At 38.9% G+C, this 288,358-nt stretch overlaps 4 protein-coding genes and 1 long non-coding RNA gene across 12 annotated transcripts in view; 2 read left to right on the top strand and 3 right to left on the bottom strand.

The window, feature by feature from the left end:
- The window catches only part of vps13c (vacuolar protein sorting 13 homolog C), a 119,168-nt gene extending 39,585 nt beyond the window's left edge, over positions 1 to 79,583 (bottom strand). For 2 of the 6 annotated variants that reach the window (XM_031899119.1, XM_031899121.1), the window contains exons 1-52: positions 79,454 to 79,582; positions 73,855 to 73,898; positions 73,460 to 73,502; positions 68,920 to 69,015; positions 65,952 to 66,053; positions 65,751 to 65,810; positions 63,052 to 63,114; positions 61,010 to 61,119; positions 59,562 to 59,621; positions 58,613 to 58,672; positions 56,828 to 56,908; positions 52,353 to 52,410; positions 50,645 to 50,772; positions 49,025 to 49,131; positions 48,278 to 48,449; positions 48,111 to 48,173; positions 46,927 to 47,068; positions 45,811 to 45,905; positions 44,180 to 44,322; positions 43,706 to 43,898; positions 42,686 to 42,800; positions 40,332 to 40,468; positions 38,370 to 38,490; positions 38,087 to 38,204; positions 36,850 to 36,982; positions 36,653 to 36,743; positions 35,283 to 35,443; positions 32,983 to 33,139; positions 30,193 to 30,272; positions 28,497 to 28,556; positions 26,868 to 27,009; positions 24,334 to 24,450; positions 23,290 to 23,393; positions 22,252 to 22,419; positions 18,679 to 18,983; positions 17,732 to 17,879; positions 16,941 to 17,049; positions 14,650 to 14,774; positions 12,664 to 12,820; positions 12,496 to 12,575; positions 12,297 to 12,356; positions 10,434 to 10,596; positions 10,012 to 10,128; positions 8,867 to 8,970; positions 7,997 to 8,164; positions 7,558 to 7,862; positions 7,302 to 7,449; positions 5,519 to 5,669; positions 5,011 to 5,132; positions 3,790 to 3,959; positions 3,244 to 3,488; positions 1 to 232 (exon numbers count right to left, since the gene is read on the bottom strand). The exon at positions 1 to 232 is cut by the window's left edge and continues 4 nt beyond it. In XM_031899119.1, the coding sequence (XP_031754979.1) occupies positions 1 to 232; positions 3,244 to 3,488; positions 3,790 to 3,959; positions 5,011 to 5,132; positions 5,519 to 5,669; positions 7,302 to 7,449; positions 7,558 to 7,862; positions 7,997 to 8,164; positions 8,867 to 8,970; positions 10,012 to 10,128; positions 10,434 to 10,596; positions 12,297 to 12,356; positions 12,496 to 12,575; positions 12,664 to 12,820; positions 14,650 to 14,774; positions 16,941 to 17,049; positions 17,732 to 17,879; positions 18,679 to 18,983; positions 22,252 to 22,419; positions 23,290 to 23,393; positions 24,334 to 24,450; positions 26,868 to 27,009; positions 28,497 to 28,556; positions 30,193 to 30,272; positions 32,983 to 33,139; positions 35,283 to 35,443; positions 36,653 to 36,743; positions 36,850 to 36,982; positions 38,087 to 38,204; positions 38,370 to 38,490; positions 40,332 to 40,468; positions 42,686 to 42,800; positions 43,706 to 43,898; positions 44,180 to 44,322; positions 45,811 to 45,905; positions 46,927 to 47,068; positions 48,111 to 48,173; positions 48,278 to 48,449; positions 49,025 to 49,131; positions 50,645 to 50,772; positions 52,353 to 52,410; positions 56,828 to 56,908; positions 58,613 to 58,672; positions 59,562 to 59,621; positions 61,010 to 61,119; positions 63,052 to 63,114; positions 65,751 to 65,810; positions 65,952 to 66,053; positions 68,920 to 69,015; positions 73,460 to 73,502; positions 73,855 to 73,898; positions 79,454 to 79,550 (6,530 nt within the window). In that variant the 5' untranslated portion in view covers positions 79,551 to 79,582. Of the gene's footprint in view, positions 233 to 3,243; positions 3,489 to 3,789; positions 3,960 to 5,010; positions 5,133 to 5,518; positions 5,670 to 7,301; positions 7,450 to 7,557; positions 7,863 to 7,996; positions 8,165 to 8,866; positions 8,971 to 10,011; positions 10,129 to 10,433; positions 10,597 to 12,296; positions 12,357 to 12,495; positions 12,576 to 12,663; positions 12,821 to 14,649; positions 14,775 to 16,940; positions 17,050 to 17,731; positions 17,880 to 18,678; positions 18,984 to 22,251; positions 22,420 to 23,289; positions 23,394 to 24,333; positions 24,451 to 26,867; positions 27,010 to 28,496; positions 28,557 to 30,192; positions 30,273 to 32,982; positions 33,140 to 35,282; positions 35,444 to 36,652; positions 36,744 to 36,849; positions 36,983 to 38,086; positions 38,205 to 38,369; positions 38,491 to 40,331; positions 40,469 to 42,685; positions 42,801 to 43,705; positions 43,899 to 44,179; positions 44,323 to 45,810; positions 45,906 to 46,926; positions 47,069 to 48,110; positions 48,174 to 48,277; positions 48,450 to 49,024; positions 49,132 to 50,644; positions 50,773 to 52,352; positions 52,411 to 56,827; positions 56,909 to 58,612; positions 58,673 to 59,561; positions 59,622 to 61,009; positions 61,120 to 63,051; positions 63,115 to 65,750; positions 65,811 to 65,951; positions 66,054 to 68,919; positions 69,016 to 73,459; positions 73,503 to 73,854; positions 73,899 to 79,453 lie in introns of all 6 variants that reach the window. The other 4 variants (XM_031899122.1, XM_031899124.1, XM_031899120.1 and 1 more) reach the window with 3 other exon arrangements.
- An 8,135-nt stretch (positions 79,584 to 87,718) lies between these two features.
- LOC100496007 (C2 calcium-dependent domain-containing protein 4C) lies at positions 87,719 to 91,736 on the top strand. Its single transcript, XM_004916494.4, has 2 exons — positions 87,719 to 88,924; positions 90,406 to 91,736. Exon 2 carries the CDS (start codon positions 90,457 to 90,459, stop codon positions 91,597 to 91,599), a length of 1,143 nt encoding a protein of 380 aa, XP_004916551.1. The 5' UTR covers positions 87,719 to 88,924; positions 90,406 to 90,456; the 3' UTR covers positions 91,600 to 91,736.
- Positions 91,468 to 101,282, bottom strand: LOC105947763. Its single transcript, XR_001171217.3, has 3 exons — positions 100,775 to 101,282; positions 100,627 to 100,698; positions 91,468 to 91,554 (listed from the first exon to the last, which is right to left on the bottom strand). It is a non-coding gene; the product is annotated as an uncharacterized LOC105947763 (long non-coding RNA).
- Positions 101,283 to 128,358: 27,076 nt separating this feature from the next.
- On the bottom strand, positions 128,359 to 131,485 carry LOC100496156 (C2 calcium-dependent domain-containing protein 4C). Its single transcript, XM_002934565.5, has 2 exons — positions 131,013 to 131,485; positions 128,359 to 130,630 (listed from the first exon to the last, which is right to left on the bottom strand). Exon 2 carries the CDS (start codon positions 130,577 to 130,579, stop codon positions 129,377 to 129,379), a length of 1,203 nt encoding a protein of 400 aa, XP_002934611.1. The 5' UTR covers positions 130,580 to 130,630; positions 131,013 to 131,485; the 3' UTR covers positions 128,359 to 129,376.
- Positions 131,486 to 140,967: 9,482 nt separating this feature from the next.
- Positions 140,968 to 273,615, top strand: tln2 (talin 2). Of its 3 annotated transcripts, XM_012966874.3 has the most exons (58): positions 140,971 to 141,104; positions 198,633 to 198,798; positions 199,512 to 199,609; positions 202,602 to 202,731; positions 205,208 to 205,360; positions 207,018 to 207,160; positions 207,268 to 207,395; positions 214,365 to 214,428; positions 214,553 to 214,657; positions 220,012 to 220,167; positions 220,933 to 221,034; positions 222,580 to 222,656; positions 223,147 to 223,330; positions 226,284 to 226,397; positions 226,553 to 226,661; positions 226,753 to 226,961; positions 228,266 to 228,364; positions 228,455 to 228,622; positions 232,107 to 232,401; positions 233,424 to 233,590; positions 233,680 to 233,808; positions 234,898 to 235,011; positions 237,109 to 237,222; positions 237,602 to 237,736; positions 238,014 to 238,142; positions 239,078 to 239,180; positions 240,174 to 240,382; positions 240,476 to 240,595; positions 242,104 to 242,301; positions 242,909 to 243,048; positions 244,413 to 244,506; positions 245,903 to 245,992; positions 246,087 to 246,209; positions 247,114 to 247,257; positions 248,354 to 248,515; positions 250,210 to 250,350; positions 251,180 to 251,361; positions 252,080 to 252,212; positions 254,981 to 255,082; positions 255,179 to 255,349; positions 255,551 to 255,697; positions 258,078 to 258,179; positions 258,880 to 258,999; positions 260,709 to 260,855; positions 261,211 to 261,377; positions 261,715 to 261,898; positions 261,989 to 262,060; positions 264,321 to 264,446; positions 264,823 to 264,939; positions 267,223 to 267,408; positions 267,870 to 267,977; positions 268,491 to 268,596; positions 269,026 to 269,150; positions 269,594 to 269,719; positions 270,897 to 270,959; positions 271,591 to 271,773; positions 272,421 to 272,546; positions 273,006 to 273,615. In XM_012966874.3, exons 2-58 carry the CDS (start codon positions 198,663 to 198,665, stop codon positions 273,132 to 273,134), a joined length of 7,704 nt encoding a protein of 2,567 aa, XP_012822328.1. In that variant the 5' UTR covers positions 140,971 to 141,104; positions 198,633 to 198,662; the 3' UTR covers positions 273,135 to 273,615. The 3 variants fall into 3 exon arrangements, 2 of the variants coding, with proteins under 2 accessions (XP_012822328.1, XP_012822329.1); XM_012966875.3 differs by lacking the exon at positions 261,989 to 262,060; XR_004222020.1 differs by lacking the exons at positions 264,823 to 264,939; positions 267,223 to 267,408; positions 267,870 to 267,977; ... (5 more) ...; positions 272,421 to 272,546; positions 273,006 to 273,615 and having other exon boundaries at positions 140,968 to 141,104; positions 261,989 to 262,480; positions 264,321 to 264,408.
- The last annotated feature ends 14,743 nt before the right edge of the window (positions 273,616 to 288,358 follow it).

Raw genomic sequence — 288,358 nt, 5'->3', positions numbered from 1 at the left:
GTGATATTGCTTCCACGCAGTTCTCTTAGAAAAGGACAGGCAAGAACTTTGAATTCTTTCACAATAGCTGCCACCTTCTGGGAACCAGATAAACTGTCAAGAGTGAAGTTGCCTTGAAAGGACACAGACAAGGCAGGAGCATCTGCCTTCATTAGATTTGCCACAAATACTATTTCTGGATCCATAATCAGGACTTTAACATTTACTTTCTTCTGAGATGGTGGATGTGATTCTGCATTGAGACAAAAAACATGCCAGGAGTTAATGACAATCAAACCATTTGCATGCTCTTTCCTGTGCCTGCTGCCTAGTTAATTGTCTGATAGTATTCGCATGATTATTTTTATCCTCATAAAATATATGACCTTTTAGTTCTCAAAAATGAATTGTATTTGCCATTTATTAGCTGTTATTATTATGATATCTAAGCTGATTTGCCTAATATTTGACCCGTGCTTCTTTGTTAATTAACTCATTTACTTTTTTTCTGCCTTTAATGCAGGAAATTATGCTAGCTTCAGTGCAGTTAAAAGGAAGGGTAAACAATGCAAAAATGTAATCAACTGTTCAGTGTAGCTCCTCATTAATGAATAGTAGTACAGTGTGTCCTGGAGAGGAATATGTATTATATCACCATCAGGAAGAAAACGGCTATCACATGAGCTTGTCTCAGCATTCTATTTATGTCCTGAATTTGTTTTCTAATGTGATAACTTCCTGTGCAGCAGAACAATGTTTACTTCTATGCCCTAGGTAATCAGTAAGAATTAAAGCAAAAACCTCATATCGTAGTGTATAAAGTGTAACTGAAACTGTTGATTAAGAATGATGTGCAATAAAAATATACAAAAAATCATGTCAGCTTTTGACTGAAAAGAGAATTGTAAAGTTTTAATATAAAAGGGTTACTAGGTTTATTGAAAGGCAGTGAGTGGATAGCTAGATTCATAATGTTTTCATCAAATATAATTAAATTTGAGATGAGGGGCATGATAACAGAACAATTAGCAAAGGATGGATTTGTGTCGGAAAACGGTTTACAATAATAAAAACGTCAGTTTCACAGGATAAGGAAATGGAAGAAGTTAGGTGTATGCTTTGTGTTGTGCAAGAGGTTAGTTCATTAAAATGGTTCATAAAAATCAAATCTACCCTAGAAAACAACATCTGTTACAAACACAGCAATTAACTATTGCATTACCACATCTACCAATAGAACATCACTGACTGCACCATGAACTGGAATGTCCATCAAGATTATAAGCTATAACACACATTGTGCTATCTTTTGTACAAGTCAAAGATGAAAGATGCTTTTTAAACCTGTACAGCACAATAAAATTTATATTTTTTAGCTTTACAAGTAAGTTCATATATGTCATGTCATTTTCATCTTCTATGTCAACAAACTGCAGGAAGCTCTTAAAGCCACATGAATGAAGCTACCACTGAGAATTCCAGAAAGGAGCCTTCAATAGTTTCACTTTGCATTTCATTGGCAACAACTCATCACACTACCACCCTATGCTGTATGATAGCTCTTTAGAAACTGAACATAATGGATGTGTAGCTCTTTAAAAATACTTCAGCAAAGAGCTGTTACTTCCTAAAGCTTTCTCAAACTTAGCGAATTTGTTGAACTATTCGGAAACTGCCTTAAGGATTGCAACAGTTTGATGCCCAGTAGGCATAGTATTACCAAATATCTGGCATGCAGAAACCCCAAAATATTGCATACAAATTGTCATGAATGTTACTTTAGCTACTGATAAATTAACACATATGCCAATTTTTTTGTGGGGTGAAACCACAAACATATGTTTACCCCAAAAAAAGGTTTTCTGAAAATACTCATTGCTCCTAATCCAATATGGGTAAACATGCCTTTCTACACCAAACTGCAAACTTTTGCCAAACTGATACTTGACAAAACACCTGAAAATCACATCAAAATTTGCATGTTACAGCATTGTATCTCCCACGTTATTAGTTCCCTATATAAAAAATCAAAAATCATTTCCAAGGGTCAAAATACCATGCTGCAAAGGGGAAAGGGTTACTGTGCTTTGGCACCAATCATTTTTGTTTTAATAAACATGAACTTCCCTTAAAGGTAGTTGTTCTCAAACTGGGGGGGGGGGGGGGGTGTTAAGTGAAGGGGGTTTAATTAAGGTAAGAATTGTGGTGAACAGTCATTTTTTTTCCTAGATACATTTAAAAAAACAGCTAAAAGTTAGGGATATACAACATGAATATCTATTTGCTGCCCTAGATAGCCTTGGAACTATGGCTGAATGACTGAAATAAGTTGGGAGAGCAAAAGTTGGATCTGCAAGGGGGAATTGAACATTTAAAAACCCAGCTAAAAGTTAGGGAAATACATGACATAAATATCTATTTGCTGTCCTAGATAGTCTTGGAACTACGGCTGAATGACTCAACTAAGGGGGGAGAGCAAAAGTTGGACCTGCAAGGGGGAATTGAATTGAAAAGTTTGACAACCACAGATTCAAGGTTATTCAGCTGAAAAAAATCATAAATAGACCGTAAAAGAAGAAGCTATCTAAGTCTATCTGTGAACCTAAACGATGACCTGAAAAACTGGAGGGATGGACAAAACTAGGAAATAGTTGTGAAATACTAATGCTACAAAGCAGATGCACCGGGGTTCTCAGACTTTACTTAGGAATGATTTCAGATTTGCCAAAATTAAACCACAACAATATATTTTTTTTAAACTTTTTTTTTTTGTATTTTTCTAAAGAAAATATTAAAGGGACAAAATAATCCTCAAACAATTTGCCTTATATTAAAAAGTTGTATAAAATCAATTAAGGTGGCAAAACTTCAATTATTTTATAGACATATATGTTGTATGAGAGGAAATGGCTCATATCTGAAACAAATGATCCATTTCCCAAACCTTGCACTGGGAGAAAGCAATTCCTTATGGGACTTGTAGCCTTTATACTTCCTTAACAATCTTATAGAGCCTCCTCTACTGGCCTACTTTGATATTTATACCAAATAAATAATCCATTTCTTAATACATACACTTGTAAAATTACCATAATTGTATGTAACACTTGTAAAGTTACTATAAACATAAATTGGTTTAGGTTACTAAAACATCACATTGGTCACATTGTCTCACTTTAATGGTAATCCCTGCGTGGGTTTATCTCACATACGTTCTTAAACATCAGGTCACTCATGACATACTGACAGAAATTTTTAATGTACCTCCACTCTCTGCTCTGGGCTTTGTTTGTGTAGAGCGCCTCACATGTTTCTGCATTGACTTTTCCCCTGATGGGCTCTGAGGCATAGCCTGTATGAAGAAATCTGCCACAGTCATAAGGAACTCCATACTAGCACAGACATAAAGCTTCTCCAAGATGGTAGTGATTAAACAGTCTTGTGCTCCTTGCTTGTAGGTTATGTCAACCATGTTTCTTTCACAGACTCCATCTTTTTGGTCAATCATTCTAGCCAGTAGTAAATTAACAAAATGCATTTTTATTGTTTGTTTTTTGGAAAGTGAAAAAGTTACAAACCATTTCTTCCAACTACAAATACTAAAATAAGTATGCACTTTATTGACATAGACATAAATTAAAAAAAAAAAAAAATTACCTGCCACATTTAAATTAGCGGGTAGAATAGTTGCAGGCCATACCACCAAGGTGTGTAATTAAAAGAAAACACAAAATCTGACTGAATTTTCAATTTTGCATAACTTTATTGAAACTTTATATGTACCATCTAAAGATTCCTGCACTGGCATACCTGGAAGTGGCTTTTGTGATACCTTCCCGTAAGTCATCCAAGGTACAGGTCTTAAGATAAACAGAGGCATCCATAGAGCCATCAGAATACATATTACCAGAAGAGGTAAGAAGATGCAATCTAAGTTCCCCAAGGCGCAGACTTTCATTATGTAGCCAGAGGGCAGTTTCCTGCAGCAGTTAAAAACACAATATGAAACAAATTGCCTGGAGAGATATATTTTTGATTAAAGGACAAGAAAAGGCAAAGTCACTTCGGGGTGCCAAAATGTTAAGCACCCCCAAGTGACTTAAATTGCTTACCTTGTACCCCGGGCTGGTGCCCCTGTTAGGGGAGAACAGCACCAGCCCGGGGTAGCTGCAGCGCTTCCTTCTTCCTGTTCGCATGCACAGTAGAGTGAAAAAGACGAACTTTAACAGAGAGGTCGGCTTTTCACTCTACTGCGCATGCGCCGGTCATGGGGTCCCGGCAAAATGAAGCAGGGACCCCCAGTTCAGTGTCTTGCAGTGTCTTACATACAACAACAGGGAAAGGTATATAGACTGCAGTCTCTGTCTCTCCATAAAGAAGTGAAGACCCACATGGTGGTTGATTTTTCTTCTCATAGTACAGTCTGGCAGTGGAACTATAATAAACATTGCTCTAATTTGCCCTAATAATGTTGCACAGGATTATGAAATTGTGCATAAAGTATTGCAGTGGGTAAAATATACTGTTCAAAGTTGTAGTCTATTTGCTGATCAATCTTGTTAATTTTTTTTAAATATAACTTAATAATCCCTCTTTTAAGAAGATACATTTTGAATTTTGAAACTGATTTAAAGTGCTTGCTTTAGCCTCTTGATAGACACTTCTATTGTGCCCTATTATAACTAATACATCCTGGGAGCAGCTGCCCATTTTTCCTTTTGTGACAAGGAAATATAATTGACAATGAGCAAATCAAGAGCAATAAAAACTGGGACATTAAAAATTGCTAATGATAGTACGACACAATGGCCAAAGTCGATTGGTAGGGTCTGGTACTGCTTTCTTCATTATGGCTAGAATCCTACTCCTTTTAAAATAGACACATTAGATAACAGTATAGGGATTCCCCCAATTAATGTGAAAAAGTTACTTAATACAGCAGATGAAGATCTGTGTGGATAATGTACATAAATGTAATCTGCTAAGGATTAATGTTAATATACAATATGACTAATCACTGGAGGGACTCACCTTACTGCAGTCGCTCTGATAAAGCACAATAGAGAGAGATTCAAACTTAAACTTGTAATTCAGAGTGACTGAAAGAGCTTCTGCAACATCTTGTTCCACAGAATCCTCAGTCTTCATTGTATCTTTGTAAGAAGACATGTAATTATATACATAAATAATGTCATGCTTTTGAATTTTAATGAGAAATTACATATTTAGCAGAAGTTACAATATAACTCTCAAGAGCACAAAAGGAAGAGAGTTAAATACTACAGCTATATTGAAGGCAATAACTGTTTTTTTTTATCTTTAGCACATTTATCCGAGGATGATCAAAAACTGTAATCCTGTAATCAGTGTTCCTGAGATACAGTCATAACTTTGAAGGGTCATTACTGTTCTAGGGATGGTAGAGAAGTGTTAGAAAAACTGGTGCAGCAAGTTCAGTATACAAAATATGGTATTTCTTGTCATTTCAATGTTTAGTTCTCCTTTAGCATTTAAAAGCTTTTTATTTTGGGACTTGTACCTTTTTGCTGATATGATTGACACTCAACCTCTTTTTTCACTTGCTCAATAGATTTGGTTGTTTCAACTACCCTAGGCAGAGAGGGTTTTTCCGCAAGGTTCTCAAAAAGAACACTCATTAGTATACTTAGGTCTTCTTGGCTTAATGCAATCTAGGAAAAAACAAAACTGATGTTTCACTTCATTTAATAGAAGCACTAACATATTCTGCAGAAACTACAGGCATAGGCATTCTCTCTGTAATGATAAAAAAAAGTGTCTTCTACTTGATGGCAGCTTAGCTGCATAAAACCACACTGGTAACAAAACAATTCTATGGGGCATCTTAAATATCTGAAAATGTTTTTTAGTAGACTGAAGGTACAGGGTTCCAACAAAAATACTAGCCAATCATTCTGCATATTAGATCCCATAACTAAACGTAAAATACCAACCATACCCTGTTCTACTGACATTAACATCTCTAAAAGTGGCATTATAAGCTTCAGTACTATTCTGGCCTGCAGTTTAAAGAATTATGAATATACAATAAGAATAATAAATCCTATATTGCTGAGATTATTACCTTGTTGTCTGAAAAGGTTTCTGTAACTACAGGCTTATTTCCAGCTCCTCCAAAGACCCGTATTATGCAACATTTACTGATTCGCAAGAAAAGTATAGAATGATTGCATCGTGTGAAGGCTTAAAAACCCTCAAAAAACTTAATTGTTAATGCCAATCCATTAAAAAAAAAGCTGAGCTCTATTTTTCCAGGAAGGTTATAAGACTAAGTTGATTTTTCCATTGCTACAGAATATCAGCTGTGTTAGGAAATCAAGCAGCAGACAGTCCACTAGTCTTTCAAGAGCAAAGCTCCCATTGAACCATAAACCAACAAAAACATAACAGGGATCATTAGAGGAGATGGAAAGGTAAAAACGAAGTAAGCTTTATCAGAAATGTAAATACAGCCATAAGCACTCACAGAAACACTGCACTGAGTTCTCTGTCAAAAGATTTGTTGTCTCTTTGTTTTCCTGTGGCAGAGACACACAGCTCTCTTCTCTCTTCCTTCTCCTGCACCCCCCTCCCTCAAGAATGCTAAGAACTCACTCCCCCCCTTAGGAATGTGGATCTGAGCCAATCAGCAGGAAGCTTTCTCATAGTCTTACAAACTGGGCATGTACACTGCCCATCACCCATAGCACAACATTCTGTGCTTGCAGATGGAGTAGAGAGTTGTACTCATGTATGTATTCAGCAATGGTAGATACAGGTGAAGCTACATACTAGAGTGGAGATATTGGGATGTGGGAATTTCCTAGCACATGCCAACCTTGCACAAAAATAGAAATAAAGCAGAAGAAAGACTACTTAATGTATACTACCAGCCAGAGTACTGCATATGTGCCCAATGCTGTACCCCTTAGCACCCCTTCAGTTGAGCCTGTACCCGTAGTAAACTAGCTGTACCTATTTTTTATGTTAATTTGCATTAATGTTCTAGTCATTGGCTTCTATCCAATCTCTCACTGTACCAGAGGATTTCCCGGTGGGCCCCATCCAATGACAATTCAATCAACCCTTTCCAATTTCCATAATTAATCTATATTACATCTATAATATTTAGCACTGACTGCATTTAATTTTTGTGAGTGGGCCCTTAATGTCAAAAGGAGACCCAGTCCAAAATTGTTATCTTTTGAACTGCCCCCCCCCCCCTTAGTAATTAATATTCATAATAAGCTGACCCTTTATAAAGGAAAAGATCAAGAAATAGATCCAGGTAATGTGCCTTATACCTGCATGTGCTTCAAATCTCCAACCAACTGCAATGCAGGGATCTCAGAATACCAAGAAGATGCCAGATTTCTTTGAACAGAAACAAGCAAATTAACGGGCTGCAAAATCTCCAACTCTGGCTTATCAGACCCACTCATTAACACAGTTCTGTAAAGATAAAATTGTAGACATTACATGTGGCTTTTGCAGATTTACTGATGCTTTAAAACCAAGAGAAGAAACAGTTATAAAACATGAAGCTCATGTCACGCTAACCTTGACAACTGTAACTCAGTCAGCTGAATGTTCATCTGGTCAACAACAGGTGGGAGAGGACAATCCACTACTGGAACCAAGGAGAACTTGTTTTGGATTCGGATGAACCCTAGATCTGCTACAATGGCATTTGCTGAGACTGAGGATTGGGGAATGATGATGACTGGAGCTTTTAAGTCAATATCCATGGAAAGCCTAAAGCTTTTTTGGGCAAATTCTTTCATGCTAGATGCAGCTTTCTCTGCAGCTTGAGACGTGGCTGTGCTTAAAGCCTCTTTTGCTGCCTGGAACTTGTCCAGAAAATTCTACAGAACAGACATTACAAAGGAGTTAGATAGATTGTTAAACAATATGTACATAGATTAAATATTCAATCTATATAGGAAAAAAGGATTTTTTGTGATATGGAAAACCATTTTAATGTAAGAATCAAACACACCAGAAGAGACATGAGGAATCTGTGCAAATATATAATGTGAATACAGCCCACTCTGAGACATATCTTGCCATCCACTGCAGACATATCACTGTAGGATATGCCTTCTGTAGCCTCTGGATACATAGACATTTTAAAGTTGAACACTTCATCTCCCATAATGAAGACAGCCTGCAAGAAAAGAAGAGTAATCACATTCAAACTGCTTCCACGAAAACGCCATTCGCACATTCTTTTTCACCGTTATGCACTCATATATATACTAGTGCCATTTTGGTGCATAAAACTCGAGGCCTTTAGCTTTAAAGTCACCTGACATTTAATTACCTAGTTTAGTTTTGCCAGACACTAAAAACTGAGCTGAATGTAAATCCTAGAATTAATTCTGGATTGGGTGCATTTCTATCTTATAAACATTTCAATGGATGTTATAGCAAGCTTTTTATTTGGATAATATTATACTATTTGGGGGCCACAGATTTTATTCTGAAACTTTTAGCAATGTAATATTCCAGTTCTTTTTTTGTTACTGTATGTCTACAGAGTCAAAAGCAGGAGACTGTCTGTTGGTGTGCATCACCCACCCCTTAAGGAGGAAGCTTACCATATGACTTAATATTAATCTTAGTACTACTAACATGTTTGAGATACTACTCAATAAAGTGTAAACACTAAAATAAAATTAAAATGTACCTTTTTTTAAGCCAAACATCAACCAAATATGCAGCCTTTGCTTACCACAAAAGTACCTTTCTAATAAATAAGATGTGAACAGAGCCCTTGAAGGGGTAAAGCCATACCTCCACTCCTTTGGCTATACAAACTTTGTCAAAGTGTCATTACATCTAACAGATAATATATAAAAAAAATTACTTTTTTGTGAATGGTTTTAGAATCCACATCGAAGATGACAAAGTCTTCAAGGCGTGCACATACTTCTGTCTGCTTGGTTTGCACAGCAACAGAGGCATCCATACCTTAAAAAAAATGATCAAATTAGACTACTTTAACCTGTCTTTTAATATACTGAATAATTTAATTTTGATGATTTTAATAAACTGATATATTTTAAAAATGTTGCTTTTTCCATACAAATTACCTTTGCATTATACAGCAGTACAGTATATATAACAATTGGGTCTCATTTCCTGACATCAGGTACAGTGGTACAATGCAAATATCAGCACAATTCACATATTTATTTCCAGAAGCCCAGTATCTCTGTGCACGCTATAAAGTACAGCACCGGATGCTAGGTGTAGGCCATACCCAAATACAGTAACATAATTTGCGTACTTTTACAAACTGCATGGAGACCTGTGCCCTCTGTTAAATACTGTACTCTAATACACTGTAATACTAAAGGGCGACTGAAATACTCATATTCCTACCTAAGCATGGTTCCCTTACTCCATTTAAAATTATAGTCTAGCCTCCCCCATAGCCCCCCGCTACCTTTACAGCACCAAAGTGGGTCGAGGGGCCCCCTACTATCTTTACAGCACCGGAGTGGGCCTAGAGGGGGCTACAATTGTGCTCCCTGTACTTTGTAATTTTCCAGATTGTAAACTGGAAATTACACATCTGAAAATTCGGCTCCTGTTAACTTGTGGGCAGCTTCCTCTACAGCAGGACTGTCCACCTGAAGGCTAGTAGGCCTGATGAGGCCCTCCAAAGGATTTTGATGGCCCCCATTCTGCTCAAAGACATCATAGACTTCACAGTAGGACATTGTCATTTTAATTTAACCTGGTTCTCAATCATGCTACATGAATAATAATCAACCTATATGTAATATGTTGGACAGCACAGTTCTACAGGATATAATACTGTAACATATTACTAGCTAGTCTATATACTATACACTAGTACTTAAATAGTGACGGCATGCCATTAATTTGAATGAAACCTGCAAATAGTAAGCACTTCTATAAAATACATCTACATGGTGTGGGTGCTTTAGCACAAAATAACCACAAGGTGGAGATGGATAAGCAATTATAACGAAATTATCTTACCTTGTATTCTTATGTCCGCAATATTACATATTTCATCACATACAAAAATGTTAAGTGCATTCAGCTTGGCAGAAACTTTCAAGCTGAAAGAGTCTTCAGTATTGAAGTTATAGGACTCTACAAAATAAACACATATTGTTTCTTAGTATTAAATGTCCCAGAACTCATACACAGTATTTATTCTCCTTATCATCAAGAGCAGAGAGTTAACATCTCCAGATGATAACTCGCAGCTTGGAATTGAACCCAAGACCCCAGGTCTGTGAGGCAGCAATGCTAACCACTGTGTCACTGTACACATCTACGTTAGTACCATTCTGTCCCTAAGTACATTTTTAAATACCAACTTTTTGTAGGAAATATAGCACAAATATGGCAATGGTAGCACAAATGGATACCACCAATATTAAATATTTTAGTACCTGGTCTGGCAATGATGCTCTTCAGTCTACTTTCTTTTGCTTTTGATTCCTTAGGTCTGTTTTCTTCTAGAATGTTATGTGATGGTACAGCAGAGGATAAAAAGTTCATTAGGGACAGCAGTGCCTGAGTGTGCAGTATGAAATCTAGAGAAGAAACTGAAATCTGTTGAAAGAAATAAACATATCATAAATATCATTTGCTGAAGGATTTAGTCTACGGCTCTGGAACTTTTAATTTTAGGACCTTTCACAAACATTTATTAGTACTTTATTTTTATTCTTTGTTTGCCTGCCTTTGAATTTATATACATGAAAGAAATAGACTACAATTAAATGGGTTCAGTTGATCACCTTTGATCACCCCGAAAAAGCTGACTATTTTGTTAAAGTTCGGCTTTTCACTCTACTATGCATGCGCAGACGCTCACTCGCAGGTACCCCGGGCTGGTGCGGTTTTCTCCTAACAGGGGCATAAGCCTGGGGTAAAAGGTAAGCGATTGAAGTCACCAAAATGTTAGGCACCCCCAAGTGACTTAGCCTTTCCTTCTCCTTTAATATACTAATGTATTTTTTATGTTGATTGAAAGAACAAAACACACAAGGGCATTTCATCACTGTCAAAGCTCAGCAATGTTAAAAGCTACATGAAGATGGTGTCTGCTTTTGGGAACAAACCAAAGAACTACTGGCTGTAAAGTTTGGGTCTAAATTTATAACTAAGCCTATGCCATTTTGTTTTTTTATTTTATTTATTAAAGAAACTACAAACATTCCTTAAAGCTAAAGTTTAAACAAAAGACAAAAAATTAAAACAATAGGGTTATAGTAGCTTAGCTGTATTTTACACTAGTGCAGTGGTTCTCAACCTTCCTAATGCCACAACCCTTAAACACAGTTTCTCATGTTGTGGTGACCCCCAACCATAAAATTATTCCTAAGACCATCGGAAATATGTGTTTTCCAATGGTCTTAGGCGACCCCTGTGAAAGGGTTGTTCGACCCCCAGGTTGAGAACTAGTGACTAGTGAAACAAATATGCACTGGGATTTATTCTTATAGCAGAGATGTACTTTACTGTGACTATTATCTGTGAAAAAGAACATTGTAACATATTGTTTTTTTTCCCATTACAACTCGGACTCAGGGTACCCAAAATTGCTTTTGTCTCTGACTAAACAGCTCTAAGAAAAAGGTTGCCAAATGAGCGGATCTTTCCTCCAAATGCCCACCTCGAGGGGCGCTATCAGACTGATACGACAGTTTGGCCCTTGGGATGAACAATCAAATTGGGGGGCGGACTGCATCAATGAGCCGATACGCTCCTCACCCAGGCAGGATTTTGACATGATTGACATGTGACAGATTTCCTGCCAGATATCTCTTGGGCAGGTCATTGTGAGGGTCCCATACACGGGCTGATGAGCTTCTGATTTAGGCCATCTACACCTTTTACCAGCCAGTGTATAGCCACATTTAGACTGCTGCAACCATGTAGTGGCCAAATCCTTTGTTTTACAAGGAGATTATTAAAAAATTAAGTGATTAATGATTAATTCATTTATCAATGATAATTCATTCATTTAGTTACACAATCCACACTAGAGAAGACTAAACATTATAGTATGCCTTTCCAGAGTACCAGTAGACTGTTCATATTACAAAGAAGAAAGGCCAGGCCCTTAATTAACAGTTAAACAATAACAGTCCAATAGAACTACACAATTTAAAATAACATGCTCCCACAATTACAAAAACAAAACATGGCTGCCTGCTCCTCTCTCCCTCTCTTAACTTACACCCATGTATAAATAGTAGGAAGTTTTAACTCTGCTTAAAGGGTAGTATGCTTTCATAATTACTTACGTTAAAACTCTGTTCTGTGTTGTCATGAATAGTTTTAAAATTGGGTCCATTTTGGTCAGCCTGCAGGTATAAAAAGAAACACTTTCTCGTACTGCGGAAGAGGCATTTACTACAGGAAACAAGCATGCATGAGGTTCTATTAAGAGAGGAACTGTCTGCATATTTGTCACATTGCAAATTTTAATGAGACCTCACAAACCTTCACATATTCCATTTTAAGAAGAGGAGCATTGTCATCATCAGAAGAATTGATAAGTAGGAGAGGTCCTCCAGAAGGACCTATGGAATAAAACATACGTTGGGACATAATTGCGGAGGGTTACAAGGACTCTGAAGTAATGCTGTATAACAGCAGGTATCTCCTCACCCATAAAATCATTGCATGCCATACTGATTTTTTTTAAGTAAACAGATGCAGTCATTAGCTGGCTCCCGACTCTTGCTTCAGCTCCTACTTGTGAAACATGAAAAACATGTAGAGGAAGACCACCTCCACTGGACTGTCTCAGCAATCGGACCACCACCTACAAGAAAAGTACTAGAGTAGGCCATTGTAACTTGGCAGAACAAAGAAAAATAACAGACATTTTATGCAAACCTGTATACAAGCAGGATACAGTATACTGATTAACTAAGCAGTAGCACAACTAGTACTATACAATCCATCCACCACATAATTAGACAAAACAAAAAAAATTGCCTCCCACCAACAGGGAAAAAATACTAATCTGCTTTAGCAAATACCTTTAAGTGATTCTGTTGTTGTTATCAGCAGCAGAAAATGTCACTTTTTAAAATAAAAGTCAGAGCTGGACCTCTAGTCTTTCTTGGAAGCAATACCATACTGCCCAGGTTTTGTGCTTAGCAAGTGGTTATAAAGGACTGCATTTGGAGATATTTGTATATGGCATTTTAGAAAAGGCAGAGAATGCAACTATATTATTACTCTGCATTTGTATTAGTGCCCAGAACCAATGGTAACTGCTTGGAATAGTTTGTTCTGAGAATTAAGTTTAAACAAATATAGGAGGGAAATTAAAGAAAAACAGATTGCAATCTGGAATATGGATTCTATAACAGGGCTGAGTCTTCTCTTACCCTTACCTTAATGGGGATATAGTCATATGAATAGTAAGTACATTTTGTAGTTCTATGTGTGATTTAAACAAGCAGAAATGCAAATAGCTAAAATTAGAATTCGGTGCAAATGAGAACATCAAGTGGACCTTGGGCAAGTGCCACACTGGGTGGATCCTCAGCCTGCTGATTTTGTAGAATTTCTCCCAGTTAAAGCCAGAGGCTAGTAGACAGGTTTAAGAAATGCCTACTTGAGTTTGTTTATGCCAATGGGTGCAATACCAGGTATTACAGCCAAGGTTATACATTTTAGACAGAAGAAAATGGAATATATGTTAATTATTTGTTGAATAAATTAGTGTGGTGGAGTTTTTCTTTTTTGTTAATTACTTTACCTTTTACATAAAGATTAACGGGGGAGATGTATCAACGTTCAAGTTTGTTTTGCTTTTTTAATGATTCAAATTTTTTTTTTTGCTAAAAAAAAAACTCAAATTTGAAATAAGTTACAAAAACTCTAATGCCTGGTATTTATTAAAGCGAAGCAATATTTTAAGCCTGAATTTTCAAGCTTTGAGTTTTTTGGGTTTGAGTTTGTAAACTTAGAAAAATTGGAGTTCTTATTTGAATGGGTTTCCCATATTAATAAATCAGCAGGTTTTCCATATGCAAGTTTATTTGATTTACAAAAACATATTCAAATTCACAAACTCGAAAATTGATAAATACGCCCATAAATGATATGTCCACATGTTAAAATAAAAATACATGTGGTGTTACATGACCGTATACTCAATGACTAACTTCACGAATAACTGAGGGGGTGGGGAAATAATGCATTCAAGTCAGGTCAGTATTGCAGCTAGTATAACAGTTTCTTGCACCACAGAGTGGACCACTAAGTTCAAAAATAGGAAGTTCAAGATCAAGAAAGATCAAGATTTTTTTTTAATGGATTTATGCACAAATATATTGTTACCACTAAGTCATCTGTGTTCTGGATTGATCCAGCCTTGTTACCTCTTTGACACTGATTTAGTACCACTATTTTGGAAACAAGAAATGTTTCACTCTTAAAAAGTTACATATAGTTATTACTACACATTATAGTAATTTATTTTTAAAAATCTCAACATCATTTACGGCTACATAAACTTCATAAAAGGTATAGAGTCCATGGGTCTTGTATAACTAATCATGAAAATTAGTTAAAACAAATAGTTTCTAAACTCAAAAGCCTATAAACTATATAAAATATACCCCTTTAAAATCATACCTCTTGTATTTCAAAATGGAGCACTAGATCTAGAGCAAGTGATTTTTCATCTTTATCATCTCTAGAATCTTCCAGAATTTTTTGAGTGGATTTAGTTATCTCTAGGAGAGACTGTTCAGTTGCTTCTAAAACAAAATGAAAAAAAAACAAAACAAAAAAAAACAGGTAAAAGCATATTATTTCCCATACAAAACTGACACAAGAGGTTTAGTTGCACATGATACTGTAGCAGGATATCTGGTAGCATCTAGTACTCTAGATAAGACAAATGTTAGTATTTGCATTTCTAGCTGTACTGCTCCACCTTGTGGTACTACTGTGTTGACCTATGGCCTCAGGAAATCACCTAGGTTAAAACACTCCTGTACAACTTTAACAGTAAGGGCTCTGGCACACGGGGAGATTAGTCGCCCGCGGCAAAACTCCCTGTTCGCGGGCGACTAATCTCCCCGAGTTGCCTTCCCCTGCCATCCCACCGGCGAACAATGAAGTTGCCGGTGGGATGGCAGACGCGGCGGGGCGATTTCGGGAAATCGCCGAAATAGACTCGCGAGTCTTTTTCGGCGATTTGCGCAAAATCGCGCCGCCGTGTCTGCCATCCCGCCGGCGACTTACATGTTCGCCGGTTTGATGGCAGGGGGAAGGCAACTCGGGGAGATTAGTCGCCCGCGAACAGGGGAGTTTTGCCGCGGGCGACTAATCTCCCCGTGTGCCAGAGCCCTAAAACTACAACAGCTTCAAAAATAATTATGCAATTATTTTGTGAGGAGGGCGAGCTTGCCACTGTAGGCCATGACTTTATAGGTGTTTTCACATTTCCAGAAAGCAGAATAACCCCTTATGTTGCCAGTTATATAACTCAAAGGGGGGAATTCACAAAAGTGGAGGGAGCCCATTTTTGGAGTAAAAGTGGTGGGAAAACTGGTGGAAAACACTTTCTCCAGATTCACAAACAGAAATCCGCCTAAATTCCGACTCAACCGCCACGTTTCTGTTTTTGGTGAAAGAAAGACAGTTTACAGACACTTTTGTGAATTTGTCGTTTAAAAGACATTTATACAACGTTTTAACGACATTTTTTCCCGACATTTTCAAAATGGAGTAAAGCTCAGTGTCAGACCAATTCTAAGCTCTTCTGTTTTGTTTGGTTTCACCCTGTCTCCATTTCTCACCTCTGGTGGGGGCCCCATTGGGGGGATCATTAACATATTAATGGGGATTATCAGCCTATTGTTAGGGGTCAAGTCTCTGTCTCACCCTAGAACAATAGGGGCAAAAAGCCTCATTAACATTTTATAAACAAGTAAAACACTGATTAAAAAAAGTTTAATTTATATCTTATATATAAAAAGTTTTTACCTGACATTTGCATTGCTATGCTAGTTTTAGCTTAATCAATGAGGCAATAATAACATTTTGTGTTAATATATTGTAAACATTTTTATTAAAAGGAAAAGTAAAGCCTCCCAGGCAAATTTTTAGTTTTAGCAGCAGTGCCCCCTCTTTAATCACTTCACTGACATTTGCCCCCACTTATCTGTGCCCCCATAGCATGTCCAGAACTACAGAGCTGCCTGACAGCATTGGCCCCCACCTGTTCCCAGTAGCCATCTTGGTGGCACATACACATTGGCACCCAAACTGGGATATTGGGGTACAGGGTTGGACTGGCCCAACAGGGCACTGGATAAAAACCCAGTGGGCCCTAGTCCTGTTGGACCTCTATTCACCGGGTATGTTGGTGTGGGGGCCGGATTGCTGTAATGAGTAGGGGCTAGAGAAGAAGGTATTTAGACCCTTAAATCTTGTCACAGAAGAGGAGTTACACAGAAATATAGAAACCATTAGAAAGCCCAGATTGTCCCGAAAAAATGATGTATAGTTTCCCTGGGCAAACTAAAGTTACCCCTCAGGAAATGCCCCAAAGTGAAATGGCAAATGAAATGCAAAATCCTGCTGGTAAAATCCTCCTCCCGAGGCTCCTGTCGCTGTGGGACTGGGTTTGATGGCACCGACAGATTTACTAACAGCTAAAGGCAAATTCATAAAACAAAAGTCGGGAAAACAACAAAATCTGAAAACTGTCTGTTTAAAAGACAAATTCACAAAAGTGGAGATAGATGTTTGTGAATTAGGTGGAAATCCGACAAATCAATCTCCACTTTTATTTTGTCGGAATATCACCACTTTTGTGAATTCCCCCCAAAGCCTTTAGTATCACAACATACTGCTACCCGTGTAAAATCAATTTACTAATAAAATACCTACAAAATTACTTGTATCAGTCATACCTTTTAGCTCATGTATGTGTTCAATGCCTTTGTCTTCCTCCCTAGCCTCCCCAAGGTTTTCCACCAAGACATTCAGCAGCACACTTACATCCTCTTGACTTAGACCAACCTGTAGAAATCAGAAGCTAAAATATGTATATGGTCTAGAAACAGTAAAACAATGTGAAAAATATTATACACGTATTAGTCTTCTGCTTATCTCTAGGGTTGCCACCTGTCTGGCTTTAACCCAGACAACTGTTTTTTCAAGGGGCTGTCCAGGTCAAAACCTTATACTCGGTTTTCAACATTCTGAAACCGGGCAGAAACCCTCCAAATTGCAACCAGCAGATGATTGTTGGATGCAAGAGGATTGCTGCCTGCATTTACCCTGGGCCAGTGCAGTTTTTCCTAACAGGAGCACTGGCCGTGGGTTTCAGGTAAGCAATTACAATCATTGGGGGTTGCACAACATTTGGTACCACCTAGTGATTTAGCCTTTCCTTCTCTTTTAAATTCCTGAAGTTTGGCTGATATAACTTCAGGTACTTTTTTAATTCATTATTTCTCTTGAATATATGAAGATTCATTTGGACCTAGACAATACACACATTTTGCATTTACATCCTTTTTGTGCTATGAATTTTATGTTTTTTTACGGACATGATAAGTTAAGTATTTGAATTCTTCTACAGGAGTTCAAGTTAAAACAACGGTAAAACCAATGCCCCACAAAATATATATTCTTATCTGAATGTATTTCTTATAAATACTATATTTTAAAATATTTTACAAGTCCATTAATTACTTACATTCATGGTATTGAGGTGCCCTTTCACTTCTAAAACAGGGATTTTGTGATACCAAGTTGCAGCTAGATTGCGATTAATGGAAAGGTTTATATTGATAGGATGGAGAATTTCTACATCTGGCTGGAATGAGCCATCTTGAAGCATGGTCCTACAAAAGAAAGCACATTGGAAAGAGATGAATGAGAAGTTTTTGGTATTTTTATATTTAATATTAAAATTTCACATGGGGCCAGCCATTTTATTCATTTCCCAGAGTGCCAAAGCCATGTGACTTGCGCACTAACAAACTTTAGTCACACTTCACTGCTGAGCTGCAAGTTGGAGTGATATCACCCCCTCCCAGCAGCCGATCAGCAGAACAATGAGAAGGGAGCAAGATAGCAGCTCCCAGTAGATATCAGAATAGCACTCAATAGTAAGAAATCCAAGTCCGGCTTGGGACTCCTCCAGTTACATGGGAGTAGGAGAAACAATAGGTTACCTGAAAGCAGTTCTAATGTGAAGCGCTGGCTCTTTCTGAAAGCTCCAACTCAAGCACAATGCACTGAGATGGTTGCCTACACACCTATATTACAAGCTAAATAAAATATACATTTTTTGGTTTAAGAATACAATTTTAAATGGTAGAGTAAATTATTTGCTATGTAAACAGTGTAATTTAGAAAAAAAAAAAAAGAATACCATAAAAATCACAACAGTATCCCTTTAAAACGACTATACTCTATCTATTTTGCACTCTACCAGCCTCACAGTACCATAGATATGTTTCAAACATTCTGTACTACATTTGTATGGGATGGCAAGATTTCTATACTGAATGCAATAGAGTACCTTGCAATTGTTTTTTATGATTAAGTAACTGAAGGGAATAAGGGAAAGGATAGTTTATTCATGCAGGCTAACTAACCACTGTTCTTAGTTTAAGCATATACATTTTTGTTTTTTACCTTGACAACTTAAACTCGGTCAGATTTATTGTCATGTGGTCTACAAATGGTGGAAGCTGTTGATCTTCAGATGATACCAGGGTAAACCGATTATTAATTTTAAGCAGCCCCAAATCTGCCACTATTGCATTGCAGGATACGGAAGACTGCGGGACAACTATCAAGGGGGCTTTGAGATGTACATCCATAAGAAGTCGGAAGCTCCTCTCTGCCAAGTCTTTAACACTTGTAGCTGCTCGTTGTGCAGCTTGCGCTGTGGCCATGCTCACTCTCTCTTTGGCTGCTTGGAAGTTATTCAAAAACTTCTGTAGTGGAAATAAAGTAAAATGCTTAGTGTTTATCTTTATTCACCAAACCACCAACGTACATACAGCCAGAGCACTGGCTAAGATTAATGCATATTTATATGTATTCTAAAGTGTATATTATCTTCAGCTATATAAAATAAATTCCAAACTAATGCAATTTCGCCTTCCTATTGACTCCAATGCATTTCGGCAAGATTTTGGAAGTTCCAAAAATATTCAGCAATAAGCAGTAGCTTAACATTGGCTGAATTAACATACAACCCATAATGCAGTTCTACAGCCAAAACCCCCAATTTAAGGCACAAGTGTTGGAGTGTTGAAGGGAACACTCCATGTTGCATTTGTTATTCTAGTTGACACCACTATAGACTGTAAATCTCTTGGTTTGCAAATCAGAAAAAAGACATACTACAATATGGGTGGGTTGTAAAATAAATTATAGATAAATTATAAATGATAAAGATTGCAGTGACAAGAATGGAATCCACCTGTCACTGTACATACAGTGTGGATTTTGGGCCAGATTTATTAAGGTTTGAATTCATGTGTTAAATTACAGCAAAAAAAATAAATCTACTTTTAAAAAAAAAAAACCCCCACAAACAAAAAATTTTAAATGAATAAATCTGTCCCAATAAAATGTGCTTCAGATTAAACAACTATAAACTGAAACATTTGTTTTCCCACTAAAATAAATGGTATACTGTGATAAACAGATGTATCACTAAATATGTATATTAGCCTGATCTGTACACGTAAATGTTGACAGTAATTGTTCTAAAAATGAAAAATCCCATTCAGCAATTTACTGTTCTTCTGCCCACAAAGCAGAACTCTTGCTTTTTCTTTTTTTTATGAAATGTACATTAGTGCATTACTAATTTTTTAAAAGGTTTCTGAAACAGGAAATGCTCAATAAATAAAATCTTAATGAACCATAAATTACAAATGACAGCCCAGAAGTGCATTTTTATTAAACATCAGCCAAAAGAGAAAGACTGCATATGACTAAACTCGTCTATGAAATAACAATTTGCTAATATCTAAAGTAAGAACTGACCAAACTCTTGTTCTTTGTGTTTTATCTCATGATTTACATAAGAACATTAAGAACCATGAACTACTGATCAAACAAAAGAAAAGTGTAAAGATGGGCCTCACACATTTTGTCAGTCATGAACCAATAAATTAGCATCCATAAGACTACGAGGGAGGGTGAGAGGGTAAGAAACATTAGCTACTGTAGTTGCTTGACACATGGCAGCATACCTCCCAACTGCAAAAATGCAGCAAATCTCCTAAGCTTGCCATTGCTCTTAAAATATATGATCCTGGAAATATAAGGATTTTGAACTTTTATAAGGTAGGGCGTATTTATTTACTTTAATGAAAGAGGGATTTAGTTGATGTGCAGAATCTGAGCCCTGCTGGTGAATAATTACATGGAGAAACAATACATGTTTACTGTCAAATTGCATATACCTGTACAACTGAGCACTTCAATTTGAAAAAACACACTCTGGACATATCACTTAAGTCTACAGAGCAAACATTTTGTTGAAGCACACAGTAGTGGATTCTGTTTCTAGCTACACACACCTGCAATATTAGCAGCATAGGCTGGAGTTTAGTTATCTACTACCTATCACTAATGGACAACGGAATTTAAAAAAAAAAAAGAGGTTGAATTAAAATAAAAGTCAAACAGCAGAGAAGAAGATGTTTTAATATCTGATTTGTAAGGACCTACAGGGTTAACAATCCCTACATCTGGCAGAGGGAGTTGTACTTCAACAACACCCTTTATAATAATCCTTCAACATAGTGAAGGCCCATCCTTTGAGTCCAATGCACCCCATGCTCTAACCCAGGGATCCCCAACCTTTTTTTACCCGAGAGCAACATAAGCTTTAAAAAAATTTCCTAGGGGGTGCCCAGTATAAGAGATATAATTGGTTATTTGGCAGCCCAATGTGTACTGAGACTACAGGAGGTTCTGTTGGCAGTACACTTGGTCAAAACTTCAAAACTTGCTACCAAGTCAGAAATTTAAAAATGAGCTCCAGCTTTGAGGGCACTGGGAGCAACATCAAAGCAACATGTTGCTCATGAGCCACTGGTTGGGGATGGCTGCTCTAACCTATCACTAGCTGGACTTACATAGTAACATAGTAACATAGTAAGTTGGGTTGAAAAAAGACATACGTCCATCAAGTTCAACCATAATGCCTATACCTAACCTGCCTAACTACAAGTTGATCCAGAGGAAGGCAAAAAACCCCATCTGAAGCCTCTCTAATTTGCCTCAGAGGGGAAAAAATTCCTTCCTGACTCCAAGATGGCAATCGGACCAGTCCCTGTATCAACTTGTACTAAGAGCTATCTCCCATAACCGTGTATTCCCTCACTTGCTAAGAATCCATCCAGCCCCTTCTTAAAGCTATATAATGTATCAGCCAGTACGACTGATTCGGGGAGGGAATTCCACAACTTCACAGCTCTCACTGTAAAAAATCCTTTCCGAATATTTAAATGGAACCTCCCTTCTTCTAAACGGAGTGGGTGCCCTCGTGTCCGTTGGAAGGACCTACTGGTAAATAAAACATTAGAGAGGTTATTATATGATCCCCTTATATATTTATACATAGTTATCATGTCACCTCTTAAGCGCCTCTTCTCCAGTGTAAACAGACCCAACTTGGCCAGTCTTTCTTCATAACCGAGACTTTCCATACCCTTTACCAGCTTAGTTGCCCTTCTCTGGACCCTCTCTAGCTCAATAATGTCCCGTTTGAGCACTGGAGACCAAAACTGAACAGCATATTCTAGATGGGGCCTTACCAGTGCTCTGTAAAGGGGAAGAATAACCCCCTCCTCCCGTGAATCTATACCCCTTTTAATACAGCTCAGAACCTTGTTTGCCCTTGCAGCTGCTGCCTGGCATTGCTTGCTACAGCCAAGTTTATTATCTACAAGGACTCCAAGATCCTTCTCCATTATGGATTTGCCTAGTGCAGTCCCATTAAGGTTATACGGGGCTTGCATATTTTTACATCCCAGGTGCATGACCTTACATTTATCCACATTAAATCTCATCTGCCACTTAGCTGCCCAGATTGCCAGTTGGTCAAGATCCTGCTGCAGGGATGTCACATCCTGGATAGAATTGACTGGTCTGCAGAGTTTTTGACTTGTATGTATTACAGCCAAAAAAGGGGGTTACAGAAGCTTTAAACCATAGCTGAATAAATATGCAGGGACTTACCAAAAGGGTCATGAGAAATTTATGGAGAAAAACAATTTGAATACAGCCAACTCTGAGATCCAACTTCCCATCGACTTTTGATACATCCTTGTATGCATCCCCCTGTGTAGCCTCAGGATAAAGCATTAATCTGAAGCTGAAAACCTCTTCTTCCATAATTGACACAGCCTAAAAAAAAAAAATCAGTCATGTGGTGCCTTTAGCTTTCTAATGAATTGGTCGTGTCTTGTTTGAATCTTTGAATTAAGACATTGCTGAGATTGCTAATTGGAAACAACTATATAAACATATACTGTAAAAGCAGATAAAGGGCTCATTTATGGTGTGAAATTCACCTGCAATCCACCATGTTTTTTTACACAATGCAGCCCTAGTCCTGCAAAATTAGGGGTGCCCACAAAATAGTTTGTGATGTGTCCAGGCCCCGACTGGGATTTATAACAGGCCCAACGAGTGTCCACCAGCCCACTAAGTAATAACTGTCCATGGCATTTTATAACAGCAATCCACAGACTGCAAGCCTGGACCTGGTTGCAATTTGCAACAATTGAACAATGTGGTAAATTAAAGGCACATTGTGTTCATGTCTTGCTATCATCAATGTTCTTTGTGAATTGCGCTGTTTGCGGAATGGCAACATCTGGTGCCAAAAACTGTGATTTATTAGGTGTATGTGTGTGTGTGTGTTTACATGCAACACACAATAGGATCCCTGAAAGCAGCATATCTTCAAAGCAGGTGTTATTTCTAGGGCTCCCTTAAGTCTGTGCATCCTGTGCTTCACACATTATGCATCAAAACATAACTGGAATTGTGGTGCACTGCAAGGTACAAAAAAATAGCATATATAAAAGCGAGTACCTTTATGATTAGAATTTTACTGGATGCAATTTTGCTACTGTTAATGAGCCATTATTCCTTTTATCAGAGTTATAGTTTATTAGCGAGTAGCACAGGATACATTAATCTATGCCATCACAATCACAAGGTAATTAATTACCTTACAAAAAAAGTACACTTTCTTAAAAACACCTTCACCTTTTTATGAATCGTCTGCGGGTTAACATCATTAACAATAATGTCCTTTAAACGAGCAAATACTTCTGTCTGGTTCGACTGGATAAAAAAATGACAAGCCATGCCTGCAAAGAAGACACAACATAATACAATCTTGACGCTGACCGTACTAATTAAATCAACTGGTTGCTGAGCAGCACCACAATGCAAACGTAGCAGTGAATGATTCATGGGTTTGTATTAATGGTTACATGGGATAATACAATCCCTGACCGATCTATTCAGACCACTGCAGATTATTAGCCCTGGGAACAATGATGAGATTTCTGAATTATGATAACTAAACCTTTTTTCCTAATCAATATCATAACATCTATATATCTACAACAGAAAATGACCCTGTAATGGTGCCCAGAGTATAAGGTAAGCAATTACAATCACTGGGGGGTTCCTATATGAGCGCTGTTACTGGGTCATTTATCATTTATCCATAGTTGTCCTACTGCCAGAGCATTTTACACATTGTCTATAATAATGGTGTGATAGTATAAAAGTTGCATCATCTAGGAGGGAAACATGTTGTGTACAGGAAAATTCTGTTCTGCTAGAAGAAAAATAATGTACTTGCTCAGATGTCAAATATACAGGCCTATAATTGCCAGGCAGATATCATTACCCCTTTTCTAAACACTGGAATAACAGCAGCATTTCTGTGATCCATTGGTTGCCAGTTCAGCCTTAGCCACTCTGCATAGCTAGGTAAATAAAAATGTACAACATCTCTCTGCACAGGCAATCAGTTAAAAATATGCCATTCATTTAATTGACTACACCCCTATTGATGAATGTTAGACTCCTGGACTGCTAGTTTATGGCTTGTGGATAGGCTGTAATGTCTGTTTGTGGAAGGCTAAACGGCAAAATTTTAGTTAGCTGTATTGCCCTTAAACTTTCAGATAATATATAGGCTAATTCAGTGTCTAAGTAAAATATAATGTCATAGTTTAGTAAAGTACTGAATATGCTCTTTTCTGTGAAATGTTTTAACTGTGGAGGCTAGCTCACCCTGTATCTTGATTTCAGCAATATGATTCTTTTCATCCCACACATTTACATTGAAAGCATCCAGATTGGCAAATAGTTTGAAAGCGAATATATCTTTCTCTTTGGAAATCTTTGCAGCTGAAAAAAAGAGAAACTCCATCAACAATCTTATTTGACTTGCATACCAACTGTTTTTTCATTCACGCAGATTGTAAAAGGTTCCTTACAAATATGCAGTAGTTTTACTGTATTTATAAAGATACCTTTTAAAAACCTAAAAGATTATAAAGAGATGGGAAGGAATCATTTTTTTTAAAATAGCACAGTTAATACAAATAGATATCAAGTTATTCTCACTCACTCAATGGTATGGATATAGTTATTATTATCCCTTATTTATAGAAAAAAAAGACATATCCAACGGCACTTCCCCGCCCCTGGGCAATTTACATTCTATGGTCCCTATCACATTTACAAACAATCAGGAGCAAATTAATCTATGTTTGGAGTGCGAGAGGAAAACAGATAACCAGGGGAAAGCACCCAAATTATAGAGGACACAATACTTTTTCACAAATAGTTTTTATTATTCTTATAACTTCTGATAATAAATGGTTCATTAATTTACTTACTCAACTTATCATTTTAACTACTGCAAATAGCATTGCAATTTACTGGGGCTCACTTTTCAACATTGGCCAAATTTGCATCTGGGCAGCAAACCATGGCATCCAATCACATTACTACTTTTATTGTTCAACAACTGGTCATTATTGATTACCGCTCAGGTGGAAATTCACCTGTTGAGTGGGAAAAAGTTACGGGTATCCCTAATGCGTACTAAAGGGTCTGTGATAGAGAGATCAGTCCATGAGCTATGACTGTACAGGGAACTACGTAGAGATCAGGGAACAACTGAAGCCACATGACTATCAGTGAGGGTATACTGTATGAAAATGTGAGAATTAGCTATTGGTGTTTTCTGAATGTATTGGTACTAAAATCATCAGGAAAATCCTATAGCAAAAATTTTTTTGTAGCTGCTATTTGTTTTTTCAAATAGGTAAGTTCAGGGGTAGATGGCTTTAGTTTAGAAGTCCTCCTTAAAACAGGGAAAATCATGTCTATAGTAATATTTAAATTACCATCATTTTCTAAACGACCTGAGAACTGAAATGGAAAGTCACATCTGACTACCCTTAAACAGAGTGGGTAGTTCACCTTTAAATTACCAATTAGTATGATGTAGACAGTGATATTTTTCTTTTCTTTTCATTTTAAAATGATGTAGTATTTGTACTAAATTTGTGGTGTTGTTGTTTCTGAATTATTTAATGTTTGTCTAGTTCCTATGGTCCAATTCATCTTAGCAACCAGAGAGGGGATTCGACTTGTAGCCTGGAAGATAATTAGGGGAGGGCCTAAATAATAAAACTAAAACTGTAGCCTTATAGAGCAATAGTTTTTTGGTTGCCAGGGCTAGTGGTCCCATGACCAGATTGTATTTTATATTTTAGGCTGGAAAGCTGAAGTGAGGAGCAGAAAAAATAATAATAAAAAAAAAAAAATAAATAAAGCCAATCAAAGAGGTTTTGAGAATATACAAAATTCTGTGTGCAGGTCTGGAAATATGCTCTGGAAACAAAATTTATTCCATAGTGTTTATACTATCATAATGATTTCATAAGGACATGCTTTAAACACAATAAAATGTGGACTTTGGAATGCTTAGAAATCTTTATGGTACACTTAAGTCTCTATGGTACACTTAGGGGCCCATACAATAAACCAATTCAAATTTCTTCTAATTTTTAGAAATTTTCATATACACCACCATAATATCGTTAAAATAGTATTACTTTTTTTGTATTTTTCGCAAAGACTACGACCATTTCGGAATTCATTTAAGCTTCGGTATTCATTTAAGATTCGGTATCTTTTGGCCAGGTTGGAGCTGCAGAGTGCCATTGAGCCAGAAAGGTTTTCTCACCGTTTACGATTTTCGGATATGAAAATTTTGTGACATTCGGATCGCAACCATGATATTTTCATACAACCAAGAAAATAATTTTCGCACACCAGAAATTATAGTGGTTACTCTGAATTCTTTCCAATCGTGTGTTTAATTGGTGAAAAATCATGGTTTCATGAATAGGCCATATAATACAAGTGATTTTTGGTTGTTGTTTTTGATTTGAAAAGTAACTCTTTAATTTCATTTTATTTTTAATTTTTACATTTTGTTGAGACTTTTCTTGATTTTTAATTTTTTACCTCCTGCTATATAGTATACTTATGGAATAAAGTATTTAAAGTTATTAATGTGATTATATGTGGTTGTGAATTTAAATTGATCTTAATGTGATGGTATATCAATACTATATATACTCTGTTGAAAGATTAATTTCTGGAATAAATTTCATGGATGGGCCCGTAAGACAAAAATAACTCCGACTGAGAATAAAGATGCTGTGCAGTGCTGCCCCATCAGTAACAGCACACAGCACCGATAAAGTACACTTTTCTGATGAAACTGGATATGTCATGGATATTACCTTTTTTAACAAGTGACTCTTTGTCCTGCTGTTTTGGTGCCCTGACATTTTCAGGAAGATTTGGGATAGATTCTGTTAGGAAGCTGATAGTAGAAAGCAATGCTTCAGAGTGCAAGAGGAGGTCCATGGCTGAAAAGAACACCTATTGAAAAAAAATTAAATATTGTGCATCATGTACAAGTTACTACAGTTTTCTCTACTTTCCTTTCAGATATGTAAGCAAAAGTTGTGGGCGCTAAACAATCTGTAACTATTTTCATTGCTATGTCAAGGCTTTCCAAGAAAAAAAATTAATATCTAAAGTCTAATATTACCATTACAAGTACAAAAGGGGCTAGGAGATAAAGTTTGTTGGCAAAAATGTTTAAAAGAGCCACTATGAACCTAAAATTGCTATCTAAAAATGAAAATGGAAAAGTGAACTCAGAATCAGTGTTTCTTAAAACTATAAGGCCTGCCTCACAATTCTAGCGAGATTTAACTGATTATTACTGCTATTGATTTACTAAAATGGTTCCTAAGGCTTCATAATCTTGCGCCACAGGGCATCAAAAATTATTGTGTTGGGTTGAAAACCCCAACATACTGTTCTGCAACTTTGGCTTCTTCTTCCGCTTCTTCTTCTTAGCGCCCATCATTTTCTAAACGCTATTCCTCCTACAGTTTTAGGGGTACAACACCCAAACTCCCCACACTTCTTCGCCCTATAGCGGAGCAGCCTACTTGTGCTTTTCTAAGCGATCCCGCCCCCTGTCTTTTTGTGGCGCTGCTCCGAACACACCAATTTTTCCATTGACAGGGAAAATTTTCAAACTGTTGTCATACTTACAGCTTTGAAGCTACACCCCCCAAACTTGAATAACATAATAATGGGGTCACCCCGAATGAAACAGCGACATTTGTTGGATAACCCCAAAGTGGGAGGGGCCAACAGCCAATCAAATTTCACTCATTGACTTGGGGAAATTGAAACTGCTGCCAGTCTTACAGCTTTGAGGCTACACTGCCCAAATTTGAATCACATAGTCATGGGACCAGCCTGAATGAAAATATGGTGATTGCTGTATGTCCAAAAGTGGGCAGAGCTGTGAACAGCCAATCAGATTTTACCTATTGATTTGGCGGAAATGTAAACTGCTGCCGTTCTTTAACTATTAATCCCAGGGTCCCCAAACTTTGAAGAGTTAGTCACTGGGTAACTGCAGTTCCGGGTTAGAATAAGTGGGCAGAGCCACTGACCGCCAATCAGATGTCACTCGTTGACTTTCAGTGGGGAAATTTAAATTGCTGCCATTCAGACACTATTAAAAACAGGGTTCCCAAACTTTGCACAGTGGTTTTACTATATAACTGTGGTCCAAGGTTAGAAAAAGTGGGTGGAGCCAACAACAGATCAGATTTCGTTCAGTGACTTCACGTTTTTCAACCCAACAAGAAGTTTGTTCTCAAACTTCCCTTTCTAGTTTATCTTGTACTTGTAAGATCCAACTTTTTATTATATTTGTTAAGATGGAATATGGCATTACAACCAGATCCATTTCAAATACCATGGGCACCTCCTCAAATATATATATAACATGCTCATTTAAGAAGGATTCATTCAAACAAAAAACATATCATGAACTCTACCTTCAATGTTTGTTCTGTATTGTCAAAAGTAGTTTGAAATTGTGGCCCCTTCGTATCAGCCTAAACAAAGAGAAAAGGAGCAGTAAATACATTTTCATTAGAATAAAAATATTAATTCTACTTCCACTCATACCTCACTTCTATAAATTAGAATGTTAATTTAGGTTATAAATAGTAACAGCTATTCTACCAATGCCACCTACTTGTACCATGTGTAAACAGTATAGGCCCCAAAATTGTTGGCACTTGTGGCTTATCTGATGGCTGGACATCACTTACTGTTGTACCTCACACAAGCATTGTGGTTGTGGCTGTAATTCTAGAAAATAACCTCTACTTATAACCTCTAATAATCCCTACTACTTTATACTTACACAATGTGCAACCTTTACAGCTAAGAGAGACAATGTAATACCCAGCAACCAACAAATGGACTGGATACTTTTTTTTTTTTTTTTTTTTTTTGCTGTCGCCACTGACTTTGGCTTGTATAATAAAAACTATGCAGTAGTGCTGTTAAAGCAGCAGTAAGTGAAAGTCACTGAAGAATCTACCACTAGTCAATAAGGCAAAGTCTTGGGAAAAAAAACACATGCAACTCGTAAACATTAACAAATTATATTCTTTCACTAAACCATAATAATAACGAAGAAGACACCAGGAGCATACACAATAGAACAGTGCTTCTCAACCTTCCTAATGCCATGACCCTTTAATACAGTTCCTCATGTTGTGGTGACCCCCAACCATAAAATTATTCTTAAGATGATCTTAGGCGACCCCCGTGAAAGGTGGGCGACCCCACAGGTGGAGAACCGTTGCCCTACAACTGCAATTTAAGTGATGTGAAAAAATATCCCAAGCAAATTAAAAGACAAGCCTTACCAGTTTTGTTGTGTTGGGGGAGGGAGGGTACATGTAAATCTCGTATAGAGAGATGTTTTGGTTACATAGGATCCACACAATAATACATTCAGCTTAAACATGTTTTCTTTATAACGGAGGTTTATTTATGAAAACCATAGCCTAAGCTTAACAGTAATTTTAAAAGGCTTTTAATCAAATACATTGGTGGATAATGGCATATACTGTATAGGCTCCTCAGAATGGTTGGGTACCCTCATTCTATTTAAAAAGTTCCATAGGCACAAATTGGTTCCGTTAATTATTTGAAAATACTCTTTGATGAGTGGTAAAAAGTATAGACAGGGGTGAATATTTATTAAGCCAAATACAATGACAGATCATTCCAAATAAATAAATAGCACAGGGTCAAGTTTAAACTGGTGATTATGATGGCGCTATATATTCTCGGCATATTCCTGTTAGTTTATTAAATGGAATTCTTTATCCTGAAATCCCTTATGAAAAAACTCAGAATTATGGAAAGGCAGACTTTCACAAACTAAATTTTAATCTTATAATTAATTTTTTTACAATGATTTCCTTTTTACTCTGTAATAATAAAACAGCACAACAAACTGCTTACTCCTTGGATGAGAAGAGGTTTTGGCTACTTGGCTAAAAAGCACTAGCCTTGTTTGTATAGCTGGAATTTTTATTGGTAACTTTTTACTCAGTTACTTATACTATATTCAATATATGCTGCTTCTCTAATGTATGTGCAGTGATACAGAAATTACCTAAAAAAGTTTAATTAGTTGGATTATAGTTTCATTGTTTGAACTGTTCGTACCTTAACATATTCTACTTTTAAGAGTTCTGATGCATTTTTATCTGAAGAGCTGATTAAATGAAGAGGTTGCTTTCTGAAACCTGAAATGAAAAAGATACATGTTCACGTTACTTGTAAAAACATATACAAGTACTAAACTACTGTTCTAATGTTTTTGGTTGTTTAATGTTGATGGTTAGTGTTTTTCCATTTGGCCATATTGTTGGACACAAAAACTAACAAAAAAATATACATAATACACACCTTAGATGACATAACCACATATTACAATATTTAAAATTTTGATATCGCATTCTTCAGCTCAGGCAGCCCAGACAATGTTCCATATAATAAAAAATACACACTCCTTAAAAACAAGACCACATTTATAATCCTGTTCTTTAATAATTTAACTATTTGTTCAGTTTGTAATTTGTAATTTTAGCAGCTATCTGGTTAGTAGGGTCCAATTTATTTTTTATATGGGGTTTGCAAGTGAATTTAGCCCTTCATAATCTTCTCTCTGAAGCAATCGCCCACTCTGAGTAATGCACTGCTGAAGCCAGATCCTGAACAGTTTAATCCACATGCTTAATCTTTTCTTTCAAACAATCAGCAAAACAGAGAATGTGCAGAAGTGGCTCCAGACCTGGCTTTTAGGCTACGTGAGGAATTATGTGACAATCGTCCGAAATGCTATACTTGTAAACCTAGGTTGGCACCTCATAATATCTTCAAAGCCTACAGGGACTGGCGAATTGCTAATGTGGTTCCATTATTCAAAAAGGAATCACTGAAACCAGCATGGTTTTATGTGTAACAAAACTTGCTAGACTAATTTAATTGCCTTTTATGAGAAGGTGAGAAAGAACATCGACACTGGAATGGCAGTGGATGTCATCTACTTGGACTTTGCTAAAGCATTTGATATAGTACTGCACAGAAAGTTGATGATAAATTTGAGAAACATTGGCCTAGAACATATTTGTAATTGGATAGAGAACTGGCTGAAGGACAATTTACAAAGAGTGGTCGTAAATGGAACATTTTCTAACTGGGCCACTGTTGTCTGTCCTTAATCCTTTGCTTTTAAACTTGTTTATTAATAACCTTGAAGTGGGCATAGAAAGTACTGTTTCTATTTTTGCTGATGATAATAAATGTGAAATAAATAAATAAATGTGAAAAACGATAAGTTTGATGCAGGATGCTGCCACATTGCAGAGCGATTTGACAAAATTGGAAAACTGGGCAGCAAATTGTAAAATGAGGTTCAATGTTGAAAAGTGCAAAGTTATGCACTTTGGTAGAAATAATATAACCAACTACAATTATTATACAATAAATGGTAGTGTGTTGGGGGGATTGTTAATGGAGAAGGATCTGAGGATTCATGTAAATAACAATTTGTCTAATTCCAGGCAATGCCATTTAGTGGATACTAAAGCAAATAAAGTGCTGCCTTGCATAAAAAGGGCATTGACTCAAGGGATGAAAACAAAATTTTCCCTTTTTATATGTCTCTGATAAGGACTCACGTTAAATATGCAGTGCAGTTTTGGGCTTCAGTCCTTAAGAAGGATATTAATGAGCTGGAGAGAGTACAGGGACATGTAACTAAACTGGTAAAGGGGATGGAAGATTTAAACTATGGGGTTAGACTGTCAAGGCTGGGGTTGTTTACTTTGGACAAAAAGGCGCTTGCGAAGGGAAATTACTACTCTGTACCAGTACATTAGAGGGAATTACAGAAAGATAGGGGGGGGGGGGTTTTCCCAACAAAAAGGATCAGCACACCAGAGGCCACCCCTTTAGATTAGAAAAATGGAACTTTCATATGAAGCAGCTAAGGTGGTATTTCATGGTAAGGGCAGTGATGTTGGGGAATGCCCTTCCTAGTGATGTTGTGATGGCAGATTCTGTTAATGCTTTTAAGAGGGGCCTGCATGAGTTCTTGAAGAAGCATAGTACCCAAGGCTATTGTGATACTAAAATCTACAATTAGTATTGATTTGGTATATATGGTTTATGTATGCGAGTGTATAGATAGGTCAGTATAGGTTTGTGTGTGTACAATATTTTTTAGGGCAACAACACGCAGGGAGATTAGTCGTCTGCAGTTTCATATTACAAGAAGCTTCAGGTGACTTCGGAAAACGAAACACCGCATATGCCGGTGATTCTCTGTGGAGAAGAATTTGGGAAGATCATTTGCCTGTGGAAGAAGAGATTTAATTGCAGGCGACTAATCTCCCTATGGCAACAGCCCTTAGTTGAGTTACTTTTTGAATTTAAAATGTATTTCAAAGCGATAGATATAATTCTATCCAACACTGCTACACAGAGATACCATTCTATCCACGAATGCTAGAGAAAAGAGCTGAGACTCTACGTCATTGTGATTTTATCCCACTATGTATACATGTGAAAATGGTTTTTTAACAGAAAAGGAAAATTGGTTAAAGGGGATGATGATAATTTTTTTTTTAATTTGGCATGAGATGGTGTGAATCCATATACATAATAAATAAGAATAAGATAAAATTAAGATAAGCACAAATAATTTAAAACAATGTTATATTCATGGTATACACTTTGTTTACTATATGGAGATATCTGTAGAATGTTTCCATAAAGCATGCAAAAGGAAGAGTTTCCAGGTTATGCTTATTTACTTCGAGAGATGCCCAGATTACATTTGATAGAGAAATCCTGATTAGGGATATGCTTTAAATGATCCACTTTCTGTTTTTGCTGGATTAATTCTGAGGCTTCTGCTTATTTGAAGATATGCTAGGATGTGAATATTACCTTTAGTATCATAATAGTCCAGGCTGATCTTCTTAAGGTATGAGACAGATGTTAAACTGTAAGTCTTTATACAAGATTCGGTTCCCAGTTGCAGTACGTTAAACACAAGGATTGTCTCCTGAAGCTTTTCCTGTTGTTTGGTAAATTCTATTTTCACCTACAGATATATTACAAAGTAAAAGCTTCTTAACAGTAATACCTTTGACATGTTAGTCTCCCATATACCCCCAAAAAAGACCTGTTTTTTAGATAAACAAAATATAAACCCAATATAAAACCTAGGGGCACATTTATCAAAGCACGATTGGGTCCAAATGAGAAAAACTCGTATTTTTTCTAATTTATAGAACTTTGCGTATTTTCCACAATATTTTTGTTAATATCCACGACTTTTTTATGCTTTGCATCAATTTGTGCGACAAAATCGTATTTGTTGCAACGACTACGAAAGTTTCGGAATTCATTCAAGCTTCGGTATCGTGAATTTCTTATGGCCAGGTTGGAGCTGCAGAGTGCCATTGAGTCCAATGGGAGGCTTCCAAAATCATGCACTGAAGTCAGAAAAGTGCATTTGCACCGTTCACGATCGTTCCGATACGAAAATTTCCTAACTTTCGGATCGTACCACAATATATTTTGTACGACCATGATATTAATTTTTGCGCAATTAACTCACATCAGAAATTATCGTTATTAATATGAATTTTTGACAATCGTTCTTAAAAGCGTCTGAAATTCGGACATTGATAAATGTGACCCCCTAGGGGCTGATTTACTAATCCACGAATCAGAAAAATTTGGATTGGAAAACGAAAATTTTGCGACTTTTTCGTATTTTTTGCGATTTTTTTTTTGTCGCCGTTACGACTTTTTCGTTAATTGACGCGACTTTTTCGTAACCGTTACAACTTGCGCGAATTGTCGCAACTTTTTCATAGGCATTGCAAATTTCGTGAACTGTTGCGACTTTTTCATAGCCATTATGACTTTCGTGAATTGTCGCGACTTTTGCATAGCCATTATGACTTTCGTGAATTGTCGTGACTTTTGCATAGCCATTATGACTTTCGTGAATTGTCGCGACTTTTGCATAGCCATTACGACTTTTGCGAATTGTTGCGATTTTCGTATTGAGTGCTCGAAAAATTCGCGACAATTCGTGAAAAAGTCGCAAAATACCGATCATTACGAAAAAACCGCATTCGGACGCTTTTCGGATGTTCGTGGATTAGTAAATGTGCCCCCTAGTGTCAGCATCAATGGAAATGCTAAAGAAGAGCAAGAACATAAAATGTAGACATTTTGGTTAGCATGTAAAGGGGGAATCAAAAGAATGATTCTATCCAGCGTGTTACTTTAGAACAGGGTTGTCCATCTGGAGGTCCCATCCAAAAAAATGCTTTTGGCTCCCCGTGGCTGCAAAGAGCTTTATTCATCTCTTTAGATGGCTTCAAAATGTTATAACAATAATTTCCCCTGAACATGTAGTATACTGAATAACTACCTATTACTGGGAAACAAAAACCTAGTACTAGTAAAGGCAAACCTAATAATATAATTGTAAAGTGACCACAGCAATACCAAGTCATCAAATCTAGATATACACCAAATCCATGATTTTGTTACAGATTCAGCCAAGATTCTGCCTTTTTCAGCAGGATTCGAATTTGAATAAATTAATGCCTTTGGCAGAACCAAATCAGAATCCTTAAAACCATCTGACTTTTTGTCACATTCTCCATTTTGTCACATTTTTTGCCGTGTGCTGTGCATGGGGTGTTCTTTAACCCTTCCTTAGCCTGATTTGCATATGCAAATTAGAATTCAAATTCAGTTGAATAGTCACAAAGGATTGGGGACTCCTCCCAATCCTAAAATAATGGGTTCGGTGGATCCTTAATGAAATCTAAATAAATGGTTATAGCCCATAAAATGTACAGGCAGTACAGAAAAAAATTGTGCATATTAGTGATGTGTCAGTATCTATATAGCTGTAATCCATCCATCCATCCCTTATGTCACAACAGGAGGCAGGTTGGACAAGCCATGTGTATATAAATAATTGACTAAAGAAGGAAATGGAGAACAATGAGATCATGAGTGTGGTGGGCAGAGTTCAGCCCGCACCCATCTGCGACCCTGAAAGGATTTATTTTGCTGGCCTAAACACATGGCCCCTGGGCCAACACGCACATTACTACAGCCCTTATAGTAACAGAGGCCCATTCCATTTTCTTATCTGTCACAAAAACAGAACCACTGAAACAGATAGGTCACTACTACCTTACTATTTTAGTTACCTCTTTCACTTCAAATTTGAGGTTGAGGTCTGTGAGCTCCTCTACATTGGTCACTTCTGTGTTGCTCATTTCTGCATTTACTGAAATCTGTTTATGGATTTGTTTAGTTTTTACAATGGCAGGGAAGTTGTCATCCACATCAAAAAATTCTTCATTTGAATCTAAGTACAAAAAACGAAATAGATATTTCAGCAAAATTAAAGAGTTGTGTATTTTTGGTTAATTTGCTTTACTTTATTTCTGTTTGGTTAAATGCATAACTTAATTAAACGGAAAAACACACATAAAACAAGGAAATAAAATGTTTGAATAAGTCAAAGTACAACTCATCTAATTGACAGATTATACAAATTAAAAAACTTTAAAGGGAAAAAAAACTATTAAAAGAAGAAGGATAGGTAAAAACTAAGTAAGCTTTATCAGAAAGGTCTATGTAAATACAGCCATAAGCACTCACAGAAACGCTAGAGTCTTCTATCAAAAGAAACACTAGACACATTGTGTAATTAATTTACTATATTTTAATGATTGTCTTGCACTGTTTTCAGACATTTAAAAAAACCTGCTAACTTATTAAAGCTTTGTAGTTTTGAGTAAAGAGACATTTGTACATTTGTTTATTTCGGATATATATAGCCATCTGGGGTCAACTTACTCTTAAGGACAACATAAAATATATAAAATTTGCTTATTTTTTCAGGCAATATATATATACATTTATACAATTTTTATTTTTGGGTACCTACATAGCACATATTTTGGTAATTAAACAATTAATGGGCATCAAACCTTTTATGAGACCCCTAGCTTTAATATTTGGGATATTTTTGTCAGTATCTAATGACATATTGGAGACAATGTGCTATTAACTGCAAACTTTAAAGTGATTCATAGATATTTGCTAAGCATGGCTAATTTAGCATAGTTTGAATTAGAAAAACTTACAGAATTAACCCATTCTGAAATGCAGACACAAATGAAGTGTGAAATTATGCTACAAGTGAAACGGTTAAAGGGATAGTTTACCTTTAAATTCACTTTTAGCATGTTATAAAATGAGCAGTTCTTAGCAACTTTTCTGTAATTTGGATCTCCATAACGTAAATCTGCTAAACATCATTTAAATATTGAATAAACCCAGGAGGCTTGTTTTGCCTCAAATAAGGATTAATTATATCTTAGTTGGGCTCAAATACAAGTCACTGTTTTATTATTACAGAGAAAAAGGAAATAATTTTTAAAAGTTAGAATTATTTGCTTATAATGGAGTCTATGGGCAATGGCCTTTCCGTAATTTGGAACTTTCTGGATAACAGGTTTCTGGATAAGGGATCCCATACCTGTACAGTAATTACTTTTTGCCCACTTACCAGATTGATCATCTTCAAGGAACAATGACTGCTCAATCTCTTTTTTAAGAAGTTTTTCAAATCTTCTGGGTAAAATAGCAATAGCAGGGATCTGGTGAAAAGCACATTTAAAGAATATGATGCTTTCTGAATATTTCCTTTATAGTCCAACATGAAAAAGTATGTGTGTTAAAGAGTATTTTTAAAAATTCTCTTACCTTTTTGTTTGCATTAGTTGGTGTACTTGTTTTTTGAGGAAGGGGGATGCTATTTACCAACTGAAACACACCCTGAATTTTCTTATCAGAGATCTTTATGTGTAATAGAGGCAGCTCCCCCAATATCTTAAACCTGTCAAGAATAAATGCGATGAGTTTTTAAAAAGCAGATTTGGGAAAGACAGACTAACAACATGAAATTACATAAATGCAAATATTCTGAATAGTATGCTCAATAAATCATATTAAAATGTAACATTTTTCACACTGTAAGACTAGTATAAGCAGAGCCATAATCCAGAAAGCTTAGAAATGTGATACTATCTTTCCCCCGTATGTCCTATTTAATCAAATAAGTATTGATTTGCTTTATTTTCTGTAATAACTAAGCTACAATGAATTCATGCTATGGCATGTTTTTCACACTGTGGGCACTCCTGTTATGCTTGTCCTTTAAGTTTGCATTTTCATTGACCCAGATATGATTAGTATCAACAATTAATGTGATTACACTGGCATTCTTTTTTAGGTCAAATTTTATTGCAACATAAAATTACATATTTTTAAAAGATATAAAAGATGATTAAAAGTGGCATATATCGCATTGCATAGAGCTACACGTATACCAAACAAGCATGCCTTATTAGGGAATAGAAGAAAGATTTACAGTAGAATTCAGTGTTGTTTTGCTTCTACTTTATAACTCAGCTGTTTGACAGACTGTGGAAGAGCAGCAAGGTAACCAAATGTAGTGATCTGTGACATTCTGTAAATCTGGTTTCCAACTCTGCTAGTCTGACCCAGTCATCAAATTTTTGTAATAAGGGAACTTTACACCATACACAGGATGGCCTGTTGAGCTTTTTCGTATTCATAATTTTCTGTACCCAATAGTAGCATAGCCAGAGATGATGCCTAGTAGACAAATATTGTGGTTTATGGGCAATGCAGATTTAATGTTGCTCGTGAGCCACTGGTTGTGGATCACTGCTCTAGGGAAACCCTGGAGTACCAGGGATTCCTAGCCCTTTATGATAAGTGTCAATTAGCTCTCAATTTTATGTCTATTCTAGTGTTTTGCTTATATTAAAAGGGCATCATATGTTTTTACAGTTAGTTCTTATAATTAGGCTCCAAAGATTTAAAGATGATTCTAAAACAAGTACAAAATCAGCAATCAGCCCTCTACATATGCACCTATGTGATAACAAATCAATGGCTTCCCTCAATAACATACCTTGGCATTCTGCTGTCTCTTTCTACCATAGCTTTTTCCAATTTCAGCTCAATATCCAGTGGCTGTAAGATGTGAAGAGAAGATGAACCCTTTTCTCTAGCCTTCTTCCAGTCTTCACCTGAGTTAAAGTAAAAGAAGAATGAAAACAAACTGCTGTTCGCATATTTCATGTTTTTAACTCTAGGTTTCACACTTTACAATGATTACTTACATACACTACTTTTATAGTATATTTGGTACACAGATAATTTTAAATACAATTAATACCCTCTTAAAAAAATACCTTTCGTCCCAAACAGTATTTGCACGTTTTTTATTCGAACATCAAATTTATCGTAAGCTTTTTCCATCAGATCTTCAAGTGACAAGTTGGTTGTTTCTTCTGCTTGGTCTACACTGATAATCTGCAACAAAATAAAATCAATGCTGTAGAAAACAAGTCAAGGCAGTTTCCCAGCTGCCCACAAATGAGTTTGCCACCTGTCTGGGCCAGGGCCAGGGTCAGTTTTACAAATGTACTGGTGGTGCCAGTAAACTTGTAGCACACTCATGTTCCTCCAAGTGTCCCACCAATTTAAAGGAGAAATATTGTGAAAATTAAAATTGAATATCAGCTTTGTCTCATGGAAATATGAAACTTTCTAAATATAATCAATTACACATTTTCTACCATTTCTGAAATAACCAAGTTACTCTCTTGACTCTCCCCCTCTTAGCATCTGTCTTTCTTCAAGCAAAAGTTGGATTCAGATTTTGGTAGACAAGCAGGTCTTATTCACCTTTTAAGGGACTTTCATTCCTAGCAATAAACAACTCCAGGACAAACAAAATGACTGACTTTGGCATAAACCCTTTATATAGAGAAAACAGGATATCTGCCAAAGGTAGTTATTTTGAAAAAAAGTGAGCTCTAATACCTCTTCTAGGAAAGGGGTGACACCTTGACACCACCAGTCTTCCCCTTGAAGGGTTAACATATGTATGCGCAATTCTAAGAAGGTCTGTGATATAATCTGTAGCAAAACCATCAATAAACTGGATTTGTTTGGAGATTTACTGCTTGTCTGTGTCTCTCTGTGCAAGTTCCCAGATCCGTATCACGTGACAGTGTACCAACAAGAGAGCTCGGGTCCTAATAATCGGTATAACCCTAACACTCCTAACCTCGGGAGTGCACCCAAAAGGCAAGTTTGGTTTAAAAGGTGGCAGCCCTACACAAAAATGGTGCCCTCAAGGTTTAACCCCTTATATATACACACAATTGGATACAAATGTTTAACTAACATAAGAAAAATTTAACTGTTATTTCATTGCAATGTTTACATAATATCTATATGCAATTAAAAAAAATGATGCTTGTATGAAAAACTTCAATAAAAATATTTTTAAAAAAAACGGTGCTCTCAAAAGCTATGTTCCCTCTAACCTGTATGTGTGAGTCCTGTATTCACAACAAATTGTTTTGAGCACAAGGAATTGTGCATGGAAACATAACAATGTACTTACTGTGACCCAACCACATCACTGCACACCATTTTTTTTTTTGTGTGTGCAAACTGTTTTTAAATCCATAGAATTTAAGTGCAGTGGCTAACCTGGCAGTTATATTTCCATTATGGCTTGAAAAATTATGCTAAATGCCAATGTCATTACCAGGAAAAAGGTAAAAATATAACATGGATGGAATTTTTTTTTACCCAGAAAAAGTAGAAACTCTAGCAGAGAACTAAAATAGTTAATATATTAACATGACGTACTGCAGAGAAGCTTACATGCCAGAGTGATGATAAAATACAGAGAAAAGCGGATAAAATATCTATGAATTTTGAAACATCCTTGTGAATTAATACAACTGTGTTCCTGTCTGCAAAAGGTCAGAGACCCTCTCACTAATCCGTCATACACAGTTTTGAAAATATGACAGCAGAGATTGTCAAGGATACACTATCTCAGAGTGCAAGGACTTTCAGAACGTTCTACATGTAGTTCTTTGAGTATTTCCCATTCATATGATTTAACAATTTGTTAACAGTGCTTCAGGATAAATATTAATAATAAATTATAATAAATATTTTCTGCCATAAGAATACATCTTTAAAAGTGGGTTGAAAAAAAAGGGATAGCTAAGCACATTATAAGGTTCAATACGGATTTAGAAATGAATATATATTTTCAGGGCATTCTTGTTGAGGAACACATGGTACACTTATGTCTGACGGATGATGGAAAAAAAAACCCACAATACCTGCAAGCTTCCTAGATCTACGATGACGAGGTCTGACTTTTCATGATAGAAACCAGACTTTGGGATTACAAAGTATGAAGGCTGCAGATTTATTCTCACGTCAAGTCGTTTTCGTGTTTCAATAATATGTGAGAGACCTTAAAATTTGTAAGGCAAATAAATGTTAAAAAGCAGCTTTAACACACACACACTAATTGCACCATCACCTAAAAACTGTACCTTGCGTGTGTGCAGGGTGTGATTTTTTTTTTTTTTTTCGTTTTTTGTAGTCAAGCAATATTTTAAAGTTTAGACAGAATTTGGAAAATCTAGTGAAAAAACGATACCAATAGAACAAATACTTAACTAAGTGATAATTTAAATTGGTAACCAATTAAAGTATTTTACCAAACTGACAAATCCATAACAGAAAATATTGCTGTTTTACATCTTTTTGCTCTTACTGTACATCACCAGCCTTGTTGGAGAAAATTTTAGCTACACTTGGGATTATTCATTTAGCAGTATTTTCAGTAAATTCATAATTACCGCTGACCAACTTCTGACCCCCTTTTCCAGCATGGCCTCTTTTCACCTGCCTCTTTTAAGGTTACTATCAGTCTCCGTTTCAGAGGGACTGGCCCCATTTCAGATTCCTGTCCCATGAAAACTTGACCCTGGCAAGCGTCCCCATTTTTTGGAAGCTGTCCCAAGCTGTCCCCGTGGCAAAGGAGCTACCCCCAGCCACTTGTTCCTATTCTAAAACAGGAGCAAGGAGTGATCTTCTGTCACATGACCGTCTTCCCTCCTGCCACGCCCTCCAAACTTTCTGTACCAGCTTTTTTGTTGTTGAAGAAATTGTACACAATTATGTTGTAGTTTTTCTAGAGAAATATATTAAGATTAAAATAAGTTATCTACTAAGCTTACCCCTGCTTAGTAAATTTCCATCTCATTCTGTCTGATCCATCACTGTCAGGGTTGGACTCGGCAGGGTGTGCCACCAATCCTGTTATCCCTCCCCCGACACGCTGCAGATAAGTTTCGTTAACATGCACTCGGGGGAGGGGGACTGATGGATGGGTGGGCCCTGCGGGGAGTTGTGTTATGATTGCGGCGGGGGTCATTGGGGGGTGCAGGACCCCTGAGACAGAAGCCCCAGTGAGCTATTCATTGGCTGATGTAACCCAACATGTATGCTTTGTGTCTACTGTGAGCCGCTCTTTTATTCATGGCATGTATTTTATAGCAAGCCAAGAACACTGCATTTTCTAATTGGAATTCTAAATATAGTTTCACAGCATGAAAATAGAAATGTTAAGATTTAACCCTTTAAATTCAAAACCAACAACAACAGTAGATAAAATTAACAAAATGATCTAGGTGCAGGTAACATTATAGCATCATAGTGCTTATAAGGGCGAGAAATATAACATTTTCAGTTTTGACAGATTAACTGTGACCTGATGGAATCACGGGACCTTTGTTTAAAACTACCCCTAAAAAGGTACAAAACCCAAAAGGTTGTACAGTACAAACAGGGGCATGTATAGCCCTTTATAGGAGAACTAAAGCTTAAGCCAAGAAGAGGGGAGAAATGGTGAACACTGTGTTTTGGGCTTTTGTACCAGCCCAAGGCAACCACAGCCCTTTAGCGGGGAAGATCTGTGCTTCTGAGGATGCCCCCAGTAGCTCCTCATCTTCTTTTCTGCTAATACACTGCACATGGTCTGTGCTGCTGTCAGTTACTGAGCTCAGGGACAGCAATATAACTGTATAATGACAATATACTGTATATACAGAATTTAAATGTCACAATATAAGACTGATTAGTAATTCAGATTCACATTACATGGTAGCTCTGTAGAATAAGCTTATATGCTATGTGAACCTAATTTTCTGCTTGAAAATTTGCGACATAATCCAAGATGGGGAGCTGCTATGACAATTTTGGAATCTTAGATCATTGTGGCTAGAGATGCTGAACCTTTGGGTTGGTGCAATAAGTTCAGTATATATAATATGGTTTTTCTAGCCATATTTATTTTAGGGTTTCACTTTCCTTTAAATCTAGGCAATATCTTACATTAATCATTAACAGAAAACTATTTTTACCATTCAAAAATCACTGTGTACCTTAAATTTAACGTAGTCATTACATGGACATGGATCACCCCAGACCACTGAAAAAACTGAAAACTGTGTCTGAGCCTACCCTTGCTTTGCCATTTATATAAATGTGTAAAAGCTGCTGGTGGGCAATGGCATTTCGAGCACCAAATTTCTTCATGACAGGATTATAATTATCAAAATGGCTTGTATGCCATGAGCCCATAGAACCCGTAACAAGCAACATATCCAGTCCTTTTACATGCCTGTTGCTGTTTTCTCTTTGATTTCTTCGAGTTTCATTAATGTAGCAGATGTCAACTGCTCTAGATCCATTCCTTTCTGGGTCTGAAAAAATTCAGCTAAAGCATTGATGGTTACCTGTCAGGAAGCATGAATAATCTTTAATGTCAAAAATATTGTTTCAACACAATCCCACAACAATATGTAACTTAACTAAAAAGCATAATGTAAAATTCATTCCTGGCTGTTAAACTGAAACATCATGTCTCTTGTTATAAGACAATTTTAAAAACGCGAGTTTTTCGTAGCCATTCCGAAAGTTGCGATTTTTTCGTAGCGTTAAAACTTGCGCGAAAAGTTGCGCTTTTTTTGTAGCGTTAAAACTTAAAAGGCGCGACGTTTTGCGCAAGTTTTAACACTACGAAAAAATTGCAACTTTTTGCTCAAGTTTTAACGCTATGAAAAAATCGCAACTTTCGGAATGGCTACGAAAAACTTGCGTTTTTCCGCAAAAATCGTATTGGTAACGAAAAAGTCGCGATAATTTTCCGAAAAAATCGCAAAATACCGATCATTACGAAAAAAACGCAATCGGACGCATTCGGCCCGTTCGTGAGTAAGTAAATGGGCCCCTTAGTGTCCCTTAGGTAAACATTATCTAGCTTCTCTGCTGCAGTGTACCTTCTCCTGGCCAGGTTTCCCTCACACCCCAAAACAGTTTGTTAGGGTGTCCCAACAACACCTGTAGGGCTTGGAACCCCTACTGCTTCCCCACCATCCATGGTCAAAAAATAAACAGGCTGCAAGGTTGAGGTGGCTGGGAAGTGGGAATTACCATACACCAATCCCTAATATCTAGGCCCCCTAGTAGCTGAGGGGGGCGGTCTGCTGTATAGTAGTTATGCCACTGCTTACATAAACATTCATATAGCTTCAAACAGAAAGTCAAAAAATGTCTACTACTGACATACAGTACTTTCTACTTTAAAAACACCTGCAGCTATAAATAAAAAAATTACATATACATATATAAAAACACTTACAGCATCATAAATTATTTCCACAGGCTGTGACTCCAGTATCAGGACCTGATCAGCTTTTATGTGCTGTGGGTTGGTCTCAAACACTATTCTGAGAAGGGAAGACTCTCTGTTTCCAATAGAAGTTACAAGTGATGGAACAATATTTTGCTGACTGAGGCCTGTTACATACCAATGCTCCAACTTTGCTTCGATTCTGCAATTTACAAAAATACAAAAAGATAATAATGATTTATTAGTATGTAGGATATATATATATATATAAATTACATAGATAAACTAAATAACAGAAGGAATACACCATTTTATCCATAAATGCCGTGTTTATCTAGAAAATTCTGGAACAAGTCAAAACTCTGTTTTTTGTTTAAAAAGTCAATATTCCTAACTTCTGGATAAAAAAAAAAATAAACCTTTCTCTTCCAATCAGATATTACTTGTATACGGAATTTTCAGATTAATACAGATGTTACTTACTTCACTGCCTGTGCTCCTGGTCTCTGGAATACTTTGGTACTGAGATCAATTATTTGTATCTGTAATGTTTCAGGGGTGTGTATGTCTTCACGAATAGTTATAGATGTTCTTAGAAGCTTGAAATTCAGAATATGTGCCACATACTAGAAAAGAAAACCCAGTAACTGGAAAAATCTTAGACAAAAAATCCAGGCCTCCGATAGCTTAAATTTATCTAGCTTCACTAAACTGTAGGATAGAAGAGGAGTGGTTGCATGGCAGACTGCTGCACACACATTTTTGCTCACTCCACACACACACACATATTTATATATATATATATATATATATATATATATATATATATATATATATATATATATATACACACACTTGTTTAATGCAATAGTACAGCACCCTGCAATAGAACAAAACGTGGTGCACGTCCCCAACAGGTTCCGATATCCTTGAATATACAATAAGTTCAAGAATGGACAGCACACACTTTAAAGTGCAAAAGGTATATTAAAAGATCAGATTCATACTGTACACAAAATGCGACGTTTCGAGCCCGGCCGGGCTCGAAACGTCGCATTTTGTGTACAGTATGAATTTGATCTTTTAATATACCTTTTGCACTTTAAAGTGTGTGCTGTCCATTCTTGAACTTATTGTATATATATATATATATATATAGGATGGATAACAGAAAAAAGAGAACAACTACAATAAAAATAGGAAGTCATTTTGGCTAACAACTGAAGGCAGTAGAGAATAACATTTTAATTAATATTAAGCCTAATAGCAGATAAATATCTGTGGCATATTAATAGGAACAGATTTTAAAAAAATAGAATTAGTAGGTATTTAAAAATATTTTTATCAAATAGTACACCATCAGATTTTTTTTTATATTTAAGCTATGCAACAACTAACACATTGGGGCAGATTTATCAAAACACGAGTTTGAATCCCGAATGGGAAAAATTGGGACTGGAAACGGAAACTTCTAAAGATCGCAAATATCACAAAAATAATTCCGAAAAAATCGTATTAGTCATGATAATATCGTATTGGCGATCCAAAAATTTTTAGACCGAATGATTGTAAACAGCAGCAAAACCAATCCGATTTTTTTTGCGCTAAACATACGCGCAAGCGCCGGAAAAGTCGTGCAAGCGTCTAAAAAGTTGCGCAAGGTACAAAAAAGTTGCGGAAAATACGATTGGACCGATCGAGCGAACGGTCAGAGCGTTCGTGGATAAGTAAATGTGCCCCATTATCTTTGTATTACATACCACTGTGTGTACCTGCATCTGCATTTTTCCCCTTTTCTTTCTTTTCCTCCCCCTTAGTGCTATACATTGTTTGTCTGTGTTTTTTTTTTTTTTTAAATTCCCCTCTCCCTCTTCCCCCCCATACAATATTTTCCCTTCCCTTACCATCTTCAACATACTGTTACCCAATATCCTCCCCTCTCCTACATAATCCCACAGTTTAACTAGGTGTAAATATGTGGAATACCGACAGAAAAAAGCACCAGTTGGTCTAGTTAAGGTATAATTATTGAAAAAAAGATGTTATTTTTTGCTGTCTGTTACAGCACAAGATAAAATGTGTTATTCTTTGCAGAAATAAGCACCTCAACTTACTGCTTTAGGTAGGGCAAGATTGTGAGAACTGTCACTATACCCAATTGCGGTAAAAAGCTTTGCCTTCTCTTCTGGGGTCATAAAGTCGTCAATTTCTGCAAAAGAATAAGGATAGAACACTTTTATTACACTCATTTATCAGTTAAAAATTTGTACCATTTCTGAAACAAGATAATCTTGGCAACCTTTCTCTTTTAAATCTTTCTTTATGCAGGATTTTGACTGGCAGCTAACTGAGAGACAGTTAGCTCTAATACACTGTTTAGGCAAAGAATGCGCACATAAATGATGTATTAGAGCTGTCAATCAAATTTCTGACTCCCACTCCTGCATGAAAAGAGTGTCAGTTTTATATTTTCTTAAGATTAAAGGGCTGAAACATTCCTAAGGGAGACATATAGGATTAGTGAAAATCGCCCAATCTTATTGGCATAATGAATAATATATGAATAATATATGGTGCTGGTTCCACTCTGAGCTAAAAATGATCATTAACTTTAAAAATGGCCCTATCAATCTCCTATGGTCCCTATCTGTGTTTCAAATGAGGGGTGGGGACAGTCCCTGCCAGAAGCACAGTAGGAGTGGCCAAAGAATCACAGGTCTGGTCACACAAGCAAAGATAGACTTTAGTTTCCCATCAGGTCAGCCTACTATTCACAGATGTTAGATTGATATCTAGAATTGCATTTTTTTTCAAGTATACAGTGGTGCAGTTGTCCTTTTTATTGACAAGAAAGGAAAACAACTTACAAGTTACAAATTAAGTTGGGATGAAAAAAGTCCATCAAGTTCAACCTCTCCAACTGAACCCCAGTGCAGAGATTTTAGTATCACAATAGCCTTGGATAGCCTTGGAACACTACTTATAACACTTTATAAAACAGCAGCAGACCAGTCTGATATGCAGTTTATTATTCAATATACCCTGGTCTGAAGCTTGAGCATGGGTAATTAAAAAAAAAAAAAAAACACCCAACATATAAATAATCGCACAGGTAATAGCAAGCTTAGCAAAGGTGCTAGACAAATCATTTAAGAGAGAGGAAAAGCCAAGGACTGAACAATATAAATTGTGTTATATGCTTGTGAAATATTAGACAACAATGAATTTACTTTCAGAAGCGAAGATTTCATCTACGTCATCCTTCTTAGTGGCTTCTTTCTTACTCCAAAAGCTTCCAAACCATCCCCCGCCTTTTTTTTCTCCACCAGCAGAGGATTTCTTAGCCATGAGCTTTTGGCCAGACCTGATTATCTGAAAATGAAATGTGAAAGCGTAAGACATTTGAAAAATAACCTATTTGGCATTCTTTCTGATTACTGATATTTACAACACGTTTTCTCTAAATGACAGCCTATTTCTAAAAGCAAGAGAAACATTAATAAAAGACAACAGTTTCTGTTGCGATTCAAATTGTAATACTGTGTTTTACATTATTTTTATCCAGGTAGTTTACACGTAAAAAAACAAATGTGTTGTTTACCTTCCCATTACAAACATTTATGCTAATAAGCTTGTTGCATATAGTAACATTATAACTGCAAACATACATAAATGTATCTATACACAACAAAGATGTTAGATCAGTGGTTGTTAACCTGTGGGTCGGGACCCCTTTGGGGGTCGCCTAAGAACATCGGAAAACACATATTTGCGATGATCTTAGGAACCGAGACACTGCTTCTCTATGGTTGGGGGTCACCACAACATGAGGAACATGAGGAATCTCTGTGTACTGGGCATGAATAAAACGAATGTTGCCCTACTTGTCAAAGTGTGATCATTAATGCACATGAATATGATGAAGGCATATGTACTTTTCAAAGTAGAAATGTTTCATGGTACTGTATATGGTATATAAATGTGCTGAGTGTGAATTGATTGTGATAGAAGGGTAAATGTTAACACCTGTTATTATAAAACTTGATTGTAGTGAATAGATAATAAACTCATGCAATAAGGTGCCTTTTCTGATATCTACATAAATACACGGAGTGAATTACAAAATATACTGCAAAATGATTTAAAGCTAAAAACAAATAAATCTGTGTCATTAACAAAAATATATTTTTCATAGATTGTGTTACCACAGCAAGACCTTTTGTAACATACAGGAGCTTGGATGTCTTAATGGACAGGTAGAATATCCTGGCTACAGTTAGTTATGTTTATATGTGTTATATAAGTGAATATAGTAGAAAGCCTAAATTAAACTAGTAAAAACTGTGAAAAGCTAGAGAGGGCAATTAATAAGTATGCATGTGTCTGGCAAATTTGTTTCTATAACAAGGCTTACCTCTGCTTGAGCTTGCTGTCTAGCTAGGACAATGTTAAAGACATCTAGTAGTTTTTCACAGGCCTGGAGAACAAAAGAAAAAACAAACAACAACAGATGTTAGAAGGTAAAGTATGTGCTAAATGCATCCCATTCAGATACAGAGTAATGCAGCCAAGCAATGGTACCTGCAGCTGCTTGACAGTTTCTTCGGGCAGCTTGGCCTGGGTCAGTTTAGTTTTGTAGGCATTCTTGTACATTTTAAGATTTTGCCGATGCTTTGCTATGTTGTTCCAACTCCACATATGTGTCCTTCTTTTTATGTGGACTTCCAGGATACTATTAATGGCATACAGCCACCTATAAGAACAAGCACCATAAAGCAGAGAAAGTAAGATGGAAAATAATGGGTTTCACATCTGTGCCCATTTTTAGTAATACTAAGAAATCTCCTAAGCCTGTCATTTAGAGCAGGGGTCCCCAACCGTCGGGCCGCAGACCAGTGGCAGGCCGTGGACAGCTTGGCACTGGGCCGCTGGCTTACGAATGGAGCGCACAACCAGGGGGACAAATAAGCGTGCCATGCACATAAAGGCGCGGACGAACGGGACGTGCCATACAAATGTGCAATGAACACGTCGAGCCCATAAAAGGGCAAATGTCATATACATAAATCCATTAATAAAGACGGAGAAACTTTTTATGCACACCTACAGATTGTGGAACATGAGTCAGAGTACCACCAGTATTCAGTAGATAATCATTTTACTGTTTTGTGACTGTTAAATCAGAGCTATCATCTCATTTTCATTTCATGCCCACACAAACTTGCACAGAAAATTATTTTTCCTCTGTACCCTCCCTGTTTGTCTTAATGCTTGTATGTAACAAAACAATTTAACCCAAATCTTTTGATAAAGAAAAGACCAACATACCACTGCTTGGTGTCTTCTTGTAATGACAACTGCGGTCTGTATTTTCTGTAAGGTGCATTTCTAACCATGTAATCCACTGACTCAAGAAGGTCCATAAAACTTAGGTACTGTAAATTATTTGGAAATATTTAGGTTAGAGAAAACATGATAACAAAAGTAAATAATGTAACAAAAAATGCCAGCAAGGGGGGTGGAAGGTAAACAAGGTCTGTAAAATTATTTTTCTAGGGCCAAGGCACACAGAACATTGGCTCTGCTTTAAGTGCTTTTCTCATGTAGCCAGAGAGTATAAAACGTTAATTCCCAAGAATCCCTATCATAACTTAAAATTTATTTGGTTTAAAGAAACATTTTTCCATGTAGTACAAATTTGCTTGAAAGGCAGTATAATACCTTATATAAAAGCCATACGAGAAAAACATATAAAAGTAAATAATTACATACAATTACGTACATTTTTTTGCCATAATTGCCCAGTGAGAACATCCACACCTTTAATATATAGTCACTTGCAGGAATTTTAATCCAAATAAGTGAAGCTTCTGAGCATGCCAACCAATACCATAAGGCAGTGCTGTCAGACTTCTGCGGTGCCGAGGGCCGTAATTTCTCTAGCATACATGGTGGAGGGCTGCTAATGGAAGCCAGTTTTGACCACTCCCCTTTTTGAAACCACACCCACTTCAAACCACACCTATTTTATCACAATGGTGGTAGCACAGCAAAATCCCAAATGCTTGGTCTGCCTGTCCTATGCTGTCTGTGTGTGCCATACTCTGCCTTCCCTACCCTGCCTGTGTGTACCATACCCTCCCTGCCCTATGCTGCCTGTGTGTGCCATGCTCTGCCTGCCCTATGCTGCCTGCGTGTGCCATACTCTGCCTGCCCTACCCTGCCTGTGTGTACCATACCCTCCCTGCCCTATGCTGCCTGTGTGTGCCATACTCTGCCTACCCTATGCTGCCTGTGTGTGCCATACTCTGCCTGCCCTATGCTGCCTGTGTGTGCCATACACACAGGCAGCATATTCCAGGCAGTACCTACATATGTACCTACAGTACCTATGTCTGAGGTGTGAACAGGTGAACAATGGGGGTGATTACAGCCTGAGCCTTAGGTGTGAACACTGCAGGGGTTGAACAATGCAGGTATTAAAAGGTGTGAACAACACAGGGGATTACATTTTTAAACAATACAGGAGGATTACAGCCTGAATCTGAGGTGAGAACCATGCAGGGGGCCAATTAATCTCAGTACTGATACCATTTAAAGCTTACACAAAGGTAAACCATCAAAGCAGCCAGACAGGTGGGGGGCCACACAGAGGCCTGCGGGCCGCCAGTTGGACAGCACTGCCATAAGGCATTAACAGATTTTCATATTAAAATAAAGAAGTCTGTAAAAAATGCTTTGAATACAGAAAAACAAATGCATGTATATATTTTTATGATATTTGTCCAAACCACACAGCTTCCACGTGTGCCACTTGATATGCCAGTTGTGAATACACAATACTGTGTACTGGGTAGTGTTGCAATTCAGAATATAGGCTTAAAAGGTGATTCAGAGATAGGGAATGGGTAATCAAAACAGAATGTAAAACTTCAATATTCTACAAACCTGTGGTTTTGTTACTTCTATTGCCACATTCTGAACCTCCATGATCCAATCAATCTTTGGAGTCTTCAGCTCCATTTCTGCAAGTGGATTTATGTACAACTTTGCCGAGGCATTTACTGGTTTAAAGACTTGAATGTTAAAAAAGAAAGATGAGATATCAGATACAATTTATCATACTGTCCAGGTATAGCCCTAGATTTTGTTAACCCTAGATATTTAGAACTGCACTGTCTTGTCAAATATAGACAGAATAGCAATAGGCATGTGCATTTACAAACAAAATTACTTTTTAGATTTTGTATAAACCCAGATACATTTTTAGCTTATCCTATTAAGAAAGCTTGGAAAAAGTAGTGTATATGAACCTTTTCATTAAAGGAGAAGGAAAGGTAAAAACTAATTAAGCTTTATCAGAAAGATCTATGTAAATACAGCCATAAGCACTCACAGAAATACTGATTTCTTGTCACTTTTTTTGTAAAGATGTTCTTTGGGTATCTGACTTCTCTCAGAAAAATCCTTCATTCCTGGGGCCAGAGTCTGCACAGTCTCCTCTCTCCTGCTCCCTCCTCCCTCAAGCTAAGAACTCCCTCCCTTAGGAATGTGTGATCTGAGCTATAAAGGCTAGAGCTATACAGCAGGAAGCTATGAAGACCAAGCTAAAATGGCAGGTGCAATCTTAAACAAACAGAGAAAGCTTCTAGGGCTCTTTACTCAGGTATGGTAATGCTTTCTGCAGAATAAATAGAGTGTTCTTGGTGGCACTAATTTGGCAAATCTATTGGAAGTAAAATGCCAAAATGACTTTCCTTCTCCTTTAACCCAGACCATGATATACAGAAGTAGTAGTGGTATGTGTAAAGTAACTGAACTTGCCAAGTAACCATTAAAACATTTCACACCAGTATGAGTGGCTTCTTGAGTTTAACTGCCCCTCACCTCACTCACTACTTCTGGGTCCAATTCACTGCCCCAAATTCAAAAATATGAAATATATCTAAAATGCAATACTATCTTTAATATATAGTTCCAGCATATTCTGTAGTAGTTTAAATAAAATATATATTATTGAAATCAGTCTTTTAAACTCAGAAGAGCAAACAGTGGTGCAGTCCCTCCTCCCCCGCCCCTCTCATACCTCTGCGACATGAGCAGGCCAGGATGTGGAGGCGGAAGAGGAGGGACTGTATGCGCCAGGGCCCCTTAGACGTTTTTTTTGCAAGGGGGCCCAGCAGGACCAAGTTACACCACTGGAAAAATACAATCTAAGGTAGCTGTTACACAAAATGGTCACTTTTATCAGCAGACAATTAACATTCCTGTAAGTAAGCAATAGAATATTGACACCTAATTTGCCAGATGCAGATCATTTCTTTTTTAGAAGTTAACCAGAAATGTATTTTAATTTATTATGTCTGTTTTACTAGAAACCATTACTTTTCCTGCATTTGTTAAGGGCTTTTTTTAAATTTTATTATAGCAACATGCTTAAACATTATAAAACCCTTACATCTTAATCCTTAACACCAGCAAGATTTTAATTTACTCATGGGAAATTGAACAGAATATCTGTGCACCATGTTCTTACACAGAGAAATATTACAGAACAAACTGCTGATAAGTAGAAGATTGAAGTCAACCATATAAGAAGGGATTTGAGAGATACAAAAAAAGTCATAATAGAGTGTATTTAACAAATTACACTTACTGTACTGGTAGTCTTTAGGTTTTCTAGCTTCAGACAAAATTCCTTCCTTTAACGCAGTCTAGAAAGAACAAAAGAAAACACATTTAGCATCTGTTCTTAAATAACCTAGCGAGTAGGGGGTCCAGTTATTGCAGGGTGTTTCTTCTGCATTTACAGTGCATGTAAGCTTCCTTCACTCAAAATCCTAAAAAAAACAACCCCAACACAAAGGCTCTTCTCCATTTATATATTGTAATATGCAGTAATATTACAGTGAAACCTCAATATTACATACCCTGTTTTTACACCTTTTTTGTGGTCCCACCAACTTATAATGCATAACACATATCCCTGACTTTACATTTTCACAGATATTACACACCTGAAAACTGTCAAAAAGGTGTTTTACTGTAATTTCAATAATTTATGCTAAAAATTACTAATTTCTGACATCCTGCTGTTAACTTGTACTTGTATTCTGAATGTGAGAAGTACAGAAAAATTATGTTACTACCTTCCTATCTGCTACATTTTACCCTGTATGTTAAAGGGGCTGTAAGCTCACTTGATTAACATGGGTTCAACAAACAGGTCTTGCACTATACTTTTCTCCTAATGCTGCAATCATGAAAAGCCTATGGCTTTTGTCATTTTTTTCAAAAACAGAAGCTACTTCATGTTAGTTCATGTTTGAGTTAGATAATTGGACTACCAATTTACAGATAATTCCCCTACATAATGGACTCCTGCTAAAAAAACAGTCACAACAAAAGGGTAAGAGAGGGGAGTTATATACTGATAATTTAATTATCTACCTCACAATGACCAAACATAAGGTAGATCTGAGTTCCCCTTTGCCCTGTTTAGCTAATAAAAATAACAAAAACCATAGGTTGAGATGAAAACAATAGGCAAGCTCTATTTATTGAATTTATGTTGAACAAAGAGGTATAGTACCCCTAAAATTTTACCCTGCCTTTCTAATCCATGACCTTTAATTTCACACTGGCTTCTATAAAAAGCTCTATTCTGTACTTGGGACACTCAGACTTAATTGAGTTTATAAACTCAATTCTTCATATTATATCATACTGTAATATTGAAAATATAACCTCTTCAAAAGTGTTTCCAGATGGTTATTGATGGTTTCTCTGCTAAATGTCTAACATGAAAAGGAAAAATCATTATAGTTGAAAATCTTATCCCTGCAAAATACATTTCAGCAACAACACATACTTCTGATCAAATGCCAATAGGAAATTATGTATCAACGTAAGTAAATGTGATTTTACACATGACGTGAGTGATGAAAGCAGAGTAAACAAACAGAAAATAATAGAGAAATGCGGCATCTAAAATACAGCACAGAGACCGTGTTCTCAGAAAAGCAGGAATGAATTTTATTTTATTAGAGAATATAATAGATGTTATAGTTAGTCATCTTTTCTTGGAAAACATTTCATTTAATAACAGGAGTGTAAGCGGAACACTCCTACTCACTCACTACTTAGTATAAACACAGAAAAAATAGAAATTGCAAAAAACAAACATTTAAATCTAATTATTTTAATACCTTTTTTCAGTTCTCCTACAAAATGGCATCTGAAACAGTAAGACTTAATAACCTTTGAAAATTCTCAATTAATGTACATTTAGAGGTGGCGCATTTACTAAAGCACAATATTTTCGGTTCAGGCTTTTTACTGCAAGGAAAAAAAAGTGTGAATTTGTGGCATTTTATAATTTGACAAAACCGCAATAATTCCAAGTACTAAAATATACTAGCAAAAACTTGTTGAGATCTTATAGAATGTAATGGCAGATGTCTCTATTACAACTGGAAGATATTTCTATCCGTTGTGGTTTTTTTATGCTGGCCTTTGTGCAACAATACGAAAAAGTAATACGCTAAACTGAAAGTGGCCCGACGTTGCACATTTCACCCTGCAAGTGCTATTGCCTTCAGAAATGCTTGTTGCTTAAACATAGGTATTATGATAAGAGTCAACTGCTCTATTTGCCAGAAAGACATGGCTACTATATGTGGTCTAAACTAGTTACTATGTTTAGAGTCAGTTATTCTATTTGCCAAGAAGACTTGGCTGCTAAAAAAATACTTAACTTTGCCCTCTCATTCACTCCCCACAAAATTTTGCCACATTAGCTTAGGAACATCTCATACATGAGACAACCAAAACATTCATACACATTTTCATAGACTACTGCGACCTGCTGCTGTATGGACTCCTCCTTTATCAATTGTGTCCCCTCACCAATCGATCAAGAATACTGTTTCCAGACTCATATGCATGTCCTCCAGCTCTACCAGTCCCTGGCCCTACTGACTCTCCTTCTCGGTTGTTACCTCTTAATACTCACGCATCTAAGAGTTTTCACTTACTGCACCCATCCTCTGGAATATTCTTCCAAATTTAATAAAGGCCTCCAGGCCTTTAAACACTCACTTAAAACCCACCTCTTAATCCAAGCTTACAATTTACAAAAGTCAAAACAATTTGCCTACCTTTTAGAACATCCTTATTCTTCTCCAACACCATAATTTACTTTTTTTTACCATTTTTTTCAGGCCTTATCAGACAGGCAGGACCATACAGGTCACCCAAACCATATACATTAAGTTGGCCATACACAAACCAATATATGAAGTGTAGTTCCATACAATTTTTGGGGTGTGTGGGGGCTCCGAATTATCATCCCAATAATTTTTGTACCACGACTGATCGGATAGCATTTCCAGGACTTTTGTAGGATTGTTGTCTGCCAATCATTTTATGTTCAGAACACCCTCTGATTTGTTATTGTAGGACTTTATCCTACAATATCTGTCTGACTAAGTTTTAGAGCATTGCATTTAAATGTACAATCGATATCCGAACATTCATCGGAAGAAAACTAAAACCCGAATGTATATGGCCAGCTTTTGAGTCTGTCCCTCCACCTACTGTTTTAAAAAATTGGCAAACTTTGCAAAGTTTTCCTGCTTTGTCAAGATGAAATTTGTATGTATAGATGTCTTTTGTTTGCATTCCCTTACTTTGATAAGCCCTACAAGAGACACAATGGTGCCATGCAAATAATAATAAGGAAACAAAAACAAACAGTAGTTTTTAAGCCTCCCATTGCCAGATTCTAAACAGCTTGTATATATCTTAATTTTTTGCCAACATTTTTTTGCACATTATCCTAGTTCAGGGGTCTCAAACTCGCGGCCCGCGGGCCATTTGCGGCCCTCGGTACAATATTTTGTGGCCCGCACCAACGCCTTCTCAAAAGCAATGCGATTCAAGGGATAATGCAAGGCACGGCGGGCGGGAGCTGCTGATTGTGGAAATGACGTTATGCCATCATAACAGTTATTATGGGAAGACGTTCTGTGTGCACAATTAGCTGCTAAGGAGCTAATTGTGCACACAGAATGTCTTCCCATAATAACTGTTATGATGGCATAACGTCATTTCCGCAATCGGCAGCTCCCGCCCGCCATGCCTTGCATTATCCCTTGAAAACCAATTTTTTGTGAAATCCCTTATGCGGCCCAGCCTCATCCTGACTTTGCCTCCTGCGGCCCCCAGGTAAATTGAGTTTGAGCCCCCTGTCCTAGTTAATATTTTAGTAAATATTTCTGCTTGCCATGTATTACTTCTTTATGGTATCAGTGATGTTGCAAGCTGCTCTAAACCAGAGACTAACTTTCAAACAGTTCATCAGAGATGTTGTAGGGCAGTTTGTGGTCTAATCAATGGAAAACAAAATAAGAAGAGCAGAAAGGAACTGAAGACAGAGTTTGGAAGATGCATTTTTCTGCTTAAAACACCAGTAAAGTCAAGTCAATGTCAAGTTAGTATATATTTTTACATTAAAAGTTTGTATCTCTTAATCCAGTACCTACAAATATAGTATTGCTTGGAAACAAATATTGTTTTATATGAAGGAGGTTTTCACTAGGGTAATGTCGCAGGTGGAGATTAGTCACCCGTGATAAATCTCTGCTACTGCAGGCAATTAATCTCCCAGAAAAGCATTTCTACCAGCAATAAAGGGAATTGCTGGTGGAAAGGCCTATGCATCACTTCGGGTTTTCTGAAGTCACATGAAGTTGCCTGCAAGAGGAATTCTGAGAAAAACTGCATTGTGAGTAAACAACTTGGCACTCTTCACATTCAATTTTAATTAAAAAGCCCTATTGTGTGATTTGACCATTCATTGGTATGGTTAGCCCAAGCAAGTGGATCTGACAAAAAGTAAGAAGGACTGCGGTTCCTCTCACTTTCTAATGTGTCAGTGCACCATCCATATGCTCAATTAGATGGACCACTGTGAACACTGTGCCCTTGAGTTACCATATATGCATAAAGGGATGGCAGTTTTGCCCAATTCAGCCAAAATGTCTATAACATTTGGGCCATCTACAGAAAACATAAATTAGTTTTTTTTTTATTCCAAGAATTCATATACAACAAAAAAAAAATTCTTACTAGAATGTCCTCTCTAGGCTTGCGATAATACAGTTTGCTTTTCACATTCCAGTAGGTGCTGAAACTATCCAAACGGACCAACTAGAAGACAAAAAAATGTTTAAATACACTACATGGGGAAAAAGTGGATGCGCAGACAAAGAAACAGTTTTGTGTGGCATTTGCCTCAATCCTTAGTGTATAGCTGAACCGAAAGTGCACCATTTAAGTCATGTGAATTAAAAGGACTGGCTAACCAAGGGCTACAAATGTTATCTTTTTATACTTTGTGACAGCAAACCTTTCCATCACGTCTGCCACAGGCCTATAATATAAACAAACAAATCTCCCTATATAAATACTGAGGGCCATGCCACAATAGGCATTTTCTCCATTGGTGTATCATGCTGGGGATACATAAACATATATACTTTTTTATATATATATATATTTATTTTTTTTTACATACCAGATTCCAAGATAGAAAGGAAACCATGATAGTCTCTATCTGGCTTTTAAGAAAAATTTCCCAACCCCCCCCCCCCTTAAGATGGCTGAACACGACCAGATTTGTTTGTTTGGTAATGTCACCAATCAGTGCCTTAAACAGATGCCATAAAAGGTACACTGTTCCTATAACGTTTTCTTAAGCTTCTTTCTGCACACAAATTAAGTACTACATGGTCGGAAGGAGTGACATACTGCCAACATTTCTGGGTTTGAGGTTATGCAAAGTGAAAAATGTATTGCACAAATAAAGCTGCTAGATTGCTGGAAGGAAAAGGGTTTAGTAAAAAAAAGTATGCCCTGTTTTTCACCATTAGTTTGATCAACAGGGCTTGAGCTGAGAATAATTTGCCAAAATTAAGAAATATGTATGGTTTTTATTTCATGCACTAAACATGGCAAAAACTGAAATTAAAATTAAAATCACATTCTACATCCTGTTCATACAAACAGAATTAAAACAAATCACCAATCCCCTAAGAAGTTCCATTCTTCCCTAAGCATAAGCCTTTAGGCTTTCAGATAAGGAAAATCTCACTACAAAAGGCTGCAGAATTGTTGAAAATCATCAGCTCAAAAACATCTGAAATCTCATTAAAATTTTAGACACATACTAAATGACACAGCAGAATGCATTCTGTTAGTAAGGTACCATTCTGGGTTTGTGATGGATAATCTAGGGGTCAGGGGTTACACATACAGAAGGCAATTTTATTTTTCAAAGGGATATTTAAGTGCCTAATTTTGGACTTATAAAAGCTTGAATAAAGCTTTATGTACTTTCTTTCTTTATTTCTTGCTCCTCTCACACTCTTATGAAGTATAATGTTACAATTAAAGCTCTTCGTAATATAGGACAAATAAAGTGATATTCACTGGGTGGTGCCAATATGTTTGGTACCCACCAGGCCCAAACTGGGAGTCAAAGTAGGACCTGGCTTTTGTAGTATATAAAAGCCCCCACCAGCCCACTAAATAGTAACTGTTTATGGCATCTTACAGCAGCCTCTCTGACATGGAGCAATGGAGCATCGACACACATGGCAGCTTGGCAGTAAAAGTATCCCATGCTGGTGCACTTTTTTAATGGACAGGAGTGCCAGCCTGGAGTCTATAATTAGTGATAACTGTTCATGGGGGGCTGAGTGCTTAACACAATGGCACCCCCAACTGAATGTAACTTGTCCTTTAACATTCCCTATTTTGCGGCATATCAAAGATGTAAAGCTGCATTCTCGTTTTACATTGGCAACTGCAATTGTGCAGCATGTTAATAACACTTAAATTATAAATACTCACCTTATAGATTATTTTTGTTGCTTCATTCAATATACATGGCTTCCAGGATTCATTGCAGGTCTGTGTAGAATACAGATGAAAAATGTGACTATATACAGTACATATGTCATGACACTGCCCCATTCATCTTCATTGCTCTACAACTACTCATCTTCAGTGCTCCACTAACTATTGTGCTATATATTGCATTAGTAGGTATATCAAAATTTGAGCTTAGAGCTCAATATATAAAAACTCACCCACGTTCTATTCATTCCTATGGGATTTTTATACGTGTATTTAGCAAGTGAACACTAACTTTCACCCAATGATATATATGCTTTTAAAAATCCAGTAGGAATAAACAGAACATGGGGGAGTTTTATGTATTAAGTTCTAAACTCACATTTTGCTAAATCTGCCTATTAGTGTCTCTTTATGCTTTCATCTTATGCCATGTCCTATTTTCCTATTGGGTATTAAACAGGAAACCAGCTCTGCATCAATACTGGCTATGAGTTCAATGCGTGGCATTCCACACCTACTTGCCTGTCCCTAGATTTCACTTTGAAATTCTGGTAGCCTTATAGTAATGCGGAGCCTGTGACAGCAGACTGAAAAATAATGCAGTGCAGCAAAAATAATTATTTCTGTTCAAGAGAATGTGACTAATACATACATACATACGTACCTGGTTAGGATAGTAAAATCATTTTAATGTGGAGTCATAGAGTAACCAATTTAGAAGTTTCTTAGACAGGAAAGTCATTACAGTAATACACTATTTAAAGTGACATATTATGATTTAATCATATAAGAATGGAAATGTTATGCTGTTATTTGCGTAGTCCGTCCTTACCTATACTAGAAATTAGAAATCCCAGTATCCAGATTACACAGATAAAAAAAGCTGTAAAAATGCAAACATGTAACCTTCAATTTAGAGGATTATTCCAGAATATATGCTTACCTGAAGACTTAGCTCGCTCAGTGTAACTCCTAGAGAAACAGGCACCTTGGCATCAGTAATCTAGAAAGTCAAAACCAAAAGTCTAATATCAGTTTTCAAGTCACTGACCTTAAACGGATGCTATTACAAGAGAACTAGACCATAAATACATGCATGACTATAAATCCTATATTTTATATACTGGGCTTAATGCACAAGCTGAAATGTTCAGCATCTCTAAATCTGTAATGATTCAGGCCTTCAAAGTTTACACTGGAGCTCCTCATCTTAGAATTGTTAGAAGTGTCAGTGGCATGCACATTCTCAGTGTGCTCTGGGCAGCTGTTGGGAAGATAAGCTTAGGGGCCATCACAAATCATCAAGCAGGAAATGAAGTTTTCCTGTCATAAAAGCTGATGCTTTTGATTATTAAATTCTGATGCCAATTGCACTGGTCTTGGAGCTTCTGATTAATCAGCCTTGTAATGTAACTTTTATACAGTATAAATACTGTATATATTGTGAGTTGGTCCCTAAGCTGAGGTAACAGACAGCATGAGCTGTGATTTAACAGAAAAGAACACAAGAAGCTACTGGGGGCATTTTTGGAGGTACAAATCATCACTGTTAAAGGGTTGCCTTGGGCTGGTACAGAACCCCAAAACATGTGGTATACCATTTCTAAGTTATTTTTTGTTAAGAATTTGTTTTTCTTTAAACCAAGATTCCCTGCTCTTTTTATATATACATTTAGTTTTTACTAACTTTAATAAGTGCGGAATAACATTTGTTGATAAAATAGTTGCAGTTTTTCAAAAAATATATATTTTAAATCTGTCATGAATTTCTTTTCTTTGCCTTGCAATGTCACTCTGTTTACTAATCTTCTGACCACCACTTGTACCAAAGCCATCCTGCAACTGTCTACTGTGAAAAATGTAGGTTTTTGATGCTTGTTTTTAGTTTGGAAAAACCATACTGGGCCATGTATCCAAATCTGACCCACATGTCACTATTTTAAGGGTTTAACATTAAGCAATAATGTCAACAGTGGGCTTCATATAGTATCTGTGGCCAGGGTGCTCTTTTATAATAATGGCTAGCATCTCAGTCATAATTCCTTTTTGCAAGCCAAAGACAAGACAGAAGAGCTCATTCACTCTAGTGCAGTAACCCATGGCAACCAATCATTTTTGCTTTCATTCCACATACATCTGATTGGCTATTATTGGTTACTCTCCAGATGCAAGTGCGGCTAGTGTTAAAGAAGCCCAACCTTTTTTTGCTGTACAACTGGCTGACCTTCTAGTTTATCATGAATATATTATTCAGTATTGCAGTGTGTTCACATTCTTGGTAATTTAAAAGCTACCAACTCTGGGTTCCCTGTGTAATTTTATTGTCATATAACCAGTCTGCATTTTATTTCTATATGTTTACTCCCATGCATAAGCTACTTAATAACTCACGTCGTCTTCATATCGGATGTGGATATCTGTGATTTTGATCTGCAGATTTTTTATAACCTGTGTTAGAAGTTTTTCCATAAATGTGTCCTTTTTCGCATCCTTTGGTATGTCTTTAAAAAACAGTAGGAAACAGAAAAAAGGAATAGTAAAGATTGTCATTTTTTGTCCAGCTTAGTCTTGCCAAAATAATTAAAATTGTTACACACATGTGTGTAACATATGTATGTTTGTCTGCCTGCTTCAAGTGCTAATGCGCATGTCCACTATAAATTTTTTTTATCCACTGGACCACACCAGCACTTGAAGATGACCCTGACGAAATTGTGTGTGTGAAGCAAGACGTGCTTAGGATGACTGAGAAAGAGTCAGTGAAAGACTTATTACAGGCTTATTGCAGTCCACTAGAAAATTGCGAGTTGATATCAACTTTGACATTTTTGGTAATGCATATATATTGAAAAAATACGTACTCGGAAGAAAAAAATCCATCTAGCCATATAAAATTAATTATGAAGGTGAACTACCCATTTAAGTTTTAATTGCAACTTACTTGCAAGGTTAAAACTACCTAAAGATGCAGATAACCTTGAAATTTGTGAAAAATGTATAATGAATCAGATGAAAGTAAATGTAGGACAAGCTAGACCAGAGATGACTGACATAGTTGGCCAGCTTGAAAATATTGCAATATATACCTTTGTTTAAAGGGGAAAGCATTTCTTAGTAACTAAATGCACAGAAGGTCAATGCCCTATATATATATTGATAATGGGAGTACAGAGGACCTCTTGTCTTAGCATATGTAGCTCTCTCTCTATCATTGTAACATATCAATTAATATCAATCAACCAGATGCATTGACAGCGTACTATATTCTGAATTTAGAAGTATTGCTAAATAAAATCCTCAAAATACCTTGTACAATAAAAGATTAAAGTAGTACAGGGCTTCATAATGCAAATATAATTATCAATTAGATTGCTGCTTGTAACATAATTTATTACACAAAGTACTGTTAGCTTTCTGCAGCTTTACAGAGGTCTACCACATGCACAAGAAAAGGAACATCTGTAACATCACCATTACATTTTTTCTTTCCAGTCAACATAGAAAAACGATATAATGCACAGGGAAGGCATTTGCTTGTGCAGGTATGGGATCCCTTATCCGGAAACCCATTATCCAGAAAGCTCCGAATTACGGAAATCCCATCTCTCATGGACTCCATTTTACTCAAATAATTCAGAATTTTAAAACCGATTTCCTTTTTCTTTGTAATAATAAAACAGTACCTTGTAACTGATCCAAAATAAAATATAAATAATCCTTATTGTATTCAAAACAATCCTATTGGGTTTAATTACCGTTTTATTGATTTTTTAGTAGACTTAAGGTATGGAGATCCAAATTACGGAAAGACCCCTTATCCGGAATACCACTGGTCCCGGGCATTCTGGATAACAGGTCCTTTACCTGTATAACTAAATACAAACAGGATTCAGACATCTTGGGGCTGATTTACTACCAATACAAATCACTTTTTGCTCACATAAACTGGTATTTTGTGCTATGGCAAATATTTTATGACAAAATAGAAGTAAAAACTGACTGAATGAACATTTGACATACACAGAAACAAATGCTATTATACAAGTGTAATGCCTGAAGAAATAAAACCTAGAATACTTAAGGAAATATTTATATTGTGCTTTATTTTTCTCTGAGAACGACTGGTCCAGTTTTACAAACCTTTTAATGTTTTTTAGTTAACAACAGACCATGGAAATGTTTTTAGTGGTTTGCACAAATGCATTGTTGATTAGTATTGCATTAAAGCTAAAATAACTCTAGAAAAAAATTCTATTAATTCTATCATAGGATTTTAAGATGGCTTTCTAAATTCTATCCCAATGCTGGAATCACGTTTGTTGTATATTTTAAAAATATAATCTAATTACAAGTGACAGTGTTGAATGGGTGAAACCATTGACTTCAGTATAAAACATATTAAACTTGTCCAATAAAACATTAAGCTTACCCACCTGTTTTAGAGTCAAGAACCTTAAAGCGGTTCTTAAAATGTTTAAGTTTTTTACGTTTGGATCCTATACATTGTAAGCATTAGTGTGAGAGAAGCATAAAAAAAAAAAAAAAAAAGAGTTAAAAACAGTCAGTCCCACTCTTGTAATTGCGTCATTCAAGGCTATCGTACAAGTGTGGTAATTAAGGCACCATCTATTTGTGGTAGTTCACTATCCACTAATATTAGAGAGCATTGGGTTGTACTGCATATACCATTATCACACCAAACCAGTCACACAAAACCACTGCACCCTGATGTTAATAAGGAGCAATCTGTGTTAAATAGCAGACAATCAATCAAAGAGCCTCTGCTGGCACAGGGAATCGGATTATTAAAATTATATATATCCTGATTGCTATGCTAGTTGTTTTTGCCAGAACTGACCTATTTTTATCATTATTTATAAAGCATTACACATACACATTACATACAAGAACTGACTGAGGTAAAGAGGAACTGCTCACTATAGCTTGCTGTCAATTGACTTATTCTGTCTACAATATGGACATCAGATTTCAACAAAGCAAAAAAAAAATGCATCTGACTGCGCCTGGATACAACTGTTTAATATCACATGATGCAAATTAAGTGCTACACACTAAGAAAATATTTTCATAGAATAAAAGAGAAGGAAACGAACAAATTGATTAAATATACCTTGTTTGTTTGCACATGCATTTAAATAAATGGTTATGCAATAGCTGAACTAAAGTTACGGCATAGTGAGCTTGTTTTGAAACTCTGTTAAATTGTGTGTATTAGTAAAAAGGATATTGTATATTTTTTAAAAGAAAAAGTTTCCTCCCCATTGTTTGTGTATTCTCTTCTCTTTACTATACCCCTGTTTGTGCTATACAAATGAATAAATACATACAAAATAAATAATAGCCCTTATTTCTTCAAATAAATGTGTTTAGGACATGATGAAATACTCTGTATTTTTGCAGGTGTGTGTGACTGGGTTGATACACAACTTGGCAAAAGAATAATGCAGCTTCGAATCAGCAGAGCATGATTATTGCATGCCCTCAGCTGAGGTCCCCTCAGCACTCCAGAAAGAGTGATTACATGGCTGGCTTGCAATGCATTAAAAGATTTTGGCCTCATATAGCACTGAATAACACCCAATTTAAATTAATAGATGGAATAAAAAGAAGCAAATGTGTGACTGGTTCCTATGGATTACTGCACAACAACAAAATACAAATAACTGCATAACCTTTTTTACTGCACCAGTAAACAAACTACAGTATGTTTTGTAGTTGCAGTTAGAACTATGTTACTGCCTAACAGTCACAGTATTGCAATGAAAGCTGAGATCCTTTCAGTTAAATTGTATGTATTAGTTTTATTGTTTGTAATAATGGAAAGGATATTGTTTATTTTTTAAAAGAAACTTAGCTAACAACTGCTGCTCAACCACATCTGACTCTTTTGTTAATGGACTACAAATCACAGCATAATTTAATATTATCAAAGGTTAATGCACACTGGTAGCTGTAGTCCAACAACATCTGGCTTGTATTCCAAAAGCAAAATAGCACAATAAAACCTTTTCACAGAGCTACAGGGTAAGAGAGACCATTAAAATACAAAGTAATCCTCCAGTGCGAATCCCATCTGATCAGATCTCATTAACTTTAAAGAAAAAACAGCTATGATAGTAAATTTAAAATGGCATCTGGTATTATCTAAAAATACATGTAAAGGCTCCTTTCTAATGAGAAATAAATATATTAAAATTATATACAGTGGCTATTTAACTTTATTCAACCATTTTAATCGTCTTACAGGGCACATACAAAAAAGGCTCTAAGAGAGCCTCAGTCCACTTAAAAGCTTTATATGGGTATACCACCTGGCAAGTTTTTGTCAAAGCTCTTTCTCAAGTGATACCTGTATACTCAGAGTTCCACTGAACTGAGAAAATGGGATTTATATTCCTTACTATTTAGTATTTTGCATGGAATTTCAGTACTGCCATTAAGTACTGCTAGTGCTGTCATAATGTTTGGGCCCTTCTGGGCTAGCCAAATGATAAATGCAGTATTTTTTTCCATTTAAATAGGTCATATTGTAGCCATAATTACTTCTAGTTAGCAACTTTTTAATTTGCCTTCATTTTTTATTTTTATAGATGTTACTGTATTTTCCATTCTCTATCGGGTCACTGACACTGGCAGCCAAAAAACTATTGAGGCTACAATTTTATTTTTACTGCTACATTTTATTACTTATCTTTTTATTCAGGCCCTCTCCTACTCATCAGCCAATCTCTCATTCACCACTGCCTGGTCACTAGGGTATATTAACCCTAGCAAGCAGATAGCTGCTGAAATTCCAAACTAGAGCACTACCAAAAAATCTAAAGAATTAAAAAAAAAATGCAAAAAAAAGCGGACAGAAAGTTTGGCATGTAAGGATTCTAAAAAGTCTATAGAAATATAGTAAAAGTTATTCTCCCTAGTATAGACTAGGCTACATACATGTACCTGTACAAAATAACTGAAAAAGAAAATCATTGTTTATAAAACAGTGAAGGACTATACTGTGCATAATTAAACTATGTAACCCATAAATGACCAAGATAGTTTTATTATCTAACTTGATGTTTTCAGATCTATTGAAACAGAAAATGAAAGTTCAGGTAATACGCACCAGGTTTAACGTTTTTATACACAAAGTTCTGTAAGTTGTAACACTCTCCAGGAAGAACTCCTTTATCCATTGTAAGCATTGAGCAACAGAAAATAAAGTTTATTGTTTTTTCTTGAACCAGCACCTTTGCGTTATGGTCGCTATAAAAAACTGTTTAGCATAGTATTCACAAAAATTTTCTTTTCTTGACATCCTTTGTACCTTTATCTGCAGCTTTCTGAAGGGCTTCTTCAATCCTTAGTAATTCTCGCTGCTTCGTCTCCTGAATGCTTTTCTCTTCTTTCTGCGCATCATATTTTATGCCTGTAAATGCAGAACACTGCCTGTAATCAATAGTTCATGTTATAACCGGTATGTGTCTGTGCTAAGCAGAGAATAGATTTTTGAGAGACCCCCCTCTGTGTGGCCCCCCACCTGTCTGGCTGCTTTGATGGCTTACCTTTGTGTAAGCTTTAAATGGTATCAGTACTGAGACTAACTGCCCCCCTGCATGGTTCTCACCTCAGATTCAGGCTGTAATCCTCCTGTATTGTTTAAAAATGTAATCCCCTGTGTTGTTCACACCTTTTAATACCTGCATTGTTCAACCCCTGTAGTGTTCACACCTCAGACTCAGGCTGTAATCACCCCCATTGTTCCCCTGTTCACACCTCAGACATAGGTACTGTAGGTACCTATGTAGGTACTGCCTGGATTATGCTGCCTGTGTGGCACACACAGGGAGCATAGGGTAGGCAGAGCATGGCACACACAGGCAGCTAAGGGCAGGCAGAGTATGGCACACACAACCAGCATAGGGCAGGTAAAGTATGGCACACACAGGCAGCATAGGGCAGGTAGAGTATGGCACACACAGGAAGCATAGGGCAGGGAGGGTATGGCACACACAGGAAGGGTAGGGCAGGCAGAGCATGGCACACACAGGCAGCTAAGGGCAGGTAGAGTATGGCACACACAGGCAGCAACCTGTCAGAGGTTTGTTGTGGGAGTTAGCAGTTGGAAATAGCCATTAAATGGTCCCTAAGGTGTACTTAGGTGTACTGGGGGTTGCTGTGCTATCCACAGGGGAGGAGGAGGCATATGGAATTTAAGGGTATATCTTAATATGACATAACATAATTCTTTCACATATGAATGATGGTTGATATCCCCACAGTAAGGACCAAGCATTTGGGATTTTGCTTTGCTACCACCATTGTGATAAAATAGGTGTGGTTTGAAGTGGGTGTGGTTTCAAAAAGGGGAGTGGTCAAAACTGGCTTCCATTAGTGGCCCTCCACCATGTATGCTAGAGAAATTCCGGCCCTCGGCACCGCAGAAGTTGGACAGCACTGTCATAGAAAATTGTATGAACACGTGATAACAAAGGTTGAAACTGAGAAATGTAATTGTTTTAAAAAATATATATGCTTATTTTCAATTGAATGTCAGCAGCATGTTTTAAAAAATTGGGACACAGGCAAGAAAAGAGTGGAAAAGTTGTCTAATGTTGAAAAAACTAATCAATAATACATTCTGTGGAACATCTCACCAACATGTCAGTAATAAAAAATAAAAAGCTCCCAGAGAGTCTGGGTCTCTCAGAAGTAAAGATGGGGATGGGTACACCACTCTGTGAAACAATGCGCAAGCCAATATTGCAACAGTAAAAATTAAACAAAATATTGCAAAATATAATTGCAAATAATTTAGGGATTTCATAATCTACAGTACATAATATCATTAAAATAATCACAGAACCTGTAGAAACAATAATGGATGGCCATGATCTTTGGCCTTAAGGGGGAAATATATTAAAAACAGAAACGGTTCTGTAGTGAAAAATCACTGTTGCTTCGGAATATTTCCAAAAGCTATTGTAATTGAACACAAGTTTGTCACTGCATCCATAAATGCAAGTTAAAACTCTACCATGCAAAGAAGAAACCATACATAAACATGATCCAGAAAAACCAGCGCATTCTCTGGGCCCAAGCTCATTTAAGATAGAGTGAGGCAAAATGGATAACTATGTGGTCTGACAAATCAAAATTTGAAATTTGTTTTGAAAATCATGGACACCACACCTCCTGAGCTAAAGAGAAGGACCATCCACCTTGTTACCAGTGCACAGTTAAAAAGCAGGCAACTGCGAAGGTGTGGAGGTTCATTAGTGGACATGTCATGGGGTAGCTGGCACATTTGAGAGGGTGAACGATATATACAGGTTTTAGAGCAACACATGCAGTCATCCAAACAACATCTTCCCAGGGAAGGCCTCGCTTATTTCAGCAATACCAAATGGCATTCTAAACATATTATAACAGAATTGCTCTGTAGTCAGAGAGTTTGGGTGCTAAACTGGCCTGCCTGCACTTCAGACCACTGACCCATTAAAAACATTTGGTGAAAAATTTGGTGGAAAAAAAAAATACAAACGAGACCCCAAACTGTTGAGAGGCTCAAATCCTATATGAGCCATGAATGCGACAACATTTCAATTTTAAAACTGCAGCAATTGGTCTTTTTAGTTCCTAAATGTTTACATCAGAAGAGGTGATGCACCACAGTGGTAAAAATGCCCCTGTTCCAATTTTTTGAAACATGTTGCAGGCATCAAATTCAAAATAACAGATATATTTTTTTAGAGAACAACAAAACTTTGTACTATTTGCAATTAAATATAATCTTAAAAGGGATTTGCAAATTATTCTATTCTTTTTATTTACAATTTACCCTGTCTCCTAACTTTTTTGAAAACAGGGTTATATATTAGAGGAAGTGCTTTCCTCACTTCTGACATTGAGGGAAGACAAAACGTACTGTATTTTGTTTTTTTTAACCGGTAATAGCTAATAATAGGATAAACTAATAACCACAAAAACTAGTTTACTGGACTTTTCACTCTTATCCCCTAAGGATACTCCATAAAATACTATGCTGCATTCTCTTACCCTCGCCCATATTTACAAATATAAAATACTGGTAGCTAACAGGCGCAATTTGAAAAACATGTAATATATTGCAGAGTTGTTATGCTGGTAAGGACTAAAATAATAATGTATGATGCCCTAAGCACACTTAATGACTTTCCATCAATTTTCCATATTCAGATAACTTCCCAATCCAATCCTGCTTAATTTTCAGCAACTTCAGTACGATATATATTACTAAGTTCAGCATCACTTACTTGCACCAGGCACTACAAGTAGAAATAATCCTTCAAGTGTTGCAACAACAGCATCTCCGTACAAATTTTTCCAGGGGATTTTCAAAGTGAGTTTATCTGACAACACAAAAACAATATATTCTAAAATGATACAGAATTATTTGCAGACCCATACATTCAAGATGTCATCTATAACATATGTAAAATGTATTCATTTTCCCTATGTTCCTCATGAAAGGAAACCTAGTTTTAAGTAATTAGTGGTTTTAATGTTATTTGTAAATGTATCTAAACTGAAAACAATATTGGTTTTCTCTTTCTACTCTGGTTATGACCCATTTTTTTAACTGAATGGACAGGTTTTTTTATTTTTTTTCAGGAGTCAGAACCAAAAGTGCAGTGTATATAAAGAACCAGACAGATCAGTAATGTAACATAAGGCCTACGGCTCAAGTGCCAGATCTGTTCTGGTTTCTCCCCCATGCTGCTGGCAAAGTTTACAGTGTAGCATGGTAAGGTGGGCACTAATGCAGTCACAACCCCAGCACCAACATCCCCAAAGAAGTTCCACCCACGAGACATATACTGCTTCCTACAGCAATTACATTTACAAATAACACCTCACTCGCGACCGCCCTTGCCAGTCCCCCTCTAGAGGAAGCAGACCTAAGTCCCTCTACCCCTGGGGCCGCGAGGTCTACCTCTTTAGTTAAGCCAGTGCTTATACTTTGCTGACCAATTTAGTATATAAAACAGAAAATTACTATTTTCAAGACCCCTAGGCACACAGGATTGATGCCTGTCCAAGGGGACAGTGGCTTAAATCACATGTGAATATCTTTTTCATTAAAGGGGTAGGTCACCTTAAAGTTAAGTCTTAGTATTTTAAAAACTTCCTGTTCTCAGCAATTTTCCAACTGGTCTTTATTTTTTAATAGTTTTAATTATTTGTCTCTTTTGTCACTTTCCAGTTTTCAAACGTTAGCCACTGACCCGGGCATTTAAAGAACTATTGCTTGATAAAGCTACAATTTAATTGTTATTCTCTCTTCCTTATCTTTCTGTTTAAGGCCTCTCCTATTGATATAGCATATACAGGTTATATAATCCAATAATTGGACATAGCTTTACTCCCACACTTTTCTGTCCTTCCAGTTAGAGAATCTGCATTGTTTTCTGTTAGGTGATCTTTGAGGTGGTTCAAGACCAAAGATAATAGGGAAATATCTACATACACGTATTTAATATATATTTTGGGTCCTGTGGTTTTCTGGATAAGGAGTCTTTCAGTAATTGGGATCTCCATACATTAAGGGGCTGATTTACTAACCCACGAATCCGACCCGAATTGGAAAAGTTCCGACTTGAAAACGAACATTTTGCGATTTTTTCGTATGTTTTGCGATTTTTTCGGATTCTGTACGAATTTTTCGTTACCAATACGATTTTTGCGTAAAAACGCGAGTTTTTCGTATCCATTACGAAAGTTGCGTAAAAAGTTGCGCATTTTTCGTAGCGTTAAAACTTACGCGAAAAATGCGCAACTTTTCGCGTAAGTTTTAACGCTACGAAAAATGCGCAACTTTTTACGCAACTTTCGTAATGGATAGGAAAACTCGCGTTTTTACGCAAAAATCGTATTGGTAACGAAAAATTCGTAAAGAATCCGAAAAAATCGCAAAACATACGAAAAAATCGCAAAATACCGATCATTACGAAAAAAACGCAATCGGACTCCATTCGACCCGTTCGTGGGTAAGTAAATCAGCCCCTAAGTCTACTTAGAAATAATTTAAACAGTAATTAAACCAAGTAGAGTTGTTTTGGCTGCATTAAGGATAAAGTTAGTTAGTACAAGGTACTCTCTTGATATTACCGGAAATACTTGATTAAAATTGAGTCTATGGGAGATGGCCTTTCTGTAAATTGGACTTTCTGGATAACGAGCTTCCAGATAACAGGTCCCTGTATATATGTAAAATTCTTTGATAGGACACTATTATGGTTGGTTGAAGATATAATTTTCCTTTAATACATTTTTATAATAAAAGGAAATCTCAGGTTTATGAATGGAAACGGTCTGCTGAAAGGTAATTTCAAATTAGCAGAAGGTTATCTGTGTGTGTGTGCGAATACACAACCCTTTTTTTTTGTTGAGCAGAAGGTTCACTGACAATATGATTTATATACAGCGTCCAGTGAGGCTGCAACCAAGGAAACAGATTCATTCATTTCAAGGACAGAGTAGAAGCACTTATACAAATTATAACAATATCTGGCATTTTAATTTGATGATTTTATTATCAGGGTCAGTTAAGCAGGAGGAGTTAGGAGTCACTCTGTAACTTGCACTCAAAAGGTTTTTGTGCGACAAGGATCATTGGTAAATGCAATAGGACTGCACTTTTTTGGTGGTGTTCAACACCCTTGGTCATGAAAAACAAACCCTAAACTGTGGAGGTTTATTTCCGTCTAACTATTACTGCATATTTTCATGTTTTAGGGTTTGGAAGGTAAAATATACACTTATTCCGTATAAAATCAGAGGTAAGCAATCTGTGATGAGTTTTGGCATTTTGAGACAAAAAGTTTAGAATTTAGAGACAAAAAGTTTAGAATTTAGAGTTACCAGAGGCAGCTTTTTGCCACTTACTATCAATAATTTGTGGCTGATCAGTTTTTGAAAAGCATTATACCTGTTGAGAGATTTTTTAGGCCTAGAGTTTTGTTTGAAAGTAAAGCTGTAATGGCCCTCTCAACCTGCCTAATGAGACAGGGCTGTCTGGGAAAGCCTTCTCTGTTGATGAGAGGGTTGGTATAGTTATAGTATTGAAGAATTGGAGGAGCTGGGTGAGGTTATGATATGATACTTTAGTGGTATATAGTGGTATATAGCTGCTGGATCAATTAGAAACAGATTTATTAGATACTGAATACAATTAGGATGTAATTTAAGTTAGTTCTACATTTAGGTAAAAATGGGCATTTGGAGATCTAAAAAGCAGAAAAATTGCTTAAAGCAGAATGAAAGTTACAATCACAGGGGGATGGCGAAATATTACGTACCCCCCAGTCATTGTAATCACTTACCCGAAACCCCCGGCCAATGCCCCTGTTATGAGAAAACTGCACCACCCAGGGTGTATGCGACAAAGCGATCCTCTTCCTTCTTCACGCACAAGCACTGGAGTGAAAAGCTGAACTTTAACAAAAAAGCCGTCAAAAAAAAAGGAAGGAAGAGGATCGCTCACCTGCATTACCCCTGGAGCACCAGACAGGGGTTTCAGGTAATCGATTACAATCACTGGGGGTAGCCTAACCTTTTGGCACTTTCCAATGAATTAGCCTCCTCCTGTACAAAAAACTGTACAATAGTGTTGGAATATTCGTGCTTGGTAACACAACCCATTTCCCAACCCACCACTATTTACCTTTATTACATAAATCAAATATGTATACGACATGTTAACCAAATGCAACATTATGTTTTATTATCTTAACCTGTTAAAGGACATGTAAAGAGGGGCACCCTCCAGTAAAATAGATCAGTTTTTTCCCCAAGGCTGCTGCTTCTGAGAACTGCATTGGTCTGCAAAAAAAACTGTAAGCAATGTTCCTAACATTCCTAACATTTTGGCACCTGCCCAGTGAAATAAACTTTACATGTTCTTCAAAAAAGCATACGGGTATGGGACCTATTATCCAGAATGCTCGGGACCTTGGGTTTTCTGGATAAGGGATCTTTCTGTAATTTGAATCTGCATACCTTACGTCTGCTAAAAAATTATTTAAATATTGAATAAACCCAATAGGATTGTTTTGCCTCCAATAAGGATTGATGACATCTTATTTGGGATCAAGTACAAGGCACTGTTTTATAATTACAGAGAAAAAGGGAATCATTTTCAAAAATTAGAATTATTTGCATATAATGGGGTTTATGGGAGAAAGCCTTTCCGTAATTCGGGACTTTCTGGATAACAGGTTTCCAGATAATGGATCCCATACTTGTACCTATAATTTAACATTTGGACATCCCCAGCATTTATACCTTTCCTTCTTTAAAGGGGTGGTTCAAGTTTAAATTAACTTTTAGTACGTTATAGAATGGTCAATTCTAAGTAACTGGTCTTCATTTTTTATTTCGTATAGTTTGAATTATTTGCCACCTTCTTCAAACTTTGCAGATTTCAAATGAGGGTCACTGACCCCAGCAGCCAAAAACTATTCTTCTGTGAGGCTAAAGTGTTATTGTTACTTTTTGTAACTTTCTTGTCTATTAAGGCCCTCTCCTATTCATATACCAGTCTGCATCCAAACCACTCCCTGGATACTAAGGTAAATTGCAACACAGCAACTAAATAGCTGCTGAAACTCCAAACTGGAGAGCTGAACTGAACATGAAATTACTAAAAAATTACAAATAAAAAAATAAAGGCCAAATATAAATTGTCTCAGAAAATCACTCTCTACATCATACTAAAAGTTAACCCAAAGGGGAACAACCCATTTAAAAGTCCATCCTTTGAACCTATAAAGTTTATAAAGACTGGTAACTTACCAATCTGTCCAGCCTTCACTTTAAAAGGCACATTCAGCTCACTCTGTGAAGGAAACAAGTAGATATTACAAATCAATATCAGAAATAGAGTAAAATATCAACATTTAACCTTTTAAAAATGAATGTAACCATAGTGCCAGTTATAAGTATTCATACAGAGTTGTATATGTAGTACATATTCAGGTACAGGATCTATTATCTGGTATGATTATGACCTGGAACAATAACACTGTATATATCTTTTGTCATTGTCCATTCTAAAAAGCAGATTAAAAAATAAATACATTTTTTGTTTACCAAAATGTTTAGCTTGATACACAAGGTAAATAAACCCAATTCCCATGGCAGGAACACACATTTTTATAAAAGTATGTCAGTCACAGTTAGGCACTCACCAAAGCATTTTCTTTAATCCTGAGATTTTCCAGTGCAACATTTCCTTAAGAAGAGAACAAGGAAGGAATAAAAATAGCAAAATAATGTTCAGCTTCTTTCAACAAAAATCCACTGTTTCATTTGTCAACAAGAGTACATAAAATTATATATATATATATTTTTTTTTTTTTTTTCTTCTTCTAAACCATAGCTTAGATAGAGCTAAATCTAAAATATGTTAAAATATGTCTGGTACATACATGAGGTGAAATAAAAATGCAACCAAAATTATATAAAAAACATATAAAGTCAAGTGAGTCCGTGTGACCATCATCCTGATTAATGTTATACAAACTCTAAGAACAAGGTCGCCAAATAACCAAAGAGGCAACAGGCTTCCTTTATTATTGCTGGGCAATGTGCAAATGCACACCGTTTTTCTTGCACATATCGCCCATCAGACTTCCATGCTTTATCTATACCCACACAGCTCTTAAACTGAAGCAAGAGAATTGTGGTTGTCTTCTGTATGCATCACTGCATATCTATAAGCATTAGGAGTGGAACATAGGGGGCCTCTTCCACACCTCCCATAGCTTTTGCACCATTCAGAAGAACAAAAGAAAAGGGAATGAGAGCACCAGCATCAATCAGAAGAACAAACTAGAGAGCTTTAGTGGGTGCCAGGTGCTATGGAGCTCTGTACATACTAAACGCCTACAGCAGCCATTAATCACAGGGCTGCCCTTTGCCTGACAATGCTGTGTGTGCACCTTGCTCCAGATATTTAATCTGGTGCAAGGTACAGAGCGTGGCCATTGCCCCAGACAAAAGCACCCTATGTATGGGCACTAAGGTATATAAATCTGCACCTTGGACTTAGTACAGTGCAATAATATATAATCCCTTATATCAGTGTTTTTCAACCTTTTTTGGGCAAAGGCACACTTGTTTCATGAAAAAAATCACGAGGCACACCACCATTAGAAAATGTTAAAAAATTTAACTCTGTGCCCAGCAGCAGTGCCCCCCTAGTACATTGGTGCCCAGCAGCAGTGCCCCCCTAGTACATTGGTGCCAAGAGCAGTGCCCCCCTAGTACATTGGTGCCCAGCAGCAGTGCCCCCCAGTACATTGGTGCCAAGAGCAGTGCCCCCTAGTACATTGGTGCCCAGCAGCAGTGCCCCCCTAGTACATTGGTGCAAAGAGCAGTGCCCCCCTAGTACATTGGTGCCCTGCCTACGGCACACCAGGCAACATCTCGCGGCACACTAGTGTGCCGTGGAACAGTGGTTGAAAAATGCTGCCTTATATTACTATTTTGAGAACAAACTAGAGAGTTCCAGTGGGTTTTAGATGCTAGGGAGCTCTGTACATACTGCATGCCTAAAGCAGCCATTAATCACAGGGCTGCCCTTTGCCTGATAATGCTGTGTTCTGCAACCTGCTGCAGATAATCTGCTTAATCTGGTGCAGGATACAGAATGTGGCCATTGCCCCAAACAAAAGCGCTCTTTGCATGGGCACTAAGGTGTACAGGTTTGCACCTCTTTAGTGTTTTTGAACTTGGGTCTGGTGCAATAATATATAATCCCTTATATTACTATTTGAAGACAGCCCATAGATTTGGAAAGGCAATTACACTGCCACGGTTGTTAGAATAAGCATGCCTAAACAATACTAATTAATACTAACATAGTCTTGCAAAATTAACCTCATTTCTGATTGCCAATTCCTTTGAACCAACAACCAAAATATTTTTCTAATCACTGTGGGGTCATTTTCAATTTCCTTGTACTTTAGGTTCAACACTACTGTAATTCTTAATACCCTTATATCTTATAGGGTACATCATTTCTTATATAAATATGTAACATAAAAGTTGATGTGTTGATGTTGATTTTTTTATGTAAAGGGATATTGTCATCATTTTTGTGGTACTTTTTATTTCTAAATGACACCGTTTACATAGCAATTAATTCACTCCACCATTTAAAATTTTAATTGTGAACCAACAAATGTATTTTTTAGTTGTAATATTGGTGTGTAGGATCTCAGTTCATTGTGCCTGACTCTTAGCTTTCAGAAGGAGCCAGCATTACACATTAGAACTGCTATCAGATAACCTATTGTTTCTCCTACTCCCATGTTACTGGAGGAGTCCCAAGCCGGACTTGGATTTCTCACTATTGAATGCTATTCTAATATCTTCTGGGAGCTGCTATCTTGCTCCCTTCCCAAGTGTGACTGAAGTTTATCAGAGCAAAGGTCACATGGCTGTGGCACCCTAGGAAATGAAGAATATGGCTAGCCCCATGTGAATTATCACAATTAAATATAAAAAAAATCAATGCAGGATTCTGCTGGAGAAGCTCTATTTACTGATGCTTTTTTTCCCATGACAGTATTCCTGTAAAGTTTCTTACCGTACATTTATAGTACAGTTGAGGAAAGGTAATAATATTGCATTTGAAAATGCTAGGTACCCTTTCTGCACTGCTGGTTCTGAATGTGAGTCATGTAAAACCATGTGCAGGATTCTGCTGCCCTCAAACCAGGACTCCAACTTTAACCTTAAAGAATAAGTAAACCTTTTTTTTTTTCTATGAGTAAAATTACTCATAAGGTGTTCTTATATACCCTACTATACCCATTTACTACAATACATTCCCAGGTATGCTAAAGAGAACATAAGTATGTTGCACAAATATCTGTCCAATATTTGCCACCTTGTTGGAAACAATAACGGATCTATAGTAGGAACGACTTTCTAGAGACATGTCTAAGGCTTACATAGTTACATAGTTAATGTTAGTTGATTAAAAAAGTCAATCAAGTCCAACCCTTCCAAAGCTTTTTTGTGAAGAGTCTATAAATATTACAAAATAGCCAAATAGGATAAAGTAAAAAAACTAAAGAAAAATTCAAACAAAAGTTCAAACATGCAGACTCAGTCCCCTAGTGACCAAAAGAGGGAAACAATACAATTTAAAGAGTAAGTCCGCAAAATTTTAAAAAAGTTAAATATAAACATCTTTAATATAATCCATTAAAACAAACCCCTTGTTTAAAGCCTGACGCGCTTCATGCTAATCCAGCACTTAATCATAGGCTCTAGATATAGCCTATGATTAAGTGCTGGATTAGCATGAAACGCGTCAGGCTTTGTACATGGGGTTTGTTTTAATGGATTATAAAAAAGATGCTTATTTTTAACTTTTTTGAATTTTGCATACTTACTCTTTAAATTGTAAGAGTCTATAAATCTTCTTCCTGTAGCATAACTTGCGGCAGACTTAACTGGATACTGTTTCAATGCTGATACAATACACTGACCCACAATAGTCCCCTTTTTACCAGTGGCTGCCATGAATTTACAAGTCAGCCAGCTTGTCATTCGGTGACAAATAAGCCCACCAACTAGAAAAAGAACACCTCCAAAGGTTTCCATGTTTCAAAGCACTCGCATTTTGTGCTTGCATTCAGGGCTGCCATCAGTGGGGGACAGGGACGACAGCTGTCCCAGGCCAGTTGGTTTTTGGGTCTTTAGGGGGGGCTGTGCTGCATTTACTAGGATTAGCTGGGTCCCCCTGCTGTCAGTGAGCTGCAGACTTTAGAAGGAAAGGCTGGGGCTTAGGTGCCTACAATTTTTTCCCCCCACACTTTCCATACTGCTCATTTTACAGTAAGTTCTAGTAAAGCCACATGAGGATTGGATGGGTTGAAGGAGAAGTTCAAACTTCAGCCATCCAATCCCTGTGCAACTCTACTGGGACTAAAACCTTTGTGACAAAAGCAGCAGCACAAAAACATGTGAAGGGGAAATAACATGCAGGCACCAGAGCTTCTACCCTCTCATCCCAAATCTGTAGCTCACTGACAGTAGGGGGGGGGGGGCACCGGGGTGTCCCAGTCACGAGATCCTATTCCAACATTAAACCCCCAACCCCCACAATACAAACACATTTCCTGTGGGCCTGGGCATAAGTGCAGCACTGCAGGGCTCCCCTAAGTGATGAGAAAGAGTTACAGCATTTTAAAGGGGAAGTAAAGCAAAAAAAAGTAAAAGCCTTATTGGTCCCAGGTTCTCCATTAAGAACACTATTTCTAATATACATTTTTTTTTTAAAAAACCCATACCATTTTAATAAAAAATGCAATACTCCCCCCTTAATTCCATTAAATCAGATTACTGATCACACTAATCCTTAGGACTTGTGCTGATGAGGGTTCTATCATGTGCTCCCCTGCAGTGGAATTCAGGAGAACGCCAACCCAAAGGAGTGCAGAATAGAACACTCGTCAGTATGAGCCCTTGGGCAGCCGCTGGCTGCCATACAGTGAAATGATTGGCGCAGCAGCACAAGGGGTTGTTTCATGCCTTTGCTTCTCACTAAATCGAACCTTGCTTTTTCGATGTCCAGAACTTGGGTAACAATGATGGTTTTGAAGTAATTCAGCCAGCACATCTAAAGATTTGGCCGATCAGTTACCAGAGCTAGTGGAGTGAAGGGGCGAATTGCAGAAAAAAAAGACATTTTTATAAAAGCAGGATGAATAAATGTATATTTTAAATAGGTTTGTTTTAATGAAGAACTTGGACAATTAAGGCCCCGGTTTTGGGTTTTATGAACTGGGCTCCTGGGGGTTTTTGATGACAGTCCTTTTTGTTCCACTTTATTGTAGTTAACAGACCCTACAACAATGTGGCCAAATACTTAGGATACATGGAGGGAGAAGTTAGAGGTGGGCTTGTTGTATGACACGTATCTATGCAAGCATGCTAACAGCACTGTAGGAAAACACACAGCACACTTTTTATTAAGGGGGGGCAGTGATATAATGGTCTTATCTTTCCGTCTCCCCATTTCAAAATTGTCTCTATCATTGTGGGTAATAAATGTACTATATATATATATATATATATATATATATATATATATATATATATATATATATATATATATATATATATATACACACACACACACACACACACATACATATATATATATATATATATATTATATATATATATACATGTATGTATAATATATATATATATATATATATATATATATATATATATATATATATAAATAAATGTGGATGAAATATAATGGCAGCTACACACAATTCAAAATAAAAAAACATGTGTTGTTTGCCTTCCCTTAGAGAAGAACATGTTGCTTTAAATGTATAAATGCTGTGTCAGAATAGCTGCTATCTTATCTAGGTGTGCAAATCCTACCACCCCACTTTGTGGTGCTCAAAAGTGCCCACAAATAAACCAATAAGCAGGGTGTACTGTACTGTACGCTTTAGCAGTAGTGAACATCATTTAAGCCAAAACCCACCATTAATTCCCATACTAGCACTGGCAGAATGAGGTTTCTGCAATGGTATAATGAATGGAGGGAAATGAAAATACACATTGTTGCAAGGAGCACACACATTTTATGTCCAAGTAAAGAGCAGGATTGTTGTTTTATGACGTTAATAAAATAACTAACAGAGGTTTGCTCTGTGTGCCAGGCCTAAAGGAGGTTTCACATTAAGAAAATATGGTTCTTTGCAAGAAACAACAAAGTAAGCACATCAAAAAGAGAAATGATCTTACCCCCCCAAATCCCCAGCTTCAGCTGGGACCTATCCAGGTTTTCCACATAATCCCCCAGGAACCTGTTAAGGAGATCTGCTACCACAGATTCCAGCATGATAGCTGCGAACCAGGAAGTGTGTATGTTTCTGTTTAACAAGGAGGCCGGGCTATGGGCGTCCACAGACAGGGACTAAGGGAGGACACTTCTAGACTTGCACTTCATAATAATGGATATTCGCTTTCCATATATTTATATTTTTTGTTTTGTTCTTTTTTTATATCAGCACACATCTTTAGATTACCATTAAAAACCTGAAACAATTTTAGACAAGGCTTACATCCTGCAGTTAACACCCCTTCAAAAATGGACCATCCCAGAGTGATTCTGTGTAAGCTGTGTGCTGCCTACTCTTCAGCTCAAGCAGTCAGATCTTATCTCCGCCCCTTCTCTCTATAAGAAGCTTGCTTCTCAACTGTGTAGCGGCTTCTTTCCCAGGGTAGATGAGTGCGAGGATGTGTTAAAGGGTAACTGTGTGTAAGAGGATCTGACAAACTATGTATGTAAGTCATATACATAGTATAAGAGAATTTATAGTATATTTATATATAGCTCGCTATGTAAGTACATATCACATTATTAAATGCAGAGCTTTCAACCCCCACTATTTTTTCTGGAGTTACCCTATTTTGGTGGCTCTTCCCAGGTCTCTCCCCCCCCCCCATCATTCTCCCAATTTTTCTGAAATTTTCCGAAGCCCTGCGGTGAATTGTGGGCGCGTATGCGCAGTGAGCACTTGGTGACATCATTTGAAGCATTTGTCACTTCAAGGTATTGCAAAAAATGTTGTTTGCGGGGAGTGGTATGTGCTGCACAATCCCCCAATCAAAGACTACCGAAGTCTGACAGCGCTGTAAATGGCACCTGTCACCCTGAAATTGTTTGCCCTACCAGATACGTGGGATAATGCATTATACATTATATATTGGTGGCACCGCAAAAAAGGTGTAAAGTGAGGGAAAACTTAAAACCACAGTATGCCACCTCAAAATGAACCTAACAAAATCTGAACTAATGATCTTTCCGCCTAAGCCTAGTCCTACCCCCCCCCCCCCTTTTACTATATCCATCGATGGCATGCTCATCAACCCATCGTTTGGGGGTGATCTTTGACTCCTGTCTCTCCTTCGTGACCATATCAACACCACTGTCAAAATCTGTCACTTTTTCTTAAGCAATATTGCCAAAGTCCATCCCTTTCTACTGCAACAGCTAGGCTGCTCATGCATGCTCTCATTCTATCCCAACTTGACTACTGTAACCTTCTACTAACTGTCCTTCCTAACTCCCATCTCTCCCCCCTACAGTCTGTATTAAATACTGCTGCCAGAATTCTCCTCCTCTCATGCAGGAGAGTTCAGGCCCTTCCACTGCTAAAGTCCTTATCGTGGCTTCCCATTAAACAAAGAATATCTTACAAACTCCTTCTCTTAACCTTCAAAGCTCTCTATTCCTCTTCTCCTCACTACATCTCTACTCTTGTGTCTCCGTACGTTCCTGGCCGACTCCTCCGTTCCTCACAGAGTAACCGCCTGGTTGCACCCCCCACTACTACTGCTGTTTCCTGTCTTAAACCTTTTTGCCTTACTGCTCCTTAGATTTAGAATGCCATCCCTTAATTCCTTCAGAGTGAATCCTCCCTCAGTTTCTTCAAAACTAAACTCAAAGGCTACCTCTTGGAGCATTCGCACAGTACCTGATCTGGGAACTAGCACTTATATTGCAAGGTCACCCTACAGCACTGTGACCTACAGCACTTATATTTGCCTATTTGTGTCTGTAAGTTACCCTCCCATATAGATTGTAAGCTCTATGGGGCAGGGACCTCCATCCTCTTGTCTCTTTGAGTCTTAACTTATTGCAACTGTACCTGTATATATTTGTATTTATTGTTATACTATGTATCTATTATTTTAATAACCCCCTGTTTGTATTAATCTATTTTACTGTACAGCGATTTGTACATAAGTAGAGCTTTATAAATAAAGATATACATACATGTAAACTGTTGCACTGTATTTGGATGACTATTACCTTTTAACCCTTTGCCTTTCCTCCAATAAACTTTTCTTGCAAGTTGACAGCTGGAGGCTGTTGACAGACAAAGAAATAAAGAACATTTGTTGTGCACTTCCTCTTCCTGCTATTGGTACTTTAAAAACCTGCTTAGTAATCAGTTTGTCAACTCCCAGTCCGCATCAGCATTTTTATTTCACTTGAATGCAAGGCACTGCTTTGGTAATGCACCCTTATAGTCAGGGGAGTAACTACTGGGGCACAGGGGGTGCACCTGGGCCTGCTTCAGGGTCCAGGAGTCCAGGAGGTCCTAGTTATGTTATTGCTTCTAGTTGCAGACTGACAGGTTAGAGAGCTGCAAAGGAGGAACTTAAGTTCTGGCTATTATGTTAGATATCCAATCACTCCAGCCTTATGGATTACATTTTTGGCTAACTATATTAAAACTGTTTTTTATTTTCCGCAGACTATTTTCCCAATTGTATTTTTATACTGAACTGTTCCTTTCAGCTGCTGCTGGGGATTACTGGGAAAAAATTTTGGTACGTCTAAAAAATTCCGAACTAAGTTTATTTTATATGCAATCAGTGCTGCCCTGCAACATGTATTTATTTGACGTGCCCCTGAATTTTCAAGTGATCTGGTCATCCTATCCCACAGAGACAGGACTTTTACTTTTACTTTAAAGGATGGCCAACAGAAATTTTCCAACACAGCTGATAATCATTGACCCACTAGGATTGTAGGATTATCACTGGCATAGCCCTACAACTGTCCATACATATCTAGACAGCATGATCAAATTTGGCCAAGTTGCCTAGCCAAATTTGGTCATATAGAGCCAGGTTTAAGATGGAGAAGTGCATGGAGCAAGAAGGCAGTTGCCCTTGAAATGTGAGCATGCTGTTTCACTAAGCCTCAAGTAAACCTTACTTTATGGTCCCTGCAAGCAAATATAAATAAACCTTCCCTTCCCAACTGCAGCCTGTTAGGCCATGGGCAAACAGAGCATTTGTTCCGCTTCTCTCAGCCCGCTTATTTTTTGCAGGCTGAGAGAAGCGGATCCGCTCCATTCCACAGCACTAAAAAGTACAGCTTCCGTCTGAGTGCAGGCATATGGAGTGGCCAGTGGTATTCCTGGGGCTGCTGCCGCCTAAACCACCCCCACCTGCCCTGTGCTTACCTCTTCCACATCGAAAGGGATCCTGGGGGCCGCATCGCTAGTCCAAAGTGCGCTATTTCACTTTCTACACTAGAAGAGCCGAACTTCCATTACAAAAAATAGAAATTTGGCTCTTAAATTTACCAGAGGCGACTTTTCGCCAACCCTGGTAACTATCTGCCTGCTTTCGTGGTTTTCAGGCTGACCTCTACTCCAATCCGTATACTTTGCATTCAGGCAGAAATTGTACATTTCAGTGCAGTGAAGCTGTGGAAGGGAGCAGATCTGATTCTCTCTTCCTGCATAAAAAATGCAATTAATAAAAGTTGGAGGTGCACACTCAAATCAAACAATAAGAATCAGCCCATAGAACCATCCCAAATACATGTTTTTATTACAGCAAAAGATACATAGCATACAATTACCAAGGCATTTTATCCATAATGGTCTTCATTGTGGCAAAAAGTTACAAAAGAAGTGGCAGAAAGAACCATTATCAGACAAAGTGCGCATATCATTTGTTTCTGTAAAAAAATGGTGTCCATGGAAGCAATTGTGTTCCATCTTGGGCGTAGACATGCACACTAGACCCCCTAATGAAGATAGAGAAAGTTGAAATGCGTTGGGAATTTGTCATGTCTCACATGGGGAGATGCTGTGGAGAGGCACAGGGGCTTGGTATCAGGCAGGAACTAAGGAAACAGGAACCAGATGGGATCTCAAGATCTAGGATACACAAACTCAGGATGGCAAGATCATTGCCAACAGCTGAATGACCAAGCACAGAGCAAGGTCAGGGGGCAGGCTTATAAAGGAAAGATTAGCAACACATAGGGCTAATGAGGTAGGCAGAAGAAAGGAAGCAGAAAGCAGGAATACAAAAAGTACAGAGGAAACCAAACAGAACTTGTACTAACAGCCTACAGTGGCTCAGTTGGGTAATGCACCAGTAGCAATCAGTCCTGGGATTGAATGCAGACAGGTCCTACCAGCATTTTTTGCAGTGTATCTTGCAATAATAAAAACTTTTCTACTTTTTTCATTTTGGTTTTGATTGTGCTATCTCTTTTGATGTTTTTATGCAGAAAAAAATGCAGGCTGAATGCAGTGGAGCCAAAACCAACACTCCATCCGCGCATGACCTTATACTGGTTGGGCAGGTAACAAGATAACAGCTCTGAAAGATTCAGCTCCCTGAACTGATTGGAGCTCCATGTTTTTCACTCCCCAGACAATAGAGTACCAGAAAATACCTATGAATTGCTCTGCGTAAATTGCTGCAGGTAATACTGATGCAAAATGAGGAAAAATGCAGGGAACATTTTCATGTCATTATGCAGGGTCAGTTGTTTAACCGGTTCTGTCTGCTTGTCAGGGATTCTGATAATATGAAATGCCCTGTAACTGATACTCATGAAGAGGTATTAACTGCTCCATGCTCACTATTCAAGGTGCTTTTAATTTAATATTATCAGAAGTGGTAACTGCTGGCAGACAAACTGCTGTCTGTCCCATAGCCCAAATGAAAACTGCTTAATACTGCTAGTAAAATGTCTTAATGTGCATTGGGATGGAAAACACCTTTGCTTACTGCATCAGGCAGTTTCAATTTACTTCAGTAGTAAGTGGCATGGGTGGTTTTGTTACTCTGCCACCTAAAATACACTGTTGAAAAAATGTGCCATATTCCATTAGCTTCAGACTCTCTGTATTAGCTTGTACAGGTATGGGACCAGTTATCCAGAAGGATCGAGACCAACGGTTTTCTGGATGAGGGATCTTTCCGTAATTTTGAACAGTTATGATCAAATACAAGATACTGTTTTATTATTACAAAGAAAAGGAAAATCAATCTTAAAAATTTAATAGGAGATGACCTTCCTGTAATAGGGGAGAGTAGATGAACCCAGGAAATCTTCTCTACCAGGGGCGACTAATCTCTTGAAATGCTTTTTGCAGTGTTACTTGACAAAGGGCCATGTAGGGCTCAAAACATGTAGTGTGACAATAAATTCACTTTATCAGCTAGTCTGTTGGCTTCATAATTTCTTTGGTCAGTAGTTTATTTCTACATCAGCTATAAAATTCACATAATTTCTTCCAGAATATTTAGCAACCTGTTGTTTCCAGCAGCATAAACAACTAGGGGCTATCCTGTTATTTTTTCCTTCTTTAGTACAGTATGAGAAGAAACCAGTTAAGAAACCAGTCTTGGGTTGGTTTTGTTTGTTTCACATTAAAAATAAGATTTTCCAGGATATTCGACTGCCTAAGGGCTGTGACACACGGGGAGATGCGTCGCCGTACAACAAATCTTCCTTGTCACGGGCGAGTAATCTCCTTGAAATGCTATCCCACCAGCTAGAATGTAAATCGGCAGTGGGATGGCATGCACGGCAGCGAAGTTGCCAAAGTTTCCTCTCAAGGCAATTTAGGTGAATCATGCCGCCGCGTATGCCATCCCACAGATTTACATTCTAGTCGGTGGGATAGCATTTCGGGGAGATTAGTGGCCTGCGACAAGGAAGATTTGTCACGCTGCGACTAATCTCCCCTTGTGTCACAGCCCTAAGGCTTCAACAACATGGATAATAGGTGCTCTCTAGTTATCTCTGAGCTACAATACCAAGCATTCTCAGTAAACTGATCATTTACAGTTCATTCTGGGTGTGATAGTGTAGATGCAGCTGGCAAGGTATATTGGCAAATTGTCTTCTTTGCTTTTCGGTTATATTTGTGGGTTTTTATATCAGTGGAATAAAACTTACATTTATCAGTTTTATCCTAGAAAAACCTACCTACATGCTAGCTTATCATTTGTGTAGCACATACAAGGGGCATGGCAAAAAAGAAATTGGTACTGTCAGCTTGTGTTCATGGGTGGGGGGTCTCCAAAGTTTCTGATGGCTGTCCAGAACAAGATATAAACTATAAAATGTGTCCTGTTCTTTTCTGATTTCCCTGACTTGTCTGGTGCTTATCTAGTGTATGCCCTGAGCAGTACTGCTATATCCTCATGGTGTTAAGTCAATTCCCCTTCCCCCTATACATGGTTGTTAGGGTGACAAATTAAGCCACTGTGGTGAGCAAAGTACAAGTCCTGCTTCCTGTGAATACAATTTCTTTTAAGTTGCTGTAATGGGTAGCAACAAATTGAGACCCGGGCTACCATAAAGCTATAGTGCTTGAGATCTATTCTTGTAATTTTTTTGTTTCCTGCTTTGAATACACTGTTCTAATTCTATGTGGCAATTATTTAAGTTTGCGCAATTCTGTTCAGAGGCACAAAAGCTATAAGGAAACAGTATTTCTACATCTGCCTATTTAGCTGTAAATGCCATCTCTTAGTTTCAGCCATAAATAATAGGTGCTACAATAATAAAGTCAACCACCCTTATAAAACAACTGAAAATTCCAAAATTACCAGATACTGGGTATTAAAGGAGATTACAGAGAGAACACCAATACATTAGTAAATAAGCAACCTAATATTTTAAGAAAACTCAGTGCCATCAGTAACAGTTAGGGGCTTATTTTCGAGTTTGTAAATTCGAATTTGTTCTTCTAAATCCAATAAACTTGCAAATGAAATGGTCGCTTATTTATTAATAAGGAAAACTCATCCAAATAAAAAATTTTGAGTTTACGCGCTTTAAAAACTTGAGTTTCAGAATATGGCTTGACTTTGCCAATGACAACTCTTATTGACTTCTATAGAAACTCTGAAGTTTTTAGATGGCAAATTTTTGCATTTGAATTTTCGGGTTTTTTGCACCTAATAAATACCAGACATTCGAGTTTTCGAACCATAACGTTAATTCAAGTTTTTAAAGTGCAAAAAATCTTGAATCAAGCAAAAAAAGACAAACTCGACCATTGATAAATCACCCCCTTATTGCCTGCTGACCAATCCATTTCCAAGGATCCAAGTCACACATTAACAGTGAAATTAATCAACTGGTTGAAGCAAATGCAACTTTATAGCTCTTTATGGCACACAAATGCCAACATGACACCCTTCCCAAATATTTTCAGCTTTATATCGAGACACAATGGACAATAAGCCTTTGTCCATGATGCTATCCTCCCAAAAGGCTATTTTGACAGATTTTCTTGCAGTACCATGAAAAACTGTTTGTATCAGAAAAACACAGCACACATGCATCAGAATACCTACACAAAAGTAAACCGGGGACAAAAAACATTCAGTTGTAGAAAAACATTAAAAAATTGTCAACACACCAGAGAAAAAGTAATTTCATACTCACACCTGTTTAAACACCAGAAAACAGTAATACCACTGACAGATATTTACTGGAGAGCTCATAAAAGTAGACAGGACCTGGGAGGGTGCTGTGTCCAATGAGACTAAGGTTTACCCCTTTGAAGAAGAGTTTAGTATATTTGAGGCGAGAGGGTTTAAAAATTCTTCCAGGAGAGAATGAAATAAAAATGTGTATTAGCGATGGGAAAACTAGAAATGAAATATTTGAGCTAGCTGACAGGGTTAATTGTATTCATAATAGAGATAAGCATTTTATCATATCTTGTCTCATTTCCCTCCTACAGCTAAATGCATATTAATTGTATATGTAATCCACTCTCTGTCTTTCCTACCAGAATATTTAACCTTGGGTTCACCCATCTGAAAAACATGTAACCCCACCTCTACAGTCTACAATGTTTTTCCTAAAGCTCTTATGGTGACAATTTGCTTATATTTTTGAGCAGAGCTTGACATAGCAGCAGATATAGTTAAATGCATACCCCTGAATTGTAACTGTAATTGTCACTAGTCGACACTGAAAGAGTTAACATTTAGCAGCAGTGGTCCCACGTGTGGGCGAGTCAAAGTAAGCTAATGTGCTTCGTACTTATTGGCTGCATCTTCACTCCTGACCACTGAAAAGGTAACACCAGTCATTACTGCTACCTGTACGGCTTTCATACTTGCAGCATGGCACCAACAGGTTGCTTCTTGATGGGAAGGTAAGTCATTTTTACTGTTATTACATTATTTTTAGTGAGTGTATGGTAAAACTTTGATACTGTGTATAAAATGTCATAATCCAAAACCTGTACATCAGGAAAAAACATGTTAAGTTTATTCATTGCTGATCCGAAGCACCTGCAACAAAGGAAACAAGAGATCCAATTGCCGGTAGCTTCCAGGTTCTAATTGTATACAGACCTGAATAATCTTGTCATTTGTTTTCCAGCAGTTACAAATCTTTATACTGCTGTGAAATACTAATCTATTAATTCTTCAGTTAAAGATGTTTGGAAGAGTGAAGAGAAAGATTAAATGATGATAAATTCTATATGTAAATAAAAGATCTCCACAAGCTTAATTTGCCAATTAAAGATACTGCTTCATGGAAAAATCTTTTTGAACATGAAGAATACTTTTTGACATTTTACTACAGATAATAAGCCTGTTGTTTTGTAACTTAATTTTATATGGCAATATGAGCTAATAATATTTTGAAAACTGAACTGCAATGAATAGTTAATTGGTTGGAGAAATTTCACTCCTCAACATCCATTGAAGTCATCTTATAGTCTAGACTAGTGTTTCTCAAACTACAGTATGAGGCTACATTTGCAAATGTGAATGGACTCCTTGCTTCCCATGTGTGCCAACTGACTCAAGGGAAGACTAAAGCTTTACAAATAATTAGGCTTAGACTAATACCCTTGTGTTTTGGGTTTTCCACCCCAAGGCCACCGTAAACCATGTGCTTACATTATGGATTACACCAGTGTTACCCCCAACTTCTTTTCTGTTGATTGAAATCACATGCTCTCACACGCTATCACGTATATAACCTAAGGGAACTCACCATGTACAGTATAATATAAAATTCACGACTCAAGACTGAACAGAAACAGGGGCACTGCAAAACGTCCCTTCTGTTAACTTTGAGAGGTGAAATTTTGATTTCTAAATCAGTCCCAATCTCCCTTCGACGCAAAAAACCCAAGGAGCGGAGTGGCAGTGAAAGGCAAAATCCCCAAGACCACTTCAGAGCCGAAACACCCCTGATTAGAAATGATAAATAATTAGACCTGTAGTATCAACATCTCTGACATTTCTGCTAATGTTTTCATGATTTCAGGAAACCCTTAAGCTTAGCTTCTCACTAATACTTAAAAGATGACCAAACAAGAAGGTGGGGAGCTGCTGTGGACAACTTTGCAGGCATGGTGCAGTAGGTTTTTTCGACTCCTGTGCTCTTTTTATATTAGCATGGTGAGTACAAATTACATTTTTTCATTGCATTCTGGTTCTTACATATAAAATAATTTTTTATTGTAAAATAATATGCTGGTTTTAGGAGACATAAGTAGCCCTATTTGCAATCTGAGCAGTGGCACATTAAATGTTTCATGGCTAGATGTAGAGAATGCAGGTTATGCCATTATAAAAAAATAATTAAGAACCCCTAGCCTAGAATTTAAAGACCATTTTTATCCTTGTAGTTTCATAATGTTGACCATGCTATATAGAGCAGGCCTATACTTACAGTTCTAACTTATATGTATTTGAACATCAAAATGTCACCAAATGACACAGAGATTTAATGAAGTTTATTGAGGTCTCAGCAAACTCTTCAGGACAGCCCCCTTCTTTCAGTGCTCTTACAGGGTGTAATTAAGTAAAGCATAAATTGCCAATTAATGGTGGCAAAGACATTAAAGATATACTACACTGTTAGACACAGTCTGTTTCTCTCTGTCTTGTCTTATGGGTTTACATTGCAAACACTCAATACTGGAAATCAGACAGGGCCTGAACTATGGGCAGGCAGAAGAGGCACTTGCCTAGGGTGCAATGGTAATGGTGGGGGGGGAGTGCTGAATAGTACCTCTTCTACCTGCCGTTATCTAGTTTCAGCCCATCTGCAAGTAAAAGCTACTCATTTGGAGGGGGGGATATGTGTTTATATTTAAAGGACATGTAAAGCCTACATTTGCCTACAATGTATATCAGTTTGGCACGTCTCCCCCACCCAAATGGCATCATTTGTACTGCATATATCCCTTCCTTTTGCCAGCACCATCACATTTTCCTAAAGCAAATAGCAGCATTCACCCAGTGGCCATTTTTTCTCTGATACATAATTAGATGGATTTAAATCTGCAAACAGCATACACACACACAGACCCTTATTCAGCATACATTTCATCAAGAATACAGGCTCTCACAGGCACAACTGTCTTTGCTAAAAGTTCTGCTTTGTTTGAGCACTGTAATGGTAAAGCTGAGCTCAGGAGAAAAAAATTGAAGCAGACAGCTAGAGCTGAGTTTCTATGGGAACCAGCAATGCCATCTCTTTACTGGCTGCTAGACTGGGGGGCGTGTTTAGTAATCTGAGCTTAGAACAACTGAGCATGCCCACAAGCCAACAGCCAAAGCAAATTCATGAGGGATGGGGCCAAGTGGGTTACAGGAGGAGAAGGAAATCGAAGTGATTAAAGGGATGTTGCAGCCTTCCTATTAATCCCTGGACAACCAGTGTGGCAGGTATTGAAAAATTTCAAAGAGGCTGTTCACTGATTAGATTTTTGTGGGTGGGGTTTACATGTCCTTTAATGCTACACATTTACAGATTTACTTTGCTGGAGGGTTTTTAGCACAAATTTAATTCTATTTGTACTTAACTGATACAGCAGGAGAGACATTCAGTATTTTTAAGGAGATCTAATTTTTTTGTTTTCTGCATGTTTTAGGACATCCATCTTACTCCTTCACTTTGAGTAAAGGTTCATTTGTGCTAAACCATGGTGGGAAAAAGACAGACACCCCTCTGTTCCACATGTCCAAATGTTCTGATACCAAGTCAAATTCCTGAATTCTGTATTCCGCCAAGGCATCAAGAAAAGAAGGGTCTAAAAACCAATACACTGTTAAGGTCAGACTATTTTGGGTCAGTTTTAGAATCGGAAAAACTTTACTTGCCAGAGACACACATAATCCAGGTGGAGGAATCGATAGGGGGAGAAAATACTAATGCTGACCCACAATCACAGGCTGCTCTGTCTTTACCTCACCTTCTCAAAACACAGACCTCCTATGGGTTTTGCACCTTGCTTGAGAGCCCAAATACCAGAAGAAAAGAATCGCTTTTTCATAGTGACCCTGCTGACCTGCCTCTGCAGGTGCGTAGATCCCATTCAAGTACAATATCATGTTGGACTGCATCCTGCAGTGAAACTTACATCAATTTCAAGTTGCAGCCACTGAGTATATCCGGCAGGTTTGACAGGGATCCAGTCTCTTCTACTGATTCCTCTCCTTTTAGCTCTCCTCTTTTGAAAAGGGCTCTACCAAACTCTTTACTGAAAGCCCTAAGCCAGGATAGCATGGTTTCCAAAGCATTAAGGGTAAACTGCAAGTCTTTTGCTACAAGAAATAACTCTCTGTCCACTGATGAAGATACTTCTGCTGACAGTAGTCCATGTGTTACTAGAAGGCCCTCTTATGATTGGGCACAGCATCTATCTACCCAGTCTAACATTGGCCTATTAGTATCTTTTAGCCAGCTTGCAAAGGATAGTACAGTAACCCTGGATACTGGAGGAATTTTAAGACTCTCTAGTGAATACCGATCTGAATGCATGAGACTCCGTATCCGACTAGTGAGTGCAGAAGGGCTTTACAAATCTTCTGTAGATTCTAAAAATATCAGCTGCTCCATATCCATATCCATTGTGCCTGGAAAGAACCAGAAACAGAAAAGCACTTTGATTCGTGGAAGTCGTAACCCAATATTTAATGAAGATTTCTTCTTTGAAGGAATGGAGCCACATGATTTATTCCAGAAGATATTGAAACTGAAAGCTTTAAACAGGACTTCCTATGTCTGGAAAGAAAATGTTCTGGGAAAGAGTAAAGTGCAACTTGTTAGTGTTTTACCAATCTAATGTACTTCATACATTACTTTTATTCATGCTGAATTGCATATTAAAATCGGTTGTTGTACATTTACACAACACTGATCTTAAACAGGAGTGTAAAATCATCTTTTTTTCTTAAATAAATCATTTTAGTGCTGATTATACTATGCAGATGACAACTTTCTTCTAATCCTGTTTTCTACATGTTGCAAATGCTGCTAATGTTATATGTTAAATATCACATTAACATTTTAGGGCAGTGTTTTTGTTATTTTACTGAATTCCAGAATCATTGCGGGCACCTGCTAAATAGTGCAATGCAAATTACAACAAATTCACCAACATGAGTGTGGCATAACTTCTACCATGCAGCATTAATAATAGCATGAACATATGTAACCCATGACAACTAATTGGCTCTTTGCTTTTTTTGTTCTACCTGCACTTTGCATCCCACTGAGTGCAAATAAGTTGCACGTGTTTAAGCAATCTCTGGCAATAACACCTACTCAGTGCAGGTGTTAATTCAGGGGCTCCCTTAAATTTTGCATCTGTACTTTGCTCATTGCTTACAGTTGCTTTACTCTTAATGCAGTATGTTGTTTTCATATATATATATATATATATATATATATATATATATATATATATATATATATATATATATATATATATACTTTTACTTCACCCTGGCTTATTTCCTACTCGCTTATCTACAGCAGTCCCAAAAAGATTAATTTCCTGGGTGATAATTTGCATAGCCTATAGGAGTGCTGAGAGTGTAAAGCAGCAGAAAAGGACTGTAGAAAGGTGATCCTTGGATGGATCCCAGTAGGGATCTGAACCTAGTGAGGGACAAAACTTGTGTTTTAGTTAGAGCTCAAGAGAGGTATATGCAATATATCACTTGATATTAGTTGTTACTGAGGCCTACAGTCTCATGTGTTCACACAAGTCAAGGACATCCCATGAGACAGTCTTATTGGTAGTTCTCCTTTAAGACAGCCTTATAGCTTTCTATCTGCTCCTTGTAATAATCATCATGTCTTGACACCCCATTTTTGTGTATTTGACACTCTATTTTCATGGCCATCTCGGATCCCATTTCAAAAAAGAATCAGTTTGCTTTTGTGAGCGTTAGCCTACTAACCCCTAGATCAGGGGTGGGCAAACTACGGCCCGCGGGCCACATCCGGCCCCTTGGCCTTTTTAATCCGGCCCGCCAACGACGCCAAGTCTCATCACGCGAGACTTGGTGTCATTGGCGGGCCGGAATTAAAGAGACGAAGGGGGTGTAACGCTGGCCTGGCCCTGCCCGCCCTGGCCCGGTCCGGCCCGGGGGTAAATAAATGTGGCCCGTGAGCCAAAAAGTTTGCCCACCCCTGCCCTAGATGAATAACAAATCAAACTAACTAAAGTCATTAGTGTGCACAGTGTCAATGCCTGACATTAATATGATATTATGCCATTATTACTAACAAGTGTTTAAAAAGTGCAGTGCTCTGCAGTATAAGGTTTTCTTTAAAAATGCTAGCACCTATCTATATAAGGGTCTCTAAATACTAATTAAATTACTTAAAGGGGACATATACCATAACTTTTTACAATGCATTAAACCATGTAAAATAATGTAAAATTGAAGTAAGTGCTTTTATTTTAATACCTTTGGGTTCAAATATGTCCATAACTGCTTGAAATCTGTGCTCTACCCAGACCCTTTGCAAGCTTCTGGTTTAGACTCTTCAGTATGTGGCTCAGAGCTGCCACCCTGACAGACTTCAGCAGAGCTACTTAAAGTGCAGTGAATATGCATAGGGTGGGCGGGGCTTAGCGATGTCACAGGCAGTCTGTTCCTGCTCTACTCACAAGCAGAGAGACACAGAAGGAGGAAAGTTAGTTATGACATCAGGCTATTGTTCTAGGTGCATTTGTGCTGTATATACAGCTGTCCTAATAGTATTTATTTATGTTGCCTAATATCTTGTTAAACTGGTGAAAGTTTACCTACCCCTCTGAGTTCCATTAGAACCACATGGTGGCTATACAAGTTAATTCAGAAACATTCTGCATGCAGAATTACATAGCCTTCAGTAGGTGTCACTGAAGATAAAAATATTCCTTCAGGTCCCTAGGCTTCCATTTGTCCCCAAAATAATGTGGGTCAGTTTTAGTCAGATCAGATGAGACTATTTAGACTTGTTTTGCAAGAGGTTTTAAGAAAGAGGAATTCAGTTAGAAACAATTATTTGTCCTATATCAACAATAACTTTACACATACTTTTTTCTTAACCCAATTATAAAATGACAATCCGTTTTAAACTTTATGTCCTGTTTGTATTTAATTTAACACACAGCATAGCATCCAGTAATATGAAAATCAGTCCAAACGATACAGACAGTATCTGATAATCTGACTCACAGGGACCATCCTTAGGCTGGCACAGTCATGCAACTCCTCTCTTGCCTTGTTCCATTGTGAAGTGATGGATTCTGTTATTAAAAATTCTTTTCTTAGTGGGAAGTGCCCATAGTTCCTATAACAATGGAAAAAGGTGTGGGAGGGGTTGCATGACTCTATGAGCCTTACAAGTCTAGAGGGACTTACAAGTCAAAGACTGATTATCATGGATCTGTCCAGTCTGTAGTACAGGTATGGGATCCCTTATCCGGAAACCCATTATCCAGAAAGTTCCAAATTACGTGTAGCCACCTCCCATAGTCTCCATTATAAGCAAATAATTCTAATTTTTAATAACAATTTCCTTTTTCTCTGTAATTATAAAACAGTACCTTGTACTTGAACCCAACTAGGATATAATTAATCCTTATTGGAGGTAAAACAAGCCTACTGGGTTTATTCAATATTCAAATGATATTTGGCAGACTTAAGTTATGGAGATCCAAATTACGGAAAGATCCCTTATCCAGAAAACCCCAGGTCCCAACCATTCTGGATAATAAGTCCCATACCTGTATCACATATTTACATATGTAAAAATAAAAGACATTTTAGGATAATTGAACTTGGGTAGATTTGAAGTACCTACGAGCGAGTGTCTTCTCTTCCTTCTTCTGTCTTTGCGCGCTTGTGCATGCGCAGTAGAATGAAAAGCCAAACTTTAACAAAAAACTCAGCTTTTTAACTCTACTGCACATGTGCTGGCCACGGGATTCAGAAGACAGAAGAAAGACAAAGGAGGAAACACTCGCTGCAGTTGCCCTGGGCTGGTGCGGTTTCCCCCTAACAGGGGCACCAACCCGAGGTAAAAGGTAAACGATTACAATCACTGAAGGGTGCCTAACATTTGGCACCTCCCAGTGATTTTTACCTTTCCTTCTCCTTTAATAAGAGGGCAAAAGGAACACCTGCCCAGGGCCCACTGGACCACCAGCCCCTGTCACACAGGACAGCACAACAGCAGTGGCCCACCACCAGCCTCAGTGGCCCCTCAGTGGGGGCCCTGCAGTTATTACAACTATCACATTATGAACATATAATGACCATGTGTATACTTTTTCCTAAAAAAGCAGAATGTCTGATTTAATTAAATTATTTACAAGAAATGTCTTGAGACATCTATTATTGGATATGTTGTCATTAGAACATAAAAGAACCTCTGTTTAAGCAGGTCACATGCTTATAGCATAGGGCTAAGTGAGCAAAAGCTATTCTAGATAGTTTGATCTGGCCTGATACATGGGATATATACACTATTTATAAGAAGGAGTTAATCCCCCCAAAAAAATACATTTTTCTGGCTAAATTATTCCTTTGGGTGAACTCTCCAAAAGTTCACCCCATTAAGGTGCACAACCTTAATGGCCTTCAGCTAACTAGAAAATTACAAACCAAAGTTACCTCATGAAATGAGAATAGGCTGGCACCAAATGGACCAAAAAAACAAAGATAATGGTGCAGTTAAAACATAATGGGCCCGATTTACTAAAGTCCGAAATAAGGAGTGCTATTTATAGCATGCGTTAAAAATCTTATCACTTCTTATTTTTCGCTCGATTCACTAAAAGGACACTTGTCATACTTAAGAAGCGATGTTCTTGGCGTTATTTATCTTGCGACAACATATTTTCAAGCAATATATTACGCAGCGCACAACATATTACGCAGCACGCGATATTTTACGCAGAGCGCAAAATTTTCATGTCTTCAGAAAGTAATGGTTACGTGGGTAATATATTGCGCTCTGCGTAAAATATCGCACGCTGCGTAATATGTTGTGCGCTGCGTAATATATTGCTTGAAAATATGTCGTCGCAAGATAAATAACGCCAAGAACATCGCTTCTTAATTATGACAAGTGTCCTTTTAGTGAATCGAGTGAAAAATAAGAAGTGATAAGATTTTTAACGCATGCTATAAATAGCACTCCTTATTTCGGACTTTAGTGAATCGGGCCCAATTTATTTAAAGAAAAAACATCTTAAACATAGAAGCCTGATGCATTCCATGCCTAAAAAGGTGCACTTAATCATAGGCTAAATATCTTTGAGATGGTTTTTCTTTAAATAAACATGTTTTAACTGAACCATAATCTTTGTTTTTTTGGTCCAGTTTTGTGCCAGACTATTCTCTTTTTATAGGTTAGCTATACTAGCCTAGATTGCACACAGAATTATCTTCATTTTATATTTTGTCCTATGAGTGGGAGTTGACATAGTGGTTGCTCTGCCGAGGAAATATAAAATACCAAGGGAAACTGAACTATGAAAAATGTGCCAGGCTGTTATTTTGGGTTGCTGCATGGTGACTTGGGCTGGGGTCAAAGTTAAGAAGAACCAATTAGTCATTCGCTCCATATTTCTTACCATCATCAAAAATATTGACTTTTCCAGTTATCCATTACAATTCCCATTGTACAATAAGTCAGTCAGTATGTGTCAGTCATTTTAAGAAAACTTTTCTATTGATATTCTGCTTGTGGAAGTGTAGGTAAAGCTTTCAGTCTATCCACTGATCTTACTGGCATGTCTGGAGTTAATGGAGTATCTCTTGTCTTTGTAGATTAAAATGCCTTTATTGCAAAATTATCTGGGGCAAATAACAACAGCAGCAACGTTTCAGGTCACATAAGACCTTTTATCAACCCGATGGAAAGTGGCCATTGGGGAACCTGCACTACTTCTAACTAATCACAAGGTTTGGTGCTGGCTACTACTCTCCAAATGGAGTTAATGGAGTGCCCATTGGCTGTTTCTACAGTGATTATACTGGCACAGCTGGAGTTAATATGCTGATTATCCATTTTTCTGGCACCTCTCGGGTTAATATACTTATCCATTTTCTGTAGTAATTATACTGGCACATCTGGGTTATGTTTTGTTAAAATGGGCATGGTGTTTCATCCTGCACAAGGCAGGATGAAATGGGCCCACTGATCTTTGCCCAGGGCTCACCACAGCCTTAAAATGCCCCTGCACTGGAACACTGCCCAGGCCATACTGCATAGAGCGTAGAGCACTCCCTTTCAGTATCAAAACACAACTGCAATCACTCTCTGGATAGCACTGTGATTCCCACCATTGATAAGAGGCCAAGCATGTTATAACACAGTCATGCCTTGGCCTAAGTGCAGCTACACGGAGTGAACATTTGAATCTAATAATCTTGCAAAAATACAGGCAAGCTGTTGTGTGTGTACTTAGAGATAAGTTTAGAGATGTAGGGTGGAGCAGAATTGAGAATTGCCTCAGGCAGCAACACCCCTGACAGCAGCACAGCGCATGTGCAGTGAATCAGCAGAAAAGAATATGGGGAGCTACTGGGGCATCTTTGGAGGCACAGGCTGTGGTTGCCTTGGGCTGGTATAGGAGCACAAAACATAATGTACAACATTTCTTCCTTAATTCTTCTGTTAACCTTTAGTTCTCCTTTAATTTTTGCTAGGATTTTCAGTACACATTGGAATGATGTCCGTGCCATCTTTTAAAGCTGATAAGAATTTAGTAGAACTCTCCTGTAAGTTTCAGTCTCTGAATACATTCGAGTGCACCCATATATAAGCCTTAGTGCGAGGTTCTATTCTAACTCTCCTGTAAGTTGACTGAGATACTAAAAGTAGTAACTTTTTATTTCTACTTATTTTCATTTTATTTCATCAAGAGTTCTAACTCTATCAAGGGGACAGGCAGAAAAAAAATTTAAGAATTTAAATGTATGCAGCTTGTGACTGAGCTCATTTGTCCATAAAGTTATCTCAAGCAGGGTGTTAATATATCTTTTTGCAAACGTGTATGTGTTTTACCTTACTGTAACTGACATTTCTGTTCTTAGATTCTTGGAAATGTGCAAATGATGCTTAGTCAGCACAGTTGTACCAGTTTGTGGAAAACATGCACATCTGCTGTTTTTCATCAGGGTTTCATTTTAGGTTTCAGAAAAAGAAGTAGAGCAGTTGCAGGCATCAGGCAATATATATAATCAGGCCCGGATTTGGGGAAAGGCCACAAAGGCCCGGGCCTAGGGCGGCAAAAATTGGGGGGCGGCATGCCGCCCCGCCGCATCAAAATATTAAAGTTTTTCGTGCATACGGAGCAATGGGGACCTCTCCCCCACTGCTCCGTATGTGATTGAAAAGGCCTGCGCATGCGCGATCGCAAGTTCGCGCATGCGCAGGGGGAGGTTTGCCGTTCGCCCATGCGCGGGGGGAGGTTCGCCGTTCGCGCATGCGCAGGGGGCGCGACAGAGAGGGGGCGGCCTCGGGGCGCCCGGCTAACAAATCCGGCCCTGTATATAATGTGTACAGGTCATTTGAATTTTCTGCTCTTTAATATCACAGCAGAATATGACATGAATTCAGCCTAAAATATTTTGTGGTAAGTACTGGGGAAAACACAGAATAAGTCATGGTGAGATCATGTCATACCTAATAAAAATGTCTACCTAATAAATAATATTTGATCATATAACATGATTATGGAGAAGCTTCCTTATCACTTATAGAGTATCCAAAGTGCTAACATTGTTTTAATTCACATTGACAATGAAGTAAGACAGCATACACAGATTAACTAACCCCATATGTGTCATGGCAAAACCATTGCATTCCTGTAATTGGCACTGGCTATAATAGGCATGGTTTTACTTGCCGATCCCTTCTGCCTACCCTGGAGATTATTGCTGTCCAGCTAATTGTAGACAAATATTCATATGAATTATAAAAATATATAATATAATAGTTTGCTGTGTGCCGTTTCTTAAAATCAATGTAAGTCAGAGGTTTGGCAGACATACTGCCGTATGATATGGGTGCTGAAGCTAAAAAAAATATCACTAGTCAACGCAGAGGGATATCTTCAAGAAATCCAAGCAAAACCTTATTTAGAGCAATGGTTGAATGAAACTGTATTTAAATTATGGACCTTAGAGTATCCTTGGGTAAAAGTTTCACTTGAGAGCAGATTCTGTGAGGTCTGAAACATGCAGTGCTATGCAACTCTAAATAACATTTCATGCACTGATTGCACATAACAATGTTCTCCAGTCAATGCTCCTTCAATATATGTTGTATATGAGGCAGAGACTCTAACTCACTGTGGGGTGAGCATTTGACACACTGTGATACCAAGTGATAAAATAATATAGAACTTTTTTTTGTTACTACTGATGCACAAAATGACACACGTCAATAAAACTGTACCTATGCTCAAATAATTCCTTTCTAGCTTCCAGATGATACAGCGGGTGGTAAAATACCCATGTGAACACATCTCCAATTTACCAAAAAAGAGACAACAGTGTTACATTGCCCTCAAAATGGCAAACACCCCAGGACTGTACCATTATTAATAGCATTATTTTTAAAATTATTAGGGGTTTATAATTTAACAACCAATGCATGTACATATTGAACACACATATCACATAGAAATATTAACTGGTTTAAGTGGTAAATAGGACCCTGCCTAATAGAGCTTATTAATACCAGTTACCTTGGTTTTTTTCAATTCTAAAAACCCAGGCATGTTAGCCTACACCTAGTCCGTGCCTAGTCCTTGTCCCCTTCACTGCCACATGTCCCCCCCCCACCGCCTGTATGCCCATATTACCACCCTCCCTCAGTCTTTAGTGTGGGCTCAAGCAGGCATTCTCACGCACACGGGGGCTGGCTGGCTGGCTGGGTTGCCTAGGGCCCAACGCTGATTGAAAACTTTAAGAAGTAAAAATCATCTTTACAATTCTTACAATAAAAATATTTTTTTCCTAAATATCTGTTGCAGGCGAGTATCCAGACTTTAATTGTAAGGCCCATTATATATTTATACCCAGTGCCCATATGCCCACTTGTCTTATCCCATATTCCCACTTGGGCAGTGTGCTTTCATAAATGAAATCCTTCATCTTCTGCCTTTACCTAACTAGAACTAGGAGTCTAGAGAATGTCACTTTTTTGTGCTGACACAAAAGGGAGGGTAAAAGAAAGTTCATTCATCGCTATATTGTGGTGTAATAAATTGATTGCAGCTCCCCAAATTGATCCACCCTGCCAGATCCTCCAAGTAAACAATCCTATAGAGAAGCGTATAAAACAAACCACTGGTGCAGTACTTTCAATAAACTAGATTAAAGGAGAACTACCCCCCTTCAATAAAAGCCCCCTTAACTGGCCTGCCTCAACCCCCCTCTTCTCTCCCTTATCGCATACTCCGACACAGACCCTGCTTGAGCATGCACAGTTGAAGCTGATTTCCTGATTGCCCCAACTGCGCATGCTCAAGCAGGGTCTGTGTCGGCAGTTAGACCTGAAGCTTCTACGACTGAACAGAAGATGGCGCCCAGGTACGCAGCTGCGATACTCTGCATTTTTTGGTTTGGGTTTGCCACAGGGGCAGTTTTTTTAATTACAGACTATCCGATAAGGGAGAGGTGAGGGAGATTGAGGCAGGCCAGTTAAGGGGGCTTTTATAGCTAGGGGGGTTTAGTTCTCCTTTAAAGTGCAAATGTGCCAATATTATTGTTAATTTCCTTAAAAATGTGAGTGCTCAAATATTTTTCATGCAAACCCATGTACGTGTAGGTGATCTAAATATCATACTCACCGATGCTTATATAGATAGGCCAAACATCAATCTTCCATCAGAGACCTTCTGTGTATCCTGTGGGGATACCCCCTGAAAACAAAGTGCATCAAAATAGTGTAATAAAGTTTTAAAAATAAATAAATAGAACCCCAAATGGCATACTCACAGAGATTAATATAAGCATTGAATAAAAATTCTTTAAAATCCTGGAAACTTCTGAGATCCTCTACGCATTTCATGTGGTAAGCCACACTTCCTCAGGATACACAGAAGGTCCCTAATGAAAGATTGATGTTGGCCTGGCTATATATGCATCTGGTGAGCAGGTGATTCAGACAGGGTGTGATATATAGATCACCTACACCTACCTGGGTGTGCATGGAAAAGATTTGAAAGTTCATATTTTTAAGGGAATGAAGCAATAATATTGGCACATTTGCACAAAAGGGAGGGTATATGCAATATCGACCATTCCAAAAAACAGGCAACAAGCATGGCAGTTCACAACCACTATTCAGGTAGATGGAGAATTCCAACAATAGGTTCACACAATACACAATTCCATGTGCAGCCTTGTATAAAACATCTTTGCAGTTCACATTCATTAGTAAATAAGTTAATAGTGTATTAGTCCCAAACTAAAACAATCAATTAGAGGCTCCATTTTGTGTGAACAAATATAGTACAGGTATGGGATATGTTATCCAGAATGCTCGGGACCTGAGGTCTTCCGGATAAGGGGTCTTTCTGTAATTTGGATCTCCATACCTTAAAGGAGAGAAGGAAAGGCTAAGTCACTTGGGGGAGCCAAAATGTTAGGCACCCCCAAGTGACTTTAATCGCTTACCTCGTACCCCGGGCTGGTGCCCCTGTCAGGAGAAAACTGCACCAGCCCGGAGTAGCTGTAGCAAGAGCTTCCTTCTTCCGCATTTCTTCTGCCGGCAAAATCCCTGGGCCGGCGCATGCGCAGTAGAGTGAAAAGCCGACTTTCTTGTTAAAGTTCGGCTTTTCACTCTACTATGCATGCGCAGCACATCAATGCAGAAGAAGGAAGCGCTACAGCTACCCTGGGCTGGTGCTTTTCTCTCTTAAAAGGGGCACCAGCCCGGGGTACAAGCTAAGCAATTAAAGTCACCTGGGGGTGCCTAACATTTTGGCACCCTCAAGTGACTTAGGCTTTCCTTCTCCTTTAAGTCTACAAAAAATTATTTAATCATTAAATCAACCCAATAGGATTGTTTTGCCCCCATAAGGATTAATTATACTTTAGTCGGGATCAAGTACAAGGTACTGTTTTATTATAACAGAGAAGAAGGAAATCATTTCCTAAAATGAGAATTGTTTGTTTAAAATGGAGTCTATGGGAGATGTCCTTCCCGTAATTTCTGGATAACGGGTTTCCAGATAAGGGGTCATATACCTGTATACCCTATAATTCAACATGAGTTTAATGAATAGAGCTTGTGCTGGACATGCTCTTTGCCTATTGTTTGAATAAAATGTAAGATTATTGTTATTTCTTGAACTAAACAGGAGTTTGGTCCTTGTGAGGTAGATAATTAGAACCCCAATCCTTTGTTGTTAACAGGAGTACATTTTGCAAGGGGGTATTATCTGCAAAGTGGTAATTTATAAATGAATAATAAAATGAACTAAAACTTTTGTGTTTACCCTAAAAAATAACAAAAATATATAGATTTTTTTGTGATTAAAACAATAAGCCAAAAGCTATTATAGCACAAGTGCTATTCATTGCACTAATTTTAAACAATGGGCGAATTGGTTGTGCCTGTATGACCTGTGTATTCTGTCTTATTGTATCCTCATATTCTTTATTTTTAAAAACAGCCCTTTAGATCTGAGCATGTAACTAATTAAGAAGAATTTTAGGTTTCCAGCAGGGCCAATCTATATAAGAGCATTGCATTTCATACCTCCTTACCTAAGGCAATTAAATTGTTAAGCCATTAAACACAACTTAGTATGTGTATATATAAGCTGCATTTTTATGTACCCCATTAATCAGGTGAGCAGGCAGATCCCGCCAGTTCCTTCCCAGGACACTTTGATACTGAACATTAAACAATTGCTGGCAGTGACTACAGAGAGACAGTAAGCAAATCCACACGCACTACATTACAGCCCAAAACTGCTTCATGAAGAAATCAGCTCTTTATAGTTTGGCCTCTAAAACAGTATTGCTTTTAAGCAGACGATCTGCCAATATCTCTAAATAGTATAACATTTTGGAAATAATACATTTCAGCAGTCAATTTGCCTTTATGTTTTTGTAGTGGGGATAAAATAAATAATAAATAAAAATAATAAATAATGTTAGCTTTGAACCCTGTATAGATGCTAGGGACGCTGGACTACTATTAATAACTATTCTTACTCTTCAAATCTATTCCTATGGTTTCACCAATACTAAATTAAACCAAAATAGAACCTAGGCCTGAACCAAGACCTAAGGTGTGGCAGGTTTTAAGGTCTTCATTTTGTAAGTTAAACTCTTTTATAAGAGTAGATCATCCTTAAATTAACTTTTAGTATGTTGTAGCTGGTGATATTCTGAGGGAATTTGCAGTCGCTCTTTCTTTTTTATGGTTCAGCTATTTAGCTTTTTGTTCAGCAGCTCTCCAGTTTGGTATTTTACCATTTATATAGTTGCTATGTCCCTAGTAACAGGGCAGTGATTTGAATGAGAGACTGGAATAAGTAAAGGAGGGGAACTGAATAGAAAAATAAGCAATAAAAAGTAACATTAAAATTAAAACTGCAGTCTCACAAAGCAATTGTATTGTGGCTGCTGGGGCCAGTGACCCTCATTTAAAAGCTGGAAAGGGGTAAAAATGGAATGCTAATAACGCAAAAACTATAAAGAATAAATTATGAAGACCAAAAGCTAAGTTCATAGGAATTGGACATCCTATAAGATATTAAAAGTTAACTTAAAGGTGAACCACCACTTTAAGTACAGATGTCACAAAACCCAAGAGATTTAACAATCAAAAAGTGCAAAACTGCAAACCATCTCCACATGAGCCCTTTTTGGTAAGCACATTGCTAGGCAACATGTTATTCCTATAGTTTAACCTTGAACCTAGAATTGCAGAAATATATGTGTAATGTATGTGCCTAAGCTGTGTTAAGTTTTACAAAATGATTTGCTTTTGAAGGATGTTAGAATGTTGCAGCCTTGGGAAATAGTGGGAGGAGACTGGGAAGCTAGTCTCTATGTGTGTGAGGAATAAAGATGGTGAATTGTTAACACTTTGCCTGCTGATGACATAGCTCCCAAATCTCCTCAATACTTCGGGAGTTTTCTGATTCCCCATCCCCATCCCCCATCCACATGTCACTTAAAGGAAAACTATACCCCCAAACAATATAGGGCTCTATAAAAATATACCTTTTTGGTAGTATGTGCTATTGGGTACTCCTAAATAGAAAATTCACATTTTAAGAATTTAAGGCCGCCAGGGGCACCGCTACTGTGAGGCACGTTGCTCACAGGCGGCAGTGCCCCCAAAGTTACCAGAGGTGGCAAAAAATCTCTCCTGGCAACTTTAAGAGCCAGATTTCGTTTTTTTAAAACGGAAATTCAGCTCTGCTAGTACAGGTATAGGACCCATTATCCAGAATGCTCGGGACCAAGGGTATTCCGGATAAGGGGTCTTTCCGTAATTTGGATCTCCATACCTTAAGTTTTGCGTCCAATAAGGATTGTTTATATCTTAGTTGGGATCAATTACAAGGTTCTGTTTTATTTCTACAGAGAAAAAGGAAATCAGTTTTAAAATTCTGAATTATTTGATTAAAATGGAGTCTATGGGAGATGGGCTTTCTGTAATTCGGAGCTTTCTGGATAACAGGTTTTGCACTTTCTACATTTGCTGACTATCTGGACAAGCAGTTCTAAATATAAAATCCAGACTGTCCTTGTATATTCAGTAGACTTTGTTGCACATGGTACATAGTCTAATATATGCTGCATCTTAATGCCCACATAATCCATCATAATACATTTTGCTGGGCACATCTTTAGTGAGTCAAAATGTGTACTTGGTAGTGTATGTCAGACAGGGTCTGAGTCTCACGTCTCCTGATCCTTATCATAAAGAGGATAAGGCATTTGTTTTGCCTTTCTAATTTCGTTAGCAAGTTCCAGATAAGCCATAATTACTTCATCACTCCAGCCAGCAGGAACAGGCATGTAAACCATAGCTAAATCCATTTACAGGCAATGTGTGTATGTGATGCACTGCATGTCAACCCCTGGCTGTGCAACACAGACGCATAGCTTCCGCTCGGCCTCAAGCTAATAGGTTTGTACACTTTACACAGTCAACTGAAACAAATGTTTAACACAGGAAGGGACATACTCAGCTCTTTTTAATTGCTTAAAACCAGTTTGCAATTATAGAAATACAGCTGTAAGGGCCCTTTGCAACTGACTGTGAGCACCATTAGAGCACTGATTTTCAAGGCTGTCAAAAGGGATAGCATTTCAACTACTAATGTCTAAGGTCAGAATAGAGACCCTGCCCTGTGTTTATTTATATAACTGCTTTTGTTGAATTACAAATACACGTGCATTTAATACAGTCCAGCCACTGCCAATTCATTTCAATGGGTGCTTTTCCTTGATTTTACACCAAAAATTTGTTATTGTTTTGCTGCTTAAATATGATCGTTACAGGGCAATACTTGTAGACAAACCTATGGCAATGGTTCCCAAACTGGCCACTGGGTTGACCATTGGAATCTCCTGTAGTGCCATATATGCCCAGGTACCTCCAGCTGAATAGCTCTGTATATAATATATCTCTAATAAGGATGCAGCAAATCCAGGATTCAGTTTGGGATTCGGCCAAGATTCACCCTTTATCAACTGGATTAGAGTTCAGCTAAATCCACACTCCTGGCTGAACTGAAACTGGATCCTCAAAATCATGTGACTTTTTGTCACCGAAACACAGAAGTTGAAATTTTTTCTTTAACCCTTCTTTTTCCCTATCCACAGGGACTAGGGGTAGGCAAAATAGGCACCTATTGGCACAACGTTGGGTGGGACACTAAGCAAGTACTTATCTTGTCTACCCTTAGTCTGGGCTCTTGCCCCCACACTGGCACGTGGGGGAGGGAAGCAAGGTGGCCAGCCTGGCAGTTCTGTTGTTGGCCAGGGGTGTCAGCAGGTTTCTCAACTCAGCTCTGCAGTAACAAGCAATGGTTGGCCTGTACAGGCTGAGGTGAGCTGTACAGACTGTTTCTCAGACAGTGTTTATACACAGGCCACAAAACAACTATGTGTGAAATTTTTAGGAGTTCCCTCCCATCCCCCTGATCTTTCCTGATCTGCCAACAAAAGTGAAATTCCACCAGTCACTCACTGTGCATGTGCACTGAATGTTACGCTTGCACAGGCAAATGTCACTTCCGGTCTGCATCATTATGATAATAATAATAGACAGCTCTCTTTACATATATTTAATTGAAGTGGGAACGACTGAGAGCCTCCAAACCAACTGAGAGTGAATAGATCAGGTGACTGTAATCTAAAAAGTGAAGTCACAGCATAGTTTACCCTTCCTCTACCAGTACAGAGAAGGAACACCTAAGCAGGAGTCCCATGCTGTCCATGTTGGGTAAGGACAAGAAAGGTTCTAGGTACCAGGGGGTACCCCATGTCCTTAATGTATATATATATATATATAAAATTACACACAGGGATATATACTGTATATATAATTATTTGTGTATATTTAGGGCATGTACCTGGAACCTTTCTTGTTCTTTATATATGTATGTATGTATGTATAACTTTATTTATAAAGCGCTACTTATGTACACAGCGCTGCACAGTAGAATACATTAATATAAACAGGGGTATTAAAATAGATAAATACAAAGTATTACAATACGCACAAATAAATAAAAGCTACAATTGTAATAAGATAAGAGTCAAAAACACAAGAGGATGGAGGCCCCTGCCCCGTAGAGCTTACAATCTATATATAAAATTATTGTTCTAATGAGAAGGAATTATATAGGAAAAACACCCCTGAATGTTTTTTCTTCAGATAGTCACGCTTTTCTAACCTAGTTTTGGGTAAAGGGGACTACACTAATTAGTCTCATAAAAACATTTTCCATCTTGTAACTGTCAAATGCTGTAGAATAATCGCACCAATTCAAATATAATTTTAGTTATGTTTTACTTAGTGATTGAATAAAACACGAGATCCTTTTGTGAATGTTTGTTCCCTAATTACTGGTGCTGCTCTCTAAACATCTGTCATTATAATTAAAAGTTAATTAAAAAGAATTAGGACAAGATAAATAGGTTAAAATATAATTGCATAGAATCTAGGTTAACAGGCCAGTTATCAAAACTTTGAGCAAAATGCATAACCCTTTCAGACTTATTTACTGTATCCATGTAGTGACATATAAAAATAGCCCTTACGTATAATTGTTATTTTACATTAGGTTTCTTGTATAACTGTGTTTACTACCTAGCAGTCCTTCCAGCTGATGACATATAACATGTATGTGAGTGTGGGTATAGATTGCACCCATTTGATTTTATATCCAAGCTGTCAGCACCTCTGCCATTGCATACAAAAGTCAAGTGCATGAGGCCTCCTTTATGAAGTACTTGCATATTACTCAGTGCTATACAGTAATAGTTAAATCCTGATGCCTCAGCCTTCTTTATATGGGGATGGGAGAAGAGTATGTCTCAGACACAAAAAGGATCTACACATGATGTACATTCATAAATTAATTTGCCCATAATTACCCCATTGAAGTTAGCTTAATAGTTTATGGTGTATTAGGAGTTCTCTGTTAGCCAAAAGAGTAACAAAGGCACACAAAGACAGTGTACTTCTGGATCTGTGTGTAATATTGTACATTCCCTTTTGCCTTTAGATTCCAAATATGCTATTCTCTTTTTCTGTGCATTAAACCATCCCCTTTTCTTCGCAGCCTGTCCTTGGATCACAACTGGGTTGTATATTCCATATCAATGTATAAAAATCAAAGTACACATAGGTTATGAAAGATCAACATCAGTAGCTCCACTTAGAAGACTAGAGGAAGAAGAACACCAGATCTGTCCATGGAAATAATCTACAATAAATTTGTTCTCAGGGTAGCTCACTTAACAGTGATTCCTCACTGATTCCTAACAGCTCTCAGTAGGTTAGAGTTAAGTTGGTTGATACCAGTTTTAGTTTGAGTCCTTCTCCCAGCTAAGTAGTAGCAGAGAGGGCCAGTAAGGTACCTCTGTTCTTGTGGTATAACTAGAATGACTGAGGTAAAGAGCCAGGATCTCTGCTACTAGTGTGAATATATTTTATGATCTATTCTTAGGGTGAAACCTCAGGAGTTTAATTAGCAATTATGTGCTGGCAGAGTTCTTCAATGTCAAATGAACACATTAGATATTCTCTATTGCATGCCCAGGATCAATTTCTTGCTAACGTCTTTTTATAGTCAATAGTTAATGCAGCTTGGTATCTGGATTGGCAAAGATGAACGCTTTATCTATCTTAGTGCAGATTAAATAAATTCCCTTAGCAACAAAACAGACCAAAACACTGTTCAGCATAACCTTCTGTATAACAAACTCTCTCATGCCAACTCACAACAAGGCTTTCTATGCATTTTCCATGTTGTTCAGATAAGAGATCTGTGTTGGTTGGTTCTTTGTAAATAAATATACACATATATTTATCATAAGATACAGGAAAACAAACAATACTGACCTTTATAAAGTCCTACAGACAAAGATGTACTTGTGGATATTATTTAACTAATGTAATCGTTAAAAATCATTTTAATACATACTACACTAGTATTTTCAAACAACTGTGTCCTGCGATTGCTATTGTATCACATCTGAGACATAATGTAGAAAAGAAGCCTAAAATAGTAGAATAATACATATTTGTATAGAACAGCAATCAGATCTATAGGGCTGTGGCTCTGATCATTTTTGATATTGTTGATATAGTGATATTTTTGTGCCATCTTGTCACATACATGGACAGCATGACCCCCAGTTTGCACGGGGTTTGGGAGAGCCACCAATTATTTTAAATGTACATACCTGACACCTGAAAAAAATACTGTTATTCCTATTCTGTATATTTATCTTTCTTCCCTATTAATAACATTCAGATCAAACATCATTACTGGCCACACCAGTAAAATACCATATAGGTGGCAACCTTACTGACAAGCATTCATAAGTGCAGTATGTTTTTTCCTGTGTTTTTTATATTTATCTGTTGGCAAGGCTTGCTATTTCTCAGCCTTACTTTCCAATGCTGTGAGAAAACTTTATAAACCCATTTTTCAAATTGAAAAATACTCTTGATAATTATCAAATCAAGAGGGCTCATCCTAGCAGGCAATGAACAGAGGCATTTTTGGAGGGAAGTTATCACTAGTGGGTAAACACGTTCTGTGGATATTGCTTATAGGTTATATAGATCTTGGCAAATATAAATTTTCATACCTATATTTATATAATAAGCAAGATGTCTTTCACCTTGCAAACTGGGTTATTGTTGAGCTACATTTGAAATGGCTTTGGGCTGTTTTGTAATTATCTTCAGATGTTTCTGAAAATAAGACCTGGCAACCTTGGCTGAAGGCTACCCTGTACAAGAAACCACATGCAATGACATAGACACACTGACTAGAAGAAACCATTAGGTAAACTTTTAAATAAATTAAGCTTGCCTCGATTGAAATGAAAATACACATATTTTTGTATAGAAATTGTCAGACACACATCCTTTATTAACCAAAATAAATCACAGGTGTTTCCAAGCCGAGATGCAAAAATAACACAATTTTTTTGGCAGCTTTCCTTTCCTTAAAGTGGACCTGTCACCCAGACATGAAAATCTGTATAATAAAAGTCCTGTTCAAATTAAACATGAAACCCAAATTCATTTTTATATTAACACATCCAAACCCATTATAAAGGCATTTCAAAATCACAGCTGTCAATCATATATTGCCTGCCCCGCCTCTATGCCTTAGGCATAGAGGCGGGGCAGACAGTAACTTTAGCTTTCCATTCAGCACTTCCTAGATGTCACTGCACATCTCACTTCTCCCCTTCCTCCTCCTTATCTAACTGTGTAGCCAGTGCATGGGCCTGGGCATCAGGTCCCCCATTCTGGCACATAAACAAGATTTTGGCAAGATACAAAGTTTGCCTTAATAACAGTGTCCACAAAATGGTGCCTGCCTGCTTGCTTTGATTGAGTAATTCCAAGACGGAAGGAAACAAGATTTATATTATTTATATAGCGTAAGTAAAGTTTATTTTGCTCAACTAACAATATAGAAAATAATTTGGACTTATTTCTTAGGGTGACAGGTCCGCTTTAAGAGAAGGTTCTAGATTTATTCACTAATAAAGCTAAGGGCATCTTGCCGAGTAAAGTAGCATCCAACACCATGTCGGCGAAAAAGCAATTACCCTTAGTACACAGGATACATTAAATCTGCTTGCAGTGATTCACTCTGCAAAGGTCACAAACAAGTTTAAAGAAAGACTACAGTTACAGTCAGTGGTGCAACAAGAAGTTGCTGGGAACCACATCAAAAATATTTCACAATCTAAAAATGATCAACTTTTTTGAAACACTAAAATTCAGGCCTGCATTGAAATTCAAACCTTGCCCTGGCACTTAAAGTACACATCTCATGTTCATCTCATAACCAGATTTAACTTCCTAAAGAGGTTGCAAAATCAACATTTCCTACAAATATCCTATAAATATCTATTACAAGTCATAATATGAACATTGGAGAAAATAATTAAACATTCCTTAGAAGAAATGAAAAATTGACTAGAATACCAGACATTCTGTTTTTTACTATTATAACTCTGTGTTTAGAGAGTCAAAGACTAGATGCAGCTAGAAATTGTACAAAATAAAGGAATCCAAACTAAAGAAAAATCATTGCATCTGGAGCAGGAAGGAGACCATAATTTCCTGCGCTTGAAATAAAAATATGTTAAATAAAATTAAACATTATAGAGAGGGAGTTAGAGTTCCACCTAACCCTACAATAGGCAATCCAACATTAGGAGAACACTGAGGTACCATAAATCAGTCAATCTGTCTGACTTGCATTATTTGCATATCCTAGAGTAAGAACGTTATCTATAATACAACAATAGTGGTTCTGTTTTCACACAACCTGTTTTCAAGGAACATACTCTTGGCTTTGTACCAAAGATACAGAACGTTGTTGATAGTCTAGTGTTACTCAAATATTTTGTAGATATTATTTCTGGAAAGAACTAAGCCTTGGAGAGTTTTTTTTATAGTAACAGCTTTTAGATTGTTTGCTAGTTGGCCAAAGTTGTATCTAATTTTGTAGCTCTGAAAAACAAAAGACTATTTCAGATTATGGTGTCAGGGAAGTCTTTTTTGGTTAGTTTTGTAGTACTATATATATGCTAACAGCCCCAACCCAGGCCAGTCTTTGAATTTATTTGCAGTGCTGTGTCTGTTCTGACTGTAATGGTCAAAACTACTGGGGTTGAGTCCCACCATTGGAGCTCTTCCACCATTTGGCACATAGGCCGCTGGACCCAGCTGTGGTACAGTAATCTTATGGTGTAATATAGTTGTGTATATTCTTCTCATTAGCAGGCCACTTTGTATAGTATTTTGGGTGTAGAGTCAAGCTATTTTACCAGTCTTCATGGAGTGTCCATTTTGTCAAAAATATATCAACTTTTTGTGTTGGGCTCACCACATTAGATTTGGCAATTGATACAGCTTTTAACTTCCAGTGCAAGTGTACACTAGTTGATAGTGCTTTGGGGGGGGGGGGGGGGTTATCCTTAACTGAGAAAGATCTGGGATGTTTCAAGGATAACTAGCAGGTTAAGTCTAGTCAGTGCCTATAGGCACTTGAGAGGGAACAAGATTACTTTTTACAAGTACCTTAGAGGACATTATAGACAAATAGTGGGGGATCATTTTTCACAGAAAAAAAGAACAAAAGACCAAAGGTCACCACTTTAGACTAGAGGAATGGATGCAGCGTAGGTGGTTCTTCATTGTGAGGGCAGTGAGGTTGTGGAATGCCCTGTTGTGTGATGTTGTGATGGCAGATTCCAAGGGGCTTGGATGATTTTTTTTAAGAGCTACAGTATAGAGCTTAGTATAGGTATTCATATATATATATATATATAGTTTTATACATTTAAATGTATAGATAGGTCTGTACTGGTATATTTATACTGTATATATGCACAGAAGGCCATTTCTACAGGTAAAATTTGTTGGACTTTTTTAACTCAGATTAACTATGTAACTGAATAACTATTTGTGCCTAACCAGTGGTCAACTTTGTCTTGTTCTTGCTCACCTGTATGACTTTAAGTCCTTTCTTAACCTGTATACAGTATGTTTATGACTAAATCTTCTATCCCACCTACTGCCCTAACCTTTTAGACCTAATCTACCCATTACCTACTCTGGGCTGCCCTTTGCCTATGCAAACTTCTTAGCTTGTTTATCTTCTTTTCATGTTGCAGGTGCACTGAATTTTAGCCAATCTAAATATGTGCTCTAAATATGGTAATATTACTAGATATTTCATTTTCTCTTATGTAAGGGCAAATATATATTTCTGCACTGAAGCCCTCTGCTTCACCTTGGCTAAAGCAAAAGTGATAGGATCAAATAATCCTTAAGTTAATAATATAGTCATTCGAAACAGTGATGTTCAAGGTCATGAAAATAATTGTTAACATACCCAATATTACATTAAAGGTACAATTTAATACATATCTGTTAACTTAAAATTTAATCTGCATTCTGCCATTTGAGATGCCAGACCATTTTAGTCTGTTCTTTACTTAAACATACCTAGTGGAAACAGCTAAGTCAAATAGAAAAGAGTTATTCTTGTAATCTCTCTTATTTAATGTTGAAATGATTTTCAGTAGACTTAAGGTATGGAGATCCAAGTTACGGAAAGATCCCCAGGTCCCAAGCATTCCGGATAACAGGTCCCATACCTGTATATAGTTAATTTCTGTAGACATTATATTCTATTATAAATATAAAAAGACAAAATGCATCAAGAAATGCTTTAAACCTTTTTATGCATTAATCTCTGTTTACTTTTCATTTCCTTGACCTACTTTACATTTCTCTTTATTAGCTTAACCTATATTCCTAACATTTGTAATCCGGTAGAAGTCTTTCTGAGGCTACAAGCATCTAATGCAGTGATGTCCAACTTATGTGGTACTGAGGGCTGGAATTTTTCTGGCCTACGTGGTGGAGAGACGATAATGAAAGTCAGTTTTGACCCACTTCGAACCACGCCCATGTTATTATGAGAGCTTTTAAGACCATACCGACATTAATGGTGGTAGCACATATAAAAAAAAAAATAAATAATAATAATACTTGATGCTCACCGCAAGGATTATCACCCATCACTCATATGCATATGTAAAAGAAGTTTCCTCCTCCCCTGTGAATAGCACAGCAACTCCCAACATATAATTACGTGTATAATTACCCCCTAATAACTATTTCTAAATGCTACAAACTCCCAGAACAGACCTCTGCCAGGTTCACCTCCCACATGCAGCATAGGGCAGGCAGAGTATGGCACACACAGGCAGCATAGGGCAGGCAGAGTATGGCACACACAGGCAGCATAGGGTAGGCAGAGTATGGCACACCCAGGCAGCAAAGGGCAGGCTGAGTATGGCACACACAGGCAGCATAGGGCAGGCAGAGTATGGCACATACAGGCAGCATAGGGTAGGCAGAGTATGGCACACACAGGCAGCAAAGTGCAGGCAGAGTATGGCACACACAGGCAGCATAGGGCAGGCAGAGTATGTCACACGCAGGCAGCATAGGGTAGGCAGAGTATGGCACACGCAGGCAGTATAAGGCAGGCAGAGTATGGCACACACAGGCAGCATAGGGTAGGCAGAGTATGGCACACACTGGCAGCAAAGGGCAGGCAGAGTATGGCACACACAGTCAGCATAGGGCAGGCAGAGTATGGCACACACAGACAGCATAGGGCAGGCAGAGTATGGCACTCACAGGCAGCATAGGGCAGGCAGAATATGGCACACACAGGCAGCATAGGGCAGGCAGAGTATGGCACTCACAGGCAGCATAGGGCAGGCAGAATATGGCACACACAGGCAGCATAGGGCAGGCAGAGTATGGTACACATAGGAAGGGTAGAGCAGGGCAGGCAGAGTATGGAAGGAAAACCTATCATGACTACGCAAGTAACTGATCATGACCTCTGCAACATGAATAGTTTGTACTACTATGTACAGTGACACAATACCAGCACTGTTCCTGAGGTGTGATTAGGTGAACAATGCAGGTACCTGTCTGAGGTCTTACAATATCGGGCCTTACGTGTGTAAACAATACAGGGTCTTACACGTGTGAGCAATGCAGGGGCTTACAGGCTGAATCCTAAGCATAAATCATGCAGGGGCCTAGTTAATCTCAGTATTGATAACTTTTAAAGCGGACTGCAGACTGGATACGGCCCATGGCCCATGCCTCCAGTTGGACTACACTGATCTAGTGAATGCATGTGAAATCTAGTGCTATGTCTTTACAGTTCTGGCCAAAGCAAATCAGTCATACTAATGAAATTACAATATATCATAGCTACCAGTGACTACCTCTTCAACATCTAAATTGTATTTGCTATAACAGTGCTGTCCAACTTCTGTGGTACCGAGGGCTGGAATTTTTCCGACCTACGTGGTGGAGGGCCGATAATGGAAGCCAGTTTTGACCACTCCCCTTTTTGAATCCGCACCCACTTGAAACCACACCCGTGTTATCACATGACCATACCCATATTAATGGTTGTAGTACAGCAAAAACCTGCCATACTCTGCCTTCCCTACCCTGCCTGTGTGTGCCATACTCTGCCTTCCCTACCCTGCCTGTGTGTGCCATACTCTGCCTTCCCTACCCTGCCTGTGTGTGCCATACTCTGCCGTCCCTACCCTGCCTGTGTGTGCCATACTCTGCCTTCCCTACCCTGCCTGTGTGTGCCATACTCTGCCTGCCCTACCCTGCCTGTGTGAGCCATACTCTGCCTGCCCTATGCTGCATGTCTGTGCCATACTCTGCCTGCCCTACCCTGCCTATGTGTGCCATACTCTGCCTGCCCTACCCTGCCTGTGTGTGCCATACTCTGCCTGCCCTACCCTGCCTGTGTGTGCCATACTCTGCCTGCCCTATGCTGCATGTGTGTGCCATACTCTGCCTGCCCTACCCTGCCTATGTGTGCCATACTCTGCCTGCCCTACCCAGCCTATGTGTGCCATACTCTGCCTGCCCTATGCTGCCTGGCTGGTTTGTGCCATACTTGGCCTGTGTGTGCCATACTCTGCCTGCCCTACCCTGCCTGTGTGTGCCATACTCTGCCTGCCCTACCCTGCCTGTGTGTGCCATACTCTGCCTGCCCTACCCTGCCTGTGTGTGTGCCATACTCTGCCTGCCCTACCCTGCCTGTGTGTGCCATACTCTGCCTGCCCTACCCTGCCTGTGTGAGCCATACTCTACCTGCCCTATGCTGCTATAGATACAGTATGTATTCAATTTTTTTTTATAATGTTGGCTGCAGGGCATGTATTGGCACTAAATAGCCTCTCATCTTTTATAATGACTTCAAACATTTTGTCCCACCCTCGCCCTGGATATGGGTTCCTGTTACTGCTGGAATTTGGAGCTGATACTTAAAAGGTTTTTTTTGGGACTTTGAAATATGCATATGACTTCCTTTGACAGTAGTTAACAGGTCTCTTTACCAAGGCAAGTTTAATAAATTTATCTTCTCAGTTTTATTGTCTAAAATGGGTACAGTTGTACGCTGGCTTTCCCTTGTGTGCCTTCTTAATAAATGAGCTGCATCATGTGAGTAGATATGCCTGTCACTACCAGTACAGTCTCCTAAGAGGGGAAGTGCCACAGCTTTTTTTAATCACTCACAGCAATAGCCACCAATATTATATACTATTATATATAATATTGTAAGTTACAAGTGTCTATGAAGAGTCTCATTCTTCCAGGTCATTATATACAGTATCTAGTAGAATTAATTAAAATCTCCCCGGCGAAAATGTAAATCACTGGTGGGATGGCATAAGCGGTGCCGCGATTTCCCTGAAATCACAGAAGTTTACTCTCAAGGCAACTTCCGCGAATCGTGGTGCCGCATATGCCATCCCACCGGCGATTTACATTTTCGCCAGTAGGATGGCATTTCGGGGAGATTAGTCGCCCGCAAATAGGGAGATTTGTCGCGGGTGACTAATCTCCCCGTGTGCCAGAGCCCTAAATATCAGTACAACATATGTAAAATAGTGTCAATGGGCTTACAAGGTGTGATTTCTTCAGTACATGAAAATGAAGAAGCAATAATATTTTACCTGATATGACTTAAAACCCAGGCACCTTCTAGTCTGCACTTCCTTTACCTGGAGCCGACAACAAAGCTGCCCTAGTGGCCGCACTTAAACTTAATGGAAATTCACGTGTATTCCTGTAATGCTATGTTCCCGTCGCCAAACAAACATATCAGATACTAAACATAAAAGGTTACCAAGAACACTGCCCTCTTATCCAAGTGCGATAGCTTGGGACAAAATAAGGTAAGAGTAGGCTGATAACTCTGGAAATATCTGAAAGTACCAATATTTTCAAGTGGAAATACAAATATTACATTCCAGTACCAGAATCCCCTGGCTTAATTTATGTAATGCCAACTTTCCAAAACACTTCAGGATTATACTGACATTGGGCCTCTTACATTGATATGTGCCTTTGAGGAAGGCATGCAAATCTCTTTGCCCTCTAGCTGTTTGGTCCTTTATCTCATTATTCTTTGGAAGCCTTAGGCTGAACTATATTTCTACCATCCCCAGTTTTACCCCACAGTCATAGGCAAAATGAATTATGCTAAGTGTTGCAAAAATTTGTGCAGCCCCACAGGGTTATTCCATCCCCTTTAAATATATATTAACACACACCCGATATCGGGCTTCACAAATGTCACCACAACACAATTAATTTCCCATTAGTTTGGGTATTTAAAAGGCAATTTTGGGAAGTAATGTATAATTGTATTCACTCTATCTATATTATCATATAGGATAAGGCTATTAATTCCTCCTAGTGCTGTATGTCTGTATATTTTATAGTTCATCTGTTTTGCTTAATTAGCATGAAATTGCATATTAGGATGAATAAAGGATTGCTCCACTTTTTTTTGTTAAATGGATCAAGGTCACTTTACAGACTGAGTTATATCTTGCTTGCCTGTATTGCTGTTTGTGGTACACACTGTTCTAGTTGCTTTACCAACTGATTTACATCAGTATTACTGAAATCCAGAGCACAATTAGGGAGCTGTCCTAGAGGACGCTGAGGTGGCCTTTCACTGAATGTGTATTCTTTATCGCCTGGAATTTTCAGTTAAATTATATCTGTCAGGTCACCACTGCAAGATGGCATTCCATGTTTTTATAAGGTATTATCACCAGTTAAAATAATCCCTAAACTGTTATAATTATTTGATTTATCAAGCTAAACTAGGGAAAAAATACAAATGATTTAAGTTTATAACAACTAGTTTGTTGCCTACTTGGAGCTGTTATACATATGTGTAGTTCATTTTTTTGTAGGAATATAGTCCAATTTTTATAATGAAATGGATAAATATACCTTTAACGATACCTGTGATACATGTTTGCCTAAGACTGGCTGGCACCACTGTGTAACTGCTATAAAGATATTAGCAGACATTTTAATAAATGGCAAGTACTGCTTCTGGGCAAGTGCCATTTAAAACAGTGTCAGCTGTTTCAATTTTAGGCAGTAGTATAAACTTTTTATGAAAGCAGGAACGCTGTCATGCTGATTTAAACATGGGTCTGTCATTTTTACATTCTTTATTTAAAACAGATTGCATTTCTAACATGTGATTTTGTCTGCAGCACAAATCATAGAGTGGCACTGTTTCATTGTAGCCTATGGAAAAGATCTATGTCCAAGCAAAAGGTGAGAAGCACCAATGAAAGGCCCATATAAACAGCTTATATTTGTCCATGTATGGCCACCTTAACACTGACAGGGTCTCTGAAAGTAACCAACAATTTTCTTTTGTAACCCTTATATGTAGTTCTCATTTTTCTTTATAATTGGAGAGCTTCTCTATGTTGGAGAGACACGTCTATAATTGGAGAGACACTTCTCTATGTTATGGGGTTATTGTGTCATCCATAGAAATCCCTCTCAAAGGTACTATACATAAAGCCTGCTTTTATTCTAAATCAATGTTTTATGAGCATCCTAAAAGGATTACAAGTGCTATGATTGAAGCTGTAGAGGGGAAGCTAAGTTGCCCAACCACTGACATGTTCTGATTGTTATTTTTACCCTGTTCCACATAAAATCAGCAAATACCCATTGAGGCCCCAGCCTAATAGGGAATATGGCTACATAGCAGCCTGCCACTTGATTCATCCTATACAGCTATTAAGTGAGGAAACTTTGTTTGCTGAACATTGTACAGTACATGATAATGTTTGAACAGCAGTTTTTTAAGATTATACCTAAATACCTAGATGAACAAAATAAGCCTGCAAAATATAAAATTGTATTTAACATTAGGTTAAACTTAGTAGTGTTTTATACAGTTTGTTGTATGGTATAATAATCAGTTTGTGTGTAAAACCTAATAACAAACAAGAAAAGTAGTGGTTGGCAGATAGCCACAATGTGGGGTCATAGGCCACCTCATGAATTGACAGAGGACACATTTCTACATAGTTTTTTCAGACCACTGCAATTTTCAAATCAGTTTGTGATATCTCCAAAGTCAGCTAGTGTATGGTTAATGCTTCTTTTGCTATGCATCTCTTTAAAATAATCTCAGAGAAAGCCATGGCATGATCATTATTTACAAGATCTGAGATCTAAAAGGTTCTGATAACCATATGGTAATTCTAAAAGCCGATCTGAAATGAATTAAAAATTAAGGAATGACTCTAATCGCCCTATTTTCATACAAAGCCCAAAATAAACATTTCTGTGTTAATAAATTCATTTGGACAGTTTGGTCCAGAGTAAGATTTCCCATACAGCAGGGAAGACAAAACCTTATAAAGGATAGAATGAGCTAGTGAGTGGGAGCAGATGTTGCTGTCGTGGCTCTATATTTGCTGGGCACTGATTGGTTGGTTTCTGATAAAACGACCTGATAACAGACTGCTTTTACCTCTGTAATCAAGACTAATGTAATGTTCAGCAGTCAAACACTGACATATCATCTAGATACTCATGGGAAGAGCAGAGTCACCATTCAGAGTCATGGAAAAAACCACCTGCTCATAAAGTTTGTTTTAGGGTTCTAAGACTTGCCTGTAAAAAAGGTATTCATAACTGAAATATATATTTGTTCAACAAATCTCAGTATGGAAGTGGATAAAGCTGGCCATATATGCACTCATATAATTGTACTAAACATAGTTTCATAACATTTTTGGACCATTAATGTCCGACTAATTTTTGTACCATGGCGATCAGTCATTTAGTTGATCGGACAGGTTAGGAAATTTTGGTTGGATAATGCTAAAATCGGAAGAAGACTAAACTCTGAATGTGTATGGCCACATTTACATGGCTATACATAAGTAGAGAAACAGCTAGTGGTAAAATTGCCACATTTGTGAATGAAGAGTCTAGAATGATATAGACTATTTTATGAGGGTGTGGGTTTAGGGCTGTCCTGGGACTCGAGCATCCAAAGGGCTTCTTAAGGGGATTAAACATACCAATTGCATATGCTGCTGTTTACCAGTGATTTGCTATATTATTTATATAAACCATCCTGCCAGGGGTCCATATGTTATGGACCCTCTTCCATTATTCTGATCAAAGCCCTAGCCTTTCTGCATTTCTAGGGGTCACCAGTCTTCCTATATTGTGTCCTTCATACAGTATATCACAAATTTTGAACCATTTATTAATTTAGTATGGGAGTACTCATTTACCAGTCCTGCTGTTTCTGTGGGACTGGTAGGTCAGTTTATGCCCTGCATTGTATTCAATTGCAAAAAGGCCCTGGACTTAATGCCTGCTGTTGGCACTCTGTGCTCCCTAACCTGTATGTCTGAATGACAAGCAAACTACTAGAGAAGGTTTTAAAGGGACACTCTCAAAGGGACTGGCTTCTATCACCCACACCCTTTAAATGCAGCAAAAGTTGCATTCAGAGTGAGGAACAGCATTTTGCACTCCATTATAGGGGCATGAAAAGTTGCACCTATGGGGCATACAGCAACTTTCCTAAATAAGGTCTGGGGATTTAAAGGGAAACGAAAGGTAAAGTCACTTGGGGGTGCCAAAATGTTAGGCACCCCCAAGTGACTTTAACCGCTTACCTCGTACCCCGGGCTGGTGCCCCTGTGAGGAGGGAACAGCACCAGCCCGGGGTAGCTGCCGGCGCTTCCTTCCTTCTGTTTCGCTGCGCGCGCATGCGCAGTAGAGTGAAAAGCCGAACTTAAACATTAAAGTCGGCTTTTCACTCTACTGCGCATGCGCCCACCGCTGGCATTCCGGAAAAGGAAGCCAGGAAGAAGGAAGCGATCCGCTCCAGGTGCCCCGGGCTGGTGCTGTTCCCTCCTCACAGGGGCACCAGCCCGGGGTAAAAGGTAGGTGGTCAAAGTCACTTGGGGGTGCCTAACATTTTGGCACCCCCAAGTGACTTTGGCTTTCTTTTTCCTTTAATACAAAACACAGAGCATGCAGCCAGTGGTGTACAGTAAGAACAGGGATGCTATTCTAGTGTAACTTGCCACCCACCACGTTTGGATGAGCACCTGCAGGGCTGTGTGTCATCTTCCAAGCTCTTCTTTGTTAGCCAATTTATAAAAATCCTTTATTGCAGAGCTTAATTAAATATCGTACTGGAAGATTAGGATGAGTAAACAGTGAAGAGAGGAAAGGTATTCCCACCCTTTACTGGCGTCACTCACGTTTTACTGATTCATCTAAGTGACAAATACTGCTGTTAACCCATGGCAACCTAGCACAGAGCTAATCTTGTTCCAAAGAAATAAACCGGCTGTATGCTAAATAAAAGATGGTTGGCATATGTTTCATATAACATATAGATATACTGATATACATTGCCAAATAAAAATACATAGAGATGTGCATACAAACAAACATAGGTAAATGATGCTCAAGGACACACAAAACATACAAGCCTTTGCGTCACTGAGTTTTTCCAAGAAGTAACATCATACTGTACACTTGTTGCATCAGTTAACATTAAAATAGTTATTATGGCACACAAGTTGATTAATGTTTGCATTTATTACCAAATACATTTCCATATCATTGTGAATTTTTCACTGCAATATCGCATCACAATGCTATTATGCTGACCCAATGAAAGGGTGACAATGTGCTCCTTGACACAATCCTACTATAGCATTACTCCTGTCAGTAAAGGTGGCCATACACGGGCAGATTTCAGCTGCCGATTTAGGTCTATCAGACCGATTCGCATCTTATCTGTCATTGTATGGGCACCCCCAATGGCCCTACTTGACCTACATCTGGCCTAAAATTGGCCAGATCTGGATTGGGCAGGTTCTGTCAGATCGGGGGCCACATCGGCTCGTTGATGCGGTCCTGGGTCCGGGCCAAATGATTAAAATAACCACCTTAGGTGGGCACATCATGAGAAGATCTGCATGTTTGCTGACCTCGCTAAATGAGTGGATCGCAACATATTACATAGTAAGTTGGGTTGAAAAAAGACATACGTCCATCAAGTTCAACCATAATGCCTATACCTAACCTGCCTAACTACAAGTTGATCCAGAGGAAGGCAAAAAACCCCATCTGAAGCCTCTCTAATTTGCCTCAGAGGGGAAAAAATTCCTTCCTGACTCCAAGATGGCAATCGGACCAGTCCCTGTATCAACTTGTACTAAGAGCTATCTCCCATAACCGTGTATTCCCTCACTTGCTAAGAATCCATCCAGCCCCTTCTTAAAGCTATATAATGTATCAGCCAGTACGACTGATTCGGGGAGGGAATTCCACAACTTCACAGCTCTCACTGTAAAAAATCCTTTCCGAATATTTAAATGGAACCTCCCTTCTTCTAAACGGAGTGGGTGCCCTCGTGTCCGTTGGAAGGACCTACTGGTAAATAAAACATTAGAGAGGTTATTATATGATCCCCTTATATATTTATACATAGTTATCATGTCACCTCTTAAGCGCCTCTTCTCCAGTGTAAACAGACCCAACTTGGCCAGTCTTTCTTCATAACCGAGACTTTCCATACCCTTTACCAGCTTAGTTGCCCTTCTCTGGACCCTCTCTAGCTCAATAATGTCCCGTTTGAGCACTGGAGACCAAAACTGAACAGCATATTCTAGATGGGGCCTTACCAGTGCTCTGTAAAGGGGAAGAATAACCCCCTCCTCCCGTGAATCTATACCCCTTTTAATACAGCTCAGAACCTTGTTTGCCCTTGCAGCTGCTGCCTGGCATTGCTTGCTACAGCCAAGTTTATTATCTACAAGGACTCCAAGATCCTTCTCCATTATGGATTTGCCTAGTGCAGTCCCATTAAGGTTATACGGGGCTTGCATATTTTTACATCCCAGGTGCATGACCTTACATTTATCCACATTAAATCTCATCTGCCACTTAGCTGCCCAGATTGCCAGTTGGTCAAGATCCTGCTGCAGGGATGTCACATCCTGGATAGAATTGACTGGTCTGCAGAGTTTTGTGTCATCTGCAAACACTGATACATTACTCATAATACCCTCCCCTAAGTCATTTATGAACAAATTAAACAAAAGTGGACCCAGTACAGAACCCTGAGGGACCCCACTGAGAACCTTACTCCAAGTAGAGAATGTGCCATTAACAACCACCCTCTGTACCCGATCCTGTAGCCAGTTTTCTATCCATGTGCAAACGACTTCACTAAGACCAATAGACCTTAGCTTAGAAAGCAGTCGTTTGTGGGGAACGGTATCAAATGCTTTGGCAAAATCCAAATAGATTATATCTACTGCATCCCCACTGTCCAGCTTCTTACTTACCTCATCATAAAAAGCAATTAAATTGGTCTGACATGACCTGTCCTTCATAAAGCCATGCTGATTACTGCTCATAATGCCATTCTCCACTACATAATTTTGAATGTGATCCCTTAACAAGCCTTCAAATAACTTGCCCACCACGGATGTCAAACTTACAGGCCTATAATTGCCAGGCTGAGATCTTATTCCCTTTTTAAATATGGGAGTGACATTCGCCTTCTTCCAATCACTAGGTACCATACCTGATGAAAGAGAGTCTGAGAATATCAGAAACAAGGGCCACTGCAATTCTGCCCCTAGCTCTCTCAGTACCCGAGGGTGTATTCCATCTGGCCCAGGTGCCTTGTTTACATTTATCGTGTGTAACCCTTTAAGCACCATATCCTGTGCCAACCACTGTGTAGTTGGAGCTGAGGCAACAGTGAAGCTATTGGGTGAGACTTGGCCCACTGGCTCCTCTACTGTATACACAGAAGAAAAGAACTGGTTAAGCACATCTGCCTTTTCTGTATCCGCTGTAACCATATTGTTATTATAACTCAATGGGGCCACACCCTCAACCTGCATCTTTTTACTATTAATATACTTAAAAAACTTTTTGGGGTTAGTCTTGGCCTCGGCCGCGATGCGCTCCTCATTTTCTATCTTTGCCTTCCGGATTGCTGTTTTACAACACTTGTTATAGTGTTTATATTCATTAAACGCAGCTACTGTCCCCTCTGACTTATATTTCTTAAAAGCTTTCCTTTTTTTCCCTATTAACTTCTTTACCTCAGAGTTAAGCCACATAGGGTGATTCTTAACACTTCTACTTTTTCTTATTAATGGAATGAATTGAGAACAGTAATGATTTAATATCATTTTAAATGACAACCATTTCTGCTCTGTATTTTTATCAGAAAACATAATGCCCCAATCTATGCCCTGAAGCGCTGCCCTTAAGGAGCTAAAATTTGCCTTCCTAAAATTCAGTGTCTTTGTTGCCCCCGTGTAAATTTGTTTCCTGCACCAAACATCAAATGAAATAACATTATGGTCACTATTACCCAGGGGTTCAACCACTTGCACATTTGCTATACGTTCTGGGTCATTAGAGATCACTAGATCTAGTATAGCATTGTTCCTGGTTGGCTCCTCAACAACCTGTGACATAAAGTTGTCGTGCAGCAAGTTTATAAACTTGTTCCCATTTACTGTCCTGGCAGTACTATTGCCCCAGTCAATATCAGGGTAATTAAAATCCCCCATTATTATCACTTGCCCCAAACTAGCAGCCTTTTCTATTTGCAACAGGAGCTGGGCCTCCTCCTCTTCGCTTACATTAGGGGGTCTATAGCATACCCCTACAATTAGCTTGGTAGATTCTTTACTATCTGTGAGAAGCTCAACCCATAAGGATTCAGCTCCCTCTGTTACCCCCATCACTTCCTCCTTAATATTTGCTTTTAAGTCGTGCTTAATGAACAGACACACTCCTCCTCCTTTCCTATTGCCCCTGTCCCTCCGAAACAATGTATACCCCCCAATATTAACAGCCCAGTCATGAGACTCATTCAACCAAGTTTCAGCAACACCAATCACATCATATTTCCGCTCCAACGCCAGTACCTCCAGCTCTCCCATTTTACCAGTCAGACTCCTTGCATTGGTAAACATACATTTAATACTGGTTCCGGCGTGAGAATGACGTGTAAACAACTTATGGGCCTCCCTGCCATTATCAGTATCCCGAAGCAAGTCTCCTCCCCCAATTTTCCTTACTATGCCCACTACCTCATCTATCCTGTCTACCACAGAATTTCCCGCTGCACCCTCCCCCCCCACTCCTAGTTTAAAATCTCCTCCAACCCTCTAACCATCTTTTCCCCCAAAGCAGCTGCCCCATCATCATTGAGGTGCAGCCCATCCCTGGCAAAGAGCCTGTAGCCGATTGAGAAATCAGCCCAGTTCTGGAGAAACCCAAAGCCCTCCTCCCTGCACCAATCTCTCAGCCACGCATTAATCTCCCTGAGCTCCCGCTGCCTTCTTAATGTTGCTCGTGGCACAGGTAATATCTCTGAGAAAATTACCTTGGAAGTCCTCGCCCTCAACTTCGCACCTAGCTTTTTAAAATCGTTCTTGAGGACTTCCCCCCCTCCTCTAACTTTGTCATTGGTACCTATGTGTACCAAGACCGCCGGGTCTTCCCCAGCCCCTCCCAACAATCTGTCCACTCGTTCCACCACATGCCGAACCCTAGCACCAGGCAAGCAACACACAGTTCGGCATGTAGGGTCTTTGCGACAAATAAGCCATTTTGTTATAGTTTAATTAATATCTAGGATGGCATATTGGTGTTCACCCCAAATCTAATACTAACTGACCTTCAAACCAGATAGTTATCAAGGTGTCTCATTCTACTTGGATTTTAACCAGGGTCCTGCAGGTTATTGTGCTGTATGCAATGCGTCTGCTCTGTTTAAGCAGAAATCTGGGCCTTAGGCTGATGTCAGACAAGGCGTAGGGCAGATATTTTCGGCAAGCGGAAAATATCCGCCCTACGCCTCGTCTGACATCAGACAAAGGAGAAAGAAAGGCAAAGTCACTTGGGGGTGCAAAAATGTTAGGCACCCCCAAGTGACTTTAACCGCTTACCTCGTATCCCGGGCTGGTGCCCCTGTTCGGAGAAAACAGCACCACCTGGAGCGGAGCGCTTCCTCCTTCCGGCTTCCGCTAAAATGCCGGTGGCCGGGCATGCACAGTAGAGCGAAAAAGCCGACTTTAATGTTTAAGTTCGGCTTTTCACTCTACTGCGCATGTGCGCGCAGCAAATCACAAGGAGGAAGCGCAGGCAGCTACCCCGGGCTGGTGCTGTTCTCTCCGAACAGGGGCACCAGGTAAAAGGTAGGCGGTTAAAGTCACTTGGGGGTGCCTAACATTTTGGCACCCCCAAGTGACTTTGACTTTCTTTTTCCTTTAAGTTCAGTGGCTGACATCCTAGAAGTTCCAGGCAAGACATTTGCTTCAGCTGATCTTAATCTGGCCACAGATGTTCTGAGTTTCCCATAAGCTTCCCTTTAAATCCACAGCTCTGATTCATTGTAGGTCACGTCTGCTTAAAACCTGGGTGCTCTGTTCAGAGCTGTCAAACCCACCTATTTTTTCAGTAGTATTCACCTGATTTTGTGGCAATTCCTGAAGTTCACATCAAATGTTGCACATGCATGCGCATTAAGCAATGAGTGGCGACATCTGAAATATTTGTGCATGCACGGGTAACGATTTTTGGCTTCAGCTGGGCATTTGTGCATGATGTCACTTCTGGAAACGAGCAAATGTGAAATGTTCGGTGACACACTGATGCTAGTTGCAGGATCCCCAGAGAAGTGTTCACTGCAGGTTGACAGCTCTGTTACTTGAATCCTGATTCTGATATTTTGGTTCCTGACTCCTGAGCCCTGGTCTCTGATTCCTACCCTGTCACAAGTATTGATCGCCTATTTTTGACCTCAGCCTGGTTCCTGTAGCAGATGTTTATCTGGTTCTGACCCAGTCCATCTGTCTACTTTCTAAAGTTTCTTGAATACCTTAATGGGAGTTGTTGAATTCTAGTGCAGGAAATGGCTGAAGGCCAGGCCTAGACTGGAATCAAGTGACTCCCATACAGTTCCAGATTACAAGACATTAGGAAAGCAAATAGGCATTTTCCCAAATCTCACCCTAACTTCATGCTGGTACAGCCCAGCTACTGTTCTTGGCCTGCTCTGGGTCATCCCCAAGGTTTGGGTACCACTGCAATAGAGACTAAAGGAAGCTGCTAGTTAAAAGAAGAAAAAACCGTAACAATGTCCTAAAAACAACAACTCCCTGACAGTTGGACCCAGCTGTAGTCCCATGAAAGAGCCATGGCAAAATCCAAATAAATATTTTTACATGACCAAATGTTCCCTTTAGAACAGGATATCTATAAATGACTAACCCACCACCCACAACTGAGGGGAACTCAGGGTGTTTGTTGGGTCTTGCTTTCTATACTGTTTTGTATGTCTGTGCTTGAACATAGGGTGCACTCAGTGCACATTTCTAAACTTGCAAGCTTTTTATGTGTGAAAATCCCCACCTATTTTTGCAGAAACTGATTTCACACACAGTGATACCCTGGGGAGCTAAAGGTTTTGTAATTGCCTGTGTAACATTTTAAAAACATCTACTGACCTCCTTATCAACAAGACAGAGAGAGATTTACTGCTCTTTATTATTTGATGATAAAGAAGGAAAGGCAAAATCTATAAATGGTACTATTCAAAAGTGCTATTATTGATAAAGAAAAACGCTATGCTCTATTATAGCATCTATTATAGTAATAAGAATTACTTAGTAAATCTTACTTTAAAGTTTCAGCTTGTTGTATAGAATGGCGCCGCCATCTTCGAAGTGGTATGCCCACTTCCTTTGCTTCAGTGCACTACACTGCGCATGCGCAACATTCCTCCCCCCCTCCAGCCTAGGGGCGCGTCTGTCTGTGCGCATGCGCTTATAGGGGCCGGCTCAGAGCGTCTGATGGGGAGCGTGCTTGCTTGTGCGCGCCCACTGAACAGAGACATGCGCCGCCTCAATCCTAGTCATAGTGTTTGTGCAGGAGCGATGCATTATGGGAACTTTCTTTACACAGCTCAGCGTTTTGTTTTCCTGTTTGGCTTCTGAACTTCTGAACGATCGCTATATGGGGAGACTTAAGGGCACTATTGAGACAACTGAAGGTATGCCTGCAGCTTGAGATTAACTCTTAGTTAGCCTTTCCTTCTCCTTTAAGAGGAATAAGGTTTCAATTCTACCTCAACTTAATTATAAGATTTACAGAAACAAGGGGATAGATCAAGCCTCTACATTTCCTATAGGCTATGTAAGGATTTATTACGGATGTTTCCGTAACAACAAGCCAAGATAACCATAATCTTTCTATAGTCAAAGCAACAATCAGCTTTAGGTTAGGCAAAGGGTTAAGATAACGTTACTAGGTGTCTGTGTGCATGTACTTTCCTCGTGAGCAGGGATCACCAGCTTGTGGAAAGAAAAGTCAGACAGTAGTTTATTATTAGGCCAGGGATATCTAACACGCTCCAGCTCTGTCAATATTTACCTCTTGCTTATAAATCTCCCTACAGACATAGGAGCTAATGTAGATTTATAGCTGCTGATATTAATGCTGGTCTTCATCTCTGTGTAATGAGTTCATTAACCTCTTAACTGCCAGAGAGAAGCAAACCATTAGTAATAATAACAACCTAGAGTGATACAGTTATTATATTATATTTTAAGGGGTTATCCAAAGATAAATTGTAATTTGGTAACTGTGACATATATAATAATAATAATAATAATAATAATAAAAGGGCCACAGTGACATGCCTATTGAGGGTACTTTGTGTACAGGCAGGGTGACTTTTTGACACCCATGAAATAAATAGCACTCAGATCCTGTTAATTGTAATTGAAAGGTCACTATTAATGTAATAACTTCTTTCTTTGACCCAACATTCTTCTGTAAGTAAAAGGCTATAACGGCATTCTTATGTGCACATATTTATTATAAAAAATACAAAAATATATATTTAGAATGTATACAAAATATTCCATATATAATTAAATATAAGTATAATTACATAGCAATAAGTACATTGAATAACATAAAGCACAGTTTGCAGGCAGCAATATTTAGGGAAAGTGTCACAAAATACTATTGTTACAGTCTCAGGAGAATATTCCAATGTACAGCTTTTTAATGCTGCTTATTTAGAGATTTGCAGTTATACCTCAAGTGAACTCAGATGTTCTGCAGAGGTAAGCTATCACTACTGTTGCTCAGTCCTGAACTTGGGTGTTTTAGAAATTTAAAACAATGAGATTCAGAACCACCACAAAGTCCCAATGAAAGATTGTCAACTCTATTTCATATCTCTCATATCAGGATGCAGGGGGTTAGGCAGCAAAAGCATCATGGAACGAACACTGAGATCCTAAAACCTCAAAGGATTTAGTCTTTTTTAGTGTCTGTAATTAAAGGAGCTAAGAGATCTGTAAGAATATATCTTAAGTGGGTCTGTAAATCATAGCCTTTAATGTTTGATAAATTAGGTTTTCTGAAGGGACTGGGTTAAGACAGGTATTTGCCAGCCCTTAAATGTTAAAACTTGCATAATCCCCCTCTCATAGGGTTGCTCAGAGGTTTAGTCAAAAACATCTGGGCCACCCTTTTCCCTTAATATGTGAGTTTCACAAATTAGCTTCAGGCCACACTTAATATGAATACATTTTTATATTCTTGCCAATATTGAGTCTGGTTTTAAGTTAATATATAAAGCTTGTATGGTCCAGTGGTAAAAGGACACTAAAAGGAAAGTATCTTTAAAGATAAATTGGCCTAGACGTAGTGCTTTTATATGTCTGTGGTGCTTAAATCATAACCCATGAACACACTATTACAAAAAATAAGGGTTGCCAATATTTTGACTTTTCATAAGTTATCTGTAAATATACAGTCATTTTGTTCTTCTTTTTCAGCATACTTCCAGCAACCTACAGTAGTATTCAGAAGCATAGGATACTGAGCAAAGGAAGCTCACTTTGTCCCAAAACCCAGTCCCTCTTCATACCAAACATCTTGTTAATTGCCTTAAGTTTTAAACTGTGGCAGCGGAGCTGTGTTTCTGAAAGGTTCTCAAAAAAAAAGTCCTCATTGAAAATAGGATTCCGGCTTCTCCTAATAACAGTGCTCCGCTGTTTCTGCTGCTTTCCAGGAGTGATAGACAGAGTCACAAAGCAGTTGATGGTTTTAGGGTCAGCAGTTGATTGATAAAGTCCTTCAGCACTAATGAGGCGGACTCGCAGTCTCTGAGCTGTGGGGCAGTATTCTGCAGACATACGGAGGGAGCCTCCACTGTCAAGGAAAACAGCATTGTCTCCCACAAATCTGTCTCTTGAACACAAAAGATCCATGGGAAATATGGAATCCATCATCCCATCAGAAACTCTTCGTGCCATGCTGGGACTACTGTCAGTGGAGCTTCCTTCATCTGTAGACAGTGAGTTATTTCTGGACAACTCCAACTTTGCCTTCCCCTTGAAAGCCCGGGAGAAAAGCTTGTCCTGACTTATTGCTTTTAGCAAAGAGCTGCCCCTTGGGAGAGACCTCTGCAACAGAGGTGAGTTAAAAGGGGAAGAGTCTGTAGAAGATGATGTGTCGCTGTCCAAGGTACCAGATCGGCTGAGGGGATGCAGCCTGAGGGAGAAGCTGCTAGGAGAGGAGGTGGTGTTGGAACGGGATCTAGGAAGAAGAATGGGAAAACTGGCAGGGTCATTGTGAAACAGAGATTCTTTCCTTCTGGTATTGGGGCTTTCGAGCAAGGTGCAGAATCCATATGAAGTCTGCATTTTTGGAAGATGTGGGAGTGACAGCGCAGCTTGGGATTGTGGGTCAGCATTAGTGCTTTCCTCCTCTAGTGAATCTTCTGCACTGTCCACTTGAATAATGTGTGTCTCTGGGGGGGTTAGTACTCCTATGTCAAAAGCTGTCCCAGAAAGATCAGGAACAGACCTATGGAATGATCTCATTTTAAGGGCTCTTTGGGATGGAAATCGAGGAGGGATGCAAAATTCAGGAATTCGGTCCGGCGTGAGGACATTGGGACAACTTAGCGGACCTTGCCTCCTTAATGCAATGACCTCTCTTGTGGTCAGTTGCAACTCCAGACCTTGTGTATCTGCTGTCTTGAGTTTTTCAAAGAGCCACATCTGTCCGGTTGGTTATATCTCCAAGTCAGTTCTGCAATTCCAGTTAATATCCTGTGATAGCAAATACATAAATAAAAACTGATTAGAAAGGCAAAGAAGAAAACAGGCTATAAAAGTATATCACAGGAATTTGCATTGGTTTTCAAAAAAGAGCAAAGGAAAGTCTGTATACAGTGAAACCACAGAGATTATGTTCCCTGAATAGCACTAGGGATCTAGACTTAACCTAATAAATCATTTATTTATTGAAAAGGGTTAGTGTGGTCAAACATCTGCAGTTTAACTGATAAAAGTATTATGTTTTCATCTGTAATACTGACATACTGGTAATTACACTTGGCCAGAAGAAATTATATCGTTATTATTTAACATAAAAGTTATCTTATATACATTGCACTCTGTGACCATGTGAGAAAGAAGAGAATTAAGTTACCTGTAACTGATCAATATTCACGCTCTTTCCAAAACACCAGGCAGTGTGAAATGAACAGCTGCTGTAGCCAGAGAATATTCAGTTCCACTCCCAGCTCTGAGCTCTAACTGAACTCAACCACGTCAGGCACCAGTATATGTACGAGAGCTTGCTAGGCTTCCAGCCAATCAACTTAGCTCCTACCTCAGGAGAGTAACATAAGGTAACGAAGTGACACCATAGAGCCGTGTGATAAGCATGAAGCACTTTATGGGTTGCCAAGATTCCTTTTAAAACACATCCCACAAAATTAGCTTGTACATTGGAGAAAGTCAGTAGACAGAACAGAATATACTTTGCTTTTCTCAGCAGGTTTCAGTGCTGGTATAAATAGATGTGGTTATATTTGCACAACAATGATTAGCAAGATAAAAAAAAACAATGTAAGGTAGGGTATTTGTAATACAGGTATTGGACCTGTTATCTAGAATGCTTGGAATCTGGGTTTTCTGGATAAGGGATTTTTCTGTAATTTGGATCTCCATACCTTAAGACTACTAAAAAATAATTCTAACATTTTTAAAATTTTTAATTATTTGATTATAATGGAGTCTATGAGAGATGGCCTTCCCGTAATTCGGAGCTTTCAGAATAACGGGTTTCTGGAAACCGATTCTATACCTGTAATAAGCAAGCACAAGCTTACAGCCTAAAGAACTTGGTCTTTTATTTTGTAATCAATGGAAAACTGTTGTGTTTGTAATATACATATATTTTAATTTCATGCAAATTGAAGGAGAGCGTAAAGGAAGTCAGTCTTCTCCACAAGATTTGGCTCTTCACTGCCATTCTCATAACTATACTGTAAGAGATGAGCCTCTGATCCACTGTTTATGTCAGTTTCATTTGATCATTAAAGGAAATCTATACCCACAGAATGAATACTTACCCAACTGCTAGTTTATATTATGTTAAGTGACCTATTAAAGAACCTCACAAACTGTAATATTTATCAGTAAAGATTACACTTTTACATCCTTTCCCTTGAGCCACCATTTAGTGATGGGCTGTGTGTTCCCTCGGAGATCACATGACCAGAAATAATGCAGCTCTGACTGTAACAGGAAGTAGTGTGAAAGCAAAAGGCAGAACTCTGGCTGATGGGGTTATACAGGCTTGTTTGTGTGCACTGTGAATCCTATGATCCAGCGCCGATACTAGGGGTAGGCAGAAGAGGCAGCTGCCTAGGGCGCAACAATTACGGGGCCTCTCCTGCCTACCCCTAGTCCGTGCTTCTTTGTCATTGCCCCCGCCGCCTGTCATTACGCGGGGGGGGGGGGCAATGCATCGCATCCCATCCCATCCCCCCACCCCGGAACTACACATGCACATGCAAGAGGGGGGATGAAGGTGCAGGGGTGAGGTGGCCGACCTGGTTGCCTAGGATGCCCGGTCGCCTTGGCCCGCCCCTGCTATGATCCCAGGGTGTGGCCCTTAAATCTTAAAATGACAATTAGGAGCACATACTACTAAAAGAATATATTTATATGAAAATGGTTTATTTAGATGAAGCAGGGTTTTACATATGAGCTTGTTTATACAATATAGTTTTATAGAGACGGGTAGAGGGTATAGTTTTCCTTTAAGTAAAAATGATCTAACCACTGCATCACATTGGACTTCTTATTTTCTTTTTGTTCTACTATTTACAAGTCTGGAACTGAAGATGTTGGGGCCCCCCAAATCTTTCAAATGTATATAGTCTTCCTTTCAGACCCAGTCATGATTCCATTATGTACCATCAGGATTTTATCCATTAAATATTCATTTATATGACATTCCTTTTTACTTTATAATCATCTCTTCATTTTTTCCACTTCTTCATCCTGTACCCAAGAAAATATATAATATTATTCCTGTTTACAAGTATTCATAAAGTTCAGTGATGGTGCTGTACAACAGAATAATAGTACAATAGCTGAACAAAAGAAAAGTCACAGATCAGTCATGCAGATTACATAAAAATACTGACCAGATAAGAGCTTGCTGTTGTCTTCCTTTGGAACATATGGAACTTTCTGGCTTCCAGTTAGCCTGCAGCTACATTCTCAGACCTTAGTCATTGCACTTTTACACTGTTTTAGCAAAGGCTTCAGTGCATGGAAAGAAATTTGTTCAGCCAAGTTGTATGAATCATGATATATAGATGTGTTCAAGTATTTAAATGACATGTCTATTTCACTGGGGTGCCAAAATGTTAGGCACCCCCCCCCCAGCAAAATAGATTGCTTTTCCTTAGGCCAGTGCTGTTAGGAGAAATGCAAATCTGTGGATTTACAGCAAATGCCAGAGGGGCTTGCAGTAAGATACTAAAGACATTCACTGATTATTGGCTGGTGCGGGGCTGTTTGGGTCTCTATGTACTTGAAATACCAGGGCCTCTCTTGAATCCCAGTCTGGATCTGACCCAAGGAAAAGCTTTGGGATCTATTTCACTGGGGGGTGCCTGATATTTTGGCACCCCCTTCCCCCTCAGGTGAACCAGACTTTACCTGTTTTTTTATTGATGCATAAAAATAAAAACAGGAGTTTTCAGGCCAACTTCTACTCCATGTACCTGCATTCAAGCTGAAGCTTTACTTTTCAGTGCAGATATACAGAGCTGAGGAGGTAAGCAGAGCCAAAGCCCTAGGCACCCACCAGTGAAATAGATCACTGCCTTTTTCCCCAGGCCCATGCTCCTGTTAGGAGAAAACTACCAGCTTGTGGAAAAAAAAATGTTCCAGTGCTGTGCCAGCATTTTACTTACCTTCCTACCGGCATCCCAGGCATCCTTTATGTGAAACTCCCTGTTCGCACATGAGTGCTTTCACATTTTTCGGGCCAACCTCTGCTCCGTGTAAATGCACTCAAGAGGAAGCTGTACTTTTCAGCAGGGGCAGGCCAAGCCGACTGGGCGCCCTAGGCAACCCGGTCGGCCACCTCGCAACCCCCCCCCCCCCCCCAGGAGGACTAGGAGCACTAGGGGTAGGCAGGAGAGGCTCCTGCCTGGCGCCCCCTAATCGTTGCACCCTAGGCAGCTGCCTCTTCTGCCTACTACTCGTTCCGGCCCTGCTTTTCAGTGCAGAGATGCAGAAGGGAGCAGATCTGCTTCTTTCAGCTTACAGAAAAAATGCAGGCTGTAAGCAGCGGAGCCAACGCCAGAGCCCTAGGCCTAAGTTTGCCCAGGAACAGTAACCCATAGCAACCAATACCTTATTTACTTTTAAACAGGTTACCAGTAAATGCTACTTGCTGATCGATTGCTATGAGTTCTGCCCTTTAAGTCTTCTTTGCACTCCAGGTTCAGACTGGGATTCAAAATAGACCCTAGCATTTCAAGTACACAGAGCCCCAAACAGCCCCTGACCATCCCACTTACCGGTATTAGTGACTATCTATGGCATATTACATCAGCCCCTCTGGCATTTGCCAGTATCCACAGATTTCCAATCTAGTGCATGCTCTAGTTTTCGAGTATTTTAATGTAGTCACAAGAATATATATTTATATGTTATATATATAGCACTTACACCAATTGTCTTGGTCCTTAAGTATGGCTGAACCTGGTTTTCCTATGCTAAGTCATAATGTATCATCTTTATGTCAACTGGTCAAATCATTTTCCACTCAGACTAATTATAATCAGTGTGTTTGGTGACCTTTAACTTCATCTTTTCAATTACATTTCATTCACCATTTTAATTCACCTTGCATGTAACACCTGTTCATAGTGTAACAGTTAGTGGATTGAAAATGGTGCCATCTGCTGGACAACTGAGAAAGAGACATTAAATACAGTACAGTGTCTGAAGCACCAATAATAACAGGTAAAAACACCTTTTTGAATTACCAGCAGCTTCTGTCAGAACAAATTCCTTTTTTCTCCATAGTTTTATCATATTTTCCTTGCGTACATTATGCTATAAAATAACACACAGCGCCATTTGTTTTATTAAGTCTGCTGCTTGTTAACCATTCGGCAACATCACAGTGCCACTCCAGCAAGAGCCAAAAGAAAGATATATTATATAAAGATTATTATAGAAAGGTATATATTTTATAATATATTTAAAAAAAAAAGGTTGCCTTATGAGCAGGGCCCTCTTTACTTCCTGTGTTATTGTGTTTGTAACAAATGTATGTTTGATATATACAGCCTTCTTTTGTACAGTGCTGCACAATATGTTGGGACTTTATAAATGCTGGTTAATAATTATATTTTTGTGACATTTTTTGTTTAATTTGTTGTTAAGCTGAATTTAATTAGCTTAGAAGTGGCTTCACTAAATGGAAAATAGAGCCATCTGCTGGCTGAATGAGAGATCGTCATGAAATAGAACTGGAGACAGCTGACATCATCATATTAGTGGGGTCGTCTTGACATGTACTTTTCTATTTTTAGTGAATTCTATTTAGTGGAATAGTGCGAGACGGAATATGGTTTTTTGACATTTGGCCCCTCAATGCTTTTCCTTCTATTTACTTTTTCCTACACTTTATAACCTGAAGGTGGCAAATTTCGCCGTATCTTTCCATGTGCTATTGCCTTTGGAGTTCCTTGTGTTTCTTTTCTTACCTCTCCCAACCTTTGTTCTGACTGTTTGCTTCTAAATGGTGCCTGATGTGGTTCTTTTCTTGAACGTTTGGTTTACAGAAACCACTGTCATATGTTTATTGTGGTAAGTTGTTAGCCCCTTGGATCCACTGCAGTTCTTCCATGTTGAAACAGCTTAGTATAAGACTAAAGGTCAAGTACTTATATTTTATAAAGCTTCAGTGATCATGCTACAGAAAACAGATAAGCAGACAGAATTCCATTGTATTCTACAGAACTTTTCTGTTATCTACTAAGTAACCTGTGCCTTTTCTCCTTATTTTCAGAATAAATGGCTGCCCCATGGCTACACAGCAACTTGTTTACCTAAACTATAGTAATGTTACTGAAGCAAACACACCAGTTTTACCAGTTCTGGTCCGAAAGTACATTATGTTTTCATTACTTTAAAACACTTTCCATATCCACTGACCAGAATTAGATACTGCATTTTTCTAGTTACCATCCTCTGCACATACTGATCAATACTGATTAGTCAGCTGGGAAGGATACACAGGCTGATAAGTGAGCTCTAAGTTAGGGAAAGTCAGTAAAAAAAATTAGATTGCAATTTGTGGGACAGGTTATCCAGTCGGGGCCTTTAAAACCCAGTATGGTGTGTTTAGTAAACAAGTTACAATGGCCCAATTATTGGCACACACTACATGGAGCATATCCCCAGATGGATACCTCTCCTTGGTTGGTGTCTTATAGGAGAGGCAAACAACTGGATCTCAGCTGGTGTCTCCTGTGGCCTGGAAAGAGGCTGAGAGAGGAACAACAATTTTTGGCTACAAAATATTATGTACCTTTGCTATAGTTGTAACCAGTGCAAAGATGTAATTAAAGGAAAGGTTTTTAAACACCCTAATACTGGGGGAACAATTTGAGATAACGGAACAATACACATTGCTTTTTTCAATCTATTGTATATGCCAGACTCTTCCCCTCCAGGAAGATATACTTTGGAAAGACAACACAGAAAAAGGAGAAAGGGCACACTGCAAAGCAAATAAAATTTACTGTACTAAAGATGGTTCCCTCACTTAAAAGAGGATTGTAACAAAAATTAAAGCTCAAACAAAAAGAGGTATCATGGATATGTAGATTAAAGGGGTTGTTCACCATTGAGTTAACTTTTAGTATGATGTAGAGAATAATATTCTACGAAAATTTGCAATTGGTCATCGTTCTATAAAAAATAAATAATAAAGAGCAATTAAAAAGTTGCTCAGAACTGGCCATTCTATAACATACTATACGTTAACTTAAAGGTGAACCGCCCCTTTAAAGAGGGTGAAAAAGGGCACCCTTGTCTGGTGCCTCTCTGCAGTTTATAATCTGAGCCCCCTAATTTGAACTCTATCTTGCAGGCATGCGTACAGTGTCTGGATTAAGGCTCTGAACTGGGGTCCTAGTCTATATTGGCCCAGTATTTGCTATATATATGGCCATAGTAATTTGTCAGAGGTCTAATGCACCAGCCACACTGTGGCCAGAATTTCTATGCTTCACAGAGAGATATGTATACCTTAAAGGAGAACTAAGATCTAAATCTGATTATGGCTAGGAATGCCTTAATGTATATACTAAACTTACTGCATTGCCTAAAGGTTCAGCATCTCTATAACAGGCACTATGGCTCTATGATGTTCTCCTGTCATATAAGCTGATGCTGCAGGACTGATTATTAAATTCTGATGCTAATTGCTCATGTTTCTGAGCTGCCAAGTAATAAGTATCGGAATTAATTACTAATCAATTGGGTAGCATAATCTGAGCACCCCATTGGAAAACATTTTGAGGATTTTAGCCCCTGCAATAGATCAGAAACACAGATGTGACTTTGCTGCCCATTTAAGGTTATCCCTACTTTTTCCTCCTATTAGAGGGAATTAAATCCCTTATTATCTTCACTTCAATGCTGGAAAATCTGTCAGAATTCTGAGCTTTTTTTGTTTGGCTGCCATCCCTAAATTCTTTGGATACTTTCAATTCAATTAACTTATTATACAGCTCTTTAGCTTTGTGCGTTGAGGTCTGCTGTAAGTGTGGAAATATGTGGAGTTCATTTTATGCTGCCTATAAAGCATATTCTGATTCTGGTTCTAAACAGTGGAAATAAGCACTGAGATAAACAGGTTTAAAGAATGTTTTAATTATAACCTTCATAGTAATATACTAAAATGTATATGAAGGAATATCTCTCTTCTGACTCTTTTCAGCTTTTAAAAGAGGGTCACTGACCCTGGCAGCTAAAAACTATTGCTCTGTGAGGCTACAATTTTATTGTTATTGTTACTTTTTATTGCTTATCTTTCTTTTTTTCCATTGAATATTTCATATTTTTAAACATATATTTATGAGGAACAGAAATTAGAAAAAGGGAGGGGGTAACAGAAAAAGAAGATTGCAGACCCTCTTCTATTCATATTCCCAAATCTTGTTCAAACCACTGTCTGGTTGCTATGGTAAAATTGCACCCTAGCAACCAGATAGCTGCTGAAATATCAAACTGAATAGCTGCTGCACTTAGTTAGTGTGAATAGTTATGCACTTTACAAATCTCTCTGATATTATCTTTAGATCGACTTGCACTATGGGATTCATTGATATCAAATACAGAGCTCCTTTAATGAAAAAAACTGCAGAAACCTTGCTTAGTATGATGCTGTTTGTATTGCAGCAGTATGGATGGTTAATTTGCACAGCAAGGCAAATAAAAGACCACTATACTTTCTGTTTTCATTTTAAATTTGCAGTACGGTATACTTAAAAATGTATAATACAATAGATGCATTGTCTTATAACCAAAATATGATTTGCAGACCAGGGAAAATCTGGTCACTTTATTACATTTTTTGACAAGGCAATCATTTTCATAGCACGGGACAGCAATCTGTGTCTGCTGTTTGATGTTGGCTTTTGACAGAGCAGGGAAGGTTAAAGAGCAGTTGAGGTAACGTCCCACTGTAGGGAACAATTGTTTGTCCTAAACCCACCTGACCCAGAGGATCCATGCATCATTACCTGACGCACCTGGATTTGTTTTGATCTGGGTTGGTGTCTCTTATAGGATACAAGATCTCTCGAAGATTCAGGGACAATGTATGTTGATTTAATGTAAAATAAATTGCAACTAACACATCTCTTCTAGATGGATTTCTAAATATGTCCCTGAATTTTCAAGTGATCTGGTAACCCTAGTCTCTGAGGCTGTTTTTTCAGTAAAGGTAGTAATCCTATTTATTTGCCTCCTGTTTAATATGTTCATGGAACTTGTATGAGTGAAATACTCATTCCAGTTGTATGTTACTGTAGAATATCTTGGTGCTTTGTAAACAAACTACAATTAAAGCAATAGTCATGGGAAAACATGTTTTTTTCAAAAGGCATCAGTTAATAGAACTTCTCCAGCAGAATCCTGCATTGAAACACATTTTTCAAAAACACAGATTTTTTTTATATTTAATTTTGAAATTTTACATGGGGCTAGCCATGTTCTTCATTTCCCAGGGTGCCACAGCCATGTGACCTGTGCTCTGATAAACTTCAGACACACTTTACTGCTGTGCTGCAAGTTGGAGTGATATCACTCCCTCCCTTTCCCCGCCCCCCAGCAGCCAATCAGCAGAACAATGGAAAATTAGCAAGACAGCAGCTACCTGACACCTGTATTGGTAAAGTGATAGATATGATAACAGCACAATAGTAAAAAATCCAAGTCCAGCTGATGACTCCTCCAGTTACATCAGGAGCAGACACAGCAGACACAATACACTAAGATGGCTACATACATACCAATATTACAGCTAACACATACCTCCCAACTGTCCTGATTTTTATGGGACAGCCCTGATTTTAACAGCTCAGCACGCAGTCCCGAATTCTTAAAGTCCCTTATTTCTCTTTGATCCTGCACTGAATGCTTAAAAAGATACAATGTTTCTCAAACTTAATTAAATAAGTGGGTTTTTGGCATAGCCCAGAAAACTTAACATGCAACACCTGCAATAAGATACAGTTGTAACTAAACAGGTCTCTTGGGGAACTGAGACTCACAGCTTAAAGGTCAATTTTACCAAAACTGTAATGATACATAAAACAAAACCCCCAGAAATGTGTTCAAACTTTAAATAACTTGCCAAATGTAGTAAAATGGGAGTGATATTTAGGAGGTGTGGTTGCCAAAATGGGCGTGGTCAAAGATTTTGCCACGCATAGAGCGCTATTTATTTTTGTCCCTCTTTACATTTTTCAAATGTTGGGAGGTATACTAAAAATGTATTTATTGGTTTAAAAATAAAAATTTAAAGTTTATTATTTGCTATGTAAACAGTGCAATTTAGAAATAAAATTACATTATAAAAATCATTTCAGAATCCCTTTAAAGGAGAAGGAAAGGTGTAATCACTGGGGGTGCCAAAATGTTAGGCACTCCCCAGTAATTAAGGTCACTTACCTTATACATCAGGCTGGTGCTCCTATTAGCAGAAAACACACCAGCCTGGGGAATGTGCATGCGAGTAATCCTCTTCCTTTCTTCTCCTTTTGTTGCAATCCCAGGGCCCCTGCCTGTGCAGTAAAGTAAAAAAAAAAAATCGTTTTTTTTTTTGTTGAAGTGCAGCTTTTCACTGTACCCCACATGCGCAACTGGCAGGAAGAGGATTGCTGGCCTGCATGTACCCCTGGTGGTGGGTTTTTTGCTAATAGGAGCACCAGCTGGGGTATCAGGTAAGTGATTCCACCTTTCCTTCTCCTTTAATAACGACAGGGCATACATTACATTAACATTTATTTATAAAGCGCCAACATATTCCGCAGCGCTGTACAATAAGTGGGTTTTATACATTGGACATACAGAGTAACATATAAAACAATCAATAACCGATACAAGAGGTGAAGAGAGCCCTGCCCAAAAGAGCTTACAATCTACAAATCCACTGAATAACAAAATATAGCCAAAAGTTACTCATTAGTTAAAAATCTATTAATTCACAGAAAATTTGGGTTGGGTGATCAGATCACTTGAAAACTCAGGGACACGTCGAGAAAATCCATCATCAGGGCTGCACTGATTGCAATAAAATGTAAATACAATCAGTTTAGCCCTGCAACATGCATTTATTAAGTGTGTCCTTGTTAAGCGATTTACTCAACCTGCTTTAAGGGCTTAGTATAACGCATTACGCACTAGCGCTTTCTATTACATACAATAATACACTTTAAAAATGTACAAATACATTTGATTAAAATGATGTTAGACTGAATGCCAGCCACAAGATGGCGCCCGTTGCCATACCAACCCTGAATCCCCTGTAGGCGCCAGAAACGCCGCTGCGCAATGTGATTCTCTGCTTTCTCTCACACCCCCACTTTTCGTCGCACATGCGCATGAAGCGCTCCGGGGTCGGGCTGTGCTTCGGGCGGAGAGACAGCGAGAGATGGAGAGGGAGTGACCCAGGGACCAGGACAGGGTAAGGGGGAAATAAAGCGGGAGAGGATGCAATGTAACTGATTGTGTAGCGATTTGTATGTATATGCTATAAGGGAGATGTACGGGCTGCTCAGGAATGTGCATAGTGAGGGGCTGGAATACTAATAATATGTAGATAGATTTTGCTGAGATTGTACGGGCTGCGGTTATATGTGGGGACACAAATGCGGCATTTATGAGTTCATGTTACTGGAGCAATTTGCTGGTGTAAAATAAAAGTGTATTTCTGAATAGAGTGTGTGTGTGGGTATGCGATGCTGCATTTGTGCATCTGCCTAATGTACAAGGTATGTGTGAGGGCATGTTGTGTGTTACCAGCTGTAAACACGTGTGGAACATACCATTTCTATATGCAGATACGTTTGGGAAAGGTATGTGCCTGTAGCCCTGCTGTGTAAGGATGGGAGCATGCTAGCATAGGGCAGGAGGCACATTCACTGACGGTCTGTTGTTAAAAGCCATTGATGAGATCTGTGTGGACTTCATGGGCTGGAAAGAGATAGGGCTGGGTGTTAGGGAAGGCTGGGAGCTGGGAGGGCAACGCTGGAATTTAAATCCTCCGCATATGTGTAGATAAGGATCCCCTCCCTGCTGGCACATGGGCTTTCTGCATGGAAAAGAGCTTTACACACACACCTACATATGTGTGTGTATATATATATATTTTTTGCAGTCTCCCAGGAGTGCTTGTCTCTTTTTTTTTATCTGTCTAAAATGTCTGAATAGAGAGCCACATAGTTCCTGAGAAAGTGTTGTATAACTGAAATACATCATATAGTAGTATCTGCAGTTTGTGTATTAAAGTTGTTCTTTGTTGCTATTAGTATTTTGCAGTAGTTACTTATGTTTATATCACACATTTGGTACTGTTTATGACCCCCACACACCCCAATTTCTGATTCTTTTTAAAGGACATGTAAAGCCTACAATGTATATCAGTTGGGCACGTCCCCCCACCCAAATGGCACCATTTGTACTGCATATATCCCCTCCGCTTGCCAGCACCATCACATTTTCCTAAACCAAATAGCAGCTTTCACCTGGTGGCCATTTTTCCTCTGATACATAATTGGATACATTTAAATCTGCAAACAGCATACACACACAAAAACTCTTATTCAGAATACATTTAACCAAGAATACAGGCTCTCACAGGCACAACTGTCTTTGCTAAAAGTTCTGCTTTGTTTGAGCACTGTAATGGTAAAGCTGAGCTCAGGAGAAAAAAATTGAAGCAGACAGCTAGAGCTGAGTTTCTATGGGAACCAGCAATGCCATTTCTTTACTGGCTGCTAGACTGGGGGGCGTGTTTAGTAATCTGAGCTTAGAACAATTGAGCATGCCCAGGAGCCTAAAGCCAAAGCAAATTTCCGAGGGAGGGGGGCGAGTGGGTTAGAGGAGGAGAAGCAAATCTAAGTGATTAAGGGGATGTTGCAGCCCTACTATTAACCTCTGGACAACCAGTGTGGTAGGTATTGAAAGATTTTAAAGAGGCTATTCACTGATTACATTTTTGTGTGGGGGGTTTACATGTCCTTTAATTTAAAGGGAAGCCTGATTTATTTGTGTAGGGTTTATCTTGTTTCATTTTTACTTAATAAAATAAGAACATAACTTGCTTATTACACATATCGTTTCTGTTCTACTTGAATTTACAGGAATTATTGGGAAATGGGCTCCTGGGCTGAAAGCAAGTCTTATACAGTAGAACTACTACACAGTTGCAGTAGTTAAATGAGCTTTGGTATCAGGCACTCTGCTGTTCCTGAGTGCTACTAATATATAACATGTTGGGTAATGCTAGTTTTTGATTGGTAGCCTTGGGGCCCTGAGGTGCCACTTTAAAGTTGTTATAATCCATCTCTGACAAGCACAGCAACAGTACCATCTATTTATGGCCACTAGGGATCCTGTTGCTTTGGTGTCCATGCAGGAGGTAGGCAAGCCATTGGACACAATACACATCACCTTGTTCCATCTGTGCATGAACGCAGGAGTGAGCAGGAGATTCAGGAGCTCTATAAGTTTTGTGCGCATGCGTAGGTTTTCAGACAGCTGATGTGCGCATGCAATATGGTATTGTTCTTGCTCAAGGAGTGCTCAGTGGGTGAATGTGACATCATCCCAGTCTTGGGGAAATGTGTACATACCATGGTGCTACTGGAAGTATAGGGTATTTTTGGAGTGTTTGATAAGTTCCTATTGGCTATTTAAAATGGGTCCTGATACATGGGTAATTGTCTTGTATAGAATTTCTTTGTCCTTTAAAAGGTTCATTTAGGAGATTAGTCCTAATGGTTTATATTGTATTTTAGTAGAAATAATTGTAATAATCGGGTATGCTTTAGCTGTACCCTGGGGCTGAGGGTTGGATTTTCTTTGTCTTTGTTTTCTATGCAGGCGGAGAAAAGCCGGAGCACTCCCATCTACCCATTTCTTTATTGGCATGGCATCTGCCTGTGTTCAGGCGCATGAAGTAGGTTTAAGCAAGGAAAGACATACCTATGCATTTTTGTGCAGAAATTAACTCCATGTGTCTGATCACAGGCTGACTCTGGGAAGGAGAAGATGGAGAAATGCTGACCTTAAGCCCTGGGGGTGTTAGCCTAAGGAGGCAGTGTGAACCTAAACCTAAAATTGTAGGTTTAGAAATGTGTTCTTGTGTTCAGTTGTAGATTTGGAAATGCGCTAATTAGTATTGATATAAGAAGGCTAACCAGACACGTTTTTTTTTTAATATGTTTAACCAGATTGAGGGAAACCGTTCTATTTTGGTCTTGCTGCTAGCACCTGAAGGGAGTGCCCGGTACAGGCAGCCATATTTGCTTTTGCACATGACTGGGTCTCTAGGCTAAATCTTGTGTTGCATTACACTCGTGTACATAACGAGAGAACTGGGATTTTCCTCACTATTTGCATTCTTAAAGTCCCGAGATGGCCACCCATCTCTACCGCATCCCTCCTAATGCAGGCAGCATAGCACTTGCCAGAGTATTTTTTACTAAAACTGTAGTGTAAGCTCTATTACAGGCATCTGCAGTGGGAGAAACAGTTTTTCTATAATACATGACCGTAAAAATGGCCATATTTTGCATCTATGTTTTACAGGTCAAGAATACATGTAGTTTAATATACAGGTATAGGAGTTGGGACCTTGTTTAAAATGAAAGTGTTTTTAATTTTTCTGTTCTACATTTTTTGTGCAACAGATCACTATATTATTTTTTCATTAAAACAATAGGCAGAAAGTATTTTTCAAGACAAGTCCTTTTTATTGTGCTTATTTTGAATATAGGGAGTATGCTTTTCATTAGCTGTCCATTAAATTTGGTTATGGATTCTCTGAGAGAGATTTTGAAAATGACCATTTCCCAGCAGAGGACATTATTTCATTAGAGCTTTTTGGTAAAATCTTCAGAGTGATTATGTATTCCCACTTCTGCGAATAAACACATTTTCAGATAACTAAGGATTCATAGGTAGAAATGTCTGTGGGATTTACAGAACATGCACAGAAAAAGTTACTGTAAACCTCGGTTAACGTTATATTTAATGGACAGAGATATAAGGTAAATACATTTCCTGTACAAACATGATGTATTTCCTGAAGATGATCCAAAATTATGCCATATGTTTCCTTACATCGTTCCTGGAAAAAAGTTTTTTCTTTCAGTGGAAATTAATTTTAAGACCTATTGAGTCCACTGTATTTTACTCAGTTTCTTACAACATTAGTTCTTCAAAAAGATGTGAATATTTAATGTAAGTGGGGTGTTAAAAATCTACTTTAAATGGGTATTGTATGGCTGCATTTGCATCCAAGCGCTCCTGACAATTTATGTAAGTGCTGGTAAACCTTGTATTTCATTTAGAAGCACTTCTAGATGTAAATAGCAAATTTGGCTATTTTTGAACAGTCTGAGCCAACTTGTCTTTGTGAATTAGCCTAATTACTTTGGGCTTCCTGAGCATCAGCTTATGTGGTTTATTTTGTACTGATAGATTAAATTGGCTGTAAGAGGTCATGCTACCTTGCTAGAACAAGCATGGGGTCACTACAGTTTTCCTGTTTAGCTCAAGAAATAACAAAGACATAGAAAGATTTTTGTGATTAAAACAATCAACAGGAATTTTTCAAAATATTTTCAGGACAAGCCCTTTTCATTGCACTCATGTTAAGCATGGAAGGTGTACAGCCCCTTTAATGCTGTACATATACACAATTGCTTTGTAAGGCCACATTTGGACTTCATTTGGCCTTCAGTTTGACAGCCCTGATATACATAGTGCCCCCATGTACACACAAAAGATTACAGATCTATAAAATATAATAAAACCTATGCACTAAAGTGGGTGATGCAAAGGTTACTGGATCAAACCAAGTGTCAAAACCACAGTGTTAAATGCATAAAACGGCATTCTTCTTGACTGTTCATAAGATCAGACAGTCCTGTTTACACTGTTAAGAGCAATTAACTTAGAAATGAATCCCTCAAAGCAACCATATTTTCCACAGAGATGGTACATGTCTAAATTTATGTTAAATTTATGAAGCTTTGAGGGGCCAGGTTCAGACAAACCATTGCATAAACTGGGTGAGTTTCTGAAGTCAGGAACTCACTTGCAATTTCTGCAGTCATTTGAAGCTTCATACATTTGGCCCCTAAGACATAAGTATAACCACATCACTGGCTCCTATTTGTGCCATGCTGTTACAGACAACCTGCAATAATGTTGGTATTAGTCAGGCCAGAAAATAATAGTAATTTACCTCAAAATTGGAGTAAATGACTACATGAGGCCAATTTTATATCTCATCATCAAGCCTCCTATGGTGCAAGATTAAAGGGAAATTATTACATAATGTAAAGCACTTATTCAAAAAAACTAAAATCTTCAAACACAAAGCACACACAATGTGGAATAGTAGTTTGTATCCAGAAAGATATACAAAATGTATCAAGCATCATAATAAAAGTGAATCATTTCTAGAAACAAACAAGAGTGCCTATGTGCCAGTAAGCACCAGACACATAGAAGGAAGCCAAAATTCTTAACCTACTAAGCTTTAGATGATTTGTATATTTATTTACAGTAAACAGGGTAGCATCATCTTAAATAACTTGTCAGTAGTATTTCATAATAATAATGAATGTGCTAATAAGTCAGTATTTTAATCAGTGGTTCATGGGAGTTTCTACATACGTTTCTTTGAAAGCAATGTAAGCTTTTGCATAAGTTACTTAAAATGTTTAAGGCTGATGCCACGCGGGCGTATTTTCGGCTTGCTGAGTATACGCCCAGCTACTGTAGATTTCCCCTACCTGTGCCTGCACCCAAATGAATGAAAATGCTTGGGTGCAGGCACATGTAGCCGATATCCGTTAAAGATATGAAGTCTCGCATTTTTTGGTGGATATCGGCTACATGTGCCTGCACTCGAGCGTATTCCATACATTCAGGTGCAGGCACAAGGTAGGGGAAATCTACAGTAGCGGGGCATATTCTTGGCAAGCGTTTTTCGGCTTACCGAGAATATGCCATGTGGCATCAGCCTAAGCGTAGGGGCCCATTGTTGTTGCTGTGGGGCCCAATAACCAGTCATTCCCCTGCTGAAAAGTTCATATACAAGGTGCTGATATAATTCAGTAAATAGATCCCAATATAAACAGCTGATGTTACTCTCTAATAAGCAGTTCATATAAATAGTTAAAATGAATAATTAATGTGCTAATAAGTCAGTCAGTTTATTGAGGGCAGTGGAATTTAAATTGGAATTAAAAACGTTTTTTAATTCATTGGTAGCAGTGGAGTTTGCCCCTGCAAACCTTCTCTGCATTGTCTTTTGCTTGATAAGCAAGTCACTTAAATTTCTAGGCACGTTACATAGTTTTCTAAACAGTATTTGTGGACATTACATAAAGTTTTAGCATAACTTAAGAAACAAGATTTCACGGGGCCTGGCACAATTGTACCCCCTCTCCCCACCCCGATGGCGGCCCTGCTTTTGATATATCAGGAGGGCTTTTCAAGTTACTCTTAGGGCAGTGACAGATGGTGGTGTTGTGTCGGGCCTGTTTTGTGGTGACAAAACACCTGAAAATACCATTGTGGGTAGTGAGAATTGCTGCAGGTAAAACCGCTAAATAATGTGAAAAAAGCGCTTTTTTATGCATTTTTGTGTAATTACGCAATGTAAGCATTTTACCAGCAGCAGGTCTAACTTCCAGTAATGAATGGGAATATTCAGGTGGATTGTCTCTGTAACAAAAATCTGTGTCTGTAATTGCCCTTTGGGAACTCTTTTGTTTGATTACTGATAATTACTGAAATACTGGATCGTGCTGGCCCCCACCTGACACTCTATGCTGCAGCAGTTGCTCAGTCTGCTGTCTTCATTATGTGCATATACATGATTAGTAGGTTCCTGCCAAAGGTTGTAGTAGACTCTCTCTATGCTCACTGCCGATTATGGCTTATTTAAAGGGATACTGTCATGATTTTAATGGTATACTTTTTATTTCTAAATTATATTGTTTACATATCAAATAATTCACTTTACCATTTAAAATTTTATTCTTGATCCAAAAATCTGAGATTTCAGAAGGAACCATTGCTACACATTAAAACTGCTTTCAGGTAACCTGTTGATTCTCCTACTCCCATGTAACTAGAGGAGTCCCAAGCTGGACTTGGATTTCTTACTATTGAGTGCTATTCTGATTTCTACTGGGAGCTGCTATCTTGCTCCCTTCCCATTGTTCTGCTGATCAGCTGCCAGGAGGGGGGTCCCTCCAACTTGCTGGTCAGCAGTAAAGTGTGACTGAAGTTGAGAACATAGGTCACATGGTTGTGGCACCCTGGGAAATGAAGAATATGACTAGCCCCATGTGAAATTTCAAAATTAAATATAAAAGTTTGTGTTGTTGAAAAACAGATTTCAATGTAGGATTCTGCTGGAGAAGCTCTATTAACTGATACCTTTTGAAAAAAAAAAAAAAACATGTTTTCCCATGACAGTATTCCAGTATTCCATTAAGGTTAAGGTAAAGGTGTACAATAGAGCCTACCCTCTGCCATTTTTATACAATTATTAAATAACATTTAAAGCTCATTTAAAAAGTATCTGCCAGCTCTCTTAGTAAAAGTGCCTGTGCATAGAATTATTGTATCTTTGCTGGGTAGTGTGAAAGGTGAGAAGAAAAAATACTTTACTGCTGAGTAGTAAGCTATTTCTGTCCTTAAGGGGTATCCTATGTTACTGTGTTTTAAAGGGGCAGTTATACTTGAAGCACAAAGTAATTAACCAGATGGATGATGAAGCTGCTTCCTTGGTGGTATACAAAACAGTAAACCCCGTTTAAATCAGGATCCTGTCTGGAGTTATTTTCACTCTTGTGCTGTCTGACCTTTCATTTCAACATTTCTGTCACTGTTTACTGCCAGATCCTCAGTATTTTTATTATGTTAATTTTGAATGAGGTGTTCTCTCACAGATGTACTATAAAAACCTAATTGTTCCTTTTTATAATCTGCATGTGCTTAAATTCTATATACACTGATACATTAGTAGGTGGCTTTGTCTGCTAAGAAATGTATCAACTAATGTATTAAACTTTAGGCTTTATTGTATAAAAATATACTTGCTTTATACTTTATTTAACTTATAAAGAAGTTTATAAGTGATATCAATTTACATTTTAAAAAAAGTGTTGAGTTTTTTTATTAAACATTTTCACATAAAAAAACAAATCCAGCATGTAAACTGTTACACTTGAAAAAAAAAAAAAAAAGGGAAATTTTTGTTGTTTGAAAATTATACATTTTGTAAATATGAACCAATGTCCCTCAAACAGTTTTTTTTCTATTTTCTGAATGCACTAATTTTACAAGCCATTTATGTGACCTTTGATGCATGCAAAATAATTATGAACCTATAATGTAACCGACTTAACCACAATTACACTGTAATGCTTTTTTTAAATACAAGAGTCCCATTTATGTGGTGTTAGCATTTATTGAACTGTATTTCCTTAATTAACGAACAATACTGCAGTTTTTTTCATATTTCTGGGTAAAATAATTCATCTACAAGGTATTATTTTGCTTTAAATACACTCCTTTTTTTATTAAAGCAAAATATGGATTGGCTGTTGTGGATTAATATTCCTTAGATGTATTTGTGTTTTCGTTCAATATGAGACGTACTGTGAACCATCCTTTTGGAGGAAAGATCTGTTTGTCTTCTTATTACAAAAAAAACATTTTCAATACCTAATTATATCAGAGCATCCCCAGAGAAGCTTGCAGGGTGAATGCATGTGAGGTTCGACAAAAAGTTGACCTGCACCCAACACTTATCTGTCCACTCCCAACCCAAATCCTGCCTGACCCAGAGAGCCCAGCACTGTTTATATACCTGTATCTGCCCTGGCCATTTCTGGCATCTCTGAAGGGGACTGGGTGAATCAGGTACAGAGGAGGAAGTGGGCATCCCATACCCTCCTACGACCTGCCAAGAATGTGCATTTGTTTGCTCTAATCTAACTGACCGCGGTTTCCACAGGATTTAGGGTGGCCTATGCATCTGCATCCCTAATGTAGCCCTCCAAGCCGCTGACATTATTTGTGTGTTGAACTTTATAATTTAATCGTATTTGGGGACCAGAATCTATTTTGCAAAATTGCAATTTTTTACATTGATCTATATGCTACTAAAAACGTTTTAGAGATCATACCCTGTAATGTACCACTATACCCTTGAGATTTTCCAGTTTGTGCTTTTGATGTTGTGGTCCACCAGTCTGGGACAATGACTGCTTTTAGCAGCAAAGGGAAAAAGAAAATCAATATAATTTTTATTCTTTGAAAAACAGTGTGTTGTTGGTTCTTTGGTAGTGAAAGAGTGAAATGGAGACAAAAAGTTCTAATATTTCATATTAGTTAGGAAATCTTAATTGGAAATGTTTCTCTTCACATTTACTGTATGTGTAGCTTATTAATTAATCATGATTGCAGCACATTTGCTGGCTGTTACTTTGCTGTGCCCTAAATACAGCAGTTTAATGAAGAAACAAACAATGGAGAACAAAATCGAGCCTGACATAGAAATGTACTAATGAATCCAAAATGGCACCGTGGTAGCACCTAAATCTGCATTATCTTGCTATAGTTGCTATGTGAACCATGAGCCAAGGATCTAATGATTAGCAGTGGTTCCCATTCTGAACAAAGAGACACACACTGCAGTAAAGCATCCTCATCTGCCAAAGGTTCAAAAGATAATAGAGTTTATATTAAAAATTAATAAGATAAGCACCGAGATAAGTAACAAAAAATGTGTTTTAGCAGAATCAAAAGCTGTGACTACTTCTTAGTTATAGCACTGAACTTACCAAACAAGCAAATCTTACCATGTATGGCCACCTTAAGGATAGTGATTGGCTTACTTCAGATATGCCACTGAAGGCCTCTGGTTATAGAAAATGCACATTCATCCCAGATTAACCCATTTCTAACTTTCTAACTTTTTTTTTCTTCTAAATGTTTAATAAACAAATTTGGCTTTAATTCTTGTATATATGTGGCCTTCTATCCCACATGCTAGGACAATTGTTCAACTAAGGATAAAAGCAATGCCGAGTATGCTTTATTTTCCAAATCCCTTAAAAGTGAAACTGAATCGTAAAAGGGCACTTCATCTGTCAGAAGTTCCACTATCAAGAGGTGACGCTGTACTGTGTTATTGAAAGCTCTGTGAGCTGATCCTTGCAGTAGTGGGGGCAGTGGAGCTGAATCCAAAGTAATGAACATTTCCCAGATAGATACAGATCAACAAAGCTTTTTATTTTCCTGTCAAAATGTAAAAGCATACAGTCACCAGTCTGCTGCTTCGTTATGGAGCCAGCAGCTTATCAAGGGCCACTAGTGTCTCTCAAACAGCTGTAGTTTAGTGTCCCAGCTGAGGGGACGGCTGCTGTTCTGCATGTGATATGAGCAACAGTGTAGAGCACTCAGTAATAGCACAGCTGTTACTCTATCAAGTGTTTTACTCCTTGCATAAAGGAACTTGCATGTTGTCGCTTATGTGCCATGTAGCTCTGTTACACAGAGAAGCCAGCCAAGGTTTTCTGGCAAATATCTTGCTTCATAGAGTCTGTGTTCCTGCTTGTATAGTGGCAAAGGAACTCCATTAACAAGAGACAATAGTTCTATTGTTTCGTGCTGTAAGGCGATACATTTTGCTTTACAGTTTAGAAAAGTGTATGGGAATAGAAAACAATAGCAAATCAGTTCCAAGTACAGTCATGTACAAAATAAAATGGAAATTATTGCTAAAATCCAAGCATCGTTTATAGTATATTAACATACACAGGACATCGAGCTGCTCTTGTAGGATATTGCAGTAAAAAGAAAACTTTAATGTGAAATTCAGTGCTTTAGGGACATTCAAATAATTCTAGTACTAGCACAGGATAGCAGAAATATGATATTGATACAAAATACTTTGGTTTTATTCATTATGGTTTATAATTCAGATTTGTTATGTAAGACTATATTAAGATATGGTGATTCCAGTATTCTTGAATAAACAGAATCAAAATTTTTGAGTGTTTTGTTGCATGTCCAAAAAGGTGATTTCACTTGGACAACAAAACACCCCATGTGTTCCAGTTTGACATTTAAAGGGCTCTGTACACTACATCTCTGCCTGACAGAGAGATGCCACTATGAAAGAAAATGTAATTCTTAACAACTTTACAGCACACTTAGGTTAAAGACACGGAACTACTTAGTAGAAGCTACTTGTCACTGCTACTAAACACCAGAAAATACCCTGTTATAGACAATACTGAGAATTGCCCCTGCTAAATACATGAGACTGTTATCAGTTAACGATCAGCATTTTAGTAGGCGTGGCAAGCAGCTGCTACTATAGCTCCATTTGTCTTCACCCTTAAAATGGTAACATTAGGGAGAAGACACACGCTGCGATTAGTAGCCATGGCTTTTTAAAAAAATGAACCTATGGGGAGTAAGTTGCCGTGATTAGTCACCGTGACCGACTTTTTAAAAAGTTTAATCTCCCTGCATCTTCACCCTTAAGTGGACTGAAAGTTATTTGCAAATATAATTGCAAATATTAAAATATAAAAAAAAATAACAATTTTGTAGCATAAATCAGTTATACCCTAGGTCAGCACTGTCCAACTTATTACATGTAATGGGCCAATTAAATCTTATACAGCAAGTTGGAGGGCCAGGTGAAATTAAAATAATGATGGCATATAGTGAAGTCTGTAGAGCCTCTGAGCAGACTGGGGGCCATAAAAATCTTTTAGAGGGCTGCATCTGGCACACGGGCCTCCAGTTGGACAGGCCTGATTTAGAACATGCTTATTGGAGGCTAAAGCTGCTGCTGTTAACAGTTGTGTCAATTTTTCTAGCAAATGTGTCTATTCTGCAAACAGACTTGCTGAGTTACTGAAAAACAAAAGGGAAAAACTAACCTAATTATTTTTTAACCCTTTTAGTGTCGACCTCAATGGCTAGCATTAGATTTTGCTAGGCAGTGTGTTTCCTATAGCCTACTATTAAGCCTAGAAATGTAGATTCTACTGTGTGTATTAGTGTAAAAATAAGGGCTGGGGCACACAGTGTATTCTCTGTGAAAGCACAGGTTTGCTGATGCCTGTCAGATTGAAGGCAGGCAGAGGATGCTGGAGGTCCACTGTAACATCAGGAGGGCTGCCATGTGGGCCAAAATGGCAGTTATGCAGAACTGAGGGGGGGGGGGATGGTTGGAGTCATTGGAAACAGCAGGCACATTGTTTCCATATATTACTTTTGGCTGGCCACTAGTTCAAACTTCTCTCCAGTTGGGTGTGAATCAGAAGCAAGTCAGCATCTGTGAAAGCCTACAGATCCATTCTGCACCTGGATGTGCTGCAGATGGTAGATGATACTTCTGTGGCCCTAATGTCCAGTTATCCACAGGTCAAAAATTCTAAGATATGTGACATTTAAAGGGAAAATGGCATATTGAGGTTTGTCATTACAGATTAAAATGGCAAAGTCGTGGCGACTAATTGCAACTTGTATATTAGCTTATAGAGGCTAAATCGCTGTGATTAGTTGCCGTGATTGTAGTCATGGCAACTACTCCCCCATGTGTCTTCACACTAAAGGTGCCCATATACGTGAAGATCCACTCGCTTGGAGAGGTCGCCAAGTGAGCGGCTCTTCACCCGATATCCGCACCTATGGGCGATATCGGGGAACATGTAGGCTGTTTGGGGCCAAACGATCGAATTATAATGATGGCAATGGGGCAGTCGGTTCCAACCCAGTCTTTTGTGTTCAAATGCATATTAATGACCTGTCACCAAAAACCCTGCCAGCATATTTGCACAGTGTCCACTTGGGTCTTCTTGGGCCCCCCAGAGAAGCTGACACCGAGGTCCCACTCTCACAGCAATTAGTTGTAGATGGATATGTCCCACTGCAAGGTCATGTGGTACAATGGATTGTCAGTTGGACTCAAAATCTACAGGCATTTCCAATTAAAAATGTCATGCTTTCTAGAAAAGGTTTTAAATTTGCAAAGATGTTTCATAAATATATATATATATATATGTGTTTTTTTATTATTATTGACGGTGGCTAACACGGTACTACAGTTTTTGTTTTGTGACAAAGATTTTTCACAAATTATATTCGACCTTTTTTATTTAAAGGGGTAGTTCACCTTTAAGTCCAAGCAACTTAGCAGTTGCTCTTCATTATTTATCTTTTATAGTTTTTGAGCTGTCTTTTCTTCTGACTCTTTCCAGCTTTCAAACGGGGGTCACTGACCCCAGCAGCTAAATAAATTTGCTCTGTGTGGCTACAGTTTTATTTTTATTACTTTTTTTTACTTCCTATTTAGTACCTCACCTGTTTATATTCCAGTTTCTTATTCAAACTACTGTCTTGTTGCTAGATAAAATAAGACCCTAGCAACCAAACAGCTGCTACATAACTGAAAAAAACACAATTAAGACCAGTTGCAATTTGTCTCATAATATCATAGTCTACATCATACTAAAAATTCATGTAATGGTGAACAACCCCTTTAATGCAGTAAGGTGCATTATTGGTAAATAGGGCAGCAGATCACCCTATGTGCCATTATCCTAATTGTTTTAACTTCTTTCCTGTGTGGGTATCGGATTGCAGGAAACAGCAGTATTTATTTCTGTTTATTTCTAAATATCTTATTTTGAAAATGATATAACTCTTGTTTTGCGATTGGGGGTTGTGGGATGATAATGGGATGAAATATGCTGACATCTTTTATTTAGGAAGAGTTTACAGAACCCTATTTAATATTTAAGCTTTTGTTCTTAAACAGATGTGGCTCAGCGAGGCCTAGTTATGAGAACCACATGTTGGACAAGGGTAGGAATTGTAAACATGATATGAAACAGATAGGAATGTGGTGCAAAAATTACAACCCATACTCACTGTTTCCTATCCATGTGGGTCTCTAAGATTTAAAAGTGTTGTGTTTTCCTGATCTCTTAACATTGTGCTTTGTTCTTCTCTGAGGCTGTGTACTGGGATAGAGCGTAAAATACATAGCACCTGATAAATAATAAGTGATTCTTCGGGCAACTTAATGAACTGTTTTGCTTTACTTTATGAAACCAAATAAGAATACCCTTTGTCTCAAAAAAAGAACTAGCATTAAGTTATTTCTTCCAGGGGCACAAAGTTAAATATCCCTTAAACAAACATACATCCTTCAGTCGGCTGAAAGTTTCCCAGAAGGTAATCTGACTCCTGAAATGTATACTGCTGGGACAGGGATTCCCCCTTCTGCTGCCAAGTTCATAATTATTCTAATAAGCACTATCAAACATATGGTATAAATTACTCAGGTCATGGAGTAAAGCCATAACTTGGGGACTGCATGTGTGATTCACTTTTTCAGTCTGTGTGAGTCAGCAGCTTTGTCTTGACGTGTCATTCGTTTCATATTGTTTTTATTTAGAATTTTACAAATAAAGGGAAACATAGTTTTAGAAAGTATGGTGACATGCTTTCTCTTCACAATGTTTAACAAGATAAAAAAAAAAAAAAAAAGAAAATGAAAGTAATAAACCTTGGATAGTGTGCTAATATGTTTGTATACCATATTTCTTCTTTTTAGTATAATATAAAAAATAAAACCAGAATAGACAGTTTACTTCTAGATATAGTAGGGGCTGAGGCTGTTCATCACTGACTGAGTATTTATACTTCCCTAGTCCTTGATTGGGAATAGTTGTATACCCCTAAGTTCACCCGAGTTTCTGTTATCGTTCTGGAAGAATGGTGGTTCAGAGGCACTTAGGTCACCTCTACCTACATCCATGGGATGATAAATATAGGTGTTACATTTCAAACTGCTTAAGACATAAAAGAAGGATTAATCATGGCACTGATATACACTTTATAATGTAACCTAATTTATTTTGGCAAGCACACCCAGATCATCCAACCCTATTCCCTAGACACCCACAGGTCTTTAAAGGACATGTCAACGCCAAAAATATTTTTTTGCCTAATAAAAGAAAACTCAATTATAAGCATCTTTAGTGCTTTATTTGTAAATGTAACTGCTGAACTCATTGTTGTTACTTTTTAAACAATGTTGCAAGTGCCAGGCTCCTGCTGCAAGTCAGGTCTGTAAAATCTGCTGCCTTGTGTTACATTGTTTCAAACGCCAAAGTCCCCAGGGCAGAGAATAGACAGACCAGGCAGACACTGCTTTTAATTGCAATTATATATACAAATAACCCAAAAAAACAATAATGAATGTATATTGCAAAGTTGCTTAGAATTAAGTTTTCTTTTATTAGGCAAAAAACTATTTTTGGGGTTGACGTAGTAATTTCCAAAATCACCGACCCCTATTAAAACAGCATCATAATACATACAGAGTATCCCTCTTGTTATTCCTCTAAAGTCCATGTGTGTGGTTGTAGATTTTAACATTCTTATATCCAGCTTTCAACAGTTCAAATATGGAGTGTTGTTTTTAATGCCAAATCCTTAGTTTTCCACGTGCACAGTCTTAATTTGTTTGTGAATGGACTGCAAGATGAACCACTACAATATGGAGCATGGAATAATTGCACCAAAAAGAAGGCATCCTTTGTTATGACTCACTGCACTTAGTTATTCCAGCATTTCTGCTGTCACTCAATAGGAAATGCGCTGCTAACAGAAATCAAGTCCAGGAGTTGGCTGATGTCACTCTCTGTGATACCGCCCTACTGCCCCAGGCTGTCTTTATGTGCAGCTGCATTAGCATTTTTAGCGCATGCGCATTGTGCTTAAAGGAAGTATTAGTATCTTTACAAAGATGGCGCCAACGCTTAGAGACCCGGGATAAGAATTTAGAACACCTACAACTATTTAAAAGTTTATTCGTTAAGCTTAAAACCTAGCAATCTTACCTTTTGGTTGATGGTGGCAAACTTTTATTATAAAGAGAGAACATCTATGTTTGCATTTGCATCACCTCCTCCATGCTAATACCTACAAACATCTTTCTTTGTACAGTAAATTGTCCAGCAAATTATCTCCACTGTTTTATGGGTAAAATTACTGAATCTTCACAGATGATTTTCCCCAGGAGAAACTTCACCACATTTTTCTTTTAAAAGTGTACATAATAAATATCAGGGATGCACCGAATCCAGGATTTGGTTTGGGATTCTGGCCGAATCCAGGCCTTTTTTGAAGGATCTGGTTACGGCCAACTTCGGTAAACTTTGTGAAATTAAACAAGTAGAAATTTTGCACTAATTTAGCGTAATATGCCCTTTTGTCTTGTTTGTTGTAAATAGAAATATCAATTCCCACCAGTTGCACCATCATAGTATATTGGTGTGTGATAGTTTTGAAGTAAGACTGCTCTTATATATGGTAGATGTCCATACTGTAAGTTTACAAACTACATCAGTAGGCTGCTGCAGACTCTACTTGTGCTCACTACTGTAAGGATTAAAACAGTGTTATATGCCCCTGAAGGTAAATTCCCTCTTCACAATACATTTAGTTTTGTTTTTCATGGCTGTTGGGGATAGGCTTGGACGTGTATTATTAAGACTTCTCTGAACACAATTTACCCTGTAAGGCTTTGTTTAGATAACAGATGAAAGATGACTGCACAAAGCATTGATAAATAGCTAGCACACTTCAACAGAAATCATGATTTGAGCTTCAAAGAAAAACATTCTTATGCCATTTTAGTAACTTTTTTGGTGTTATCTGATCCTTTAAAGGCTATCTGTGTTTTACAGTAAGCTTACAAAAATGTTGGCACTAATTGTAGTCAGTCTCTAATACACAAATATGGTCAATTCATGACTAAATTAATTTACTCTTTTAATGTAGTTACTTATACCAATTACAAGGGAAGGTACAGTTCTTCTATGTGCTGTACTCATTTAGTAACATTTCTGTTCAGCCTTCTGCTGGTACATCCCTGTTCATCAAGCAGTAGTAGATGGCTCTCAGTTTTGTGTATTCTAAATTCAGGGTACAAATAGGAGGTTTTTTAAGTTTAATTAACTCGTTCCCTAGGCAAATCAGGGTTAGTGACTGTAAAGCTGGCAGAGATGACATTGCTTACTAAAAGCTAAAACAATGTCTGCCCAATTTATACATTGTTGGGGTTTAATAATAAATCTACAAGGCAAGTTGAAAATAACATTGGGCAGCATGCATTGGGCTGTTAATGTGGCCCTCTCCTGATGGGTCTGTCCTTCTAATGATATAATTATTGGGATGGGAGCCAAATGATTGAATCAGCTTGATTTAAGACTATGTGGCATCTTTCTGTTAAGTGATCTTTCCCTAAACTTTCTGTGTGGTATGTGTTCTTCCTGTTTTCAGCATTTCCAGAGTTAATTTTATTATGTATTCTGTGTAACCTTTAGTTCCCAAACTGTAAATCTTTACATGTGACAAGTAGATCACCGTAGTACAGTGTTACCCACAAAGTTCCATTATATCAACATTATTCACACGGGGAAAATATGACTTCAGGGATGTTTGCTGTCTTTTTTTTTTTTTGTGCTTTTTTTGATTTTATGTATTTGCAGATCACTGATTTGTTGTGTACATGCCCCTCCCCTCTTTAATTCAGTGTACAGTTTAGCTGTGTTTCCCTTGCCCCACCTGTCCCACTAACTCATTGCAGAGACAGAATGCGTTGTCTCCCACCAGCCTCCACATTCTTTATATCTCATGCTTTTAGTTTTTGCTCAGTGTCAATTCGACACAGTGAAATTCTGTTCACTTGTTAATGTGTTTTTAATATAACCTTTTCAACCCTGGATCTAATTTGCACTGCCTATGTAGCTTTTACCATAAGGTTTGTAAAATCCCATTATGGTGTAAACCGCAGATAACTTACATAGATACCTCACAACTACTAAAATGTCATTCTCAACATGTATGGTCCTGGGCCAAATATGCTGTCTGTATCACTATAAAATGATCTCTAAAATGAATGCCCACACTTACGTGCGGGTAACATTTGGCACCCCACAGTGATTTAGCCTTCCTTCTCCATTAATTGACTTCTTACTAAATTGATCATACTGTGTGTGACTATGATAGGGACCTTAAGCAGGCCATACACGCACTGATGAAATCGTATGAAACCTCTTTTCGGAAGATATTCGGTGCATGTATGTCTGCTCGACAAGGCAACTGATATTGAAAATTGACTTGTCGATCAGGCGGGTTAAATGATTTTGATAGGGCGCCATTGAAGATGCCCGAGCAAAATCTACGCTCTGGGCTGAATCGGCAGAAGGAGGTAGAATACCTATTGTTTCTACCTCCATATCTGATGATTCAGCCCTGAACATCTGTGGAGGGTGGGAACGAAATTTGCTACGTGTATGGCCACCTTTAGATTGTAAGCTCATTTGGGGCAGGGACTGATATGAATAATCTCTGCAGAAATGTGTTGGCTCTATACAAATATTATAAATAAATAATGCCCACATTTATAATTACAGGTATGGGACCCATTATCCAGAATGCACAGGACCTGGGGTTTTCTGGATAAGGGATTTTTCAGTAATTTGGATCTCCAAAACTTAAGTCTGTTAAAAATCATTTAAGAATTGAATAAACCCGATAGGATTGTTTTGACTCCAATAGGGATTAATTATATCTTAGTTTGGATCAAGTACAAGGTACTGTTTTATTATTACAAAGAAAAGGAAATCATTTTTAAAAATAAGAATTATTTGCTTATAATGGATTCGATGGGAGATGGCCTTCCTGTCTCGGGTTTCCGGATAAGGGATCCCATACCTGTACCTGTTTTTCTTACTGCATTTTATTGAAACAAATTTTTACAAAGGTATAACAAGTGTTTGTAAATGGCAGTGAATATTTAGTACTTAGAATTAGTTATTTAGTATTATTAATCCATTATTTTACCTTTGTGAAAGTTTTCACTAATAATAAAATTTAAATATAAAATCCTTCTATTTCATTGTTTATGTAGCTCTCATTTTCATATTTATTTTTCCCTTTGCCTGCTATAACTTTGCCTGCAGCATATTGGGATATATATGGATATATACATCTCCTTTCTCCTTCTGTTCCATGTGACCTACATAAAAGCCCTTCCAGATGTAGGTTTCCTTTCTCTGCTTGTTATATTATTCAGCTTGAGTAATTATCTTTAGCTATATTGTTTAAAATGTCACTCCTGAGAGCATTTATTATACAAATGCCCTGCCTTGTTTCTGAAAGGATTATATAATTGTAGGACAATGGTTGAAAGGGCAATTTGTAGCTTTTTGTTGCCTGCAGGTCAGGTGATTATTGCTTGAAAAATAATAAATAGGAAGGCAGTGGCTAAGCTCTTAATCATGAATCTGAAATTGTTTGTATGAATATGAGGTTTTTTGGCAATGGACTAACTTAATAGTTTAGTATAAGCTTAATAGCTTATAGGTCTACTTTATCTATAATTAAGCCATTGTATTTTGGGTATTGATTAACCTGCTCTTGCTTTCCAAGTATTCGGTAATTATCACTGGAAGCTTCCTTCTACTATGGCAGGCAATCTGTGTATGTTTTTTGGTTTAAAGGAGAACTAAAGTTTAACTAAAGAAGTAGGGCAGAAATGTTGTACATTATGTTTTGGGCTTTTGTACCAGCCCAAGGCAACCACAGCCCTCGAGGGCTGATCTCTTTCTATGCAAAAGCACAGGCAGAGAATCCGCAACAATACTGACATGAGCTCTCTTCTTTGCTTGCATTCAGAACCATTGTGTCCTCCAGGGTGCAGGTACACACAGCAGATATCGGTGCTCAAATGTGTGAGTTTGCATTTCTAAGTGAATATCCACTGTGTGTACCTGCACCCAGGCTGATGCAATGGTTCCGGGTGCAGGCAAGAATAAAGCTAATGTCAGCATTATTATTATTTATATAGCGCCATCAATTTATGCAGCGCTTTACAGAATAGAGGGGAACAAAAGACAGAACAGTTAACATGTACATATAAACAATTCACAAAAATGGTTTGCAGTTGCATTGGATGAGGATCAGAGACACTAGGGGGAGGGCCCTGCTCGCAAGAGCTTACATTCTAAAAGAGAGGGCTGAGACATAAGGTCAGGGTAACTAGCATGGAGTTAGAGTTCATGTAGCTGTCAGTTACTGAGCTTAGGGATCGACTCACAATATACTGTATATATACTATATAGTATAAATGTTGCAATAATAGGGCAGATCAGTAGATAATGCAGACTATTAGTACATGGCAGTGCTAAAACCAATGCATTTTGCACCATAATTTAATAATCAGCCCTGTGGCTTTAGCTAATTTTATAGCTAAACTTCATTTTCTGCTTAATCATTTGCAACAGCCTCTGAGCTTAGCTTCTCAACAGCTGTCCAAGACAACTGAGCATGTCAGGGCCGCTGACACTTCTAACAAAATCCAAGATGGGAACATCCTGTGACAAATTTAAAGGCCTGGATCATTACTACTATAGAAATGTTGTGCCATTATGTTTAGGGTAAGCACCCACAGAGTGGGCAAGTAACCACTCTGAAAATGGTTTCCACTGGCAAAAATAGATGTCGCCAGTGGAAAGCCATTCACATCGCTTTGGTTTCCAAAGTCGTGCAAAGTTGCCTGCAGGAGGCCCTGAAAAAGCTCATTCTAAACAAACCTTAATTTATATTAATATCCAAGTTATAAATTTAGTTCCACAAATTTAGTTTCCTACTCTGTCGCAAACTCTAGTAAAATGTTTATGATAAGGGACTAAAGCTGCTGTTGGGCAATTTATCAACTAAGTATAAAATTCAAGTTTTCCCCCAGGAGAAACCGGTGAAAGAGGTGGGCTGACTAATTCATTTTTTAGACCTAAATTTGAGAAAAATGTTAAAAAGAAATAGCTGAAGAGTTAGTATTTGTAGTGTATAAGGTGAAACATGTTTTGTAAAATTAACTAGATCTATAAAATAAGAGTTGTCCATTTTCTTTTTTGCTTTTTTTATACTACCCCTTTTTGACTGTGGGGCTGATTTATAGCAAGGTTTGAATTTTAATTATTTAATATTATTTACTTGTTGCTTTTATTCTTTGGCGTTTTCTTATTAATCCTCTAGCCTGGGATTTACTTTACATCTTGGTTCAAGAGTCCATAATCCTAGCAACCAGTAAGATCCATTATGAACAATTGACAACAAAAAAGTTAAATTATTTAAAAACAACTACATTAAATTAACCAATTGCAATTGTTTTTATATATAATATAAAAATAAAAAATTTATGTTGCTTTCTATTTTTAAATTTCAAAATTTTGAAAATTTCATTTTAAATATGAATTATTAGCTATTGAGTTGCGGGCCAGTCCAAAAAGCATGGGTTAGATGGTTTTGGGCCAGCACCCACTCTTGTGGGGTTGTCAGTGGGTTCAGCTCAAACTCATCCTATGGCCCACTACCTCCTTTATAGCATTCTTTGACCCCACCACTTCAGAGATGTCAGAGATGGGCAGGCAGGGGGCAAGTCTATAAATTCTGATAGCTTTCTGGGTCAGGTGAGTGTTTGGAGCAGGCAGCATCACTCTTTTTTCCCAATAGCAGCGTTGTAAGCCTTTTCATCAATTCTCTTAAATGTTTCAATTTGATATATTAGTTGTGTTAAACTGTAACAGTTGTTCTGTAACATACATTTGTAAAGCTTAATGTCAGGAAGGATTTGGTTGCTGCAACTTCTGGGAAATGCCTGCCGCTTATGTATCAAATTGTAAACATTTAGAGAACTGGCAACAAGCCAAAAGATATTAATGTTTAAATATACATTTTAAAACTCTAAATAAATGTTGAAAAAAAATTTAGATTGTAAGCTCTTTTGGGCAATTCCCTCTTCACCTCTTATTGGTTGCTGTAATTCTGTATGTTTAATGTATTTTTATTATACAGCACTGTAGAACATAATGGCACTTTATAAGTGCATGTTATGATAATAAAAAATAGTCATTATTTCTAGTAAACCATTTGAAAACTAGTGTTTTAAACAGTGCCTTACTTGACACCCCCTGAGCCCCCTGTTCTAAATTTCTAATTGCCTTTGACTAGGGTTGCACTGAATCCAGGATTTGGTTCAGGATTTGGCCAAGCTTTAGCCTTTTTCTGCAGGTTTCGGATTCGGCTGAATCCAAGTTCCTGGCTGAATGAAATCCCTAAAAATTTTAAAGCTTGTGCTCCAATTTAACCCTTCCATAGCCTATTTTGCATATGCTAATAAAGATTTGGTTCGGTATTCAGCCAAATCTTTTACAAAGGATTCAGGGTCACCCTTAGCCCCTCAGGGTCTGATTCCTCTATAGTTGTCATTAGTTTTAAAGTTGAACTACCCCTTAAAACTGAAGTGTAAGCAGAATTCTCCTTCTCATATTCACTATGAACTAGACTGTAGCTTGTTCTTCCAAAATTTTTCACAGACACAAATGGTCTTGGTTTAGATATGGGACTGCCATTGACTTATCACTGCTTTTAGTCAGTCCATAATCGGTAAATTAGTGAGTTTAATATCTTATTTAACAGAGAGAATCTCACAAAGAAGGCTGCAACCAATCACTAATATGATGTTTTCGTCATATTAGTGATATGATACATAACACACAAAGCATGGCATTAACCTCAAACCTGACTGTATATTTATTCATATACTCCTTTCTTTTCTGTTGTGTAGGAGTTGCCTGTATAAAAATGTCCTACAGCAGCATTGTGATAGCTACTCGCTCTTTGGTTATGTAAATGAACCAAGTGGGTATAGAGCGTGGGTGTATAAATGATTATCTTATAACATAGCCCACTTTGTTCTCTTCCTTGTGTCAAGACATAGTTAACTATTTCACGTAGCAACTGGAATGTTTTTGTACCCCTAGCAAGTTTTTTTTAAAGGAAAACTATTTTTTGAATTCCTGACTTGGGGCAAGTTTTGGTTGAATAAAAACAAGATTTCCTACCCTGTAAGCTGATAGTGTGCATAGAGGCTGCCTAATAGCCAATCACATTAAGCATCATAAAAGTTTATGGAGGGGCCAAATAAGGGCTAAGATTAGCTATTAGTGCGCATAGAGGCTACCTATCAGCTTACAGGAGGCTTTATTTTTTTTAGTAAATTTTGTTTTTATTCAACCAAGACTTGCCACCGATTCAGGAACTCAATATAATTCTCTGGTGTCGAGGCACTGAGAGCAACATCCAAGTGACCAAGGCGTTCCATGACCTGCATAAAAGCACTCAAATGGTCATAAAATTCCTCGGTGACTTATAATATCCCTATATTTTACAATAAGGGGTACGTTATTTGCTATGGTGCTTAGTGATGTTGTTGGTTATAGTCTGCGCTTAGTGATGTCATATATGTCAACTGACTTACTAAAACTTGTGTATTATAATGAATAAAGTACCCCTTGCTGCTGGGGCGGGCCAAGCTGACCGGGCGCCCTAGGCAACCTGGTCGGCCAACTCCGCCCACCTCCCCCGAATGGCGCATGCGTGCCAAAGCACAGGAACGGTGCAGGGGGGGCGGGGCGATTACATCGGTCATTGCCTCCGCCGCTAATGACCGCGGAGGCAATGACAAAGTAGCACTAGGGGTAGGCAGGAGAGGCTCCTGCCTGGCGCCCCTCAATCGTTGCGCCCTAGGCAGCTGCCTCTTATCTGCCTACCCCTAGTTCCGGCCCTGCCTTGCTGTAAAATTTGAGGATATTAGAAGTCACTTTGGAGTTCCATGGCCTATATAAATACACTCAACATTCCTACCGCCTTATGCTTTTATATAGTCATTGAGTTCCTGGGTGGCTTTTAATATCCTTAAAATTTACAGTAGGGTGTACTTAATTGACTAATATATATATATATATATATATATATATATATATATATATATATATATATATATATATATATATATATATATATATATATATATATATATATATATATATATATAAATCTAGTACACAGTAGTGTAACTATAGAGGGCCAGAGGAGCAAGGGGCTGCAGACAGGGTGAATCTTATAGACTGCAGGACCAAATTAAGACTTTTTTGGTGGGGCTGGGTGGGCAAATAGTCCCTGCCTGTTGCCCTCTCCATGTGACTGATGTTGTAACCCTGCCTTTTACATACCAAACATACTATATACAGTGAAAGCCAGTGATTATTGGCTCCTCAAACACACTGTACACAATGACAGACAATGCTTACCCTGAATGCAGTGCCCAGAACACATAGCAGCATTATCGGGCAATTGTTGTTGGGGGCGGGCTAGACAGTTTTATGTGCTTATTCCCCCTGATGTGGATCCCTATTGGGTCTAATAGGAACAAGTGGCCTAAGGCCCGCCCTGGCTGCAGGAAAGGATGAGGGTGGATGATGGTTGAGCCACAGGTGTAGCCAACAGAAAAGACCTTCCTCGCACACCCTTAATTCTCCAAAACAAACGAGCGCCTGGTGCTCACTGCCAGAGGGATCGGCACCCTCCAAAATACAACAATGTCCGTAATGCAATGGCACTCAAGGCTGAAAACAGGATAAACCTTTACTTCAAATCTTTTATTGCGGTAGTGCAACGTTTCGGGGCAAAAAGACCCCTTTATCAAGCATGCTTTTTTTTTTTGCCCCGAAACGTTGCACTACCGCAATAAAAGATTTGAAGTAAAGGTTTATCCTGTTTTCAGCCTTGAGTGCCATTGCATTACGGACATTGTTGTATTTTGGAGGGTGCCGATCCCTCTGGCAGTGAGCACCAGGCGCTCGTTTGTTTTGGAGAATTAAGGGTGTGCGAGGAAGGTCTTTTCTGTTGGCTACACCTGTGGCTCAACCATCATCCACCCTCATCCTTTCCTGCAGCCAGGGCGGGCCTTAGGCCACTTGTTCCTATTAGACCCAATAGGGATCCACATCAGGGGAAACGTTGCACTACCGCAATAAAAGATTTGAAGTAAAGGTTTATCCTGTTTTCAGCCTTGAGTGCCATTGCATTACGGACATTGAGCCACAGGTGTACACATGCACAGGGCCATCTTATATCAGGAGCCAGTTCATCATCATCATACATGTTTTTGAAAGAAACCCATAAAGATAGGTGGAGAATACATAAATTTTGGATACTCATTGGAGCTTGTTTTTATGATTTAGTTCTCCTTTAATCACCATTTTTATTTTTGATATACATACTGTATAATACTGCTCTCTAAAATCTTATCTATGCAACTTCGCTGTTAATATTTCGCATCTCTAAAATTTAGGCAAAATGTATTTATTGTTTCTTACAGGTTTTTGTTTTTACCTGAAATCAGATAATTGGGTTTTGTATGTTGTTTTTTTTTTTAACCTATTTCATTTAGAAGAGTTTCCCTGAATAGCCTTTTGCTTTACAATGACCTATTCATCCGTTGCAGTTTTTAGTAATTTCAAGCCATTTACTCTTATTATCTTGAGTCACTGGTTCATTAAGCGTATGCATAAGATCTAGCATTATTAATATCTAGTATTCAAACTGTGATTTTAGCATTTAGAAAATGTTACAATTCTGGCTGTGCATATTCATTTTATATCTGCAACTGTCACCTGTAGTACCCATACCTATAATGCCTAAAGTGGGAATCTTATAGAATAGAATTTTGTGGCCAAGGCAGAAAGATAACAACCCATAAAGCAAACATTAGTTGGTCTTGATAGCTGTCAGAGGAGAGTTTGATTCCTGCAGAAAACATGTTAGTCTTGCAGATCACAATCACATATTCCTGTGTGTTACTGTCACATGCAGTAGTCAGCCTGTAATTCAGTTGTTCTGTGATCCATGTGATGTCAGATTAGCTTGTCAGTGTTCCATGGACTATTAATAGCAAGGATAGGTAGGGACTGAATTAGGTGCGTGAATTAGTCTTAATAACTGGGATCAGCAAAGTCATGTACAGTGTTACTGAATTCAAAAAACATGTTTTTTTTAATGATAAAAAATGTAAGTCAGATTTCTGATGTAGCTTTGCATTATATTAGTGGTATCTGATTCTTTGGCAGACATGCCAATAAAAATATGTGAGATAACTTAATGTGCCATTAGCCTTGAGCACAGATTCAGTTTCAGTGAGTGAACAATGCTGCACTGGCTTTTCAATGCATTTCAGACAGACTTCCATGGATGAAAAAAATATGGTAGGCAAAACACACAAAACTGCTCTGTATACCATAAACTTTAGGAAGAGAGGTGGGCCAGTTACACTCAGAAGCTGTATAGCTATCTATAGCAACTGTTTGGGAGAGCTAGGTAGGAAATTTGTGTGTTAAGGCTGTTATATTTGTGTGCTTTTACAGCAGCCTGTGAAACAAGAGCTTTGCATAGCAAGCAACATCATTTTCAGCTCTGCAATATTCAAACATTTATGACTTAGAGAAAGCCTTACTGGAACCTTTGCATTGATATTAATACCTGTTTACTAATTATAATTTGGATCATTTACATCTGTTACTTAAAGATATGGGCTTTTTAGAAGCGCATTTATCAATGAGTGACTGTTGGAGTTCACCATTTGATAAAGGAATGAAAAGAAAGTGGGGGCAGGAGAGCTGCTGCCATGAGGTGATTTGAGAAACTCGACTCAGGGTTCAGCACCTGGCAAGTTACCAGTGGTGGTAAACAGCTGCACCTGGTAACTTAAAGAACCCAAATTCTGATTTTTAAGTTGGAATTTTGGCTCTTTTAGTGCAGAGAGTCAAGACAACATAGCGGAAAGTATACACAAAACCTATACAGCAAAAGGCACCAAAATATTTCCAGTTGATCCACTAAACACATCAGTTAATAACGCTTCTCCAGCAGAATTGAAATACATTAAAATTAATTTTTAAAAAAAACAAACTTTTTTTTATAAATTTAATTTTGAAATGTGATGTGAGACTATCACTATCAGTTTTTCAGGTGCCCTCAGCCATGTGACTTGTGTTCTCATAAACTTCATTAACCTTTTATTGCTGCGCTGCAAGTTGGAGTGATATCACCTCTCTCCCTTTCACCCAGCAGCCAAACAGTAGAGCCAGGGAAAAGTAACAAGATAATTGCTCCCTGACCCCTGTATTACTAAAAATGCTCCAATGCTCCACCTAATTGTAGGTATGATAACAGCACTGTGTGGTAAAAATGCAAGTCCGGCTCACCCAATTCACAGCTCCTCTAGTTGAGTAGGAGAAACAATAGCTTATCTGAAAGCAGTTCTGTTGGGTAGTGCTGGCTCTTTCTGAAAGCTTGGAATCAGGTACAATAACCTGAATTGGCTGCCTACACACCAATATTACTGCTAAAAAAAAATAAAATTTTTGGTTCAAAAATATATATATTTTTTTAAACATGTTTTTATTTTTATAACAATCGGGTTCCACATATGCAAAATATTATTGGAGTTCACTCTTGGGTGTGCCAATTTACCGTGAGTATGTTGTGGAGAAGTCCGATTGATAATTAAATCATACAGGCAAAAATATAGTATGGAAACCAACATAAACTATATACATTTCAGTTCACCGGTTCAGGACAAGGTTATTTAGGATACCTGTTTTCTGTTGTGTTGCAATGGATCCTGGGAGGCAACAATGGTTCATTTCATCCTGGAGTCGTTATGGCGTGTAATAGAGGATTAGTGTCTCTGAGACTCCCTTGGTCATACTAGGTTGTATGTTTAAATGTGTCAACTGTCAGTTGTCTGGGGAGAGGATCAAGATTTAGGTTGACCATGTATCAAAAGAACAACCATATAAAGGTGGAGGAAGCAGAACAACTCAGACTAAAAGTGTCAGCTGCGTTGTCAAGTGCCAGAGCACCCCCCTCTAACCTTACTACACAAGAAAGGAGAGCTCTCACATCTCTTAGTAAGGACCCGAACATCACCATCCTGCCAGCAGATAAAGAGCGATGCACAGTTGTGCTAAACACAACTGACTATCACTGCAAAATGACCTCGCTACTCAGTGATAGCAATACATATGAACCTTTAAGGAGAGACCCAAGCAGCAGTTACAAGAAAAAGGTGATAGATTGCCTACAACAACTTGAAAAGGAGGAAGCCATTGATCAACTTTATACCACCGCCTGTACCCCAGGGAAGCTACACCATGCTTATATGGACTCCCCAAGATACATAAAGATGGAGCACCACTCAGGCCTATTGTCAGCAGCATAAATTCAGTGACTTACAGCATTGCAAAATACTTGGCCCACATCTTAGCCCCATTGGTAGGTAAAACAGTGCATCATATCCAAAATGACAAAGAATTTGTCACCAAGATTGAAGGAGTTAAACTAGAGGCAGAAGAAACTATGGTATCATATGATGTCACTTCACTGTTCACATGTATACCTACCACAGAGGCTATTGAGACTGTAAGAAATTGACTGCAGAAAGATAACACCCTCAGCAGCAGAACGAAACTCAGTCCGAACCAAGTATGTTTATATTTAGATTTGTGCCTTAACACCACATACTTCAAATACAAGGACCAATTTTACAGGCAAAAACATGGCTGTGCAATGGGTTCACCAGTTTCTCCCATTGTTGCAAACTTGTATATGGAGGAAGTGGAAAGGAAGGCCCTACTCACATTCAATGGAACTACACCAAGTCACTGGTTCAGGTATGTAGATGACACGTGGGTTAAAATCAGATCCAACGAAGTGGCGGCCTTTTCAGAACACATTAACTCAGTGGACAACAACATCAAATTCACAAGGGAGGATGTCCATGAGAACAAACTTGCTTTTTTGGACTGTTTGATATCCATTCAAGAGGGGGGTATCTTGAAAACAGAAGTATACAGGAAACCCACTCACACGGATCAATATCTGTTGTTCGATTCCCACCCTCCGCTGGAACACAAACTGGGTGTCATTAGAACTCTACACCACAGGGCGAAAAGTGTGACAACCGATACAGAGTCCAAGGACAAGGAATGTAAACATCTCAGAGGAGCACTGAAAGCTTGTGGCTACCCAGACTGGGCCTTTGTCAAAACAAGAGCAACTAAGCCCAACAGGAACACCAAAAGGAATAACCGTCCTGAGGCAGAGAGAAGGCGCAATATAGTCATCCCATATGTAGCAGGAGTGTCGGAGAAACTCAGGAGAATTTTCAACAAACACCACATCCCTGTGTTTTTCAAACCTAGCAACACACTGAGACAAAAACTTGTACATCCAAAGCATCCAACACCAAAGGAAAAACAAAGCAATGTTGTATATGCAGTCCAGTGTAACGAGGAGTGCACAGACCTTTAGATTGGTGAGACAAAGCAACTGCTCTCCAAGCGAATGGCTCAGCATAGGAGGGCGAACACTACAGGCCAGGACTCTGCTGTATTTCTACACCTAAAAGACAAGGGACACTCCTTTGAAAATAGCCACGTCCACATTTTGGACAAAGAAGACCGCTGGTTTGAAAGAGGTGTAAAAGAGGGCATTCATGTCAGTGGAGAAACCATCCCTAAACAGAGGCGGGGGACTTCGACACCATCTGTCTGCTTACATACAATGCTGTTGTAACATCTGTACCCCTGCAGTTTCAGAATGCTTCACACATCCATTCATGCAACTCTATCAAGTAACAGTTGCATGATACTTTGGTAATCCTTTCAAAGTAACTCCACAGCATTCACACCTCTGAGTTTGAGTTGTCACCTTTCTGAAGAGTTACAAAGTGCCATTGTGATTGGATTAGTGGAAGAGTACATATGCTGAGGACTTCCCATACCAGTCAGTTGAACTGAAGAAGCTGCTCGGATGAGTAGTGAAACGTCTTCAATGATTACCAAACAAGTCCAGTTGCTTTAAATTTATTTATACTAGATATCAAAAAATGTATATGTATGAGTTGTTTTGTTAGTTGATGCCTCAAGCCAGTTCTTATGAAAGAGAAAATGTATTTGTTTTTGACCAGATTTATGGATGGTGATGTGGTTGATAGCCACTCCTGGAGTATGGCTTTCCTAGTGGCTGCGGCCAGTTTTCCTGCTAGTATTCTATTGATTTTAGTTATCCGTTGCCCTCCTTTTATTTTGCTAAAGAGGGCCTATTCAATGTCTGGTGTGAAGTTTTGTCAGTTGGTGCCAGTAGTCATAGACCTGTGTCCATAGGGTTTGAATGACTGGGCAATGGGCATTGCCAGATGCAGTGAGGTAGAGAGCCTTCTTCTTTTTTGCATCTCAGACATTTGGCATTGTCAAGTTGTCCCATTTTAAATCTCCGTAACGGAGTGAGGTAAGATTGGTGTAGTAATTGCAGGGCCATGATTTGGTACTGGCTAGAGGGAGTAAGTCTCATGGCATATGAGTGGAGTTTGAGGATGTGTTGTCCATCAGTGTTTGGAATTACATCTGTCCATTTCCTCAGAGATGTGTCTTTATGTGTGTGATCTATGTCTAGTCTGATGATTTTATGAATGGATGCTGTGGAGTGGTGGGTGTCGGCTCCTTTCCATATATGGTTCAGGGAGCTAGTAAGGTCTTGTTCTGATAGTTGCCGCAAAATTTCTCTTGCATAGTGGGTGGCTTGCATGAAGTGGAAGTGTTGGGTTTGAAGAGAAGGGAATTTAGCAGTTGCTTCTGCAAATGTCATGGGGGAGAGTTTTCTGTTGAGTATATCTCTAATGCAGTGAATTCCTTCTTGTTTCCATTTTACGTTGGTCATTAGGCCACTGGGGAAATTCTTGTTTCCTGTCCAGGGTAAGTATAGAGAGAGGTTTTGAGTTGTTTTGTGTTTGTGTCTGATTGTGTGCCAAGCTTTGTAATTCGTTTGGTGGTAGGTGAAGGAGAAAACTGAGGTTTGTTTTCTCCATGAGAGTATATTCAATTTCTAGGTTGCTGTATGTGTTGGTGTTATATATCCAGTCTCCAACGTGGCGTAAAAGGGCAGCTGCATTGTAGTTATGTAGGTTTGGAAAGTTGATGCCTCCATTGGTTTTTGTTTGTTGGAGTTTATACATGGCAATTCTAGGCCTTTTGTTTGTTTATATGAATTCTCAAAATATCTTGTTTGCTAGTTTAAAGGGGACCTGTCACCCTAAGAAATAATTCTAAATTATTTTCTATTGTGTTTGTTAAGCAAAATAAACTTCACTTTCACTATATTAATATTATAAATCTTGTTTCCTTCAGTCCTGGAATTATACAATCACATCAAGTAGGTAGGTGCCATTTTGTGGGTACTGTTATTAAGGCAAGCTTTGTATCACTCCAAAATCTTGTGTATATGCCAGAATGGGGGACCAGATGCCCATACCCATGCACTGGCTACACAGTTAGATGGTGAGGAGGGAGGGGGAAAGTGAGAGCTGAATTGAAAGTTAAAGTACTTGTCTGCCCAGCCTCTATGCCTAAGGCATAAAGGCGGGGCAGGCAATATATGATTGACAGCTGGGATTTTTAAATGCCTTTATAATGGGTTTGGATGTGTTAATATAAAAATGAATTTGGGTTTTTTGTATAATTTGAAAAGGACTTTTATTATACAGCTTTTTATGTCTGAGTGACAGGTCCACTTTAAAGGAGAAGGAAAGTCTAAGTCACTTGGGGGTGCCAAAATGTTAGGCACCCCCAAGTGACTTAAATCGCTTACCTTTTACCCCCAGCTGGTGCCCCTGTTGGGAGAGAACAGCACCAGCCCAGGGTACCTGTAGCGCAGTGCTTCCTCCTTCCTATTCGAGCTGCTGGCAAATGTCCGGGACAGACGCATGCACAGTAGAGTGAAACGCAGACTTCTCTGTTCAAAGTTCGGCTTTTCACGCTACTGTGCATGCGCGCGCAGCGAACAAGGAAGAAGGAAGCGATCGCTGCTACCCCAGGCTGGTGCTGTTTTCTCCTAACAGGGGCACCAGCCCGGGGTACAAGGTAAGCGATTTAAGTCACTTGGGGGTGCCTAACATTTTGGCACCCCCAAGTGACTTAGACTTTCCTTGTCCTTTTAAGGTCTTTTTGTTTGAGATAGTAGGGTAGCATCTGAATTTTGTATAATAATGCGGGGAAGTACATAATTTTTATAAGGTAACTTTCTTAGTTAGAGCTTAAGTTTGCTGCTTTCCATTTGTTTGTCACGTTGGAGATCTAGGGTGGTTTGTATGTAAGCTCACGTGCCATGTCAAGGCCCCTCATTGTACGTGAGTCCTACACTGTCTAATGACTTTGAGTCTGTGATGCAATTAAAATAAAGTCCCCCAGCACACAATGTGACTGAGTAGTAAGACCCTGTTGCACCTACCTTTAGCTCAAAAAGGCTCTAGTAGAAAAGCAGGGAGCTTTTAAGCCCCAGCTCATTAGTACACACATGAAAGTGATTGTGAGAAAGGCGGTTGGGGCAGAATATAGGGCGCAAAATAGTTTTAGTAGTTGATGGCCAAAATTTTGGAATTTGAGTATTCTTCATAAATGGATGTGAAATATTCTGTCCAAAAATACATTTTTAAATAGTGGTATGATTTATTTGTGATGTAGTTGAGTAATAAGAATTACACTATAAACATCATGACAGAATCCCTTTAAGTTTACGCTTCCTGCCACACAGGATGGATTCTAGTCCTGCAGATAAACGCAGGCTGAGATTCCACTCAAATGCCTTAAAAAGCTTATTGATGTACCTGCACCAGAGCCAATGCATCAGCCCAGGTGCAGGCACACAGAACAGTTTTCCAGTTGAAACTGCTAAAGTATGCAGTTATTCACAGAAATCTGCTCAAAGTGCCTGCACCAAGGCTGGCGCAATGGCTCCAGGTGCAGGTACATCAGTAAGATTTTTAAAGTGTTTTGAAGTGGATTCTCCGCCTACGTTAATCTGCAGTAAAGAACCCGTCCCATGTAGCAGGATCCTTAAAAGTTAAAAAAAAAAAAAAAAAAATGTGTCGGAGGCTTTGCAGGTGGTATAAAAAAAAAAAAAACAACGGGTGGTTCTGATCTGCCAACACAGCGTGTTTCTAATATCTTTAACAGCATTGATGTGACCTCCCTATGGGCAGAGTACTCCATCAGGCTGAAGTCACACCCCGCTCTCTGACACCCACCCAAATTCTTCTGTGCCAAGTTCCCATCTCTCTGAGGTCGTTTTTGCTTAAAAACATTCTTAACCCCCTAGCTGCTGAAGCTGGTCACCAGTTTAAGATATGAGAGTTATTTTATAACTTTGTATTTTCTTTTAGTAAGTAAAAACGAATTTGTAGAAAGTAAAACAGAATGTTAAACCTGTTTTGTTACAGCTAAGAATCAAATGCATCCTCCTGCTGAATGCTTTGCAGCCAGAATCTGTGTTTGGAATCCTGACATTCCCATTTCTAACTGTTAGGGTGTTGGTTAGTAAAAAGCAGTGTAATACATTTAAATAATAAATAAAAAGTTGCTAAAGTTATAAACACATAATATTATCTTTTAGGAGGTTGCTTTAGCCTGGAGTGGAGCTTTTGTCATTTTTAAATTGTAGAAATTATACCTAATGCACCTTGGCATTTTGACTACAGAAAAATAATGCTAATTGTGGTCTGACCATCATCCAGCCCTTGAGATTGCATGTTTTTGTTTTATACTTTATTCAGATTGGATTTTATGAAGTGGAAAAATATTCTTGCCAGTGAAAAATTAATATGATATTTAAATCAGAGATTGATTTGAATGTTGTTGCTATGGTTTATGTCTATAATCTATAATTTATTATGGTGAGATAATGGGGGGGTTATTCCTGGTGGTACTGGGGTAGAGTGGGACCCAGAGCTCTTGCAAGCTGCATGTTGTACACAAACCCATATAACCCTCCTAATATGGGTTTACTAGCTACCAGGCATAAAGTTTCCCTTTGAAAGAATGCCTGTACAGCAGTATGGCTAATGTCCCACGGAGAGATTAGTCACCCGTGATAAATCTCTGCTACTGCAGACAGCTAAGCTCTCTGAAATGCCTTTCCACCAGCAACAAAGAGTATTGCTGGTGGAAGAACCTACAAGTTGCTTCAAGTCATACAGAGTTTCCTCCTGCAGGCAACTTTGCGCAATTTCTGTAAAAGAGCAATTCGTAGGCCTTTCCACTGGTCATTAATAGCACTTCTCCAGCAGAATCCTGCATTGAAATCCATTTTCCAATTTTAAATTTCACATGGAGCTAGCCATAGTCTTTAATTCTCAGGGTACGACAGCCATGTGACCTGTGCTCTGATAAACTTCTGTTACACTTTACTGCTGTGCTGCCAGTTGGAGTGATAATCACCCCCCAGCAGCCGATCAGCAGAACAATGGGAAGGTAGCAAGATCGCAGCTCCCAGTAGATATCAGATTAGCACTTGATAGTAAGAGATCCAAGTCCGACTTGGGACTCCTTCAGTTACATGGGACTTGGAGAAAACAATAGGTTATCTGAAAGCAGTTCTAATGTGTAGTGCTGGCTCCTTTTGAAAGCTCAGAGTCAGTCACAATGAACTGAGATGGCACCTACACACCAATATTACAACTAAAATAATACATTTGTTGGTTCAAAAATAACATTCTAAATGGTGAGTGAATTATTTGCTATGTAAATAAATTTTGACATAAATGTACACCATAAAAATCATGACCGAACACAGTTTACTGGAGCTCTGCCCTTCTCAGTGTCTGCAGGTGAATGAGGCGTGGGTGTTTCACTCTCTTCTCCTGTTTCAATCCTTATCTGTGCCTGGCTTGCTCATATCAGAAACTGACCAATGACAATCCAATAAATAAACTCCTGTGCTTTTTTTTTTTTCAAGCCTGGTACAGAGCAGTCACCTACTGTGATCAGAGCTCATTTCAGAGTAATAGCAAAAGATGCAAAATACAAAGGCTTTTAATTGAAAAACGATAGAGAATTTTTAATGGGTTTATATTACAAATTTACTTCATTAGTTCTAAATAACACACACAAAGATTATGATTTTTGATTTTACATCCCCTTTAAAAGTGTTTAGGCTAGTATATTGTTGAAATACTGCTATGGCATTTACAGAGTACAGGTATACGACACATTATCCAGAATTCTCCGGACCAGTGCTGTCCAACTTCTGTGGTGCCGCGGGCCGGAATTTCTCTAGCATACAAAGTGGATGGCTGCTAATGGAAGCCATTTTTGACCACTCCCCTTTTTAAAACCACACCGATGTTATCACAAGAGCTTTTAAGACCATGCCCACAGTAATGGTGGTAGTACAGTAAAAACCCAAATGCTTGGTGCTCACTACAGGGATATCAACCATCATTCATATGTGAAAGAATTACATTATGTCATATTATGACACACCCTTAAATCCATATGCTGCCTCTTCCCCTGTGGATAGCACAGCAACCCCCAGCACATATTTACACACCTTAGGGACCATTTAATGGCTATTTCCAACTGCTAACAAATGCCCAAAACAAACCCCTGCCAGGTTTACCTCTCATAGGCAGCATAAGGCAGGCGGAGTATGGCACACACAGGCAGTACTCTGCCTGCCCTATGCTGCCTCTATGTGCCATACTCTGCCTGTTCTATGCTGCCTGTATGTGCCATACTCTGCCTGCCCTACCCCACCTGTGTGTGCCATACTCTGCCTGCCCTTAGCTGCCTGTGTGCTATACACACAGGCAATACATACAGTGACACAATGCTGGCACTGCTCCTACAGTCTGTCTGAAGTGCGAAGAGGTGAACAATGTGGGTGCTTTCAGTCTGAGCCTGAGGTGTGAACAATGCAGGGGGTGAACAATGTAGAGATTAAACGGTGTGAACAGTACAGGGGATTACATGTTTTAACTATACAGGGAGATTACAGCCTGAATCTGAGGTGTGGACCGTGCAGGGGGACAGGTAATCTCCGTACCGATACCATTTAAAGTTTACACAAAGGTAAACCATCAAAGCAGCCAGACAGGTGGGGGGCCACACAGAGGGGGTTGGCGGGCCACTTGCAGCCTGCGGGCTGCCAGTTGGAGAGCACTGCTCTGGACCAAGGGTATCCCGGATAAGGGGTCTTTCTGAAATTTGGATCTTCATACCATAAGTCTACTGAAAAATCAATAAAACATTAATTAAACCCAAGAGGATTGTTTTGCATCCAATAAGCATTAATTATATCTTAGTTGGGATCAAATACAAGGTACTGTTTTATTTTTACAGAGAAAAAGAAAATCAGTTTTAAAAATCTGAATTATTTGATTAAAATGGAGTCTATGGGAGATGGTCTTTCTGTAATTCAGAGCTTTCTGGATAATGGGTTTCCGGATAACTTATCCCATACCTGTACTTTAATTGTATGCTTTGTCAGGTAAATATCATGTTTACTGAATATCCAAAATAATCACATAAATGTTTCATGAACTCATTTTGAGTAAATATAGGTTCTGTTATTTAGAAACCTGATATCCTCAATGCTCCAAATTGCCGGAAGGCCATCTTTCAAAGAGTGTAATGGATCATTGCTATAGAGATGCTAAAAACTTTAGGCTGGTGCAGTAAGTTCAGTAAATAAAATAGAGCATTCTATGCCATAATTCAGGTTTAGGGTTTAGTTATTTTTTAAGTTTTCAACTTGATTTTCTTTTTGCCTATGTGTCAATCCAGGAAAAGAAATTACAGCTATAAGGAGATTTTTTTCATCCTTGTATGTATAACTTTTATAAACTATTTATAAAGCGCCGCAAGGGTACACATCTCTGTACAATCTTACAATATACAAAATTACACACAGGGAGGACAAGTGCTATAATAAATACAATAAATTAAATATAAATACACAGGGAATAACCACAGGGATGTGGTATGAGACACAGTAGGAAGGAGGTCCCTGCCCCGTAGAGCTTACAATCTAAGTGGTTGGGTAACATACAGGCACAAATTGGAAGGTAAGAGTGCACTAGGTATGGGCATTTGCCCTTAAGCGCAGGACTGGGCAAAATAATGTTTTAGTGCTCCAGAAGGTAGCATCTGAGTTTTATCTTAAAGGACAAGGAAAGGCTAAGACACTTGGGGGTGCCAAAATATTAGGCACCCCCAAGTGGCTTTAATTGCTTATTGGGGGGGGGCTCCCCCCCCAGGGGCCCTGCAGGTGCCCCAGCCGCGTCCCCTAACCCCCCCGCAGGGCCCCCGCCTGACGTCCTCCCCGAGCACGTATAAATTGAAGGGGGAGCGCCGGCAAAGGTCGGACTGGGCCGCTGGGGCCCACCGGGAGTGTTCCCTATGGAGGGATTCAGGGATAGAGTTCCAGAGGTAAGGAGCAGTGAGATAGAAAGGTTTAAGGCGAGAAAGTGCAGCGCGTGTGGATGGTGTAAAAAGACGGAGGCTCTGAGAGGAGTGGAGGAGACGACCAGGAATGTGTAGAGGGACCAGTGAAAAAATGTAGTGAGGAGCAGAGGAGTGAAGTGCTTTGATTGTTAGCAGAAGGATTTTGTAAGCTATCCTTTGCTTAACAGGTAACCATGCTAGAGAGCTTAAAGTGGACCTGTCACCCAGACATAAAAAGCTGTATAATAAAAGCCCTTTTCAAATTAAACAAGACACCCAAAATCATTTTTTTATTACCACATCCATACCAATTATAAAAGCATTTAAAAATCCCAGCTGTCAGTCATATATTGCCTGCCCCGCCTCTATGCCTTAGGCCAGTGCTGTCCAACTGGCGGCCCTCTACCCCCGTCTGTGTGGCCCCCACCTGTCTGGCTGCTTTAATGCCTTAACTTTGTGTTAGCTTTAAATGGTGTCAGTACTGAGATTAACCTCTGCATGGTTATCACCTCAGATTCAGGCTGTAATCCCTCTGTATTGTTTAAAAATGTAATCCCCTGTGTTGTTCACACCTTTTAATCTCTGCATTGTTCACCCCCTGCAGTGTTCACACCTCAGGCTCAGGCTGTAATTATCCACATTGTTCCCCTGTTCACACCTCAGACATTGTTTGTACTGCCTGGCCTATGCTGCCTGTGTATAGGCAGCATAGGGTAGGCAGAGTATGGCACACAGGTAGTATAGGGCAGGGAGGGTATGGCACCCACAGGCAGCATAGGACAGGCAGAGTATGGCACACACAGGCAGCATAGGGCAGGCAGAGTATGGCACACACAGGTAGCATAGGGTAGGCAGAGTGCTGCCTGTGTGTGCCATACTCTGCCTACCCTATGCTGCCTGTGGGAGGTGAACCTGGCAGGGGTTTGTTCTGGGAGTTTGTTAGCAGTTGGAAATAGACATTAAATGGTCCCTAAGGTGTGTAATTATTACATTACATTACATTAACATTTATTTATAAAGCGCCAACATATTCCGCAGCGCTGTACAATATGTAATTATATGTTGGGGGTTGCTGTGCTATCCACAGGGGAGGAGGCATATAGATTTAAGGGTATGTGATATATATATATATATATATGAATGATGGTTGAAGTGGGTGTGGTTTAAAATGGGGGAGTGGCCAAAACTGGCTTCCATTAGTGGACCTCCACCATGTATGCGAGAGAAATTCCGGTCCTCGGCACCGCAGAAGTTGGACAGCACTGCCTTAGGCAAAGAGGTGTGGCAGACAGTTACTTTCACTTTCAATTCAGAACTTCTTAGATGTTGCTGCACTCCTCACATTCCCCCTCCCTCCTCACCATGTCATTTTGTAACCAGTGCATAGGCATGGGCATTAGGTCCCTCCATACTGGCACAGAAACAAGATATTGGCAGAATGCAATGCCTGCTTTGATAACAGTGTCCACAAAATGGCCCCTGCCTGCATGCTGCAATTGTGAATTCCAAGGCTGAAGAAACTAAGATTAAAATAATTTATATAGTGTAAGTAAAGTTTATTTTGCTTGAAAACCACAATAGAAAACATTTTGGAATTATTTCTTAAGGTGACAGGTCCGCTTTAAGTGAGGCTGAGTGATTCTCTCTTAGGAGAGAGCAGGAGGATCCTGGCAGCAGAGTTTAAGATTTATTGCAGGTGAGAGAGGTGGGAGTCTGGGAGGCCGGTTAGTAGGAGATTGCAGTAATCTGAACGGGAAAGGATAAGGGCATGGATTAGTGTTTTAGCTGTTACTTGTGAAAGGAAGGGACGTATTTTGGTAATATAGCTGAGGAAAAAGCGTCCGGTTTTGGCAGTTTTATTAATATGGTTAGAGAAGGAGAGGGACTGGTCAAAGATGACCCCAAGGCAGCGTGCTGAATTAACAGGGTTAATGGTCATGCCGTCAGTAGTGATGGTGAAAGGAGTAGAAGGGCTAGGTTTGGGTGGGAAGACCATGAGCTCTGTTTTAGCTAGGTTAAGTTTGAGGTGGCGTTGGTTCATCCAGGAGGAGATAGCCAGGAGGCAGTTAGTTTGAACATCAGAGGTTAGTACAGGGGTGTCTAAATATATCTGGATGTCATCTGCAAATTAGTCATCTGAGGTGTCCCCACACTAAGCCTAGCCGGGTTAGAGGATTTGTTAGCAAGAGCAACAGTGAAGGAGCGGTTAGAAACGTAGGAAGAGAACTAGGATGCAGCTTGATCCCGGATACCCAGAGAATAGAGAATTTGTATAAGGACAGAATGGTCTACAGCAGTGCTGTCCAACTTCTGCGGTGCCGAGGGCCGGAATTTCTCTAGCATACATGGTGGAGGGCCGCTAATGGAAGCCAGTTTTGGCCACTCCCCTTTTTTGAACCACACCCACTTCAAACCACACCCATTTTATCACAATGGTGGTAGTACAGCAAAACCCCAAATGCTTGGTCCTCACTACGGGGATATCAACAGTTATTCATATATGAAAGAATTATATTATGTTATATTAAGACACACCCTTAAATCCATATGCCTCCTCCTCCCCTGTGGATAGCACAGCAACCCCCAGCAACATAATTACACACCTTAGGGACCATTTAATGGCTGTTTCCAACTACAAACAAACTCCCAGAACAAACCCCTGCCAGGTTCACCTCTCACAGGCAGCATAGGGCAGGCAGAGTATGGCACACACAGGCAGCACTCTGCCTCCCTTATGCTGTCTTTGTGTGCCATACTCTGCCTCCCTTATGCTGTCTGTGTGCCATACTATGCCTACCCTATGCTGCCTCTGTGTTCCATACCCTCCCTGCCCTATACTGCCTATGTGCCATACTCTGCCTACCCTATGCTGTCTGTGTGTGCCATATACACAGGCAGCATAGGCCAGGCACTACATACAATGTCTGAGGTGTGAACAGGGGAACAATGTGGATGATTACAGCCTGAGCCTGAGGTGTGAACACTGCAGGGTTGTGAACAATGCAGAAACTAAAAGGTGTGAAAAACACAGGGGATTACATGTTTAAACAATACAGGGGGATTACAGCCTGAATCTGAGGTGAGAACCATGCAGGGGGCTAGTTAATCACAGTACTGATACCATTTAAAGCTTACACAAAGGTAAGCCATCAAAGCAGCCAGACAGGTGGGGGGCCACACAGAGGGGGGTCGCGGGCCGCCAGTTGGACAGCACTGGTCTACAGTATCAAAAGCAGAGGAAAGGTCCAGGACAATGAGGACTGAGTAACATCCCTTGGCCTTGGCAGTCTGGAGATCGTTTGCCACTCTACATAAGGCCGTCTCAGTGGAGTGCGCAGGCCAAAAACCAGACTGCATAGGGTCCAGCAGATTATGGGTGCAGAGGAAGCTAGTGACACAAGAAAAGACAAGACGTTCCAGGAGTTTAGAGGCTAGGGGCAGGTGGGAGACGGGACGGTAGTTAGAAAGGCAGGGCAGGTCCAGTGAAGCCTTTTAAAGAATGGGTTTGACACAGGCTTGTTTTAATAGAAAGGGAAAAGTACCAGAAGCCAGAAAGGAATTGAATATGTGGGTAAGAGCTGGAGTAAGGGCAGGGGCACACTGTTTTAGTAGCGATGAGGGCATAGGATCCAGTGAGCACGTAGTAGGCGGAGAGGAAGGGAGAACCTGAGAAACCTCAGACTCTGTTACGAGGTCAAAGGAGCTGAATACGGAAAGAGGAGATTCGGAAAGGTTGAGATTCCTGGTATTTGAAGGTTGGGAAAATTGTTTGCTGATAGAATTAAGCTTTTAAAGAAGTCGGCAAAGTCCTGTGGTGTATGTTCAGATACGATTGATTCTTTAGGTAAAAGATGAAGTAGTGAGTTAAACATGGAAAATACGCGCAGTGGGTTTGATTTATTATTATTTACAAGTGTGTTATAGTATACTTGCTTGGCCTGGGATTGGGCAGTATTGAGACACACCCAATAAGAAATTTATAATAGAGGAAATCCGCTTTCATGCGAAATTTCCTCCAAATGAGCTCAGCAGATCGTGCAGAAGAACCGCAGAAATCACATCTGAGGGTTAAGCCAGGGACGGGGATTGTGGGCATGACTGCTTTGCGGCTGCAGGGGGCATGGGTGTTTATTGCGGGTGATAAAATAGAGTTATAGGTATTTACCAGTAACTTAGGATCAGAGGAAGCACAGAAGGAGGAGAGGTTAGGACTAAGAGAGTTAAGGTGGCCATACACCAGCAGATCCGCTCGCTTGGCGATGTCGCCAAGCGAGCGGATCTTCCCCCGATATCCCCACCTACGGGTGGGCGATATCGGGGAGCATTTAGGTAAAAAAAAAATAATCCGATCGTTTGGCCCTGGGGCCAAACGATCGGATTATGTGGGCGGCAATGGGGCAGTCGGATCGGGGACCGCATCAACGAGCCGATGCGGTCCCCGATCCGACCGGATTTTCTAACCTGGCCGATCGAGATCTGGCCAATTTCAGGCCAGATATCGGTCGGCCAGGCCGCTCTGCCCTGCCCATACACAGGCCGATTAGCTGCCGAATCGGTCCAAGGGACCGATATCGGCAGCTATAGTCGGCCCGTGTATGGCCACCTTTAGAGAGAGCAGTTATATCAACCATTAGAGTGCTGCGAATCAGGGTTTTAGGCTGTGCAATTCAATTGATATATAACCAGAACAGATTTATTTAAAATGCTTTTTTTTTGTTTTCTTGTATTGCTATTAACTAGGTTTTCATTGGAAGCAAAGTTAGTGCAATATTTTTCTGTTTCCTCTTTCCTAACAGGCATACACTAACTGATTGAGTCTCATTCCAACTGTGTATTAAAGCTATAGCACTTGAGTATTTATTACCACTATTTAGTAATTTCCCTGTTTGTGTTTATGCCCTGTAAAGCACTTTGTACATTCATGGTTCTATTAAATAAATATAATATATAACATAAAATAGGTTTTTTTGTGGTCCCGCCAACTTTCTAATGCATTATACAATTAAGCATAAATTGTTAATTTTTGCTGTTTCATTGCGCTTTATCTAAAACAACCCAAAGATAAATAATCTGGTGTTGCTGGCCATTTGTAAAGTTTTTTTAAATGATACATTTTTGAATGGACCTGTATAGAAACAGAGTTTCAGCAACTTACCTTTGTTAGTTCCTTAAAGAGACATATCCTATAAAAATTATGAATGTACCAGTGAATTATACTCTCCTAAATATAGAAGGATTGTGTGTAAAAAAAAGTTGTATTTAGGACTGATTTATTGAGAAATTCCACCAAAACCCCACTAGTCCCGCCCATCTGTTCCATGACCTGGTGGCTGAATTCTGTGGAATTGCAGGGGGGCCGGCGGCTCTCAGTAAACTGCACTGTATAGGAACCAATCAGCAGCTAGGCAGACCTGATTGGGAACTGAAGCCTGTCTTTGCTTGTATGAGTACAAGACTGTGACTGGCTCTCCCCCCCTCCTGCTGTGCTTCTGGCAGGGACTGTTAGGACACGCCCACCCTTCATTTCAAACAAAGACAGAGAACTGATAGGATCTATAGGGAGCTCCAATAAAGGGGCCACTTTTACAGATAGGATTAATGTTTAACCCAAAGTGAAACCAGTACCATATATTATTCATAATTGCCTACAAAATTAGGGTTTTTTCCATTTATCCAATATGTCTCCTTTAACACCATTGAATTTTATTTTAGTCATAATGCAGTGCTGTGGCTGATTTTCTCCCATAATGTTATCTTGCCCTGTTCAAACATTCACATAATTCTACACTACTTTGTTGTATTTAAATATATTAAATTATCGTTGACTTATGCTCTGTGACGTCCGTTAACAAAAGAACATCAACCTTCCTCATGTCTACCACAGGTCACTGAGACCTTACTGAAGATCATGACATTTAACCCTTTCTTTACTTTTTACTTTTCCACTGACATAAATGTTCACATTTGGTTCAGATACAACTTAATTGACTGTGATCTGTTGATCCTGCCATGTATTACTATGACTATGTGTCATATACACATTATATGGTTAGGGTCTGAGAAAATTATCTTTATTTGAGTGCTTATAGTGATTCTACTGCCTCAGCAACAGGACGCGGGGGTGCAAATAGGGTGATGCTGCCATGAGGCTAATTGAGAAACTCGCCTCAGGTGGCAGCACCCAGCGAGTTACCAGCGGCAGCAAAAATATCAGAATTTCAGCTCTTCTACTGCAGAGAGCACTATTGCACTCTCAGCAGTAGTTATACAAGGGGGGCGGCATCAACTTGGCCACCTCAGGCAGCTAGGACCCTTGAGGCGGTGCTGGGTGCAAATTGGTGGAGGTCAGTAACTTAGTCACCGGTGGCAGTGGGTGAGTTGTGAGTCATGAGAGGATTTTGCAAGTGACCAGCAGCACAAGGAGGTGGGATGGTTGCCCACTGGGCCTTGGGCACCAGTAGAACTTGGCCCAGCATGAGGCCTGGATTTGTGGGGGCCAAGGGTGGCACCAATTTAGGGTCAGCATGCTGGCCAAGCCGAACTGAAATTTTGCTCACATACGGAGCAGTGGGGACCCTCTCCTCTCTGCTCAGTTTGTGAGTATATATGGATGTGAGAATGGGGGCGGGCTTGGGGCACCCCAATAACAACAACTCAGTCTCATGAAAACGGTTGCATATTATTGTTAGTGGACAAATTCAGATGTGAATGTGGTCTAAATGGTTAATTATTGTTCTGTATAAATAATGTTCAGTGATGTTCTGCAATGCTGTTTAGTAGAAAGACAGAGTTAACATCAATGATCAAGTTATTTTAACCCACATTTATATTTTATATATTTATTATAATTATTTTTTGTTTGTTTGCCTTCAGTGTAACGTAATATGGTAGCCTTTAGCTGATAACAGAATTTTTAAAATGTGGTGCCACCTGTCCAATTTTGACCTGGAAAGAGCTGCCAGTCTGCAGTGAAAATAACGAAAGTACCAGCAGCACATTAAAAAAATTGAAGTGATGCAAAAATGTATTTAACTCCAAAACATACAAAAAGGGCAGCGTTTTGAGCCACTCAGGCTTGATAAAGGCCAACAGAAAATTTGATGAAATTGAAAAAAATCTTTATTGAATATTTATCTCACAAAGCCTTATGTGTTTTGTGTTTATCTGACACCTTATAGGTTTGAGTGTACACAAAGTTTATCCCCAAGTATGGTGACTGTTGAAGGGACAAAAACACCTACCTGGCTTCTCCATCAGGGCACTAAATGTGAAGCCATATACTGCATGCTTTGCTCTATTATATCTAGAGGTAGCCATTTTACCTCTTCTGTTACAGACAAGTCCACCCAGAAATGATATTGTGCTACTGTAGAGAGCTCAGCCATGTTGTTTGTTTGTAGTATATTGCTGATTGCTGACCTATGCTGTAACCAACTAGTTTAACTATAGGTTCCTTACGTCATAATTGTTTTTGGACAGAGAGAATGTTAGGTTGAGAGATTCTAATACAAATTGTTAAATATCTAAATATTTGTTCAAAATAATAATAAAGTGTGACAGTGGCATTACTATGGGGGGTGCGGTCTCACCTAGGCCTGCACCCCCTCTGTGCCCGCTGGACGCTCGCACCGGTGCAATTACGCTCGTACGAGTGCAAGTTTGTTTCAAAAATGTGTCGGGGGGGGGGGGGGTTGGGGGGGGACACATACTACTTTCAGTAGAAATTAAACTTACAAATAACTTTTTTTTGAACAAATAAATGCATTTTCTTTCATTATGCAAATTTGGTTTTATAGTATTTGGGTGGAGGTTGACTTTAAGAACCAAAAACTGATTTTATGAGTTTTTTTCAAAATTACTGTTTACATGTAAGAAGATATTGTAATGCATTTGGCGTTAGCAGACCTGTTCACCTAGCTGGTCACTTTGGTAATTTAGTTTAATTTTGCAAGATTGTTATTAGATTTTAGTCCCCCTTCACTATGAAATTGCATTTAGTCTTTGATATATGTTCTGAGTTTTTGGTATATAACTAAGCTGAAAGAAATTTCTTTTAAAGGATAAAAATGTTCAATGAACCTCAGCAACAATGCGCTTTGTTACCCTTTTTTTTTTTTTTTTGCTGAACCCCGTCTGTCTACGTAATGCCTTTGCTTGAGCTCATCGACACTATTCTGACTCCAATTGCTGTGATAATGGCTGAGTTTCTCCTGAGACCCCTCTCCCTGGGCCTGTATGGAGCTGGGCACAGTCACTGTGGGCAATCTTTGCCAGATAGCAGAACTCACCAGACACTTGGGATCCACAAAAGGTTGTTTATTTGTTGTGGGTTAACAAACGTTGGGGGTGGATGGACAAATGCTGGAGGTCAAAAGAAATATGCTTTCCCAACCCCTGGAGTAGCTCCTCACACATAGAAAGCAGGAACATGAATGGCATGATGGGAGGAACTGACATCACACATAAGGAAGGGAATGGGAAGGTATACAGGCTTAGAAGTAAACAAGTTGTAATGCTACCTTGGTCACTAGGTGGCAGCATAACAATGAAAACACATATAACCCATTAACTTTGAAACATGATATACATTATTAACTGCTGGGGCAGCACACTCCCCGTCTGGTATCTTTAGGTACCACTATATCATAAACATTACAGTAGTTATGAAATTGCAAAATAAACATAAGTGCAATTTTGCTTGAAGATCCTTCCAGTGACCTGGAAGACAAAAGAGAGAAACAAGCATGCAATGCAACAAACATGGCATTTTAAACTGTATGTCATAGCAGGTTCCCTTGGGTATCAATGTAAGTCTCTTACTTCAAGCACATTAAGAGTTCAATGCTCAAAAGGTAAGAGCAGTATAAGTTCAGTGATGGGACGACTGAAAGTCTTTGTGGTACCATCCTTGGCAACCCTCACTTCCACCTTACGTACCTTACCATCATCACTGGGAATGATCTTTGTAATAAGTCCCAATGGCCAATCGATCCTCTGAGCTTGTTGGTCTTTTAGTAGGATAAGGTCTCCTACTTGTAGATTAGGAGTCAGTCTTTGCCACTTTCTGCGTCCTTGCAAAAGGGTGAGGTATTCCTTCTTCCATCTGTTCCAGAAGTAGTTGGCCAGGTGTTGCACACGCTTCCACTGACTCTGGTAGAGGTTCCCAGCTGCAAAGTCACCAGGTGGAACAGGAGCATTCCCCATTTTCTGGGTGAGAAGAGTGGCTGGGGTAAGGATGACTGGAAATTCTGGATCTGTAGACACTGGAACTAGAGGTCTTGAATTGATTATGGCAGACACTTCTGCGAGGAATGTAGTAAGGATCCTTGTGGAATTCAAATCCATCAACATGGAGTCCAATATTCTACGCGTGATGCCTATCATTCTTTCCCAAGATCCCACCCATGTGGGAAGAATGAGGAGGATTGAAGATCCATGTGCAACCATTGCTGGCTTAATAGTCTTTGACAGGCTGAGTGTCAAACTGTAGCTCTCTGCAGGCTCCAGTGAAGTTAGTCCCACAGTCTGATCTCAACAGTCTCACTGGCCCTCTGATTGCAAGGAATCGCCTAAGAGCATTGATAAAGCTTGAGGTATCCATAGACTCTATGACCTCAATGTGTACTGCACGCACACTCATGCAGGTGAACAACACTGCCCACCGTTTGTTATATGCTTCACCACCTCGAGTCCTCCGTGCCATAACTGTCCATGGCCCAAAGACATCCAGGCCAACATGAGTGAAGGGAGGATCAGTGCTCAACCTGTCAGCTGGCAATTCTGACATCTGTTGTTGTTGAATTTTCCCCCTTAGTTTACGGCACTGGATACACTTGAGAATCACATTACTTATCTGTCTTTTTGCACCAATAATCCAAAGTCCTGCAGCTCTTATAGCACCCTCAGTAAAATGTCTGCCTTGGTGCTTGACTTGCTCGTGGTGATGGCGAATAAGCAATGTGGCAATGTGATGGTGACCAGGTATTATCAAAGGATTTTGTTCATTTCCTTGTATTGTGGCCTTGTTCAAGCGGCCACCAACCCTTAACATGCCATCACTGTCAATTACTGGGTTCAGGTTGGCAATAGGACTATTTTTGGAAATGTTTTCCTTTTTAAGAATGCATCTGGTTTCTGCAGAAAATACATGCTGTTGCACACAGCGTATGATGATTCGCTCACCTTGAGCAATATCTGCCGCAGTGGGAGATTTGTGGCATAAGTGCCAGCCATAACAGGCCTTAGCATCCTTGGATTGTGTATGGTAACAGTGTGCAATGTGAACTAACCTTGCAATTGTGCGTACAAGTCTTGTCCACGTGGAGAAGCGTTCAAAGCGCTGACAACCTAAGTTGAATCGTTGCTCAGCTCTTGTAGCAAGTGCTGAAACTTTAGGTCGAATTTCGGGGTCTCTGTCAGGATCTAGGAGACTGAAGACATCTGCAGTAGTTGTAGCCTCTGAGTGATCCAGTAAGAATTCAGGACCCATTAGCCAGGAAGTACCGGCAAAGACAGCTGTGGACACTGGCCTGGTTGCATGGTCTGCAGGGTTAATTTCAGATGGTACATAATGCCACTGTTCAGGTTTGGTAGATTTCCTGATTCTTTCTACTCGATTGCTCACATACACATAAAAGCGTCTTGTCTGATTGTATATGTAGCCTAGAACAACCTTACTGTCTGTGTAGAATTTAACAGCATCAATGTGAATATCCAGCTCACACAAAATAAAGTCTGCAATCTCAACTGCTAACACAGCTCCGCAAAGTTCAAGTCTTGGGATGGTGTGCTCAGGTTTTGGTGCTAACTTAGCCTTGCCAAAGAGAAAACCTATATGAGGTTGACCACAGGTGTCTCTTACCTTCAGGTAGGCCACAACTGCTATGGCTTCAGTAGATGCATCTGAGAAAATGTGGATCTCTCTCCTCTGACTTTCAGCAAGGGAAGTTGAAGTGTAGCACCTAGGTATGTGGAGTTCCTCTAGGTCCTTTAGAGATTGCTTCCAAGACTCCCATTTTGTTTGTTTATCAGTTGGTAAAGGAGTGTCCCAGTCTTTAACAGTCTCTGATAACTGTCTTAGTAAAGATTTACCTTGTATGGTGATGGGTGCTACAAACCCCAGTGGTTCATACAGGCTGTTCACTACTGACAGGACACCACGCCTTGTAAACGGTTTGTCTGCAGTGGTAACCTGGAAACCAAATGTGTCGTTCAATAAGTCCCATCTTAAGCCAAGGCTTCTTTGAATGGGTGGATTGTCTATTCCCAAATTTAAGTCTTTAAATTCTGTGGCATGATCATCAGTTTGAAAGGCTTTCATTACGGTAGTGCTGTTTGAAGCAATCTTATGGAGTCTCAGGTTGGCCTCAGAGAGCATGCTTTGTGTCCTCTTAAGCATGTCGATAGCCTCTTCATCTGTTGGTAAAGATTTTAGGCCGTCATCCACGTAGATGTCTCTTTCTACAAAATGCTGTGCATCTGCACCATACTCATTTTCACCTTCGCAAGCAGTCCTTCTTAGGCCATATGTTGCAACAGCAGGTGATGGACTGTTACCAAAGACATGCACTTTCATGCGATATTCGATCACTTCACTGTTGATGTTATTGTCGTGGTGCCAGAGGAATCTGAGGAAATTTCTGTGATCCTCTCGTACGATATAACAATGGAACATCTGCTGGATATCAGCCGTGATTGCAACTGGCTCCCTTCTGAACCTCATGAGCACTCCCACAAGGTTGTTAGTTAGGTTGGGACCAGTGAGAAGAACATCATTGAGAGACATACCTTGATACTTGGCACTTGAGTCGAATACCACCCTGATTTGTTTTGGTTTGCGGGGGTGATACACGCCAAAGGAAGGTAGGTACCAACACTCATCATGCTCTTGTAGTGGTGGAGCTGGTTCTGCGTGATCATTTTCAAATATTTTCTTCATAAATGCGACAAAGTGGTCTTTCATTTCAGGCTTGCTCTTAAGAGTTCTCTGTAGTGAAGCAAATCTGGAAATGGCTTGCTCACGATTGTTTGGAAGTTTGGTTCTGGTAGTACGGAATGGTAAGGGTGCAACCCAACTGTTGGAATTGTCTTTGAAGAATTCATTGTCCATTATTCTGATGAACTCTTTATCCTCAATGAAGGTGCAATTTTGTTGTCATCATTTGTAGTATGAAAAACTGTAATCCCAAAGCTGTCATCACAAGAAGTAGGAGTGACACTGGTTGCTGGGATCATATCCTTAGTATTCTCTTTCACCTCAAAATGATGAGGGCATGGTCTGAAGTGAGTAGTGCGTCCGCTTCTCAATACATGAGTTTTGTAGGAGTCTACTTCAGATGGCCTGTGCATTTTGTCAAGGCACACATCACCCACTATTACCCAGCCTAAGTCAAGTCTTTGTGCATAGGGAGCATCATGAGGACCATTGCACTGCTGGCGTACCTTATGGACCCTAAGAATGTCTCTACCCAACAAGAGCAGGATATCAGCATCTTTGTCCATGGCAGGAATTTGGTTGGCCAGGTGCCTTAAGTGGGGTTGGTAGTATGCAGCTTCTGGTGTAGGAATCTCCTCCCTGTTGTTAGGGATTTCATCACATTCAATTAAAGTAGGTAAAGGTAGATGAATGTTACCTTTGATTGAAGAGACGACATACCCGTTAGCCCTTCTGCCCAGAGTCTCTATGCGACCGGCACAGGTATTGAGGGTATATGGTGATGCATCTCCCTTGATGTTGAAAATCTCAAAGAACTGTGGTCTTGCAAGAGATCTGTTGCTTTGGTCATCAAGGATGGCATAAATCCTGATCGCCTTCTCTGGTTGTCCTTCAGGATATACTTGTACTAGGCATACCTTGGCACAGCATTTGGCACTGCAACCTTCCCCGCAGACTTCAGTGCATGAAGTTGAAATTTTTGGTGAAGCTGGAACATGCCCCTGTTCCTCCCCGCCATGAGTTGAGGCAGGGGTTGGAGGCTGCAGATTATCAGGAGGAGGAGTTGGATGCATTGCCGCAACATGCTTGTCACTATTGCACTCTGCACACTTAATAACCGCCTTACAGTCTTTTGCAAAATGGTCTGAGGAAGCGCAGCACTTATAGCAGACCCCACACTTCTGGAGAATCTCCTTGCGCTCCTGTAAAGACTTTGCCCTGAACCCACGACATTTTTTAAGCGGGTGTGGTTTCTTGTGAATTGGGCACTGACGATTGGGATCCTCAGTTTTCCCAAAAGAGGAAGATTTGTCAGTGTAAGAGACTGTGGTTGGAGGAACTTCTGTCTTTCTGACTGACACTGTTCTCCGCAACTCTTTGTGTTTAGCAGCTGCATTGTCGTGCTTTGAAAATGATGAAGCAGGAGGGTTAGGCTCACTGAAGCTAAAACTGGGATCATTCTTGGTCCAGGCATAGTCACTGATGAACTTGCAGAAATATGAGAATGGAGGAAAAGATACATTATATTGTTTCTTGTACCTTGAGCCCGTTGTGGCCCATTTCTCTTGCAATCCATAAGGCAGCTTCAATACTACTGGGTTTACACCATGTGCAGTGTCCAAGTAGCTGAGCCCTGACAGGCGAGGATCTGCCTTAGCTAACTCTAGCTCCATCAGAAGGTCACTAAGTTCTTGCAGCTTGCGATTGTCTTTGTTAGTTATTTTTGGGAAGTTTTGCAGTCTCTTAAACAAGGCATTTTCTATGGCTTCAGAGCTCCCATAGGTTTGCTCAAGCCTTCCCCAGGCCGCAGCAAGGCCTGCATCTGGGTAGTCAACATGTACAGCTCTAAGTCTCTTTACACGATCAGCAGACTCTGGACCAAGCCACTTAATAAGTAAGTCAAGTTCCTCCTTGGCAGTGAGGTTGAGGTCAGCAATAGCAGCTTTAAAGGTTGATTTCCAGGCTCTGTAACTCTCTGGACAATCGTCAAACCTTGAGAGACTGATATTTATGAGCTCACGACGTATCATATACCTGGCGAAGTCAGATAAGTCTGATCTCTCACTCTTTGGTGCCTGAGTAACTTGTGGAACCCTGGGGTTGTATAAGCTTTCTGGCGTATAAAGGTGAGATGAACCAGGATAGAATGAAGTGGCATGAGCATTCAGCAGTGGTTTAGTCTCTAAGGCCTTTGCTGGCTGTAGCTTACTGCTGCAGTCCACCTGAGTGATGGTAGGAGGCAGTATTTTGTGCTGTGTGACAATGTCTGTGTGGCTGACCTGTTGCTGTGCCGGCATTTGCAGCTCTGCAGGTTGGGCACTGTAAGGAACAGCGGTATTAGAAGTGACAGGTATAAGAGACTGACCTGTACTGTGGGTTGCAGGGGTTGTCCCTGGACGTTGCAAGCTTGGTTCTTTGGCATTAGATGCATCCTGGTTTAGTACATATTTACTTGTGCGTTCAACAGGATCTTCAGACTCTGTTGGAATAAGGCAGTCCTGATCATGTACTCCTCCCAGTGCTTGTTCAAGAACCTTTAACCTCGCAATAGCTGAAGCCTTTTCTTTCTCCATTTGAAGAATTTCTAATTCGGCTTCCATTTCTGCCTTTTTACGGGCAGCTTCTGCTTGCTGGCGTGCGGTCTCAGTTGCAGCTTCAGCCCTAAGACTTGCCTCTCTTTTAGCAAAGGAAACTTGCACCTTAGCTGCTTCTGCATTGGCGCGGGCCTCTATAAGCTTGTCACTCAGTGCTGATTTCCTAGAGTGAGAGGTTTTAGAAGATCTTGATGTAAGCTTTGATGACGTGGATCTGTGAGACCTGGTCTCTTGCAGGTGTGCAATCCTGAGCTCTGCCTTCTCTTTAGCACTTAGCACCAGAAGGTCTCTCTCTTGATCTAAGGCCTCAGTTTTGCTCAGCTCTGCTAAGGATTCCACTATATTAGTGTCCTTTAAGAAGGAAGTATACTTAGCGGACAGACGCTGATAACGCTCATAGGTGGAAGATAAGCGATTTATACAGTCTCTTAAATCAGCTGCGTCATTATTAGAATATGAAAGAACTGACATGCAGCGTACAGTTCTATTCCATAGGTCTGATAAACTGCTTGACAACTCATCCCTTGTAGCCTCATAGTTTTCTCTAGACTTTTGAGATGGTTTTATTATACGCTTGGATCTAACACTTTGCTCTGCAGTATGTATGGGATTTTCTCCCTGGATGTCTGTGAGCTCTGGTTCATGGGGTACTTGCTCAGATTCACCTGCAAACGAATGCACAGAGCCTTGCTGGGACATTTTGCACTTTTGGTGAAAAAGGTTACTGTCTCTTTAAGATGCTTATAGCAGTGGTAGGTGTGCAGGACAAACTGCAGTAGTGTTATAGCAGGACCAAGATAATGTGTTTAGCCAGTTATAAAGGATATACGGCACCTTAATATTCACAGGGTACAGACTGCGCTTGTACAATCAGGCGCTTGCAGGGAGTTGTGAGCTGGCATTAAGCTTGGGTGCAGACTGAATATAAACAGCTGCCTGTGAGTGGGGACTTGATGGAACAGGCACTCTGACAGCAGGTTATGGAATTCTATTTCTTTTGACTATTCTGACTCCAATTGCTGTGATAATGGCTGAGTTTCTCCTGAGACCCCTCTCCCTGGGCCTGTATGGAGCTGGGCACAGTCACTGTGGGCAATCTTTGCCAGATAGCAGAACTCACCAGACACTTGGGATCCACAAAAGGTTGTTTATTTGTTGTGGGTTAACAAACGTTGGGGGTGGATGGACAAATGCTGGAGGTCAAAAGAAATATGCTTTCCCAACCCCTGGAGTAGCTCCTCACACATAGAAAGCAGGAACATGAATGGCATGATGGGAGGAACTGACATCACACATAAGGAAGGGAATGGGAAGGTATACAGGCTTAGAAGTAAACAAGTTGTAATGCTACCTTGGTCACTAGGTGGCAGCATAACAATGAAAACACATATAACCCATTAACTTTGAAACATGATATACATTATTAACTGCTGGGGCAGCACAGACACAGTAATATAAATCACTCTATGTATGTCAGTGACTTATAGAAAGTGGGGGATTGTCCAGCAGGTTGGACATGCTGCATTGTGTCATTACATTTGCCTAAAAGGATTAGTGGATGACTCAGGCTGCATCGTAACACTGTCATGTATGTAAATTATATCCATTACTCTTAAGTAATTCTGATGATTTCCTTTGGGAGATCCCCAAAGCAAAATCATTGTTGTGTTAAAGATTGTATTTCTTTATGTCAGCACAGTTCAATGGCGGTTCAATGTGCAATAGACAATATAGTATGGCTGTGTAAAAAAAAAAAATAAAAAAAATAAAATAAATATATATATATATATTATATTAAATTGTGAATAAAGAGATTCAAGAATGAGTGTTGAAGCATTCACTTGTACATCCTACTCAGCTGCCAAGAGGAATCAGACAATGCATTGGTTCAATCCCAGTTGTTGGAAAATGTCCCCAGACTCAAAGATGTGAGAAGGAGGCCATGAGTCTGACAGATGCAAACATCTTACTATCAGATATAGAATTTCAGGTGTCCAAAGAGCTGATTGATAAGTATTCCATAAAGGAGTACTATTTTTTTCCTTTGTATTTGTCTAATAAGAAAGAAGAGAACTATGCAATACACTGTTCTGCCTAATTAAGTTAACAACAAAAATAGTGCAGCTGAAAACTGTCCATTTAGTAAACTGGACACATTTGTACCCAGTACAAATTGGCGTTCACCCCAGATTTAAATGGCCAGAAATGGCCCCTTAGTACAGAGTATTTTATACAGAGTATTTTAAAACACTAATGCAAAACAGACAAATGATAGTTAGGAAATAATGTCAAAATGAGTCTGCCCCATTTAATGTGTAGTATAATATATAGGTCATTTGAGTGGAACGTGGTCTGCTATGTTTAGTCTGCTGCCAAAAGAATTCCTGTGCATGTCTGTGCTGCTGAAAAGCTTTGCACACCTGGAAAAATCCTTCACTCATCATTCCTGTTTGCTATTTAATCCTATAACTTCTCTTTAGATGCTTCAAACACTTTGTAGGGTATTTATAATGGTGTGTAAATTATTTTTTTTTAAATGCAGCAGTAAATTCACATCCTCATGGTACGTACTAGCAATCATATTATTGGCTAGTCAATTATCACTAGGTGGAAACCATATATACTAGTTTGTAGGATCTATGGATTTTATATGGCACACTGTAACATCTACAGAAATGTGTTAAACGGATATGCTTATTTATATAAAGCTCCATAAACTAAGAGATGCCTCAATGTGATATTGTTCAGTTTGGTCACCCTCTATAATGACCAAATAACCTTGAACTGCTACTTGTACATTAATCCATTAAGAACTTCATGGTAGAAGAGATAATAAATAAACACAAATGCAAAAGTATTTTGCCTGATGAAGGGGCCTTAGACCTCCAAAAGCATGCATGTATTTTTATTGCTAGCCAATATAGGCATCATTTTTACAATACCTTTGTATTTGTGTTTTTTATTTATTATTTTTGCTACAGGCTTTTTTTGCGGTACAGGTATGGGATCCCTTATCTGGAAACACATTATCCAGAAAGCTCCAAATTACGGAAAGCCCGTCTCCCATAGACTCCATTTTAATCAAATAATTCAGAATTTTAAAACTGATTTCCTTTTTCTCTGTAGAAATAAAACAGTACCTTGTAATTGATCCCAACTAAGATATTAATAATCCTTATTGGATGCAAAACAATCCTTTTGGGTTTAATTAATGTTTTATTGATTTTTTAGTAGACTTAAGGTATGGAGATCCAAATTACAGAAAGACCCCTTATCCGGAATACCCTTGGTCCCGAGCATTCTGGATAACGGGTCCTATACCTGTACTACAGTTTTCATTTAATGGTAGAAGAGAAAATGGAACAGCTTTTTTTACTTCATTATTTTCCAGTGCCTTATAATACTTGCCAATGAGACCTTGTCACTTGTAAAATTCATTTTCTCTAGACAGCCTGAGTGATCTATAGATAAACCAGAGGTTTAGTAGTTAGGCTAATATTGTCAAGCTGCATTCATGTGAATTTTTAGTATATTTGAGTGATTGTCCCATTATAAGCTGGAAAATGTACATTCCTCTGATTTGCACTTGTTAGTTACACCCCTGACCAATTAAAACCCTATTACTGGGACTTTTAATTAAGTAATATTATTAGTCGTTTGTTTATTCATTGTAGTTCTGTGCATTTTTAAGGAACCGTCAGCATTAAAATAATGGCAATTAATTGCAATAATGCATATTAGAAAGCATTTATTCTGCTCACCAGTACTTTGAATAGCAAGGTGGGTATTGTATTCTGGTGTGCATCTGTGGTTTGGAATCACCTGGCATATCTGTTATATCTGGCATATAAACTGTCCACTTATACAGTTTTTGCTGGGCACATACTTAAACGGGACCTGTCACCCAGACAGAAAAAGCTGCATAATAAAAGTCCTTTTCAAATTAATCATGAAATCCAAATTATTTTTTTTTATTAATACATCCATACCTGTTATAAAGGCATTTAAAAATTCCAGCTGTCAATCATAAAATGCCTGCCCCACCTCTATGCCTCAGGCAAAGAGGCAGGGCAGGTAATTTCTTTCACTTTACATTCAGAACTTCCTAGATGTCACTGCACTGCACTCACTTTTCCCCTCCCTCCTAAACATCTAATTGTGTAGCCAGTGCATGGGCCTGGACATCTGGTCCTCCATTTTATCACATAAACAAGATTTTGTCATTATACAAAGCTTGCCTTAATAACACAGTCCACAAAATGGCACCTGCCTGCTTGCTGTAATTATATCATTCCAATACTGACGGAAACAAGATTTATATAATAAATTATAAGTTTAATTTGCTTGACAAACATAACAGAGATACATTTAAAATTATTTCTTAGGGTGACAGCTCCTCTTTAAAATTCTGATAATAACTGCTCATACCCTTCTTGTATGTTAGTTATCATGGGAAGATAAAATTATCCCCCCTGCCTTTTTTGCTTGCCAGCAGCATTTTGTAGTGGAACAATTAATCTAGCCCTGCTTCTTTTTCATTGCCCTTTCCTGTAGTGCTTTCTCATAATGAATGGTAACTGAATGTTCTGCCAGTGAAGTGGTTAAAAGCTATTTAGGAACTTGCATATCACAGGGAAGAATTCAGTGTGAGTTCCAGAATCACATGCATCTGTGCCAGGTCACTAGGCCTATGGGAAAAGGACCATAAGATACTGTTGAACTGCCCTTTCAAATGTTAATTTCTTTAGGTACTCAACAACCCAATAATGTGCGTTGTAAATTCTTACTGTTCTTACTTCTAGTAGAGAGTGTAATTATACATTGTAAACATACACAGATTTCTTAGGGCTGAGGGCCAGACACTGAATGCTAAGACCCCACTACCGACTAAAACCTGCTCTAAGGTTTTATCATAGCAGGTAAACAGTCCTTTTTCAAAATGATCTTTGTGATATAGCTACGGCATCTACCCATATTTAACAAATACTGCAGCACCTTCATTTACAATTTCTAAGGTCTTTTTTTTAATCTCTCATCCTCTCTTTCTTGCTTACCATTTGCCAGCTCTTTCTTCTTTAACTTTCCCGCACTTAAGTCCTGTCTGCTGACGTATTCCTGTTTGTTCAAACTTGATTGTCTCTGTTCCCCCATTGGGGTTATTCTCGTTGCCATAAGTCAAATGCCTGTAATAAAATAATAAACCTGCAATAATTGATAATAATTAATAATAATTCATTAATTAATGTGTCTCCATTGCATTCAAGGTTTCAAGGTTTGTATGGGCAGTATTGTGGTGTTTCTTACAGGGCTGTGGAGTCATAAATCCTTTACTCTGACTCCTTTGTTTTTAATATACAAGTATTGGACCTGTTGTCTAGAAACCTGTAATCCAGAAAGTTTGAAATTACGAAAAGGCCATCTCCCATAGACTCCATTTTAAGAAAATAATTCACATTTTTTTTTTTTTAAATATTTCCTTTTATGGAAAGATCCTAAGAAAGGTCCCAAGCATTCTGGATAACAGGTCCCATACCTGTACTAATGTATATTCCATGTTTATTGGAAGAATACAACATACAAAGTTCTTCATTACTGCCAAAGCTCAGCAGTTTTAAAGCTATATAAAGATAGTGTCTGCTTTTGAGAACAAATCAAAGAACTGTTGGCTGGGAAGCTGACCCACTGCCCTATTGGCCATCCAAGCCTTTCTCTGCCAACATGAATTATTTTATTTATTAAAGAAACTAAAAACATTCCTTAAATCTAAATTTTAAACAAAAGACAAAAAATTAAAACAAAATGGTTATAATAGCTCAGCTGGACTTCACACTAGTGAAACAATTAAGCACTGGACTTTAGTGTTACAGCAGAGAAGTACTTTAATATGGCTGTTATCTGTGAAATAGGACTTTGTAACATAATGTGTTTTTTTCATTACAATTTAAGTTTATTATAAGTCAGAGTAGGTGCATTTTTTTCACAACTCCCAAAATTGCTTCTGTCTCAACAGCTCTGGTTTCTTAGTCCTGGCTAAGTTATAGAAGCGAAACCATTATAAAATTGCACCTCTTTTTAAACTTTTTTTGGGTAGTCTGGGGACCCCGTTTGGTTAAGTGTGGAATTTAACATCATGTAATGCTGTTTTTTAGGGTATCGCTCTGATCCTGCCAGCTGTCATCATGGTGGCCCTGTCTTTGAAGATCTGTGTCCGGCAGTGCAATGTGGTTAAAACCATGCAATTTGAGCCATCCACGGCAGTGTATGATGCTTGCCGGATAATTAGAGAAAGGGTATCCGAGGCTCAGAGTGGACAAGGTATTTTTCATACCAATAGAGTTCCTAATGATATCTCTTTGAAGCACAAGGCTGTGCTTACTAGCACAGATATTTTTTTCCAAGTGTATTTGTTTGCTATGTACATCATATTAAAGCATAAAGAATAAACAACACTGTTATAGGTATGGCTATTTCACTATTGCCTTGACCTCCTTTAGAAATATACCAGAGCACAATGCCATAGCAATATATGCAGTGTGGGCAGTAGGCCATTATTTAGATCTGGTTTAAAATATACAGTATGAAATAATGATGGCTCAGGAACACAGCAGCACAGAGGGGACTGCGGATATTTTGTTATGTAATATCAAAGAAACTGCTGGTAGAACTGCAGTGTCCCCATTTTTTAAAATACATTTTTTTCTGGAATGTCACTGGATAAGATTAATTTATTGATAATATCCATAACCCTCCAGTTATACAGAAGACCGTTTAGGCCTTATTGTGTCCTGGGGATATCATTGTATTTTTACAGCTACAGCAACCTGAAAATGGTGCAGCAGTTCTGCTAAAGAGAAAGGATGCTTCTTTATTTCTGGATAACACATTTCAGATAACAGATCCCATACCTTAACAGAATGGGCAATAAGGGAACTGTGTTCGTTAAAACAGTGCTGAGTTGCATGTTATTAGACCATTAGTTAGAGACCAAACATTTTCCTGTGCCCTTAACTTTTTTTTCCTTTTCACAGCACTTGACTTTGGACTGTTCTTATCAGATGAGGACCCTAGAAAAGGCATCTGGCTGGAGGCTGGCAGGACTCTAGACTACTACATGTTAAGGAATGGGGTAAGAATTTCTCTGATTACAGAGCCTGTTGACCCAGACTGAGAGTCAAACTAGGCACTAGCATTTTAAGCCCACAGTGGCCTAAACAGCCTCCCACCAGCCCACTAACCAGTGATCGTCTATGGCATTTTACAGCAGTTTTTCTGGCACTTGCCAGAACCCACAGATGGCCAGTCAGTCAGGGCCTGCTGTTGGGGCTTAGTAAAGCATAACCTGGCTGTTGCATGCCTTTATTTTCATAACTGTACCAGGTTTGCTTAATTGTATCACCATTAATTTCATATCCGCCTACAGTTTTTACTATAGCATCAGCCTAATGCAAAGAAAAGGGATTTTTGTGCCTGCACCTTGGGGTGCAGAGCTGATGCTGCCAGAATTCATTATGAACAATTTCAGCCGTGGCAGATGCTGTGAATATATTTTCTCATAAAAGCAAAACTAACCAATATTTAGATGTTTGCTTTTAAACTAGTTACAAAAAAATAGCCCCTTTTATGTTGCTGTTTAAAGGTATAGAACAATTTTGCAAGGCTTATGGTTAGTTAGTGATGGATGAAGCTGGTGATCCAGTACTGATGCAATAGATAAGCACAGCATCCAAGGTGGTAAATGTTGCTTCTCCGGCAGTGGACTAATACAGCTACCCATAAGGATGGTCATTTCCTAGATCTGGTCTTTTCCAAAAATCTAGATCTATCTACATTTAACAGTGAGCCTTTTCCTCTTTCAGATCATCTTCTTATCTCTTTTTCTATCTTGCACGAGTCTCCTTCTCCTTATACTAACACTCAGCCTAAAACCCTGATTCGCAACACTCAAAGGGTGGATATAACTGCTCACTCTAACTCTCTTAGTTCTAGCCTCTCCTCCTTCTGTGCTTCCTGTGATCCTGAGTTACTGGTAAATACCTACAACTCTATTTTATCATCCGCAATTAACACCCATGCCCCCCTGCAGCCGCAATGCAGTCGTGCCCACAATCCCCGTCCCTGGCTTAACCCTCAGATGCGATTTCTGCATGCCTGTGCACGATCTGCTGAGCGCATTTGGAGGAAATCACGCGTGAAAGCTGACTTCCTCCACTATAAATGTCTTATGGTATGCCTCAATACTGCCCTATCCCAGGCCAAGCAAGTATACTATAACACACTTGTAAATAATAATAAATCAAACCCGCGGCGCTTATTCTCCATATTTAACGCGCTACTTCATCCTTAACCTAATGAATCAGTCATAGATGAACACACCCCCCAGGACTTTGCTGACTTCTTTAAAAGCAAAGTCGATTCTATCCGCAATCAATTTTCCCAACCTTCAGATACCTGTAATCTCAACCTTCCTAGATCTCCTCTCTCCGTATTCACCTCCTTCAATCTCATAACAGAGTCTGAAGTTTCTCAGCTTCTCCGATCCTCTCCGCCTACTACCTGGTCACTGGATCCTATGCCCTCATGCCTACTAAAACAGTGTGCCCCTGCCCTTACTCCAGCTCGTACCCACATATTCAATTCCTCTCTGGCTTCTGGTACTTTTCCCTCTCTCTTCAAACAAGCCTGTGTCAACCCCATTCTTAAAAATAAAAAAAATCCACTGGAGAGCCAAATGCATTCTGTGTTGTTTATTAGTTTAGAGATGCATAAACAACACAGAACGCATTTGGCTCTCCAGTGGATTTTTTTATTTTTACATGGTACCTACTAGTAGACTTGGCGAAACCTACACCATTGTGATTGAGCCTCTTCACTGAGTTTCACATTTTGTGGCACACCAGTTGTATTTTTCTTTTTCTCACAGTACCATTCTTAAAAAGGCTATGCTGGACCCGTCCTGCCTCACGGCTCTGTGCTTGGTCCTTTGCTGTTCTCCCTGTACACTCTCTTTAGGAGACCTTATTTCTTCTTTTGGTCTTAAATATCACTTATATGTAGATGGCATCCAGATATATTTAGACACCCCTGCACTAACTGCTGATGTTCAAACCCAGATTGGTAACTGCCTCCTGGCTATCTCCTCCTGGATGAACCAACGCCACCTCAAACTTAACCTAGCTAAAACAGAGCTCATGGTCTTCCCGCCCAAACCTGGCCCTCCTCCTCCTTTCACCTTTACTATTGATGGCATGACCATCAACCCTGTAAATTCTGCACGCTGCCTTGGGGTTATCTTTGACCAGTCCCTCTCCTTCTCTAACCATATTAATAACACTGCCAAAACCTGCTGTTTTTTCCTCCGCAATATTGCCAAGATACGCCTCTTTCTTTCACAAGTAACAGCTAAAACACTAATCCATGCCCCTTATCCTTTCCCGCTTAGATTACTGCACTCCTACTAACTGGCCTCCCAGACTCCCACCTCTCTCCCTGGAATCAATTTTAAACTCTGCTGCCATGATCCTCCTGCTCTCTCCAAAGAGGGAACCTGTTCAGCCTCACTTAAGCTCTCTAGCATGGCTGCCTATTAAGCAAAGGATAGCTTACAAAATCCTTCTGCTAACATTCAAACCCCTTCACTCCTCTGCTCCTCACTACATTTCTTCACTGTCTCCCTGCACGTTCCTGGTCGTCTTCTCCGCTCCTCTCAGAGCCTCCGTCTTTTTACACCATCCATACCCACTGCGCTCTCTTGCCTTAAACCTTTCTATCTCGTTGCTCCTTACCTCTGGAACTCTATCCCTGAATTCCTATGTAGGGAACACTCACCCACTCTCTTTAAGAAAAAGCTCAGATGCTACCTTCTGGAGCACTAAAAAATTATTTTGCCCAGTCCTGTGCTTAAGGGCAAATGCCCATACCTGGTGCACTCTTACCTTCCAGTTTGTGCCTGTATGTTACCCAACCACTTAGATTGTAAGCTCTATGGGGCAGGGACCTCCTTCCTACTGTGTCTCAAGTAATTCCCTATTTTAACACTAACAGAACATAAGGTTTCAGTCTAACGATGGAAAGAGCCCTCTTACATATCTCATGGCTTATGTCTCCCTTGCACTTTTCAGGATGTCCTGGAATACAAAAAGAAGCACCGGCCCCAAAAAATCCGAATGTTAGATGGAGCAGCCAAGATGATTTTGGTAGATGACTCTAAGACAGTGGGGGAGTTGTTGGTCACTATTTGCAGCAGAATCGGTAAGTTACTATTTCTTAGGAAGACTAAAAAAAGGCATGGGGTAATTTACAAACGCAATACAAATATGTCCCAGTGCAGGAACCAATAGTAAAAAAACAAAAATTTGCTTTCATTAATTTACCTGTTATTTATTTTTTTGTTATTTATTAATGTTTAATTAATTACCTTTAAAGGCTTTTACACTGTTGCCTGGTTGTTAGTGTTGGTGACTCCAAAAAGAATTAAATGGATAGTGTATTACACCCATTTTTAATACAGGCCTTATGCTGAACATATTTTTTGAATATTGCTTTATATACGCAACACTTATGTTTTTTTGTTATTTCTGGCACTTAACAAGAAAATAAAAAGAGTTTAACTTTAGCTCTTCTGTTGCTTCCTGGTCTTGTAGAACACTAGAGAAGCTAATACTACGTCAGTCCACTGTGAAGCACTGCGATAATGAGCAGCTTAGAGAAGGTAGAAAAATAGTCGGGGGTACAGGATGTTTAGTTAAAAACAAATATTTTCAGGTAAATACTTTAGAATGGCAAATAATTTAAAAATGTGGGTTTTTTTTTTATTATAAGAAGCAGAATGCCCTATTTTATTGTGCTCTTTTTTTTTAGTAAATGTGTTTTTAGGTGTATACTGCCCCTTTAATGGTTTAAATTTCAAATGGGAAGTAGAAAATGTAATATTTATAGAATTATACACAAAAGGTATAACTGAAGATAGATTCCAATTGTTCACAGAATGTAAATACATTTTCATAATTGTCTAAGCACAATTTTCTCTTACAATGGTGCTTGAAACTTTGTGAACCATTTAAAATGTTCTATATATTTATATGAATGTGACCTAAAACATAATCTAATTTTGCAACAGGGAAACAAATGAAATCAGGGTCAGACTGGGCCGCTGGGACCCCGGGAAAAATCCCGGTGGGCCCCGGCGGTCCAGACTCGACCCTTGCCGGTGCTCCCCCTCCCCAACGCTCCTCCCCTGATGCGTCAAATTTACGCGCTCTGAGGAGGACGTCGGGTGGGGGGCCCTGCGAGGGGGGCTAGGGGGGCCCCTGTGGGGGGGGGGGTTAGGGGACGCGCATGGCTGGGGGGACCTGCAGGGCCCCTGGGACAGGAGCCCCGGTGGGACCTTCACCCCCCAGTCCGACCCTGAATGAAATTATATTTGGTCATGTATTTATTGAAAAAAATGATCCAATGACATATCTGTGTGTGCAAAAGTAAGTGAATGGTGCTCTCTCAGTATTGGGTGTGCAGCAATAACTACAACTAAACTTTTCTGTAACTATTGATTAGTCCTGCATATCAGGACTGATCCTCCATACAGAACAGCTTCAGCTCTCAGATGTTGGTGGGTTTTCATGTTATTTTTCTTTAACCATTCTTTGGTAGAACAACTTGTGTGTTAGGATCGTTGTCTTGCTGCATGACCCACTGTCTCAGATTCAGTTCACAGACAGATGTCTTGACATTTTCTCTTCCCTTGTCTTGACATTCTCTGGTAAATATATATTCAGAATTCATTGTTCCATCAATCATGGCAAGCCGTCCAGATGCAGCAAAACAGGCCCAAACCAGAACAATCCCACCAACATGTTTCACAGATTGGATAAAGTGCTTATGCTGGAATACAGTGTTTTTCTATCTCCAAATGGAACGCACCTCATTTAAGGCAAAAAGTTTTAATTTGGCATCATCTGTCCACAAAACATTCTTCCAGATTCCTAATTTCCTTCTGGTTTGTCCACATGATCTTTAACAAACTGAAGACGGTCAATAATATTTTGGGGAGAGCAGTTTCATTGCTGTTCATTGTTCTCCTAATGGTGAACTCATGAACATTAACATTTGCTAATGTTAGACAGGCCTTCAGTTGCTTAGAGGTATCTCTGGGTACCCAGTCTGTTAGATGCCTTGCACTTGGAGTTATCTTTAATAGTCGACCACTTTTGAGTAGGGTAACAACTGTCTTTCATTTCCTCAATTTGTACACAATCTATCTGATTCTTCATCTACTTTTAGGACTTCTTTTAAAATCATGATTTATGAATCAGATTTAGTTGAATATACATTCATATATAAATATAGAAAATTTGAAAGGGTTCACAAACTTTCAAACACCCATGTACTTGCTTATTTTATGCAGTTTCATTTATATTCATTTTTATGCTTACATGCAATAGCATATAGCTAAACCCCATTAGTTAAGAAAAACTTCCTCTGTGTAAATAAAACGTGTGAAGGTGGCCTACACAAGCTAATTAAAGTCTGAAAAGACCAAGTCGGTGGCTTATTGCCCATGTATGGGCCAGCAGATGGGCCTGCAAAACCAATATCTGTCTGAAAATCATCCAGATATCTATTGTCCAGTTTTGATTTTCTTCTCCAATAAGGACCACATTGGCACCTTGATGGGGTCCTAAAATCCCCGATTTAGGGCTAAACTGCCTATTCTATTTATTACACCCAGGGATCACAAATTATGAAGAATATTCTCTGATCCGAGAAACCATGGAGGAGAAGAAAGAAGAGCAGACTGGAACCCTAAAAAAAGACAGAACACTTCTCAGGGACGAGAAGAAAATGGAAAAACTTAAGGCAAAACTTCACACTGAAGATGAATGTAAGTGACATGGAAATAAGAAACGCAGTAATTATAATACAATCAGACAGCCTTAAAAAAGTAAGCATTTGTGGGAACTGGCCTCCAGGGCACTAATTTAATTGGCTAAAATAAAAAATAAAAGATGAGCTACTAATTACTCTGTAGTAGTCCACACAGTTCACCTGCTGAAAGATGCATCAAATATGGCCAGCTTTGGTGAAGAGTTAATGGGTTTTAAAGAATGGTATAGGGTGTGTATAATACTCTGGGAGTTCATTCTAAAGTATAAGCAATGAAAAATTACACTTGAACTTCCATGGTTAAGTATGAGAATGGAGTGTGTGTAACATAGGGAAGATGTGTGACAGAAAGTTTGGCTCCTAAAACAGACAGCTTTTTGCTAGACTTGGTAAAAAGCTACCAGAAAAAAAGGATGATATATTAGAAATGCAAAGTTTGACTAGGTCTAGTGATGAACAAATATGTCCCATTTTGCTTTGCCAAAATATTTGAGAAATGCAGTCAACAAGTGTTTATTGTGGCAACTTTTTCAGAACATTGCAGCTTTTTTTCCAGCTGTTGAAATCTATGGGCATTATATTCCTGGAAAAAAAAATTCCTGATCACTACCCAGGTCTAGTAACCCATAGCAACCAATAAGATAATTGTTGTAGAACACGTAATCAGGGATCTTGTCAGTACTTTACATGTTAATCATCTTCTTCATAACCTAAAGATAGTTGAAAGTAGAAAATTGCAACTGTGAAACCATATATTGCCTCTAATAATGTGTGCTATTTAGAATTTGTCATGGCTTAGGAAGAGTTCTATACATTTGTAAGATTTGTGAATTTTGTGAAAGCTTCCATAATCTGTAGTTTGTAGGGAAGAAGAACTTTTTTTTTTTTTTTTTGTACAGAAGTAGGCAACTTTACTTAATCTACAGATTTACTGTTCTGCTGTTCTAACTTTTGTTGTACAGATTAAAATGTCACATTTGCAGCTTATAATGGCAGAATGAAAACTCTTGATCAGTTTCTTTATTTTTAATAATTGGGTATTTTTTGGTGTATGTAATATAACGTATGGCAAGTATCAGGCATCATTCATCAGATTAAAATGAAATCAGTCATTAACATAGTTTACCCACATGCAGTTTTTATGTATGTCTTGCAGTGGAGGTTGTTCATTTCAGTTTTATACCATGATATAAAACTTTTAGCAAATTAAACCTTCTTTACTGATAGAATCTCAAGGCTATGCTATAGTTCAGTTTTCCATATATGTTGCCCAAGGATGTATTTTTGTAAATATGCATATTTGTTCTTATATACACATGTTCATGAATATTCCTGGTTATAAAAGAGAGAGTTCAGTCAAAAATATAAATTTATTAACAAAAGCTATTGACACATCTACAGAAATAACAAACATACAAAATACATAACAGCGCTTAATCTGAATACAATATATAACTGATACTTACAACAATAATTATAAATGTGGATGAGTTACATATGATCCCGTTGCCTCCCTTATACTCATCCTTTCATTGAGCTAGGAATCCTCACTCTATTCAATAGAGATATGATGCAAACAAGTCTCCCTGAGTTAACAATATAACAATATACACCAGGTCCTTTTTGTAATCTAAACCCACTCTTTAATTTTGCAGTAAACTGGCTTGATCATAGCCGCACATTCAGAGAACAGGGTGTGGATGAGAATGAGACACTGTTACTCCGAAGAAAATTCTTCTACTCAGACCAAAATGTAGACTCTAGAGACCCAGTGCAGCTCAACTTGTTGTATGTTCAGGTGAGTTTTAAAGAGGGAGAGCGCTTGTGGGTCCAATTTATTTCATATTACCATGTTCAATGTATTTAAATTTTCTAAGGCTAAACAATTTTTTACATTCCTCCTAGGCCCGTGATGATATCTTGAATGGATCTCATCCTGTGTCTTTTGACAAGGCCTGTGAATTTGGGGGGATCCAAGCCCAGATTCAGTTTGGGCCTCATGTTGAAAGCAAGCATAAACCTGGATTTCTTGAGTAAGTCTATTGGAATTATTTATACTTGTTAAACAATGCCATATAATACCATGCTATATAATTGCTTATGCTCCCAGGACTTTTTTTTCATGATGTAGGAAATCCATATTAACAAATAAAGTACATTAAAGGAGAAGGAAAGGCTAAGTCACTTGGGGGTGCCAAAATGTTAAGCACCCCCAAGTGACTTAGATCGCTTACCTTGTACCCTGGGCTGGTGCCCCTGTTAGGAGAAAACAGCACCAGCCCAGGGTACCTGTAGGAAGCGCTTCCTCCTTCCTCTCTCTTCTCCCGGCGAAATCCGTCGGCCGGCGCATGCGCAGTAGAGTAAAAAGCCAACTTTGTTTTTTAAGTTCAGTTAAGCTTTTCACTCTACTGTGCATACGCGTGGGGCGCTACAGGAAGGAGGAAGCGCTCGCTGCTACCCCGGGCTGGTGCTGTTCTCTCCGTACAGGGGCACCAGCCCGGGGTATGAGGTGAGCGATCTAAGTCACTTGGGGGTGCCTAACATTTTGGCACCCCCAAGTGACTTAGCCTTTCCTTCTCCTTTAAAAATTATTTTGGTATGTTGAAGGATTGAATAAAATGACAACTTTTACCACTATTGATAACAAAGCCCACAAGTCTATCATTAAAAGGATGCTGCACAAATTTGATCTATATGGGGGGTGTGCCAGGAGGGGGAACCATTGCTGCCCAGAAAGAACATCAGGGCAAGGCCACATTACCAGAACACTGCATTCTACACACTACAAAAAGTACATATACTGAGGTGGTACTGCAATTAAAAAGTTTTTTTAATATATAGTTATTGTGCAGACTGTAGGAGCAGTACCAGCATTGTGTCATTGTATGCTGCCTCTCTGCCTGCCCTATGCTGCCTGTGTGTGCCATACTCTGCCTGCCCTATGCTGCCTGTGTGTGCCATACTCTGCCTGCCCTATGCTGCCTGTGTGGGCCATACTCTGCCTGCCCTATGCTGCCTGTGTGGGCCATACTCTGCCTGCCCTATGCTGCCTGTGTGGGCCATACTCTGCCTGCCCTATGCTGCCTTTGTGTGCCATTTATCCCATATTTGATATTTTGAATTTCCCCTTGTTTTAAATATATAAGGTTTTCCAGTGCAGATATGTGTTTGACTTTTGAAACCCATTGAGAGAGATTGGAAGGTGTAGACTCCTTTAATTTTCATGTTATAATTTTTTTTAAGCTAAAAACCATGTTTCGATACTTTGATGGTACGTATGCGTCTCTTGTATTCCTGTACCAAATAGTGATGTTCGTGGGGTTCTGGATAATTGTGTCTCTAAGATTGTATTAAGAGTGTCAAAAATGTCCTTCGAGTATGTAATCAAAGCTTTACATTCCCATAGCATATGAATAAGGGTAGCTTGTGCACATGGCATCTGGGACATTCAGAGGAGGATGTGGGGAACAACTTATGCAATTTGGTGTGATAATAAGCTCTGTGTATAAGATATAAATGAATCAAATGATCGCTATTACATACAGAAATTGATATTGGGGATGCCAGTAACTCATCCCATTCCTCATCATCTAGCTGGCCTTTATCACTTTCCCATTTGTCTCTAAGAGCATTAAGAGGTTTAGTATAAAGTTTGTCATGGAGCTCAGAGTACAGTTTGGAGATTGAGCCTTGCATTAGCAATTGGTCAACGAGTATTGCACTAACAGGATTTTTTTTTTTTAATTATTTTGTTAAACATCTTCTAATTTGAGAGTATTTCATCCATTCATGTGAGGGTAATCAAAATTGTTGTCTGAGCATATCAAAAGCGACCATTGTGTCCCTTTGGCAAACATCTCCAATAGTAAGGATACAACACCTAAGAATAATTTTTTAAATGGTAGAGTAAATAATTATTTGCTATGTAAACAGGGTAATAACTAAAAAAACCATTACAAATATGTAATGAATGTATATTGCAAAGTTGCTTAGAATTAATTTTTTGCCTAATAGAAAAAATCTTATTTTTGGTGTTGACATGTCCTTTAACCCTTTTACTGCCAGCCATTTTGGTCAAAGCGGAACTTGTATTGCCAGACAGTTTTTGAACATTTTGCACTGTTTCACTTTAGGGGCCTTTCCTCGGGGGGACTTTTAGTTTACCAAGGAAAACAATATATCGTTTTTTTCAGAACAACCTAAGCTTTCAAAATATGGTAGAATTTTTGTGTAATTCCAATTCTGTAACAAGATATAGGCTTCTAAATGTCTAAAAATGCAAAAAAAATCAAATTTTCCATAATATAATCACACATACTAGAAACAAAAATTATTTTATGCATGAATATACAACTGATTTGGAAAGTCCCATGTCTCCTGAACGTGCCAATACCAAATATATATAGTTTTATGGAGATTTCTCACTTGTATAGGTCAAAAACTCCCAGCAGTACACTACCAAATTCCCAAAGCACAGCTCCAAAAAAACTGCATACTTTGGATTTCAAGGCCAAAATTCCACTAACAGAAGGTTTATCCCAGAAAATTGTACATTTTTGGAAAGAACAGATTCTGGGGAATACAGAATAGGCACAACTGTCTGTCTACTCCAAACTATCAAGTCGCAATGCTTTCCTAAAGTTATTGGTTTTTATCAAAATTTGTGATTTTTTTTAAAAATCGCTTCAAAGCTTCTAGTCTATAGTATCTTATCTCCTACAGGTCATAAAGTAACCAAATAAAACACCCTAAATATGAATGCCTGGGGTCCACTGAACAGTTTGATGCCCAATATGTATAGGTTTACCTAAGTATGTGGCATGTAGGGGCCCCAATGTGAACATACCCCCATATGAACTGTCATTTCTGTCATTTCAGCTCCTGCAAAATCAACACATTTACATTATTATATGTGGGATAAAGCTACAAAAAAGTACGCTCACCCCAGAAAGTCATATATTTTTGGAAAGTACACATTCCCCCGAATCTAAAATGGGTACCCATGTCTTTCTACTCCAAAGTACCAAGCCGCACAGCTTTTCTAAAGTTAGCAATTTTGATGACATTTCCAAAAATCCCCTCAAAGCTTCCACTTTGAAGCATCTTATCTCCCACATAGCATTAGGTACCAAGATAAAACACCCTGAATTTGAACACCAGGGGTCCACTGAACAGTTTGATGCCCAATATGTATAGGTTTACCCAAGTATGTGGCATGTAGGGGCCCGAATGTGAACATACCCCCATATATACTGTCATTTCTGTCATTTCAGCTCCTGCAAAATCAACACATTTACATCATTATATGTGAGATAAAGCTACAAAAAAGTACGCTCACCCCAGAAAGCCATATATTTTTGGAAAGTACACATTCCCCCGAATCTAAAATGGGTACCCATGTCTTTCTACTCCAAAGTACCAAGCCGCACAGCTTTTCTAAAGTTAGCAATTTTGATGACATTTCCAAAAATCCCCTCAAAGCTTCCATTTTGAAGCATCTTATCTCCCACATAGCATTAGGTACCAAGATAAAACACCCTGAATTTGAACGCCAGGGGTCCACTGAACAGTTTGATGCCCAATATGTATAGGTTTACCTAAGTATGTGGCATGTAGGGGCCCCAATGTGAACATACCCCCATATATACTGTCATTTCTGTCATTTCAGCTCATGCAAAATCAACACATTTACATCATTATATGTGGGATAAAGCTACAAAAAAGTACGCTCACCCCAGAAAGTCATATATTTTTGGAAAGTACACATTCCCCCGAATCTAAAATGGGTACCCATGTCTTTCTACTCCAAAGTACCAAGCCGCACAGCTTTTCTAAAGTTAGCAATTTTGATGACATTTCCAAAAATCCCCTCAAAGCTTCCACTTTGCAGCATCTTATCTCCCACATAGTGTTAGGTACCAAGATAAAACACCCTAAATTTGAACGCCAGGGGTCCACTGAACAGTTTGATGCCCAATATGTATAGGTTTACCTAAGTATGTGGCATGTAGGGGCCCCAATGGGAACATACCCCCATATGATCTATCATTTCAGCTCCTGCAAAATCAACACATTTACATCCTTTATGTGGGATAATGCTACAAAAAAAGTACATTCACCCCAGAAAGCCATATATTTTTGGAAAATACACATCCCCCCGAATCTATAATGGGTAAATATTTCTTATTGCTACAAAGTACCAAGCTGTAAAGCTTTCCTAAGTTTGCAGATTTATATGACATTTTCGAAAATCGCATAAAAATGTTGTAATTTGCCGCATTTATCTCTCACAATTTCTTGATAAAGATCAGATAAAGACAAATCACCCCAAAAAGGAACACCAGAGGTCTACTGAACAGTTTGATGCCCAATATGCATAGATATACCAAAGTCTGCGGTATGTACTGAACCCAAAATGAAAATAGCGCATAAGGATTTCTCGCCTGCCAGCTCAGCTTTTGCACACAGAGCCCCCTGTCAGTGTATTATGTGCCAAAACTTCCCCTAACCATACAGTGACCCCCACAAAACCATATATTTTTGGAAAGTACACATTCTGACAAATCCAACAAGGGTAAAGAGTCCTTTCTACACCAAAGTACCAATCTGCAGAGCTTTCCTAAAGTTATTGGTTTTTATGACATTTCAGAAAATCGCCTAAAAATGTTGCAATTTGCCGCATTTATCTCACACAATTTCTTGCGTACAAAGGCAAGTCACCCCAAATAGGAACACCAGAGGCCTACTGAACAGTTTGATGCCCAATATGCATAGATATACCAAAGTCTGCAGTATGTACTGAACCCTAAATGAAAATAGCGCATAAGGATTTCTCGCCTGCCAGCTCAGCTTTTGCACACAGAGCCCCCTGTCAGTGTATTATGTGCCAAAACTTCCCCTAACTATACAGAGACCCCCACAAAACCATATATTTTTGGAAAGTACACATTCTGACAAATCCAACAAAGGTAAAGAGTCCTTTCTACACCAAAGTACCAAGCCGCAAAGCTTTCCTAAAGTTATCGGTTTTTATGACATTTCAGAAAATCGCCTAAAAATGTTGCAATTTGCCGCATTTATCTCACACAATTTCTTGAGTACAAAGGCAAGTCACCCCAAATAGGAACACCAGAGGCCTACTGAACAGTTTGATGCCCAATATGCATAGATATACCAAAGTCTGCGGTATGTACTGAACCCTAAATGAAAATAGCGCATAAGGATTTCTCGCCTGCCAGCTCAGCTTTTGCACACAGAGCCCCCTGTCAGTGTATTATGTGCCAAAACTTCCCCTAACTATACAGATCCCCCACAAAACCATATATTTTTGGAAAGTACACATTCTGACAAATCCAACAAGGGTAAAGAGTCCTTTCTACACCAAAGTACCAATCTGCAGAGCTTTCCTAAAGTTATTGGTTTTTATGACATTTCAGAAAATTGCCTAAAAATGTTGCAATTTGTCACATTTATCTCACACAATTTCTTGCGTACAAAGGCAAATCACCCCCAATAGGAACACCAGAGGCCTACTGAACAGTTTGATGCCCAATATGCATAGATATACCAAAGTCTGCGGTATGTACTGAACCCTAAATGAAAATAGCGCATAAGGATTTCTCGCCTGCCAGCTCAGCTTTTGCACACAGAGCCCCCTGTCAGTGTATTATGTGCCAAAACTTCCCCTAACTATGCAGTGACCCCCACAAAACCATATATTTTTGGAAAGTACACATTCTGATGAATTCAAAATAGGTAAAGTTATTTTTGTACACCAAAGTTACACCTGGCAAAGCTACGCTAAAAACAGATCAGGAACACTTAAATAGGGATAAAATGTGATAAAACCACAAAAATTGTGCAAATCAGTGAAACAACAAAATAAGTTACATGACAGTGTAATTAGTGGCCAGAATATCTGATCCAATAGTTACGCTGTCAAAATAAACAGTTTTTAGGTAAAAGAAAATAAAAACAAAGTGGTAAAATGAAAAAAAAAAAAAAAAAAAAAAAAAAGCAAAACAAAAAAAAACCAAAGTGTTTGTGTATACATGTGTAAAAGTTGTGTGATAGTGTGTAAGTGTGTATATGAGTGTAAATAAGTGTATAAAAGTGTGAAAAATGAAAAAAAAAAAATAAAATAAAATAAAAAAATGCTAAAATGTGTGCTGTAAGTGTGTGTAAATGTATGTAAGTGTGTATAAATGTGTGTATAAGTGTGTAAAAGTGTGTAAATGCAATAAAAAAAAAAGTCCTTACCTGTTCCTGAAGACCCGATCGCCTCCTTCCTCATTTGGGCCGGCGCTGGGGGAGAGGGAGGAAGCAGGAAGCAGCAGATGCGATGCGATCGCGTCTGCTGCTTCCTGGAGGGTCCTGCGAGCGATCGGCTCGCAGGACCCTGATGACAGCCCCCCTGGCACATTGCCCAGGGGGGCTGTCATTGTTAGAAGCCCTCTGCAGCGGCGGCATATGCCGCCGCTGCAGAGGGCAGCGCTTAAACGCCAACGACGTATGAGACACGTCGTTGGCGTTTAAGCCCTTTTACTGCCAGCACGTATGCCATACGTGCTTGGCAGTAAAAGAGTTAAGAGGCTTAAATCAGCTGGAGGGAGTTGACATTCTCCTTATTTGTATACAGAACAGCAAGAATCCTATGAAAGACACATGTGCTTTACATGTGGAACCACTTTCCTGGCTCCACATGTGGTGCTAACAAAACACCTTGCACTTCCCTTGTAAGCCTGTAGTCAGAATCTGATCAGAAGCTCTACTTGCTGTGCTTTGAAATTCAGTGGGTGAGCTTTAGCCGTCCAAGTAATAATTGTTGGAGCAAAACTTTGTTTTCTTCCCAGAATTCCTGCAGTTTTGCATACAAATAATTAGAAGGTGTCTACACCCTGGATGTGCTGTTCATTTTGAGCCTCTTCCTTGGCTCTGCATATTCTAACCAGAAAAAAATCCTGCAAACCTGAAAATGGAAATTTCCTCTTTTTCTTTTTTAGACTTAAAGAATTTCTGCCAAAGGAGTACATGAAACAAAGAGGAGCAGAAAAGAAGATTTTTCAGGTATATTTCTTTTAACCAATTGATAAATGTAATAAGAATGCTCCTTGTGTCTTATTTCAAGCATATGAATGCCAGTATAGCAGTAATAGCTAATTGTGAAAACAAAACTTTTTAACTCTGACAGGAGCACAAAAACTGTGGAGAAATGACTGAAATTGAAGCCAAGGTGAAGTACGTGAAGTTGGCCCGATCTCTTCGCACTTACGGTGTTTCGTTTTTCTTAGTAAAGGTAAAGTGTATAGAACACCTTTGACTGTTTAGAAAAAAGAAATCATTTCACAGCAAACTGTTTAGAATGTCCCTGAAAAAGGTTAAGTTTCTGAAACTGTGGATATCTTACAATTTGGGCACTTAAACAAATGTATGTTTCTAGTCATAAGCACTTTGCTACTAAGAATTTGACACTCCCAGTGTCACTCCACTTTCCTTTTCCTGTATTGTATTATGTGGCAGACCTGAATCCTTCCTGGTTCTGCCCAGCACAGTTTCAAATTGGCCCAGTGGGGAAAATGATTAGTCAGTTTTACTAAATTGTTTTATTTTTCATTCAGATGGTGCGAGTCCCCCATGCAGTCACATTTACATAACTCCTCTTTTTTTTTGTTTGCTGCTGCTTCTCATTTTCTTGAAACTGAGTAGAAATTGTATTCAATAAAAACTGTGATAACAAAATGACCTCTTTTTGAATAATAATTAAATAATTTTCACAAGCCAAAATTGTTGCCCCTATTATGTAGCATATGGATGGATTTATGGATTTATGTAGGTTATCACCTCTCTACTAAATTCTTCAGATCTCTTCTTCTGAATTGTTCGGTCTAATGCTCTGCTTTATTTTGTCTGTACAGAATCTGCATCTGATTTTGCCCATTGAATTTGTACCTGTCACTAGCATGTTTAACATGGTGGATAATCAGTCTATCCTTTTGTTTTGTAAGATGGCTGTTCTCAAAGATAAAACCAAGATAATGCTGTTGTTTACTGCATGACAGATTTATACATTCAAACATAAAGATACTTTATGCTAAATGATGTTCTGCCACATATAAGTCTTTTCCGAATGTTTAAAAACAAAAACAGAGATGAGCACACAGAATATTCCTACTAATGTCATCTACATTCAGGAGAATACTTCTACAACTTGTAGAACAGGCACATCAGGGGTGCAGGGCAGAGGACTGGCAGCATTGGAATTGGGACTCATCCCAGATAGTCTCACTGTAATTGAGTGTCATAGCCTACCAGCATTGCACAGACTGTTCACATTACAATCACTATTATCTCTAATTTATTTTTTGCAGTGTATGCAAAAATTATTTTGTGCACAATTAAGACAATAGGTGAGTTTTTCAGAACTGAAAACAACCATCCCTACTAACCAGTATAGTTTTAAAGTATCAGAAAAATTTAAGCAGAACAAAACTACATACAGCAGTTCTTACAGAATATACTGGTGTCATTCAAGCAGTGTCAGAATGCTATTTATACATTGACTGCTCCTGAGGCCACTTGTAGAATTTGACCTGTTTTTATCAATGGGTGAAGGTTACAGCTCACCATTTGATAAATAGGCTTCTAAAAATCCCACAGGAATGAATAGTAACTGGGTATTTTTCTTTGGTGACCATTAATCTCTTGCTAAATCTTCCCCATAATTTTTAATTCACAAAGTAATAATAAATACAAACTTAACAGGACTAAACTTAAAGGAGAAATTAATGTAAACAATATTTTCCATGATCTTAAATTTAAACTATGTAGCTTATCCCTTGAATCAATTTATCCTTTATTTTAAGTGTTTATCATCTTTTCTTAGGGATGTGTGTCTGAGTTTCTGCCAATAAAGCCTGGGTCAGATGAGCTACTCTGGCAGTGCTACAAAACCCAAGAAAGTAACTGCAAATGCTGGTGTGGCCCTTTGGTTGATACCTTTTATAAGGTGTATCAACAAATGTTATGAGAGACAGGGTCACGGATCTGGGGTATCCTGAAGAGATACATTGCAGTTCTTTGCATATAAATGTCTACCAGTGTTTTTCAGCAAAAAACTTGACTGACAAATGCTGGGGAAGAGTAGACCACACGTGTTATGCTTTAAGGGCTATAACTGACTGGACACTTTGTCAATTTCATGTGGGAGACAAAACACACCATCCACCATTTCTTTAATTGTTTTTATCGGAATATCATCTGTTTACTGCATTCTGTCGCTTCTTTGCTTTCAGATAAACACCAATGATTCTTATTAACATTGTTACATAATTGCATAGGGTTGAAAAAAAGACCATCAATTTCAACCCTTCCAAGTAAACCCAGCTCACACAACCTATACTTACCGATCTATACCAACACATACATAAACAATATATATGAAGGTTTTAGTATCACAAAAACCTTGGATACTATGCTTGTTCAAGGACTCATCCAGGCCCCTCTTGAAGGCATTAACAGAATCTGCCATTACAACATTACTAGGAAGGGCATTCCACAACCTCACTGCCCTCACTGTTAAAAAAAACACCTACGCTGCTTCAAATGGAAGCTCCGTTCCTCTAATCTAAAGGGGTGGCCTCTGGTGCGTTGATTTTTTTAGGGGGAAAAAAGAGCATCCCCTATCTGCCTATATTCCCCTCTAATGTACTTGTACAGAGTAATCATGTCCCCTTGCAAGGGCCTCTTTTCAAGAGAAAACAACCCCAACCTCAACAGTCTAACCTCATAGCTTAAATCTTCTGTCCCCTTTACCAGTTTAGTTGCACATCTCTGCACTCTCTCCAGCTCATTAATATCCTTCTTAAGGACTGGAGCCCAAAACTGCACTGCATACTCAAGGTGAGGCCTTACCAGGGACCTATAAAGAGGTAAAATTATGTTTTCATCCCTTGAGTCAATGCCCTTTTTTATACAAGACAGCACTTTATTTGCTTTAGTAGCCACCGAATGACATTGCCAGGAATTAGACAAGTTATTATCTACAAAAAAAAACAAATCCTTCTCCATTAAGGATACCCCCAACAAACTACCATTTAGTAGATAGCTTGCATTTATATTATTTCTACCAAAGTGCATAACTTTGGACTTGTCCACATTGAACCTCATTTTCCAGTTTGCTGCCCAGTTTTCCAGTTTTGTCAAATCGCTCTATGAAAAGCAGCAGCATCCTGCATGGAACTTATAGTTTTGCACAATTTAGTGTCATCCGCAAAAATAGAAACAGTACTCTCTATGCCCCCCTCCAGGTCATTAATAAACAAGTTAAAAAGCAAAGGACCAAGGACTGACCCCTGCGGTACTCCACTAACAACACTGGTTCAATTAAAAAATGTTCCATTTACCACCACACTTTGTAATCTATACTTCAGCCAGTTCTCTATCCAATTACAAATATTATGTTCTAGGCCAAAATTCTTCAATTTGATCATTAATCTTCTGTGAGGTACTGTATCAAACGCTTAAGCAAAGTCCAAGTAGATGACATCAACTGCCATTCCAGCATCCTCCAGGTTCCTGCTCACCTCCTCATAAAAGGCGACTAAATTAGTCTGGCAAGATCTGTTACGCATAAAACCATGCTGGCACAAACTTATAGTATTGTGAACTGCAATGTATTCAAGACCCTATCCCTTATTTTCCCCTTCCAAAAGTTTTCCTACTACTGATGTCAGACTAACAGGTCTATAGTTTTCAGTCTGAGAACGGGATCCCTTTTTAAATAACTGCACCACATTAGCACTTCGCCAGTCTCTTGGCACCATGCCAGACCTCAACCAATCAACCAATCCTGAAAAATTAAGTGAAGAGGCTTGGCAATCACACTATTTATATAACACTGTATAGAAATTATACATCAATCTTTGCTCCAGTGGATCTTGCATTCTGAGTTCCTATCTCATATACACATACATGTATAGGACCCATTATCTGGAAACCCATTATCCAGAAAGTTCCGAATTACGGGAAGGCCATCTTCCATAGACTCCATTTTAAAAAAAGAATTATTTTTAGAAATTATTTGCTGTTTCTCTGTAATAATGAACAGTACCCTATACTTGATCCCAACTAAAATATAATTAATCCTTATTGGATGCAAAACAATCCTATTGGGTGTATTTAATGTTTAAATTATTTTTTATCAGTCTTAAGGCATGGAGATTTAAATTACTGAAAGACCCCTTATCTGGAAGACCCCAGGTCCTGAGCATTCTGGATAACAGATCCCATACCTGTACTAGCACTAGAGTTATCAAAAGGCGATTAACCTGCCTGTATGTTTTTTGAGTGTGGGAGAACCGGTGAACCTGGAGTAACCCATGCAGACACAGGGAGAACATAACAAATTTCATATTGATAGCACAGTCAGAATTGAATTTAGGACGTCAGCAAAGTGTGTAGTTTCTGTGAAACTAGCTAAAAGGAATTTTCTACCTCAAAGTATTGATCCATGTGATCTATTTTTATACTTTCTTTTTATCGCAGCCAGATGTTTGAATGCATTCCATAAAAAATCTGACTTCACATCATGTTCTTCCTGCTTGACAAGAATTTTCTTTCATCTCCTCTGGTGCTTTCTTTCCTAATTACCTTTTAAGATCTGATTGTTTAATCTAGACATTCTCAAGTCTGTCCTCCGTAATTTTCCTGTCTGGGATTTATGTTAACTTCACATTTATGAAGAATGAAAAGAAAACATTTAATCTCTCACCTCTGTATTTATTCTTAACATCACTTGAACCCTTTCTTATAAGAGTCTCTTGAACTTGTCAAGGATTGTGCCATACAAGGCTGCTTTAATGTCTTTATGCTAGCATGTTATTTGGATGAGAAAATGGCAGTCCTAATTACAGCATAAGTGGTGAACATGGTTTTCTTAAGGGAAATGACACACAGTGCATTTTGTCGCACAAAATACTAAGAACTGCCTCTGCTAAAACACTCCAGTTGTTCAAAAATGTGCACAATGACATTTTTCAGTGATTACACAAATTGAATGTTTTAGCAATGGTGATTCTCAGTAGCCCCTATGACAAAACACACCAAATGTCATTGCCTTAACAAGGACCAGGTTTGTCTCATGGTTCACACTATCTCTAAGTTTTTAAAAGAGTAGTGTACTCTCTTATTCAACATGGGTTTAATGAACAGGGCTTATGCCAAACATACCTTTTATCTATTGTTTTAATTATGAAATATCTTTGTTTGTTGCTGTTGAACTAAACAGGGAAACTGAAGCAAATCGATGTTTGGTCCTTGCAATGTAGATAATGGCCTCCTGCTAACAACACAGTCACATCCAGTGGTAAAGGGATTTGTATACTGGTAATACCTCACAAAGACCAAACATGGAGTAGCATCAGTTTCCCTGCTTGCCCTGTTTAGCTAAATAAATCACAAAAGCCATAGAGTATTGGTGATTTAAATAATAGGAAAAGTATTTCCAGAACAAGAAATCTTTGTTGAACTCCTGTTGAACAAGGGGGTATAGTGCCCCTTTAGGGATAACATTAGGGATAACATTTGCAGTTGACCATAGTTAAGGTTAACTTGAAATCCATCTCCGTTGACTTTTCCATCTTTTTCCCTCAGGAAAAAATGAAGGGTAAGAACAAACTGGTGCCACGTCTGCTAGGGATCACTAAGGATTCAGTGATGAGGGTGGATGAAAAAACAAAGGAGGTTCTGCAGGAATGGCCGCTCACAACTGTAAAACGTTGGGCTGCCTCTCCAAAGAGCTTTACTCTGGTACATATTGCTTATACATATCTGATTCGACAGTTTGAAAGGAAATTATTACTTACCATTTTCCAGAATCTCTTTGACTGAGATTTCATTGTGAAGTGATAGATTATCATGTGTCATTATATTTTCTTTTTCCAGACCCATCAGTTACTTAAGCTTATTTAATTTTTGTGCTTTAAATATCATTATGGTATTTGGATCTGCTTAGTCATCCCTAACTAATCACACTATGCCCACAAAATGTCCTGTTAAATTGTTCTTTGTAGAGAAACATGGCATAGCAGGCATACTTTTATCACAGCTCTTAACATGATTGGAGTATTCATCCAATAAACAGTGCTTTTAAAGGCACTATTCCACTGACAGTGCTTTAGTGGCATTACATCAAGCACAAAGTGGTTTGTTTCTGCAATTAATGATTTAAAAGTATGAGTGCAAAATTATGTGTATGGTATTACAAATTGTTGTGCACACTTTTCACAGGGGACTGTACCCGATGTGCTTCTTGTTGCTTCCCTCTGTTGTATAACATTAAACCATAGAGGTAATTAGGATGGCCTTACATATCAGATTATGGCAGCATAAGTAGGGCTAACATCGCAAGTCTACAATATTATTAGACAAAAAAGGTTATAATGGGCCCTTAGATTCCAACCCTAGATTACTGTATTTCTCACAATCACCTTTTTATTACTGCATATTATTTTACTTTTTCAGTTACTGCTCTTGTTGCTTTTTGCTTTCATTAGGTATCTTCTTCTATTTTAGGATTTTGGAGAGTATCAGGAGAGCTATTATTCAGTGCAAACGACAGAGGGTGAACAGATCTCACAGCTTATTGCTGGTTACATAGATATCATTCTGAAAAAGGTACTGCTATGAGTATAACTGTGAGTAAATCTTAGTCTTATACAGGGTTCTACAGTATGCCAAAATGCTAAAAAATTGCAGCTGGTGGGGTTTCTAAAAATGGTAGCGCTTGTCCCCCCCAAAATCTTGACTTCTGTTACAGATACAAATCTGTGACATTGGGCTATCTGCATTGTTTTAAAATTTGCAGGCTGTAATATGACACTTAGCAAGTTATCACTCAGGCATTAATTTAAGTTGGACAGATACCCTTCAACTCTTTTCACCAACATTAATAAATGCAAATACAGTGGCTGTCTAACTTAAGGACAAGGCAGTGTGCCAATTAGTTTGTGCTTCCCTCCCAGCGATTAGTGGGTAGGGGGGTGATCAAAATAACTGTTAACTGTTTGTTATTTTTCATTAACTTCTATTCTAAGTGGTCTGAATAGAAATGTAATTATCTCCTAATAATGCTTTTATGTGCGTTATTATTTTAGTATTTTTGTTTTGTTTGGGACTACCTGGGAAAATACATCTTAAGCTAAAATATTGTATGACATAAAAATTAATGTTAGTTTAGTGTTTCAGAGCAAAACTTTTAAGAAAAATAACTAGGTTGTTTAATGAAATTTCGAAGAGATGCATGTGCCATCCCACCGGCGATTTACATTCTTGCTGGTGGGATGGCGTGTCAGGGAGATTAGTCGCCCGCTATGGTGAAGAATTATCGTGGGCAACTAATCTCCCCATGTGCCACTGACCTTAAAGAAACACTATCACATTTTTCTAAAGCTGCCTTCAGTTTTGTCACTTAAACTAATGTATAAATCTCTTAATCTTATTAAAGAGATGTATTTTTTATTTCTTAAGTGGAGTTGGGCTTGCCTATTTGTCCTGTCATAGATACTCTTAGAGCACACAGTGACCTAAAAATCGTGCAACGTGCTCCAGGGCATGTAAGGGAATGATGATAACGCTGATAGAGCTGCTTTTAGTGATGTCTGTGACCTTTATTTTACTGTTATTTAGTAAGGAAAATTTAAAGATTAATGCTATCAGGGCCAGAACTAGAGGTAGGCAGAAGAGGCACCTGCCTAGGGCGCAACAATTGGAGGGGTGCCAGGCTGGAACCTCTCCTACCTACCCCTAGTCCGCACTACCTTGTCATTGCCCCTGTCAGTTGTTATTACGGGGGCGGGGGATGTGCAGGGGCGAGGTGGCCCTAGGGTTGCCTAGGGTGCCTGGTCGGCTTGGCCCGCCCCTGAATGCTATGGTGGTTTTCTCTTAATTTTCCACCTAGTGACATTATGCAAAATCTGTTAAGTATTCGCATGTGTAAGGTTTGTGAAAAAAGAAAGAAAATGTTGAGTGTCACATTATAGCATTGTTTGTAAAGGCATAGGATTTGTGATATTTCCTGACAATGATTGAATCCTTAATTGAATTTATTGGTTGAGTATTTTTATTTATTTTTAAATTGTACGATTATCCTTTTATTTATGTCGATGATGGGTATTTAACTGCTTTTGATTCTTGCTAATTCTGAACTCTTATTCTCTCTAGAAACAAAGCAAGGACCGTTTTGGCCTTGAAGGAGATGAGGAATCCACAATGCTAGAAGAGTCTGTCTCACCAAAGAAGTAAGCCTGTTATAACAAACTAACTTGTTCATCATTTTGGCTGTAAATCACAGCACTGTATTGTATAGTAATATGAATGAATGGTTTTGATTCTGTACTTGACAGTGTTTTTGATTATACTATCAATTTATACAGCATAAGCAGTTTTACTGATAACATCCTATTTGCAGTATTTAATGGCAAACTACCATTAATGCAACCCAGGCTGTCACCCGGGCCCAAGATCCCCTGCCTGCCACTGGGAATATTCTCTTTTGTTAAATGGATTCTGTCATGATTTTTATGATGTGAGTTTTATTTCTAAATTACACTGTTTACATAGCAAATAATTCACTCTACCATTTCAATTTTATTCATTATTATTATCAAGCCTCTCTTTACAAATTAGATGTTGGGGCAGGGGTTCTATAGTAAGAATCAATATCAGATATCAAAACGGCTAATTGATGATTATCTATGGAGAGTAAATGCATTTAACTTCCTTTTTCAGGTCAACTATTTTACAGCAACAGCAAATAACTCGACCCGGCAAACCTGAACTTGGCACTGTAGCTCTGCCTGCAATTATACGCTCAGGATCCAGTGGGCCAGAAACTTTTAATGTGGGAAGCATGCCCTCTGCTCAGCAGCAGCTAACCACTGGACAGATGCATAGAGGACACATGCCGCCACTGGTAAGTACTGCATACTTATCAAAACAGTAAAATATTGAAAGAAGTCTAATATTTTCTTGCCCTTGTTAACACTGCCCTGGTTCTTGCACTTGTTAAAGCTAGTCTAAAAGAAGAATATCCAATTTATGAGCAGAGTTTGTAATTTCATTTCTGTTAGAGCAAAACATGATGATATAGCTTACTGTGTGTATGGAATGATCCTTTCTTTTCTTATTTGTATTTATGCATAAAAATGGGAGTTGCTGTGTTGATTTACCACTAGACTATTATTTTATAAATAGACTGCTTTAGCCAGAGTAAACCATATTCTAGTTAATAAAGCATATCTTAAACAGAGCTTTGTGTGGTGTGCCCTCATAGTTAGTTCTGTGAGAGCATATTCAGTGATATACAACGAATGGTGTACCCTGCTTCCAAGAGATTTCCAAAATAGTTCCAAACATTTTCCACATAAGTCCCATAAGGCTAATTGGATCCAATCAGATGTTTGTTTTCATCTTTCCAGCTACACTAATTTGCTCATTGGTTGTTTTAGGTATATGGATTTTAGAAAAGTTTGCTTGTGTTACTATAAAGCCTACGGTTAAGTTAGCTTTTATAACAAAAGGGCAAAGTTTGCCCATGTTCTGTAACTCATAGCAGCAAAATAGCATTTTTTTTTTTTTTTTAACAATGTGTGTTACAGGAAATACTGAACACTGTGGAATAGTTAACTTACTTGCTACATAGCAGATTTAATGGCTAAAATCTCAAGCATAGTATAAAAAGACTCTGTATCAGGGATGTTTAGAAATTTAGGCTTAACTTACCCTCCCCCCCCCCTTCCTTTTCCCCTTTGGGTTAGACTTTTTTTTCAGACCAATCATCAATCATTCCCTCTGCATAGTAAACAACTCCCAATTGTGTCTTTGCAAGTATGTGCATCATTAGATGCTTTGCTCCGCTTATCACCCTGATAAATCAGCTCCATAACAGAGGACGGCTAAATGTCTCTTCTAATTAGAGTACTACAGTGACTCCTAACCTAGATTTCTCCTGTTCAGAAGATATAACTGATTTAAAAAAAGATGAGCTATATTCCGTAAGAGATTTACAAAGCTGTTATGTTTCATTGCCTGCAAAACAACATTAGTTCATGTTCACATTCCCAAAATACTTTATACCATTACTAATTCTTATAAAAGCTAAATCCAGTTCATGAAGGAAGTTTCTTCCAGATTCCTTTTAAAAAATCCTTCAATGATTGACACACTTCCATTTAAAGCAAGGACTGAAACTCTGAATGAAAATCCTAAGACACCTTTAAGATGCTGAATGTGAATGCTGAATCATCTATCATTCTTCTAGTCTTAAGGGTTGATTCCCTCATCCTTTGTACAGTTCTGTTGGCATATGTGTACCCCTTCCTAGAATTTAAGACTACTGTCCAATACATTCTTTATTTCCCATATATTATATTTATATGATCATGAAAATAATTCAGTACACTCATTACAACAGAGAATGGTATAATATAAGTTGTATGTACATTATATGACAAGGGACAGTTAGATTTTAAGAGGCAGCGTGTATAGAAAATGACCCTGATAGGGTACTGGACATTCCCCTCAGTTTTCCTAAAAGTATATTTGACCTTGCATTTGAACCTTACTTTTATACATCTTAACTTTGAACATCCACGTAACAGTGGATCATTAGCTAACCCCGAGCAAATATTCCAGGGGGTGGAGTTAACCATGGCTACCAATTAGCACTTCACATTGATCAATCCAGTGCAGGATGCATAATTAAAGCAAGTACCTGGTTGCTTTTTTTTTTTATTTGCTTTTTTTACTTCTTTAGAGCACATTTTGCTAATTTTTTTCCCCTTCTTGACCAGTTGTCTCATTTTGCTAAAATTCAAATTCTGAAATAAAACATAAATGTATTCCAGCTAATATCCCAGTATATCCTGTGTGCATAGAGTAGATGGGTCCAAGCAACCACTGATTTATGTGTTAGCAAAAAGAATTTTCTCTGTGCTCAATTTAATCTGTTTGCTGGTGTCGGGGTACACAGCTTCACATGGCCATTGCTCATAAACCATCTATTATTAAATGTTTAGGAATTATGTTACCTTGCAAACATTTCCTAGTCTGGTATCAGACTTACGGAGACCGTGAATTTGATTGGAACATACAAATCCACAGGTGCCCTAGGTCCTATAGGAGTTTTTTTAAGGATGCTGTAATGAAACCTGCACACAGGAGCTTATAGGAGCAGATCTGATTCTCTCCACCTGCCTACAAAACGTAGGCAGAGAGAAGTAGACCCTATGCTTTGTGTACCTTTACTCTAAGAAATCAGTTTGGTTATACACTTGTGGGCATACCTCTTATCTCAGAAAAGTTGTGCTCAGAAAAGATATGAAAATACCTTTATTTTTACTGTGGTGGTGGTGTTACTGTCTAAGCTCACAACTGTCTATTCCTTTTTATAAACAATTTTACGCTCTATATATTAGGTTTGTGTGTGGTTCTTCTTTTTATTTATGAATCTCTGTTTGTTAATATAGATCATTCTGTTCAGATTCATTTGCCAAACAATTTGCCAAAAATTTTTTTGAAAAATGTTTATTTTTTGAAATGCTGAGAAATGAATGTCTGAGAAATTAAACGTACATCCTCTGCAGATTCAGGTCAATTCTAGGTACAACTTTCGTTTGATTACCTTTGTAAATGGTTTTAATGCTTAACCAGGGAGATAAACCGCATATAAAGTAGTTTTTTTTCCAGAAAGTAGGTTCTTTGCTCTGGTTGTACAGGTCCAATATTTGCTCTTTATGGAGTTCTGATTCTTTTATATCCTATGCCATATTGTTACACTGCAGGTATGCAAGCTAACCCCTTTACTTAAACTAGTTTATACTTGGCAGATTTTCTCTAATGCATTCTGTCATTTTGATTTTTCTCAGACATCTGCCCAGCAGGCCTTGATGGGGACAATAAATACAAGTATGCATGCAGTACAACAGGCTCACAGTGACCTAAGTCAGGTAGACAACTTGCCACCTTTGGGGCATGACATGGTAAGTACCAACTCCAAAAAATGTATATAAATGAAAAAATGTATATATAAATACCGGTATATTCAGATAGTGGGATAAGTTCATATATATATAAATACTGTAATTATGTAATTGTAACAGAGAGAACTAATGGTAGGATATGGATTTCATTGCAGGCATCCCGAGTCTGGATCCAAAACAAAGTAGATGAGTCAAAACATGAGATCCACTCACAGGTGGATGCTATAACAGCTGGGACAGCTTCTGTAGTGAATCTTACTGCAGGTATGAGCCATTCTCCTGTTGCAAATAATATACTAGAAATAAACAAGTTACTGCCAACATTTTCTTTTTTTTTTTTTATGTGTGTGTGTAGGCGATCCAACAGAAACTGACTACACTGCTGTGGGCTGTGCCATAACCACTATTTCATCTAACTTAACGGAGATGTCAAAAGGTGTAAAACTGCTAGCAGCACTAATGGAGGATGAAGTTGGCAGTGGAGAGAAACTGCTGGGTGCTGCAAGGACACTTGCTGGTGCTGTTTCTGACTTACTGACTGCTGTGCAACCTTCTTCTGGGGAGGTCAGCAAGCGTCTTCTTCATACTCACAAGCTTTTTCTAATTTCTAGCTATGATAGACAGGATTTGGAATTCTGTGAGAGGGAATATGCAGTCATTTGTTATGGAAATGTTGGGCAAACATTGAGAGTTTGCATCTGTTGAAAATGCAAAGTAATATTTTTCTGTTGTTCTCTCTGATGTTTTTTGTGACATTTTTTTTCACTTACTCTTAAAGGAGAAGGAAAGGTAAAAACTAAGTAAGCTTTATCAGAAAGATCTATACTATGTAAATACAGCAATAAGCACTCACAGAAACACTGAATTGAGTTCTCTATCAAAAGAAACACAGGATTTTGTGTCTCCTTTTTTATAAACATGATGTTCGTGTGTCTGACTTCCTCTCTCAGAAAAATCCTTAATTCCATGAGCCAGAGTCTATGCAGCTCTCTCCTCTCTCCCCTCTCCCACAAGAATGCTAAGAACTCCCTCCCCCACCCTTAGGAATGTTTGATCTGAGCTATAATGGCTAGAGCTGCAGCAGGAAGCTACTTAAAATGGAAGCTTCTGTTTTAAGCAAACAGAGAAAGCTTCTAGAGCTGTTTACTCAGGTATGGTAAAGCTTTCTGCAAAATAAATTTTATTGGCAGTAAAATGCCAGAATGACTTTCCTTCTCCTTTAAAACATCCAAGTCTTGCTGTCTAGGTTTAATTATTCTGGAGTTTTTACCTACAGCCAGCCCAGCCCAAGACATTTGGTTTAGATGGCTTAAGCTGATGCCACAAGGGCTGGTTTTTGGCTTGCGGAAAACCAGCCTTCTACCTTGCCTGTACCTGGCATCATTGTGTCGTGGCAGATATCGGCAAAGAATAGTTCACATTTTAAGGCATCCGATATTGCAAAAGACTGTGGGTATCGGTTGTTACGTCAATCGGCCAGGTTAAAAGATTTTGATCGGGTGCCATTGAAGGAGCCCAAGCAAAATCTACCCTCAGGGCTGAATCGCTTGGTGGAGGTAGAATTTTTATTCAGCCGTGAACGTCAGTGGAGGCTGGGAATGATCTTTATTGTTTCGTGTATGGCCACCTTTAGAGTTGAAGCAAACAAGTGTGAGATGATCTGCCATGCTGCACTTGTGTGTAATCTGAGCTCTGTCATGTGCCTATACCCTCCCTATGCACTACTGAATACGTTTAGGAATGCCTAGTCCAGTCTACTTCAAGGTGTGAATGCCTGTGTATTTATGTAATTTTGTTTGTATAATAATTACAATTTTTGTTTGTTTTTTCTTTAGTAAACTCTTAAATTTTTCTCTCCTTTTTTTCAGCCACGTCAGACTGTTCTCACTGCAGCTGGCAGCATTGGGCAAGCAAGTGGGGAGCTGCTGCGTCAGATTGGTGAGAATGAAGCTGATGAGAGGTTCCAGGTATTTGCAAATATTTTTTCTCAGCAGCGAAATGGACTATAAAATGTTTTGGCTCTTTCACTTATATTTGCCATTGTTCTAATCTTCTAGGATGTGTTGATGAACTTGGCAAAAGCAGTAGCTAATGCAGCTGCCATGCTAGTGTTAAAGGCAAAAAATGTGGCTCAAGTGACTGAAGACACTGTTCTGCAAAACAGGGTGATTGCTGCCGCCACACAGTGCGCACTGTCCACTTCTCAGCTTGTTGCCTGTGCAAAAGTAAGTAGATTGCAATACTAGCTGTTGGGTAATGTATTGTGAAAGCATTTTGCTATTGAGTATATAGATAACTGAGCCTAACTACAGGCTTTTTCAAAGACTAGAGTTATTGTGGGAGTTTTGCCAAGAAAAAGTATTTGGATACTTGGGCAGGACTACAGGACTACATTTCAAAGTACAGCGGTTGTGTAGACTCTTAGGCTGATGCCACACGTGGCGTTTTTCCGCTGCGTTTTTTCTCAGCCTAAAAACGCCGCACAAGCCACACAGCCCCTAACTATGGCGTTTTTCAGCCTAGTACTGGTGACGTAGCAAATCCTGTTTCCATGGTGCTAATAGTGCGAAATAGCAAAAAACGCCGCGTATTTCCGCTAGGTCTGGCAGCTGCCTTTGTGTATACATAGGAATAGCTTGATTTGCAAATACTGGCGTATTTCGGCCAACGCTTGAAAAATCCGTGCTAAGGCGTTTTCTAGCGTATTTCCGCATTGTGTGGTTTGCTCTGAGTCTTTTCAAGCTATTTCTATGGATGATGATATCGGGCGTTTTTCAGCCGCCGAGAGAATTAGAAAATACGCAGCGGAAAAACGCCACATGTGGCATCAGCCTTAAGGACAATAGAATACCAAGCATTTTATAGTTTGGGTGAGTGGTTTGGCTCCGTGGATGAGACAAAAAATAAATCACCCCATTTACTTTTATGGCAATCACTTGCAAGCTCAGGTGCACTTACTTGTCAGTCATTTGGCCTTTCCAAAAAATAGCTGCCTGACATTAGAGTACACATTAATGTCACCCCTGTTTACCTGTTTAGAAGCTTTTATGCTAACTTAGCTCTATTTCATGAGATCACTGCTAATTTGCAACTGGATTGAGTGGGGGCTTAAAGTTAAAAAACAGTTTTCCAAATCATTAAATGAATTCTGTCATGGAAAAACATGTGTTTTTTACAAAATGTGCTAATAGTACTTCTGCAGTAGAATTCTGCATTAAAATTCTTCTTTTTCAAAAGAGCAAACACATTTTTAAAACATTTACTTTTTGAAATGTGATAATGGGCTAGACATTGTCCCCCAGGTGCCATCAGCTGTGTGACTTGTGATCTTATAAAATGAATTAACTCTTTACTGCTGCACTGCAAGTTGGAATGATTTCACTCCCCCCAACAATGGCAAGGTAACAAGATAAGAGTTCCCTGGCTTCTGTATTGCTAAAAATGCTCCCATGCTCCACCTGGTGGTGGGTATTAGAATATCACTCAATATTGTATTGCCCAAGCTATGGCTTCTCCAGTTACATTGAGTAGGAGAAACAACAGGTTATCTGAAAGCAGTTGCATTGTGAAGTGCTGGCTCCTTATGCAAGCTCAGAATCAAACACAATAACCCTACACACCAATATTACAAATTACAAAAAAAATATTTATTGGTTCAAGAATAAAACTTTAAATGGTGAAATGAAGTGTTTACTATGTAAACAGTGTAATTTATGTAATAAAAACAACGCCATAAAAATCATGACAGAATCCCTTTAAATGTTTTTAGGTTATATTCCAGTATGTTTCCACTACCACACCCTATTTCGTAAAAAAAAGTTTCTGTAAAATATATATCCACCAAGAAATAAAGAAATTATAGTCCCTGAATAATTGATATATTCACTGAGTTACAGAAATATGTTAGATTATAACTGTGCTTCTTTAATACAATTTTCCAATGATTCATCCAAATGAATCATGCTGTCTAAGCATGACAGCATAGTTCAGTAACTATGTTGCTGGTCTTCCCAGCCCTGGTGGATTCTTACATTTATTTAAGCTTTAAAAAGAAAGCTGTTGCAGTACCTGTAATCATGTATTGAAGTGTGCCGTACTTATTTGTCCTTTCTTAGGCAGTGGGGGATGAATGTTATACTTTTTACTGTGAGAGTTGTGAGGCTGTGGAATTCTATCCCTGAGTCGGTCTTATTGGGTAATACATTATATAGCTTTAAGAAGGGGTTGGATTTTTTTTAGCAAGTGAAGGGAATACAAGGTTATGGGAAATAGCACTAATCACAAGTTGATCCAGGGACTGGTCCAATTGTCATCTTGGAGTAAGGAAGGATTTTTTCCCCCCTCTGCGGCAAATTAGAGAGGCTTCAGATGGGGTTTGTTTGCCTTCCTCTGGATCAACTACCAGTAAGGCAGGTTATATATAGGCATTATGGTTGAACTTGATGGACGTGTGTCTTTTTTCAACCTAACTTACTATGTTACTATGATAGCAACACACCAGAAAAAATACAAAGGGCACACAATGTGCAGAAAGCTTTGGATAGAAGCTGGTGCGCTCCCATCTGCTGTGTCTGCATTGATGGGCATGGTGCTAGTCTGCTCCAATCTATCCCAAGTTCTGTAAAAATGTACAGAAACTGCACCTCCCAGTCAGTGTTCAAACAGGGAATATCCACCATGTGTGTGTTGACAGTGGAATACAGTTCCTGTCTTATCTGACATTAACCTTACTCTGTATTTTGCTAAGTCTGGTTTTCCAAGCATGCCTTTATAGAGCACTAGATACGTGCAACGTCAAATTTAGGGCTGGGCACTTAAGTTGTAAGCACTTTGTGCTTACAACTTAAGCATTGAAATGGATTCAGGGGGGGTCCACATCACCAATCGACATCATCCACTTAAAAAGGGGGATATTTGCCTCTTAAAGTTACCAGAGGCAGCCCTGTTAACTGACCACGCCTTGCCTTATGGCAGGAGCTGCCCTGGTCCCAGCTTTACTGGTTTCTGTTTTATCCTATGCTCAGAACCTCTTAATTATATGTCTGATAACTGAAGGTATTAAAGGGGTTGTTCACCTTCAATGTCCAAATCTTGTTAAACCACCAACAGTGCTCTCAGCGTGTCAGAAAATCAATTTTCCATTAAAAAAAAAAAAAACGAGACAAGTATCTGCTCAGCTAATTGTAAATGTGATCCAGTAATGCTGTTCTGCTTTCTTTATATTAAAGAAAAATACTGACTAATCTCATCAGAAGCATTGTAGTTTTAAAAATTCTCCTATATATAAAAATAGAGCTATATAAAGGAGATAAAAACCTCATGGTGATATATTTTTGCATTTGTGGTAGCAAATTGTTATCTGTTTCCTCACAGTACAATACTTAAAGTGTAGGGAAAAATGGAAATGCATGGCTTATAAATAATTTTGTATAAGAAAAACAACAGTTTGTAAATCATATGTGTAAGAAGACAGTTATATTATATTTTGAGAAATCCTTTTTCAGTTACATTTTTACTTTTCTAAATGAACAGCATTATAACGTCCTGCTAGCATTTAAGTACAACATTTAAATGTGCTTTTTTTTCATCCTTTGTGATGTAAGTGAAATGTGTATAGTATATGTAGTATACTAACAATTGTTGGTATTGCATATGTGTAGCTGCACATTGTTATTACATGTAATAACAACTCCTTTCAAACCCTTACAGGTGGTCAGTCCAACCATCAGTTCCCCTGTGTGCCAGGAGCAACTTATTGAAGCAGGGAAATTAGTGGATCGCTCTGTAGAGAACTGTGTTCATGCATGTCATTCAGCTACAGAGGATATAGAGCTTCTGAAGCAAGTCAGTGCAGCAGCCAGTGTTGTCAGTCAGGCACTGAATGATCTCCTGCAGCATGTTCGTCAGTTTGCAAGTCGTGGAGAGCCTATTGGACGGTATGACCAGGCTACTGACACCATCATGTCAGTCACTGAGAGTATCTTCAGCTCCATGGGGGATGCAGGTAAATGTCATTGGCTTATTGCATTTTAGACAACTTGCTTTCATAGTAGTGCATTTGGGGTTCTCATTTCACTTACCTTCTATCTTTTGTAGTAAAGTTAAAAATACCTATATTTTACGGCAATGGTTCTGGGCCACAGTCAGCATTTTGGTAGAGGCAATCCCCTGACACACTAGTGTAGAGATCCCCAACCAGTGGCTCAGGGGCAACATGTTTCTCACCAACCCCATGGATGTTGCTCTCAGTGCCCCCAAACCAGGTAGTTATTTTTGAATTCCTGACTTGGAGGCAAGTTTTGTTTGAATAAAAAACAAGATTTACTACCAAATAAAGCTTCCTGTAAGCTGATAGTGTGCAGAGAGGCTACCTAATAGCCAATCTTAGCCCTTATTTGGCACCTCCATGAACTTTTTATAGTGCTTGCTCTCCAAGTCTTTTTACATTTAACTTTGGCTCACAAGTAAGAAAGGTTGGGGGCCCCTGCACTAGTGCATCTCTGAAAGCAGGGAATTGCTGATCTAATGAATGGGGATTGATCCTAATCATTTTGGCTCCAACCTATGGAGCTATTAATAAGCCAGTTAAAGCTAAGTCTGGAATCGCTTTTAATGCCTTTGTCTTTGGGAAAAATGGGAAAAAGTAAGTGTGCAATCACTAGATTCTTCAGCTGTAATTTATATCCAGGGTATGTGTTTTGTTTACAGATAATAGAAAAATTCCCAAAGACCTATTTATCAGTATATTACTTACTGAATACAGAGTAGCAGGCACAAGCAGGGTATATTTTATGAATTCCTTTATTATATGAATCAATAGTATAACAACATGAGCTTAGAATCAGCAAACAGTATGAAGGACATGGGTTAACCATCAAACCCAAAATAATCAGGGCCAAAACTACAGTCATTTTATTGCTTTTCCCATTTGTTCAAGGATAGCAAGAGCACAAGTATTGCATGTATATAGTTGGGTCTATTATATCTTAGATAATAAGTAAAGTGTTCATATTTATGTTGCTGCAGGTGAGATGGTGCGACAAGCGCGAGTGCTTGCTCAGGCAACATCAGACCTGGTAAATGCAATGAGGTCAGATGCAGAGGCGGAAATTGATATGGACAATTCCAAGAAGCTTCTGGCAGCTGCCAAATTGTTGGCTGATTCTACTGCTCGAATGGTTGAAGCTGCAAAGGTAAAAGTCATAGCAAATTATTGGAAAATAAATTGTCAGCCAAAATTTTGATTAACTGGAGAGTTCTTAATACTGTAATACTGTTACAGGGAGCAGCAGCCAATCCTGAAAATGAAGATCAGCAACAGCGACTCAGAGAAGCAGCAGAGGGTCTAAGGGTTGCAACAAATGCAGCTGCTCAGAATGCTATCAAGAAAAAAATAGTAAACCGCTTAGAGGTGAGAAAAGAGCACACAGTTCTGTGTTTTGGTCTCTCTGCTTTGGTGTGTATAGCATGCAAACGCAGTTAGCCTCTTAAATCTGGGAACAAAAATAGCAAGGTATAAAATATACGTAAGGCTTTATTATTGTACTGCAATAGTGTTCTTAAGATGGTTACAATAATTAAAATTAATGTTAAATTATTTTACATGATTATTTACTTAAGTGTGTATCCACGCCTTCATTGAATTAATTGCCTTTGTTAAATAGATTTTATCATTTGTTGTAAAGTCTCTGCCAAGGTGTTTTCAGGGATGTACCAATGTTTTGTTGGTTTTTTTCTGGTGATGTCCTTCCCCTACATCACTGTTTAGCTTTAAGGGGTTGTTCACCTTAAAATTAACTTTAAATATGATGGATAAAATATTTTTTAATTATTTATTTAGCTTTTTGTTCAGAAACTCTTCATTTTGGAATTTCAGCAGCTATCTGGTTGCTAGGGTCTAAATTGCAGTCGTTTGAATGAAAGACTGGAATATGAATAGGAGAGGTCCTGAACAGAAAGATAATTAATAAAAAAAAAACCCAATAACATTTTAGTAGGGATGCACCAAATCCACTATTTTCGGCTTTGGCCAAACACTGAAACCTTCATAAAGGATTTAGCCGAATATTAAATTCAAATTCTAATTTACATATGTAAGATCGAATCTTGGCCTATTCCCGAACCGAATCCTGGATTTGATGAATCCCTGATTTTTAGCCTCACAGAAATTTTTTTTAACTACCTCAGAAGAAAAGGCAAGTGATTTGAAAAACTATACAAAATAAAAAATGAAGACCAGTTAAAAAGTCCCTAAGAATTGTCCATTCTATAACATACTAAAAGTTAACTTAAAGATGAACCACCCCTTTAAATCACCCATGTTAGTCTCAGGTAGTCCTAAGTAACCACCTTTAATCAGTCATTTAGATATTTTGCAACTTTTCCAGTTCCTTAAATATATATGATTTAATTTATATATGTGTCCCTTAAAATATGTAATTTTTGCCTCTACATTCTCATTAAAATGTTCATTAAACTTGTTCTCATTCCTTTTCCCCAGGCAGCTGCTAAACAGGCTGCAGCAGCCGCTACACAGACCATTGCAGCATCACAGAATGCTTCTCTCTCCAACAAGAACACAGCAGCTCATCAACAGCTTGTCCAGAGTTGCAAGGTAAATGATCTAGGGAACAGAGGAAAATATAACAGTTAGTATAAGCGGTAAACATCAATTATGCACTAGTCCACAATTAGGTTAGGATTTCTGCTATCATTTATAAAAAAAAAAAACACTGTTTGCATAGACCTTATTCAGAAGTTTAAAAAACCTTGAATTTTTTAACTCCCTTAAAATATCAAAAGAGTGGAATAAATGTGAAACTTAATGTCTAACAATATATATGGGTGTCACAAAGCAAGCTTTCCATAAAGTTGCCTTTATTAGATTAAATTAAGATGAAAATACTGGACATATTTATGTGAATATAAATCTACATATATATAATATTGTTTTAACCCAGCAAAAATGGAAAAAAGGTGGCTGGGGGCATACACTCCTCACTGATCACATCAAAATTGTTTTCCCCACTGCAGGTACAGGCTGACAGAGCTGGCACTTCAATTGGGGGAAGCAATACTTTTTTTTGTGGGGAGGGGGGTGGTTTAAGAAATGCCCACTCTGAAGTGCTCTTCTCCTGCTTCCCCCAATTCTACATCACACGCATGCACATAATGATCTAGCATCGGTACTTTTAGTACCAATAGTTTTCATACCTGCAAAAGATTTCCTGGATCACAGAAGTGCTTTCCAATAGCTGTTTCTATTTATCTTTAATTTATTGTGTAGTGGTAGAGGTTCAGTCCTGTCTCTCCTACATAGAGTCTGCCTATGGGATTCTTAGTGCACATTATCTGTTACTGTTGTCTACATGGATCACGTATACACCAGCCAGGGGTATAAGGTAAATGATTACAATCACAGGGGGTACCTAACATTTTGGCATGCTCCAATTATTGTATCTTTCCTTCTCCTTTAAGAACAGGGCCTCTTGTGACTTTCGTCTCCTGCTGCTCCCTAACTTGCGCATCTGGGAAAATTAAGGGGTGGGGCATTCCACCTGTCCTCCACTTTTGTATAGAGCACTGACAAACAGCGTCAGCACACTATTCCCGGAGCTAGACATAGGTTTATGTGCTTTACAATGGAACACAGAGGACTGGAGCATTTTTGCACTACCAGAATGCAGTTTCCAAAAAACACTGCAGGACAAGGCAGTGTCAAAAAGGCCAAGAGAGTGGGGGGACTGGAGGAGAAGAGGGTGATCCAAAGTGTTTCTTGCTCTTCATTGTGCCACTACAAATGAAGACTGACTTAGCGGTAGTAGTAGTGTCTTTTAGTGTAAGAATTCATACAGTGTGTTCTGAACCATTCCATTATTTATTCCTTCTGAAGGAATACTGAAATTGCATTTTTGCTGTTTTCCAAAACATTATATCATCTGGTGTATATCTAGACTTTGACAAAATAAATGTCGGCAGAATCTTGGCAGATTCGTTCTCATTTGTTGTTAGATTGTTGTTGCTGTAGAGAAAAAGTGGTGTCTCAGCTTCCCTCCTAAGCTGATATAACTAGCTTGGGGATAGAACAAAGATGTAAAAGATGGTCTGTTCAAATACATATTTAAAATGTTGGCTGGTTGGTGGTCAATGCTTGGTAAATTCTATAGATTCCTAAATCTCTAAAAGAAACTATAGGAGAAATTTTCAAACATATTATCTCATGTCCAAGTCACAACATTTGCAGACCTGGTGAAAATGTTTTGTTCACGTTGAAGTGCCTCGTATGTGTTCTGTTGTGAACTTGCTGGATAGCATCACTTCTGGAGCACAGTTTCCTTTGAGCGTCCTGACCATGCAGCTGGTGTACTTGGAGGGGGTTGGGTTGATCTTGGCATAGTTTACGTCTTTGTTCACACCCCTATAAACACTGTGTATTTGCATATCTTAGTGTAACCTAAAGCCTGCTTCTTTTCCTTTTTTGTTGCGTCCATGTAATGAAGCAATGAAAATAAAAAATATAAATATATTTAAAAATGGGAAAAGTGGGGTAGTTGTAATTTGAGAAGCACATAAATAGAGGCAAGCTCAGGTTTTACTATTCTAGTGACTGCACTGTGTGTTGTAAAACAAGGAAGGGTTTGTGCAAAGGAAGCTGTAATACTATGTCATTGGAGTTTGACAGAAGCCTATTGTATTTACTTTTTCCACGCAGACTGTTGCTGACCATATTCCTCAGCTGGTACAGGGTGTGAGGAGCAGCCAGGCCCAGGCAGAAGATTTGAGTGCTCAGCTTACACTTATTGTATCTAGCCAGAACTTCCTGCAGGTACAACCACTGTGGTATCAATAAGTTTGTGAGATAGATATACAGTGGATATAAAAAGTCTACACACCCCTGGTAAAATGTCAGGTTTCTGTGCTGTACAAAAATGAGGCAAAGATAAATCATTTAAGAACTTTTTCCACCTTTAATGTGACCAATAAACTGTACCACTCAATTGAAAAACAAACTGAAATCTGAAAAAACTAAAATAATGTGGTTGCATAAAAAAAGTGTATATATGTGTACTTTTTGTATATATACACTTTTTATTTCCACTGTAGATATGTGTGTAGACTTTTTATATATACATATATATATATATATATATATATATATAATATATGGAACATTGTGGCTTACTTTTGTATTTATGTTTTTTCAGCCTGGCAGTAAAATGGTGGCCTCTGCCAAGGCTGCTGTGCCCACGGTGACTGATCAAGCAGCTGCCATGCAGTTGAGTCAGTGTGCCAAAAACCTGGCAACCAGCTTAGCAGAACTTCGTACAGCAGCACAAAAGGTTAGTTATAAAGTGTGTATGACTGAGTAAGAGTACAGATGCGGTATCTATTATCAGAATGCTGGGTTTTTTTTTAAAAAGGGGTCTTTACAATAAATTTATTACATTGTTTTATGTATAATTATGTTGAGAGGTTGCGGCCGGGTACTGAATTTGTACTACATGCACTTAGAAACACAAGTAGGCTGTGTGCTCTGTACATTCTATCCACCCTCACATTGTTTATGTTGCAATTATGTGAAGCCATACAACATTTTCTTTGTTGTTTCTGTTTTAGGCCCATGAAGCTTGTGGCCCAATGGAAATTGATTCAGCACTCAATGCTGTGCAGACATTAAAGAACGAATTGCAGGATGCTAAAATGGCAGCCTCAGATAGACAACTAAAGCCACTTCCAGGAGAAACGGTAAGAGCAGCGCTCAGTGCAGTTTTACCTTAAACCCAGGCAAATCCAGGTAATTCTCCAGGATTGTATTTCCTCAAAGAGTGGGTTTTTATCAGTTACCACTACAAATTTATGATTGCTATGACTGTAGCAGAGTGGATCCTTGGGTACCAAATCAAGTATACATTTCTGATTTAGTGTTAGATATTTGCTAGATGAATTCTTATTTGTATGACTGGGCATACACTAGAAGTAAATGCCACTGAGCAGCAACAGTATGTCCTGTGGTAACATAAAAAGTCATCACAGCTATAGTAAATGATGTAGAAATCTTACCCTTGGTTAAGTTGGGTCCAGGTGGTCATGCCCCAGACCTTCAGCTTAAGGAGCCAATAAGGAATCATAAATAGGAAAAATGCTGGCAGGCACATCCGGTTTTCCACAAAAATGTCAAAAGTGGCTTATAGTTAATAAAAGCATTTAAAGTTTATTTAGTCCATACATAGAAACACATAGAAAGCCAAAAAATAAGCCTTTTTACACGTTTCGTACCTAGACAGTACTTAATCATAGGCTGAATCACAATTTTAGGACACACAGTATTTAAAGACAAAGTAGCCAATTGCATCTACCAAACATTGGCCAATCACAATGTACATACAATTAAAGTTAATTAGATGACAAATTGTGAATAGTTAAAAAAGGGCTATGTATGTTGGATTACAGGTATATCTCATATTAGAAAAGAAAATAGGATTTAACATTAGGCACATTTTTTCAAAATAAATGTATAAATATACATTTATACATAACAGGGGACATCATACTCATAGTTTATGAGCTGCTTTTGACATTTTAATGGAGAACCGGATGTGTATGTCCTGTGGTAGCCTACTGTGGAGGAATGGTTTTCTCTATGGAGTTTAATTACGTCCATACAATTTATATGATTGCAGCTTGAGAAGTGTGCTCAGGATCTTGGCAGTACCTCTAAGACTGTAGGATCATCAATGGCCCAGCTGCTTACATGTGCTGCACAAGGAAATGAGCATTACACAGGTAAGCAGAGTATATAGTCTGAAGCTGCTCCAGGATTGTTTTACACAAATTTGAGTATTATAATAGCCTCCAGTACTAGGTATGCCAAACCTCCCCCTGCCACCTCTCTGTGTACATCAGCCACAGCACATTTCATATAATCAGAAGCCTTGGGGGGAATCGCCATACACGTAACCTCTTCTGCCTGACTACCCCAAGTTCCATCTTTTCTGTAGCTGTCGGCATGAGCGCTGTGACGTGGGGGTGTAGGGGTGATTTAATTACACATTGTAGTGAATTGGGTTGAAGTTGTGGCTAGCACCTTCAGAGTGGCAATGAAGTTTTATCTGTTTGCCAATGCACTCAGCATCAAAAACTGCATTAGTGTCTGATTTTCTGCTGGCTTTACTTCCCAGCTTGTTCTGGGAACCCTTAAATTAACTCCACATCCAGGGTGGTGGTAATTCCAGGATTCATATTATTAGTAGGCTCATTTGCCCGATATTTATTAGCAGACACATTGACACTTGGGGCAACTATTTGGAAATGCAAGTAGCGTGTTTGGGTGTAGCTTTAATAAAAAGCATTACTAAGTGCACAATTTTCAATGTAGCATGCCATGCTTGAGGCTATTTTGTTAAAAATGCCTTCATTTTTTGTATGCTACAAATTTTTAAGACTGGTGCAGTAACACCATGGTTGATTGTGGAACCTTAGGTTATATCCACCATCAGCAAATCTGCTGAGTCATAATCCAGCCCTAGTCCTTGGTGTTGTGATCTGGTATGAAGTTCAATCTAACCGTAAGCTTATGGCCATAAGCACAATATAAAATCAGTTTGATGTTCCAAAACCATCCCATTTGTAGTTAAAAGAATGACGTATATATACATTTGCAGCTTTTTTACTTAGTAAATATTCCTTGTTAAGTGGGTTCACAAAAAATTTCCAACTTTGATAACTGAATTGTTTCTGTAAAAAGTTCTCATGTTATCTGCGATGTGTCATTTTCAGGTGTGGCTGCAAGGGAAACAGCACAAGCTCTGAAGACACTGGCACAGGCAGCACGAGGGGTAGCTGCATCCACCAGTGATCCTCAGGCTGCCAGTGATATGCTTGACTCAGCAAGGGATGTGATGGAGGGGTCTGCAAACCTTATCCAGGAAGCCAAACAAGCTCTTGTTGCTCCAGGGGACGCAGAGATTCAGCAGAGACTGGCGCAGGTCAGACATTAGGGGCTTGGTAACTTAGTGGACAGTGTCAAAGCAGATCTGCATAGTTCTTGTTGCTACAAAGCTGCTTTTATTTTTTACAAGGTTGCCAAGGCTGTGTCACACTCACTAAATAACTGTGTAAATTGCCTGCCTGGACAGAAGGATGTGGACATGGCTCTTAAAAGTATTGGGGAGTCCAGCAAGAAGCTTTTGGTAGATTCGGTAAGGTTTATTCTACTTACAAAATAAGTCATTTGTGGTAAATCTGCATTACTGCAGGTGACAAGTCTCCTGAAAAAGCCTTTCAATTGCATAACATTTTGATCATCCCAAGTATTCAGCTTATTAGTGGGAAATTACTTTTTTTTTTTTCTCTAAAGCATTTTCCTGTGCTTAAGCTAGATCATGTGAGTAATATGTTTTATATGCAGAGATCCAAATATTAGCCCACAGTGTTGCCCACAGTAGCGCAGATTTACAGCAGTCAACATCGCTCTGTGTCAGGGCCCTAAATAGAATTGTGTAAAAATAGAAGAAAAAGCTGCACCACCAACCCGCCAATATCGTACTCAAATAAAGGTCAAAGCAATCCAACTGAGGGAGACAGAAGCCTCAGGGTAATGTGCAAAAGAAGTATATATATTTGCAAGAGAAAACAGATCAGGAGACACCCCAACAGGTGTTCTCCATTAGACTTCAGTAGGCTGCACCATTTCCCCAGTTAATAATCAGGTAAGTAAACTGTCCGAGAATGGTAGGAAGAATCGATAATTAAAATGTAACCTTTATTTATGTTAAATAAAATACCCCTATATACATCTTTACTGAAATCCCAGTTAAAAATCGCGTGGGATAGGACACGATCTTAGAACTAACTATGAGGCGTTACAGGGCTACCTCTGAGTCACTTGGACTGATAAGGTAAAGTGTTGCAACTTAAACTGCAAAAAAAGTATCCAGCTCTTCACCTTTCAGCCTCAAGCAGGGAAGTACGAAAATGGATACTTAGTTATATTCTTAACAACTGTAACCCTTTTGGCTTTAACAGGAAATACATTCCTGCATCCTCCTACTGTTAGGAGAGTTGAAAATGCTCACTGTGCTTCATTTCAGATGCTATTATCTTAGATCGTATTGTGCATTGCCATCTTTAGATCAATGTTTCAGCGTACCTCCCCTTTAGTATCACCGTCCCCCCACAGTTATGAGCAGCATTTCGACCCAACCTCCCTTCTCCTTGATCGTTCCACCCACGCGCCTAAAACGCACATCAATCGTGCGCCCTTTCCCATACTGTGGGGGGACGGTTTTCACCTGAAATGTGTAATGTCAAAATTATAAACAGTGAAAAAATACAATTTATTTTTATGTGGACAAAATTTCATCTTGCAGTGAGTTATTTATGAGCACTGAGGTTGAAGTCATTAAATTTATTGCACGGTCATCTCCCTTAGTGTATGGGATAGATCAGTCAGAGATCAGTTAGCTTTCTGGAAAGTTGGCATTTATATTAATTAAGATAATAGAGATAATATATTAATTGAGATTAATAGGAAAAGCCTATACTGACTGAGATAGGTACAGTACCATCCGTGACTGGTTTTTGTACTGTATTTCAAATAAATATGTAAATTGTTTTGCATCCCCCTGTATTTATTAAAGTTGATATTCATTTCTGTTATTAGTATCCAGTATTCTGTGTACTTAGAATGGCCTATTTCTTCACTCAGCTTCCTCCAAGCACAAAGTCTTTCCAAGAAGCCCAAAGTGAGTTGAACCAGGCAGCTGAAGATCTCAATCAGTCAGCAGGAGAAGTGGTCCATGCCTCACGGGGGCAGAGTGGAGAATTGGCTGCTGCATCTGGGAAGTTTAGTCAAGATTTTGATGAATTCCTGGATGCTGGCATTGAAATGGCTGGACAGACACAGGTTATATTTATTAAAATCCATTACTTATAGCTCTTCTTATAAGCTGATACAGTATTTGTCTATTCTGTCTAGGGATACTTATCTTTAGAGCTTAATATTTAACTCTCTATACCTGTTCATGCCATATATAACTTTTTTGGCTAAGGTTAATCCACTGTTTAACCTGCTCCTGCATTGTGTTATATATATATATAGTGTCCCTGTTTCTTACAACTACTTTTCTACTTTATAGCCCCTCTGCTTGTGCTTCAGTGTAAATGTTAGAAATAACTGTTTTGTATTTTAAAGTGTAATTCACATGGTTTCAGATATTTCACTTCTGTGCATACTGTATGAATGTTATTTTGTTTGTATTATTGTCTAACGCAAGCCACTTTGTGTGCATGTGTGTCATTGGCAGGCCAAGAGTGTTCAATTATGCATGTTCTGCTCAGTGTCAGGTATAGTGTACACATGCAAGATAATGTAACAGTTTAATATAAGCTTTTATCATGCTGTTGTGTCCAGTTCAGCAGCTTGCCAAGGAAGGGCCTCTCTGAGATCCAGACATGAGCCCCACTCTCTTTTACCCAGCATGCATGCTTAGACATTTGTTGGTCTCTTTTAGAATAAAGATGACCAAATGCAGGTGATAGGCAGTCTGAAAACTATCTCCATGGCTTCCAGCAAACTGCTTCTGGCTGCTAAGTCTTTGTCAGTGGATTCAGGAGCTCCCAGTGCCAAAAACCTTTTGGCAGCTGCCGCAAGGTAAGAGCAGCACTAAAACCTTTCATGCACCTTCATTTATCGTTTTCTTGTCTTTATCTAACAAGTAGAAATAGTTTTTCCCGTTTTGATATTTTTTTAATTTAAATGCTTGATGACTCATATTTCAATATTTATTCTGCTCAGGGATTCATATTTGTCTTCCATACATATAGTCATGGTTATTTAAATAAAGAGGAGCTGCCCTAGCTATTCTCATGTGGTAGCTGTGTCCAAAAACTCATCATGAAACTGTGCTAATAACTTTTTAACAGTGCATCCTTTAGCATGAAAAACCCTGCAAAATTCTTATATCCCAAATACAGAACTGGTTACCTTGCCTCAGCAATGCATTTGTTGTGCTAAATTCTCCTGTAGCCATGTAAAATTTGCTTATCCACTGAATACTGATTCTTGCAATAATGTTCACTGAGTGCTTCCTCTAACTGCCTTCATCTTTCTTTCTAACCTATTCTTTTCTTATGCACTGCATCTTTCTCTCCAGTTTTCTTCAACATGCATCATTACTCGCACTTTTTCTCCTCAAATCTTTTTCTCCTCAAATCTTTTTCTCCTCAAATACTTTTTTACTTTTTGTGACTTGCATTTTTGATGCTAATAATTATCCTAATAATTATCCTTCTTACAACATTCATCATTCTCTCCCACATTTTTGTCATCAGAACCTGCATTTTCCCCCTTTTTACGCATTCATCTTTTTCACTTATACTCTTCTGCATCTCACCAACTGCATCTACTTTTTTTGCTATTCACCACATGCGTCATCCTCACTCGCTCACACTTCTTAGATCTCCTTCTTACCACAGGCACCTTCTTTTCTCTTTTTCTCTCTCAAAACATGTGTAGACTAGACACACCCAGCATATTAACCTGCAGAAGCCGAGGGAACATGTTTATTAAGTTTTACATTTTATACATACGCTCATAAAGTATTTATGATCTCACCAAAAGCAAGCAAGTTACAGTCATATTGTTAATACATTCATTTTTTCTCTAACAGCACCTTAATTTTCACTGCTTACCCGTGTAATCCTGGATTTCACTTGGTTCCTTCTTTTTCATATGGGTTGCACTGATTCTCTCTCATGCAAAAAGTGAAATGATACTGCTCATTTATAAACCTGGGCAACCACCCATATTAACCAACCAGTGATTATTATTTTTTTTTAAGCCACTGCAGGTAGAACAGTGAAAGCAAACATTTGATTGGATGCCGTAGCTTACTGCCCAGTTTTCATAAATGAGCTCATCTAGAATTACAGCATACCATTCATATTTTGAAGTATTCCTAAACTAAGAATCAGAATGTATAATTTCTAATGTGTTATATTCAATCTCTTTCCTAGAGCGGTAACTGAAAGTATAAACCAGCTGATCACCCTCTGTACACAGCAGGCCCCAGGACAGAAGGAATGTGACAATGCTCTGCGTGAGCTAGAGGTCTGTATAATAATATATCTGTTAATATGCACTGTAAATGCTTAATGATATTTTCCATTATAGCAGTTGGCGGATGGACCTGTATAGATGGGCTTTTTTAACATATAAAATGATCATGTTTTACAATAAATTCTTCACAGGCTAAAATGTTGTATCATCTCTATACAACTGTTTACAATATATGCTGAGCTTTTAGCTGTAGAGACAGCCTGGACAAAGTGCATGAAGGCTAAATGGTGCCTATGCAATTGCACATTCTAAGTGTGAAAATGCACAATATCAATCCTTTAGTATTAATACCTGTGTTAGTAAAATATGGTGTTATATATTTGTTAATTCAAATATTTTGTACTACCATTATGGAAACATGTATGAGGATAGATTTAAGTGATTTTAAGTGCCATTGTGTAGCGCTTGTTAAAAAGCATTCATACATTTTGCTAATGCAGAAGAAGTAAGCTGCTGATACATGCTCAGATTTGTTTGGGAAGTTTGGCTGATACTACAGACCCTGATGATGGCAATTAGTCTGTCCAAACTAAAAATCTTATCTGTCATGCCCCTTCTCAGCAGATATATGGAGAATTCTTGAGTGTGCATATCCATGTGGGTTTGTGTCATTTTGTATGGTTCAGTGAATGCAGACCCAGAAATTATAACAGCAAACAGATTGTGGTTCTTTCCAGGTACAGGGCATGTACTCATCCACTGCTCTGTTGGCATTTTCCACACCTTGGAATGCAACATTTCATCTATATTTAAAAACATTTATGTACCTTTTCATAGCATTATTTATCCATCATTAGCTGAACAAATTTGGATTTTTTTTCATAAAAATATATATAACCAGTGCTGTACTTTGCACCTTTAGTGGATTTAGTTATGCTGAATGCCAAAGCGTCCTACAAAAAAATGCTGGGATTTGACTGAATCCCAAACTGAACTTGGATTCTGTACATAGCTAATTATAATGTATATAGAATACACATAGCAATTTACTGCTGCAACATTTCATGAGCCATTTTGCAAAGACACATTTATGTTGCCTGGTAAAAGGAAATTATGCCATGCAAATATCACTCAAAACCCTAGACAGACAGTGTATTTCCAACTTATGTTTACTGCACTGCAGCACGCAACTTATGTAGCTAACTTCTAAACAGTGACTGTCACCTCTGTGTGGTCCTAGCTGTACATGAGAGAATGACACAATGCTGTTTAAACTTGTCTAAAATACTGAAAGTGATAATAATGAAGACTAATTATGTGACAAGCATTTCAAGTCTGTGCAGGGAAAAACATGATTAATTTCTGAGAGTGACTATACTGTTAATAACTGTTGTTTTCATATTTTGTTTGGTGGCATTAAAATAATATCAAGTTATGCCATTTTCAGACTGTAAAGGGCATGCTGGAGAACCCTAATGAACCAGCCAGTGACCTGTCCTACTTCGATTGTATTGAAAGTGTGATGGAGAATTCTAAGGTAACTTTGGGGTCTCTGACAACTATTTATAGATAGGTCTGTTTCCAAGTGATGGTTACAAGTTTGATCACCTTGCTCTGCTTTCTTCTGACAGGTTCTAGGTGAATCCATGGCCGGAATTTCCCAAAATGCCAAAACAGGCGACTTGCCTGCATTTGGAGAATGTGTGAGCGTAGCTTCCAAAGCTCTTTGTGGTTTGACTGAGGCTGCTGTGCAGGTAATTTTACAGGAGGCAAATTGGTTCTTCAGATATTATTGTTGGACAAAAAGCGAGCTTAAATACTTAGTACAGTGACATAGTTGCAGCGTTTTTCAGGCCTTGAGATATGAATTAGCTCACTATTCATTGGGTTTATTGATGGAGTGGTAATTTGTTTTACTATCTTCTTTTAGGGTGATGGCAGACTTTAGGTGGGATCTTAATGTGTATGGCCACAACAGTTAATTATATACGGGGTTCATTTATGAACTGGTAGTTTGATTCACTGCTTTTCATCCTCCAACTGTTGCTCGGATGAACAAGAAAGTTGCATAATGAAAGCTGTTTAAATGTAATTCTTTGTCCTGTCTAAGAAAATAACATAAGCAACTCTTAATTCTATAATTTTTATAGCTACTCTTAAGCACATATTCTAACATTTGTGTCAAATGTAGATGTATCTGGAAGCCAACAGAGCCCCTCCTGCTGTCACAAGGATGCTTGTTCATTGGGGCATGTCCTTTGCTACCCTGGCATGAGCTACCAGCCACAGTTTGCTGAACATTGCCTTGGGGATAATAAACCCATTATCTGTAATGGAGCTTTACATTGCAGTTCCATTATTAATCTAACTATGTGTGGGGCCAGGTAAGATTAAACAGACAAAAGGTCAGGGGAAGCAAAATCACAAGAAATGCTATCGTCCTCAAAAGGGCAATGGCCAGCATTATGCACTTCTGCAGTCACAATGCCAATCAATTGTTCTGTCTTGCTGCTGGTGTTTTTTTTTTGCAAGCAGGTTTTTGACAAAAAAATAAAAAGCCTGCCAGGTTTTAGGTGGCAAGCTTTTTGAGGGCTTTCAGAGTCAGAGATAGCATTTCCTACTACAACAACAAAAAAACATCTTTAATTTCTCTCCCAGGCAGCCTATCTGGTTGGTATATCAGATCCTAACAGCCAGGCTGGCCAGCAAGGACTGGTGGACCCCATACAGTTTGCAAGAGCTAATCAAGCCATTCAGATGGCTTGCCAGAACCTGGTGGATCCAGCAAGCAGCCCATCGCAGGTCAGTAGATTAGGAAATTTTAGTACAATATTATTCTTGAGGAGACTGAGCTTCATGTAAGAAACTATAAAAAAAGATCACCAACAGTATAGTGAATCAGGCACAAGGGCTCATTTAAATTGTTCCATTTGGTACATTTTTTTTAGGGACAGCACATTGGTGACCTAAAAGCTATTGTATTGGTACTAGATGGCACAGATGGAACCATGTATTTAACTCCTTCATTAGGCAGGTATAAAGTACAGCACTCCATTTTATCTGAGACCATTATGCTATGTGCTGAATGCTTTATCATAGGCACAGAAAGAGAAAGTGCACTTCTAATAAAGCTGGGATAGATGTTTGTATGAAGGTAAATGAAATTCTGCAACCATTAGCATTTTTACTTGCCCGACAGAAGCTCTTTAAAGTTTTATTTAAGAAGAGTACTTCTTATTTCTCAGCTTCAGTTTATGTTATATCAGGTATGTTATGTTATAACATGCAGAAACATGAAGCATCTTAATTACATTAGGCTGTATATTCATACTGCTTAGATTCTACAGAATGCGTAAAGCATGGCAAAGATAATGGTGTTAAACGCCAGTGCTAATTTTAGAACTAATTAAAATAAGCAGTAATTGCATTTGTTAGGAGTATTAAGAAATATAAACATTGATCTACATGCTGGACATTGAAATTAATAATGTAATCAAGGTAATAGCACTATGCCAAACTGAGTAATAAGTGTTTTGATCATTACAGACAAGTCAAGTTTGCTTAAAATTAACTTATCACTAACTAAAAGATACATTAAATCTAATGGTGGCAACAGAAAGGATGAGTTTTGGGATATCCAACCAAACTCTGAGTCTAATAATAGGAGGTTTAAACATTCACTCTGATGACCAAATTGCAGTAACCAATCATATTAGTGGAAAAACACAGTCTACCATTCAAACAATTGCATGGCTACTTTGGTCATAAAGTGGAGATGAGAATAATGTTTGAAAACCAGACTGGAGAACTGCAGATCACAGGATTTAAAAATGATGATGCAGATCTAACATTAAATAATCATACTAAATGTTACTTTTTGTATAAACATCTTCTCTAGGTTCTCTCAGCTGCCACTATAGTAGCCAAACATACCTCAGCACTGTGCAATGCCTGCCGAATTGCTTCGTCCAAAACTGCCAATCCTGTGGCTAAAAGGCATTTTGTTCAGTCGGCCAAAGAGGTGGCAAACAGCACAGCAAACTTAGTGAAAACAATCAAGGTAAGAAAAAAAAAAAGAATATATTTGTGTGGTACAGGCCCTGTTATACAGAATGTTTGGGACCTGGGGTTTTCCAAGTAAGGGATCAATCTGTGATTTGGAATGCTATACCAAAAGTATACTAAATACTTATGTAAACATTAAATGGATACTGTCATGGTTTTTATGGTGTACTTTTTATTTCTAAATTACACTGTTTACATAGCAAATAATTCACTCTACCATTTAATATTTTATTCTTGAACCAACAAATTTATCTTCTAGCTCAGTGCTGTCCAACTTCTGTTGTACCGAGGGCCGGAATTTTTCCGACCTACGTGGTGGAGGGCCGATAATGGAAGCCAGTTTTGACCACTCCCCTTTTTGAAACCACACCCACTTGAAACCATACCCATGTTATCACATGATCATACCCATATTAATGGTTGTAGTACAGCAAAAACCTGCCATACTCTGCCTGCCCTACCCTGCCTGTGTGCCATACTCTGCCTGCCCTACCCTGCCTTTGTGTGTGCCATACTCTGCCTTCCCTACCCTGCCTGTGTGTACCATACTCTGCCTGCCCTACCCTGCCTGCGTGCCATACTTTCCCTGTGTGCGCCATTCTTGGCTGGTTTGTGCCATACTTGGCCTGTGTGTGCCATACTCTGCCTGCCCTACCCTGCCTGTGTGTGGCATACTCTGCCTTCCCTACCCTGCCTGTGTGTGCCAACAATACAGCCTGATTACAGCCTGAATCTGAGGTGAGAACCATGCAGGGGGGGGGCAGTTAATCACAGTACTGATACCATTTAAAGCTTACACAAGAGTAAGCCATCAAAGCAGCCAGACAGGTGGGGGGCCATACAGAGGGGGGTCGTGGGCCGCCAGTTGGACAGCACTGTTCTAGCTGTAATATTGGTGTGTAGGTGCCATCTCAGTGCATTGTGCCTGAGACTGAGCTTTCAGAAGGAGCCAGCGCTACACATTAGAACTGCTTTCAGGTAACCTATTGTTTCTCCTACTCCCATGTAATTGGTAGAGTCCCAAGCTTGGCTTGGATTTCTACTATTGAGTGCTATTCTGATATCGACTGAGGGCTGTTATTTTGCTCCCTTCCCATTGGTCAGCTGATCGGCTGCTGGGAGGGGGGATATATCACTCCAACTTGCAGCTCAGCAGTAAAGTGTGACTGAAGTTTATCACAGCACAGGGCACAAGGCTGTGACACCCTGGGAAATGAAAAATATGGCTAGCCCCACGTGAAGTTTCAAAATTAAATATAAAAAAGTCTATGTTTTTGAAAAACTTTCAATGCAGGATTTTGCTGGAAAAGCTCTATTAACTGATGTGTTTAAAAAAAATCAAAACCCCAAAACAATTGTTCCCATGACAATATTCCTTTAAATAAACCCAATAGGATTGTTTTGACCCAATAATGTTTAATTACATCTTAGTCTGGATCAATTGCGAAGGGACTGTTTTATTACTAAAAGGAAATCTTTTTAAAAAAATTTAATTGTTTGATTAAAATGGAGTCTGTAAAGGTAGGCCTTTCTGTAATTCTAAACTTAACAGGTTTTAGATAAAGGATCCTATATCTGTAATTGTTTATTGTGGGTGTATAATGGAAACTAAACTATCACAGTTGGGTCTGTGTTACTAAAACTTGGTCTGTTCTGATGAATCATCTTTTCCAAATTCCTTCCTCACAGACACTAGATGGGGACTTTTCTGAGGAGAATCGGAATAAATGCAGTATTGCAACATCCCCTCTTATTTCAGCAGTGGAAAATTTAACTGCTTTTGCCTCAAACCCAGAATTTGCCAGCATACCAGCACAGATCAGCAGTGAGGTGAGAGGCCACTTAATGTTAAGATCTAGTAAAAAAAAAAATCCTTCCATAATACTAACAAACAACTTATATTTGACCTGTGTAACCAGTCCTATACTCCTTTTTAGTTTGAAACTGGTCATGAAATACCGCTGTATACCGTGTAACAATTAAAATCTGCCCATAGGGTTCTGATCCATTAAAAAAACAGATTTTTGATAAACACTCGCTACTGATGTTAAATTGTTATTTATGCTAGCTGTTAATGATATACAATATGTATTGGTGATAAATCTAAAACAGCTTGACTTGTTAAGTAATCTTGAAAATGGTGCACCACTCCTTTTCATGGTTATTCAGTAAGTAAGACTTATCACTATTAGATATTCCATACCTAATGTTTCACATGCCTCTTCCTCATGAACTCTTTTCAACCAGTGTCTTTATTTCTGTTATTTCTCCATCTCTTGTAGTTATGATTCTTTGATAATTAACATATGAACAAAACCTTTACCTGTAGCCTTTATTCTGTCATATAGCAAGAAGCAGATCCCTGTAACTAAGGTCCTTCTCTGTATATTATGAGATGTAAAAATGCTCAAATATTATGGTGGGATAAGCCACTTTCTCAGCAACAGCAGCTCTCCCCTACTCATTTTCTCAATACAAAATGTAAGCCACTCATTAGGGTGGCACCATGTGGTAACAAAAAGACACCTTTTTTAATACTACATAGTGCCTCAGTGATGAGTGACAATGCAGTTTATTGTGTTATAAAGGCTTTCTTAATTCCCAGCCCTTTAATTCCTTATGTGAACAAAACAGTTATTTCTGCATTGATTTAATACAGGGTGCTCGTGCTCAAGAACCTATTTTAGTGTCTGCTGTCACAATGCTTGAAAGCTCTTCCTCCCTTATCAAGACAGCCCGATCCCTGGCTATAAATCCTAAAGATCCCCCCACATGGTCCAGTCTAGCTGGTCACTCACGTATAGTCTCTGATTCAATCAAGAGCCTTATTACGTCTATTAGGTAAGTGATAATTTCAGTCAGCTTAATGGTAAATTGTATGCTCTGTAAGTTGATGATGTTCCGACTGGGTTCACCTGTTTCTCATTCAAATCCATTTACAGATGAAAACAAATATGAGCAATGTGTAGCTGTTCAAGCACCAATTTCCATCTATAAGTGTGTTAGCAGGCTGTGCATAAATGGTAACTTGTTTATCAGGTAGCTCAGCCCCTCTAGGGTACAAGTATCACCAGATACTAGGTTAGCAAAATAAAAGAAAAAAAGTCAAGTGACAAGAATATGTAGTATGTATTTGTCAATGCTTTCACAGCAGAGCTTGCCCTATGGCTATGTTTACGTTAGCCAATAGTTAATCAAGTTAATATTCTGCTTCTGCTGTCTCGCATATTCGGTTTTGTTATTGATATTTTCATTTCATATATTACAATATTAAAATGAGCAATTAATGCTACCAGCTACTCATAAGGTCTTTATTGCAGGAGTATAGTCAAGAGATAAAGTTGAATGTTCTTTTGACTGCCATAAGCTTTGGAACCAAAGAATAGAATTTGTTATGTACATACAGTTGTATTTTGTAGGAAGAAATATCACAGTATAACAGGACATGACATAACATAGAGAATATTTTTTAGCCCTCACCTATAGGTTTATAATTTATGCCTTATTATAAAGGAAGGAGTGAGCCAGTTTGAAGAATTCATTTTGGTTATCATTGCAGGGACAAGGCTCCAGGACAGAGAGAATGTGACCAGTCCATTGACAGCATCAATCGATTTATCCGTGATATTGAACAGGCGTCTCTCGCCAGTGTTAGCCAAGATTTGGCCATGAGGGATGACATCTCTTTGGAGGTATCAGTTACACATAATTATGAGAAAGAAAACTGTTTTGAAATGTTTCTTAGAATAATTTTCTTCCAAGATTATTGCTGAAACATAGAGCTGATAGTGGATGTGAGTTGTCTTTTTATATTAGCTTGTAGTGCAGATGAGTGAACATGATCTGTGTAGCCAGCCAGCTTGCTTCCTAGCAGAAATAGTCCCTTTTTCATTAGAAATCTCCATCATCAATCATTGTATTGAAAATCACACACACAAAAAAAAAAATTAGGCTTAAGGTAGTGGATCTGCTCCCTTCCCCAGCTCAGCTGATCTGCACTTAAGTACAGCTTCAACTTGTGTGCAGGCACATGCAGTGGAGCAGAAGTCAGAAAAAATGCCTGCTTTCAGGTTTTTGGGCAGACCTCCACTGATTGTGTACTTTTAAGTGCAGATTAAGGGAGGGAAAGTGAGCAGATCTGCTTCTCTCAGCCTAAAAAAAACTGGCTGAGAACTGCTGAGCCAGCACTCCGTGTGCCCTCATCCTTAAAGTTTTCTTGCTTTTCTGCCTTGGTTTTTGTTTTATAATATATGGAATTGCAGAATGTATGATTTAAATTTCTTCTTACTGATTTATCTTGCATTTTTAAACCCTAAATAAGCACCCTATGTCGACAAACTGAATAATCTAACTATATAGTTTAGTTGCAGACCTCATTTACACTAATGTATGTGCAATCCGATTTGCTCAGTGTAGTCAAGTCACTCATTTTTTTGTCATATCACAATAACACTCATATACTCCTAAGGGCATAGTATGGATCTAGAATATATCCAGGTGGAACCAGTCTGTTGGAAGGAGTCCAGCATGCCATAAAAAAACAAAATCATGGTTACCCATTTCTCATAGGTCTCTTACTGCATGGTGTGTAGTCTTTGTGACTATGGGGTATATTTATCATGCTGTGTAAAAAGTGTAGTAAAACATCACCGGTGATGCTGCTTATAGCAGCCAATCAGATTCTTTGCTTTGATTTTCTAACTGTTGAAATGTAATTGGTGGGCAACATCACTGGTAATGCTTCACTCCACTTTTTACACAGCATGATAAATATACCCCTTAATGTATATTTATATTCAATGCAATGTCTACCATCCTTGTTTATACTGTTACTTTGTTTTAAAAATGTACAGCAATGCATATACATGCAAAGTATGTATGCATGCCTAAAATATTAATTGGGTGCAGTCTGGCTGTGAGACACCCTTTCCTTTGTCCATGTGAATCAGACTGAACATGTGCCAGTATCTATGAAGAATAGACAACATGTAGACAAATGGAAAAAGGCTTTTTATTAACACCAGCCCTCTTTCCTCAGTTGGTCTTCTTTACACAATACCTGAAGCCTTCAGAAGTTTTGCACTTTTCATTGTTCATTTACTCTTATTCCCTGCTCTGCTCCCAGGCATAGAATTCATAATTATACCTTCAGACTAGTCAGCATTCTTGATATGTACTACAGATTTTGACACTATACTTGCAAGATGTTGTAGCAGTCAGAAGTGGGACGCAGCTTAGCTTCAGCTAATATGCTCTGTGCTGAAATTAGTCACATTAAAATATATTCCCTCAAAGAACAAAAACAGCAAAGTATATTCCATGTTGTAGTTTTTTGTAACAGATTTATAACTGTGTTGCAGATTTAGAACTGTAAGAAATTCAAGACCTTTGATTCCATGCTGTGTCTCAGGACCCAGAGTTTAACAGTGACATAATGGTTTAAATCAAGAAGATGTTCACTTAAAGGAACAGTAACACCAAAAAATGAAAGTGTATAAAAGTAACTAAAATATAATGTGCTGCTGCCCTGCACTGGTAAAAGTTGTGTGTTTACTTGAGAAAGTCTACTATATTTTATATAAATAAACTGCTATGTAGCCATGGAGGCAGCCATTCAAAGGAGAAAAGGCACAGGCACATAGCAGATAACAGATAAAACACTATTGTATTCTACAGAACTTATCTGTTATCTGCTATGTAACCTGTGCCTTTTCTCCTTTTTTCCAGCTTGAATGGCTGCCCCCGTGGCTACACAGCAGCTTATTATATAAATTATAGTAGAGTTACTGTAGCAAACACACCAGTTTTACCAGTGCAGGGCAACAGTGCATTATATTTTTATTACTTTAAAGCTCTTTCATTTTTTGGTCTTACTGTTCCTTTAAATGCAATCACCAAAAAAACAATGGTTCATTAAAGGGACATTATATTTTTGGAGCATGAGATCAATGGAAAGGGCTTGTACTTGAACATACTTTTTGCCTATTGTTCATTAAAATCTTTGGTTTTGGTATTTCTCACGCTAAACAGAGCAAACAAGGAAATTAAGCTACTCATGTTTGGTTCTTGTGAGGTAGATATTTAAATTACCAGTGCAGAGACTGACCCCATTGCATAATGAACTTCTGCTTTACTGTAAACAAAACAGTCACAACAAAGGCTGGGGGAATTTATACAGAGTTCAATATTACTACTTTAGCATTTGGTGGTAGAGCAGTAGTGCAGATTTATGCAGGTGATAAATCTTCGGTTGCCAGTACCCTAAACTCTGGTAATTAATAGTAAGATAGTAAGTGTGAAAGCAGGGTAATTATCCATTAATGTTTAAAGATAAAGATGTACAATTGAAATCAAGGGCTGACCCTCCATCAAATAGTTTTCAGTCAAAAAGCCGAGTTATATTACAGGAAATGTCCTATAAAATAATTAAGTTCTTTTTGTCTGTTGTCTTTCTCTACAGGCTTTGCAGGAACAGCTCACGTCTGTTGTGCAAGAAATAGGCCACCTTATTGATCCCATCACTACAGCTGCAAGGGGAGAGGCAGCACAACTGGGGCACAAGGTATAGAAAATTAACTTTAACTTTCTCAAACAGCATAAAAAGAGAAATATTCTCTGATTGTGGCTTATTGCTTCCTGATATACTCTTCTTTTCAAGGTAACCCAGCTTGCCCGTTACTTTGAACCTTTAGTCCTTGCTGCTGTTGGATTAGTCTCCAAGGTCCTGGATCATCAGCAACAGATGACTGTACTAGATCAGACCAAGACACTGGCAGAATCTGCTCTTCAAATGCTTTATGCTGCCAAAGAGGGAGGGGGCAATCCTAAGGTACTAATATCTTTCAGGTCCTTAAATTTATCTATACATTTATAGTCTACAGCTAGCTATAGTTCAAACATATGTATTTTAGTATTGGGAGGGGCGTTTAATGTGATTAAAGTTATGAAAAAGTGCAGCTAACCTTATATATATAATCTACCTTCTCGTTCTTAATGCCTTGTTGACTTACGCATTACATGTTTCATCTAGGCCTTCCACACTCATGATGCAATAGCTGAGGCAGCCCAGTTAATGAAAGAAGCTGTAGATGATCTCATGATTACCCTAAATGAGGCTGCCAGTGAGGTTGGCATGGTCGGTGGAATGGTGGATTCCATTGCTGAAGCTATGAGCAAGGTAAAGATAAAGCTTCTGTTACATAGTTACATAGTTACATAGTTACATAGGGTTGAGAAAAGACCTGAGTCCATCAAGTTCAACCCATCCAAGTAAACCCAGCACACACAACCCACACCTACCAATCTATACACTCACATACATAAACTGTATATACAACTACTAATACTAACTGTAGATATTAGTATCACAATAGCCTTGGATTTTCTGATTGTTCAAGAACTCATCCAGGCCCCTCTTAAAGGCATTAACAGAATCTGCCATTACCACATCTCTAGGAAGGGCATTCCACAACCTCACTGCCCTCACCGTGAAAAACCACCTACGCTGCTTCAAATGGAAGCTCCGTTCCTCTAATCTAAAGGGGTGACCTCTGGTGCGTTGATTGTTTTTATGGGAAAAAAGAACATCCCCCATCTGCCTATAATCCCCTCTAATGTACTTGTACAGAGTAATCATGTCCCCTCGCAAGCGCCTCTTTTCCTGAGAAAACAACCCCAACCTCGACAGTCTAACCTCATAGTTTAAATCTTCCATCCCCTTAACCAGTTTAGTTGCACGTCTCTGCACTCTCTCCAGCTCATTAATATCCTTCTTAAGGACTGGAGCCCAAAACTGCACTGCATACTCAAGGTGAGGCCTTACCAGAGACCTATAAAGAGGCAAAATTATGTCCTCATCCCTTGAGTCAATGCCCTTTTTTATACAAGACAGCACTTTATTTGCTGTAGTAGCCACAGAATGACACTGCCTGGAATTAGACAACTTGTTATCAACAAAAACCCCTAGATCAGGGGTGTGCAAACTTTTTAGCTCAGGGGCCACATTAACATACGGGCCGGACCGGGCCGGGACAGCGTTACGCCCGGGGCTGCCATCAAAAATTATGGGGCCTCTCAGCTCCTCACCAGCGACCCGCTGCTTCCTCCATCCCGTCCTTCTGTTCCCAGGCTCCCCAGTGCATTCTTTTATATGGTTGCGCCCCGTGCGTGCTGACGCTGTGCGCACGCACGGGGCGCAACCAATCAGAGCTCGTCATTCTTTTAAGGGGGCCTGAGACGGCGGGCCGGATTAAAAGGGCTGACGGGCCGGATGTGGCCCGCGGGCCGTAGTTTGCCCACCCCTGCCCTAGATCCTTCTCCATTAAGGAAACCCCCAACGCTACCATTCAGGAGATAGTTCACGTTTATATTATTTCTACCAAAATGCATAACTTTGCACTTATCAACATTGAACCTCATTTTTCAGTTTGCTGCCCAGTTTTCCAATTTTGTCAAATCGCTCTGCAAAGCGGCAGCATCCTGCATGGAACTTATAGTTTTGCATAATTTTGTGTCATCAGCAAAAATAGAAACAGTACTGTCTATGCCCACCTCCAGGTCATTAATAAACAAGTTAAAAAGCAAAGGACCAAGGACTGACCCCTGCGGTACTCCACTAACCACACTGGTCCAATTAGAAAATGTTCCATTTACCACCACTCTTTGTAATCTATCCATCAGCCAGTTCTCTATCCAATTACAAATACAGGTATCGGACCCCTTATCCGGAAACCCGTTATCCAGAAAGCTCCGAATTACGGAAAGCCCGTCTCCCATAGACTCCATTTTAATCAAATAATTCAGAATTTTAAAACTGATTTCCTTTTTCTATGTAGAAATAAAACAAAACCTTGTAATTGATCCCAACTAAGATATAAATAATCCTTATTGGATGCAAAACAATCCTATTGGGTTTAATTAATGTTTTATTGATTTTTTAGTAGACTTAAGGTATTGAGATCCAAATTACGGAAAGACCCCTTATCCGGAATACCCTTGGTCCCAAGCATTCTGGATAATGGGTCCTATACCTGTATTATGTTCTAGGCCAATATTCCTTAATTTGATTATTATTAGTATTCTGTTTACAGAATACTGTGCATGATGCCATGAATAATTTACTTATTCACCATGTTATTTGAAGACAATGATCCCCAACTAATAGCTCTTGAGCAACATGTTGTTCACTAACCTTTTGGAGGTTGCTCCCACTGGTGCAGGTGCTTATTTTTTTTTTATTCCTTGCTTGAAAGCACGTGTAGGTTGCATAAAAAACAGTTACACTGACTAAACCTCCTCTTTGTTGCCAGTCCACAAAGGGACTAACAAATAGCCAATCACAGCCCTTATTTGGCACCACCAGGAACTTTTTTTATGCTTTTGTTGCTCCCCAACTCTTTTTACGTTTGAATTTGGCTCACATGTAAAAAAAAAGGGTTGAGGACCTCCATTATAAGTGAAAACATTTTGCTTGCTTTTTCTCTCCTCTTCAAGGATTGCATGTTTGTTTATAGTGTATCTGGAAATAAATTTGATGTCATATTTCTCCTCTGTCACAGTTGGATGAAGGGACACCACCTGAGCCCACTGGGACCTTTGTCGACTATCAGACAACTGGTGTTAAATACTCCAAAGCCATTGCTGTGACAGCCCAGGAAATGGTAAGGAAAGTGAGCAGAGATAAACTTTATGCCATAGAATGGGCGGCAGGGCTCAGTGATGTCCTTTTTGTGATTTTAATTCATGACTGTTGGGGAACAATAAATAGAAAGTATTCTGTAATTACATTCTAACTAATCTTTTAATGAAAAATATGCATATTATTTTATCATAAATTAGTAATGGAGCATTTTTTTTTTTGTTTTATCTTTAATTGACTAATTTGCTTAACTAGAAATACTGAGCTTTGTGTAAAAATCCCTTTCTCTTTATCCTTTCTCTTTATTTCTATTTTTTCTTTGTGGCTGTTTACAGCTTACAGGTGAAGTCCATTATACAGGAAGATTATTTGTGGGCTCCTAATCTTATTTATGTACTTTAAAAAACAAAATATGGGGTGGCTTTTCCTATTTTACAGGGAACCAATTCATTATTAAAACAGTAGGCAAAAGTATGTTTAGTACATGCCCTGTTCATTGAACTCATGTTGAACAAGGTGGTTTACTGCCTCTTTTTAAAAAACAAAAAAAAAAAAAAATAGGCTAGGAAAACTTTGGTGGCCATGGAGGTGGTGGGGACGGTACAGCATTTTTAAAACAGCAGTGTCAGTGTACTGAGCTAGATACTGAACAATATATTCAGTGTAATAAATCTATATGCTTTGCTGTTTGATTTTTATTTTGACTTGCCATTCTCCTTTAGATGACCAAGTCTGTAACCAACCCTGAGGAGCTAGGAGGTTTGGCATCCCAGGTGACAAGTGATTATGGAAATCTTGCTGTCCAAGGTCGTATGGCTGCAGCCACTGCAGAGCCCAAGGAGGTAAGTGACTTGTTCCTGCATTAAAAGAGAAGGAGAAGAAGTCATTTTGGCATTTTACTGCCAATAGATTTGCCACCCAGAACACTATATTTATTCTGCAGAAAGCATTACCATACCTGAGTAAACAGCCCTGCCATTTTATGTATCTCCCTGCTTGCCACTCTAGCCATTATAGCTCAGATCACACATTCCTAAGGGAGGGGAGAGGGAGTTTTATGAATTTGTATGGAAGGGGAGAGCAGGAGAGAGCTGCACAGACTCTGGCCCCAGGAATTAAATTTTTTTTTAGAGAGAGGAAGTCAGATACCCAAGAACATGTTTACAGAAAAGTAAACAAGAAATCCTGTTTTTTTTAATAGAGGACTCAGTGCAACTTTTCTGTGAGTGCTTAAGGCTTTACATAGACCTTTCTGATAAAGCTTTCTTAGTTTTCCCCTTTCCTTCTCCTTTAAAATGGTATACAAATATCTTATTAATTAGATGCAAGCCCATATTTGCTGTGCTAGCAGGAAATCATGTAATTGTGACATGTTTTAGAGTGTCAGTGTCTTAATTTCTCTAGTGCCTCCTGAGCAGGACCCAAAAATTAGACCATTTTTGAAATCACTAACAAGTTATGCCTCAAACAGTTGATGAAAGAAACATCTTAAGGGCTCTGGCACACGAGGAGATTTGTCGCCGGCGATTTTTAAAAGAGAGATTTGGCGACAAGACACCAATGCTAAACCAATGGAAATCGCCAGCGTCAAAACATACGAGGCTACTTCAAGTCGCCTGCTGTTTCAAATCGCACACAGATCCTTTTCTGAGCAACTCGAGTAAACATGTGGGAGGGGTAACTGTTGAGTGGTACCATGGGTAGCAGATCGCCTGGAGCTCAACTCACATGAAATCTCTTTGTGTGTATTGTCGTGGCGACTTGTCGCCAAAGCGCCGGGGGGGGAAAAACGCAGGCGACAAATCTCCTCGTGTGCCTGAGCCCTTAAAGAAGCCCCGTATGCACAGTATATTACAAGGATGGACGTGTTGTCCCCCTGAAACACTGCTGCACAGGTTGTCAGAATAAATGGTGTAAGTGCCCTGCCTGCAAGATATATTGAATGTTTGCTGGCGTGGATGAGGTGCATCTACCCTCCAGAAATGTGTCTGCTTCACAAATTTGAGAGAGATGCAACTATATAACTTTATTACACTTAAATATTGAACAACAAACTTTTTTTTTTTTTTTTAAATGCATGTTTATTTAAAGTTTTTGAAGGCATAATGGGCATAAGCATTCTTACCAAACATTGCTATACCTGTCACAGTATTACACCAATGACATTAATTAATTAAGACAAGTGATTAAAAATTATGTTTGTGTTGGCAATAACCTTTTTTTATAGCTGAGCTTTATGGTATGTTGCTTCTCGTATCAACCCAGGAACCAGACCTTTGGAAAGCACCTTGTTTAGGCTTTGTATCAATAAACATCTAAATATATAAATGAAACGTAGGCACACAATAGCAGCATATATTATTGGTAGATGAAGTGGTTTCATTTTGTAATTAATATTTAGGACAGCTTCCCAGGAGTATAGAGGTCCCAGTGAAGGTCTTGGTTGATGTGTTATTACAAAAACATATTATCTCTCTTCCACAAGGTTTGTGGCTCTGTAGGACACATCTTTTGAGTTGTGAACATGATGTATTTTTTTGTCCTTTCTAAGGTTGGGTTCCAGATTAAATCACGAATTCAAGATTTAGGTCACGGCTGCATATTCTTAGTACAGAAGGCTGGAGCTCTGCAGATTTGTCCTACCGACAGTTACACCAAACGTGAGCTAATAGAATGTGCTCGTGCTGTGACTGAAAAGGTACAGTATGTATAATGTCTAACTTTATTTATAAAGTGTTACTGTGACATGCAGCACTGTACAATTTTATGATATAAAATGTACAAACAGAAGACAGAAATAATTGCATAAATATATATATAAATATGCAGAGATTAAGGGGGGAGATTTATCAACGTTTGAGTGTGAGTTTTTTTTTTTCACAATTTCACAACAGTTGGTAATTTGAGCTCTTATTTAAAGTACCTTTTTTAGTGAGCCTTTTTAATAACTAGTTTTATACTATTCACTGTGCAGGATACCCAATGCTCATACCGAACATAGTCTTATTTAGCCTCTTGTTATGTACATCTACCATTCCTGTTCTTTTATTTAGGTATCTCTGGTGCTTTCAGCTTTGCAAGCTGGCAACAAGGGGACCCAGGCATGTATAACAGCCAGCAGTGCTGTTTCTGGCATTATTGCAGATCTAGACACCACTATTATGTTTGCTACAGCTGGAACTCTCAATGCCGAGAATAAGGAATCATTTGCTGACCACAGGTAAGAAAACTAGCCAGTAACGTGGGACTTCAGTCATTTGCACTAAGATGGGAGCAGCAGTTTATTAAATACATGTTTAGTCCTTATAAACGTGGACATGCTAAAGGAGAAATCACATTAAGGGTGGTGGCAGATTAATGTTCAGTTGCTGCTAAAATACATTAATATTAATAGTATCATAGCTCCCTTAAAATGGTTGAGGTTCATGCACGGTACAAGAGCATTATCGCCTCATGCATTCAAGTATCCAGGTCAACAAATTGCAACTTTGTCGTTCATTAAATAATTTAATGTATGATTCTGTTAAAATCATAATGCTTTATTTTACTGCACTCAGGGAAAATATACTAAAAACTGCAAAGGCACTTGTCGAAGACACAAAATTGCTGGTTTCAGGAGCTGCATCTAGCCAAGAAAAGCTTGCACAGGCAGCCCAGTCGTCAGCCAATACAATAACCCAGCTGGCCGAGGTGGTGAAGCTCGGTGCTGCCAGTCTGGGCTCTGATGATCCTGAAACCCAGGTGAGCATGATATGCCAAGGATCCTTCAGGTTCCAGAGATAATTTTGAGTTAGGTCTACTGACCTCTTATTTCATTTGTGCGCTCTCCAGCTGTTTATCTTTCTGCAAATAAGACGCCCTGGCCCGGAAACGGTATTCCAAATGAACACGGAGCAGTGTGGGGTACAGTCAAATAACATGTTTGGTCCGTGTGTTCTGTAATTTCGCTGACCCTTATCCTTTTTTTTTTTCAAGTTTGCCCAGAACATTTAAGGGATCTTAACCTAAGGTTCTGTAAGGGTTAAGCGTAAGGATTAGGTGTGATAATATCCCCTTGTAAATTTACCTATAACTTTTTACCTGTTTGCTTCTAACTTCACCTTTCCTCCAACAAATCCAGCCTTGTACACAGCAGTACTGCTTGCTAGTTCCCATGCTACAAGCCACGAATTCTACATTGCATCTGCCATGGCCATGTGCAGTGATATTGAAGCACCTGTATTGTGCACAATAGTTGCCTCCTTTATGAAGAAAATGAGTGATGTGTTTGCTATGACTGTTGGACATAGGATGAGAGAAGTATAGAAGGCATATAAAACAAATGTAAGCTATAGGTTTATATTTGAGATTCACAATAGCCACACCTTAAATTCAAGGTTTTTTGTCTTTTATTATGCTCATATTAATATACCCTTTGCAGAAAATATGCTGATGGAATTTACAGTCTAAGATCCTGCCACTTAAAGGACATGAAAACCCTATATTTTCTTATTATGTCTCCCCAACCCATACCTCAAAATTTCTACTGGATATAACCCCCCATTTGCCAGCAGCATAACATTTTCCTAAAACAAATAGCAGCTTTCACCCGGTGGCCAATTTCCCTCTGACGTCATCAGAAACGTTTACATTTAAAGTTCATGCGATGAAGAATGCAGGCTTACACAGGTAAAACTTACTTGTATAAAAAAAAGTCCTGCTTGGACTGTGCCCTGTAACAGTTTAAAGGAACAGTAACACCAAAAAATTAAAATGTATCAAAGTAATTAAACTATAATGTACAGCTGCCCTGCACTGGTAAAGTTGTGATTGTAGCCATGGGGTGATTAAGGGGATGCTGCAGCCTTACTATTACCCTTTTAACAACCAGAATGGAAGGTATTAAAAGATTTCAAAGAGGCTGTTCACTGATCAAGTTTTTTGTGGGGGTTTACATGTCCTTTATAGGCACAAACACACATGGGTACATTTTATCTGAAGCCATTTAAGCTGCCTGTAAGTTTGGGAGGAAATCAGAGCACCTGGAGCAGATGCACCCAGATATAGGGTAAAGTTTGTCAGTGCTGGCTAATTGCATAACATTTCCTTACATACATACAATGGTCTTTGGAAGCAGCACTCTGAACACCTCTAGCATCTCTGCCTAGCTGAGTCTGTTTGCATTTACAAGTGCTTAAGCTGTTCAGCTTCATGCTATGGCCTTTATGTATGCTAGTGTCACCCCTCTGCAAGGTATTTTAAGGTATAGGAAATGAAAATCTGCTGAGTTGCATAGCTCACATGATAATTATTTCTTTACTGATTCTTCCAGATTTAAAAGGTTTCATATGGGCATTATCAGAGTCTAGGGAATGCTTGGGATCCAAATTTGCACCTGCCCAGTAACCCATAGCAACTAATCAGATTTTGTATTATTTTGTTAAAATAAGCTTTCTGAACAAAGCTAATCACTGATTGGTTGTTATGGGTTACTGCACAGGTGCAACTTGGCCTAATGTTGGTTTCTAACCCCTCTAAGGGCATGGGCACACAAAGCATTTTGTCACTTGCACTTGTCCGAAGTTCCCTTCCCACCAACATTATTGTAAATTATTGGTGGGAAAACATATTCTTCACATATTACTCATCTGCACTGTTAAATATAAATTGCAACTGTTGTTTAATAGGCACAACAGGTTCTATACAAGTCCTGTTAATTGTTTTCAAGCTGAACATTTAAATTGCTATGGTAAAACCAAAACTTTGGGCCTGAATCACACACGATTTATAAAACAGTGGCCTAAGCCTATAATTTAGCTTGGGAGAAGAGGGACATTAGTATATAGGCATATTGACCCACTTTTGCCAGGTAAAGTAAGAAATTTGTTAGTTAAGACACACATTGATAAAATGACCACTGAAAAGCCTTTGAAATTAGTTCCGTGGTGGATGGTTCCTGTTTTATTAAAATTAGTCATAAAAAGGGGTGGCTTTCTAGCTGCTTATTATGCTGTGGATGTGAGGCTGCTCCCCCACTGAGGATCAACTTTATCTACTGGCTTAATATGCATGGGTCACATTCTAACCTGTCACTCTTGTGAATTTTTCAGCACAACATTTTAAGGGGTAGATTTTTTTGCCCCCACTCGAAATTTTCAGTAATAACACAAATATCATTTTTTAGGTGGTGCTGATCAATGCAATCAAAGATGTAGCAAAGGCTTTGGGTGATTTAATTGAAGCAACAAAATGTGCAGCTGGGAAGGCAGCAGACGACCCCTCCATGTACCAGCTTAAGAGCGCTGCCAAGGTAAATGCTTTCTTTGTGACTTCTACATCAGTAATTAAGGTATAAACACACACACCTTTGCATTAAGACTAGGACTGGGTGTTAAATGGGGACCTCTTCTAAAACCATAGCATTGATCAATACATAGCATGGCTCAGTTGTTTGCAGTAGGAGAAAAAGTCAGTCTGAGGAAGCACCCTCAGAAATCATTTAGCTATAAACGCTATTAGAAAAAATAATACCTTTCTGTAAGTAAAAAAAAATATTAAGCATCAACTACAGTTAAATTGATTTTTTTTTAAAGAAAAAAACTCAACCTCAGTTCATCTGTCTAGTCTTACTAGTTTCCATACTGTGCTTCTCAGTGTCACTCACACTATGCTTCTTTAATTTTTAGGTTATGGTGACAAATGTAACCTCCCTTTTGAAAACTGTGAAAGCTGTAGAAGATGAGGCCACACGTGGTACAAGAGCTCTGGAAGCCACAATTGAGCATATCAAGCAGGAGCTAACAGTGAGAAGACTGAATATTCTCTACAATGTTATACTCTATAATGTTACTTGCATTCTTAATGTGTTGAAGGGTTGGTTTTATGCATATACACCAAAACTTAATCAGTTGCTTGCTAAAGATGTCATTATAGAGGTCTGCCTATTGCATTTTGCCCTGGTCAGTGCTTCACTCCAGTAAAAAGGCATTTCACCTGTCCTGGGTACTTGGCTGGGGAGTCCATGCCCACCATGACTCCTGATGTACCAGGTAGTAAGCTTGAGGTGGGCACATACACAGTATACTAAAACTTACAGAACTGCTAAAATGCCCATGCCTATCCCAAGCCCATGCAAGCACTTTGGTTTAATCATTTTGTGTGTTGTGATTAATGTGTTACAAGTGATCAGTTCCATTTACTGCAAAAATATCCCAGGGCCTGTTGCTTCTTTAATGACTGTATATGATCGGTATTATATAGTAACCAGGTAGACAAAAAAATTCATGTCTGTAAGGCTGATGCCACACGCGGCGTAGGGCTGTTTTTTTCGGCAAGCGGAAAAACGCTTGCCGAAAAATCAGCCCTACGCCTGCTACTTGTGCCTGCACCCGAATGAATGGGATACGCTCGGGTACGCATGAAAACGCGAGAGAATGCAAAGTCTCGCGTTTTCATGCGTATATCGGCTACATGTGCCTGCACCCGAGCGTATCCCATTCATTCGGGTGCAGGCACAAGTAGGAGGCGTAGGGCTGAATTTTCGGCAACCGTTTATCCGCTTGCCGAAAATTTCAGCCCTACGCCTCGTGTGGCATTAGCCTAAGATAACCTAAACGTATGTTTTTCAGTTTTTTTTACTCCAGTTAAGTGAGTTTTTAAGTATTTACAACAGCTGTTTAAATTAACCCTTTGTGTGCCAACCTATTTCCAGTGGTCATAAGTTTTAAAGCAACACGCAATCTACAGTAAGTAAACAGGAACTTGGAAAGGATGAATCACCTATGCTGGCACACAGTAACTTGTGTGCCAGCCCTGTAGATTCTACAATTATAAGTTTATAAATGTACAAAATCGAACTGGCCCAAGGAATAAGAAATAATGAGGGACAGTAGGGCAAATATACATCAAGGAGTTGCTGAAAATGAGTAACTAACATGACTGTCCTGTGCAGCATGTATTGCCTGACATGACTGACGTGGCTGTCAAATAATGCATTATATGGTGTGCCTTATGGGGAATCGGTCCGCTTATTTGTAGTAAAGCTAGGACAAGGGGAATAGAAGAGGCAGATGGGAAGAAAAGTAGTCAAAGAGAAAGATGGAAAATAGTAACTGAGGAGAGACAAAGTAGAGAGGACAGAGTGAGGTAATGAGAAAGGAAAGATGACGGTGCAATGGTATGGCTGTGGGAGGGGACTCTGGGCTCCATACAGAGCAAAAGCAACGGCACCGATTAGTGCATTCGCTAGCGTGGAAAGCCGATCAGTAGTATGTATAATATGTATATATATATAAGGACAGAGAGCCGCACGCACAATGGCTTAGTGATTGGTGAAAAAATTTATTTGAAAAAAAAATTTTCAAATAAATTTTTTCACCAATCACTAAGCCCTTGTGCGTGCGGCTCTCTGTCCTTATATTTCCTCATTTTTGCCAGCACCCAAAGCATTTGAGCCTTTGTAGGGTGTGCTCCACTCTTCCTTGTGTAAATATATATCCTTGTGTTATATATATAAATATATATATATATATAACATGTATATTTTATAGGAACACATTATAACATCATCAATTCTACAGTTCCCTCAGGGTTCCTAGAAGCCAAATTCTTATATAGTAAAAATAAATACAAGTCATAATCTCTGTTCAGTCCTGCTGTAGAATGAGAATTAAATACATGAATCTATCACACTTCCCTTTGCTTTAAACGTAACTCTTTGTTAACACCGTTTTTTAATGGGGTAATGACTTCCAAAACCATAACCTTCAACTGCTCTACTTTATGGTTATGCTCAACAAAACGTTTTGATACTGGCTATTTAATATTACATAAATTAATAGCAAACTTATGTTGCCATCTGTGTTCTCTCACCTATAAATGAGACCACACTGACATGTCAACACGCAGATTTCAAATTTAGAAATGCATGAGTGATAATCTCTCAACTGAACACTATTCCCTTTAACTGGATGCACAAACTCCCTGCCCTTAATAACACCAGAATATTGCGTACAATTTGTTATATATTGTACATTGCATCCAATATAGATATATATATATATATATATTTATGAAACACTTTCTAGGTTTTTCAATCAAAGGATATCCCTGAGAAGACTTCATCCCCTGAAGAATCCATACGTATGACCAAAGGAATAACTACCGCAACAGCCAAAGCTGTAGCAGCTGGGAACTCTTGCCGGCAGGAGGATGTCATAGCTACAGCCAACCTAAGCCGCAAGGCAGTGTCTGAAATGCTGACAGCCTGCAAGGTGAGAGAGGGCTTCAAATAATGTAATCCCACTATGTGGTTTGTAGGCTACTACACACAAACTCGTTAGTTATCATCTAGTGCCGTGATCCCCAATCAGTGGTTAGTAAGCAACATGTTGCTCACCAACCCCTTGGATGTTGCTCCCAGTGGCCTTAATGCATGATGGTTGCATAAAAAACAGTTGTAATGCCAAGCTGAGTCTCATTTAGGCTGCCAGTCCACATAGGAGCTACCAAATAGCCAATCACAGCAATTATTTGGCATCCTCGTGAACATTTTAAATGCTGGTGTTGCTCCCCAACTCTTTTTACATTCAAGTGTGGCTCCTGGATAAAAAAGGTTGGGGATCCCTGATCTGTTGTCTTGCTTTATTTACTCCAAAGTGGTGTTGTGATTGATTCTGAACAAAATGCTAAAATATGCCCGAATCATTAACCTGTGTGTCTCTACCTTCCGCAGCAAGCAGTTTATCATCCTGATGTCAATGCAGATACCAGGCAGCGAGCCTTTAGATATGGGACGGAATGCACCTTTGCCTACCTGGAGATGCTGGAGCATGTTTTATCTGTAAGGGGTGGAATTAACTTTGCTTTTCTCTCCTGTCAGAGAAAGTACTGTATCCATGTCCTCCTGCATGGTTCTCTGGGTTCTGCACATAAATTCACTTCATGACCAAGACATCTTTTGGAGCAATCTGTCTTTTCTCACATCTTAGGAGACCACTATATTTTGATAATATAGTGCTCAGAGACCCAGTGTCAGGTGCCCAAAAGTAAAAGGACATGTCAGAGACTTCTAAAACCCCTTTCTTCCACATCTCTTTTGTTCAGAGTGTTGTTAGTGTGTCCTATCTGCATAACATTCTATTATTTTTATAAATAGGACCAGCCTATTCTGATATACTAGCAATATACAATTAATTTTTTACATAGCAATGGCCAATGACAAATATTGTTGAAATCTGAACTGTTGCAAATTTAATTTACTGTTTGTACTTTGCAATAGCAGTAGCAATAGCACTGTATAGTGTTAGGTCAAGCCTTTAAACATGAATAACACTGAATAAATGTGTCATTTTAGATTTTGCAGAAGCCAAGCCTGGAAACAAAGCAGCAGCTGTCTATATTTTCCAAACGTATTGCAGCAGCTGTAACAGAGCTCATTCAGACAACTGAAACCATGAAAGGTATGGTCTTTTTGTGCAAGATGTATTAATAGCAGAGAACTGTGTATCCAATATCTGCAAAGATAATAGAGATATATACATAGTGTACAAAGTGTACGGGTATAGGACCTGTTATCCAGAATTCTCAGGACCTGGGGGTTGTCAGGTAAAGAAAATACTCTTAGAAATGGGGCTTAGTGCTGTCAGTAAAATCAGTTGCTAGTGATGTGTTACATGACTTACTGATACGTGCCTGTTTAACTAATAATGTTCCCACTGTTGTAAAATATGAGAATATTAGAAGTCACTTCGGAGTTCCTTGCCCTGTATAAAGCACATAACTTCTCAGTGGCTTCTATCATGCTTATATTTTACAATAGAAGGTATATTATTCCATAGTATGGATACATTTCATACATTCCTCTTTATCAAATCCTGATGTGATTATAGGAACTGAGTGGGTTGACCCTCAAGATCCCACTGTGATTGCTGAGACTGAACTGCTTGGTGCCGCAGCTTCTATTGAGGCGGCAGCTAAAAAACTGGAACAGCTCAAACCACGGGCCAAACCCAGAGTAAGTACTGAAAATTTGATGTTTTGAAGTTTATCTTCTCATTCACTTTACTTTACAAAATCCAAATGGCACTCTTGGAGTTCTGGATCCAGATATGAGAACAGTGCATAAAGTAGAACCCATGAAAATATTCTGGTAACCCCTTTATTACATCTTTATATCATTTATTCTCTGGAGAGGCTCAGTACCTTCCAAAATAACAAACCTAGGATAAGTTCTACTAAAGTTTATTTATCATGAAATAATTGCTGCAATATTGTATTTTTATTTTTTTAATTTATTGCAAAAATATATTTACTACCCTGTTATGAATTAATGTTTGCAACCAACTCACTAATGCACTACAGTCCCAGCAGTGGCAGCAAAGATATATTACCTAGGACTCTTTTAGTTGTTGTAAATAGACCCTGTGCCACTCTTTACCCTCATTATGTTAATTACAGCAAGCAGATGAGACACTGGACTTTGAAGAGCAGATTCTGGAGGCAGCAAAATCAATTGCAGCTGCTACAAGTGCCCTGGTGAAATCAGCTTCAGCTGCCCAGAGAGAGCTTGTGGCACAAGGCAAGGTGAGAAATCCAGTGGGCGGTTTATCACAATGAGCAAGGAATGGTGGGAAACTGCAGAAGCTTACAAAGGATGGGACCATCTGTTTTTTCTGTCTGAATATTGTAAATACTGGATCTTCTATTATTTTGTACCTAGCAATGTATTGAAAAATGACTATGCCAATTGCATTTGCCTCAATTTACTAATAACTACTGTTTTAGTTATCTCCTAAATCTCACCTTCAACACTGCCACAGTTTCAACAGTTTCATTAACCTACCTAAAATGGCATGTCCACATAGAAAAATTACACAACTATATCTTGAATGGCCAACTTTCCCTTAAACATATTCTAGTTTAAATCTTATTTGGCCTTTGGAATTCTGCATGTGCCCTTCACCTTAAATACACTTACTTATACACTACTGCGGATAAGCACTGTAGAGTCCTCTCAACAAGATACTCCTATTACTATGCTTCACTCTTCCTGATGCGCACTATGCTGTATGAGTGCCAAGGTAAGATCAACAGCCGTACTTGGCATCAGTGGAATGACAATATGTAATTTAATCACGTGCAAAAATTGCCTTCTCTCTGACCTTGTTATTAGAATCACAGGCAAGGGATATGGGTTAATCCTCTCTTAGCATTTGGTATTTTACTGCTTTTTTTTATCCTAAGCTGGATCATATCCAGAGTATGTCTGCATGACTAGTGTACACTAAATACCAGGAAAATCCCCAACTGGCATTGGATGTCCAAAGCTCTTTAGCAGCACAGTTGGCACGACTACTAGTATTACTTTACTGTAATGGCTGCAGAAGTCTTTTTGCAGCGCTAACTAAAATTTGACAGTAAATCAACAGGGTTAATCAGGAATTAAACAAAAAAAAGCAAAGGATCGGTTAGGTGTCTCTTTTTGGTAAAAATGCTGTTTCCAAAAAATCAGCATGGAACTGCATGATGTGCAGTAAACTTTAAAAGGGTCTACTAAGCAGATCCTTGTGTGTTTTTCTGATATCCTACTAGGCCGATACTTATGAGTTCATCTGATATCTTATTTATAATGTTCCTCACTTCTTTAAAACCTACATCATATAGGGTTCGCAAAGTTTTGCATAATATGGACTTGTGTAGAGGTTTCCAAAATATCTTAAGGCACAGCAAATAATTGCAGCATACTTTGGTTTAATTGTAGGTTGGAGCAATTGCAGCCAATGCAGCAGACGATGGTCAGTGGTCCCAGGGGCTTATATCCGCTGTGAGTAATTTCTTCCATTAGATTCCCTCTCTACTTTTGTTGGTTTTTGTTTTTGTTTTTTTTCCCATGTAAACCTTTCCTCTTGCATATGGTTTTCCTGACTAAATATGAGCTCTTCACATTCAACATCAATGCATTGTACCCAATGGTTTGTAGATCTCATCTTCCTGCTCTATTTAATTATGGCTCTTCTTTGCAAAGCCTACTCCTATGGTACCAATGAATAAAGACTGAGCAGTCACACCAAATGCACGTATCCCCAAAAACTGGTGAAGTGGGACTCATAGCTTTACCATCAGCTGCACACTTAGCCCTTACCAACTAAACTTAACTGCATTGGCATTACTCACCAGCCAACACCAGGCAATTTTCTTGCTTAACAGTCAAAAACATATAATGGTTTCCATTAAACATTTTCACAAATCATCACTCACAGTACACTCCCTTGTCACTAACAGTCACCTAACTTTCCAGTTAGATTGTAAGCTTTGTAACCAAATAGAATCACAGACACTCAAGGCATATCACTGTACAGTAGTTTGCACTGATGTTTGATTCAGTCTGGAGTTGGCACCCCTCTAATCCTGAAGTTCTTTCATTTTTTAAATATATCCACTCTGACTTTTCCTAGGCCAGAATGGTGGCTGCGGCAACCAGCAACCTGTGCGAATCGGCCAACGCCTCTGTGCAAGGCCATGCCAGTGAGGAGAAACTCATCTCCTCTGCCAAGCAAGTGGCAGCCTCCACCGCTCAGCTCCTGGTGGCCTGCAAGGTGAAAGCTGACCAGGACTCTGAGGCCATGAGGAGACTCCAGGTAGCACGCACACTGTGGTGCAGTGGCAGGCTAGGGGGGATCATAAGTGTGACAGAGTTGGTAGGGATAAAGGCTAACCACAAGCACAGTATTACCAAAATTATGCTACAGAAAATATATAGCAAAGAAAAACAGAAGAAAAATTCTTACTTATCTGTGGCAAAGCTCACAATGTATTTGGGATAGTTCATTCATTCAGATCTCAAATGGTTTTTGCTTTTAAATTAATGAATATTATTTTTCTTCTACATGTTTCAAAACTAATTTTTTTATTTTGTACTCATGCTGATGCCTCACAGAAAGATTTCTGCTACTACGGACGGCTAATCTCTCTGAAATGCCCTTCTATCAGCAACAAAGAGAATCACCAATGGAAAGGCCGTCGTGTTGCTTTTTTTCCCAAAGTCACACAAACTTTCCTCCCGCAGGCAACTGCGCAACTTCAGAAAACTAAAGTGTTGCGTAAGCCTATCCACCAGTGATTCATGTTTTTGCCAGTGGAAAGGCATTTTAGAGAGATTATTTGCTCTCGGTAGCAGAGATTTATCACTCCTTGGGGCATCAGCCTTAACTTTATTTTGAACATTTTTACCCACCTCTTATCTTTTTATCTCCCCCTGCTTTCCTGTCACCTTTTCTTTGTTCAGGCGGCAGGTAATGCTGTGAAACGTGCCTCTGATAACCTTGTCCGAGCAGCACAGAAGGCTGCGTTTAGCAAAGCTGAAGAGGATGATGTAGTGGTGAAGACAAAGTTTGTTGGAGGCATTGCACAGGTCAGTACAACTCTTATGGCTCATAGGGGATTTCAATTGCCATTACTAACAAAAAATAAATGCTATCAGTGCTTTTCCATTGATAGCAATGGCACATGCAGTATATTTCCTTGTCAACATGAGTACAATACCATCACAGATTATTCCCCTGCTTAGTGGACTATTAATCTGTGCACTGGGAATCTAATATTCGATTCAGTTTCCCTGTTTAGCTCAAGAAATAACAGAAAACATAGGTTTTTGATCAATTAGCAAAAAGTGTGTTCAGCCCAAGCCTGGTCATTTAACACGTGTTAAACAAGGTCCCTGGTTCTACTTAGTTCTGTGTATGCCTGTTAATCAGACTCCTTTTAGGTTCCAGTTACTTTCTATTGCTGCCTTAAGGACCATTTCATATTTTATTCAAAAAATTATTTTTCTTCCTTAAGGACCATTTCATATTTTATTCATATTGCATAGATCATAGCAGCTCAAGAAGAGATGCTTAAGAAGGAAAGAGAGCTGGAGGAAGCACGGAAGAAGCTAGCACAGATTCGCCAACAGCAGTACAAATTTTTACCATCAGCGTTGAGAGAAGAAGAAAGTTAAATGTCTATCCTACATGTTGACATTCTCTACCCTGAAAGCAGAGCCTTCACTGTACCAGCTGAGGGAGGACTCAGTGAGTGCTTCCTGCATCACGCCCTCGGGTTAGGAAAGGCAGTCTGTGATGGAGGAAGGAGCACAGTTTCGCTATTCTAAGACTATCAGTATTATTTCCCAAGGTGGACATAACACAAATATATAAATATATATATAAAGTTATATAGACACCTGCAGGGTATAAGAGAAACTTTTCACCTGGATACAGCTCCTTCTGCATAAATATTTCTGGTTTTAAAGATCGTCTCCCTTTTACCATGTAACCCTCCTTGGTGCTGGAGGGGCCCACATCGCAGTGCAAACCAGGAGAAGATTTAAACTGCCTTTTTTTCTAGTCTGTTTGCAATTTAATTTAGCACTGGAACAATTCTGTACACTAAAATGATCTACACTAAGCCTCCTAGGAATTAAAGGCACTTGTAATGAAGAATTGCTTTGCTTATTGCCCCCAAAAAAAGGGAACACCCAAATGTCACACATGCATTCAAGCTTGCCAGGGTCAGAGATTGGAATTACTTAGATTTGCATTCTGTCTTCTGTCAGTAACTCAGAAACCAAAAGATTTTAAGCTGTTTCTGGTGACTTCTGAGTTATCTTCCCAGCATGCACTACCTGGGGACCAAGCACAGTACATACAATTTTTTGGGGCCACACTTGGGTCATTTTTTAGTTTATATCAGGCCAGGGGGTAAATTGCACTATTGTGTTCTGTTATTGAAGGACACACTGGATGAACAGCAAACATGATCACATTATTTGCACAGTATCTCTATAGTTTCTGAAGCAGGGAGAAGAGTAGATCATTGCCAGGAGCCAAGTCACAGCAGGTAACACAGTGAATGCCCAACATATATATGCCCATGCATATCTTATAGGAACAGTAACACCAAAAAATGAAAGCGTATAAAAGAAATGACATTATAATACACTGTCGGCCTGCACTGGAACAATGGGTGTTTGCCTCAGAAACTTTACTATATAAATACCCTGCTATGTAGCCATGGGGGCAGCCATTCAAAGGAGAAAAGGCACAGGCACATGGCAAATAACTAATAAAACACTATTGTCGTTTATAGTGGTTATCTGCTATGTAACCTGTGCCTCTTCTCCTTTTTCCAGCTTGAATGGCTGCCCCCATGGCTACACAGCAGCTTATTTTATAGTAGTGTTACTGAAACAAAAACACCAGTGTTACCAGTGCAGGGCAACGGTACAATATATTTTAATTACTTTAAAACTGTCGGTATTGATATACACACATGCAGCAACTGTCGGTATTCATATACACACATGCAGCAACTGTCCGTATTGATATACACACATGCAGCAACTGTCTGTATTGATATACACACATGCAGCAACTGTCCGTATTGATATACACACATGCAGCAACTGTCCGTATTGATATACACACATGCAGCAACTGTCCGTATTGATATACACACATGCAGCAACTGTCCGTATTGATATACACTCATTAGCATTAGACTCCCTTCTACTACTAAGTGGCAAACCCCTCTCACAACTCACTGGTCTCTGGTATTGACTTTCCATTAATGTCTAGACTAATGTCTAGAACAACAGGGTGTCCACATCAGTCAGTTATACAGGGAGGGATTTAGAATTATAACTTTGGCCTGAATTAAAAAAAAAAAATCTATCTGTCTGGACCCTAGATAGGACTTAACTGAAACTACCCCTACCCCTGTTTTTATTTGGTTAATGTTGTTGCAGTAAAATGACAGAAGCCAATATTACCCATGTTTTACAGTTCCAGCAATGCAGTGTTCTAATGATAGTTGTCACTAATAGATTTTGGCACTGGGCATGCATGAAAGTTTGCTCAGGGTGAAAATAGCTTAACAGCTGTGAGCAACTTTCATCTTTCTAACTGGAGACATCTTGGCAACACAGAGAGACTCGGTGTTAGTAATTTTCAGTTTTGAAGCAAGATCACTTTGCTCTATTTGTTGTGTACGATAACCGTAACTTGTCACTTTAAACATTCTTGTTATGTCTTTGGTACAGACCCTTCATTGTGCAGATCTCTCTACTCCTCCAAAGCCCTCGTCACTCTGCCTCAGGCACTGTGCACTTTTGTCTCAATAACACTACTCTCTTGTCTGATTATAGTTACAACTCTCTATTCTAATATAATAGTATAATAATATTATAATATACAGTATATATCTATTATACATATATAACAATTTAAAATTGCTCAGAATGCTCATCATTTACTCTGCATTAACATTTTAAAAAGAGCTAAACTTACCGAAGGGTTAGGCTTCTTCGGATGCTTCCCTTCTCCGTTCCATTGCTCCTGTCACATTGAGTAGTAGAAATGAGCAGGGAACCATCATGAGATGCTTTCTACTAAAGTATAATACATTTTTGTTGTTCTACCTGAGCCAAACGATGGGGGGTTTAGGATACACATGATATTAGCAGCGTAAAACCTCTATTGTGAAATTTAAAAACATTGTGGTAAAGGCACTTTGTGAGACACGGGGAATTTTTCACAAACAAAACTCTTGTCTTGATGCAAAAATCAGAGGTTTATTTTATTTTTACAAGACCTTCATAATAACAAATATGCAAGGCTCCTATTTACACACACATCAGTGACTTGCAAAGGAGACTTAGTTACAAACAAATGTAAAAAAAATCCTGCTATATTCACAACGTACAGCAGCTTTTCTGAAGACCAGCACTTCCCACTTATGCATTACATAGGCATTGCAGCCTTTTATAGGCTTCAGAGCTCCCACAATGCACTGCAGTATTACCTTTAAATTCCAATAAATGCTGCTGGCCTGACTCTGTGGTACAAGCCACCACACCCAGCTGGATCATAGGTATGGTAATACTTTTAATTTTAAAGCTGCATTTGTAATTAAGTATTTTTAATGCCTTGACATCAATACATCTAACATAAATGCATTACTTTTCCAATACATGCAAATTGTTTAGTATTTATCTTACACATTTAACATATCTGGTTTCTAACACAGACTAGCTAATTAAATGCAGGGTTCACAAGTGCTGACAGATTCAGAGTAAAGAAAGAAAAGTGCATTAGGTGGCTCAGCTTAATGGAGAGAAGGAAAAATAGAAGATAGGGAATTTACCATTCACCCATAATAGGTCTGTCAGTCTATGTGAACACTTGCATTAAAACTAATGTAGCAAACTTTAGCACACATTACAGGCAGATTAAAGCTTTACAATTCACATCTCCACACGCTTGTTTAAGACAGAATGCAAATCCTACATACTTACTAAAGAGTTAGGCTCTGCCACAGAGGGGTTTTGGCCTCCACTCTCTGCACAGTGTCAGCCTGGGTGAAGACAGCCAAGTGGATTTTGGTGCAAAAATGCGAGTGTGTGTCAGCTGTTCAAACACAGGCCAAGGAACAACCTCATGTGGTAGTAGCTTAGGGTAAGAACCCATGGGGTGGTTCAATCGCCTCGTGATAGAGCTCTGCTGTCCATCGGAAACTCTGTTTCCGATGGAAAACCATTTCAGAAAGTGTAGTCACCCGCTCTGCTATCTGGGTTCTTATCTACAGGGGTATATCTATCATGCTATGTAAAAAGTGGAGTGAAGCATTACTGGTGATGTTTCCCAGGGCAACCAATCAGCAATTAGCTTTCAACAGTTAGTAGCCAATCAGATGCTTTGTTTTGATTTTCTATGAGCAACATCTCTGGTAATGTTTTACTCCACTTTTTACACAGCATGATAAATATACCCCTTAGTTAGTGTGAGTGTGAGTTAAAAAGCAAAACAACTGAAATATCATAACAGAATCAGTTCCTTTCCCTTACAACAAGGGTGTTCGAGGCTCTTGTAATTGTCAGTTCAATGTATAGTAAGTAGCTACTAAGCATTGATTTGAAGTCTTTACTTTTGATGCTTTATGTTTCCAAGTTTGTATTACCGGATTCATATAGTTTCTGAGGATACATATAGCTGTGCCTCTATATATGTGATCTGCTGGGCCCTTCAGTGATTCCCCCTAGGCTGCCATTGGAGAGGAGGTAGAAGCATGATGAGCCAGCTGCTAAGCACAGAGGTATGCATTAAGTGCCAGTAGCCACTCTGTATTTTTGCCTCTTCAAAATCAATAACTCTTCTCTCATTATTTGCACCAGCTTAAATCTAGGAGGGCTGTTACAATGTTTTGGTAAGAAAATTATTTGTAGCTGTTATTTATTAAGGAGAAATAAGAGAGGAAATGTCTGGATCTCTGATTTTTTTCCTGCTATTTAAATATGAAAAAAGGCATCACCTTCTAATCCCTCATGGAGCTGGGTGATTCAGGGCTCCTCAGACACACTCAGGAACTGTGTGTGACACAGAAGCCCGACTACCTGAAGTGTTCTGTTCCTTTTTATTTTTTCAGAGTATATGTGTGATATTTCAAAATGGATCAAAGGTATGTAACCAACAAAATACAATGAAAATGCAGACCATGGTATGGGTGGGATTGCCAGAGGACGGAACACAAAAAAGTATGTATTAACTTTGGAGACAAACATCACCGGTGATGTTGCCCATTGCAAACAAACAACAATTAGATTTGAACACCTACAAGTTAGAAAATAAAAGCAAAGATCTGATTGGTTGCTATGGGCAACATCACTGGTGATGTTTGTCTACAATGTTAATAAATATGCCTGAACAGTGAGAAACTTCCATTGTAGTCAGGCAGCTCATTACCTCCAATAAGCACAGTATCAAAGCAGCAAATGGTCAGAGGGTTAAAAAAAAAAAAAAATCTATGTATCTGGTATCTATGTATTTAGCACTTTAACATATTGCATCGGAATGCGACTAGAGTCATTCAATAAATATTTTTTTATTCCCGTGTGATATATTAAAGGAAAATATCTCTTATGCTTTTACTTTGAGCATTGTGGGCATGTGATAGTGTTACTGTGCTCATGTTATAACCAGTATGTAGTGTCCTGGGAGTTGCAATTGGACAGGGCATCTGTGTATAGTAGTAACATAGTAAGTTAGGTTGAAAAAAGACATATGTCTATCACATTCAGCCATAATGCCTATATATAACCTGCCTTACAGCTAGTTGATCCAGAGGAAGGCAAAAAACCCCATCTGAAGCCTCTCTAATTTGCCACAGAGGGGAATAAATTCCTGACTCCAAGATGGCAATCGGACCAGTCCCTGAATCAACCTGTACTAAGAGCTATCTCCCATAACCCTGTATTCCCTCACTTGTACTGAGAGCTATCTCCCATACCCCTGTATTCCCTCACTTGTACTGAGAGCTATCTCCCATACCCCTGTATTCCCTCACTTGTACTGAGAGCTATCTCCCATACCCCTGTATTCCCTCACTTGTACTGAGAGCTATCTCCCATAACCCTGTATTCCCTCACTTTCTAAAAAGCCATAAAGCCCCCTTTTTAAAGCTGTATTATGTATCAGCCAGCACGACTGGTTCAGGGAGGGAATTCCACAACTTCACAGTTCTCACTGTAAAAACTCCTTTCCAAATATTTAAACAGAATCTCCCTTCTTCTAAACGGAGTGGGTGCCCTACTGGTAAATATAGCATTAGAAAGGTTATTATATGATCCCCTTATATATTTATATATAGTTATCATGTCACCTCTAAAGCGCCTCTTCTTCAGTGTAAACAAACCCAACTGGGCCAGTCTTTCTTCATAACTGAGACTTTCCATACCCTTTACCAGCTTAGTTGCCCTTCTCTGGACCCTCTCTAACTCAATAATGTCTCGTTTGAGCATTGGAGACCAAAACTGAACAGCATATTCTAGATGGGGCCTCTGTAAAGAGGAAGAATAACCCCCTCCTCCTGTGAATCTATGCCCCATAGTGACTGCTGTTCTGCAAAAAAATCTTCCAAAAACCAATTCCCTAGTATAGAAATTTAATTTGATATTTTCTCAACTAAAATAAGGGGTCAAGTGCACAGCAGAGGATTCTCATCAGGGCTAAGCAAAACAGATATGGTAACAATATTATTATGCAAAGCTATCAGGTTACATGGAGCTGCCGGAAGAACAAATGACCCATTAACCAATTTAAACCGAATGTTTCTTTAATGCAAATGCCAAAAAATTGTAGTTCTGGGTGTGACCACAGGAGGGTGGTACTGTATTAATAAGCCATACTTGGGATCCACTAAAGAACAGGGTTCTTAACCTATTTTTGTTAAGGCTTTATTACTATTATTAACATTTATTTATAAAGCGCTAACATATTCCACAGCGCTGTACAATAAGTGGGTTTCATACACTGGCTTCATGCAAAGCACAAGTGCCTAATCTCCATATAATATTACTTAGGAAATTCAGATAGGGGTATAGGTGGATAAACATTACTGTTATAGATTGTCCCATTGCACTGAAATTTCTGTGCAGAACTGCAAAACAACCCAAAATAAATTTTCCTTAGAATCCACATCCCAGTACAAAAGCTAGGGTCCATTTTAGTGCAGTTGAAAAAGAGACTGGCACTATATGAGGCGTGTGGGGCCCATTCAGGCCTCATTAGAACTGCAACTGTGCAAAAGATTTATCTCCAACTTCCATACTGAACTAGAGATCAGAATGCTGTAGAATGCAGGGCAAATAAGCAACAGTGATACCATTTATTGCATTCATACTTATGTCTGCTTTGGGGGGAGGGTATAAACCAAAATCTCCTAAAGGTAGGAACTGTACTGTATACTGTAGCCCAGGTAACCCCCCAGAAAGTGACAAGATGTGCCAAGTATTTCTGATTGGTGCATTGGGAACTTGGCTTTGCTTTTAATACATTAAGAGTCAGCCAGTATATTTTTGTGTGCTGAAGGCTGCTGATCTGATATGTAACTTACCTGCAGGCACCATGATATCCAGATGATAATTATAACAAGTTGGCTTTTGCAGCCCTTGGGCAAGGTGCCAGGGAGATTGGTAAGTAGCACATTTTATAAAGGGCACTAGGCTAGGGTTACAAAGGTGTTGTTGGTTATAATTAGTCACTGACACAATCCATATCTGGTTAATAGTTTGTGGAAGCCAAGAAATGTATTTATTCACCTGGGAGGTTGACACCTAGCAACAGATTGTGGGAGATGGTGGCAGCCTCCCGGAGAAGCACTGGGAAGTTTAAACTTCCCTGATAGGGGAGGGATCATGCAAATGCTGCCTCCTGATTGGTAGACATCAGGGGACCAGATAGAATGTTAGATTTTTTTTTTAACCTCTGCGCAAGATGGAGGAAGAGTTTCTATTTCTGCAACAAACTTTATGGCTCTGTCTCATGAGAGAAGGGCTGTTTTCAAAAAGCAGCCTAATTCTTCTGTTCCTCTGAAGATGAGATTTTGATACATTTTATTATTAAAAACATGCATTTATAGAGGCCAACATATTCCGCAGCGCTGTACAATAAGTGGGATTCATACATTGGACCTACAGAGTAACACATAAAGCAATCAGTAACCGATACAAAAGGTGGAGGGCCTTGCCTAAAAGAGCTTACAATCTACATGAGCCACAGTTTAAGTGAAGGAGGATTGTGGACAGAGTTATATCTTCTTCCTCAGGGGACTCGTCCCCTCATACCCCTGCGCATGGCAAGCATGTTTCTAAGTCAGTTTCTGGTGCCAAATGCACACAAATCTGTCTTGGCTCCATTTGGAGGCAAACACAAGATTTTTTAAGCACCCCTCCTCAAAATTTCCTTTCAAGCTTTCTTTCTACCTTTTCTATCCTCCCTTTTCTTTCTGCATATATCTCAAGCATTGTACATTGATAAAGATGTCACATTCAATATATACAAAATGCACCCCATCAGCATGGGAACTGAAAACTGTGCTGACATCTAAGTATGATATCCTAAATTGCATGTACTCTACCTCTTTTTTCATATTGAAATAAAACAGTTATAGAAAAAAAAAAAAAGAGACCTGGTTGGGAATCTCTAGCTGCGCAGTTCACCTGCTAGGAGATCAGTCTCTGCAGGCTCTGATACGTCAGATGACGAAAATTCAAACATCACTCCAAATTTAGTTGACTGGGAGTCTGAGGAAGTTAACCTCTCGTATGCCTTTGGTGACAAAGGAGAGTGGAGTCCCTTGCAAATGACGAGGTAATCTGCAGGGCAAGCTACCCCCTGCTAAATTCACTGCAAAATGCTGCTGCATAGACAAAGACACAGAAGTGTACAATTTCTTACAACTGGGGTTTAGAACTCCTCTGGTTAGAGATGACAACCTGATATGACTGAGCTTGTGGCACCTGAAATAGTCCCAGTTTGATCTCCATTTTGGGCAGTTAGTCAATTAAATCTGATATTATGGACCAATTGTTATGTAATATACAATTTAAAATCACAGATACCATTGGCCTGCTAACTGTTATGTTAGTTAGATGAACAGGAAGGTCCAAACTCTGAGCTCCTTCGTAGAGCTTCTCTTGTAGCCTCTAAGCTCACTATGCTTTAGTTAACTTCTAGAGCGGCCCTAATAATCGGGCAGACGTTAACCACTTCACCAATGTTAGGAGATCGTCTGTTAAAGTCAGCAGGTTTGGCAGATTTAGCTCCAAAGTCTTCAGAGTTTCCCAGTACTTCCACTCCTCACATTTTTGGCCTGGTTTTCAATCAAGAAGTCAAATCCACTATAAGGCCAAGAAGTCTTTGTGGGCATCAATTCAACCAAAAGTTCCCCACAAGAACCCTTTGCTAAAGAGAACCCAGGATTCGTCCTGTTCCAAACAGGGTTCCGGCCAGTCCACATATCAAGTCCAGCTTCCCTTCCAGGGGACATTTCTCCAGGAAAAAAATCAGGTAGGTTTACATCATTTTGTTTTGGGCAAAGTAACACACTGTTCAGAGATGACGTCAGACCCCTGGGTGTTACGAATTGTCAGGAGAGGCTTGTCTCTGCCATTAAAAAGATTTCCCTTTCAATTTAGCATGTTGCATGCTTCTTGCCCAGGATCCTTAAACAAAGTTTTACTGACTGTCCTACATACAGGGAAGATTTTTCCAACAGATACTACAGAAAGGGGTTGGGTGAGCCCTCTTTTCCCAGTAAAGAAAACAGGATGGCTCACTTCATCCAGTCCTGGGTGTAAAGAAGCTGAATCGCTTTCATGTTTCAGAATGGAAGGATTAAAGCAGTGGTTCTCAACCTTCCTAATGCCGCGACCCTTTAATACATTTCCTCATGTTGTGGTGACCCCCACAAAAAGACCTGGCGCGGCAAAATTTTTGGCCATGCCCACTTTGTGGCCACGCCCCAATTGCCACACCCCATTTTTAAAATAGTACCCACGATGGCCCAATAGACAGCACCCCCATACAGTGCCCCCCATACACAGTGCCTCATTTGCCCCCATAAACAGTACCCCCCCATAGACCATGCCCTCAATTGCCCCCATAGAAAGACAGTAGCCCCCATAGAAAGTACCCTCCATACACAATGCCCCCATACACAGTGCCCCCCATACACAGTAGCCCTCCTTACACAGTGCCCCCCCATACACAGAGCCCCCCATACACAGAGCCCCCCCATACACAGTAGCCCTCCTTACAGTGTCCCCCCATACACAGAGCCCCCCCATACACAGTAGCCCTCCTTACAGTGTGCCCCCCATACACAGTACCCCCCCATACACAGAGCCCCCCAATTGCCCCCATAGAGAGTACCTCCAATAGAAAATTCCCCCACAGACTTCTTGCAGCTCCTGCTCCTTATTCAGCTCCTCGTACGGCGGCGACAGGACCTTTTATAAGGTTGCGCCCGTGCGTACGTGTGACGTCACACGTACGCATGGGCGCAACTTTATAAAAAGAACTGTCTCCGCCGTACGAGGAGCCGAATAAGGAGCAGGAGCCGCAAGAAGAGACGGTGCCGGAGCGGTCGGCTGCAGCCAGCGCGTCCCGCTGGCCTGGATTGTTTAATGAATGTTCTGCATTTCCGTAATGCGGGACATTCATTGAACAATCCGGGACAGTGGGACGCGCTGTAAAAACCGGGACTGTCGCGACCCCTGTGAAAGGGTCATTTGACCCCCAAAGGGTCGCGACCCCTGTGAAAGGGTCATTCGACCCCCAGGTTGAGAACCGCTGGATTAAAGGATCTTCCAGTGGTACTATGTGATGGCCAATGGGCTATAAAAATAGATTTCAAAGATGCCTTCCTCTCAGTGCCCCTTTACCCCCCACCTGAGACTTCTCATCTGTTCCATAGGAACGTCATGGTGTTTGGCCTCTCAGATACGACAGTTTTTCTTTATCTACTTACACACACCCCACTGCTTGTTTGGGTATAACAGTTACATTTTGTGCCTTCTTGGTTTTGGTTACCACATGTCCTGGACCCATCTTCATCACAGTTCCCTAATAAAGAAATGACAGAGCATATCCTGATTTATATTTTAATCTTTATTTATGTACCTCAGGGATTGTGTTCCACAGGCTCCCAGTAGTGCGCATGTCATGGGGCTGCCCAGCTCAGATGATTCTCTGTCATAGGAAAAGGGAAGACCTTCACTTTGTAAAGCAGATATTTCACTGGTTAATGCTATAAACCAGGGCAGACCTTTATTGAAGAATGTCACAGAGAGGATGGCAAAGTACAACACCAAGCACAGGTGACCCAACTTTGTTGTCTTTTTCAGTCAAATATAAATAAAACAAGCACTTCCATGAGGATTCTCTCACAAGCTCACACAGTGTTTCCTCACAAAGCCTCCAGTACCCCTTGTGGAAAGGCACTGGCTTGGCGTTGTGACTTTTTTTCCTTGTACATTAATCTCCTTTCTCTGTCATGTCCTCATACAGTGTACAAGCTTTTCCTGGCTGTCTCAGTACAACTTGTAGGTTCCGTACCAACCTCCACCTGAATTCTCCAGTCCCTAACTAGTGCTCAGTCATCTAGAGCAGTGCTGTCCAAATTCTGTGGTACCGAGGGCTAAAATTTTTCTGGCCTACATGGTGGAGGGTCAATAATGGAAGCCAATTTTAACAACTTCCCTTTTTTTTTTTTTAAACCACACCCACTTCAAACCACACCCATGTTATCAGGAGAGCTTTTAAGACCATACCCACATTAATGATGGTACCCAAATGGTTGGTGCTCACTGCAGGGATATCCTCCTTCATTCATATGTGAAATAATTCTATTATGTCATATTAACTTACATAGTTACATAGTTACATAGGGTTGAAAAAAGACCAGTGTCCATCAAGTTCAACCCATCCAAGTAAACCCAGCACACTTAACCCACACCTACCAATCTATACACTCACATACATAAACTATATATACAACCACTAGTACTAACTGTAGATATTAGTATCACAATAGCCTTGGATCAAGAACTCATCCAGGCCCCTCTTAAAGGCATTAACAGAATCTGCCATTACCACATCACTAGGAAGGGCATTCCCCAACCTCACTGCCCTCACCGTGAAAAACCACCTACGCTGCTTCAAATGGAAGCTCCTTTCCTCTAATCTAAAGGGGTGACCTCTGGTGCGCTGATTGTTTTTATGGGAAAAAAGAACATCCCCCAACTGCCTATAATCCCCCTTAAATCCATATGCCTCCTCCTCATGAGTGGGTAGACCAGGAACCCCCCATCACATAATAAATACAAACCTTAGGGTTATTTCCAAATGCTAACAAACTCCCAGAACAGAATTGAGTATGGCACACAGGCAGCATAAGGCAGGCAGAGTATGGCACACACAGGCAGCATAAGGCAGGCAGAGTATGGCACACACATGCAGCACAGGGAAGGCAGAGTATGGCAGGCAGAGTATGGCACACACAGGCAGCATAGGAAAGGCAGTACATACAGTGACACAATGATGGCATTGCTCCTAGAGTCTGTCTGATTTGTGAACAGGTGAATAATATGGGAGCCTACAGTCTGAGGTCTTACAGGTGTAAACAATACAGGGGTTTACAGTCTGAATCTGAGGTGTCAATAATGTAGGGGCCAGTCAATATCAGTACTGATACCATTTAAAAGGTAAGCAGTCACACCAGCCAGACAGGTTGGGGGGGCTAGGGTACTAACCCCAATCACTAGTTCCTCATCAGGGCCAAAGCCTGCCCTTGCTACCCTCACAGCTACTTAGCTAAGTACAGCCCTCCTTGCAGTCTGCCTGCTCTGCTTGTCTTGCCATGAGATCTTCATAGCCCAAAGAAGTCCCCAGCCCAGACACTTCCTTTTATAAGCTCCTGTAGGGGGATTCCCTACAGGCCAACTCTAAGTGTTGGTGCCACCTGCTGTCTGAACTAAAACATTGCTCAGCTATTTACACTTAGAAATAAAACTCATTTTACCTCCTTACATGCAGGCTTGGTACAGTACAAACACAATTTACCCATTGCTATGTTGCAAAAGAATTGTGAATAAAGTCAACCAGTATCTACCAGATACTGAATATTCTATCATCTTACTTTGTATATGTAATATGGTTTCCAGGATGGAAGGCTATGGGAGCAAAATTTCAACAGCCACAGTGAGTGGGACTTCTGGCAGTGGGCCCCAGGTTGGCCAGTATACATGAATTTGCAGTAGTGAATTTAACAGTGTCTGACAGGGCTGAGAGTTTGTAAGGGGGTGTCTGATTGTACCACACATTTTGGCCCTAGGATTCCTAAAGGCTGATGACAATATGGCTGTGACTGGTAGCAAAGAGGGCAACCCTTGTTTAAATGGTGGTCTATCAGGAAGGGCTGTACAGAACATTGGTGGTGGCCATGGATCTAAGTTTGCATAGGGAAAGCTTATGGATAAAGACTTTCCAGCTGTTATTCAAATATATGATAGTTACAGCTTTAGCTAATATATAAAGTGAATGCAGAAATTGGGGCATTTGAGTAATATGATGCTACCAGTGCTGAAAGAACATAAATGGATAATAACTAAGCTCCCCTTCCAAGGGATTTTTTTTTGGTGCCCAGGGCAAGTACCCTTTACTTCCCCACCCTAAAACCATCCCTAGATGTAGAGAAGCAGTGCTTCCAATGCTTCCAATGCTCTCATCAGTGTTAGGAGCAGCACATTCTTAACCAAACACATCACTGTCTGTGTCTGAGAATCCTTTTTTGTGGTGAGTTTCTTCTTTCCTCAGCCAGGAAGCATTGTGCTGCTCTGATGTGTGTCAGTGAAAGGGTTACACATGCTGCTTTTAATTCCAGTTTTTACTCAAATATTCTTGCACAAACATCATTCAAAATTCCAACTTGAGCTGAGAGACACAGCTCGTTGGCTGAAAGTGTTAATTGCACAGTGTAAGAGCCCCTTCATTGAGAGCAGAGATGATAAAGGATCAGGAGAGTGCTGCTTTGTCAGAAGGACCATATTTGGTTGTGTTTATCCAAAGCCTTTGTCTGTTATAGGAGGTTGTGACTTTAATCCTCAAGTAGGAGTTAGTGAGCAGGGCCCTGTCTCTGAGTTGATGCAATATATTATTACGTAAATGAACACAACTATCAGTCAGAGGGATAGCAGAGACTGTTCAAGAGGCTGGAAAATAGTGAAGGACAAAGAAGAAATAGACAGAGAAAGGAATCTCATTTAGCAGGTATAGCCACACAACATAAGCAGAAAGAATTAAAATAGTTTTTAACATACAGCTTCAGTTGCTTATCATACAGTAAAGCAAACACTAGCGGGACTGACCGAGGGCTTCCTCCCCCCCCCCCCCCCCCCAAACACTTCAGTTCAGTTGGTTTCAGATAGTACTCTAGAAATAATGACTTTTCTTATTTGCTAAAAATAAAGTTTCAGTCTGGTAACTCAGTAATCATGGTGCCGACACTGAACTGTTATAATCTGCTACATGAGTTGATACATTTCTCAGCAACATCTGTGGGATATTAGCAACTATTATATCAATTATAGCAGCCGCCTTTAATGTAACTCAGCAGGTCGAAACTTTTAATGTATCAAATTAGAAAAGCAACAGAGTTGGTGACACCTGCCCCCCCCCCCCCCCAGTCAGTTCTGGGCTCCCCAGCATTGGCAGGGTCTGCGTGCTCTCTAGTTTTGCCCCTAATTGCTTGGTTATACTTGCCTTTTTTCCTCCCAGAAGCTTGTGCTTATAGATAGATATTTTCAGTTTCTTACATACAGTATCTTTCTACCAGGGGAATAACAATTTGGCTTTGGGCCCCTCTGCATAAAAAATCTTTGGAGGGTCCTTAAGAACAGCCACTCTTACCTGGCACCCCACCCACCAGTGGGGTGCCAGGTTTTCTCGCCCACCCGTGTCCTCTGCTCCCTGTCCGCAGGTAAGCACTGTGACACATGGGGAGATTAGTCGCCGCATGACAAATCTTTCTTGTCATGGGCGACTAATCTCCCCAAAATGCCATCCCACCGGCTAGAATGTAAATCACCAGTGGGATGGCATGCGCGGCGGCATGATTTGCTGAAGTTGCCTTGAGAGGAAACTTTGTCGAGTTTGGCAAATGCACAGCGCTGCATATGCCATCCCACCGGTGATTTACATTCTAGCCGGTGGGATGGCATTGCGGGGAGATTAGTCTCCCACGACAACAGAGATTTGCCGCAGTGCAACTAATCTCCCCATGTGTCATGGCCCTAATTCTAATATTCTTTAACTTTTTAACTATATAGGAAGCAGCCAATGGTCCATTCCCCCAGTTCCCTCTGCAACCGTGGGATCAGCTTCCCCTATAGAGACACCACTACTGTCTACTTCTATCACCTCCCAGCCATCCTGCATTAGTAGCCCATTGCTCACATGCCCTCCAGTAGTAGCTCCCAGACCTCTGTCAGATTTGGATGGGAAATGGCTTCCTATAACCACATCTAGGGGCTGATTTACTAACCCACGAATCCGACCCGAATTGGAAAAGTTCCGACTTGAAAACGAACATTTTGCGACTTTTTCGTATGTTTTGCGATTTTTTCGGATTCTGTACGAATTTTTCGGATCCAATACGATTTTTGCGTAAAAACGCGAGTTTTTCGTATCCATTACGAAAGTTGCGTAAAAAGTTGCGCATTTTTCGTAGCGTTAAAACTTACGCGAAAAGTTGCGCATTTTTCGTAGCGTTAAGTTTTAACGCTACGAAAAATGTGCAACTTTTCGCGTAAGTTTTAACGCTACGAAAAATGCGCAACTTTTTACGCAA

The sequence above is a fragment of the Xenopus tropicalis genome, chromosome 3, assembly GCF_000004195.4.
Source record: "Xenopus tropicalis strain Nigerian chromosome 3, UCB_Xtro_10.0, whole genome shotgun sequence".
Classification (NCBI taxonomy): domain Eukaryota; kingdom Metazoa; phylum Chordata; class Amphibia; order Anura; family Pipidae; genus Xenopus; species Xenopus tropicalis.
Note: the sequence above shows the minus strand (reverse complement) of the source record. Positions and strands in the feature narration are given on the sequence as shown.

Bases quoted from the DNA above. Each gene is read 5' to 3' on its own strand.
- LOC100496007 (XM_004916494.4), top strand. From the start codon at position 90,457: ATGGTGGGAAAAAGACAGACACCCCTCTGTTCCACATGTCCAAATGTT.
- LOC100496156 (XM_002934565.5), bottom strand. From the start codon at position 130,579: ATGTGGCTCTTTGAAAAACTCAAGACAGCAGATACACAAGGTCTGGAG.
- tln2 (XM_012966874.3), top strand. From the start codon at position 198,663: ATGGTGGCCCTGTCTTTGAAGATCTGTGTCCGGCAGTGCAATGTGGTT. The intron at 228,623-232,106 runs GTAAGTAGATTG...AAACCCTTACAG, and splicing joins AGCTTGTTGCCTGTGCAAAA to GTGGTCAGTCCAACCATCAG. The intron at 237,737-238,013 runs GTTAGTTATAAA...TTTCTGTTTTAG, and splicing joins TTCGTACAGCAGCACAAAAG to GCCCATGAAGCTTGTGGCCC.